The sequence below is a fragment of the Saimiri boliviensis genome, chromosome 13, assembly GCF_048565385.1.
Source record: "Saimiri boliviensis isolate mSaiBol1 chromosome 13, mSaiBol1.pri, whole genome shotgun sequence".
In the NCBI taxonomy this organism is placed as follows: domain Eukaryota; kingdom Metazoa; phylum Chordata; class Mammalia; order Primates; family Cebidae; genus Saimiri; species Saimiri boliviensis.
This window is the reverse complement of record NC_133461.1, coordinates 105,116,251-105,345,182: the sequence shown is the minus strand read 5'-3', so window position 1 is coordinate 105,345,182 and position 228,932 is coordinate 105,116,251. Positions and strand designations below refer to the sequence as shown.

Sequence of the window (228,932 nt, the reverse complement as noted above, 5' to 3'; positions counted from 1 at the left end):
AAAAATGCCCTCTCTGCACACCTTTCTATAGCAAGGCTTAGACTGAGCCCTATACACGTAGGAAGCTCCTGGACGGGTTAGAATGTCTGTGACTCATTCTCACCGCTTTGCTGCATGTTCCAGAGCATTCTGTGGCATCCAGATGTATTAAAATGAACTCTGTGCTACGATGCCAAAAGCTGCCCACCAGTTGTCTAAATGTATCCACACAAAGCAAGAGTTGGGTGTCTGCAGTCTTCTGTCCACAGATGGAGATGTTCTTTAAAACTTCTTTTTTATTATGATACTTTAAGTGCTGGGGTACATGTGCAGATCATACAGGTTTGTTACGTAGGTATACACGTGCCATGGTGGTTTGCTGCATCTGTCACCCTGTCATCTACATTAGGTATTTCTCCAGGCATGGTAGCTCACACCTGTAATAATCCCAGCACTTTGGGAGGCTGAGGAGGGTGGATCACCTGAAGTCAGGAGTTCAAGACCAGGATGGCCAACATGGTGAAACTCCATCTCTACTAAAAATACAAAAATTAGCTGGGCACAGTGATGCATGCCTGTAATCCCAGCTACTCAGGAGGCTGAGGCAGGAGAATCACTTGAACCCAGGAGGCAAAGGTTGCAGTGAGCCGAGATTGTGCCACTGCACTCCAGCCTGGGTGACAGAGTAATAGTCTGTCTCAAAAACAAAACAAAACAAAAAAAAAAAAAACGTATTTTTAAAATGTTCTGCAAAGGTGATTCCTTAAGGTGTTTACAATAAAAGCATAATTTTATATATATATATATATATATATATATATATATATATATATATATATAATGTAAACTGTGATGTAATTGGGGCATAGTGTTTCTGCATATTGGATGAAGGGCTGGTGAAGAGTTACACTCACAGGTCACATGTCAATCAGAGTGAAGAACTGGCATCGTTGCCAGAGGCCCCCAGTGGAACAGACTGCACTGAGGTTCTAGAAATGCTGACATGCAGGGGGTGTGCAGCAATTGTCTCTACTGGCCGGCATGAAGCATCCACTGGGCACCTTTTCTGTGATTTGAGGTCCCCATTCATTCCCTAAGAGATGTTCCAACCCCGTTGTTTCACTCTCTGCTACCCTGTCCCCCGAAAGCCAGTGACAGCCAGCTCTGCCACCTACTGACCTGGCACTTCATGAAAATGGCATCGCGCACCTCGGCTTAAGAGCATGCAATGGAAAGAGCATGGGACCTGGAGCTGAATCAGGACCTGGGCTCAAGTCCCAGTGATCGCAACTCAGTTTCAGCATCTGTGAAACGGGCTAAGTGATGTTTTCCTCACTGTATTGCTGAGAAATAGGTAATATGAAACTGTGCGACAAACATAGTAAGGGTATATCCATATTTTCATCATAACTGCAAAGTATTCAATGCCTAAAATGTGTCAGGTACCATATTAGAGACTTGATATAAATGATCACTTGTGAGGTTTAAACTTCTCCACACGTCTGTGAAATAGGCAAGCAGGTATTATCTCCATTTCACAAACGTAGAAACCGAGGCTTAGAAGAGAGACAGACTTACCCAAGCTCACACAGCCAGTTAGGAGCAAAGCCTGGGTATAACTCAGGTATTTCAGACTCCAAAGTCCACATCTTCCATTTTATCATATTTTTTGTTTCGTGTTGATTTAGATCCTATACATAAACACCTTAGCTAAAGGTAGCCAACACCTTGTTGAATGACTTTACTGCAAGATAGTGAGTAAATGACTTACTGCAAGATAGGGGAGTAAATTAAATGGGATTTTTGGCTCAGCTGATGACATTTTGCCTCCAGCAGTGTTTTATTTCTGTGCAGGTATCAATAGCTGGAAATAACTCGGGCTTACAAAGCTGAGCATCAAACTGAAAAGTTATCTCCAATGGGATTTGCCTTTTAGTTTACAAACACACCTGCTTTAACTGCCCCAACACCCCCGCCACATGGGGTTGCACTTTATATTTTAAACATTTGCTGTTAATGGACAACTCTGTTTTCTTCTGATCTGGAGATAAAGAATTTCAGGGCCACTGGCTGGGGGGACTTTTGTGCCTTCTCCTTGATTTCTTTCTCTACAGCAGTCATTTAGCATCTCTTAAAATGCTGGCATTTTTTTTTATTGCATTTTAGGTTTTGGGGTACATGTGATGAACATGCAAGATTGTTGCATAGGTACACACATGGCAGTGTGGTTTGCTGCCTTCCGTCCCCTCACCTGTATCTGTCATTTCTCCCCATGCTCTCTCTTCCCACCTCCCCACCCCCCGCCCCTCCCCCATTTCCCCCCAACGGACCCCAGTGTGTAGTGCTCCCCTCCCTGTGTCCATGTGTTCTCATTGTTCAACACCCACCTATGAGTGAGAATATACGGTGTTTGATTTTCTGCTCTTGTGTCAGTTTGCTGAGAATGATGGTTTCCAGGTTCATCCATGTCCCTACAAAGGACGTGAACTCATCGTTTTTGATGGCTGCATAATATTCCATGGTGTATATATACCACATTTTCCCTATCCAGTCTATCATCGTTGGGCATTTGGGTTGGTTCCAGGTCTTTGCTATTGTAAACAGTGCTGCAATGAACATTCGTGTGCACGTGTCCTTGTAGTAGAATGATTTATAATCCTTTGGATATATACCCAGTAATGGGATTGCTGGGTCAAATGGGATTTCTATTTTTAGGTCCTTGAGGAATCGCCACACTGTCTTCCACAATGGTTGAATTAATTTACATTCCCACCAACAGTGTAAAAGTGTTCCTATTTCTCCACATCCTCTCCAATGCTGGCATTTTTATAGCCTCAGCCTGTCCCGAATCAAAAGCCATGTCATCTGTCACTCAAATGCTGACAAAGCACCCATAATATCAGCATAATGTGTAAGCTTTTGGCCAGGGGGGGTTCTCCTTGAAGGGTGGGGAGAAGGATCAAGTCCGTCTCCCCTGTCTATTGTCCAGCTGGTGGGGGGGATCAGAGACTCCAGTTGAAAAGGATCACCATTTAAGGGCTGAGAACCAAAGACCTGTGTCCATCAGTCTGGGGCAGCACAGCACTGGAGGGAACTGATGTTCAGTGCAGGTGGCTGATAGCTGATTCAGTCCAAAACCCCACAGCTGTAATGGGCTGCGCCCAGACAAGTTCCAGGCCTTTTTCCATCTCTTACTCAGTATCCCCCATCCCAAAACTAGGAGAGGCCCTGCAGAGAAATGCAGGCAGGCAGCAAAGCCCCTCCCTTGTCATCCAGACCAGCTGTCCCCTCCCCCACACGCCCCCATTCCTCTTCATTCAAACTTCTTGCACCGTCGAGGTCTCCCTGCAAGGGCGGGCTGTGGACTGGAAGGGCCCCTCTAGCCTGGCCAGGAGAGAAGGGGACCCATCCTTAATCTTACGAAGCCTTCAACATAAGTGTGTGCTTGCAACAGGGAGGTTCCCAGGGTTTGCAAAAATGTCATGGGCCTGTGGGTTTTTCCCTGCACTTAAATGAACGTGAAAATCAACTACAGAGCTCATTCAAAATTAACAGTTACGCTTATGACACTCTGATCCAGTGTGTCTGAGGCCTAGGAATGTGCATTTCACCAAGCACCCAGAGAAAAGCCGGCACCAACCCCCACCTGCCTTCTACGGCCGGGCTTTGTGGTCCTCGCAGAGGCTAAGCACCTCTCACCAGCCCTGGACCAACAAACACACACACGGATGCGCGCACACGCGAAATTACACGCACACACACAGGTGGCTGCTTCCTTGCTCTCATTATGTAGTCTCCCCAAGGGACAGAGGGGGTCAGACAGAATCAACCTCTCGCTCCGTCTCCCTCTCCAGAGAGGCAATTAGGGTGGCTACGGAGTCTTCTCCTTCCTCTGACCCGCTTGCCCCCGTGTCCACAGGCACAGCTGGCAGCCCAGGCCCCCGTCCGTGGAAACGGGACTCAGCCAGCACAAATACACACCTGGGCTGCAAGGGCGCCGGGACTCACTCCCTCTCACTAACCAGGTACCCTGGGCAGAGTGGCCCTGGCCGGTTTCATGACTTGTGCTGGAGCCAGCCAGGCCTGGCCTCCTAGGGTAATCGGCCTGGGGTCTGAGCTGAGCCTCCAGGTCCAGAGGGTGGCGCTGGCCCCATGGTGCTCCTCCAGGGACCAGGTCTCCACTCTCACATTGGTTCATCCCTCACCCTGAGAGGCTGGCAGAGCCCACCTGTGCCCCCTGGGTCTCATGTTTTGAGACCTGGTTGGGGTGATCATGGCCAGGCACTCAGGTTGTGAGTGAGGCCCCTGCAGCTCCGTGGGTGAGGAGCATACTCCCTGGGTCCCTGCCCACCTCTCCCATCACCTCTTTCTCTCCTTCCCTCACCACTCACTGCCCCCCCCACCTGCTGGACCCCGAATCACTGCTGGCTGTGGTCGTGTTTTCCAAAGGCATGGGTGTTCTCAGTCACCCTCTCCCTACATGGTGGTGGCCGGCACTCCTAAGACACTGACCTGGCTCCGTGACCATCTCCTGCCCTCTCTAGCCCAGCTCTGGCACATCAAAGGGTAATGCCAGCTTCTCCCCATCCTCCACCCACCGCCGCCTGTCTCTGCCCTCAGCCCCCTGGGTGAGCCCATCTGGGCTCTGCTTTTCCTGCTTTTGAGCAGGGGACTCCCAAGTCCGTGGCTCTGTCCCAGGCTCTCCCTGAGCTCCCATCACCTCATTGCCTGGAAGCCACACAGCCAGAGCAGAAGGCACCCTCGGGCCGTGTCCTCAGCCTGCTCCTATCCCCATGGCTTGACCTGGCCCCCAGACATCACACGCTTATCCACCCCCACCTCCAGCTCCCGGCCCTGAAGCCACCAAAGCTGTCCCAGGCCCTGCCTCTTCACCCCTCCACCTGCCTCTTCACCCCTCCACCTGCCTCTTCACCCCTCCACCTGCCTCTGCCTCTCCCCTCACTCCGCCCGCCTCTCCCCACCTCCGCCCGCCTCTCCCACTCTCGGCCTGCCTCTTCGCCCCTCCGCCCGCCTCTCCCCCCACCGCCCGCCTCCCCCCCCACCGCCCGCCTCTCCTCACCTCCGCCTGCCTCTCCTCACCTCCGCTTGCCTCTCTCCACCTCTGCCCGCCTCTCCCCACTCCGCCTCCCTCTCCCCACCTCCGCCTGCCTCTCCCCCCCGCCTGCCTCTCCCCTTCCTCCGCCTCCCTCTCCTCACCTCCCCCTGCCTCTCCCCACCTCCGCCTGCCTCTCCCCCCCGCCTGCCTCTCCCCTTCCTCCGCCTCCCTCTCCTCACCTCCCCCTGCCTCTCCCCACCTCCGCCTGCCTCTCCCCCCACCGCCCGCCTCTCCTCACCTCCACCTGCCTCTCTTCCCCCCCGCCTGCCTCTCCCCACCTCCGCCCGCCTCTTCCCCCACCGCCTGCCTCTTCACCCCTCCGCCCGCCTCTCCCCCCACCGCCCGCCTCTCCCCACCTCCGCCCGCCTCTTCCCCCAACTCCGACGGCCTCTCCTCACCTCCGCCTGCCTCTCCCCCACCTCCTGCCTCTCCCCCACCTCCTGCCTCTCCCCCACCTCCTGCCTCTCCCCCACCTCCTACCTCTCTCCCACCTCCGCCCGCCTCTCCCCCCACTCCGCCCGCCTCTCCCCCCACTCCGCCCGCCTCTTCCCCACTCCGCCTGCCTCTCCACCCCTCATTTCTACCCTGCCTCTTCAGGGTGTCCCCGAGTCTAGACTGGCCCACACTGCTCTGTCTTCACCACTTGCCACCACTTGCCTCTGGACAAGGGAAACTTAGCCATGCTGCCTCTGCCTGCAGCTGCCTAGGGGCCCTCACCTCCCCAAGCCAGGGCCACCCCTCAGCCTGGGTTCCGCTTACCCCATTTCCCTACCTCCTTTCCTCCCCTCCTCCTCCTGCTCTCTCCTCCGGCCACTCCCAGCCCTCTGTCCCCCTCCCTCTTCCCTCACCTTCCTGGTGCCCCAGCCTCGCAGCTCCCAGTGTCCAGGGAGCTCCCGCTCCAGCCCCAGATGCCTGGGCCAGCAGGGCCTTTGCCCCGTGCGTACTCCATGCCCGGTCTGGGCACAGCACCCACAGGCTCACACTAGCCCAGGCTAAAGGGCATTTGCGCTGTGGAGCACCCAGCCCCTTCCTGGACCCGGAGCGTGCCCGCCGACCCACACCACTGCCTCGGAGGCCCCTTCTGCTGCCGGCCTGGGACAGTGACCTGCGCATCACGGACACCCACCAGAAGCTCTATTGTTAATGACTTGGAGATAATGTGCTTTTACTAAGACAGTGTGCTGAAGCTCAGGGCCAAGGCTGTTTCCTTCTGACTCCCTTCCCCAGGAGGATGGCTCGGGTGCATCCTGCAGGGCCCTGTCCTGGGGGTGCACCGGGGAGGGGGAGGGCAGGCTCTGGGGTACACGGAGGGGTTCCAGCCTCGATGCACCAGGAGCTGCCGTTCACTTAGCCACCACGATCTGAAAAGGAGGAAATTCATAGCCCCCACCCCACCGAGCTGTTGAGATGGCCAAGACAAAACTCCTGAGCCATCAGCAGCCCCGGTCACCAAGGAAGCTCCTTGTCAGCAAATATCATTACTCTCCTTTTTTTTTTTTTTTTTTTTTTAAATTTTTGAGATGAAGTCTTGCTGTCTCACCCAGGCTGGAGTGCAGTGGTGCGATCTCAGCAACCTCCACCTCCCGGGTGCAAGAGATTCTCTGCCTCAGCCTCCCGAGTAGCTGGGATTACAGGCATGTGCCATAATACCCGGCTAATTTTTGTATTTTTAGTAGAGACAGGGTTTCACCATGTTGGCCAGTATGGTCTTGGACTCCTGACCTAGGTGATCCACCTGCCTTGGCCTCCCAAAGTGCTAGAATTACTGGCGTGAGCCACCACTCCCGGCCATTCTGTCCCTTTTATCTAGCAGAGTCGGGTATATCAGTCCAAGAAAAGCACTTTGGGGCATTTTCATTTGGAGTCAAGGAAGCTTCCCCTAAGACCAAGGCTGATACCGTCCAGTGAGAGGGGAGCAGGATGTGGGCGGATGCAGTGGATGCTGCAGGCAGCAGGACCCTCCCTGCGGGTGGTTCAGAAAGCAATGGGACAGTGATCCTTGGCCCAGGCTTGTGGGATGAGCTTTGATGCACAAGATAAAGGTGGCGGGGTGGGGGGGGCATTCCAGATGGAGGTGGTCACAGGAGCATGGAAATAGAGAGGTCAAGCATGGACTTGGAGGGTGAACAGGGAAGTCAGGGGTGCCAGTCAAGGTGTGTGAACAGAGAGTGCATGGGTGTGTGCTGGGCCCACTGCTGAGGCCTTTGGGACCTCTGGACCCCAGGACAGCCCTGTCCTTGCGCCAGAATTATAGCAACATCCCTGGGATCATCTTGGCCTAAGGGCTGCACTCCAGGAGCGGGACTGCTGCCTTCTCCCCTGGGCTTGGGTCCCGGCCTGGGGAACTCAGCTCTGCCTGGGAATTTTCCATAGGGGTTTCCCCGTGTTCTTGAAGATGCAATCTCCCCCTCTCCCCAATGCCACTTTCCTTCACTCATGGCACTCCTCATATATATACCCCAAAGGCTCTCGTGTACAGAGTCACTTTTAGTGACATCCCTGCAAGGTTGTCTTGGCTCAAGAGACATGTTCAGAAGAGAGTCCTTCAAGGACATTCGGCTGGTGGATTCCAAAGGCAGGATTTGAACCAAAGACCACTTCCTGCAAGCAGGGACTCCCTGCAGCTGGGGCAGGCTGCGTGGAAAAGGGAGCCCCTGCTTGCAGGGAGTGGGCTTTGCTTTCACCCCATCATCTCTCCCTGAAGCCCCATTGCCCCCAGCTACTGCAGCTGAGCCTTGCTGGGCCGCACCCTGGGCCACACTGAAGCCCTGCCCTCAGTCTCTGGGGCAGAACCTCACAGGCTCTCCTGGGTTGCGTCTCAGCCCCACCCTAGACCGACCCTGACACCCTCCACCGGCCTGTCTCTTCTTTTTTGAAACAGAGTCTTGCTCTGTCACCCAGGCTGGAGTGCCATGGCATGATCTTGGCTCACTGTAACCTCCACCACCTGGGTTCAAGTGATTCTCCTGCCTCAGCCTCCCAAGTAACTGGGACTACAGGTGCCTGCCACTATGCCTGATGGATTTTTGTATTTTTAGTAGAGACGGGGTTTCTCCATGTCGGTCAGGCTGGTCTTCAACTCCTGACCTCGGGTGATCCACCTGCCCTGGCCTCCCAAAGTACTGTACCGGGATTACAAGCGTGAGTCACCGTGCCTGGCCTAGGCTGTCTCTTCTAAGAACAGGGATCCTGTGGTTTTCCAATCGTGGGTGGCCTTGGAAAAATGTTGAGTGTTTTTGTTTGTCCCAGGTAGTGGGGATGCCAGTGCTGTTTTACCTGCAGGGGCCAGGATATGAAACACCCTGTAGTGTGCGGGCCTGTCCTGCACGGGAACGGGTAGCCTTGTCCCCAATGTCCCAGTGACTGCTCCAGAGTTCAGGGCCACGGAGCCTGCCCAAGATCCCACAGCCAGGAGTGAACGAGCTTTCCCCTCGTGATTCCTCACTCTTCCCACTGTGTCCCAGAAAGAGCAAGACAGCTCCACACTCCAGCCTGCCTCGGCAGCACCCTGCCTCCAGGCAGAGCAACGGACTGGGTGACTTCCCAAAGCCCCGCCAACCACAGCAATTCCCAGAAAGGGCAAAGCTGGAGAGGTACCCTCGGGGTTAAGCAGTGGAAAAGTGGGAAGGGCGAGAGCTGGAACGTGACTCATCCCCCTGGAAAAGGCTGGTCCCGAGTTCTAGTCTGTTCTGCCCCAGCACCGTGAGGCTGTACTTGGCCTGTGAGAGACAGGCTCCGACAGGACAGGCAGCCCCGCAAACTGTCAGGGACCCCGGGGTACAGAGAATGCTTTACAGCTCTTTTGTTTCCCCGTCGAGTAGCAATGAGTCCCATTTTCTACCTCAGCCTCCAAGCACACCTGAGCTCCCCAAAAGCTCATCAGAATTAAACTTGCAAAAGATTCTGAATTTAAGAGATGAGAGTGAGGAGAGAAAACTATAGGATAAGCTGAGTCCATTCCCTCCTGGGTCAACAACTCTTGACCCCGCTATGCAGCGAGGCAGTGCCCACTGCGTCCTGGTCTGAGCAGCTGTTCTGGGCCAGGCCAGGTGGCAGCAGCTGAGGCTGCAGAGATGGAAGCACTGCCCTCCCTGTCCCCACTTCAGTGCGTACCTGCCGTGAGCACCACCTCGTACTCCTGGGGGTTCGTTGGTCACAGGTGCTGACCTCCTGACAGTTGAGTGACAGAACGGAACAGCAGTCCTGCTCCATGCACCCAGCGGTCACAGTGACAGCCAGGAACCTAGATGGTGGCTGGAAAAATGGAGAGGTGCGGAGGAAGTGGCCTCCACAGCAAGGACGGCTGAGCTCCTGTTGGGGGGTGGGGCAGTAGCTGTGAGAGGCTTCACCGGGAGGCAGGGTTTGGGCTAGGATGGCTCGGTGTGTCAGGAGTTGGGGCTGGGAGGCTAAGGGGACCTTAGGATGGGGTGATCTCAACCACGAGAAACCACAGACAGGTTACATGGCATGCACATGTATGCACACATGCACGTGTGTTTATGTGCATATGTGTTTGTGTGCATGTATGTATACATGCATATGTGTGTTTATGTGCACACACTGGGGGGGCTGGAGGGTCTGTGGGTAGTGGGTGCAGGGAGGGGACTCTGATGTCCCCAGGCTGGAGTCCTGAGAGGTGCGCATTTGGAAGGTGTGTGTTGTTAGTGTGTGTTGTTGGGGTGCACTGTTGGGGTGTGCTGTCGGGGTGCGCTGTCGGGGTGCATCGTTGTTGGGAGCAGGAAGTGTCGGCCTCCTTCAGGCTCTATCAGAAAAATAACTCGGAGCTCTGGCCGATGAGGGGCAGGCCTGCAAGATTTCACCTTCGGCCTCGGTGAGGACGAGGCTTCAGCCAGCCCTGCTACCAGCTTGAGGCCTGTCCCTGGGTTGAAGGCCATGCAGCCACCAGGTCCCCGAAACACAGACCCAGAAAGGAGTGGCTGGGAGTCTGAGAGAGGTGAGGGTCGCTATCGGCTGGGCTTGTTTCTTGTAGGAGATGTGGCTGTGTGTGTCAGAGAGAGCCCAGGGCTATCAGGACCCCGGGGGTCCTGGCGGAGAGCATTCAGGCCAGCACGAGGGTCTGGCCTTCTATCTTCCAGATGTTTCTGCCTGCAGCCACACACTTCTCCAGCCAGAATGGACTTCCTTACTATACCAAGCTTCTCATGCCAGCTCTGTCCCCAACCAGCATGATGACCCAGGGTGCCCTTGTCCCTAGAGGACTCAGCTGCCCCTTCCCGGCTCCAGGAGCCAAGGATTGGAGAGGCCCATGCTTGGCCAGCAGCTACAGCATCAGAGCCAGGACAAGGAGGGCTTCCCACCATACCCAGAAACCCTCGGCTTTGGAGCTGTGACAGTCAACCACAGGAGCCGCGCCACTGTTTCCCGATCCTCCAGGCCGAAGAATCATGGGACTTCGGTACCAGGAGGGCCACACGCCTGCTGCGTCTTAGCTCTGCCATGTCTCTGTGTCGCTGCAGCCTGTGTAGTCCTGCGCCCTCATTTGAGAGATAACGGCACAGAGGCCCAGAGAGGTTATGCCCCTGCCTAAGCTCACACAGCAAGTCAATGCCGAGCTAGGCATAGGAAATGGGTTCTCTGATTTTCAGGCTGCATGGGCCTGAGAGCGAAAGCCTCAGATCCCCGCCTCCCTGCGTGGGGGTGGGCACAGAGCGTGGGCAGGGAGGACAGCGTCCTGGCCTAATTAGACGCTGTCGAGGAGCGGGGGCATGGGAGGGGAGGTCCTGCTTGGAGATTAGTGCCCCTTCATAGATCATAGGTACGCCAAGGACATAATAAATAATCCGCCCAAAGGTTTTAAAGGTAAAAATCAGCAAACCATTAATAACCTCCCGGCACCATACATCACACTGAAATCTTCCCATTACGCCGCTCCCTCAGCGGGTGTGCGTTTTCTCCACTGCCCGTTTTTTTGGGGGGAGGGGGGATTGCAGTAGATTTTATTTGTTTTTAAAAAACACTTTAAGTTCTGGGATACTTGTGCAGAATGTGCAGGTTTGTTACATAGGCATACATGTGCCATGGCGGCTTGCCGCACCTGTCAACCTAGGTTTTAAGCCTAGGTCTCCCCTTGCCCCTCACCCCACAACAGGCCCCCGTGTGTGGTGTCCCCTCCCTGTACCTCTTTGCCCTCCTCTTTCTAGTGCATTCCGCCTACGCCTCAAAGCTCCTCCCACGCATCCTGCTCAGCCCAGACGGGGCCTCGAAGCCTTTCTGGGTTGACATCCCGTTTACACTCAGGCGTGGTGGCAGCCACGGGGTGAGACACGGGAGCTGCCCACTCCCTCTCTCGGGATTCCGGGCTCTGCTTCCACATTTCCTTCTGGGGAACAAGATGGAGTTTCAAACACCCACTGCACCCCAGCTCTAAGCAGGCACAGCCCTTGCACCTCTCAAAAAGCGAGGAAGTTTAATTAACAAACGCAACAGGGTCCTGTTAAATAACAGAAGCACTGATTGTGTATTTTCCATCCCCAGCCTGCCTGCCCTCAGCCAGGAGCCCCAAGGCAACCAGCAGGCACTGGGGTCCTGGTTCCCCACGTTTGGGCACCCGAATGCATTTACGTAGCATTTGCAGGTGACCTGTGGTGTGCAGCAAATCAAGAGCTGGGGAAGAAGTGGGGAAGGTCAAGGAGGGAACAGCTAGAGCAGTGGCCCAGTCTGGGTCAGTCCCGCCCCGGCTGGCAGAGCCGTGTGCAGGTGACTTGTCCTGCCATGCCGGGTGGCTTGGGGGCTGTGACAGCACAGGCACAGAAGCAGGGGCTGCACTGGGGTCTCCTCTCCAGTACAGGCGGTGAGACTGTGACCAAGCCACACTCTTTTAGCCCGAACCTCCTCCCCGCAGTGGCACAGCTGGTGAGTCACTAGACGATTCTGTGTTCTTTGCAGGTCCCGGGCCTCACTCCTTCCTTAATTCCCTGGAGGAGATGTGGATTGAGGTGCTCCTAACTGTGGTGAAAGACGAAGAATCTAGACTGAAGACAGAAGAATTCTGTACTCGCTAATTGTTGGCCTCTAGGAAGAGCCCTGGGGGACCATTGTAGGGCGACCCTCCTGGCCACTTGTCGGGGGTGGTTCTGGTATCAGCTCTTTTGTAATAAGCTGGATGACCTGGAACCAGCTCCTTCACTCTTCTGGGCCTGTTTCCTCACCTACCACATTGCTAAAGTTCCCACTCTGAAACATGGGGCTCAGTCACCCCTAAATTTCCCATGACACTCCCTGGAGTAGAACCAACGCTGTGGGCTGGACTCGAGGGGTCCTGGGTTAGAGCCTGGCTCCAGCAGCCTCAGCCTTCTTCTTCTTTCTGTTTTTTTGAGACAGGGTCTCACTCTATCACTCAGACTGGAGTGCAGTGGTGCAGTCTCAGCTCACTGCAGCCTCTACCTCCCAGGCTCAGGTGATCCTCCCACTTTAGCCTCCCAAGAACCTGGAACTACAGATGTGCACAAACTCTCCTGGCTAATTTTTTTTTTTTTTTTTTTTTTTGAAGAGATGGAGTCTCACCATGTTACCCAGGGTACTCTTGAACTTCTGGGCTCAGGGAATCTGCCCTCCTGTGCCTCCCAAAGTGCTGTGATTACAGGTATGAGCCCCTGGCACCCAGCCCCTGCCTCAGGCTTTTTTTTTTTTTTTTTGAATTCCTGTTTCTGCAAGACGAGACGCTGGAGAATGTGGGCACTGATCCTGCTAAGCAAGCACTCTACCACTTGAGCTAATTCCCCACCCAGGCTTTTTCAACCATGGCTAAGACACAACCCTCTCCACGACTCAGGATTCCACGGCTCTCTCCTCCCCAACCCCACAGAGACAGATCAGAGGAGCCCAACAGACGGTACCTCCTGGGTGAGTTGCCTGGTACATTTTACAAAGCTCAGCTGAGTTTCCTCTGTCCCTCAGCACGACCCATGAAGAGGCAAGGCCGGGCCTGCTAGACCCATTGGATGGATGGGAAACAGAAAGATCACCAGGAGGCCTGGAGTGCTCCTCCAGGAGAAGGTTGTCTTGTGGAGAGAAGCCTGAGACCGCATAGCACGAGAGTCAGCAGAGACGGGGGTGTGAGCTTCTCTCTGCCCTGGCAGGTGCCCTTGAAAGCCCACATCCTCCTGAGGTGGGTGGAACTTCCAGAACTAGATCATCCCAGCCACCCGTTGTCCTGCCTCGATCTAGCCCGGGGTCCCCAGTGGGATATCTGTGGGTCCCGAAGGTGCAGCGTGCCGTCCCGTCACGCCTTCTTCTGCACCTGCAGTTTGTCCCTTTGCCACACTCTGCTCACGAAGAGCATGACTCAGGGCAGTTCCCAATGTCTGTGCCTCAGTTTACACATTGGCCTCCTAAGCTACCTCTGTGGTGGAATTCAGTGGTAATTCAGATGGTATAGACACACCATCGTGAATATTTGATAAGTTAGTTATTCTTGCGACAGGCTGACACTGGCTTCTAAGGTTTCGAAGGCTGCTGCTGCTCAGCCAGGAGCACCAAAGCACATTCACACTGGGGTGGGGTGGGGTAAACCGGGACAGGCTCCTTGAAAAAAGAGGAGAGTTCTGGGGGGCGGGGGAGATTCCAGGGCAGTGAAGAGAGGTGTCCACAGTGCAGAGGCTTGGAAGAGGGCCAGCGTGCAGCCTGGCCCGAGCCCAGGCGCGGCAGGAGAGGGACGCATTTTGGCCCATGTCTGGCTCCTGGAAGTCGGGCCTCGCTAATCCTGATGATGTAAAGCACTTTGCCACCCAGCTGTCCTGTGATTCTCTGGCTTCACCCTCCACCCGCGCCGTCCTGATCCCTGTCACCGTGACAGGCCCTTACTCCCTCTCAGGCCCTGACGGATGGCCCCTTTGCTGGGTGTCATACATCTCCGTCTTCCCCAGAAACTGTGACACAAGTAATTGGTGTCACCGCTGTTGACTGCATGCCAAGTGCTGACAAAACAGACCATAATAGGAGCTCTGCAGCAAAGGCCCTGACTGTGTTGGGGGCGGGGCCTGCTGAGACCCGGGCTAGTGTGGTCCCTCTGGGTACCTGAGGGAGAGGCAGTGGCCTGCTGGACCAGGGAAGCAAATGCAAGGGTCTCCTGGTCCCCACCTGGAGAAGATGCTAGAACCCCTCTGAACTGTACAGCTCCATGCTGGGGACCCACGACTGGCCCCAGGGCTGCACCTGGCATAGAACGTGCACCTGCCCACCCCCGACAGCGGCCTTTGGGCCTCCTGGGGGTGGAGTCCCAGGCTCTAGAGTTGCCCTCCGTGACTCCTGCCAGCCAAGCGCCTGCTGCTTCCCTTCACAGCTGATGCTTTAAGGTGGATGCAGGTTTCTGCCAGGGCAGGGGCTGGGGACTGGGCTTGGTGGGTGAAGACAGGTGACCACCCACCGCATAACAAGGTGCATTCTCATCAGGCCAGGCCTTGGCCTCCTGCCCTCCAGGGTGGAGAGAGGCTGGATGGTCTCTGAGGCAGCTTGCCTTTCACAAGAGGGCAGCAGCCCCACCCAGCGCACAGGACTCAGCAGGGAGCCCTGCAACGAACCAGGAGCGCGCACGGCCAGGGGAACGCCTCCAGCTCTGGCTACTTGATACCCAACGAACCAGGAGCGAGCCAGGAGCGCGCACGGCCAGGGGAACGCCTCCAGCTCTGGCTACCTGATGCCTTGCCAGGGCCCACGGAGGAACGGGCAGGCTGAGGACTGGGGGGCCTCGCTAGTCGCAGGCAGTCTGCCCCTGCCTGAAGCCACACAGCAGAGTACTGGACACGCGGAGAGCAGACAGCGGCCTCTGTCTCTGTTCCTATCTCTCCCTGTGCCGCCCTGCCTAACATCGAGGGAAGCTCCCAGAGACAGTCTGGGAGGGGCAGGTGTCCACACACGGATTGACACCACGTCCTCTCCAGGAGGACCTTGGGTGAGACGTTCCCTTTGGTTTTAGTATCAGAAAAAACCCTTGGGTCTCCTCCTCCTCCTCCCCCGTACAGTCGTGACGGGCCGTGGTTTTCTTTCCTGCTGTGTTAGCAGCTGACCTAGCCGTGCTGGGCGTCATGGTGTGACCTTAGTGGACTTCGCCTCACTCCTGGCTCCATGTTACCTTCGTTCTGTGTTTCTTTCCCCTTCAACTTTCTTCCTTGTTAATGTATTCATCTCGTTATACAGTTTGCACCTGTAGGTTGCTCTGAGGCGTTTTCAGCGTAAGGTGGAGCTGGGAGTGAACCCACAGGTGTGGTCTCAACCCCAGCCATGGGGATGCCGCAGAGGAAAGAGAACATACCCGAGGGGGCTGAGCCTTTGCTCCCCAGGAACCCCTCATGAGAGCTCCCATTCCGGCCTGGGAGGGTGGGATTATACATGCCACTCACGTCCATGCCACCCCTACCGCCTGCCATGAGCCACAGAAACAATGCACAGCCCTCCTGCCATGTCTGCCACCAGCCTGCTCAGGGCAGAGGCAGCGGCTCTTGGGGACCGTGTCAGCAGCGCCTGCAAGGCACGTGGCCATCCCCACAGCATGGTCTAGTGTTGGGCCAAGCCTCAAGGTACTGTGTTTCCCTGCTGCCCCCGTGACCAGCCTCCCTGAGTGACCGGTAGCCTGGGTGTCCTGTGTGGATACAGATACTCTCACGGGCTGGGGGAGAGAAGCCTAATGCTGGGTGTTGGAGGGACAGGAGAGCAACAGAGTGAGAGGTTCCCGGATCGCCTGCGGTCAGAACTGTGGCCATCCTGGGAACCGCTTGCTCCCCACTCTGACAGGCCACCTGCCCTCCTGCACGTGGAAGGCAGGAAAGGCCCATCTCAGGGGCACGAGTCCCCGTCTGCACCTGCCCCACCCACGAGGATGTGTGGCTGCCTCCCTGGGGAGTGAAGCCTGGGGCGTCCCCCAAGCGCCCGCCACAGCGCAGTCTCCAGCCTGGCCCCTGGGACCTGCGAGTCCTTCCTCGCTCCCGCCGACCTGGGAGAGTCCTGCCGCCGGCTCATTGTCCTGCTGCTGCCACTTTTCCTCTGCGGCATTGTTCCCGTTATCAGCATCCTACACGCTGCAGCGGCTGCACAGGAAAGCGAGGCTGCCGCTGGGGCTGTCGCTGGGGCTGTCGCTGAGGCCGCGCGGACGACCCAGGTGTCCTGCTGGCGGGGGCGGCCGCACAGGCGATCCCACAGGCCTGTCCCTGAGTCCCGGCCATCTGGTGTGCTGAGCAATGGGGTGCAAACACACTGCTATGCTGTCTGTGTGGGATCCTGATCTCCGTGCTCGGGGTAGGGGAAGGACACTCTGGCCCAGGCCCCTACTTTCGAGCTGTGATGTTGGGAGGCATGTGCTGTCCCCACAAGTGTGTCTGTTGGGTTGATGCCCTGCACGGTTTGGAATCTCTGTGCCTCAGTTTCCCTCTCTGTTTAGCACAGGACTGTTGCTTTATTGAAAGGACCAAAGGCCAGGCACGGTGGTTCACACCTGTAATCCCAGCACTTTGGGAGGCTGAGGTGAGCAGACCATGAGGTCAGGAGTTCGAGAACAGCCCGACCAACATAGTGAAAACCTGTCTCTACTAAAAAAATACAAAAAATAGCCAGGCGTGGTGGTGCGCGCCTGGGAGGGGGGAGCTGCTAGGGAGGCTGAGGCAAGAAGAATTGCTTAAACCTGGGAGGTGGAGCTTGCGGTGAGCTGAGATCACACCACTGCACTCCAGCCTGGTAACAGAGCCAGACGCTTGTCTAAAAAAAAAAAGAAGGCCAAGGAAATGTGAGTCTTTGTCGACTGTCCATCAGACAAGAGGGAAGGGTTAGGAGGCTCGGGCGAGTGGCCTGTAGCATCCGCTGCTCGTTGCTCTTTCTGAAGTGAGAGGTTTAGATTGTCATGGGCCTGGTATGGCAGCTCCCCCAGGGAGTTTTGGGGAGAAGGGACTGGAGGAAGGGAGAAGGAACCCCACTTTTGCTCTGTGTTGGACTAGAATATTCTAGGAGTCTCATGAAGAGGGTGATGATGACTCAGCAAATAAAAAATACGAGACACCTTGTTAGATTGGAATTTCCAGATGAATGAAGATTGCTTTAAAACATATGTGCATATTCTGTGCAGTCTTGGTGCAGACACACTAATACATTGTTCTTTATCTGGAGTTCAAATTTAATTGGGAGTCGTGTATTTTCTCGGGCAACGCTATTCTAAGACCCCCATGTAGGGTCCCGAACGCTGCAGGGAGGTCTTTGGGATGTACCAACTGAAGGAGTTGGGTGAGGGGGTCTGTTCGTTCCTGGAGTTTCTCCCAGGCCTCCTTCCGGAGCCTTTTAGGGGAGACCTGCGGGCCGGGCTGGCTCTCCAGGGCTCAGGGGATGTTCTGAGTCTGACTCCCCCTGGCGCAGTCTGGCTCAGACGTTCGGGCCTGGGCACCTCTGCTGTCTTCTTAGATGGGGGCCACTTTGTCAGAGGGCATGGGTGCAAGAGGGAAAGCTGCCTGGTGGCCCCGCTGGTCCGGGACAGGTCCCTGGTGACCGCTCCTGCTCTGTCCCTGCAGGCGGCTGTGTGTCGTCCTCTGCTGGCGAGTGAAGATATGACAGGGCTTTGTATGCCCAGGAGGACAATCTGGATGGCAGCTTTTCCGTAAAGAAAAATTCACCCTCATGAATCTTGGTTACTGGAAAAAAACCCATTTCCTTCCCTCTAGACAAGCAGGAACTCGGAGATATCAAAATATAAAATCCCATTCATTTTGTGTTGCAGGAGGAGGAAACTCAAAAACTTCTAGAAACAAAAATGTACCCAACAGACTGGGAAGTAAGACCTCTCCGCCATTAAAAGAATGAAAGCACCAGGCCAGAATGGCCACTGAGGGAACCTTCCGGCTCCCGGGGACCCAGCTCGGCAGGGCAGGACACCTTCTCCCGTGACCTCCAAGCGACCAGCGAGCTCAGCATGAAGCTCCCCACATGCTGCCCGGCAGGCCCGATGGCACAATCCCTGCAAAGAAGTCAAGGTATGTGAGGAGAGGGGCCAGCAAACTCCAGCCAGAGGACACGTTCCCTCCTGTGCTGAATGCTGGAATGGGAGACACTTGTCCACTGTCAAGACAGCCCCAGGCTAGGCTGGGTGTGGAGGCTCACACCTGTAATCCCAACACTTTGCGGGGGGCCAAGGCAGGAGGATTACCTGAGGTCAGGAGTTCGAGACCAGCCTGGCCAACATGGCGAAACCCTGTCTCTACTAAAATACAAAAATTATCTGGGTGTGGTGGTGGGTGCCTGTAATCCCAGCTACTCTGGAGGCTGAGGGAGGAGAATTGCTTGAACCGGGAGGCAGAGGTTGCAGTGAGCTGAGATCGCACCACTACACTCCAGCCTGGGTGACAGAGTGAAGACTCTGTCTCAAAAAATAACAAAAACAAACAAAAAGATAGCCAAAGACCGCCACAGTTTGAATGGGAAATGGCTCAGTTGTCGCCATGAGCCGTGTAACTGAACGGAGGCTGTACACAAACAGGGCAGACCCAGGGCTTGTGGCGGCAAACAGCCTGGACACTGGGAGAGGCAGAGTCCCAGACGGGACGCGTGATTAGGCTCCGAAGTTCGCGCTGAGTAGGCATGAGGAAGTTGATCACAACAAATAACATATTTTAAAATAGGCTTCATATTTTACAGCAGTTTTAGGTTCACGGTAAAACTGAGCAGAAGTTACTGAGAATGTCCGTATATGCCCCCTCCCCCCCACACAGCCTCCCCCACCATCACCATCCCCTGGAGAGTGGTGCGTTTGTTGCAGTTGATGAACCTATAGGTTGACACGTCGTCTTCACCCAGAGTGCATAGGTTACATTAGGGTTCACGCCTGGTGTTGAACATGCTGTGAATTTCGGCAAGTGTATAATCACCTGTACCCACCACTACGTTATCATACGGAGGAGTTTCACTGCCCTGACAATCCTCTGTGCTTGGCCCATTCCCCCCGCCGTCCCCACAGCTCCTGGCCAACACTGAGCCTTTTACTGTCCCCATAGTTTGGCCCAAATAGTGCTTTTTTTTTTTTTTTTTTGAGACGGAGTTTTGTTCTTGTTACCCAGGCTGGAGTGCAATGGCACGATCTCGGCTCACGGCAACCTCCGCCTCCTGGGCTCAGGCAATTCTCCTGCCCCAGCCTCCTGAATAGCTGGGATTACAGGCACGTGCCACCATGCCCAGCTAATTTTTGTATTTTTAGTAGAGACGGGGTTTCATCATGTTGACCAGGATGGTCTCAATCTCTCGACCTCGTGATCCACCCGCCTCAGCCTCCCAAAGTGCTGGGATTACAGGCTTGAGCCACCGCGCCCGGCCAATAGTGCATTTTTAAACGCTAAAAACTCCACAGATATCACAAAACCAGAAAAATGATCCTTACAAGGTTCTGGGTCTGTGTATTTCAAATCTTCTTTCTCTTCCACTTTATATGTTCTGAGGCCCTAATGTCTGTTTCTGCAGAGGCCCGGCAGCCAGCCTTGTGCCTTCACCTTGTGGCCCTGGTGGGTCCCCAGCAAGTGCCTGTAGGCCATGTCTACTCCAGGACGGTTATTGATGCTTATCATTCTACAGAAATGACTGAGACAGATTAGATGATAGCTAGCCAGATGGTTAGACAGACAGATAGATGGATAGATGGATGGATGGATGGATGGATGGATGGATGGATGGATGTTCAGAGTAGACCCCATTAAACCCAACTAAATAAGTCTTCAGTTTATTCAAATGGCTGTGGGAACAGGTTGCCAGGGTGCTCTGAGGCTTCATCTCTTCCTGCTTTCCCCAAAAACCTTCCACATAAGGCCAGACCTCAACACAAATGATGTTAACATTAGCCACTAAAAACTGGCCAATATTGAAAGAATTATTAGTGTTTCAAGTGTTTTAGGACCATTTTCCCAGGAAGCATAGCCTGTTAAGAGTGATTCTGATTTTTGCATGTCAGAAAGCAGACTTCCTACTTGTAAGCCCGACAAATAATGAAATGCTCCTTATTTACCATTTATAAGATCAAGTTTTATCCTGAACTGTCACATAATGTCACCTTGAATCTGCCAATGTTTAAATTAGACCCAATTTGTCCTGTTCCAACCCTACCCTGCCCTCTGCTCCAGAGACGTGAATGTGGTAGTGAATACCCGGTAAACAAGAATAATAGAGGGAAGGCATCGTGGGGAAGGAGCCTCATCTGCTGCGATGTGAACCCGAGGTTCAAAGTTAGTGGAACAGAACGGGAGGAAATGGAACATAATGGGTGCCAGTTGGTGGAAGGGTTTCTCGGCAGGGAGGACGGCTGTACCCGCGCCGAGTTTTGGAGTGGGCAGGAGGGCTCTTTGTGAATGTCCAGCCTTCTCATCTATCGGGCTGGTTCCACTTGGTTTGGGAGAGACTGGGGTGCCGCTCAGATGACCACTCAGGAGGTCGGAATTCTTTCCCTCGGCCTAGGTTCGTTACCTGGATTTTAAGTAAACATCGCCCTCTACTGCTAAACAGATAGCATGACACCTGGGAGGGCCGCACAGCTTTCCCAAGGGAGCTCTGTCTGCAGAGAACCCTCTCAAGTCCAGTGGCGCAAGTGCACAGGAGAGTTTTATCCTTAAGACACGGAGCGCCTTCAGCAACAGCAGCGGTTTTCATCTCAGCAGTGTACTTAGGGTGAAGCATCAGGCTGAGGTTCGACTGCGTGGCCCTTAGAACTGTGTCAGCACCAGGATACAAGAATATCTGGATTTGGTTGGATAATTTTAGATGCAAAGCAAAATACTTTTTCTACCTGTTTAGATATAATGGATTGGCTGGTATATAGACCTCACCAGGTCAGGGCTTTGCAAACAGAGTGGAAGGCTTTGTCAATTCGGAGCTTATTCTATTTATTTATTTATTTATTTATTTATTATTTATTTTTGAGACAGAGTTTTGCTCTGATGCCCAGGCTGAAGTGCAGTGGCTCAATCTCAGCTTACTGCAAGCTCCGCCTCCTGGGTTCAAGCCATTCTCCTGCCTCAGCCTCCTCAGTAGCTGGGGCTACAGGCACACGCCACCACGCCCAGCCAATTTTTTGTGTTTTTAGTAGAGACAGGGTTTCACTGTGTTAGCCGGGATGTTCTTGGTCTTCTGACCTCGTCATCCCCCTGCCTCCGCCTCCCAGAGTGCTGGGATTACAGGCGTGAGCCACCGTACCCAGCCAATTCAGTGCTAAGAAACAAGATTCAAGCACCCCTGTCTGTCCAGGACCTCCAATCTGATGTAATTTAAGAGAGGTGAAGACATGGATGCCCTGTGCTTTATGTAACTTGAATATCTCCCTGTGAAACTTTGATTTTCTTTGAAAGATACTTGAAGCTACAATGTATGTGGGAATTTAGAATAATTCCCACAATTATTGTTTTATAATTCCACAATTATTATTGCTCAATCTTTGTGACAAAGGCCCTGTGTCTGTGTTCTCTGGGTTTCTTGGTTCCCTGGGTGGCAGAGCTGTCACTCCCTTCTCAGCTGGACTTTTCAGATGAATTCTACTTCTCTCTTTAGCCCCTTACTGTAGGCCGAGGGAGCAGGCCAGCCTCCATTGACCTCAAGCACTTTGCTTGACTTGCTCAGCCTCACTATTCTGTCCTGCAAAATGGATTGAACTGGCTGGTGGCTGCAGTATCTTCCAGCTGCCTCTGAGAACCAACTTCTTTCTCCCCCCAAGCTTCCACCAGGTTCCTTCTGGGTAGACCAGTCACGTCACTGTGAAGGGTGAAGCGGTCCTAGTGGTGGACGTGTAATGCCAGGTAGCCTCTGCAGCCCGGGACACCTACTACTCTCTGTGCAATCTGTGTGTTAACGTCGAGTGGAGTAGCTGTCCCCCGTCCCCAAATGAGAATGAATGATGTTGAGGAAGGCCCTCCGTGCTCTGTGAAGGCAGGCACATCTCATGCCTCCACCTAATCACACACCCCTCACTGGGATGAGTTCATCTCACACCTCCACGTAGTCGCTGGGATGAGATGACAAGTTGTTTCTCTGGCTTAAATGGTTACATCATGCAAAAATGCCAAAACTCACCTGGGTTTATGATATTTTCTTTTTTTTTTGAGATGGAGTTTCGCTCTTGTTACCCAGGCTGGAGTGCAATGGCGCGATCTCAGCCCACCGCAACCTCCGCCTCCTGGGTTCAGGCAATTCTCCTGCCTCAGCCTCCTGAGTAGCTGGGATTACAGGCACACACCGCCATGCCCAGCTAATTTTTTGTATTTTTAGTAGAGACGGGGTTTCACCATGTTGACCAGGATGGTCTCGATCTCCTGACCTCGTGATCCACCCGCCTCGGCCTCCCAAAGTGCTGGGATTACAGGCGTGAGCCACCGTGCCTGGCCCACATGATATTTTCAAGTAGCGGAGGGTCGTCTCCTAAGAATTTACGCTTATTTTCTGTCTGGACTTGCACCGCAAGGGACTGCATGTGCAGAAGCCTCTTCAGGCATTCAGGGTGTCAGGCAGTTGGGTGCCTGCTCTGCGCCGAGTACCAGGCTGGGAGGCCTGCGCACACCAGGAGGGCCCGGCCAGCTGCGGTTACCCACTCCTGGGTGCGCCAAGCCTCTGTCCTGATGGAGGCAGCACTGCCTGGAGATCAGACTCCTGCAATTGTGCTCCATTTGTTTCTCCTCTAAGTTCCCTGGCAGCTGAGGATGGGAGGAGAGAGCCAGATAAAATCAAAAAGGAATTCATGTGACTTAACCGGGTGCCTGGAGAGCTTCTGGGAAACTCCCACAGGCACGGGACCACCCAGAAGATAATAAATAATAGTGGCAGAAAGCAGCGCCGAATGCCTCCCCTTTCATCTTCGGTTTCCTCCAGAGGGTCTTGGCGCCTGGGTTCAACGCTGACTTGGGAGTTTTGTTCTACTGTTTGACTGTGCCTTGGTATGAAAACAAAAACTCCAACTTCCTCTGACTGCACGGCGACCCTGGGAGGACCAAGGAGAGACTCCCCAGGGGCAGGATCCTGCTCGTCCCCACCCCCTCCCACCCTAGCAGGTCTCTATCTGGGGAATCGCGGCACCCTGATCTATGCTCAGGTTCAAGTGGAGAACTTGGAAGGTGACAAGCCAGGCTTCATATCCTGTTAAACCCACACGTGCACGTGCACACACACACACACACACACACACACACGCACACACAACCACACACACCCCTCTGACTGTAAATACAGGATTCAGCCTATAAAAGAAACAATGAGAGCTGGATTCAATGAGGTTCCCCCAGCAAATGGAGTGTTTAGGGTTTTGTTGGGATTCTATTGTGCAGACTGGAGTTCCTTAATACAGTTGAGACAGTGAGCAGCTTCCTGTTATGGAAACAGTCAAACCCTGACATTCAGAAAGTCAATCTATACAGCAACTGGATAAACAACCAAGATAATCATCAGCCATCATCGGCACAATAGCCAAAATGGCTTTGCTTGGGGACAAGGGGCTGGCTCAGACCCAAGCAATTCAAATGAATAGAAGCCATCTCCTGGCCAACAGGCCTTCCTTGTGCCCGGGATTGTGCCCACCGCCCTGTGCGCTGGGGCTGGGAGTGTGCATGCCCAGATCCCAGCACTATTTATAGGCCCGCCCACCGGGAGCCTTGTGTCTGGCTCTCTGGGTCACCTTCTGAAGGCCTGTGTAGGGCACTGTGTCGAGACAGGCATCTCATCTTTGGCAGCGCTGTGATTGGAGACAAGACTGTGGGTCCCATCAGTTGTGGGGTGAGCTTGGCCAAGCCAGGCCTCGAGTGCAGTGCTCAGCCTCCCCGTTTGCAGGAGGACCCTAATGATGGACCCAACTCTTGCGCTCCCTGTTTCCTCTGAGGGCTGCACACATAACTGTGCCTTTGACTAGAGAGAAGGGGACCGGCAGGGGCAGCTTTATTTTAGGAAGTATCTGAACTCCGGACTTGGCCCTTTCACAGTTGTCAGGCTTGTTACTGGAAAGGGGTCAGAGAGGATGCGGACCCCAAGAGAGGGTTCTTGGATCTCACGCAAGAAAGAATTCAGGGCAAGTCCATAGAGTGGAGTGAAAGCAAGTTTATTAATAAAGTGAAGGAATAGGCCGGGCGCGGTGGCTCACGCCTGCAATGCCAGCACTTTGGGAGGCCGAGGTGGGCGGATCACAAGGTCAAGAGATCAAGACCATCCTGCCCAGCGTGGTGAAAGCCTGTCTCTACTAAAAATACAAAAATTAGCTGTGTGTGGTGGCAGGTGCCTGTAGTCCCAGCTACTCCGGAGGCTGAGGCAGGAGAATCACTTGAACCCAGGAGGCGGAGGTTGCGGTGAGCCGAGATCGCACCACTGCACTCAAGCCTGGTGACAGAGCAAGACTCCACCTCAAAAAAAAAAATAATAATAATAGTAAAGGAACAAAAGAATGGCTGTTCCATAGATAGAGCAGCGCCAAGAGCTTCTGGTTGCCCCATTTTATGGTTATTTCTTGATGATATACTAAACAAGAGGTGGATTATCTCGCCTCCCCTTTCCAGAACATATTGAGTAACTTCCCAGCGTTGCGATGGCATTTGTAAACTGTCATGGTGTGAGTGGGAGCATAGCAGTGAGGACGACCAGAGGCTATTCTTGTGGCCATCTTGGTTTTTGTGGGGTTTGGCTGGTTTCTTTATGTCAGCCTGTCTTATCAGCAAGGTCTCTGTGACCTGTATCTTGTGCCGAGCGCCTATCTCGTCCTGTGGCTAAGAATGCCTTAATCCCCTGGGAACGTAGCCAGGTACATCTCAGCCTCTACTATCCAGCCCCTATTCAAGATGGAGTCACTCTGGTTCGAATCCCTCTGACAGGCTCAGTGCAGCAAGACACGCCTTCTGTCCTCCAAACTGTGCTGTCTGATGCTGAGAGTCCTGGTCCCTGATCAGCCCTTACACAACACGAATGCAGCTGATTAACCTGCCCTTGGCATCAGATTCACACCAAGAATGGCACATTCCCTCTACCTAGGTGGCGTCACTGATCACACATGTGTTCTGGCCTGGAGGGTCTGAGAAGGTCTTACAACCCCCTAATCTTTTCTTTAGCAGCCAACATCTGTCTGAAAGCAAGTGGCCAGCATTTGACTCTTTGGATTAAGCCAGAGATTGGGGTGTACTGCAGGTAGGAGCAGAGTATCAGGACAGTCCTCTTGGGGTGGCTGTGAGCCTGTGAGGGGGATGGAGGCCCATTAGAGGGCCCCTGCTTTTACCCAGGCCTCAGTCTCTTTGTTCGGGAAGAGAGAGCAGGTGTCAGACACGGCCTGGGGAGTCAGAGAGCCTGAGAAGGACACGGGCAGGAGGATCAGAGGAGGCTGGCCTGGGGTCTGGGGAGCTCTTGGAATTATTCAGGGGACAGAGGGGGGAATTGCTCTGAGTGCTTGCCTGCAGCTTTCAACTCTGAAATCTTTGCAGATAAGAGTGGACTCATACATCTTTTTCCAGATATAAATAATACTTTACTCAGTCTCTGTTTTTCTTCTACACATGACGATGCCATTCAAGTTACGAAATAAACAAACTTGTCAATATATAAGGCAGTCAACACAACCAGACTCAGACATGGCCCAGATGTTGCAGCTACTTTACAGCCACTTTAAAGTAACTGTAATTAATATATTAAAAGATATACCAGAAAAGGTAGGCAACATACATGATGGTGAACTTCAGTAGAGGGATAGATAGTATGAAAAGGTATATAAAATGCTCCAAATACAAAAACAAAAACCCAGATACAAAGGATTAGCATCAGAGGCCTATGGATCCCTATCCGAAAGGTAGTTCAGATGGGAGTGGACTAATAACACATTCTGAGTTTCCAAGGGGCAGGGATCTGCTCTTCAGAGCTAGTTTGCATCTCAGAGATTTCCTGCAGGCTAAATGCCGAGGCTCGGAGGGTGTGACTTACCTGTGGATGCAGCATGAGTGTGGTGGGTCAGAGGCGGGAGCCTGGATTTCGGAGCCTGGCCTTCCTCCCTCCACACCTCACAGCTCCCACCTCACAGAGCCTGAGATGGCAGCAGAAGGCCTAGGAGCTTCCCAGCTTCTCAACCCCAGAGAGAGGCTGACCCAGCGCCTTGTTCAGGGAGTACCTGTGTTCATCGTTCCCCAAATTCCCAGCCCTCCCCGCCTCCTAGGGGCTCGCAGCACAGGGCCTCCCCAGCAGTCTCTGAGCAGGGAGGAGGACAGCAGGCTTGCGGGGTGCATCCTTCCATCCCTGCCTGAGAACAAGGCCCCACCTGGGCCAGGAGAAGCCTGTGATCCACCACCACACCTCACACCTGTCTGCTGTCTTCCCTGCTGCCCAGGGAGAGGAGAAAGACAATGGTGAATGCCAGCAAGGATGACACACACACAAAATCAAATCCTTTGGCTGGGCAACGTGGCTCACACCTGTAATCCCAGCACTGTGGGAGGCCGAGGGAGGTGGATCACTAGGTGAGGAGTTCAAGACCAGCCTGACCAACGTGGTGAAACTCCGTCTCTATTAAAAAATACAAAAAAATGAGCCAGGTATGATGGTGCCTGCCAGTGATCCCAGCTACTCAGGAGGCTAAGGCAGGAGAATGCCTTGAACCTGGGAGGCAGAGGTTGCAGTGAGCCAAGATTGTGCCACTGCCCTCCAGCCTGGGCACTGAGTGAGATTCTATCTAAAAAAAAAAAAAAAAAATCCCAGGACACTAAACCCGCTGTCCCAAAGGGAAAAGTTCAGCTAGGAACTGAGTCATGCAAAAACTGTCTTCCTTTTGTTCCCAAACACAAAGCCCTAATGCCCATACCTACTTATCTGATGTAAAATGTAGATTTACTTTCACATGTAAAATATGGATTGGCCAGGCACAGTGGCTCACTCCTGTAATCCCAGCACTTATGAGGTGGGTGGATCACATGAGGTCAAGAGTTCAAGACCAGCCTGGCCAACAAGAGAAAACTCTTGTCTCTACCAAAAAATGCAAAATTTAGCCAGGCATGATGGCGCATGCTGGTAGTCCCAGCTATTTGGGAGGCATGATCACTTGAACCCAGGAGGCAGAGGTTGCAGTGAGCTGAGATCACACCTGGCTAATTTTTCTATGTTTTGTAGAGATGGGGTCTCACTATGTTGCCCAGGCTGGTCTTGAACTCATGGGTTCAATAGATCCTCCTACCTTGGCTCCCAAAGTGCTGGGATTACAGGCGTGAGTCCACACCGGCCAATGCTGTATCCTTGACAAACCTCCCCGTATCTCTCTCTTCACCCTGTCCTTTCCAGCCTCTAGTATATTGTGTTCTACTTTTTACTTGTATGAGATCATTTTTTTTAGCTTCCACAAGGGCGTGGGAGCACATGCTGTTTAGCTTTGTTCCTGTCTCCAGCCTGGGTGACAGAGGGAGACCCTGTCTCAGGAAAAAAAAAAAAAAAAAAAAAGGATTCAGTGAGTTCTAACCAGAGCCTCAGGGGAAGGAAACCTCTTGCTCATTTCCTACCCTCCCTTTTCTTCACCCTTCCTCTCCTGCCCATTCTTTCCCCTTTAAATGTTGAAGTCGTCAAGACCGTCTTTGGAAAAAAAGCATAGGCCACAGCTCCTACTGCAACTTGTGTTTCTTCTTCCCGGGGGTCCTCAGCCTTGGCCAAAGAAACCTTTAACTTGATCGAGATCTGTCGTAAGCATTCTTTGGTTTACAACTTTAAGCAACAGGGAATTCAGGCTAAGAAAATCAATTACGGAACCCCCAAATTATAACCCTTCCTATTTCTATGGCACGTAATAGTAGTTCTGGGCCCTTACATACATGTTCCGGTGTACAAAGCATTTTCGGGTTCACCCACCCTTGACGGTTTCCCTACATCCACAGTATTCCATTTTACAAACAAGAAGCCCTAGCACCCGCAGGGCTCAGTAACTTACCTGAAACCACACACCTGGGGATTTCCACAGTCAGGATTTCAGGCAGGCCCTGGGACTTTGAGCCCAGTGCTCATTCCACTAAACCTTCCCAAAACCCCTGCTTAACCATCATGTGGAATTCAAAGGCAGCAGGGATGCACATTTACTCTGTTTATAGCTGACAACTTACAAACTCAGGTGAATGTCATTGTTCAACTGCTGCTGGTTCAATTCAAGAATCTCAAGGTCTTGAAAGTGAAAAAGAAAAAAAAAAATTCCACCCTGATTCTCAAATCAGATGAATGTAGCATGGTTCACGGAGAGCCTCATCTCTCCATGGTGGAGAAATTAGCTTTCAACGACGTACACAGAATAATAAAGGTGTGCTAGGCGAAGAGGCCAGAGGGAAGCAAAACCTGTCCACACAGCACACAGTTCCCTCCACACATGGGATGTTTTCTGGGCTTTTCTTCTCTCTCCTCCTTCTCCTCCTCCTCCTCCTCCTTCTCCTCCTTTCTTTCTGATCGAGTATCACGCTGTGGCCCAGGTGGCAGTTCGGTGGCATAATCTTAGCTCACTGCAACCTCCAACTCCTGAGTTCAAATGATTCTCCTGACTCAGCCTCCTGAGTAGCTGGGATTACAGGCACCTGCCACCACACCCAGCTAATTTTTTGTATTTTTAGTAGAGATGGGGTTTCCCCATGTTGGCCAGGCTGAACTCACACCCGGCCTAGGACTGCTTCTTTTGGACCACAGTCAACGCTGTAGCTGGGAAGACACAGCAAGTAGTTTCTGCCCTAGGATGAAGTGTCATGGTCTTGTTTTATTTTATTTTACATTAAATATGCGTTGTTCTGGCTGGGTGCGGTGGCTCACACCTGTAATCCCAGCACTTTGGGAGGCTGAGGCAGGCAGATCACCTGAGGTCAGGAATTTGAGACCAGCCTGGCCAACATGGTGAAATCCCGTCTATACTAAATATAAAAAAATTAGCTGGGCTTGGTGGCATGTGACTGTAGTCCCAGATACTCGGGAGGCTGAGGTGGGAGAATCATGTGGGCCTTGGAAATCAAGGTTGCAGTGAGCCAAGATCATCCCACTGCACTCCAGCCTGGTTGACAGAATGAGACCCTGTCTCAAAAAAAAACAAAAGAAAAAAAAAAGTGTAGTTTTTATTGTGCATCAAGTATACCTCAATAAAGCTGTAAAAAATATGTATATAAGTGCAAATCTATAAATCTCTCTGTATAAAATTTATGTAAATGAAAATCTATATAAATGAAAGGTATAACATATTTATGTTACTGACATTGTAAGTTTATAAATTTATAAATAAACATAAATATGTTTATAAATTCATTGTAATCCCAATAAAAATTCCAGAGAGTTTTCTAGGAAAAAAAATCATAATGTTCAGGTTATATCCCAGACCAAGAAAACTAGACCTTGGGGCATGAGGTCTATGTTTCTTTTATACTTTAGTTTTTTAAATTTTAATTTGAATTAAAACTTTTTAAAATTGCACTTACTTGTGGGGTCCGCAGTGATGCTTTGATACACGTAACGGATAGTGATCAGCTCAGGGGAATTAGCACGTGCATTGTCTCAAACATTTGCCATTTCTTTGTGTTGGAAACATTCAGTATACTCCTTTTAGCTATTTGCAAATATATAATATATTATCATTAACTATAGTCATCCTATAGCCGTCAAGAGCACTGGAACTTATTTCTCCTATCTAGTTGGGATTTTGTGGGGTTTTGTTTTGTTTTGAAACAGGGTCTCTCTGTCACCCTGGCTGGAGTGCAGTGGCACGATCATGGCTCACTGCCACCTCAAACCCCCAGGCTCAAGTGATCCTCCTTCTTCAGCCTCCCAAGTACACTACCACACCTGGCTAATTTTTCTCTTTTTTGTAGAGATAGGGTCTCACTATGTTGCCCAGGCTGGTCTTGAACTCCTGGGCTCAATTGACCCTCCCACCCTGGCCTCCCAAAGTGCTGGGATTACAGGCGTGAGCCACCATGCTGGCCAATTCTATATCTCTTAGCAAGTCACCCTCATCCCTCCCTTTCCCCTGCCCTTCCCAGTCTTTAGTATACTCAGTTCTACTTTTTACTTGTATGAGATCATTTTTTAGCTCCCACACAGGAGTGAGAACATGCTCAGTTTACCTTTGCTTCTGGGGTCTTACTTTTCTTCCCTGACAGTACCCCTGGCCAGGCTGCACCAGCCCCTCACACCTGTGTCCCTCCTAGGTCTCCCTGATTGGGGATCCCCGACTCTGATGTCCCCTGCGGTCTTGTGTCTTCCTGTGATACTCAAATCCAGCTCACATGCACTCAGAGCTTCCCTTGGCTGGCACCTGAGCCAGTTCACACCATCTCACAGGCTTCTCCTGAGGCGGGCCTCAGAAATGGCTCCATGCCACATGGAGCCCACGAAGGCTCCATGGCACCTGACTCCGTGGCAGAACAGCAGCAGCAGAGACTAGACTCTGGATGGCCAGGCTGTGGGTCTGGGGCTTCTTTCTGCACATTGTCGCCCAATACCCCATCCCCCAGTCCCGCAGTCTTAGGCCCTCCCTCATCTTGACCCAGTGAAGCTCCAGCCACAGTCCTGACCTGCCTTCTCCTGCCCTGCTGGCCTCTGGTCCCCACCTCTCTGAAGGACCAGGTGCCATGTTTCCACCCTGAGAGACACTGCTGGCTGACTCCTCCTGCCCCTTCATCACACTTTCTCAGGAGCAGAACTAGTCAGTGGCTTTGTCTCCCTCTCCCTGCTCTCCTTGGCATGGACTGTACAGTAGGAATCATGAGAAAAAAACTCCAGGGCTGCCAAGTTCACAGCTAAGCACCCCAGATCTGCGGGGTTGGGGGAAAGACAGGATTGCGCTCTCTGCCATTGCTGGTGCTGGTCTCGGGCCTCTCAGAGGGTCCCCCCGTGATACCACATGGTCACTTCTGACTCAGGCCAAAGACCAAAGCTCAGGCTCCTCCCAGGTCCCACGGCTTCAGCAGCCCCTCTCACCTTCAGAGGAGGCCCTGCCCGACCTGGCCCCCTCACCTCATGGCCCAGGTGGACAAAGCCGATCCTGACCGTCCCTCCCTGCAGCCTCGCCTGCTCCTCTCTGCTCCTCCAGATCTCATCCACGCCCCCACCCACATGCTGGCTCCTTCAGGAAGTCTTCCCTTGTGATTCCATTTTGCCAAGGAGGAAACTGGGTTGGGCAGGTTTCAGTAAGCTGCCCGAGGTTGTGCAGCTAGTGGGGAAGGGCTGGCTTCCTCCCTCTGCTGGACTCCAAAATCAGGCATCTCTCGGCGCAGCCCTGCCTCCTCGGGACGGACAGGGGACAGGCTTGAGTGCGCTGCCCGGGACCGGCCGCTGCAGCTGTGTGTGCTCTCTTTGTCCCTCACAAAGGGCCGGGAAGCTTGGAATGTGCTTCTCTAGGCCCTAGAAGAGGACCGGCCACACTTTGGGGGTGCAGGCAGTCCCCACAGGGAAGACCTCGGTGTCAACTAAAAACATCAGCTGCCACTTACCAAGTGCTTCTGCCATCTAATCCTCGCCCCCACCTCCCCTGTTAAGTCTCATTATTTCCACCTTCAGAGGAGGACGTGGTGCTTAGAGAGTGCGTGAGAGCCGGCACCTTCCCCACACTTCTGCCTGTCCTCCTAACCATGTGAGGTGTTATTTCCACAGGACACTTGGGCAAGTTGGGGTTCAGAAAGTTTCCGTCACCGGCCCTTGCATGTGGTGGAGTTGGGGTGAAAGTCCAGACCTGGAGACTTTGTTCCCTGGGTCCATTCTGCTGCCTTTGATGGAGTGGAGGGAAGGCTCACCGTGGGAGCCCTGCGGATGGCCGGTGGCCATTTCTGTAGTTTCACTGAGTGGAGGGAAGAAGGTGAGGAGCTTGTCATTGCTTTCAAGGGACAGTGAGGCACATCACATAGGAGGCATGAAACGATTCATCAGCTGGGAAGTCCCACGACCTGGGAAGGTATTACCTGTTACTAGCTGTATGTCGTGGCAAATAACGTCACCTCTCTTGGTCTCCTCTTCCTTCAAGTCGAACTTGGTGTATTAGGGCCGTTCTTGCGTTGCTCTGCAGAAACAGGGGAGGATGAATAATTTATAGAGGCGTCATTGGCTCACGGCTCTGCAGGCTGTACAGGAAGCACAGTGGCATCTGCTTCCAGATGGCCTCAGGAACTTCCAGTCATGGTGGAAGGCAAAGTGGGAGGAGGTATGTCACGTGGTGAGGACGGGAGTAGAGCAAGGCTGGGGGCTGCCACACACTTCTAAATGACCGGGTCTCGTGTGAACTCAGAGCCAGAGCTGACTTACACCGAGGGCATGGCCCAAGTCATTCAGGCGGGATCCACCCCCGTGATCCACATGCCTCCCACCCCAGCACTGGACACTACAATTCAACAGGAGAGCTCGGCAGGGACATACATTCAAACTATATTACTTTCTTCCTGGCAAGAGGCAGTAAAGGGAAACAGTGAACAGGTAACAAACAGGATGCTTGCCGGTGGTGATTACCTGATAACTGACACGGAGAAGAGGAGCAGACTTGGTAGGGGGCTGGGAGAGAGAGGGAGGGCGGGGATGGCCGTAGCCTGTCCCTGCTGCATCTTTCCCTCACCCCTACTCCCGCCCAGCCGGAGCCAGGACTGACCTTTCTTGCCTGTGCCTGAGTCATGGATGATTTGCCTCCTCCTCTAACCTGGGTGTGAAAATCTCCATCCTGTGTTTCTTCCACCTGCCTCCCTCTTTCCCTTCCCGGAAGGCATGAAAGCAGTGGGCTTGCTGGTGGTCATATTCCAGTCCTCCTTCCAAGGGATTCCTGGGCTGCTGGGATAGAATTTTCAGCTCTGGGGACAGTTGTTTTGTGGCTGGCTCACTTACCTCACAGCCCTGGCAGCAACCGCAAGCAAAATCCAGAAACCAGGTGCAAAACCACAACATTTGCATCAAGCCAAGGCAATGCCAGGCAGCAGTTCTCCCAACCTCCCATCCCACACCCTGCCCGAAAACGTGAGGATTAGAAAGCGACCCGCAGCCAACACAGCCGTACCCAAAGTGTGGTGGATTCTAGGCTGCGGGGAGTCTGGGAGGGATGGAGGCTGGGGCTGTCCTGGTTTGCACCTTTGGCACATTCTGGAAAGTGAGACTCAGAGCTCAACTTGGAAATTGCAAAAGTGTGAGAGGTGTGGTTTGGCAGTAGAATGGGTGGGGAGGTGCTGCCCTGAAGGTGGAGGGTGCGCTGGGCCCAGCGGGATGCTGGGGCAGGGAAAGGCTGGGCTGCAGCTCTGGGATCTGCTTTTTCACAGCACGGTCTTGACCTGCAAGATAGCTGGGCTTGGGCAGCTGGAGCAGATGAGAAACTTTTCCCAGGGACAGCACCTGCCTCCCGCTCTCAGTTCCCTCTTCCTCCAAGTAAGAAGATGGTATTGTAGTGGCCTCCACTGGGCAGACTTCTGGAAGGTGCAAGCGGCCCCCAAAGGGGCCTGGGGCCGTTTGAGAATCACTCATAATAACACTGGATGGAAACAGAGCAGAGTATGTAATTGAATTCCTCTGCTTTACAGACAAGGAGACTGAGGGACCACTCACCTGAGATCACGCGGGCAGAAAGTGGCTGTCCTTTCTGTCCCGTGATTGGACAAGATTTTGGGCGTCTAGCGTGGTGTTTTTTTCCCCCACACTTCTCATCTGCCTTATGCTTTGCAGCCCTGGGCCTGGCACGTCTGCAGACTGAAGGCTGGAGGAGAGGCGGCCTTGCATCCTGAAGAGTGTAGCACAGGCCTCGGGTCACCCAGCTTCCTAGGGGAGCATCCAACTTCACATATTTGTTTTAAGAGAAACTAAAGTCATTCAGTCCCAGTGGTGTTTCAGAGCCCAGCAGACTCCCCTGGCATGGCCCATATTCAGCTGGCCTGGCGTCTTCCGGGTGGTGCCACCATGCTAGGCAGTGCTCTGCAGACCTGACTTTTTGGCTGAAAAGACAAAAGCTTATCTCTTCCACTCATTCACTGTGAGACTTCTGACAACATACATAACTCGTATGAGCACCCATGTTCTCATCTGTACAATAATCTCTATACTCTTCTTACACCGATTAGTTGCTAGAACAAAAATAAAATGTCTGCCGTGAAAAGTCCGTAGCTCTGCGGTCAGCCGAGACTGTTCATGTATATCTCCTCCTCCTGATCATGGCCTGGGGAGCTGAAGACGTGCTTTCTCTAGGATGTCATTTTGCATAACTGGAATTAGCGATTACCGAAGGTCTCAGGCAACTAATGAGAATGCCAGTAAGACATCTGGACTGTCCAGAGTTGGAACTTGGATTCCCAACATTTCTTTTTTGGAGACAGAGTCTCACTCTGTCGCCCAGGCTGGAGTGCAGTGGTGTAATCTCGGCTACTGCAACTTTGGCCTCCTGGGTTCAAGCGATTCTCCTGCCTCAGCCTCCCAAGTAGCTGGAATTACAGGCACACACCCGGATGATTTTTGTATTTTTTGTAGAGACAGGGTTTTGCCATGTTGGCAGGCTGGTCTTGAACTCTTGGCCTCAAGTGACCCGCCCATCTTAGGCTACAGGCATGAGCCACGGCACCTAGCCTCAGAACAATTTCAATGAGAGGATTGCTCTGCTCCCGGTGGTTTCTGTAAATACTGATTTCTTGACTCACCAACCTCTCCTAAAGGTGGAACCAAGAGAGGCTGGGCATGGAGGTGGTTAGATTTAGGCCTCACAACTGGAGGTTCTACCACCAGCCCTGGTGATGCTGCAACAGCAGACTGATCGCAGATAGAGGCACGCCTCTGAGAGACTGCAGGCTCTGTTCCATACCATGGCAATAAAGTGACTACCGAGCTAAAGCTACTCACACTGATTTTTTTTTGTTTGTTTATTTCCAAGCACACATAAAAGTTATGTTTCTGGCCAGGCAGGGTGGCTCACACTTGTAAACCCAGCACGTTGGGAGGCCAAGGTGGGCAGATCACCTGAGGTCAGGAGTTCAAGACCAGCTTGGCCAACATGGTGAAACCCTGTCTCTACTAAAAATATAAAAATTAGCCCAGTGTCGTGGTGGCGCGCCTGTAATCCCAGCTACTTGGGAGGCTGAGGATGGAGAATCGCTTGAATCCAGGAGGCAGAGGTTGCAGTGAGCAGAGATGGCACTGTTGCATTTCAGCCTGGGTGACAAGAGCCAACTCTGTCTCAAAAAACATTTAAAAAGTTATGTTTCCATTGTCCTGTAGTCTGTTAAGTGTGCAATAGTATTGTGCCAAAAAAAGCCGTGCGCACTAATTTGAAAATACTTTATTGCTAACAATGCTAATGAAGTAGGCATATGCCGTTGGGAAAATGGTCCCAATAGACTTGTTCATGTATGGTTGCCACAAACCTTCGATTTGTAAAAAAGAAATAGTGCATACAGTGAAGTATAATAAAACAAGATGTGCCTATAAGATGTTCCTAGGGACTATGGGATCAGCAATCCGTATACATGAGGCAGGGTCCCGTGGACCGAGCAGTCAAGACAGGCTCTCTGGAGGTGAACCTTCTTACATGGGATAGGGAGGAGTGACTGGTTCCCTGAGCTGGTTAGAACTGTGGGGTCCGAGATCTCTTGTCCATTCAGTAGTGTGTTGCAAACCATCTGCTGTGTAAAAAGCCAAGTCATTCATGAGATATTTCATGAACCTCCTCTTTCAGAAAGGCATGGCAGCATGTCTACGAATCTGCTCCCCTGAAACAGTTATAGCACAGCATGGACCTCACATCCCAGCAGCTTCCCCACCATCCAATGACAGGAAAGCTGTCTATGTGGGCTCCTCGCCTGGTAGCAGGCAGGTGTATGTTCCGGGGCCTTGCGCTGTGCTGCAGTACCACAGCCCGTGGACCTCTGTAGGAGGGTAGTGGACCCGCGCCCCACGGCCCCCATTCTTCAGTCTTGCGCCAGGCTGACTTTGCCCATCTGTGCGCCGTGCCTGGTTCACGTGAGCAAAGCCTCGCCTTTTCTGTGTGCAGTTCCACAGTTGCGTGTGCAGTTCCATAGATGGGTATGCAAATCCACAGATATGTGTGCAGTTCCACAGTTGTGTGTGAAGTTCCACAGATGTGTGTGCAAATCCACAGGTGTGTGTGTGCAATTCCAGTTGTGTGTGCAGTTCCACAGTTTGTGCGATTCCACAGATGTCTGTGCAAATCCACAGATATGTGTGCAATTCCACAGATTGCATCCTGTGTGTAATCTGGTTTGGGTTCATTTTCACGTGGCACTGGGTGAGCAGCCCATCCCCACCTCCTTGTTGGGGAAATAGAACCTGCAAGTGATAAGCTCAAGGTCACAGGGCAGGTTGGAGGTAGCAGCCTCTAGGCTCCTGGCTCTGACTGCTGGGATGTGCCCCTGGCGTGACTGTGCCTCGGCTCCCGCAGGCGGATGGTTGCTTCTTGGCTTCTAACCCAGTCCTCCCTGCTGCCGAGGCCCTCCCGACTCCAGTGTCTCTGCCGCCCATCTCCATGTGCACCTGGGTCCCCCCTTGTGAGTGTCTCCCATGGAGAATTAAGGGGCGCAGACCCAGGAGAGCTGTCACCTCCTGACCACCTTCTCTCTCCCACCCCTTGCCGTCTCCTCCAGAACAGACCCTACCTTGCTGGGGCCATGGGAATCAGCCCATGCCCATCACCGAGTCCCAGGAGCTCAGGCCCGAGGGGCCTCTGGTGGACGCGGTGAGGTCAGGGGCACGGGGCAAGGGGCTGGGGCTGGGCAGGGGCTGGGCGGGGGCTGATTTGGCCCCAGCGGTCCTCCCAAGCCTGAATGGATGGAAGTCCCGGCGGAAACACCTGGTGGGGACGGAAATCCAGGACAACTTTTATTATCCCTGTTCACAGGTCCATTCAGACTATATTGGGGGCTTCCTATTTCCTCTGCTGGCACCTCACACTCATTCATAACAAGAAAGGCCATTGTGCTCCTGAGTTATGGGCCCAGGAGCCCCACGGGCGGGCATTAAACACATCGGCCCCAAGACTTATTTTTAAAATCGTATTCCCTGCTGAGTTGCGAATCTTATTTTTTCCTTCTCCCACAAAGAAAACTTTAGAGGGTAGTTTTGTCCTAACTCTGAGGGTGAAAAATAAGTGAAGTCCCTTTCAGGCACCCTGCAGGATCCCGCTGGTTGGAAGGGGAACTCCCCTCAGCTCCACTCAGATTCCAATACTGGCTGTGCCCACACAGTTGCCGGCCAGTACTGAGTGAGCGATTTAACCCAGTAGTTCAGTCCTAGCTGTCAAATGAGCGAGTGGGCAAGATCTCTAGTGTCTCCTTCAGTTCCTAAATGCTGTGATGGCACGGAGCATGCACCGAAGAGTGTAGTCTTCCCCTGGGATGTGGCCGTGGAGAGGAGCCCTACTCAGAGAGGACAAGAGGCTGGGCGTGGTGGCTCTTTCCAAAAACGCCAGCACTTTGGGAGGTTGAGACAGGCGGATGGCTTGTGCCCAGGAGTTTGAGACCAGCCTGGGCAACATGGGGACAATCTGTCTCTGCAAAAAATAAAAATAAAAAAATTAGGTGGGCATGGTGGTGTGCACCTGTAGACCCAGCTATTCGGTAGGCTGAGGTGGGAGGATTGCTTGAGCCTGGGAGTTTGAGGCTGCAAGTGAGCCACACTCACCCCCCTGTACTCCAGCCTGGGCAAAAGAGCAAGACCCTGTCTCAATACATACATTCATACACACACACACAAATATATATACACACACACATATACAGAGAGGACAAGACATCACCACACACCTGACTGTTCAACTCCATGCAGGAATCAGCCACAGCTCCAGGAATCACAGCTTCCAACACAGACCCTGGACAGCACCCGTGATGCTGGGAGACTGTCTCCAGGGGTGAGGACGGCCTTGAGCAGAGGCTCCATTTTCAAGTCAGACCCTCAATAAAGAGGCATCCAGCCTTGGTAGCACGAACACAACAGTGGTGGGCACTCTGCCAGGGATCCCCTTCAGGGCTGCTGCCTGGAGCTGCTCAGACTCTCCTCCCTGAAAGGGAACTTCTGCGTGACTTGGTCTTCCCCCAATGTTGGAATGATCTCCCCTCAGTGTTGGAATAAGGCCCCATGATGTCGCCTTGAGTCACCAGGTCAGCTCCATAGCTCGTGCAACTCATATGCAAACGCCGTACTCAACAGAGCACCCAACCAGGGCACATATGCATTTGTTTGTGTTTGCTCCTAATATTACTTGTTAAAAGAAAAATTATTTTGATGCTTGTTTAAGGTGTAAGGAAGGCTTTACTCAGGACTATCTAGGCAGGTTGCAAGACAATCACAATAGAGGAGAGAGATTGGCCCAACTTGGAACATGAGAATAAGTGGGGATTTACCACCAAAGAGCAGGTTAGGGGGTCAGTGGGTGGAAAATCACTAAGGGGAGATATCAAGGGTGGGGGATTCCATAAAACCGACCTACCAGATGCTTGCTGAAGGCAGGCCAGGGTGACCAGACACCACTAGGGGGGTGGGACAGAGGAGGAGCGGTCTGCTGCTGAGGTGGCTAGCGGGAGTCTTAATTAAACTGAACTCTACAAGGACAGACAGGGAAGCCCAAGGAGAAGGCTGTGCTGGACTGAGGGCACGAAGGAGCCTGTCTCATGTCTGACCACAGCCACTGGCTTGGTCCTGCCCTTGCCCAAACATGGGAAGGGGATTTGCCAGGGAGAAACCATGCCTTTCTCTTCTGCATCTCAAAGATCCTGCCATCAATGAGTTCTCTCCCTTCTTTTCTTGGCAGGGAGAGGGTCCTGACCTTGGGGGGAGTTGGATCTGGATCCTGACTCAGTTGCCTTTGGATTCCGAGTCCACGATGGAAAGACTGCTTTGGGAATGATGGGGAGAGCCCCAGGGCTGCTGGGTGCACTGGTCCCTTCCCCAGTGCAAGTAGCTTGTGGGAAGCTGGCTTCCTTCCTTCTTTTTTGAGATGGAGTCTCACTTTGTCACCCAGGCTGGAGTGTAATGGCATGATCTCAGCTCACTGCAACCTCTGCCTCCTGGTTCAACCTATTCTCCTGCCTCAGCCTCACAAGTGGCTGGGATTACAGGCACTCCCCGCCCACCCCGCCCCATGCCTGGCTAATTTTTATATTTTTAGTAGAGATGGGGTTTCGACATGTTGGCCAGGCTGGTCTCAAACTCCTGGCCTCAAGTGATCCACCCACCTGGGCCCCCCAAAGTGCTGGGATTATAGGCATGAGCCACCATTCCCAGCAAAGCTGCATTTTTCTTTGTTTCTTCCTTACTTAGCTGCTTGTAGCCAAGGGGAGGGGCCACATGGATTGCCAACCACGGGAGGACAGGGCTGGGGTAGGACGCGTTCCCTGCCTGTCTGTGCCAGGGCTCTTCAAACAGCGCCTGCAAGAGTGAGCGAATGAGGACCAGACGGGAGAGCGGCAGAGACACAGGATGGGCGGGTCCCTGCGAGGTGAGGCTCTGTGACGTTGTGGGACCCTCAGGCCACAGTGGCTTCTGAGAGAGGTCCAGTTTCCCCTTGTCTGCCTTCTTAGCTCTGGTCTGGGGTTTTGCTAGTTTGGCTGCCGCTGGAAGTGAAAAATGGAAAAGAAAATACACTGATAACCCTAATTACTGCTAGTCCCAGACCTCGGTGTGTCACATTAGAGCCAGCCTCGAGGTGGGACAGCTGGGCAGAGGGGCCTCTGTAGACCAGCTCTGCTCTCTGTGACCCTGGCTGTCCACTGGCCCTCTTGGAAGGTCAAAGAGGCAAGGAGGGGCTGACACATCGATCTCCAGCTGTGCTTCATGGCTTGCTTACTTTATCTCATCACCCGCTACCAACGTCCTTTGATAGATTCTAACAGCCCCATTTTACATACTGCCACAGCGCCACTGTGAGAACCCCGTGGGCACGTCTTTGCGTGGTGCGTAGGGGCTTCCCAGGATGATCTGTGTTTCTGCCGGTCAGAAGATTCCTCGTCTCTCAAATCCCAATATCTCTGTCACTTTAAAGTTGGGGGCTTCCTGGAGAAAAGCAAACAGGCTAGCAAGGAGCCAGAGGAAACCTTTGAAGAAAAAATGGGCTATAGGGGAAAATCACCTCATCCAGGGCACCCAGCCACCTGTAGTACCTGAGGGTGCACGCACACAGGCACACACATGCAGGCACATATGTGCATGGGCACATTCACACAGGCACACACATGCATGCCCACACATACAGGCACACAGGCACACACATGCATGCCCCCACACACAGGCAAACATGCACACACAGGCACACACATGCATGCCCACACACACAGGCAAACATGCACACACAGGCACACACATGCATGCCCACACATACAGGCACACACGCACACACATGCATGCCCCCACACACAGGCAAACATGCACACACAGGCACACACATGCATGCCCACACATACAGGCACACATACACACACATGCACACATGCACACAAATGCACACATGCATGCCCACACACACGCCCACAGGCACACACATGCACGCCCACACACAAAGGCACACATACACATACAGGCACACATGCACATGCATGCACACACACATGCATGATACATACATGCATGGCACACACCTATGCATGCACCCACATGCACACCCACACTACGGAATAGAAACCTAAATGACAGGGGCTGCTCAGGAACACCCGGGGCACCACACATCTGCAGGGCAACGACGGGTACAAAGTGGTGCTGTGGCTGCCTTGAGGACAGAAGTTGAGGACAGAGGATGTTGAGGACAGAGCCTTCAACACCCATCAGAGAAGCTTCCTCAGGGCAAGTGAGCTGTAAAACAGTTACCTGTTGGATCGTGGGGACATGAGGTGTGTTGGGGGCAGGTGGGAGGTAGAAATCGCCAGGAAGAGGGAGCTAGTTCCAGAGCAGGGAGCCTGCAGCTCATGGATTTTCTGAGCTGGAGCCTGGTGGGCCAGAAGAGAAGACAGGAGGTGAGAGGGATCGGTGACGGGTGAATCGGATTTAAATGCACAGGCGCTAGGCTTCCAGGAGTTTCCACCCTGGTTCTAGGGTCTGCCCTTGAGTTACTCAGAGTAAACGTGCCCCTCTGCTACATGGCAGCCCCCGATAGATCAGGAACCGCCTCCCACCACCACCGCCAGCCGCCACCAACGGCATTGCCGTGCCTTGGTCTTCTCCAGGCCAGGCCTCTCCAGTCCACTTGACTCCTCTGCCTTCCATGGAATTTCCAGGCCTTTCCACTGCCTGGAAAGCTCCCTCTGCCCTCTGCCTGGTTGGTCAATGTTCCTTTGGAGACATGTGTCTCATCAGATTGTGTCCCTGGGGCTGCAGAGTTGGCCCTTTCTCAGGACAGCCTCAGCCCCTAAGATGCCACCCTCTTGCCCTTGCAGCCTCTCTTGCGTGCCACCAATCTCCCAAACTGCTCTTTGCCCAGGCCCTTTCTGGAACCACGTGTCCTGTCCCCACCAATACCGTGATGATAGGGCTGGGGTCTGGGCTGGCTGCACCTGTTGTTGGGGTAGGGGGCGTTCCTTCCCCTGCTCTTTGAAGGGTTAACAGAACCTCAAGCCCACAAGGCCAGGGTACGAAGCTGGCTCCTGGGCAAAGGGAAAGAGATCTGGCCTTCCGATCCAGGCGACACCGCTGAAAGTAAGCCAGTCGGGGAAGGGCCGCAAAGCCAAAACCCGGCTACCCCAGGCAAAATTCTGAATGGTCAGCTCCACAGTGCGCTGGGGTTGGTGGGGGTGGGGGCCAGGCTGTTGACAAGTAGCAAGGTCAGGACCCCCGTGAGTGCAGTAAACAGGGGCGACAATGCCCTCCCTTCCTCCGGAGAGGCAGCTCCTCTCCCAGCGGTCCCCTGGGCCCAGGCCTCCCTGTCCCCCGTCCTTGGGGGAGTCGGACACTGAAAAGCCGCTCTGCTTCCTCGAGGAAAAGCAGGGCCTTTTGTGAGCGCTCACTTCCTCCTCCTGTGGGAACCGCCAGGCCTATGCACATCTGCCTGGGGCGTCTTTCTCAGAGGCCGAGGTGGGAAAAGAGGAGGGGTGCCGCTGCCAGGGAGGGGGCTGCAACCCCCGGGGCTGGGATTGTCATCACCAGGCTGGAGAAGAGAACAATGGGGGACCCCCAGCCCCCCTGGCTTGGCTTCCCTCTTCCCACAAGCCTGCTCTTTTGTGCTTAGGGGGAGGCCAGGGGAATTCTTTTGTTTGCTTTTGTTTCCCTTGTTTTGTTTTGTTTTTGTTTGGCCTTTGGCTCGCCCCCCCCCCGCCCCCAGGTTGGGGCTCCGGAGTGCGGAGGGGGCGGCCCAGGCGGAGGGGCCGCGATGGGTTGGTGGGAAATCCCGCAGCTCCTCTGGGAGGAAATGCTCCGGGGGCTTCGTGAGGTGACGAGAGTCAGAGGCTGGGAGGCGGGGTGAGATGTTTCCCTGCCAGGTGGACCCGGCCTCGGCCGCGGGTGCTCTCGTCTGCGCAGCGCGCGCCGCCCCGGGACAGGTGCCCACGGCCAGCGTGGCTCAGAGCTCTGTGCAGGGGAGGCTGGAAGCAGCTCAGACTCCGGGACTCCGAGCCTTGCTTTCAGGCCGCATTCCAGGAACTGTGTCCAAGGAAGTCCTGCCGAGGTTCCCAGTGTGACCGCCCCATGGGTTCGCCTTGCCGGCTGCCTAGACCGAGCCGTGTATCAAGACAGGGAGGAGGAGTAATTCACACACAGCGGCTGTGCGCGAGACGGGAGTTGTATTATTACTTTGTCGAGATGAGTCAAACTCTGTAAAACATCTGAAGAGATTTATTCTGAGCCAAATAGAGTGACCATGGCCTGTGATGCAGCCCTCAGGAGGTCCTGAGAACATGTGCCCAAGGTGGTCGGGGTACAGGTTGGTTTTATACATTTTAGAGAGGTGCGAGACACCAATCAAATAGATTGAAGACATACATCGGTTTGGTTCAGAAAGGCGGGACAACTCAAAGCTTGGGGTTTCCAGGCTATAGGCAGATTTAAACATTTTCTGGTTGACAATTGGTTGGGTTTATCTGAAGACCTGGGATCAATGGAATGGAATGTCTAGGTTAAGGTAAAGGATCGTGGAGAGCATGTTTTATTGTGCAGAGGAATCTTTCAGGTAGCAGACTTCAGAGAGAGAGCAGGTTGGAAAATGTTTCTTATCGGACATAAAAGGGTACCTGGCTCTGGATCTGGAAAGAAAGGAAGGAAAACGAAGGGGGAGGGGATTCTTTATAGGATGTGGACTTTTCCCATAAGAGACTTTGCAGGGCAATTTCAAGGTATGGCAAGGAAATCTATTTTGGGGTTAAATATTTTTTCCTTGTCTTGCTTTGTCGCCAGGCTCGAGTGCAGTGGTGCAATCTCAGCTCATTGCAATAATCTCCGCCTCCCAGGTTCAAGTGATTCTCTTGCCTCAACCTCCTGAGTAGCTGGGACTAAAGGCGTGCACCAGCACACCCAGCTAATTTTCGTATTTTTAGTAGAGATGGAGTTTCACCATGTTGGCCAGGTTGGTCTCAATCTCTTGACCTCATCATCTACCGGGCTCGAACTCCCAAAGTGCGGGGATTACAGGTGTGAGCCATCTTGCCCAGCCAGATTAGAGTTTTTAAGGATAATTTGGTGGATACCGGCAGTGCTGACTGGCCAGGTTGGAGATGGAATCAGAGGGGGTCAAAGTGAGTTTTCTTGCTGTCTTCTGTTCCTGGGTGTGATGGCAGAACTCGCGGGGCCAGATCACCGGTCCGGGTGGTGTCAGCTGATCCATGGGTGCAGGGTCTGACACCACGTGTCTCAAGCGCCAATTTTAGGTTTACAACAGTGACATGACCCCAGGAGCAATTTGGGGAGGTTCAGACTCTTGGAGCCAGAGGCCACGTGACTCCTAAACTAATTTTTAATCTTGTAGCGGATTTGTTAGTCCTGCAAAGGCAGACTGGTCCCCAGGCATGAAGGGGGTCTTTTTGGGAAAGGGCTGTTATCAATTTTGTGTCACCATTAAACCATGAACTGAATTCCTTCTCAAAGTTGGTTTGGCCTGTGCCCACTAATGAACAGGGACAGCTTAGCAGTTAGAAGCAAGATAGAGCTGGTTAAGTCTGATTTATTTCACTGTCATAATCTCCTCAGTTATAATTTTTACAACAGCAGTTTCACCAGCTGCAAATGCTGTTTGCTCCTCATGGCTGGAAAAGACATGGTACATTAGTCCCAGTACACTCAAGGGTGCCCAGAAAAGTCACACCCCTTGGGAAAGAAACTGCCTTGACTTCGATTATTTATAAGTTCCAGCATGAGGCTCAGGGTACAGGTACACTGGGCTATGGCAAAGGAGCTCTATTCTGAAGAAAATCCCCTCAGCTTCCAAGACGTGATGCCAGCAGTCAGAGGAACAATTGTCCCCAGTCACAGAGCTCGGTCAGACCCCCCAGTCAGCTGCATTTTAGGCCGATTTGCTACCCCTGAGGTCTGTGTAGATATCAGTGTGGACACTCACATTCTTTTGAGCTCACATCTGAGTGACCCACACGTAAGTACAGTAAGAAGGCAGAGGAAGCAGCCCTCTTCAGTACCTGGAAGATGAATCAGAAAGATTTCCCAGGAACTATCCCTGAAAACAATCGATTGCCTTGTATTATGTGTGGATGAAATGAAGACCTCAGCTTCATGAGCAGACATTTCTGCCACATCAGGGATGCCTCAGTTTGGCTTCTAGAGCAATTCTCAGCCCTGGCTGCACAGGAGAGTCATAGGAGAGTTAAAACAGCAACAACAGCTGTCTCCACCAAAAAAAAAAAAAAAAAAAAAAAGAGAGAGTGAGAAATTAACAGGGCACAGTGATGTACCTCTAGTCCCAGCTACTTGGGATGCTGAGAGGGGAGGGTGGCTTGAGTCCAGGAATCTGAGGCTGCAGTGAGCTACGATTGCACAATTGCACTCCAGCCTGAGTGACAGAGTGAGATACTGTCTCAAAAAACTACCCCCCAAAACCAAAAAGCAACAGCCTCAACAAAGGTGTTTGTTCTAGAAAAGAGTTAGGCTGTGTCTTACAAAGCTGAGATGCAATTATCATAGAACCCTGCATTTGCACTCTTGGGCATTTATTCTAGAGAAAGGAAAAGGTATGTTCACATGAAAACCTGCACCTGAATGTTCATGGCAGCTTTCTTTGGGACAGCTCCAAACTGGAAACCATCCAGATGTTCCTTCACGGGTGAATGGTGAAACAAGCCATGCTCCGTCCATGCCAGGGAGGTCCGTTCAGCAGCAAAGACAATGGACTCTTGTTGCACGTGACAGCTTGCGAGGATCTCAAGGAAACTGCGCTGAGTGAAAGAAGCCAGTCTCAAAATTGTTCTTTGAGAATGTGTGATTCTGTCTAAATAACATTCTTGAAATATCAACATCAGATATGGAGAACAGATGAGTGGCTGTCTGGGGTTAGGAATGGGGATGGAGCCTGAGGGGTAACTCGAGGGATGTCATTGCCCTGTGGTCATGAAGCAGGACTCGCTGTTGTCACTTGTGATGGTCACACAAATCTACACACGTGAGAAAATTGCACAGAACTATACACACCCACACCCGCACCCATACCCACGTGCATGTAAACCAGTGAAATCTGAAGAAGTTAGGCCAGGGGTGGTAGTGCACGCCTGTAGTCCCAGCTGCGTGGGGGCTAAGACAGGAGGATTGCTTGAACCCGCGAGGTCGAAGCTGCAGAGAGCTGTGTTCGCACCACTGAAATCCAGCCTGGGTGGCAAAGTGAGACCCTGTCTCAGAAAAAAGAAATCGGAAGAAGTTCTGTGGACGGTACCAAGGTCACCCTCATGGTTCTGACGCCGTCCTGGAGTTGTGCCCGGCGTTACCACTGGAGTCGAGGAAGAGACATACACGCCTGCTGTTCATCGTTTCACAAATTTCTGGGAATCTGTAATTGCTTCCAAATAAAAAGGAAAAACCAAAACCTAAAATGAAACATTTCCGCCTTCATCCCTACCTGCCATTGAGTCAGATTGTGGTCAAGCACACCCATGGAGCAAGACGAAGACCTCACACGGGAGCCACTGTTAGAGCTCTGTATTATGCACAGAGACAGAGAAAAGAGTTAGGCCAAAGGTGCCGTCTCCCCAGGAGCCTCCCAGGACACCACCAAGACAAGGGCCAGATGGCTGGGAGAGGAGCTGTGGGAGCACCCTTCACTAGGGGCCCGGTTCTGGGATGCAGCAGGGTGGTTTTGTAGCCCACACCTGAACTCTACGTGGAGCGTGGGCGAAGACCTGTATTTCATCAGCCCTGGGGAGAAGGGAGGGAGGTGGAGGCAGCTGCAGAGCAGCTCCTCATGGGCTCCCATCCTGTCGCGTTCTGGGGGATCCCAGCTGTTCTGCCAAGCCCCAGGTAGGCAGGTGGGTACGGAGCCTTCATGGAGCTGCACAAGGTTGTCCAGGCGCCAGGGCGGAGCAGTTCCTGTAGACCTCTGTTGGAGTGGGCCTGGGCATTGGTACTTGGAAAAGCCTCCCCGCCAATTCTGCTGGCAAGCCAGGCTTGAGATATCCTTGTCTAGCTCTGGAGGAGGAGGAGCCAGAGGCCTGCATTTGGCTTCTGCCTGCAGCATGGCCCCGGGCAAGTCAGCGTCCTGCTGCGCTTTGGTTCCTTACCTGCGAAAGTTCGGGCCTGGCCAGCCTGAAAGGGAAAGCCACTGGGTGTAGGATTGGGAACCTGCTTCCCGGCCACTCCAGCACCTGCTGCTGTGAGCTGCGGCACAGCCTCCCTGTTGGCAGAGAAATGCTCAGGACATGCAAAAGCCACACTCATCAACCACAGGCCCCAGTGAGGCTCTCTGCGGCCATAAGCAGGACAATGAGAAAGGCTGGAGAAAGAGTGCCCCTGCCACCATGCGTCACAGCTACACGCTGTGTCTAGGGCTTTCTAAAGCAACTCCTACCTCAGACTGGGAGAGCGTTTAGCACACGAACATACGTGCGTCTAAGAGGGGAATATGATGGTTTTCACCTACACATAAAAGTACGTTAGAACAATGTCCCAGATCCTATTCGGCTAATCCATGTGTCCGTTTAATCCCTTATTCATTCAATCCACAAACACTAAAATGTGAGTCACCATCACCGAGCTCTGCTTGCATCAAGCTTCAGCTTCTCACTGGGGACTGCATGTTCAGGCTGGCACTCCCCGGGCCTCTAGAAAGCCCCAGCGCCCTGAGTGACAGTAGCAAAAACAAACAAACAAAAGAAAAAGAAAGAAAGGCTCAGCTCTTTGCTATTAGATCAGGGCTTGAAATATGAGGAAGTAACCAGGAGAAAGACAAGGCTAGGGGCTTGGTAAAGACGCAGAGAGCTGGGCCCAGGATACCTAGGAAGGAAAGGGCCAGTGCGTGTGCCGGTAGCCAAATTATCAGTGCCTGGGTTGGGCAATCACCTCTGCACGCCTGTGTCAAATGTCTGCGTCTGTCCGTGGAATACGTGGCATGTTCACAAATGTTATGTGGACATGGGCGTCCAGGGTCATGAAGGTTTAGGGAAGGCTGGGAACACTAGCTGGAACAGTAGCTTATTCTGCAGAACTTTCCAGAAACTTTACTCTGCTATCTCGGTAAATCACCAAGATGAAGATGGAGGCTTTCAAGATGGAGACGCAACCAGGAGTTTTCCAAACATGCGTTGATAGGATTTGGATCTGCGTCCCTGCCCAAATCCCATGTCGAATTGTAACCCCCAGTGTTGAAGGTGGGGCCTTGTGAGACGGGACTGGCTCGTGGGGGTGGAACCTTCCTGAGTGGTTTAGCACCAACACCTTCATGCTGTCTTGTGATAGAGTTCTCATGAGCGCTGGTTGTTTAAAAGTGTGCGGCATCTCCCCACTCCTGCTTTTTCTTGCTCCTGCTATGGCCCTGTGAGATGTGCCTGCTTCCCCTTTGCCTTCTGCCATGATTCTGTTTCCTGAGGCCTCCCCAGAAGCAGTAGCTGCTATGCTTCCTGTACAGTCTGCAGAGCCATGAGGCAATTAAAGCTCTTTCCTTTATAAATTACCTGGTCTCAGGTATTTCTTTATAGCAGTGAGAGAGTGGATGAACACAGCCATGAACACAAAGCATCTCATGGGACCCTTGGAGGAGCTTTTTGTGGGATTTGCAACCAGCGGTGACCTGAAAGTGACAGGAATACGTTTCGTTGACTCTAAAGGAAGAGGCAGTTGCTTCTCACTGGGTTATGGAGGACTCGGGGCAACCCAGCTTAGAGTCAAGGCCGACTCTAGATAGCAGGAAGGCAGGGCAGATATCTCATCTGCAGGAGACAAAGATCCTGCCGAGAGGAGGAGCAGGCCTGGGGGGTCGCAGAGGCTTCCCTAACAGAGGCTTCTTCCAGACTCACAGCCTGGGCAGGATGGGGCCTGATCTTCCAGTCTCAACGAGAACCTTCCCTCCCATAGTTAATCCATCAACTTAGCAGTCTTAAGAAACCACAACTGGAGGAGCTGTTGGTAGAAGTCCCAGAATCCAAAGGCCCAAGAACCAGGAGCTCCAACGTTCAAGGGCAAGAGAAGATGGATGTTCCAGCTTGAGAAGAGAGAGAATGAATGTACTGTTCCTCTGCCTTTTTGTTTTTGTTTTTGTTTTTTGTTTTTTTTTTTTGAGACGGAGTTTCGCTCTTGTTACCCAGGCTGGAGTGCAATGGCGCGATCTTGGCTCATCGCAACCTCCACCTCCTGGGTTCAGGCAATTCTCCTGCCTCAGCCTCCTGAGTAGCTGGGATTACAGGCACGCGCCACCATGCCCAGCTAATTTTTTGTGTTTTTAGTAGAGACGGGGTTTCACCATGTTGACCAGGATGGTCTCGATCTCTTGACCTCGTGATCCACCCGCCTCGGCCTCCCAAAGTGCTGGGATTACAGGCTTGAGCCACCGCGCCCGGCCTCCTCTGCCTTTTTGTTCCATCTGGGTCCTCAGTGGATTGGGTGATGCCCACTGACATGAGAGGAGGAGGATCCTCCTTACTCAGTCTCCAGATTCAAATACTTCTCTCTTCTGGAAACAGCCTTGCAGACACCCCAGAAACAATGTGTTCCCAGCTATCTAGGCATCCTTTAGCCCAGTCAAATTGATACATGAAATTAACCATCATACCCTCTTTCAGCCTCTGAGCTCCAGCATGTGCCCTCTTGCTACAAGGTGTTGAGCACACTCTGCCCTTTGCCTGGAATGTTCCTTCCTTCATTGTTCTCTTACTTGTCACTTCCTATGTTGGTTTTAAAACTGAGTGCCGGCCGGGTGCGGTGGCTCACGCCTGTAATCCCAGCACTCTGGGAGGCCAAGGCAGGTGGATCACGAGGTCAAGAGATCGAGACCATCCCGGTCAACATGGTGAAACCCCATCTCTACTAAAAATTCAAAACATTAGCTGGGCATGGTGGCACGTGCCTGTAATCCCAGCTACTCAGGAGGCTGAGGCAGGAGAATTGCCTGAGATCGCGCCGTTGCACTCCAGCCTGGGTAACAAGAGCGAAACTCCGCCTCAAAAAACAAAAAAAACAAAAAAAAAAAACAAAAAAAAAACTTGAGTTCCCCCATCTTTCTAAGAACAAGAGAATGAGTTTATTATTATTATTTTTCTTTTCTCTTTTCTCCTTTTCCTCTGCTCCCACTTCCTACTTAGCTCTTTAGAAATGCAATTAGAGCCTTTTACCTCCCCTTCACCATGTACTCCCTACAGGGCAAGTTCAACTAACTTTGTGCTTAATTAACTCCAGGGTGGAACTCTGTCCCACCTTGAGAGACAGGAATCCATCTACAACTCAAAGTATCCCCAACATAAAACTCTCTCTCACCTGGAGATCGCCTCAAGAGACAAAAGTCTATCCACAACTCCAAAGTATGGCCAGCATGAAACTCTCCCACCTGGAGAGTTTCAGTCACTTTTACAACTTAGTTCTGCGCCTGAAGGTACCAACTCGATCACCTAATAGGTAAGGGACCAAAGTGAATTACACAGACCCCTACCTGCTTGCTTCCTTCAGTATATGCTGTTCATGTAAATTTTCCTCTTTTTTTTTTTTTTTGAGATGGAGTTTTGCTATGGTTGCCCAGGCTAGAGTGTAATGGTGCTATCTCATCTCACTGCAACCTTCATTTCCCGGGTGCAAGCGATTCTCTGCCTCGGCCCCCCAAGTAGCTGGAACTACGTGCATGCCACCACACCTGGCTAATTATTTTTGTATTTTTAGTAGCGATGGGGTTTCACCATGTTGGCCAGGCTGGTGTAGAACTCCTGACTTCAAGTGGTCCACCCACCTTGGCCTCCCAAAGTGCTGGGATTACAGGCGTGAGCCACCACACCTGGCCTGTCAATTTTCCTTTTAAAAGCACCTGCTTTCTGCTCTAAAAGGGAAGCAGCACCCTTAAGGCAGAAAGCCTGTCCTTCTCCCCCTAAGCTAGCTCTGTAATAAAAAGTCACTTTCCTTATACCAGGCCTCACTCTTGTTAGTTAAACTCTGCCAGCGAAGAACAACTGAGCCTGTGTTTTGGTGACAGTTTCAATGCCATGGTCACAAGAAGACTTCTAGGAGACTGTCCAGAAACCAACTCCTCCTTTCATCTCCATTTTCTCTGTACAAAGTAATGTTGACAAAAAGAGACAAACCATAAAATACTTGGAAGAGATTGATTCTGAGCTAAATATAGGTGACCGTGGCAAATGGCATAGCCCTAGCCGATCCTTTGAACATGTGCCAAGGTCATCAGGCTACAGCTCAGTTTTACACATTTTAGGAAGACAAGAAGACATCAATCAATATTTATAAAATGCAAATTGGTTGGTAGGGGGCTTCCAGGTCATAGGTGGATTCAAAGATTTTCTAACTGGCAATTGGATGAAAGAATTAAGTTACTACCTAAAGACCTGAATCAATAGAAGGGAGTGTCTGGGTTACAATAAAGGGTTGTGGAGACCAAGGTTTTTATTTTGTAGATAAAGCCTCCAGGTAGCAGGCTTCAGAGAGCATAGATTGTAAATGTTTCTTATCAGACTTAAGAAGAGGCCAGACTCTTAGTTAATTCTCTCCTGGATCAGGGAAAGATCTGGAAAGGGAAGCACATTCTCTACAGAATGTAGGCTTTCCTCACAAGAGACAGCTTTGTGAGGCCACTTCAAAAGATGTCAAAGAGATATATTTTAGGGTAAAATGCTTCAATTTATTTCAGGGCCTGCTATCTGTCATGATGGAATCTTATTGCTACAAAGAGTCTGTAAGGTCTCTTATTGCTACAAAGGTCTGTAAGGTCATCTTAATGCCTCTGTTTTAATATTAAGGCTGGTCAGGTGTGCCTGAATTCCAAAGGGAGGAGAGCATACTGAGGCATGCCTGATCCCTGCTTCCCATCATGCCCTGAACCAGTGTTTCAGGTTAACTTTGGAATGCCTTTGGCCGGAAGAAGGGGGTCCATTCCGTTGGTTGGGGGACTTAGAATTTTTGACTTGCATTCATGTTTATTGCAGATGCAACTTATGTGATTTTATAGATGAGGGAGAAGCAAAGGCATGTCTTACATGGCAACAGGTGAGAGAAAGAGAGCAAGTGAAGGGGGAAGAGTCCCTTATAAAACCATCAGGTCTCGTGAGAACTCACTATCACGAGAATAGCATAGGGAACTCTCCTCCCCCATGATCCAATCACCTCCCACCAGGTCCCACTCTCTACACGTGGGAATTATGGGGATTACAATTCTAAATGAGATTTGGGTGGGGACACAAAACCAAACTATATCACGTCTTGGCTATTATGAATAATACAAACATGAGAGTGCAAATGTGTTTTCAACATACTGATTTCATTCCCTATGAATAGATACCCAGCAGTGGAATTGCTGGATCATATGGAAATTCTGTTTTTAGTTTTTGAGAAGCCTCCATGCTGTTCCCCATTTTGGTTGTGCTAATTTACATTCCCACCAACAGAGAACAAACATTCCCGTTTCTCCACATCCTCGCCAACACTCGCTATCTTTTATCTTTTTGACAACAGTCATTCTAACAGGTGTGAGGTCATATGTCTTTGTGGTATTAATTTGCATTTCCTTGATGATTAGTGATGTTAGGACGTTTTTCATTTAGCCACTTATGTGTCTTCTTTTGAGAAATGTCCACTCAGGTCCTTTGCCCATTTTTAAATTGGGTTATTTGTCTTCTTGCTATTGAGTTGTTTGGATTTCTTACATATTTTGGGGATTAACCCCTTGAAAGATGCATGGTTTACAGATATTCTCTCCTGTTCCACAGGTTGTCTCGTCACTCTGTCGTTTGTTTCCTTGGCTGTGCAGAAGCTTTTTAGTGTAGTGCAATCACATTTGTCTAATTTTTTGCTTTTGCTGCCTGTACTTTTGGGACCTTATTTAAGCTTTGCTTTTTCAACCCAATGCTCCGTAGATTCGGTTAGGAAGATGTTTCCTGGAGGCCTCCAGCCATCCTCAGATTTGCCATGATGAACACTCCCATGATTTCCCTCTCTCAAAGAATGGGATTCTTGCAAAGTGCCGATCTTGAGGGCATCAGTAAGTTAGAAATGGGCTCTCTGATTTAAATCAAACAGACCCTAGCCTTTGTTCTAAGAGAAAGACGGGGAGCTCCCTCATAACCAGCAGCTTCCAATATTCTTTATTCTAAGCATGAAGACATTTCCCTTTGCACACTGCACATTAAGGCTTACTGAGGCAAGGCAGGAAACGATGCCCTTTTCCCCAGTAAGTTCCAGCATGTTCAGCACCTGGCTGCTCTGTATTGCCGTTATCCAAACGGCGGCAGTTCTGTCGTTTAACTGCCTCTTTGGGCAGGAATATTTGAAAGCAGGGATTTTTGCAAAGGTTCTGCTTTTGGAAGAGTTTGTTGGTTCCCATTAAATAGGCAGATGGAAAGCACAGGGAATCTGGAAGTGCTTTACAGTAAGGACAACATGGGGCTTGACACAGGACGGAGAAGAGTGCAATTTTTTGTGTGCCCCCTAAAAGGATTCGGTGGGGGGGGGGACTTCTGCCCATCCCCAAGTGCTCTCAGGGCCAGTGCAGATGGAGAGACATGGTTCCGTTGTTATCAGCTGTTCCCTCCAGCCCCTCTCATTGGCACGTAGGTCAGTGTTGCCACGGTTAGGAGGTGAAGCCCCTCTGTGGGGTGCCCCCACGTTGTACAAGGTGACCCTGCAGAGCATGCAGTCACAGGGAAGCTGGCCCTGCTTCTGCTGGGATTCGTGGGCTCAGTTCATGCCCCACCTGTGCTGCGCCCCGCGGCCTGTGATGCTGCCAGTTACCCTGCCTTCCCCACCAGAGGTGGAGCTCCCCGAGACAGCAATCAGGCACTGCCTGTCTTTGTGTTTCCCAGCACAAAGAAGAGAACTGAACACTTAACTCTGATTCAATAACAGGAAGAATAAGTGAATGAACGAGTGAGTGCATTTTAAAGCCAAGGGTGTTTCTGCCTCACACGGTCATTGTCTTAGAAGAAAAGAAGGCAAATAAGGAGATCAGTAAGAAGCCCTGTGTGCCTGATTGCTTCCTGTGCCTTTCGACCTTCAGCCATGAAGCACGACCTTTATTGCTCGTTGAGCACTGACAGCTTTTAAAGGATATCCTTCCACTGCCCTCTCAGAAGGAAGGGGCCTTGGAAAGTGCTCAAAGCCCACCACTTGTGGGACCTTCTGAGGACGCTCTGAATAAAAATATAGTAAGAGAAGGTGGCGGCCACAGGGGATTTCGAAGTGGTACTGCAGGAAGGCTAGGTCCATGTCAGCTGCTGGGGCAGAAAAAAGTCTTAGTGAGAGTAATTGATTTATTCAGTATCATTTGAAAGTGAAAGAAGACAGGAGAGCTGTCTTCCCTCCAGCTTTCCATTCACGCTGTACAGATGCGTTTGTGCTCATGCACATACACGTGCACACACACACATGCTCACATGCACACACGCAGACGCCATGTCTTTTGCACACACATCATGTGATTAACACAGGTATTGAAGGGAAAGCTACATATTCAGAAGAAGTTGATACAGCAAAAGCCCAGGTAACATAGCCGAGGGTAACACAGGTAATATATTCTCTCGGGGCAGGCAGGGAGGAGAGGGGAAGGCTGATTGGGAAACTGCAGGCGGTAGGTCTCAGAAGCAGGGAGGCAGAGATTGGGTTCCTGTGCCCCAATTTTCTCCGGTAAAGCCCACAAAATGGCATCAGCTGGGAGCGTTCTGGAGTTTGCATCTGTCTTGGCAGTCCCATCGAGAGTTCCAGAAATTCTTGATGTTTAAGGCATAGCAGTCAACCGCCACCAGGAGATGACACAGCAGAGCCAGGGCTGAGAAAGCCCTGTGGGGCTGGGGACGTGGGACGGGGCTGACGGCTGCACAGGCCCGGCCCCTTCATTGACTTGGCCATAACCAGCCTCGCATTTCAGGAGCTGGGAGTTCTGGAACCCACTTACGTGTTATGCGGCTCACTAGGTGATTCTCTGTGGAAAATGATGACTTGGATAGCTAAAATCCCTTGTGGATGAGCATGGTGGCTCACACCTGTAATCCCAGCACTTTGGGAGGATGAGGTGGGTGGATCACCTCAGATCAGGAGTTTGAGACCAGCCTGGCCAACATGGAGAAACTCTGTCTCTCATAAAAATACAAAAATTAGCCGGGTGTGGTGGCAGGCACCTGTAATTCCAGCTACTTGGGAGGCTGAGGCAGGAGAATCGCTGGAACCTGGAGGCGGAGGCTGCAGTGAGCTGAGATTGTGCCACTGTACTCCAGCTTGAGTGACAGAGTGAGACTCCATCTGAAAAATAGAAAATAGACATAGTTTATGGACTATCCGTGCTTCTCTGTGCGTCATCTCGCTATCTCAGGACTGAGAGCCAGGCTGGGAAGGGGTCTTACCTCCAAGGCGCAGGTAAGAAAATTGCAGCTTAGAGAAATGACGGAACCAGGAGCTGCCAGCTGTGCCTTCACTATGGCATGGCCTTCTCCAGAGGCCATGAAATACTCTTTCTCCAAAGTCCAGGAGGAGAGACACAGCCGAAAGGGAGCACTGAGAGTTGTGGAACTGAGATCAGGAAGCCTCTGCCTGGCACCCTAACATGGCCACTGAATGGTGGGGTGGGCTGAGCTCCTGGGGCCTTGCTTGGCATCTTAGAACCAGGGGCTTTACTTGATGATCTGTGGGGTCCCATTGCTGGCGTATTTGGCAGGGCTCGGTGAGCCTCTGTGTGACCCCCAGAGTGCTGGACACGGGCTTAGCCCTGAACCCAGCCCACATCCCAACATTCCCATGCCCCATCCACCCTCTGAAATCCCATCAGCCTCGGGCCCTCCCAGCCCCACAGGCTGCCCCTCCTCGACTTCTGCAACCATCTGCCACTTCGGTGCAGCTGTCCCCTCACCCCTACTTCCCACACCAGCATTTCTGGGATTGGATCACGTCACTCCTGCTCAAACCTCTTTGGTGGCTCTGTGGCCATGGCCGGTGCAGGGACCTTTCAGAGGCGAAAAGGACTGGACCTAGCGCCCCCCGGTCAGCCCCACCTCTGTCCTGCACTTATTATGGTCAGGTGTCTATCTGTTTTCTCCCATCTCCCCCTCAAGACCAGGATAAGTGAATGTTTTCTGTCAAGGGATAGGTGGTAAGTGCTCCAGGATCCAGGGGCCACCCAGCCTTGGTTGCACCAACTGAGCTAGGCCTATATCTATAGAAGCACCCACAGACCAGACGCCAGGGAACAGGCATGGCTGTGTTACAATAAGACAACACACAGTGGGCTTGATCAACCAGGAGGGCTGCCTGGAGGGGGCATGGGAGCCCTGTGGCTGCCCTGTGGCTCCAAGTCTGAGGCTTTGGCGCTGTGGCTGCCTCGGGCTGCTGGGTCCGGCCTGCGCCTAGGCTTCTGCCCCATCAGCTCCCTGCCTGGCTCCTCCAGTGGTGACTTCCAGGCAGAGGGAAGGGCAGGGGCTGAACTGTTGGCCCTGATTCCTGCCTCACTGTGTCCCAAGGGAAGGGCCCAAAGTGACCCCAGCCCCAGAGTGAGGGAAACTGCCTCCCAGCTCAGGACCCCTGGGAGTCCCAAGGTGCCAAGGCTCATCCGTTGCAATGCCTGGGCCCGTGGCCCCACCCTGAGAGCCCAGCAGGGTGGCAGCCACAGGGTGGATGGGTGGATACAGCCGCTCCTGGAAGGCTCCAGCCAGCTGTCAGGAAACTTCTGCTTTCCCTCCCCTTCCAGGCTGTCTGTCACCCTCCTCTCCGTGTCCCCACCTCCTCACCCCCTCCAGGGTCTCCAGCCCTGACCAAGCACAGCGAGACACCGCAGCCCCCGTGTCTGGTCTGGAGTCACTCTGCCACCTTGAGGCGACATCTGGGAACTGCAGCCATCGCCGCCAGGCCCACCTGAGCGCCGGCTGCCTGAGCACCTCTCCAAAGCCCGCCCCGGCTGCCCCAGGAAGCCTGTGCATGCTGCAGAGCCCTGGGACGCTCCGTTCTGGACCGGCCCAAAGACCACCCCCGCTGCCCCAAGACGCCCCTTTCACACCGAGCAGCCCTGTCCTGCGCCTCCCGTCCTCCAGGCTCTCAGCTGGGCCTTCCCTGAGAGCTGCTGTAGGAAGGAGCCCTCGTCTGCCCACGCTCCTCCCCCACCCCCGGTGTTCTCTGCTATCGTCTCCACCTGCCACCATCAGCCACAGCTGTGTGTTTCCGGTTCTGTTTCGCTCTAGAGTGTCGGCTTCTGAGGGCATGGCATGTTGTTCCCTGCTCTTCCCTGTGACTGGAACAGCAACGGCACATAAAAGATTCTCAGCAAATGTTTGATGAGTGAACGAGCAACAGCAAGTCTGCGACAATCCACCAAGACTGAGGGTAGGTGGGGAGGGGAGGGGGGGGAGAAGGGGAGGGGGAGAGAAGGGGAGGGGGAGAGAAGGGGAGGGGGAGAGAAGGGGAGGGGGGGAGAAGGGGAGGAGGAGAGAAGGGGAGGCAGAGGAAGGGAAGGAAAGAAAGGGAGGGAAAGAGAGTGGGAAGGGAAGGGAAACCAGCTTGGGGCTTCGAGCCTGGGCGGTGCCAGCTGAAGGGGGTAGGCAGGGGAAGCAGAGCCCCGGGAGGCCCAGGCGTGGGGTGAGGCAGCTGCAGGGTTGGAAAGAGGAAGGCAGGGGCTGAGGCTGAGGGCCCTGGGAATCTCGCACATTCCAGGGTCCAGAAAGGTCAGCTTGGGGTCCACGTCTGGGGAGTGTGGGGTGGGGATGAGTCTAGAAGCAGCTCTGCAAAGCAGTGCAGGCTTCCAGGCCACGGGAACCTCAGAGGGACCTGGGCGCTCGGGGAGGTGGGGGGCGTTGTTGGAGGCTGGTGTTTGGGTGAGGGCTGATGGCCCTGTGTCAGAGCCCACAGTGGGCGCACGCCTGGACCACCGGGCCGGCCCCTCGTGCTCACCCTGGGAAGAGTGTTGGGAGGGAAGTGGTCTTCTCAGGGGAGGGACAAGGATGGCGGGAATTGTGGAGCTGTACATGGGAGAGGTGACTGCAGGTGACTGAGATGTGTGGCTTGAGGATATCACACATGAAGCCAGAGCCTGGACGTCCAGCCTGCACGCCGCCACCTGCTGGGTCACAGCCAGGCTGATGTGGCTCAGCATAGGATTCTGCACTGTTACTGTTGGTCATAGCGGAGGGCTGAGCCAGGCACGGTGGCTCACACCTGTAATCCCAGCATCTTGAGAGGCTAAGGTGGGAGGATCACTTGCTCCCAGGAGTGCACGGTCAGGCTGGAAACACACGGGAACCGTGCGTCTACAACAAATAATGAGCCAGGTGTGGTTGCACGCTCCTGTGTTCCCAGCTACTCAGGAGGCTGAGGTGGGAGGATCACCTGAGCCTGGGAGGGAGAGGCTTCAGGGAGCTGTGATCGGGCCACTTCACTTCTGCCTGGGCAACAGAATAAGACTCTGTTTTTTGTGTTTGTTTTAAAAAAGCAGAGGGCTGCCTTTAAGTGTTGAGTTCTCCATGTGTGACCAGGAGGGCTTCCTGGAGGGGGCAATGGGAGCACCGTGGCTGCCCTGTGGATCCAAGTCTAAGGCTTTGGAGCTCACAGAGGCTGGGTCAACAGAGTGTACGTTCAGTTTTCTGCAGAGGCATTCAAGGGTGAAACTAGCTGCCGGGATCGATGTGAAGAACGTCACGGGGACTTGATCCTGTTGCAGGGAGGGACTTGGTGGTGAGACAGGGAACTGGGTAGCCCTGAGGGTTCTAAGGGTCTGAGGCCACCCTGGGGTCTTGTTGCTCAGCTTTCCCGGGCGCCGTTTTGTTCCCTGAGTGTTCAGTGCATGGCAGGCTTTGCTCGTGGCTTTTTCTGCATTGTCACAGCCTCAGTAGCTTACTCTGTCCATACAATGATTCTCACTTTACAGGCCAGGGACCTGGGTCTTCGAGGCTCATGTTCTCAGGGCTAAGCTTTGAGCGACGGCCAGCTTCATTCCGGACTTGACCTGGTTACCGCGGCTCTGCTCAGGGGAGCCTAGTTCCCCTGGGCGTAAGTGACACCAAGGCCTGGCTTTGCTCCTTGGACCTCAGATGGGCGCTGCCTTCCTCTCCCCATCTGTGCCCGGCAGCTGCTCATGCAGCATCTGAGTCTCGGGGTAATCTGGGGACAGCACTCTGGCAAGAAGCTCTGCAGGGAGGGGCCCTGCATTCACATGTAAGCAAAGAGCAGTAAGCCAGGAACTAAAGATAGAAGATGCCTCTTACTGGGCCGGTTCTGATGTTAAAATGCAGAACTGAGAATTAAACGGGCACTCTGCACTGCAGAGGAACAGTACCTAATTAAGCTATTCTGGGCTAGGACACTGAGAAGCTTTGTGAGTTTCTACTGCTCAAGGCAATGAATAATACATCGGTGTCTACAGTCTCAATTCAAACGATTCATGAGCCACACCGAAAGCTTCATTCCAATTCAATCCATATTCTGAGGTGATCCTCCTATACCTTAGAAAGCCTGCACTTGGTAGCCAGGTGGCCTGTATTTCTTGGTGATTAAAGTCTGGGTCTTCTAGGGAAATGCTTTTGGAATTGTGGAACAGAGGTAACTACTGGTCTGCAAACCACTTGTAACTGGCCCATGAAGAGATAAGCATAGAAATGGAGAGTAAATGCTTAGAAACCTTTATAGTAACTTAACAAAGTTCACTGGGTTATGTGGGTTGACTGTAATGATAAAGTTTGCAGCCTGGGCAACATGGAGACCTCATGTCTACCTAAAATAAAATTAGCAGGCATGATGGTGCACACCTGTGGTCCTAGCTACTTACAAGGCTGAGACAAGAGGATCACCTGAGCCTGGGAGGCTGAGGCTGGAGTGAGGCATGCATGATTGCACCAGGGTCCTCCAGCCTGGGTGATACAGTGAGATACTGTCTCAAAAAAAATAACAGTGTGGACTGCATTTCATTTTATGTGTTCATTTTCTATTTCATTTTTCCAATAGTTCAATTTTATGTTTTATGAAAGGGTTGGTTTGAAATAAGTTGGAAATTTCAAACAAAGCAAAACCAAAGCCCTGGCCTTTTTCCTCACAGATGGCCGAGAAGTGTGGGTCCAGGCCACCATGTCCTGTTTGTTGAGGCTGGGTTGACAGAGTGCACGGTCAGTTTTCTGACCCTGGGTGCCAAGCACTTGGAAGGGGAGAGTGTGCTGACCAAGAGTCAGACTCTGTAAAATACGTGAAGAGATGTATTCTGACCTAAATAGGAGGACCATGACCCATGACAGGGCTCCGGGAGGTCCTGGGAACATGTGTCCAAGGTTGTCAGGATACAACTTGTTTTTATGCATTTTAGGGAGATTAAGACATCGATCGACACATGGAAGGTAGTTCAATCCAGAAAGATGGGACAACTGGAAGCTGGGGTTGGGGAGGGGTGTTTACAGGTCCTGAGTAGATTCAAGGATTTTCTGATTGGCAGTTGGTTGGAAGACTTAAGACCTGGAATCAATAGAAAAGAGTGTCTGGGTTACGATAAGGAGTTGTGGAGACCGAGATTTTTTCTTACACAGATGAAACCTCCAGGTAGCAGGCTTCAGAGAGAATAGATTGTACATGTTTATCAGACTTAAAAAGGTGCCAGACTCTTAGTTTTCTCCTGGATCAGGGAAAATATCTGGAAAGGGAAGAGGATGCTCTACAGAACGTTTTCCCCACAAGACCCAGCTTTGCCTGGCCATTTCAAAATATGTCAAAGAAATTTATTTTGGGGTAAAATGCGTTGATTTCTTTCAGGGCCTGCTATCTGTCATGTGATGTGTCTTACTGCTAGAAAGACTCTGGTTGGCTGATCTTAATGTCTCCGTTTTAATGTTAAAGCTCGTTTGTGGTGCCTGAATTCCGAAAGGAGGAATTATTTGGAAGGGCATAATGAGGCATGCCTCATTCCCTCTCCCATCGTGGCCTGAACTCGTGTTTCAGGTTAACTTCGGAAGGCCCCTTGTTGAAAGAAGGGGTCCAGTCAGCTGGTTGGGAGGCTTAGAATTTTATTTTTGGTTTACCAGCACACGTGTGATTCATACAAGGCTCTCTGTGCCAGGCACTGTGCTGGGCTCTGGCTATGTGACCAGTTGGCTCATGACCACAGCTGACCTTCCTGGAGCCACAGTACCCTCCTGGAGTTTGCAGACCAGTGACTGAGTCAGGACACCCAAGTTCCAACCCTGACCTTGCCACAAAGTAGCAGGGTGACTGGACAAATCGCTGACCTCTGTGGGTTTCAGGTTCCTCACTCATAAAATGAAAGGTCTGGGCCAGATCACTCCTAAGGGTATTTCCAGTTCTTTCATTCTATGACTCCATCCCTGGATCTGGTAACTACTGAGATGCCAACTTTACAACAACAAGATCAAGGCCAGATTTCTAGACAAGTTCTCATAGCATGTTGGAGACAGTTTCTTAATTCAGAGTACAAAAGAGTCACAGATGTCCGACACTCACGTATTTTTATAAGCCTATTAAGGTTTAAATTAATACAGTAAACTGAGTGTGTCTGAAATGTGTAATGTCGTGAGAGTTTTGACCTATGCATTCACCGGTGAAGCCATCATCTCAACAAAAATACAGAACCTTCTCATCAGTTTCCCAAAATTCCTTGCACTCCTTCACGATGATCCGTTCCCCCTTCCATTGTCTCTACTGACCATACAGAGAAACCACAGCCATAGGTGGGATCAGGGAGGATGGAAGACCTTGTTGCTCCTGTTGGGAGAAATGGAAATTAAGTTGCTATGGTGGGAGGCATTCCTGGTTGAAGGCCGGAGGCTGAACGAATCCTCTGAATCCACAGAGGACAAAAAAAGGAACAAGAGATCGAGGGCTAAGAATGAAAGGATGAGTATCTCCAACCAGAGAAAGGAAGAAGAGGAGACGGAGAAGACTAAAAAGGAGCCTGAATTATATTTGGCTTTTGTGATGGAAAGAGTTTAGCATAAGAAAGCCAGCTTCTCAGAAGAGAAGATGGGTGGGGTGGATGCTCACTGGGACCGGGACATGTGGTCAAATCCACCTGACAATGGACTGGGCTGCTCAGGTTTGGTTTATTTTGTTTTGTTTTCTTTATACTGACTGATATTTTTCAATTAAGTGAGAAAATCCACCATAAAACTCATGAAAACTGGATGTAAGTTCAGGTAAACCGAGGCACAGAGCAGGAAAGCTCTTAAGTAATTCAAGTCAGAACTAGTCTTCGGCCTCTGTCACAGGTCTCAGCCCATGCGTGAGGGGAGGGCTGCATAGGAAAGGTTTTTCCGAGAGCTCTGGGTCACACAAGCTCCCCTATAGTCAAGATGATGGACCAGGAAGAGGGAATCTGGGTTTCTAGGGGCCATGCCAGCCCTGGACTGCTCATCTCAGATTGCCCACCACAAAACTATTGTAACGACTCACCCTTTATTCTTTTTGTTTTGTTTTGAGACGGAGTCTTGTTCAGGCTGGAATGCAGTGGCGTGATCTCAGCTCACTGCAACCTCTGCCTCCTGGGTTAAAAGGATTCTCCTGCCTCAGCCTCCCAAGTATCAGGGATTACAGGTGCACCCCACCATGCCCTGCTAATTTTTTTGTATTTTTAGTAGCGATGGGGTTTTACCATGTTAGCCAGGATGGTCTCGATCTCCTGAACTCGTGATCCACCCATCTCGGCCCCCCATAAGAGCTGGGATTACAGGCGTGAGCCACCACGCCTGGCCTCACCCGTTATTCTTAAATACAAAACATTAATGTCAGCAATTATCCATTAAGCCAGAGGTTTCCAAACTTTCCCAGTTCATGAACCCTTAGTGTCTTAACACTTTTTTTTCTCATGGTGCTTCTAGGCCAAAAGAAATACTAAAAATTGCATTTATTAAGTTGTTAAGTTTAAATTAATCTTAGTAGTAGTGGTCAGCTCTATGTCCAGCAGACATTGTTGTTTCCCTTGATGTCCAACAGATGTCTCTGTGTGTCTGTCTTCTCCCCATGCATCTGCACTGGGGCACCACAGTGTAGTTTAGATGCTGCAGTTCTAGGTGTGAAAACTCTGTTGGGATACACTTGGTAATCCTGTAGCCTGACTAATCACAATGACTGGATAATGTTTAAACCGACAATTTCCGTATCATGACAAAGCATTGCATTCACTGGTGAAATGGCCAGGTGCAGTGGCTCACGCCTGTAATCCTAGCACTTTGGGAGGCCATGGTGGGAGGATTACTTGAGTCCTGGAGTTTAAGACCAGCCTGGGCAACATAGTGAGATCCCCATCTCTATAAAAGTTTTTTTAAAAAATGAGCCAGGTATGTTGATGTCCACCTGTAGTCCCAGCTATTAGAGGCTGAGTTGGGAGGATGGCTTGAGATCTAGGTGGCAATGAGCTGTCATCATGCCAGTGCACTCCAGCCTGGGAGTGAGACCACGTCTCAAAAAAGAAAACTCAAATAGCAACATTGCTTCCACCTCATTATCTAAGAAGCCCCTCCACAGTACAGAAGCTCTTCCTCACTATTAGTCAGGGTTCTCCAGAAAAAAACAGAACTAATAGGAGAGATAGATGGTAGATAGACAGATAGACAGACAGACAGATAGTTAGACAGAGATAGTTGAAATAGAGATGAGATATAAATTTATAGATGATATAAATATATAGATAGAGATATAAGATGAAGCTGTTTATTTTAAGGAATTGGCTCCGTTGGTTACAGAGACTGGCAAGCCGAAACCTGGGGTGTGGACTGTCAGGCTCCAGACACAGGAGAGCTGATGGTGCGGCTCTGGTTTAGACGCCGGCAGGCAGAGCCCCAGAAGAGCTGACGATGCAGATGAAGTCCAAAGGTGGGCTGCTGAGGAATTCCCTCTTGTGCAGGGAGGCCAATCTGTTTTGTTCTATTCTGGCCTTCAATGGATTGGATGAGGCCCACCCCATTATGGACGGTGATCTGCTTCTTCAAAGTTTACCAATTTAAACAGTAATCTCATTCAAAGAGTCCCTCCAAGTTGACATATAAGAGGAACCACTAGACTCCCCAGCAGCCTTCACATGAGCAGTACCTTCAGCATGCACCCTACCATCTTTGCAGTCCCAGGAGACAGAGTCTTGTTCCTGCTAACTCCAGCAGAGGTCTTGGTCTTGCTCTTATGTCCCATAAATCCCACAGCCCATTGCTGCTCCCATCCCTGTGGCCAAAAGCAATGTCCTCGTAGGCCGGCTCGAGTCCTATGCCCACCCCAGGCTCCAGCAAAGGGTCAGCCATGCAGAACTATGCAAATTGGAGAGTGGGTGAAAAGGAAGGGCCCCCCCCCCCCACAGAAGTCAGAGTGCAGTGAGCAGGAAGGTGGAGTGGACACGTGATGTCCTGATATGGCCGTTCTGGCTGGCTGCCCTCCACTGGGCCTACCTGAGCCCCAGGTTCTCAGGACCTTCTGAAAAATGACTTCCAGAGATTGTAGCTGTAGGACCACTGGCGGAGCAGGGTTAGAGTGGGGGAAAGGAGATCTAGGAAGCGTTTTTTCACAATCTCTTTCTGAAGAGCACTCAACCCAGGCTGCAGGTCACGAGGAAAAGCTCAAGCCTCCATTTAAAGATTTGCATTTCCTGAATTGCCTCTGCATCTTTGGTGGTGGCCCAGGAAATTTGAATCTGGAGGAAAGAGGCACGTGACAGCGCTGGGTCTGCCTGAGCAGAAGACAGGAGCCTGTTCTCAAAGGGCTTCTTGTGAATGGTGGTCCACCCCACAGCCGCCCGACAAGCCGTATGCTGCAGGGTGGCGGAGTCCTCCCTGGTGCAGACGTGCCACATACTGGTGGAACACAGCAGGGCTGAGCCATGGAGGGAAAGCCGCTGAAAGAAGAAGCGAGAGCCTCTGAGCGTGAAGGAGAGAGCACGTGGGGAGCGCCATCAGCTTGGCTCCAGGATGAGACAGAAGGGAGAAGGCGCAGCATAGGGAGCAGAAGAAAGGTGATTTTGAAAAGTGGGGGTGTTCGTCCCTTTTCACACAGCTGATAAAGACATACCTAAGAGTGGGTCATTTATAAAGATAAAGAGGTTTATGGGCTCACAGTTCCATGTAGCTGGAGAGGCCTCACTATCATGGTAGAAGGCAAGAGCCACATCTTCCATGGTGGCAGGGAAGAGAGAATGAAAGGCAAGCAAAAGGGGAAACCTCTTATAAAACCGTCAGATTGCTTGAGACTTATTCACTGCCATGAGAATAGTATGGGGAGGACGCTACATGACACGATTATCTCCCACTGGGTCCCTCCCACGTGGGAATTTTGGGAGCTACAATTCAAGAGGAGATTTGGGTGGGGACACAGCCAAACCGTTCAGTGGGGTCCTCGGGAAGCATGAAGGTTGCTTGAAAGAAGGATGACAACATATTATTGTCCTTAAGGTAGGGTAAGCATAAGCACGTTCGTTCTGACGTGCGGGAGTGATGTAAGGGGCTATGTGAAGGCTGCCTGGGCGGTGTGGAGGCTCATCTCCTGTGTCAACTTGGAGGGCGTCTTTGGATAAGATTGACATTTAAATTGATAATGTTTGAATCAAAAGATTGCCTTCCATTGGGTGAGTGGGCCTTGTCCAATCCATTGAAGGCCTGCGTAGAACAAAGAGATTAACTTCCCAGCCCAAGGGGGAGTTCTTTGTTCTTATCATGGCCATCACTGAGAAGGGACAACAGTCCCTGCCATCACCCTTCAGCCCCTTGACTCAGCCACACCTGACCTCGTCATGCCAGCCCTGGATATTTGTTCGTTGGGTTTTCTGTTGTTGCTGTTGTTATATGTATCCATAAAGGCTCCATTTTGGCTGAAGTGAGTTGGAATTAGGTGACTGTCACCTGGAATGGAAAGAGTCCTGACTGATCCACAGACCCAAAGTGCAGTCCCCAAACCGGGGCTCCAGCCTGACTTTCTGGTTCTCCCAGTCCCAGACTCCGCCCTGAGCTGCAGCCAGATTCTCTGCTGGAGATGCGTTCTCACGCACCCTCCCTTGGTTAAAAGAATAGCCTCTATTTTATTATCAGTATAAAATAGCTCTGAACAACACATGGGACAGGGAACAGAGCAGGAGCCAGGATCTGGGGCAGCCTGGCTCTGGGACTACTGAGACTCGGGAGCCTATAGGTTTCTGTTTGACAGAGGTTCTCATGTTCAGTACTTTGAAGGGCCTGCCCTCCAGCTGGGTCACCTTCTCGATCCACAGGTTGTAGTTCGCCAATGAGGTGTATATCCCTGGGGTGTTCTTCTCTCCACAGCTCCTTCCCCAGCTGATGATGCCTACCTGGTACCACTTCTCACCAGGCTCTGGGGTGCAGACCAGAGGCCCCCCACTGTCACCCTGTGGGTAGAGAACACAGCTCAGCAGGAAGTCCCGTTCTAAGCTGCCCATCTGAGGCTGGGCACAGCTCCTTCTCGAAGAGGATTCCTCAATTCCTTAGCCTCTCCAACTCCAGCTGCTAAAGGACATCTCCTTAATGCTGACCTTTACCCACCCATCTCTGCTCCATGTGGCTGCCAGATTAGCTCTGAAGGTCGTGTGGGCATAGAGCATTGAGGGTGGGGTGCTGTGGATGAGACAGAATGAAGAGTGGGGAGCAAGAGGGAGGACTTGACGAGAAAAGACCACTCCATCTGCAGCACAGAGAGACACAGGCCAAGGGATGAGTAGAGACTTGTTTAGAGGGTTTTATCAATTCAAGAGGCTCTGGAAAGGGCAGGAAAGGAAATGGGACATGTGAAAAAGTGTGGTAGGGCTAGGAACTGGGTTCTCCTTTGTGTTTTTGGAGAGGCACAGGGAGAAGGACATTCCTTTTTAATTCAGCCAAGCTTTTCAGAATGTGTGATCCTTCCAGGATGGAATCACATGGTCTGTGACTCCCATAGTTACCCACTTATGTAGAGCTTCTGCACCAAGGCCCTGCCATGCCCCACATCCACATACATCAAAGAAACGCCCCACATCCTTCAGTGCACCTTCACACAAAGCAGATGAGCCTGCAGGAGGAGAAAGAGCTTGCTGAAGGTTCTATGGTAGCCGGGCTGAGATTGGAACCCAGGATTTTCTTTTTATTAATTTTAAATTAGTCATTATGGGTACATAATAGTTTTATATGTTTATGGGGTCAACATGTTTTGATATAGGCATACAGTGTGTAATGGTCAAATCAGTGTAATTGGGATATCCATCCCCTCAAGCATTTATTATTTCTTTGTATGAGGAACATTTCAATTCCGCTCTTCTAGTTATTTTGAAATATAAAATTGTTATTTATAATCACTTATTGTGCTACCAAATACTAGACCTTATTCATTCTAACTAACTGTGTTTTTGAGCTCCTTGACTGGAGTTCCCCACCTGCTTTCCTTCCCAGCCTCTGGTAACCATCATTCTTTATCTCCATGAGTCCTTTTATTTGAAGCTTTCATTTATGAGAGAGAACATGCATTGTCTTTCTGTATGTACCTGGCTCATTTCACTTGATGTAATGTCCTCCAATTCTACCCATGTTGTTCCAAAGGACAGAATTTCATCTTTTATGACTGAATAATGTTCCATTGTGTATATGTGCGTCATTTTCTTTATTCGTTCACCCACTGATGGACACTTAAGTTGATTCCATACCTTGGCCATTGTGAATAGTGCTACAATAAAAATGCAAGTGGAGACGTCTCTTCAATATACTGATTTCCTTTCTTGTGGATGTGTACCCAGCAGCGGTAGTTCTAGTTTTAATTTTTTGAGTACCCTTCATAGGGGAACCCAAGATTTTCTTATTTAACTTTTACTTTAGGTTCATAGGGTACACGTGCAGGTTTGTTTTGTGAGTAAATTACATGTCACTGGAGTTTGATGTGTAAATGATTTAATCTCCCAGCTAGTAAGCATAGTACCAGATGGGTAGTGTTTTGCTCCTTACCCTCTTGATACCCTCTACCTTTAAGTAGGCCCTGGTGACTATTGTTCCTCTCTTTGTGGCCACGTATATTCAACCTTTAGCTCCAATTTATAAGACAGAACATGCAATATTTGGTTTTCTGTTCCTGCATTCATTCACTTGGGATAATGGCCTCCAGCTGCATCCATATTGTTACAAACGATATGATTTTGTTCTTTTTATGGCTCCATAGTATTCCACAGTGTATATGTACCATACTTTCTTTATCCCATTCACCATTGATGGGCATCTAGTTTAATTCCATGTCTTCGCTACTGTGAATAGTGCTGTGATGAACATATGCATGCATGTGTCTTTTTGGTAGAATACTTTATTTTGGGCGGGTATGTACCAGTGTTGAGATTGCCAGGTTTAGTGGTAGTTGTGTTTTAAGGTCTCTGAGAAATCTCCAAACTACTTTCCACAGTGGCTGAACTAATTTAATTCCCACTAGGAATGTATAAGCATTTTCTTTTCTCTGCAACCTCACCAACATCTGTTACATTCTGACTTTAATAACCGCCATTCTGACTGGTGTGAGATGATATCTCATTGTGGTTTTGATTCGCATTTCTCTGATAATTAGTGATACTGAGCATTTTCTTTTCATATGCTTGTTGGATGCATGTATGTCTTCTTTTGAGAAGTGTCCTTTCATGTCCTTTTCCCATTTTTTAATGGGGTTGTTGGATTTTTGCTTGTTGAGTTGTTTAAGTTCGTTATAAATTCTGACTGTTAGACCTTTGTCAGATGCATAGTTTACAAATAATTTCTCCCACTGTGTAAATTGTCTGTTTACTCTGTTGATAGTTTCTTTAGCTGTGCATACGCTCTTTAGTTTAATTAGGCCAAATATTTTATTTTGTTGCAACTGCTTTTGGAGACTTCCTCATGAAATTTTTGCTAAGGCCTGTGTCCAGAATGGTATTTCGTAGCGTGGCTTTCTTCTAGTGGTTTTACAGTTTTAGGTTTTACATTTCAATCTTTTAGCCATCTTGAATTGACTTGAGTTGATGGTGAAAGGAAAGGATGCAGTTTCAATCTTCTGCATATGGCGAGCCAGTTATTCTGCCATCAATAGGAAGTCCTTTCCCATTGCTTGTTATTGTTGACTTTGATGAAGAGCAGATGCTTGTAGGTGTACAGCTTTATTTCTGAGTTCTCTAACCTATTCCACTGGTCTATGTGTCTGTTTTTGTACCAGTACCATGCTGTTTTGGTTTCCATAGCCCTGTAGTATAGTTTGACGTTGAGTAGCATGATGCCTCCAGCTTTGTTCTTTTCGCTTAGGATTGCCTTGCCTCCTTGGGCTCTTTTCTGGTTCCCTATGAATTTTAAAATAGTTGTTTTGCTAATTATGTAAAGAATGTCAATGGTAGTTTGATAGGGATAGCATTGAAACTGTAAATTGCTTTGGGTAGTATGGCCATTTTAACGATAGTGATTCTTCCTATCCATGAGCATGGAATGTCTTTCATTTGCTTGTGTTGTCTCAGATTTCTTTCAGCAACGTTTTGTAATTCTCATTGTAGAGCTCTTTCACCTCCCTGGTTATCTGTATTCCTAGGTATTTTATTCTTTTGGTGGATATTGTGAATGGGATTTCATTCTTGATTTGATTCTCAGCTCGTATGTTATCTGGTGTATAAAAATGTTACAATTTTTTTTTAACGTTGATTTTGCATCCTGAAACTTTGCTGAAGTTGCTTATCAGTTCTAGGAGACTTTGGGAGGTGACGATGGGGTTTTCCAGAGGTAGAATCATATCATCTGCAGAGAGGGATGGTTTGATGTCCTCTCTAGATGCCTTTCATTTCTTTCTCTTGCCTGATTGCTCTGGCTAGGACTTCCAGTACTGTGTTGAATAGGAGTGGTGACAGAGGACATTCTTGTCGTGTTCTGGTCCTAAGGGGGATGCTTCCAGCTTTTGCTTATTCAGTATGGTGTTGGCTGTGGGTTTGTCATAGACAGCTCTTATTATTTTGAGGTATGTGTAACCCAGGATTTTCTGATGCCAAAGCCCATGCCCGCTCTACCTTTGTTGTGTGACTCTCTCACCAAAGGAGCTGAGCAGCTACAACCTTGCAAGCAATCTTCAGTGGAGAGATGATGTCCCATTTTGTGATCCTGGAGAGGTGACTAGAATTAATGGAGTATTGTAACAAACTCTAATCAGGGAGGACGATTAATGTCTCCTGGTCGTGATGTGTGTATTAGTGTGTTCTTGCATTGCTATTAATAAATACCTGAGAATCTTCAGCCAGGACAGCTTCTCTCCACCTTTCAGAGCCTTTTTGTTTTCATTTTACAAGATGCTATCCCATGCTTTTAGTCATACTTAGTGGGAAGGGCTGGGAGAATTGTGTTTAATCCAGTTTCTTTGCAACCAGAAGTCTCAATTCTGTGTGCATATTTTTGATAGTATTTTAAATTGTCCAGAAAGTAAAGAAAATGCAAGGTTCATATGTCTCATTTTGGTCCCCACAGTGTTTGCTCCATGGGAAACTCCTAAGCCTAATGCTATGCTACACCTCTGCTTTCTCTCTTCCCTTTCTGCCTCTCACCCCTGTTCCAGTGCCCACCTCCCAAGGCTCTCATAGCCTATCAGAGAAAACTACCAATTTTCTCATATCGAACCATAGATTCCTTGTTATTATTCTAGATAAATATCTTCGCTTTCCTTGGGGCAGCCTCTCCATTACCGTTCAGAATATTTATCATCTGCATTTGTGGTTTTCTACCAACGACCAGGTCCACTGCCTGGCCAATGGGCAGGCCCCTAGCCTTCAGCTGGGACTAAGCAGATTCATCAGGGGGGCCACTTTTAAGATGAAGAGAGCATCTCTGAGCATTAAAGACAAATTATTCATCATTCTTCCTTAGAGCCGGAGGAAGCTAATTTGTGAATTTTTTTCTCCATTTTTCTGGGTATCAATAATTTTTTTAAAAAGTGTGCTTGTTTTATTAAAGAGAGGCAAAGAGACCAGACTTTGGTTCAATGAAACCCACATGCAACACCCAATATATTATCATTGTCTGTTTATCCACTGCCTGCCCTGGAGACTGTAGGCTCCCTTAGGGGAGGAACCATGTCTCATTTATGGGTCTCCAGGGCCTTGTATACTCAACAAAGGTTTCTAAATTAATGAATTAAAAGTGACTTCTTGTGTAAATACCAAATTCTCCTTGGACTTTTTTTTTAAGATTTCCCAGAAATGGGCTGGATGTGGTGGCTCATGCCCATAATCCCAACACTTTGGGAGGCCAAGGCAGGCAGATCACCTGAGGTCAGGAGTTTGAGACCAGCCTGACCAATATGGAGAAACCCAGTCTTTACTAAAAAATACAAAATTAGCCAGGCATGGTGGCGCATGCCTGTAATCCCAGCTACTCAGGGGGCTGAGGCAGGAGAATCACTTGAACCAAAGAGGCGGAAGTAGTGGTGAGCCGAGATCACGCCATTGCACTCTAGCCTGGGCAACAAGAGCGAAACTCCACTTCAAAAAAAAAAAAAAAAAAGGAAAAAGAAAACAAAGAAAGAATTCCCAGAAATGAGAAGCCTTGGAGCCCTGTCTACCTAGTGTACCTGATGAAGATCAGAAATAGTTAAGCAGGGTTGCAGCATGCTGACTCCGAGGTATGCTCACTGACAGCTCCAGAGGCTCTGCAATCCTTATTCCCATGGCTGAAGGCGCTAGTTCCCACACATTTCCAGACTCAGAACTGTCTATTCCCAGCAGAGAGAGGATACCCTCACACTGGCAGTTCTAATCGGGTGAGGACCTATAAGGGAGGGAGGGTACCCTCTAGTTACCTGGCAGGCATCATAGCTCTCGTTCTTGTATCCGGCACACAGCATATTTTTGGTAAGTTTTGGAAACACCTTTGAACATTCCTCCCAGTCCATGATGACCATTGGCGCTTTCATCAGATCCATTTTCATAGAGTTTTTGTCAGCTGGCCCAGAAAGAAAGCACATTAGAGAAGCCACCAGGACAGACGTCCCCATGTTCATATGCAGCTGACTGTGCCCTCGGCCCTGCACATCCCTTTGTCCCCAGCCCCGGTCCTCTGCCTTCACAGGCTCTGCAGCCCCTCACTTCCTTCCGGTTACCCCACGCCTGCAACTTACCCACTCCCCCAACTACTGGAATTCTTCTTCTCATTCAAAACCAAATTTCGACTTCCAAGAAGGCTTCTGCCATCATGACTCCAGTCAGCCCCACAGACTCGGCGTCTTGCACCTGGCCACTGACCGTTTCTCAGCATAATCCTGCCTCTTCATTACATTTGCCTTTTGTGACATTTTACTACATGAGGATGGCCTTTCCTTCACACAGGGCCCTCCAAAGTGAGTTTGCACTACGGGTGAAAAGACTTTAGGTTCTCAGCAAGGGCAGGTTGGCAGAGAGTGTTGAGACGGGATTAGAGGGGATTTGCAGAGGCCCCTTTTGGGCTGCCAGATGCCAGGAATTCACCTGGATTTCTCTTCATCTCATTAGCTCTGACCACAGAGAGATTTCGCATTTCTTCTCTTGACTGAAGATTTTGAACTTGTACATGCCCTTGTACCTCCTCCCCCTCTTCTACCTTTCCAGAAGTGCCTGGAGCCCAGAGCCAAGGCCCCACCACTTTCCCTCTGGCTGCTAAACTCCTGAAACACTCACAGTCGTGCAGGCCCAGGCTTGCTGCAAATCGTCCCTGTGGACCCAGAGTCTCGTTGAGGCTGCTGCAATGCTTTTCTAGTCTCATCCCCTCCCCTCCCTATCTATTTGCTTTTGGTTTTGTTAGGGTTTCTTTGGGGACAGTCCAGCAGGCCCTACATCATGTCTTTCTGTCCCAGCAGACTTTCTTCTATTTTGGAAAGTAACCGCATAACAACAAGTAACAACAGATTCATTTCTAAGAAGAACCAGGCAACGCTCCAGGACCGTGAAAGCCTAGAACAGGGTGGGCATCTCCGACACCTGGAGGAGCCAGCTAGGAAACTTCACCGTGGGAACCAGGGAAGATGTTTGTGAATGCGGAGTAGGGGGCCTCTGGCTAAATGGAGAGTTTAAATTCGATTAAACACACAAACCCACTGCTCTGTGCTGGCTGGATCAGACTGCTCCAGGGTACTGCCTCAGACCTGGTGTCTCAGCCTGGGGTGTCGGCACTCAAAAGGGCCTAAGGTTTGGGTTCTGTGAACCCCCACCACACCGGAGTCTGCTCCGTCACAAGTCCCGTCCTCGCTCCTTCCTCACCTCTCCCCCTCCCCTGTTCCTCCCCTCTCCTTCAGATGCAGTGGCTCTTTCCGAAGGGGAAGCTGAGCGGTCACATACCAGCATCCGTCTGGCCCCAACCTGCCACCCAGCATTCGCTCCACGTGGTGGGGCCGGGCTGCGTGGGGACACAGATGGGCACTTTCAGGTCATCAAGCCTGATGGGTGAGGCCAGCAGCAGCAGGGCGATGTCATTGTCCATGTTGGCTCTGTTAAAGTCCTTGTGAATGATGATGCTGGCGACCTCCTTTATCTCCATGGATGAGCTAGTTAAGTCGTTGGTCCCCAGCACGACATTCAGTTCTTCTGGACTGGTGGCAGAGAACCAGAGAGGGGCAAGTGGAAAGGGGCAGGGAAATCACAAAAATGGCAGAATCGGCTGTGCCCAGAAACCTTAAATCCCATATAGTTCTAGGACCTTTAAACCCCACTGGGGCTGTTGCTCAGAAGGTGCGAGGATTGGAAAAAGGTAGGAAAAAACAAAAAAACGAAAAACAGAACACCGGGTGAGCGGACCACAGCCACACCACTGCACCCTCAGGGGCTTCGGAGGCATGAATGAGGTGCTTCTGTCTAAATACAGCAAAGGCAGACACGGGTTTGAGGAACTCTACAGAGCCCGCAAAAAGCCACTTGGCGTGGATTAAACTGGCCTCAGATAGATAAGGCATTCATTAGTACATCTGTTCTATATCATCAGTTGGCCTACCCACACTTTAGAAACTCAGGACCAGAAGTTAGTCTAGACCTGCCACTGACCAAGCAGACAGGATCTTCAGTAATCAGCCCAGGTTCAGAACCCCATGGGATACTGATAGCCCATGACAGCATGACAGCAGTTGCCACGAGAGTCTTTGGTTACGCCATGATGACAGTGTGCCCAGGCTGTTGATTAACCCTCTAAAATCAGCCTTTCTGTGTGTCTTCAAACTTCCTTGAGCTGGTGTAGCAGAAAGCACGAGTGCTGTGGCCAGAATTTGAATCCCGTTCCTATATACTAGGTGTGTACCATGGGTGAGTGGCCTCAATTTATTGGACCTCAGTTTCCTTATCTATAAATGAGGGCTATTCCTTCTATCTGCTCCAGGGGTCACTGTGCGATTAAATGAGTTAATAGAGAAAAGTTTCTTAGCAGGGTCCCCAGTTAGTCATCAGTAATGCCAGGGGTCCATCCACATGCTGTCACATAGAGAACGCACTGCACAGACTAGGAAAGTAGGGGACCAGATGGCTCAGGAAGCCAGGCTTCAGAATTAGAAGAATTTCCCCCTAGACAGACTTGAATGCCTTAGGAGAGACATGTGGGCCAAGCTCCTTGGCTTCATCAAGCCACATGTGTTCCTGCAGAGGACAGGTGTGACCTCAGGTAGGTTGTCGCCATTTGCCCTGGGTGATGTGAGGAGGACACAGCCTCAGACACAGCCTCCATGTTCCCAGGGCTGCAGGGGATGCCATTCATGCTGACTAGAGACTGAACAGCCCCAGGTTCCTCCCAGCCACCAGGTGTGGCTGAGGGGAGGGTACTCTGAGAAGCAGCAGCAGGGGGCTCATGATACTTACAGCACCTCCTCGGAATGTAAGCAGTGAGCCGCAGTGAGAATCCACCACTTGTTGAGGATGGAGCCGCCACAGAAAGGTTCGTTTCTTGCCTGAATGCTCACCTGCCACGGAAATTCTCCCACCTGCGCCTCCACCCCCGCTGTGATTCTGGAATACCGAGTTCTTCCCTCGAAAATGGATCTGTCGCCACATTCTGGTGGAATGAAAGAGAGAGGAAAGGAAAAAGAGCAACATTTAGTCAGCATCCAGTGTGAGCCGGGGACCCGGCTGGGAGGAAGAGGCTTCCAAGTGGATATCCTTGACCCCATTCTGGAGAGGAGCTCACTGAGGCCGGCGAGCCAGGCAGCCCTCCTGACACCAGCTGGCAGATGCTCTGCTTTGTCTGCACAGAGCTCAGGGGGTGAGCCAGACTCATTGGCTCTAACTCCATCCAGCATTTATGATCTCAGGAGAGTCACTTCGCTGAGCTTGTTTCTGCTGCCATCCAGGAGAAATCGGAAGAAAAATAGTGTCCAATGCCAACTCCTGGTGGTGGGCGGGACCATAGCCCCCCACCAAAGAGGTCCAAGTTCTAAGAGGCCATGTCCCCAGAACCTGCGAATATTTTAGCTTACGAGGAAGGAGGGGCTTTGAAGATGGAATTTGGGTTGCTAAGCACCGCCCTCAGACTGGGGACTTTTCTGTGGGGCCAGTGGTATCACTGCAGCCCTTGAGAGGAAGCAGAAGGTCAGACAGAGGAAGAAGTGACTGCAGAGGAAAGGCACAGAGATGCAACGTAGCTGGCTTTGAAGATGAAGGCAGGGGCCCAGAGAAGCTTCTAGAAGCTGCAAGTGGAAATGATTCTCCCCTAGAGCATCCAGTAGGAATGCAGACCTGTAGCACCTCGAATTTAGCCCCGGAGACTTATGCTGGAACTCTGTCCCACAGTACTGTAGGATGAGACATTTGTGGTGTTTAAGCCGCCAAGTATGTGGTCACTCATTTCAGCAGCCCTGGGAAACCACTAGGGGGGGCACAGAAAGTGCCAGAACCTACTGGAAAGCCATGGCTGTGCTAGGCTGCTCCAGGCTGAGCAGCTCTTTTATTGGGGGATTGAGAGTAAAGCTGTGGCTGCCTGTGCTGAGGCGGGAAATTCTCCTTCCCGACAGAGGCTGGCTCCAGCTCCTTGCCCCCCAGGAAGAGAAGATGCTCCATTAATATTTGCTGACTTGAACATCTGCTTTGTGTTCTGGGACAAGGCATGAGTTTGACTCTAAAAAGCCTAAGACCCTCTTCTTGTCACTTTCTTGCGGTTCGTTTTCCGACCATCAGCTCAACGGAAGCTTTGAGGGTTTTGTCATTTGGGTGACCCCGTAGTGGTCATTTTTGGTTTAAAATAAATACGGGAGTAAGAACTTAGCAAAGTGCATCCGGAGTCGTCTGCTGTCTAAAATGCATAAAGGCTGTCTTTGGGACTTCTCTTTCCTTTTTTTTTGTTTTTTTTTTTGTTTTGTTTTTTTTTTGTTGTTGTTGTTGTTTTTTTGAGAGATGGAGTCTTGCTCTGCCATCCAGGCTGGAGTACAGTGGCATGATCTTGGCTCACTGCAAACTCCGCCTCCCAGGTTCCAGAGAGTCTCCTGCCTCAGCCTTCCAAGTAGCTGGGACTACAGGCATGTGCCACCACGCCCAGCTAATTTTTGTATTTTTTAGTAGAGACAAGGTTTCACTATTTGTTGGTCAGGCTGGTCTCAAGCTCCTGACCTCAGGTGATCCACCCGCCTCGGCCTCCCAAAGTGCTGGGATGACAGATGTGAGCCACCGTGCCGGCCATTTGGCACTTTTAGATCCATACTTCCTCTGATTTTATTTACATAGGACACTTACTGTGTGTCAGGCACTGCCACAAGCACCGATTCACTTGGTTGTCGTAACTGCCTTATGGAGATAGGCCCTGTTATTTTCTTTTTTTATTTTTTTGAGATGGAGTTTCTCTCTTGTTACCCAGGCTGGAGTGCAATGGCACAATCTCAGTTCACCGCAACCTCCGCCTCCCGGGTTGAGGCAATTCTCCTGCCTCATCCTCCTGAGTAGCTGGGATTACAGGCACGCACCACCATGCCCAGCTAATTTTTTGTATTTTTAGTAGAGACGGGGTTTCACCATGTTGACCAGGATGGTCTCGATCTCTCGACCTTGTGATCCACCCGCCTCGGCCTCCCAAAGTGCTGGGATTACAGGCGTGAGCCACCGCGCCTGGCGGCTCTGTTATTTTCATCCTCACTTTATAGTTGGGACAACTGAGGCACAGAGAGGTTAAGTAGTTTGCCCAAGGTCACACAGCTAGTCAGTGACTGAACCATGATATGAGCCCCGGGCAGGCTGGCAGCAGAGCTGGTGCTCTCACCGCTGCCCCATGTGGCTCTCTGCCTAGAATATTCTTCCCCCAGGCAGCTACCTGGCTCACCTCCTCACTACACCCAAGAATCTGTTCTTCGGAGCAGCCTTCCCTGACCTGTGTCTGAAAGAGCCCCTCCCATCCTGGGGACTCCTCATTTCCTATCCTGTGTTACATTTCTTCATTGCATCCTTGTTACCTTAACCCCTATGTTACCAGTCCCTTTTGCCTGGCTCTGGCACCAGAATGTAAGCTCCAGATAGAGAGGGCAACATGCTTGTCTGGTTGATAGCAGGTCCCAGGGTCCGAAAACCCCCATGGTGTGGAACAAGCACTCAACAACCGTAAGTCACCCTGTGACTCAGTGACTCCACTCTGGGAGTCTGGAAGGCAGCGCATGCGTGCAGCTGATGATGTTCACTGCAGCGACCTCCATCATCGTGACAAATGGAAAACAGTCTAAATGCTAAAGGTACAACCGCATCATCAGGCATGCCTTACCCACAACATTATGCTCATGGGGAATTTTTAATGGCACAGAAAAATGCTTGTGATATAAAAGTGAGTGAAAAAGTCAGGATGAAAATTGTATTTAAAACTTGTGATTTCATTATATTAAGAATGTGGGTTTTTAAGCATGGAAGGAAATACATCAAAATGCCAAGTGGCTGTGAGCTGGATGGTGGGCAGCTGTGATGGGTGCCCTCTGTCCCTCCGTCTGAGATGCAGAACGTGGGACGTGCTCAGTGCAGGCTCTGGGGCCAGACAGCCCAAGCTTGTATCCTGGCTCAGTGGCTTCTTCACTAAATGATTTAGGGAAAGCTACTTATCTTTGGGTATCCTCCTTTTCTTCATTCCTGAAAGAAGCGTAAGATAATGCCAACCTTGGAAGACTGCTGTGTGGATGAAATGAGAGGGTGGATGTCGAAGTGATTGACAAAGTGCTTGGACCAAAGTCTACTCTCCAGAATTAACCGGCAGAATTTCCCATATCCATTTTGCACCAAACTCCCCTTGGGACCCATCCCTCACATTCTTGATCCGGAGATCAACCCACAGCATCAGCATGGAATTGTGTGGACTTTTAGGTTCGTGCAAGAGCTCAGAGCCCGGAAGCAGCGATGCAAGTGGAAACGGCTGATTCTGAGTGGTCTGAGGAATCAAGCATTTGGGACGCCTTGCAATGGGACACCAGAGGAGCATGTTCTACTGATGCTGTCCTGTCACTCTCCCCACTCCCTGTTCATGCAGAGTGCAGCGGCCCCCAGGCTGGACTGAAGGAGGCCAGGTGAACCTGCTGCATTCTGGGCAAGAGGCGGTGGGCACAGGGCAGGCAGCCTGGCGTTGCGGTCACCCAGTGCAGGCCAGGCAGACAGCTCTGCCGTTTCTCCATGGGGCAACTTTGGGCAAATCCTCATCCTCAGTGAGGTTCTGAGTTCCTCGCCTACACATGGGCTGAGAGCAGATGCCCCACTGTGGTGGCGTGGGAGTGAAACACAGGGAAATACTCAATCCCTAACAGTTGCTGAGTACCCCAGTGTCCCTGATGTCTCAGCCACCCTCTTGGAGAGAGCAATGAGCCATCAGGGAGCTGTGGGAGGGCCAGCCACAAGGACAGAGGCACCCGTGCACTTGGCCTGACTGAGCTAGGCTTCCCTGGGTGTCTGCGGCTCCTGGAAGCCTGGTGCTGCTGGGAGCCACAGAGGCCCAGAGTCATGGGTCCCCTCCGAGTGGGAGGACTCAGCCTCAGCAAGTTCTAGGTGAGAGCTTCAGGGCAGCCTACTATTCCTTTGGGGATACAGTGTCAGTTTTCAGAACCAAAACTCAAGGTCTGACAGGTCAAACACTGGGCTGGTGGAGAGAGGAGAAGGTGAAGTGGTTTGGAGGAGGGGTATGTGGGGACCCCTGAGCTGTGACCTCATGCTCTGAGATCCACCCTCCTGGCAGCCATTCAGTTGGACCGTGAGCCCCCATCCTTGCCCCTTCTGCCCCTGTACTTACCACTGACGGGACCCAGGGAATGAGTGGGCAAAGGAGGGCGGTAGCCCTTCCTAGCCCCGCCTAGGAGAGACACTCCAGCCTCTGGGAGAGGAGTCTGTGGACCAAGCTGAGCTTCTGTGACCAGGGACAGGAGCAGCAGCACTGAGAACAGGAGCATGGCCCTAGGCTGTGCTGTGGGTCCGGGGGTGATGGAGGCCAGGGCTGAGGGAGTGAGGCCAGCACAGCATCTGGCTCAGATCCAGAGCCCCCAGGTGATGTCACAGTGGGCTGCGGAGCTGAGAACTCGGACTGCAGCATGCAGACTTCTTTTCCGGCTCTTTTGTTTCTAGGACAGCTGCACAGAGACACCTCATCCTCAGAGCCTTTTTATCCCCGGTTCCCTTCTCTCTGACCTGAGTGCCACCCAGCTTCCAGAATGTATTAGTCTGTTTTCATGTTGCCGATGAAGACATACCAGAGACTGGGTGATTTATAAAGAAAAAGAGGTTTGATGGACTCAGTTCCAGGTGACTAGGGAGACCTCACAATCATGGCAGAAGGCAAAAGCCACGTCTTACATGGTGGCAGACAAGACAGAATGAGAGCCAAGTGAAATGGGAAGCTCCTTATAAAACCATCAGATCTCGTGGGACTTATTCACTACCATGAGAACACTATGGGGGAAACCGCCCCCATGATTTAATCATCTCCCACCGGGTCCTTCCCACAACACGTGGGAATGGTGGGAGCTATAATTCAAGATGAGATTGGGGTGGGGACACAGCCAAACCAGATCACTGGGCTCTTGGTGGGCACCTTGCTTTCAGCCGTTGTCACCCCCAATCCTTTCTTGAGGCTCAGTTCAGGCCATGGCTTTTCTGTGAATGGGGGGGTAAGGTCTAGGGGAGGGGTTTGCAGCCTGGACCCTCAGAAATGGGGCAGAGCGCAGGGAGGCCTGGAGGCTTCTACCAGCACGTGTACCCTGTGGTACACTGCCTGCTTAGTTCTCTGCCCAGGATTCTGACCTGGGACCCCAGGTGCAGCCGCATAGGTCAGGTTGAGAGGTTCTGGCGTCCCCTCGCACCCTGCCTGGTGGGTCCCAGTCCCCCTCCTACCACCTTCTAGGTGGATCCCACGTGGCCCCCAGGTCTCCTGATGGGCCCCTCTGCATTCAAGATGAAATGACCCTCCTCAGATGGAGGTTCCTGGTGTATAGCCTCACCAGATGTCAGTGACTCAGTCATGGGCTTTGGAACTTGTATGTTTTTAAAAATTCTGCACCCCTCAGTGTACTGACCCAAGTGGACTTACCCATGCAGCCTGGGCAGTGCCTTCATGGCCACTGGCCGGGCTTAGTGGTTAGAAGGGACTTATGGGCTGTCTCCAAAGTGACCAGGTGTCTACCTTTCCAGTCTTACCTCCTTGGTTTTCTCATCTGCAGCACAGAAATACAATGCTCACCGGCATGCAGGTTACTGTGAGGCTTAAAGTACGATCAGATGACCGGGGACGTGGCCTTTCACAGGTGTGGCTCGAGCTGCTTCCCAGGAGAATTCCAGCACTTCTCTGCTTTCTCCCAAGGCAGCTCCCTGGCAACAGTTGCTCCTCACTGCTCAGGCATCCCCTCTGAGGCTGAGCCACAGCCTGTTGAGTGGTCCTGGGTGGTCCCCTCCCCACCTGCTCTGAACCATGCCTCACCCACCTCTTCAGCAGGGGATGCCTGGTCCTGATGGAGGCTGGGACTTTCCTGACTGGCAGGTGGGACAGGAGTCCACAGCACCTCCAGGCACTTGGTCCTGGTCTCACTACTTAGGCTCACTCGTTGGCCCTCAGGGTGGCCTCCTAGGGAGCTCCCTGGCTTTCCTCTTGCCCTCCTTCGGGCTCAGGTCCCCATTGGACCTGCCACTCACGCACCTGCTATATGCTAATACTTTCTCCTTTACTCAGTTTCTATTGGTTTTGGGGGTGGGGTGTGGAGGGGAGGAGGAGCCTGGGCTCCAGGTCTGTTGAGGGAATGGAGGATGACAGCTAATCTCATGGATGGGGAGACAGGGGCACAGGCATACCCACTGCAGACTGCTCATTTTCAACAGAAGAATCTGAACAAAATCATCGGTCACCTCAGAAAGACTGATTTCTTCACTCTTCAGAGTGGTCTCTGTCCCTCCCGAGAACATGACTTGGGTCCTATTCTTGTGAAGTACTCGTTCACTGTCCAGCATTGTTTTGCACATCTTCACAGTGACGCTGGGTTGCACCATGCCCCAGCTTCTGGGTGGAGACGCTCCAGCCTCACATACTGAGCCCTGCACAACTCCAGAGGGCACCATCCCCATAGACTACAGTGGGAAAGTCTCTCCCTTGGACTGGGCAAATGAGGGGTTCCAGGGTGAGAAGAGCAGTGCTAGTGTTCTAGTAGGAATCTGATGAAATTCACAGTGGAAAGGAGGCACATGATGATAGAGGTTGGATAGGGGTTGTGTGAGGACTGTTGCCTGGCTGACACCCCAGAGGCCCCAGGGTGGCATTGCTTTGGTGACTTTACCAAAGTCTTGGCCAGTGGTTCTCTGACTGTCCTAGCCTCTTTGTGCTATGACAGAATATCACAGATTGGGCAATTTTTTTTTTTCTTTGAGATGGAGTCTCCCTCTGTCATCTAGGCTGGAGTGCAGTGGTATGATCTTGGCTTACTGCAACCTCTGCCTCCTGGGTTCAAGTGATTCTCGTGCCTCAGCTTCCCAAGTAGCTGAAATCACAGGTGCGCACCACCATGCCTGGCTAATTTTTGTATTTTTTAGCAGAGATGGGGTTTCACCATGTTGGCCAGGCCGGTCTCAAACTCCTGACTCAGGTGATCTGCCCGTTTTGGCCTCCCAAAGTGCTGCGATTACAGGCATGAGCCACTGCACCCAGCCAGATTGGGTAACTTATAAAGAACAGAAATTTATTCTTTCATGGTTCTGGAGGCTGGGAAGTCCAAGATCAAGGTGCTGGCAGGTTTGATCTCTGGTTCCAAAATGTTGCCACATTTTTACATCCTGTGGGGAGGAGAATGTTGTGTCTTCAAGTTCTTCAGAGGAACAGAAGAGAGTGAACCCACTCCTTCAAGCCCTTGATCTATTCTTGAGGACAGAGCTTTCATCACCTAAACACTTCCCAAAGGCCCCACCCCTCAACGCTGTTGCATGGGGTGTTGTTTCCAGCACATAACTTTCGGAGGAGACGCATTCAAACTGTGGTGCTGACTTGGATGTGCAGCCGGGGGAGCTTGTTCTGTGCAGATGAGAGTTGCCAGATTTAGCAAAAACAAATGCAGGATGCCTTGTCAAATTTGAATTTCAGATAACAAATATTTTTAGTATAAATCTGTTCCATTCAGTGTTTGGGACATACTCCTCCTAAAATAATTTGCTGTTTATTTGAAATTCAAGCATAACTCATATCCTGTATTTTATCTGTCAACGCTACTATCTGTTTACAGGCTTAGTCCTTCAGATACTGATTCAGTGGGACAGAGAAGGCCGGAGGTGTGGGAGAGGTCCGAGCACTTGTAACAGCACAGCTTCTTCCAGATGAATCCAAAGCAGATGATCTCTGGACATCTTTGAGAAGCGTCACTTAGGCCTCCTGTAGAGAGCTTTGCTGGGATCACTGGGGCCTGACTCACACCTGGGAAATCAGGGGGTGAGAGAATGGTTCTGGGCACATCATGCCCTCTGAATGGCTTTTTTTGTTTGTTTTTTGAGATGGAATATCAGTTTGTCACCCAGGCTGGAGTGCAGTGGCGTGATCTTAGCTCACTGCATCCTCCGCCTCCTGGGTTCAAACGATTCTCCTGCCTCAGCCTCCCGAGTATCTGGGACCACAGTTGCCCACCACCATGCCCAGCTAACTTTTGTATTTTTAGTAGAGATAGAGTTTAATCATCTTGGCCAGGCTGGTCTCAAACTCCTGACCTCACGTGATCCACCTGCCTCAGCCTCCTAAAGAGCTGAGATTACAGGCATAAGGGAGGGATGCTACAGGGTAGGGACTGCCTGGAACCCACAGTTTTTTCCTGGAACCATTGTGGGTTGCACAAAGAGAGAAATGCCCACAGGTGGTCTTATGATTCCTCCCATGAGGCTTCCTGGAGGGGGCAAAGAAATCTTTAAGAAAGAGTCTTAGTGTATCACCAGGTGCTCAGGGGATGACAGTGATCAGAAAGCAGCTCGGCATAGAGAGAGCCCCACCCTGGCCTGGGGACTTTGGAAGAAAGCCACCCAGCAGAGAACCATTCGGGAGCCCAGAGACACCCACTAAGAGCCAGCCTTAAATGTCTGCCAGGCCCAAGGAACAGGGAGCTGATGTGTGGCCTCACCTGGACCTGTGCCTTCGTCTAAATTTTGACCTGTAGCGGGCAGGTGAGCAGAGCTGGAGGTGAGAAAGGAACCAGGTTCCTAACGGGACCCAGGTAGGGAGGAGGCTGGGCGCTGAGTCAAATTCCAGGTCGAGAATGTAACAAAGTCTTGGATATTCTAATACAAAAATTGTCCTGAGTTTGGACTCAAGTGACCATAGGACTATTACCTAAGAATAATCAGAAAAGCTCCGGGTTCACCTCCAGCTTTTTTATTTGGACAGGACGCATCATGCCCTCTGAATGGCTTTGTTTTTGTTTTTGTTTTTGACATGGAGTCTCACTCTTGTCACTGGGGCTGAAATGCAGTGGCATGATCTCAGCTCACCACAACCTCTGCCTCCTGGGTTCAAGCAATTCTCCTGCCTCAGCCTCCCCAGCAGATACAACTACAGGCACCCACTACCACGCCTGGCTAATTTTTGTATTTTTAGTGGAGACAGGGTTTCACCACGTGGGCCAGGCTGGTCTCGAACTCCTGACCTGAGGTGATCCACCCGCCTCAGCCTCCCCAAGTGCTGGGATTACAGGCGTGAGCCACCGTGCCCGGCCTCTAATGTCTTTTAACAGGACCGTAGGAGACAACGAGCTGTGTGTTGATCACAATCCATGTCACATTGCCAGTTCCACTCCTCAGTGCGTTTGTCGAAGGGTTTTCCTTTCAGGCCAGTGGGAAAGGTCTGGCGGAAGCCTCATGATTCCTCCATGTACAGCAGTTTGCTGAACGGCATGTGTGAAAACCTGCAAAATCACACAAGCATGGGCAAGTCCCCTGGTGCAGGCAGGCAGATGTCTGGAACAACAGCCACACTCCACCTCCTTCCCCTCCTCCCCCTCCTCAGCTCTCAGGTCGGACTTGGCCGATGGATCACAGCTGAGCCAAAAATTGGCCTCGGAATCTCTTCCCATGTAGCAGTTTGGGCATCTGTTACCTGGTGAGCAGATGAAACCCACTGTCATTGTTGGACTAGGACCTAACAGACATAGGAACCTCCCAGGGGTGAGGGATGTCCTGCAGAGATGAGGGCCAGAGGCTTTGGGAGGATGCTTCTTGTGTCCTCTTTGATGTTGACACAGGCACCTGCTGCTCCTTGAAGCTGTTCTATTTAGATTGCGTGCATTGTTCGGGAGGTGGTCTGCCTGTTGCTTTAGAGAGTGGGTTCTGGAATCAGACGTGCCTTACTTCAGATGCTGCTTCTGCCATCTCCACATGGGGCTTTGGACAGCTTATTTAGCCTTGCAGAGCTTCATTTCCTTATCACTACATGGGGGATAAGAATACGCTGACCTCTGCAGTCACAGTGACGAGAACACAGTAAGGCATCCATAACGAGTTTGCGGTGATGATGGCGTCGATGCTCTGCAGTCCAAGTTTAAACTTTAACCACCAGGTTGGCATTTTCAGCCAGTGATAGATCACGGCCATAGACTTGGCTCAGACATGTGCAATCTCAGAGGCCATTCGCATCTAACCCTGTCTGATCCCACGTGAGTCACTGGGGTGCTGGAGAGGCCGGGTGCTGTTCGGTTCTGATGCTTTCCTGTGAACTGAGGGGTTTGCATTTCCGAACAATCCCAAGAGCCAGATGAGGTCAGCCCCTGCCTGGTTTCATGGACAAGGAGACAGCCAGCACCACAGGTCACTGCTCAGCACACTTGGATTCCAAGGTTGCCAGGCTCAGAGGCCATGCTACTGTCCCCGGTGCTTCTATACACAATCCTATTGAATGCTCACATGATTTTCCTTATTCCTCTCAAAAAACCCATAAGGAGAAAAGAGACTCAGACTTTAAATTGTTCAATTGTAATCTCTTCATTTTCTGAGTCATTTGCCCTAACTCGGCATCTTGACTTGGTCAAGAGAATGCAACTCATCAGGATGAAGCCAGGACCAGGACACCTCAGGGTCAAGCTCTAGTGAGAGGCAAAAGCCTTCTCTTCCCAGGGCGCCCACCCATGCGTGCATACATTCATTCATTTTGACTATTTATAAGTGCCTAATATGTTCCAAGCATCATTCTAAAAACTGGAGATAAAGGAATACATAAAAAAGAAAAAGCTCTTACCCTCATCCAGGTTACAGTCTAGTGAGAGGAACAGAAAGTACATCGATATTGAAGGCGTAGATGATGTCAGAGGGTGATAGGTGCTAGGGAAAAATGAAGCAGGGAGGGGCATGGGGAGGGCAGGCTGGGAGGGGTGGGTGCTGTTTTCTGTAGGGTGATCGGGCAGGTCTCACTGATGGGGTGACTGGGAAGACGCCTGAAGGAAGGCAGGAGCGAGCCTTGGAGATAACTGCCGGGGCCTTTTGGATAACTTGGGAACCTGTAGACAGCTGCTGTTTCAGGCAGTGGCCACTTCATTCATTTCTCCTTGGAGAGACAGGACTGTGGTTGTGAATGAGAGGAGATGGGGAGGTGGCTGTCCGTCACTGACAGGGAGGGGACTGCGGAGCTGTTTGTTTGGAAGGTTTTAAGGTGGGATGACAAAGCACCTTCAATGCTAATGAGAAGGATGTGGAAGGGGAGGAGAAGGGGAGGATGAGGGAGAGCTCACAGAACCGGTGGTATCAGATCCCTGAGGCCCGGGAGGCGCAGAGGGGAGGGACTATCTGTGATCAGAGGCGCCTCTCCTCCTTGGAGCATTCTTGGCCGTTTTCCATTTTCCATGCAACTCCCTCCCCTGGGTTTCCTCCAGCTCCTCTGGCAGTTGCCAGCCTCCTTTTCCAGCTCCTTCTCCTCTGTGTAGATGTTGAGGGTTCTTCGTGGCCCACCCTGGGCCCTCCGTGCTCCTCTCTGCACGTGATCTCCCTGGGCGACCTCACAACCTCACCCACCCCCGGACTTCAGTAGACTGACGACTCTCCAGCTTATCCATCCACCCCAGACTTTCACACTGGGCTTGTGGCCGCCGGCTCATCCCGCAGAGCGCATCAGCCACAGTGCCTCTCTGCCCCGCCTCACTGCGTGTGTTTCTCTCCAGGTCCACCATGTCCCTCCTACTTCAGGCCCCTGGCGTGTCCCATCTGTATGGAGCCACTTCCTTTGTTATACTCTCTTTTCTAGTTTCATCCTCTCCAAAGTATTTTCCATGTTATACCAAGAGTCTTTTTTTTTTTTTTTTTTTTGACAGGATTTTGTTCTGTTGGCCGGGCTGAGCAGTGGAGCAATCCCAGCTCACTGCTGCTTCGACCCCCTGCGCTCAAGCGATCCTCTTGCCTCAGCCTCCTGAGTAGCTGAAGCCACAGGCATGCCTGGCTAGGTCATCTTTTTTTCTTTTTCTTTTTTCTTTTTTTTTTTTTTTTGAGGTAGAATCTCACTCTGCTGCCGGACTGGAGCGCAGTGGCACGGGATCTCGGCTCACTAAAACTTCTGCCTCCTGGGTTCAAGTAATTCTCCTGCCTCGGCCTCCCGAGTAACTGGGACTCCAGGCACTTGACACCACTAATTAGCGTACCCTGCTAATTGCTGTATTTTTTGTAGAGACGGGGTTTCACTATGTTGGCCAGGATGATCTCGATCTCTTAACCCTGCCTCAGGCTCCCAAAATGCTGAGATTACAGGCATGAGCCACCGTGCCTGACCGGGTCATCTTTTAATGCAAATGTTACCATATGACCCTCTTCAATTCTATCCTTGCCTCTCCAACTAAGCTCATGGATAAATTCAAATATCCTAAAAAAGGCATTTCAGGCTTTTTGTAACCTGCTTCCAGAGAACATAAAAACTTACCAAAGACCTAGAGCTCTTTAACACCAAGGCAGACACTAGAGTAAATGCGCAGCATCCAGGGTGGGAGGGGAGCATGCCAATAGCTGGTCACCCAGCCTGGCACTTCTGGGGTATCCTGTTACCCCTACTGCAGAGGGGACTCGAGACAGGGAAGGACTGGACATACGGACTCTGCTCACCCAGGCTGACCTACATCCCCCGCTCCCCCCTCCCCGAGCCCAGGGCTCACTGTGAAGTCACCAGCCCCACTCTGCCATGCATTGTGACACCCCTGCCAGAAACCACTGCATCTGGCATGTTATCAGCTCTGGCTGGAGGCAAAAGTTGGGCGGTTTGGGACTGGATGACAAGAATATGTTCTGGCTTCTAATTCCCCTGCTCATGGCACTGAAGGGACGTGCCCAGGAAGATCCAGGTCTGTGCCAGGCTCTCCAGGAGCAGTGGTTGGGAGAAGGGCTGCCACCTGTTACCTGGCTCCTGGAGAGTTGACTTAGAGGCCCAAGGGATGCTGAGTTAGGGCAAATGACTCTGAAAATGAAGAGATTATAATTGATCAATCCAAGTCCACGTATTGGTTCTGCAAAGATGCCGTCTAAAATGATCCCCCGGGGTCTGGACCCAGAGTTCTGGAAGTTCAGGGGAATTGGAGGAACGCTTTAACAACTGACTTTGCTTCTCATCTCCACCTTCCTTTTTGCAAAAGCATTAACAATTCTTCCAGGCCCAACACACTGGGGGAGGCAGCAAAGTAGTGGTGGAATAAGACTTTATTTAATTTAGAATGCCAGTGTTGGATTATATAATCTCATGACGTGGAGAACATTACAGGGCTATTGGGTGGAGTAAACGAGTGAAGGCAAAGTTTGTCCTGCAGAGCCTCAGTCCTGGGAGAAGCTCCCAAGGAAAAAGCTCTGTGTTAGACAGGATTTAGAAATGTTCCATTTGATAATTTTTTTGTAGAATCACTATGAAAGGATCTGTTTTATATTAAAGAAAGAGGTCTAAGTTTGATTTTATTGAATCTGGCATTTTGAGATTATCCATAAGACCACTCTTGCCTAAACTCCCAGCCTGATTCAGAATATTATATATATATATATATATATATATATATATATATATATATATATATTTTTTTTTTTTTTTTTTTGAGAATTAAACCTGTTCCTAGAGTTTTCCCATTTTTCTTATCTGGGTGAGTTTTTAAAGTTGATTCGCAGGACCGTTTTAAATTTTAATGACATCAGACATTTGTCTGCTTTAAGTGCTGCAAAATCTTCCTAATTCTTCAGTTCTCTTGCCATTTTATTTTGGACCAAACACATTTAAAATGTGTGTAAACAATCCATCAATATTTTTACTTATGATTCTTGGCTTTTATTTCATGTTTTAGGAAGGACTTTTTCAAACCAAGAATATAAATGCAGCATACTGGACACCATAGAGTGAGCTCTGAAGTTAGACTGTGTTCTAATTATATTTCCTCTATGCACCTGCTGTGTGACCTTAGGATGAGTTACTTAATACTTCTGTATTTCAGTTTCCTCCTCTGCAAAACGGCTGTATTAAGATTTTTGTGAAAATGAGATTTGCACAAAACTCTGAGAACTGTGCCTGAAACTTCGTAAATACTCAAAATTCATTAGCTTTTATGACTTTACTTCTTACATTAATTTTTCCTGTTCTGGATTGGTAAAGATATTTTCCTATGTGATTCTCTAGAAGTTTTGTATTTTCATCTTTTACATTTAGATTTAGAATCCATTTGGTATCAATTTTCATAAACAATAAAAGGATCAAGATGAATTTTTTTCCACCTAGATATCCTACTGACCCAGCTCATCTGGGAACATTCATTGACCAGCCGCCACTTTTGTAAAAAATCAAGTCTCATTATCGATCAGGCTGTTTCTGTACACTGCTTATTTCACTGGCATATTTATTGATCTCTGTGCCTCGCCATGCAGTCTGAATTCTCAGTTTTATAAAAGTCATGGTGTAAGTCCATCAGAATTGCTGTTATTCAGTACCATGTTAGCTTTTCTTAGCCAACTGCATTTCTAATTTTAGAATAAGGTTGGCAAGTTCCATAAATAAAACTGTTGGGATTTTTGATGGTGATTGCATTTAATCTATAGGACGATCTCAGGGAAATTGATCTCTTTATAATAGTGAACGTTCTGACCCATGGCCATATTCTGTCTTTCAACAGTTATCTTAGTAAGATATATAATTTTAAAAAATTAAAAGGTTTTGTGCACATTTGTTCATCTTTATTTTCAGGTATTTTATGATTTTGAAGCTACTATCAATGATACATATTTTTACTTTTTATCTCCTATTCATTTTATGCTGTTATGTAGATGTTTATATCAACCTTTTATCCCGTAGCCTTGCTAAATTCATCTATTAATTATAGTAACTCATATGTATATCCCTTTGGCTTTTCTGTATTCACAATCATGTCATCTACCACTAACAGTAGCTTTATTTCTTTTCTGTCCTTATTTATTTTATTTCTTTTTCATATTACACTGGCTAGATAGACTGGCTTGTACAACAGGTGTGTTTGACTGATACACGTTTCATCCATTAGCACAGTGAATTTTTCTATATCCTTGTAAGAAAGCAAGCATGTAGCTTTATTTTTACATCTATTTAATTTAATTTATTACCAATACATTTGGGTGCTCTAGCATTTTATTATTTGTTTTCTATTTGTGGCATCTCTTCAAACTTTCTTTTATTTCTTGGCTTTATTTTAGATAGATTAAAAATATTTTCAACAATTCTACAAGCTACCCTGGAGATACAAGATCACACTTTAGCTATTACACATGTAACTATGTTAACCGTTAATAAATACACTGGGCCGGGCACAGTGGCTCATGCCTATAATCCCAGCACTTTGGGGGGGTCTGAGGCAGGCAGATTGCTTGAGGTCAGGAGCTTGAGACTAGCCTGGCCAGCCAGCGTGGTAAAACCCCATCTCTACTAAAAATAGGGAAATCAGCTGGGCGTGGTGGCAAATGCCTGTAGTCCCAGCTACTTGGGAGGCTGAGGCAGGATAATTGCTTGAACCCAGCAGGCAAAGGTTGGAGTGAGCTGAGGTCCGCCACTGCATTCTACCTGGGCAACAGAGGAAGACTCCGTTTCAAAAAATAACAAAAAGAATACACTGCACCAGTGCTTGCTGCTTTACGTCTGCCCCTCTGCCCATCACGTCCAGGGCGCTCAGGCTGTCACGTGCCGTGCAGATGAAGCTTCTGGACTGTGTGTTGTTATTGCCTAGTCTATTGCAGCAGCTCTTGAGGAGAGGAAATGTTATTCCCCATGTACACTTGCCGCCCAGTTTACTTGTGATGTGTCCATGTTCCTAGGGTGCGGACCCTTAAGTTCCCAACCAAAGCCACGGGAACTTACGAGCCCCACACCATTGACAGGTCCTGGAGTCCACAAGTCACAAACTGCCAAGTTGTCCCCAGGGCATTCCTATTGCCAGGCTCATCTCTCTGGAGTTCCTTCTTTTGCTATAAACTGGCCTGGTAACTCTTCATTAACTTAACTCTCTAGTGCTTTTGAGCAAGGAATGTTACATATTTTACATTAGAAAAAGATTCCAAATTTCAGATTCCATCTATTTTGGTTTTAATTTTTTGAGACAGAGTTTCTCTCTGTTGCCCAGGCTGGAGTGCGGTGGCGTGATCTTGGCTCACTGCAACCTCTGCCTCCTGGGTTCAAGCGATTCCCTGCCTCAGCCTCCTGAGTAGCTGGGATTACAGGCGTGTGCCACCATGCCTGGCTAATTTTCCTATTTTTAGTAGAGTCTGGGTTTTACCATGTTGTCCAGGCTGGTCTCGAATTCCTGACCTCGAGTGATCTGCCCACCTCGACCTCCCAAAGTTCTGGGATTGCAGCCTTCATTTTTCAGTTGCACCCAGTCTAATTTTTCAGTTCTATTATTTCCCCTTATTTTTTCTCTGTTTCTGCCAGTTCCTTTTTATTTTATCCTTTCCTTTTGTGAGCTCCTATTTTATAATGTTTCATGTTTTCTTCAATATCCTTGCATAAAACAGCGCTAAGCTGTTTTTCCCCTGGATAATAGCCAAACAAATGTATTATTCATGTGTATGTTGTACATTTTGTTTCTTTTCTCGTAATAGTTTCGCATGATTTTCCTGTTTTTCAGCTTGTTTGTTTTTAACTCAGGGCCAGTTCTAGGAGCTCTGCCTTTTGGTCCACATGATCTAGATAGAAACCCGCTGCTGCCTTTCCCTTTTGATGTGAGCCTGCTCGTGATCTTCTCTCTGTACCTGGAGGGCTGTGTGCTGGTAATTTATCTTCTCTGTTCAGCCTGCCTGGGGACAGAAGTGAAGGAGTTGGGGTCACAGTCAGTCACAATCTAGGAATACATTTTCGGAATACTTTCCCTTGGAAGCAGAGCAGGAAAGGGTGAAGTTCTATCAGCTTGGATGGAATCTTTTCATGGGTAGGGGTATCCTTGGATTTCAGGGGGTTCTTCCCTCTTTGTGGTAATTTTCTTGAAACTCAAAGCCTTTTTTATTTCCTGAGCCAGATACATATTTTTCTCTGCAAAGATGTGTCTAGTACCGGCTGTGAGACTGAGTTGCCTCCTCATCTTGCCATTGACCTTGTAGAAACCGTGTCAAGGGCAGGAGGGAAGGCATCATGCAGGCAGACTGTTCTCCCCAGCCTGTCCCAGCAGAGGTCAAGTGGCTTCCAAGGAGAACTCTCTGTCCTTCCCATCGTCTGCCTGGGCCACAGGCTTTTGTCCTCTGAGCTGTAGGTGGTGGTGGGACTCTGTGGGCTTTTGTAATGTAGTTCTCAGCCCTCTGAGCTTCAAGGAACTCAAAAATAACAGTGCTGCATGTCGGTTGTCTTTTCTGGGTCTTCTTTCATCCTGGTAAAATTATAATGAAAACCTTCAAAATTTGCAGCAATGGTTTGGTTTTTCTGATTTCCACACAGATGATGTTTCTTCCTTTCTTTTTTAAAAATGTATTTTCGCGCGGCGTGGTGGCTCACGCCTGTAATCCCAGCACTCTGGGAGGCTGAGGCAGGTGGATCACCTGAGGTCAGGCATTCAAGACCAGCCTGGCCAACAGGGTAAAACCGTGTTCCTACTGAAAATACAAAAAGTTAGCTGGGCATGGTGGCAGGCACCTGTAATCCCAGCTACTTGGGAGGCTGAGGCAGGAGAATTGCTTGAATCCGGGAGGCAAATGTGACAGTGAGCCAAGGTTGCACCATTGCACTCCAGCCTGGGCAACAAGAGCTAAACTCAGTCTCAAAACAAAAAAAAATTACAATGTATTTTGGTTAATTTCAGTATGCACCTAGGATGGGTGTATATGTGTATTATGCGTGACGTATTTATAAGCCATCTTTCTTCAAATGTTACTGCAAAGTTAATTTACAATTCAAACAAAGTATTATATATTAAAACTCAAAATAGAAACCCAATTTTATTTTGAAATGACTGAGGTATATTGCAAATATTTAAATATATTAATAAAGCGTCCAAATTGTCAAAAAGAATGGTGGTGGGATTCTGGCGTGTATCTTTTCATAAGGGCCATTTAGTGCATGTTAGGGCCCGGAAACTATTTTCCGTATATCCATGGAAAATGTCCAGGTGGTGTAAATCCTTGATGGAAAAGTCTACACGGGTTTTCTATGCATAAGGCAAAAAAGTGATGAGTTCCATGGAGGCTACTGCAAATAAAGTATACGAACTGTAAGTCAGAATAGCGAAATTGCATCTGCCAGCTGTGTCCAGAGAAGCAGCCCTAAAGCCTGAGTCTAGCGTTACCATGGCCAGAAGGAGCAGCGACGTGCAAGTGGGCAGAACTCTGCACTGAAAGCACAGTGTTGATGAGTCCATTCTCTCATTGCTGTGAAGAAATACCCGCGACTGGGCTGAGACTGTGTGATTTGTAGGAAAGGAGGTTTCATGGTTCTGCACACTGTACGGGAAGCAAAGTGGCATCTGCTTCTGGGGAAGCCTCAAGAAACTTCCAATTATGCTAGAAGGCAAAAGAGGATCAGACCTGTCACATGGCCAGAGCAGGAGCAAGAGGGAGAGAAGGGAAAAGTGCTACACACTTTTGAACAATAAGATCTCGTGAGAACTCACTATCACGAGAACACCACCAAGGGGATGATGCCGAACCGTTCATGAGAAATCCACCCCCATGATCAAATCCCCTCCCATCAGGCCCCACCTTCAACTCTCGGATTGCAGTTCAACATGAGATTTGAGTGGGGACACGGATCCAAACCATATCAATTCCAGTAGTGATCAATTCCAGTGACTCTAAAACGAGACTGCCTGGTTTCCATTCCGGGTTCCAGTACTTCATAACAATATGCCCTGGAGGAACTTGCCTGCCTCTCTGGGCCTCCATTACTTCTGTGAAATAGATTTAATAATAAAACCCATTTTATAAGTAAAGATGAAGAGAGTTCATCTATAATATCAAGAACGTAGCACAGTGCCTGGGCTATAATAGGTGTTGGCTGTTACTATTGTAACGTCCTGCCCCGTAAGGTCCTTGAAGAATGTGCTGGGCCTGACTGACAGATGGTCTATGTGGAAGGAATAGCATTGAACTGGGCTTGAGAAGACTTAGGTTGGAAGCTCAAATTTGCCACTAATACACGACCTTATACCGGGTAGATTTTCAATAAATATTTCTGAGATGAATTAAATGAGTAGATAACGAGTAACTGATAGCTCTTTATCACCACCCAGATTTAACCAGTTCCTGAGAGAGAATCAAGGAGGTTTCCAAGATTTTGTGTCAACAGAACTAAGCTTTTCTGATTCGATCCCCTAAACAAGTTGTCCAGAGGACAGTTTAAAGATCTAAAAGGCTTAAAATTGGGATAAATAGAATAGTTAAAATTATGGGTGGTAAACTTCTGTAAGTAATGCATCCAAAAGGTTGCATAAGCTGAAATTATAAAGCACTCGAACATTCAGGAAACATATAGCTTTGACATTCACTCATTTATTCAATAAACATTTACTGAAACTTAACATATTCAAAGACTGTTAAATATTAGCAATATGAAGAGGGCACACAGGATTTACAGCCTCGAGACATTTATGGTCTAGTCAGGGAGACAGACATGTAAGCAGATAATTAATACAACACGGTAAGTGCCCTGTTGACGTGGGTTCAAGATGCTATGGGGTCTCAGAGAGCGGCTGAATGTTGATTTGACCACCAATGGCCAATGATTTAATCAATTATGACTATGTAATGAAGCCTCCACAAAACCCCCAAAGGAAATAATTTGGAGCACTTCCAGGTTGCCAAACACGGGGAAGGTGGCATGCCCAGAGAGGGCATGGAAGTGCCACGTCCCTTCCCCCAGACCTTGCCCTGGGCATCGCTTCATCTGGCTGTTCATTTGCACTATTTAAAATATCCTTTGTGATAAATGAGCAGTAGTAAGTAAACTGCTTTTTCCTGTGTTCTGTGAGCTGCTCTCCTGAATCATCAAACCTGAGGATGGGGTGGTGGGGATCTCCAATTTGTAGCCAGGTCGGAAGTTGTGACCTGGGAACCTGCTCTTTGTGATTGGCGTCTGAAGTAGGGGGCAGTCTGCGAGACTGAGCCCTTACCCTGTGGGGTCTGCGCTAACTCTGGTTTCCATGAGATTGAGTTTAGTTGCAGGAGGCCCAGCTGGGGCCCCGTGGAAAATTGCTTTGTGTGGGAAAAACATTCGTCTGGCATCACGAATGTACTATGGAGAGTGGGGGCATGTAGAGTAGGAGAAAACAGTTTGTTTTTTCCTTTCCACCAAGCTATGTGACTTTGTCTTGCAGGAAGGGACCATGGAAGAGTTTAAGGAGAAAACCAGCAAGATTATGCCATGTGCTAGATGGGGAACTGAGGCAGCTCTGTGGGAGGTGGAAGGTGGAGGGAGGAGGGGGTTGAGGGATCAGGGCTAACATGAGGGTGAGGCGACTGCTCTGAAGTCCCACAGAGAGATGCTGAGGAGCTGACAGAGGCAGGGCACAGGAAGAGGAAGGACAGGGTCCTCCTTTGCATGTCGGAATCTGGGGGATTGTTGGAGCTGCAGGGGCTTGAGGAAGACGTGGCAACTTTACTCGGGAAGAGAACAGCTCCAGCCATCATGGGTCAATGCAACCTCTGATGGACGTGGCGATCGACCTGGGGTAACAGGAGGACTGAGAACAATCAACTCAGAGTAAATTGCAGTATCCTCACAGGGTGGCAGGAGTGAAAAAAGACAATGCCAGTTTCTGCAAAGGGATATCTTCTAACATAAATATCTACTAATTCATTGCCATAAACTCGGTGTCCTGGGCAATCTATGTTTATTGAATTTTAAGCATTGTCCGCATTAAACATACAGTGAATGTTTGCCCTCCATTTAAATGCTACTAGCTGTGGGGTTTTCCTTAGTGCCATGACCAAGACTGTTAACCAATTCTACCGCTGCAACCAGTTAGCCCATGGGTTCTTAAACTCGGTGGCCGTGAGCTCTGAGAATTGAATAAACTCTTTTGATTTGGCACTGAATCTGGGCACTGAATTCAGATTTGGGTTAAACTTTCATTATAAAAAACAAGCATTTGTCTATTTTTGTATTGAAACCAGCCAGGCATCTGTAACAGCAGCTATTGCTACACATTCATGCTAAGCTGGTGTTAGAGCTCAAGGTGGACTTGCGTCCTCCCTGGATATGTGTTCACTTGGGGATTCGAGAAACTGCAGAGATGGGAGGAGGCAATGCAGAGAGAATGGGGAGAAAACGAGGAGATCAAGTGTGGAGCTGTGAGAAATAGGGAAGACCCTTTCTACTCTGATTTAAATTTCAAGCCAGGAATTACAAAAATGTGAAATGAAAATCTGGGGCACGAGATAGGATGAGAAATATCCACTCTGAATTAACAAAAGATGAGCCCGAAGTAATTCTCCTAATGATGTTACTGCATTCTAATGCTGCAAAGTGACATCTTCTAACATAAATATCTACTAATTTATTGTCATAAACTTGGTGTCGTTGGCAACCTGTATTTATTGAATTTACATTCTAGTGCTATAACATCACTGATGCTGCTTTTCTTCAAGAGATTATTAGAGCAAATTATGGCAATCGTGAGAGATTGACACGAACAGATTCCTTCAAAAGACGCTTCTGTAATAATTTCTTAGAAAAGACCATGACTCTCTAAGCATTTCAGCCATAAGAAGAAATGAAAAGGGAAAGATTTAATCAAGTAACAAATTTTAACTTCCAAACATCAAAACAGAAGACATTGATACATTAGGTGAGCTGAGTATTATGCACTAAAAAACAGGTTGTTTTTGCTTTTGTTTTCAGAAAAAAAGGATTTTCAAATATCCTTAATACTTAAATAACATCTTTACAAAAGCAATTGATAAATATCATACTTAAAATGAACTTTAAACAAGTCCATAGGTGAAGCCCTGGGAGCACAGAGGTAGAGAAATGACCTTTCCAAGCAGATCCTTGGGGGAATAAAACCGTGCGGGACCCTGGGTAAGTATCCTGAAGGGGCTGGGCTAGATCACAACCTCAACTTTAAATACAGCCAGGGGCTGCCAAACAACGTTTGGGGCAATGGCAAACTGCACATATGACAGTGGTCCCGCAAGATTACAATGGAGCTGAAAAATTCCCATCCCCTTGTGACGCCGTAGCTGTCACCGTAGCACCACCCGTCACTCACGTGTCTGCGGTGCTGCCGTTAGCAGACCTCCCATACTGCCCATTGTATACAAGTCCAGCACATACAATTGTGCACATCGAATAATACTTGATAATGATAAGAAGCAATTATGTTATTGATTTATGTATTTATTACCCTATTTATTTGGTAATTTTAGAGTATACTCCTTCTTCTTATAAGTAACTGTAAAACAGCCTGAGACAGGTCCTTCAGAAGGCATTCAGAAGAAGGCATTGTTATCACAGAAGATGACAGTTCCATGCATGTTCTTGTCCCTGAAGACCCCCCAGTGAAACAAGAGGTGGAGGGAAAGACCGTGATATTGACAATCCTGACCCGTGTGTAGGCTAATGTGTCTATGAATGGCTAATGTGTGTGTGTTTTGGCTTCTTTAAAAAAAGTTTAAAAAGTAAAATATAATTAATTTTTTTAAATAAAAAAGCTCATAAAATGAGGATACAAAGAAACGAAATATGTTTATAGTGTATAATGTGTGTTTTAAGCTAATGTTATTACAAAAGAATTTTAAGAGATTTAAAAAAGTTCGGCCGGGTGCGGTGGCTCAAGCCTGTAATCCAGCACTTTGGGAGGCCGAGGCGGGTGGATCACGGAGGTCAAGAGATCGAGACCATCCTGGTCAACATGGTGAAACCCTGTCTCTACTAAAAATACAAAACATTAGCTGGGCATGGTGGCGCGTGTCTGTAATCCCAGCTACTCAGGAGGCTGAGGCAGGAGAATTGCCTGAATCCAGGAGGCGGAGGTTGCGGTGAGCCGAGATCGCGCCATTGCACTCTAGCCTGGGTAACAAGAGCGAAACTCCGTCTCAAAAAAAAAAAAAAAAAATTATAAGTAAAAAGTTACAGAAGCTAAGATTAATTTATTAATGAAGATAGAAAAAATTCTTTGTTAATGTAACGTAGCCTAAGTGTACAGTATTTGCAGAGTCTCCAGCCACACACAGCCCTGTCCTCGGCCTCCACATTCACTCACTGCTCCCTTACTGACTCACCCAGAGCAACCTCCAGCCCTGCAAGCTTCGTTCATGGTAAGTGCCCTGGACAAGTGCACTGTATTATCTTTTAGATCATATTTTTACTGTATCTTATCTATGTTTAGATATGCAAATACCCATGGGTTACAGTTGCCAGTAATACTCAGTACCGTAACCTGCTGTATGGGCTTGTAGCCTGGAGTGATAGGCTCTGCCATACAGCCCAGGTGTGTAGCAGGCTATGCCATCTAGGTGTGTGTAAGTTCACTCTGTGATGCTTGCGTTTAACCACACACTTCTCAGAATGTGTCCCTTTTTTTTTTTTTTTTTTTTTGAGATGGAGTTTCGCTCTTGTTACCCAGGCTGGAGTGCAATGGCGCCATCTCGGCTCACCGCAACCTCCGCTTCCTGGGTTCAGGCAATTCTCCTGCCTCAGCCTCCTGAGTAGCTGGGATTACAGGCACGAGCCATCATGCCCAGCTAATTTTTTGTATTTTTAGTAGAGACGGGGTTTCACCAAGTTGACCAGGATGGTCTCGATCTCTTGACCTCGTGATCCACCTGCCTCAGCCTCCCAAAGTGCTGGGATTACAGGCTTGAGCCACCGCACCCGGCTCTGTGTCCCATTTTTAAGCGACCCATGATCCCTGGTCCAGTCAGAGACTCTTTTTTTTTTTTTTTTTTTTTTTTTTGTGACAGACTCTTACTCTGTCTCCCAGGCTAGAGTGCAGTGGCATGATCTCAGCTTACAGCAACCTCCGCCTCCCGGGTTCACGCAGTTCTCCTGCCTAGTCTCTAGAGCAGCTGGGACTACAGGTGCCCACCACCATAAGCGGCTAATTTTTGTATTTTTAGTAGAGATAGGGTTTCGCCATGTTGGCCAGGCTGGTCCTGAACTCCCGGCCTCTGTGATCTGCCTGCCTCGGCCTCTCGAAGTACTAGAATGACGGGCTTGAGCCACAGCGCCCAGCCCCTCATAGACTCTTCTAGATGGAAGCCCTGTCTTACTCTCCTCCTGTATGACCCGCTCCAGCCATAATCTAACATGGTGGCAGAGAGATCCTCTGGGGTTTCTCTGCTCAAAATCTGTCACCATCTCCTCCTAGCTGCCCGTACGATGGTAAGAATCAGTAGAGGTAGTGGACATCCTTGTTGTTCTTGACTCCGTGGGGATGCTTCTAGCTTTTTCCCAGTCAGCATGCTGCTCACGTTCAGGCCAAGATAGATACCCTTTATCATGTTAAGGAGATGTTCATCTATTCTTATTTTTATACGCCATTTAAAATTCAAGAATAGTCATTGCCTATATTCTCTAGCTATCATTTTTCTAACTCTTTTTATAAAGAGTCAAATGTATGTTTTGGTGTACCAGTCTATGGGGCTTTAGGACATGCGTAGATTCATGTTGCCCACACTGTAGACAAGATACTGAAATTTTAAGTACTCCCCAAAATCTCCTCTGTCTGCTCACTTGTACTCACCCCTCCCTGACTCCCAACTCGTGGCAGCCACTGCCTTGTTATCCATGCCTAGTGTTTTGTCTTCTCCAGCATGCCATACAAATAGAACCCTACACAATATGTGACCTTCTGAGCCTGGGTTCTCTGACTTAGCATGACGCATTTGAGATTCCTCTGGTGTTGCATGTACCAGTAGTTCCTTTTTATTTCTGGGTGGTATTCCATCATGTGGATAGATTACCCCTTGAGGAATATTTGAGTATTTCCAGATTGGAGGATTGTGAACAACCCTGCAATAAATATTCCTGTGCATCTGCTACAATGACTAAGATAAAAACTTCTGATAGCACCAAGTGTTGAAAAGGAGGTAAGGGATAGGAATTCTTACCCAGCATTGTTTTTTTTTTTAGACGGAGTCTTGCTCTGTCTCCCAGGCTGAATGCAGTTGTGCGATCTTGGCTCGCTGTAACCTCTGCCTCCTGAATTCAAGTGAGTCTCCTGCCTCCTGCCTCAGCCTTGGAGTAGCTGGGACTACAGGCCTGAACCACCCTGTCTGGCTAATTTTTGTATTTTTAGTAAAGGCAGGGTTTCACCATGAAGGTCAGCCTGGTCTCAAATTCCTGACCTCAGGTGATCCACCTGCCTCGGCCTCCCAAAGTGCTGGGATTACAGGCATGAGCCACTGAGCCCAGCTGGAACTCTTATTCATTGTTGATGGAAATGCAAAATGGTGCAGCCATGTGAAAAGCAATTGGGCAGTTTTGTAAAAGGTGGGGTGTGCACTGACCACATGACCTAGCAGTCCCTATCTAGGTATTTATCCCCCCAAAATTAAAAATTACATTCACACAAAAATCTCTCTTTTAAACTGTTTTTACTTATTTTCATTGCTTCTCTAATTTCGTACTCTTTATCCCTTACTATGCTGTCCAAGGAATTTTCTCTCATTTCATTTTTTCGTTTCTAGCCTGACGTCTGCCAGGCTCACGCCTCATCTCCTCTTTTCTCATTTTCTCCTTGTGTTTTCTTATAACTTCTTCCTTTAGTTTCTAATTTATGATTTTCTTTCACATAGATGATTGCTTTGTAAGGGTTTTTTTTATGATTTATGGCAAAATATCTACTCAGATTTTTTTATTTGTTCTGGGTGACATTTTCCTAGTTAGAATTTCATCTAGTAAATGTTGCTGTTTTCTGCCATCCCTGTCCCTTTAAAAAAGAATACATATTTATTATGCCTGTGCCAAATCTCTCTTGGCTTCTCGTCTTCCTGTACTATTTCCAGGAGTCCTTCAGGGAATGGAATTTGCTGGAGGCTGGTGGCCACAATGACCATGTCCTTTACTGTGCATGTCTTTTGTGCCCCCCAGCCCCCCACAGGCTTTCTTTAGATCCCTATAAATTGGGTCCTGCAATTTATTGCCTCTCAGATCCACACCCATCCTTCATTACCTGCTCTGCAATAATGCATCTGGACCCTGTAAGAAATGTTTCTTTGTAGCAAGCACAACATTAAGCGTTCTCAGCAGTAGGTGCTGGAAGGGTACTGCACGTGGATAGGGCCTTTCTTCCTGGTCCAGTCCAGCATGCTGCTGTTTGCTGCTGCTTGCCCCTGTGGTGTGGTTGCCCACAGCATGTGGGGAATGCTTGGTGGTGCTCAGCTCCGCCCTGCTTCTCTCAGCGGGTTCAAGCCCTGTCCCCTGTTCAGTTATCTGTTCCACAAATGAGCCAGTTTATTCTTGGCAGTCTTCTCATTAGCACAAAAGCCAAGGCCGGGCGCGGTGGCTCAAGCCTGTAATCCAAGCACTTTGGGAGGCCGAGGCGGGTGGATCACAAGGTCAAGAGATCGAGACCACCCTGGTCAACATGGTGAAACCCCGTCTCTACTAAAAAAAAAAAAATACAAAAAATTAGCTGGGCATGGTGGCGCGTGCCTGTAATCCCAGCTACTCAGGAGGCTGAGGCAGAAGAATTGCCCGAACCCAGGAGGCGGAGGTTGCGGTGAGCCGAGATCGCGCCATTGCACTCCAGCCTGGGTAACAAGAGTGAAACAACGTCTCAAAAAAAAAAAAAAAAAAAAAAAAAAAAAAAAAAAAAAAAAAAAAGCCTGCTGGTGCCAAACTCAATGTTTTACACATCCAGCTATTTTGAACATAATCTAAATCTAAATAAGCAGATGTTTAGCCATCTAAAGCTCACCTTCTTTGGATACTCTGTGAAACTGCACCCAACATCTGCTAGCCACAGGTAGCATGAAGCCTGTGGCTCTAACAGACCCCAAGCCACTGCTGTCCGTGGGAGCTCTCTGACCCAGAGACTCCCCAGGGTGCCAGTGAACCACATCACCTAGACAAGTAAGCCCCCTGTCAGAGTCCTCTTTCCTCAGAAGTTCCCTTGTCTTCTTCCTCTTCTGGATGGTGCTGTCTTAACCTCCACATAGTCTCAGGCTGTAAAGGGCTTCCCCTTCATGCAACCTGTCAGAGCATTTCCCAAATGAAACTTGTGTGTGCTGCTACCACCTCGTGGTCATATCTTTTTCTTGGATCAGCCTCAAAATCCCCTGAGCCCTCTATACCTCCTCACTGCGGTGTCCTAAGGCGGACACACACACCCCAGGTCTTGCACCCCCCTAGCCAGTGGGCAGGCTCCCGACAAGCTCCCTGCAGGCATCTGTGTGCTGCAGCAGTCCTGGCCACCTTCACTCCAGAGGGGTTCTTTCTGCTTCTCTAGTGAAAGGGGATCAACTCTGGCCTGGAGCAACCAGGCAAATGTCTTTGCCTTCCACTGGGCTGCACATACGTCCTCCAGTGTGTTGTGAGTCCTGTTCCTGGGTAGGGGTTCTCCTGCCGAATCTGGCTCCTCCTCAGATACGCTCCTCCTGCCCTGCTGTATCGTGGAATGCTCCTGATGCTTTGTAGTCATTCCCTCGTTTGTGATTCTTACTGTTAAACTTCCCTTGTTCAAGTCACTGCTAGGTTTCCATCTCCTGAGTGGACACTGTGTGTCTCTGGCGCATCTCCTTGGCCACCCTAACCCCGTGTGCATCTGACGGAGCCCTGCCCAGACTCCCCATGTCTCCCAGCTCTCTGTGGCTGTGAGGAGTGAACCCTGAAAAGGATGCAGATTGCTGGTGTTTTCTGAGCTCTCCCCATCCTCAGCCAGCTTGTGGTCCCTCGCTCAGCTTTCAGCACCGGCCTTAGCTGGGGAGATTCCGGGAATAAGGGATAGGGATCTCTCAGTGCTTCTCATGTACAAATGGCTCTTTCCTTTCTCTTTCAGAAAACGTTCAATGTGGCTACAGGCCTGCCTTTCCAAACTCATCATGGCTACCATTTCATGAACGGCTTCAAGTCCAGAATGGTGAGTTCCCGTGGCAAGTGAGCATCCAGATGTCTCAGAAACACCTCTGTGGAGGCTCAATCATACACCCGTGGTGGGTTCTGACAGCTGCACACTGCTTCTCAAGAACCCTGTAAGTATCTTCATTTACATCCTGTCTTGTCAGCGTATTGTCTGGGCTGGACAGATCAATAGGCCGGTGCGCAGGCCTAGGAAGCCCTCGGTTCTACGTGCAGAATGTTGCATGGCTTTGTACCTCAGGGTCTCTGCCTATGCCCACTCTCTCTTCTTTATTTAGCCAACCGTATCTAAAGGTGGGCTGCTAGTCAGAGCTACACACGCAGTATATCAATGTACTCTCTCTCGTCTGTCATCTGTGTATGAAGACAGCACACTGGGGTCCCTGATTGAACACCTTCCCATGGAGCATCTACTATGTACTGTTCCAAGTGCTGGGACACAGGAGTTGACAAGACTGCCAAGGTCCCTGTCACCAAAGAGTTCCCAATCTCATCTCTCGTTCCTCTCGTTCTTTTGGTCAGGGGAGTTTTCCCGGGCTGACAACCCACTGGTTCAGAGATTTTTAGAGTATGAGCCCCTGATTCCTATCTATCTGATCCTGGCCCTGCTCCAGATCACTGTAGCTCACCCACTGCTCTGGACTTCTCCTGAGTTAGTTGTGAACTCACTGTTTACAAATGTGTCTATGAATGTGAATTGCACTGTCAGCCTTGTGAGGATTGGTGTTTTCGTATTCATTCTTTAGATTAGACATGGCAGTGGTGAATGTCACTGTGGTCATGGGAACGAGAACATTCAGCAACATCCACTCAGAGAGAAAGCAAGTGAGGAAGGTCATTATTCACAAAGATTACAAACCTCCCCACCTCGGCAGTGACCTCTCTCTGCTTCTACTCGCCACGCCAGTGCAGTTCAGCAATTTCAAAATGCCTGTCTGCCTGCAGGAGGAGGAGAGGAGCTGGGACCGGTGTTGGATGGCAGAGTGGGTAACAACCAATGGGTATGGTACGTGCCGTCTCTTCAGTACCCATAGAAAGCCCAAATGTAGGGTGCCCAGGGCTAGAGAGCATGAAGCTTTGGGTGTGGGAAGGCTCGGGTCTGAATCGTGGTTTTATCTCTCTTGAGCTCCTTCACCTTCTTCACCTTCAGCTTTCTCATCTGCAGAATGTTATGGGAATTAAATTAAGTGAGGTATCCAGTAAAAGCCTAGGACATAGAAGAATCTTAAAATAGGAGAGCGATGATTATTTTTGTGGGGCCAAAAGCATGATAAGCCAGTTTGGATTTTCCCCCCTGTGGCTGTTTCACAATGGCCATCTCGCCATCTGTTGGCCACCCCATGTATAGCTGTAAGCCAGTGATTCTCCAGTTAAGCTCCATGACCAATGACTCCACCCCTTTCCCTCTGGGCACCAGGCTACTTGGCTAGGGATCTCTGGGAGGGTGGGAGTGGGGTGAGAAGGCCAAGAGTTCCCCTAGCACTGTGGTCAGTTCCTTCTGACAAAATGGCATGACCAGGCGTGTTTTCTTGGTTTCTCCATTTGGCTTGGTGAAGATGCTGGCCAACACCAGTTCAGAGGCTGGGCTGCTCTGATCCTCTGCATGGGATAAAGCCTGGTTGTGGAGAGCTGGTGGGAGCAGGGAGGACCGTCATTCTAAGTTTCCCTGGCAGAGGCTGAGGCTGGGGCTTTTGTGGGCTGCTTCTGGAGGGAGTGAGCTTCCCACAGGAAGCACATTTAGTAGACAAACTGCTTGGTGGGGCTGCTGGAGAGGAGACTGAAGTCACCCCAGGTTTCTCCGCCCTGTGAATTTGTGATCTGCTGGACGCTGGCGGCCTCTCAGTCTTCCATGCTGATCACGTGTGGGCTGGTCCCTGCTGGCGGCTGATGCAGGGCTTGCTCTCACGCCAGCTTCCTCCGTTTCTCAGACCAATATGATGACTTAAACATGCACCTGGAAAAGCTGAGAGTGGTGCAGATTAGCCGGAAAGAATGTGCCAAGAGGGTAACCCAGCTCTCCAGGAACATGATTTGTGCCTGGAAGGAACCAGGCACCAATGGCATCTGCAAGGTACTCAACCCTGGCCCAGCCCCCTCCTCCCTCCACATACCCCAGCACTTACTAGGTTCCCAAATGGGGGACCCCTAGCCTACAACACGAGGACCTTCCCATTTTCCCCTCCATGCTCTTGCTGCAGGTACCACTGATGGCAGACTGTTCTTCCTTTTCTCCTTCCAGGGAGACAGTGGGGCACCTCTGGTCTGTGCTATTTATGGAACCCAGAGACTCTTCCAAGTGGGTGTCTTCAGCTGGGGCATAAGTTCTGGCTCCAGGGGGAGACCTGGTATGTTTGTGTCTGTGGCTCAATTTATTCCGTGGATCCAGGAGGAGACAAAAAAGGAGGGGAAAGCCTACACCGTAATCTCAGGATCTGCGAGACGCTCCCTGGCGTGGGTTCCTCAGTACCCCTTCTTGCTAGGACTGGGGTCTCAAATGCTGCTGGCCGCCATGTTTACTGGTGATAAACCTGATTGCTAAGCTTTGGACCCACCCTTTTTCCTTCTCTTTCTTCTCTCTCCTCTCTTCCCTTCCGTTCTCACACAAGCATCTGCGGAGCATCTGCTATGGGGTAGCATCTACACCAGCCCGCAGAAGTTAGGCATGGACCCAGTTCTCCCAAATTTCAGTACAGTCACGTGCCGCAGAATGCCATTTTGGTCAGTGATGATGGTGGTCAGAGCAACATGCTATACTATGGTCTAGGTGTGTAGTGGGTTCTGCCATCTAGGTTTGCATACATTCACCCCATATTGTGTGCCTAGCAATGAAATTGCCTGACGATCCATTTCTCAGAATGTATCCTGACATGACTGAATTTTAAAACACTTAAAATTTTAAAATTTTGAAGGTGGTGTATACAGGAGTATTCGTAGCACCATAGTTCATAATCACAAAAAAATTAGAAGCACACAGTTGCTCACTTCATAAATAAAAAAAAAACAATCTAGATATTCATTATCGGAGACCCGAATAAATTTTGTTATAACAACAGAATGTCATTAGCGGGTGATTACATACATCAGCTGGAGTGAAACAGGTCAACATAGCTTAATCTCACAATGCCGTGCAAAGGTAAGTTACAGAAAAATGTCTTCAGTGTGACATTTCTATAAATTTTAAAGACGTGTAAGGATATATTCAGATGTAGGAAAAACTACACAACGGCAAAAGGGAAAGAAACGGAAAGTTCAGGATGTTCGTATGGCTGGAAGAAATGAGAGATCCTCAGAGGGCCTTGACTCTGCAGTGTTTTATGTTATGGTGTTATTATTTATATCATTTTATATCTTTACTATTTTACTGTAATTTGTAGAAAGAAATGGAAAGGAGTGAAACAGAAGCAGAAAAATTCAAGTATTTATAAGCTCTTCTCATTCTGCAAAACAAAATGTGCATTTAATGGCAAAACTAGTGCTTGTAAGAGACGGTTGAAAGGGGAACAAGGATAAAAGGATAGAGCAGCTCTAGGTTAGTAAACAGACCTTTATGTTGGTTTTTTTTTTTTATTTTTTGAGGCAGACTCTCGCCCGTCAACCAGGCTGGAGTGCAGCGGCGCAACCTCGGCTCACTGCAGCTTCCGCCTCCTGGGTTTAAGTGATGCTCTTGCCTCAGTCTCCTGAGTAGCTTGGATTACAGGCGCCTGCCACCACACCCGGCTAGTTTTTGTACGTTTAGTAGAGATGGAGTTTCACCATGTTGGCCAGGCTGGTCTTGAACTCCTGACCTCGTGATCCACCCACCTCAGCCTCCCAAAGTGCTGGGATTACAGGCGTGAGCCACCACACCCAGCCTCAGAAACTCTTATCTTAAGAGCAGGCTTGGTTGCAGGGCTGCTCCTCCAGCTTGCCAGGGATTTTATGAGGTCACGTCGTTGTGTCTGTGACCCGAGGCCAAGAGGATGGTACCCCAGCCAGTGGTTGGGAGGTAGTGAGAAACATGGCTACCCTCTCTCCCCAAGGCTGTCTCACAGACTGTAGCTGATGACCAGGAGGAAATATCACACTGAAGAGTTAGGTCACTGTAAAAATCCCACTCTACCAGAGGTCAGCTTTAGCTGGCACTGCGACTGTCTGCATTGTACATTGCAGATATTAGTGAGTGCATCTCATTGGACCCCAAATCACAGCCAGAATACCAGAGTAAGGGAGCTGCAACATGACCCAGAAATATGGAACTAGGATTTAAGGGAACTGGATTTTGAGTGCCTATAGACACCATCTAGCAAGCCTACCAAGTCGGCTGCTCTGTGTATGCACATAACCTTCTTCATTACAATTTCTAGAAAACAAGACTAGTAACAACAGCATGCTCCTAGTACAATACAACCATCCTCCACACAAACAGAACACTCTGATCCTCTCTGAGAAGTCTCATAAATCGTCACATCCATCTTCGAGTGAGAATCAGCCCTCCTTGTTTAATCACAATCCCAGCTTCACATCCCTGTTAGTTTGGGTCCTCCAAGAGTCGATGCCGAGACTGAATTATACGTGAAAGAGATTTATTGGGGGAAATGCCTGGCAAGGATAAAGGCTATTGGGAACAGGAGGAGGCAGAGCATGTTCTGACCCCACTGCAGGTCTGAGAAAGTCTGGAGCAGGCTGATGGGAGTTCCTGAGAAAATGGTGGAAGGTTGAACAGTAATGGCCCAAGAAAAAGTGGCCCCTGCCACTCTCAGCCACTGGCTGGGTGCACTCCACAGAACAGCAGTCTTGGTCTGACTGCTGTGATGGATCTGGAGGAGGAGTAGCTGAGGGCCATCATCCGCTATGCTTCCTGCAGCAGGTTCCTCTGAAGTAGATCTGGTCTGTACACCTCCATGGCCACCGCAATCTCACCTCCTAGAGATCAGTAATCAGTGTAACCTACTGAACACTTGGGGAAGGAAGGAGAAAAGAGAAACTGGTACACACAAATTCACAACAAAACAAATACGAGGCCGGGCGCGGTGGCTCACGCCTGTAATCCCAGCACTTTGGGAGGCCGAGGCGGGTGGATCACGAGGTCAAGAGATCGATACCATCCTGGTCAACATGGTGAAACCCCGTCTCTACTAAAAATGCAAAACATTAGCTGGGCATGGTGGCGCGTGCCTGTGATCCCAGCTACTCAGGAGGCTGAGGCAGGAGAATCGCCTGAACCCAGGAGGCGGAGGTTGCGGTGAGCCGAGATCGCGCCACTGCACTCCAGCCTGGGTAACGAGAGCGAAACTCCGTCTCAAAAAAAAAAAAAAAAAAAAAAAAAAAAGTATGAAAACCCAGGCAGCTGCAACTGTTCTCAAGTCTGCAGCTGACCCTGAGGCCACAGTTGGCATTTGTAAATTCCTTCTTCCAGCTTGAACCTCGGCTGATTGTGGTTCTTTACTTGTTGGGGTGACCAGACATTGGTTTCTGAGCTCTTGATGGTTTTTCCTGTATGGGGTTGCTATAGTTTTCCACTGATTTCTCCCTTTGGACAATGAAATACAAAGAGCATCCTCACAGGATGTAATGGATTTCAGACATATTCCTCCTTGTCCCGATGTGCGGCGCAAATCTCTGTTCTTTGATATTTGGGGTCAGTATTCTCAGCCAGTACACTAACGTCCTCCTTTGTCTGTTGACTCAGTGGTATAAAAAACTCCAAATGGCCAGGTCGCAGTCTCAACTCTCTATGCAATAAATCCATCGTATTCCCTGGTAGAGGCATTCTTCCCTTGGGAACTAAGGCCTCTAAATCTCGAGAGCTCCAAGTTGCAGTGGTAAGAAGCAAAATCATTAGGTGCAATGGTAAATGAAGCCAGTCCCATTCTTATCCCTTGATTCCCAAATCCAAACTTTATGGCCATACAAGAATCAGCTCCTATTGAATGTGCTTCACAATAGACACTGTACTTGGTAAAAGAGCACTGGAGCCTCACAGGTCATGAGATCTCAACAGGCTCAGTTGCATAACCTTCATGGGGCCATTCCACTGTTCCGTCAGGCATGCGGCTTGTAGGCGGTGGGACCAATGGGAAGATCTGTGAATCCCATGGGCACCAAGTGCATCGCCTCACTTCTGTTGCATTTTAATCAGTTTGTAAGAAGTCAGGCCAGACGCAAAACCACTGTGGTGAGTAACCAGGCCTGTGGTAAGTTTTGTGTGACGAGGCAGCAAAGGCCTTGTGGGCATGGGAAACGCATCCATAGGCAGAGTAAGTAAATGTCTAGTACTGTGATGAAAAACTGCTGACTCTGAGGGAAGGGGTCGACGGTAATCAGTTTTCCACCAGATGGGGACATGCTGCATCATCCCCAGCCTACAGACAATGGCCACAGCAGGGCCTTCTAGAGATTCTGGTGCTCACCTTGGAGATGTAGTTTTCAATGCCTGATTTCACAGAGTGTTCTCAGGAATCCCATAAACTAGAGTTAAAGGATCAGGGAGCGGGTCACAATTAATGAATCCATTCTGGCATTCTTTTTTTTCTTCTTTCATTCTGGCATTCTTATCTAAGACTTTGGATTCCTTCTTTTATATTCTGGAAAGCAATTCTGTTTAATGTAGGCCATTTGTTTTAGTCCTTCAACCAAACAGCCACTGCCAGCTGCTCTCGGTAAGCCACTGAATTCAGAATTTCTCTTAAGTGCACCTAGACTGATAAATCTGGCTCAGTCAAATCAGTTTTTACTTTGTCTCTCTCTTAAGTCCCTTAGAATTCATTCTTGTACATAATCCTCAGGTTTCTACAATATACATTAGCAGAATGTTGTGGTTCTTTTAATGTGTTTTCTATCTTCTCCTGGGTCAGATTTGAACTGATTTCTATGAATTCTACTGGGATGACTCTACTGACTGCCATGGGAGGGTGATGGGGGGTAGTGCATATGGGAGAATCAGCATTCCCTGGGAAAGTACTTCCTTCAGACGAGTCTTTACAAAGTCTTCAAGCAAGAAAGGACTAGATTCCCAGAAAGGAAAGGAAGGGCAGTGCAGTGGGCTTTAAGGTTGTGAAGTACATTGATTCATCTTCACACACCCACGTGTCCCAAGGCGATATTCCTGGTCAACGTCCTTCCCAATTAATCACCTTTCATATAAGCACCTAAAGAGGCAGTGAATTCAAGTATGGTTGTAATTCTGCCACCTGCAGGAACAACTCTGGGTTGGATTTCTACTACAATAAGAGATTCTTTCAGAGGCAATTGTAGAAGTTTCTCTGATGCTTTTGACTTATGCCTCTGAGTTGAAATGTTAAAGCCCCGAGATTGTCGGGGTATTTTGTTTTGTATGTTTTCTGTAAATTTTCCATTGCATTCAGTAACTTTAACCCTTGTATGTATCTCTCCCCCCAGAAAATCCTATCGAAAAAGTGCTTGGTCTCTTTTAACAAGTAATTGATACCATGAATGACGGGTCATAACTGAAGACGCTGCATGCAATGTCTTTTTCCAGAAACCCATTTTCCGCTAGCATGAGGTTGTTACTGGCTTCAAGCTAATCCATGCCTAACAACACATCTTCAATTTCCCTTCATCTTTGCAGTTGTATTTCCTGGAACTACTTTCAGTACTAAGTACTTTATCAGTCAGGATTCTGTCAAGAAAATAGAAAACACTCTATGTATCTCAAACGGAAAGGTATTTAATACATGAAAATGAATAGTTCTAGAACCATCAAAAGGGCTTGATTCCAAGGTCAAGAAAAACAGTTGCTGCTTTTAAGGAGCTCAGTAAACTAAAGGAATCATTGGAACCCCCTGCAAATGATGTAATTATCTTCAGCATTGGGATGGTTTGCAGAAAAAGACCCAAAGTTAATGGCAAGACCTCATGACTGCCGTCTGCTAGAATTGGCACGCCTGCACACAGCTGCCATGAGAAAATGATTGCTCTGTTTCCTCTGCCTCCTAAAACTTGGCTGAGAATCTAAACTGGAAGACCACTGGGATCCTGAGAAACATAGCTTTTAAGCATTCAGCCTCTACAATACCTGGGAGATTTAGAAAGGCAGAGATGGTGCTAAAAATCAGTGTATTATATCTGGCATATTGACCTGCTAAAGGTGGAAAACAGAAAGAGTGATTCCTTCATGTGGTTGCTATGAGCTTAAGCGAGATAACACTTGCAAAGTCCTGGGAACAGTATATTGTACATGATAAGGCTTAATAGTGGGTAGGGTGGTGTCTTTATCAGTCCTCACATGAGAACAGCTCATAGCTGTCAACTCTGTCCTCTGTGGGAATGACCATTGTTCTCCATTTGATGACACCGAACCATTGTTTTCCACTTGACTCCCAGTTCCCCAGTACAGATTTATGTGCTGGACGTTCCTGGGTCCTGGGACGCTGGCTCCTTGAGACTGAATCACCTGGGATTCTAAATGCCACTTGGCTTGTCCTCAGCAAGTATTAACAGAAGGTAACAGGGTAGGAAGGGAGGGAGTTGGGGTATGTCTTCCCTGTCACTTTCCTGTTTGGGCTATTGTTCTGCCACTGGCTGGGTCCCTTTGGGTCTTAGTTCCCACTGGGTTGTCCCTCCTCTGCACTTGTGGTCCTCACTGGATTCCAATGACAATATCTTCCCCTATGGCATACTGCTGCTCTTCAACTCTGGACACCTTGTTCTCCTTCGCTGAATCCCTTTACAATGCCCACACCTTTCAGTCCCTTCATTAACATGCCTTCATTTGCCCTTTTAGAGTAGAATCCCGTTTCCTCCTGGAGCCTTTCCTGATTGATATGCTTCGAGCCATCTTAACGCCCCAGGCCTGCTGGTATCAGAGTCATCCACCACCTCACTTCCACTGCAGAGGGCTGGAGGGAGATTCGGCAAATCAGGGCAGGGTCCAGGAGAAGGTGAGGAGTGATGGTGAATGGAGAAGTGGAGCGATGCTGAACTCGAAGTTGGCATCGTGTGCCCCTCTTGGGGGCCTGGGGGTTTCATCTCCAAGAGGCTGATGGGCCGTGGCACACAGACAGTGCCCTCCTGGACACAAGTCTGGGGCCCCCACCTGGCCGCCCTGTCCAGGGTAGAATGACTGCCTCAGGAGTTGCACCTCCGCTGTGCTGCGTGCAAAGACCCAGCTGCCCTGTGCAGGGAAGAATTAGGGCACAGCTGAAACCCACAAGGGAAAAGGAATGGGCTGAAACCCTCGGGGAGCAAAGTCTATTTCTTAGTCTGTCTCCTGCCCTAAATAGCTCCCCTCTCCTCCCGCAGCTTGTGTTGACGTGTGGCTTCCCTGGCCGCAGATGCCACTGGGACATAAACTAGCATGCAGAGTGGTGACGAACCACAGGCCCTCAAGTCACGTCCTGCCCTGACTCCTCACGATCCCTGGCCTGGAGTTCAGAGCACAGATCCCAAGTGACCCCTTGCTCACCAGGACATCCCAGCAGGGCCTCTGGTCCCCAGAGCCACAGCACATTAGGGGGACCCTCTCTTCAGCCTGGGAGGGGGCCAAGGTCCAACTGTGAACTGCTGGGCAGAGGGGATCGTGTCAGGCAGAGCTGCAGCCCCCGCTCCTGTCCCTGTCCCATCCACCCCTTTCATTCCCTCCCACTGCAGCCCCAGTGAGCTCTTTCCGGGAAGCCCATTCTCCCTCTGGACCTTCAAGGAGCCACGCTTACCTGCTCTTTCCCCTGGGAGAGCTTTCAGGTCAGTCTCAAACAGGCCTTTCTTTCCGGCACGTGTTCTTTCATTGCACGGCTTCAACCTGGTCACTCCCGACACCAGCCAGGAGAGACAGACTTTTTCCCACACAGCAGTTACCAACCAGAAGTACCTGAGCGAGATCACTCTCAGCTCCTGCAGCCTTAGGGCACCCGAGCGTCCTGTCTGCTGGGCATTTGTTATGGACAAAGATTTGTGTGGCCCGTCAGTTTGCACACTGAAGCTCTAACCCTGGCTGTAATTGGAGAGGGGGCCACCAAGGAAGTCATTAAGGTTAACTGAGATACAGGGTGGGGTCCTGGTTGATAGGATGGTGTCTTTATGAGGACACCTATAAGATAGACACCCACTTGTCCCTCTGACCCCTCCAGTACAGAAACTGAGGAACGACCATAAGAGAACATAGCAGGCGCTGATCACCTGCAGGCTAGGAAGAGAGCCCTCCCCAGGAACCTGGGTCTTGGACTTCCAGCCTCCTTTGTGGGAAACACATGTGTGTTGATCAATCAGCCCAGTCTATGGCGTTGTGTAATGGTGGCCTGAGCAAATGAAGACAGCATGGAAGCGTCACTTCTCCCCACGTGATGAAGTTACGGCAGCAGCGCTTTCAACAAATTGGGCAATGCTTCTGTGGTTCCCATTGGGCAAGTGTTGAAGCTCACAAAACACAAAGGGTTTTTGAACATCTGGTCTTTGAGGTATAATTTCTATTCAGCAAATTCACCGCTTTAAGATGGATGGTTCTGTGAATTCTGATGAGTGTAAATAGCTGGGATCAGTACCACAAATAAGTGGTACTGATCAGTACAGTACCATCAGTACCACATAGAACCTTGGCTAAGTATGGTGGCTCACACCTGTAATCCCAGCACTTTGGGAGGCCGAGGTAGGAGGATCACCTGAGGTCAGGAGTTCGAGACCCGCCTGACCAACATGATGAAACCCTGTCTCTACTAAAAATACAAGAATTAGCTGGGCGCGGTGGCAGATGCCTGTAATCCCAGCTACTCAGGAGGCTGAGGCAGGAGAATCGGTTGAACCTGGGAGCTGGAGGTTGCAGTGATCAGAGGTGAGATCGCGCCATTGCACTCCAGCCTGGGTGACAAGAGTGAAACTTTGTCTCAAAAAAAAAAAAAAAAAAAAAAAAAGACATAGAACATTTTCATCACCCCAAAACGTTCCCCTGTGCTTCTTAATAATCCATCCTCTTCCCCGAACCCCAAACCCTGGCAACAGCTGATACATTCTCACTGCTTGGAGATTTGCCTTTCCCAGAATGCCACATATGCATGGAATCATACAGCATGCAGTGGTTTGTGGCTGACTTCTCAAGCTCAGTGCGATGCCCCTGAGACCTGAGTTCCTTGTGTGTCCGTCGGCTGTCCCTCTCTGCTGCTGTGTGGCACCACTGTTGTGTGGATGCAGCAGTTTGCTCATCCCTTCCTCTGGTGACAGACATTTAGGATGTTACTAGTTTTTAGCAATTAAGAAGATAGCTACCATACACATTGGGTACTGGTTTTCGTATGGACGTATGTTTCTATGCAATCCTGTTTTGATTAAAATGTGAATTCATCCACTGCTATGCTAGGCAATGTTTGGATGATTTGGGGTCAAACTGAAGATGATTCAGGTGCTCGCTGTGTTCTCCCTTTCTGAAGTCTGGGACTGCCGTGGAAGTTGTGTGATTTCTTTGGGCAGGATGGCAGGTAAGGCAGGCATTCTTTTATCTACGCCCTGTTCCATCTCATATGCATGTGCCCTCCAGTGCCCAAAAGTTTGCAAACACTTAGAGCAGCGATGAGACGGTTTGCTCTACTGAGCCCAGATACATGCTGTTTCCAAAGAACAGGAAAGGAGGCTTTCTCTCCCTTTTCAGGGCCCCGCTTGACAGAGAAAAGATAAGCATTAGTTGCTAAATGCTAATGTTTTGCTTACGGCTATGAGAAGTACGGTAAATGCTGGTTCTGATAAAGACTCCACATCCAATAAAATGAATAAACTGCCTGCCTTTCAGTTATTCTGATGAGAGTTCTTTTTCAGATAAATTTTAAAGCCTCAAAATAGCAGGAAATAGAAAGTCCCATAGTCAGTCATTTTTCCTAAAATAGAATATGGATAGAGTTTGGAAAATGTTTGCAACCATAGCTCCTTGCCATTAATTAGTAATCCTAGCTGTCCTTCCTACACCTGTCACAGCCACGGTGATTTCTTATGAGAATAATTCATTGGCCACATAGGAAAGAAGATTGCTTATTTCAGATTTGAGCTTGATTCGGTCAATTGACCCCTCACACACCTAGCACTCAACCTGGTCCATTATTCCAACTTGATAGTCTAACTTGAACCATGCAAATTTGTCAATATTCTCCTACTTTGAATGCCCCAAACAGTGGTTCTATTCTGATTTAACTCACAAGTGCCTGCAGTTCCCGTACGCCTCTGGATCTTTGCACATATTTTTGGCCCAGGTAGAATGCTGCTTGAGGTCGCCAGGGCTGCCGTAACAAAGTTCCACAAACTGGCTGCCTTAGAACAACAGAAATATTATCAGATGCTCTGGAGGCCAGAAGTCCAAAATCCCAATGTTAGCAGGACTGTGCTCCTTCTGAAGGTGCTAGGAAGGATCTGTCCCACTTTTCCCTCCTGGCTTCTGGTAGATTTCTTGGCTTGTGGCAGTGCACCTCCAGTCTTCACATGGGGCTCTCCCTGTGTGGGCGAGCGGATCCAAATGGCCCCTTTTTATAAGATCACCAGTCATATTGGATTGGGTGCCTGCCCTACTGTAGCATGACCTTCTCTTAATCAATTACAACTTCAAGGACCCTACTTCCAAATAAAATCACATCTTTAGGTCTAGGGAATAGAACATCAGCTTAAGAAATTGGGGGCCGGGTGCGGTGGCTCAAGCCTGTAATCCCAGCACTTTGGGAGGCCGAGGCGGGTGGATCACGAGGTCAAGAGATCGAGACCATCCTGGTCAACTTGGTGAAACCCCGTCTCTACTAAAAATACAAAAAATTAGCTGGGCATGGTGGCGCGTGCCTGTGATCCCAGCTACTCAGGAGGCTGAGGCAGGAGAATTGCCTGAACCCAGGAGGCGGAGGTTGCGGTGAGCCGAGATCGCGCCATTGCACTCTAGCCTGGGAAACAAGGGCGAAACTCCATCTCAAAATGCCCTCCTGTCCTTTCCCCAGGCCTTTCCCTTTGGGAATTGACTTAGCCCAGACAAACCTTATTTCCTCTAGACAGTTTTCCCCATGGCCTCTTCTCCCACCCACCACACACCCGTGCGCCTCCCCTGGCTGCCAATGATACTCTTACCCCATTGTATTAAGGTAGTCTCTTTGCCAATGTGTCTCTCCCAGCTGACGATGACCTTCAAAGAGAGAACATCTATGGTTCATCTTTGCATCGACCTCCAAACCTGGCATGTAGAAAGTGCTCCAAAGAGCTCTGGATGACCTCAGGAACAACGAAATGAACGAGTCGCATCCCCCAAAGCCACCCTGCAGCTGATCCAGGTATGGATGTATACTTTGGGCATGTTTTGTTCATAGAAACTGCTGGCCAAGGTGCCTTCCTTTGCAGGAAGACATTAGTAGAGATGAAATTGGAGAATTTACATCGTGGGCTTGGCATTTGCCATGTCCTTTGCGGGGATACGTGGATTAGCCCGTTACTCCTCTCAACCCTGTAGTGCTGCGCGGTCATCATCCACATTTTACAGAGGAGTCAGCAGAGGCACAGAGCTGAGGGGCTCTGCTAAGGTCACACAGCCAGTGCCCTCTCTGCTGTCTCACTTGAGTGGTTTGGAGCAGCAGCCTCAGAGTCCTGCTCATTCCCCAAGGCTATTCCTAGAGTGCACTTCCAGCTATTTTGTCCTGACTCATTCATGAATCTGAGACGCTGCCTCTTAGAGGAGCACAGCTGGCTGGGGAGTCCTCCCACTCTGAGTCTGTCACCCCCAGCTCCATCCTGACGTCCACAGCCCACAGAGCTCAGGGTGACCCCAGCTGCTTTGTCTGGACTGTGGTGGCTCCACCCATTCCCTTTTGTGACCTGAGCAGTCAGGCTGGGCTGTGAGCCAGCAGGCATGGAGAGTTAAGCCCCGGCCAGCCCTCCATCACACCAGAAGCCTCTCCATGGTTGATGGAGGACCAGGGCTGGTGAAAGGATGGACCGATGGAAGGGCAACTCTCCTGCTGTGGGTCACTTAGCTGCCGCCCTGGGCCCACAGGCATGGCATCCTGTTTTGTATGTTACATTTCTGCCTTTGTGGTTGATGTATGAACTCAGGTTAGTTCTCATCAGCTCAGCCTTTAACTCCAAAATACAAAAGTAGGATATCTTTTTCTATTTTTATTAGTTTTTATTTTTGAGGCAGGGTCTTGTTCTGTCACCCAGGATTCAAGTGCAGTGATGTGATCATAGCTCACTGCAGCCTCGACCTCCCGGGCTCAAGCCATCCTCCTACCTCAGCCTCCTGAGTAGCTGGGAGCATAGGCATGCACCACTACACCAGGCTAATTTTCTGTATTTATTGTAGAGACAGAGTCTCGCTATGTTACCCAGGCTGGTCTTGAACTCCTGGGCTCAAGTGAGCTGCCCACCTCAGACTTCCAAAGTGCTGGAATTATAGGTGTGAGCCACTGCGCCTGGCCTTTTCCTGTCTTTCTTGAGAACAATTATCCCTCTTCACCTACATGGCTGGGTATTCATGATTTATGTTCTTGATTTCTCTATCAGGTCATTCTTCTGTTTGAGGAGAGGAAAGAGGAACTGAAGCTGGAGCCAGAGCCTGGAACAGCACCGTGTGGGAATGCTGTTGCTTTCTTTCTGAAGAGGGCCTGAGTCTGGGATTGAACTCCATCAGGTTGGAAACTCTCCTATTCTGGAAAGGCATCCAGGATTTTCAGCAGGCTCCCCTTTTGGTGATAATCTCCCTAGAGCTCCAAGTCTTCATTTTATTCCTGAGCCAATATGTATTTTTCTATACACAGTGCTAACACAATCCACAAAACCTCTGTGGCCCCACGTTATACCCCTGCCAGTTAAGCAGCCGTGTCAGGGGCAAAAGACAGGTACCACATTAACATACTGCCCCCAATGGCCCGCTCCCTGGAGGATGGGGCTGTGATGGGGATGCTCCCTGTCCCTCCGATAGTTTCCAAGGTCACCAGCCCTTGACTCCCTGAGCTGTGAGGGCAGGTGCAGCTTCATAGAAATTCTTCCCTTTGTTTTGCTGAATGGCCCTGAGAATGCCCCAGAACCGGGGAGCCACGTGTGGATTTCCAGCACTAACTAAACATGAAAATGAAGAATGTCTGTGAATCAGAAGACACAGGTATGAGACTAGGAAAAGATATTTGCAACACCTGTAACTGAAAACCCCTCGATCTGAGAACATATTTAACACATCTACACATCCATAAGAAAAAGGAGAGACAATCAACCAAGAAATGAGCACAAGGGGTGAACAAACACCTCCAACAAAGAGGATCTTCAGTGGCCAATAAACATGTTACAGTGTGTGGGGCCGGGCGCGGTGGCTCAAGCCTGTAATCCCAGCACTTTGGGAGGCCGAGGCGGGTGGATCACGAGGTCGAGAGATTGAGACCATCCTGGTCAACATGGTGAAACCCCGTCTCTACTAAAAATACAAAAAATTAGCTGGGCATGGTGGCGCGTGCCTGTAATCCCAGCTACTCAGGAGGCTGAGGCAGGAGAATTGCTTGAACCCAGGAGGCGAAGGTTGCAGTGAGCCGAGATCGCGCCATTGCACTCCAGCCTGGGTAACAAGAGTGAAACTCCGTCTCAAAAAAAAAAAAATGTTACAGTGTGCTAGACTTGTTAATGATCTAGAAAATGCAGATGAAGACCACAATGAGATAATTCTCTAACCTTCCAGAAAAGATAACATTACAAATATTGATACATTGAGTGTTTGCAGCGTGTGAGCAAAGAGGAACTTTCAAACTCTGCTATTAAGAGGGCAAATAATTGGAAACCATGTTGGCTGCGTCTGCTACTCGTAATTATCTACCTGCATGAGTTTCCCATGGCTGCTGTAACCATTGCCACAAGCTTAGTGACATAAAACGACATGAATTTATTACTCTACGGTTGCAGTCAGAAGTCTAAAACACGTCTCCCTGGGCTCAAATCAAAGTGCTGGCAGGAGGCAGTAAGGGACATTCCAGTTTCCTGTCTTTTCCAGGTTTCAGAGATGTTCCACGTTCCTTGGTGCATGCTCCCTTCCTCCATCTTCAAAGTCCGCATCAGGCCAACTTCTCACGCTGACCTCTCCCCGGTTCTCTTTTCTGCCTCCATTTTCCACTTATAAGGAATCGTTGTGATCACACTGACCCTGTTGAGACCATCCAGATACCCTCCCCGTCTCAGAATCAACTGATGAGAAATCTTAATTTCATCTGCAAACTTAATTTTCCTTTGCCATGTAAACTAACATATTTGTAGGTTCTGGGAATTAGAACGTGACCATCTTTGGGGCAGGGAACGTTCTGTCTACCACAATACCCAAGAGAAACTCTTGCACATGGAAACACACACATGTTTACAACACGTAGAAGGCAACATGTGCAAGAAAGTCGACAGCAGGGCTACTCAGAGTTGCAAGACCTAAACAAGAAACGCCTGATAATTGAGTTCTAGTTGACTAAAGTGATGTCTATTCATATAATAACACAGAATCACCCATATGCAACGATGTGCATGAATTTTAGCAATGGAAGGTTAATTAAAACAAAAGATTACATACAGGATGATATCCATCTTATAATATTAAAAATATCTAAATTAGACCTATATTCTTTCTAGAAATATTTATATTCCTACAAATAAATGTATATTATATATAATTACTATAAATAGATATCTATAGATATACGTATCTATATGCCTGTAGATACCTATAGTAATTAAATCACATAAAAGGATAGTGAGGGCAAACAAGGCCTGAATATAAGACTCAGGATGATGTTTATTATGGGACAAAGATTGAGGATGGTTGTTGGTTGTGATAATATAGCTAGATATTACATTTCAGCTACTGTTTAGTTAATGGGTTCATGGTTGCCTATTGAATTATTAAACATAAGGCTAGGGGGTACAGTGGCTCATGCCTGTAATCCCAGCACTTTGGAATTCTGAGGCAGGCAGGCCTTGAGCCCAGGAGTTTGAGACTAGCCTGGGCCATGTGGTGAAAATTTATCTCCACAAAAAATACAAAAATTAGCCGGGCATGGTGGTGTGTGCCTGAAGTCCCAGCTACTCAGGAGGCTGAGATGGGAGGATCACTTCAGCCCGGGAAGCAGAGGTTACAGTGAGCCGAGATTGAGCCACAGCACTCCAGCCTGGGAGAAGAGTGAGACCCTGTCTCAAAAAAAATTACAATAAAATAAAAAATACCTAGTTTCATTTTAAAACCATGTATGAACCAGTGACAAATGTTTATGAACAAAAGATGAGGATTAGTATCATTCTGTGCACCTGCAGGCCAATACAAGACAGTCTCTGCTGTTGAGAATGTGATCATTTAATGAGGGAGATAGTCATATAAACAAGTATTTTCTAGATGTGTGGTTTCAGGTGCTTGGGCAGCACAGAGGACAAACCAGTTGCTTGGTGTGGTCCAGGAGAGATTCAAAGAAGACATGAAGGCTACACAGTCTCCTGGGTGGACAAGGGATGTGTCTAAGGCAGAGAACCAGAGCTGCGAGGGCGTGGAGGCACAGAAGGGTCCTGTGTTTCCAAATCTGAAAAACAACTCTGAATTGTATCCTTTTGCTAGGGCTGCCATAACAAAATACCACAGGTGAGAAGGCTTCAACAACAGAAATCTACATTCTCATAGTGCTGGAAATTGAAAGTGTGAGATCCAGGTGTCAGCAGGGCCGGTTTCTGCCCAGGCTTACCGACTTGGCTTGCAGATGGCCACCTTCTCTGCATTCTCACCTGGTTTTGTGATGTGTACTTGCATTCCTGGCATTTCTCAGTTTGTCTAACAGGTATCTGTTGTATCTAAGTGTTGTTGTAATGTTGGCATAAGCCTGTGTGCCTAAAAGAAGGAACTTACATGTGGGTTGGTGAGGGCAGTGTGCAGGTCTCAGCTCTACACAGAGTTTTTGTTCCTTAGAACATGTATTTTTTCTCTGGTTTTGTGTCAGCCCCTTGTCTGGAACTCCCTGGGGTGCCACCTGCCTCTCTGCTTTTCTCATTGAAGCATGAAGCTAATGCCGCCTCTTCTGCTGCAGGAAAGGACTCTGCCACCCCTTCCGTTCCAGACGATGCTTGTACATCCGCCTCCAGCCAAGTTTAAAATATGAGCATCAGAATGTTCTTCTGATAGGTTCCTCTTGACCTCTTCCAAGCTAACCTAGAAAGACATAGAAAGAATGACATATTTGGGACTAAAACACCTTTCTACCTGAACGCTGGCCTTGGCTTCTGACTTTTCCAAGGGGAGCAAAAGCATCTGCTCAGGAAGATTCCAATATGCAGGTTGAGATCTCCTTGACTGATACTTAAAAAATCTGAGTTGTTAGGGTGGGATGATCACAAAGAGAATTGAAGGACAGGCCTTATTGCATAGGATCAAGGTCATGATCCTGATCAATGACAGAGAAGAAAGGAGGCAGAGCCCTGACCCCTGCATGCCGCATGCTCTGTATACTTGAATGAGCCACCGACATAGCTGAGGCCACTGCTGGTGCCAGGGCAGGAACGACTGGCCCTCATGTGAATCATTGCCCATGTCCCCAACATGCACGATGAGAAAGACACTTGGTCTCGAGAAACAGACAGTGTAATCACTGGTGTCACTGAAGCAAGACAGACGCTAGGGTAGTAGAAGCAGATGGTGCCAGTGCCTGGCTGCAATTCATTCAGTGGGGATTAGTGCCTCACATGACACACTGTCATCCTGGAGCAGAGATGGGTTTGATATCTACCCATCCTGGTTGTTTAGTTTCATTTTTGTTATTGACATTTCAAAGACATTCTGCAATTTGGATCTATATTTCCACTCTGATCCAATGGTGGTTTAATAGGATCCTTGTAAATTCACAGATTATTTTTAAAGTGTTTTATTTTATTATCGTATTGTTATTGATTTCTAGCTTTATCCTACTTTGGTTGGAGAATGCTGTGGATGCTATTTCTGATATTTTAAATTGAGTGAGGTTTTTATTGTGGCCCAAGATAGATTCATTTTATAATTGATATGGTTTGGCTGTGTCCCCACCCAAATCTCATCTTGAATTGTAGTTTCCGTGATCTTCCCCATGTATCATGGGAGGGACCTGGTGGGAGGTAGTTGATCATGGGGGACGTTCCCCCCATGCTGTTCTTACAAGAGTGAGTGAGTTCTCGTGAAATCTGATGGTTTTATAAGGAGCTTTTTCCCTCTGTGCTCTGCACTTCTGTCTCCTGCCACCCCGTGAAGAAGGATGTGTTTGCTTTCTCTTCTGCCATGATTTAAGTTTCCTGAGGCCTCCCCAGGAATGTGGAACTGTGAGTCCAATAAGCCTCTTTCATTTATAAATTACCCAGTTTGGGGCAGCTCTTTATAGCAGGGAGAATGGACTAATACAATAAAAGTTCAATGTGCACTTGAAAATAAGGCAGATTTTTCAGTATTGGATTTTACAACTTCAATATATATTTCTGTGTTCTAGCTTACTGATAATGCTGGTTTTCTACATCCTTATTCATTTTTTGGGTCCATTTGATTTCTGTAGGTATGGGAGAGATGTTTTAAAATAGCCAAAAATATTAACAACATATCTTCATTGCATATTAGAGCAGTAAACATGAACTCTCCTTTGTTCTTTTAATGGCTTCTCATCTTAGTTATGTTAAGATGTTGAATATCAGTATGTCATAACACTTATTTCTTTTGCATTTGCCTTGCATGTCTTTTTTCTCAACGAGAAAGTTTGTTCTATTTTTTATATACTAGTCTTAGGGTTGTCCGTAGAAACAGACCTAGTAGGAGGATAGATGTAGATATAGATATAGACAGATAGATTTCTTAGAGGAATTGGCTCATGTGATTATAGGTGCCAAGAAGTCTCACAATCCACCATGTGCAAAGTGGGGAACCAGGAAAGCCAGTGGTGTAGTTTGATCCAAGTCCAAAGGCCTAAGTAACTTGAGGGCAAGGGAAGGAAAGAAGGCAATAATAGTTTAAGTCCTAATCTGAAGGCCTAAGAATCAGGAGTAGTGATGTCTGAGGATGGATGTACCATTTCAAATGGGAAGGAAACGTGTCTGTCCTCAATCTTTTTGTTCTATATGTACCCCCAACAGACTGGATGATGCCCACCTACATTGGTGAGGGCTGGTCTTCTTTACTCAGTCTACAGATTCAAATGCTCATCTCCTCTGGAAACCATCTTCTCAGACATGCCCCAAAATTATATTTTAACAGCTATCTGGGCATCCCTTAGCCCAATCAAATTGAGGCATAAAATTAACCATCACAATACAATACTGTTCCTATTTCCTCTGAATTTTTTTCTCATTGTCCCATAGCTATATAGTCAAAACACAACACTATTATATACTATATTGACTTCTTCACTCTATCATATGGTCTTAGTTGTACTGCAAGTATATTATATGCCCAATATCCATCTTTATATAATACCTCTAAAATCATTTTGGCAGGCTCAGGTTTGTTTTGTAGTAGATTCCTTAAAAAGGTTTATGGCAACAAAATTTTCTGAGGTCTGGAATGTTCATAAAGTTGAATGTGGCCTTTATAATTTGAGGTCAGTTTGGCTGGATGTAAAATACTTGGCATAAATTTTGTTTCTAGAAATATTAAGTATAGGATTCTGTTTTCTTCTAGCCTAAAGCACTTCTGTTAAAATGTCTGAGTTTAAACTAATTTTCTTTTTCTTAGGAATAATATGACCTTTTTGCCTGGATGTTCAAAGGAATTTTTTCTTTAAGTGAAGTAGTTCCATTGAAACGGTGGCTCTCAAAGTGTAATCGACGAACAACATATGGGGTTTCAGAAGCTGGAAGAAACTTATCAATTTCTAGGTATGGAAAATCTCTTTTACAGTGTATATGTGGGAGTGTGTGTATGCTATGAAAATATATACATGCATATATTCACATATAAATATATACACACATATCTATATATGTATTTATAGTATACTAATTAAAAGGTAAATTCTTAATGATCCATGAAAAGGGAATGGGAGGCCAGGTGTAGTGGCTCACACTTGTAATCACAGCACAGTGGGAGGTTGAGTGGGGAGGATCACTTGAGCCCAGGAGTTTGAAATTGGCCTGAGAAACATGGTGAGACCTCCTCTCTGCAACAAATATAAAAATTAGATGGGCATGGTGGCTTGTACCGAGGGTCCCAGCTACTCAGGAGGCTGAGGTGGGAGGATGACGTAAGCCAAGAAGGCAGAGGTTGCAGTGAGCTGAGATCACACCACTGCACTTCAGCCTCAGTGACAAAGTATTAACTTGACTCAAAAAAAAAAAAAAAAAAGAAAAAATTGGTATCCCAGAAAACTTTATCTATATATTCACAAATGTATATAATCATAGTATATTACTCAAAAAGTAAATTCTTAATACTTCATGGCAAGCAAATAAGAGGCCACGGATGATGGCTCATGCTTGTAATCTCAGCACATTGAGAGGCCCAGGCAAGAGGATTGCTTGTGTCCAAAAGTTTAAGACCAGCCTAAGCAAGAGTGAGAACCAACCTCTCAAACAAAATCAGAAATTAGTCAGGGATGGTGGCAGGTGTCTGTATTCTACATTCCTCAAGATGCTGACTTGGGAAAATCAGTGGAGGCCAAAAGGCCAAGGCTGCAGTAGAGCCGTGATCACACGACAACACTTCAGCCTGGGTGACAGCAAGACCCTAAGGAAAAAAAAAATTAACTGTAAAAAACGTTTAAAAAGAAGACATGAAATGAGAAGCTACCATGTCCAGGGCAAAGACAAAGCAGCCCAAACAGAGGCCCATTCCCCTCCGAACCCCCAGAAGACAAGAAAAACCATGAGATACTAAATAAAAGAGACATCACTGTAAAAAGACACAGGCAGAATTTACTACAAATCTGTCAAAAATACACTCACAAGATTAAAAGTAGAGACAGGTGTTTAGCCAAGGCACACTGCTAAAAAGTGAACAAATGAGAGTCCAGGGAAGCTTTGGGCTTTTTGATGCTGTTGATGATCAAAGACCTATAGAGCTGGATCCAGAAGAGGCCACTGGGAGGCAAGTGCAGGGCAGAAAAAAACCACCAGGAGGCAGGAGATGAGCCTGGAGTGGTCACTAAGAGGCAGAAGAGAAGCCTGCAGAGGCCATGGTGAGGCACAAGCTGGTATAGGAAAGGCCACTGTGAAAAAAAAAGCTGAATCTTGAGAGGCAGATATGACACGACACAGAGGATGGGGCTGAAGCGGCCACTGTGAGGCAAATGAAAGGCCTGCCAAAATGCCTGAAAAACAGGTGTTAACAAGGCCAGAAAAGGCCCATATTGGGAATAGCTGTGCTGAAGAGGCTGCGATCAGGCAGGAGCTGAGTCTGCGCGGGCCGCCAGTAGGCCGAAGGAAGGCCTTGAAAGCCTGACTTGAAAAAAACTAGAGTCTACAGAGACTGCTGGGAGCTGGGCAGGCACTGGGACAAACGTGGTTGTTGTGAGGCAGGAGTTGAGCCTGTAGACCGAGCGGGGAAGTAGAGCTGGGCCTGGAGAAGCCGCCATGAGGGAGGCAGAGGCCGAGCCTGGAGAGGCCGGATAGGAGGCAAGAGCTGGGCCGAAGAAGGCCACCGGGAGGCAGGAGGTGGCCCTGGTGGGGCCCATGTTAGAATGTTTTGCACCCAGAGAGTCCTCTGGGAGGGCAGGAGCTGGACCTGAAGAGGCCAATTTCAGGGCCATTTAGGCCTGCCAGGGCCACCGGGAGGAGGCCGAGAGAAGCTGACTTGAGGAAGTTTGGGGCCTGGAGATGTTGTTGGAGGGCAGGAGCTGAGCCTGGACAGGCCACTGTGAGGCATGAGCTGGGCGGGCCTGCGAGCTTGACTTGAGGACTTTTCAGGCCTACAAATGCCGCCAGGGGCTGGGTGGGAGCTGACTGAGTCCACACAGGTTGTTGTAAGGTAAGGCAGGCAGTGGGCCTGTAGACACAGCTGGGAGCAAGAGCTGGGCTGAGAGAGGATGCCAGGAGGCAGCACCTGGGCCGGGAGAGGCCTCTGCATGAGCTGGGCCTGGAGGGGCTGCCAAAAGGCTTCCAGGAACTGGGCCTGGAAGGCTGCTGTGAGGAATGAGCTGGGCCTGCAGAGGCCACTGGGATGCAGGAGCTGGGCCTGCAGAGGCTGCGGAGAGGCAGGAGCCTCTCAGAAAGGTAGGAGCTGGGTTTGTGCATGCTGTCACCAGGTAGGCAGGCAGGCAGAGATGGCCTGGGGAGGCCGACGTGGAGGGCAAGAGCTGGGCCTGGAGAGGCTGTTGTCAGGTAGGAGCTGGATCTGTCCGGGCTGCCGGAAGGCCAAAGGTGGGCCTAGAAAGCCCAACTTGAGGAAGGCTGTGGCCTACAGAGGCTGCCAGGAGCTGGGCAGGAGCTGGGCCAAACATGGTTGCTGTGAGACAGGAGTTGGGACCGTAGACACAGCCGGGAGGAAGAGCTGGGCCCAGAGAGACTGACTTGGAAATGTTCTGGGCCTGGAGAGGATGCCAGAAAGCCAACGCTGGGCCTGAAAAGGCTGCCCGGAGGCACCAGCTTGGCCTAAAGAGGCACCAGCTGGGCCTGAGAGAGGCCTTGGTGAGGCCGAGAGCTGAGCCTGGAGGGTCCACTGAGAGGCAGAGGCTGGGCCTGGAGGGCCCTATTCCAGGCAGGAGCCAAGCCTGGAAAGGCCCACGAGAGGAAGCTTTGGGCCTGGAGAGGCCACTGGGAAGCAGCAGCTGGCTCAGGAGAGTCCGTCAGAGGCATGAGCTGGAACTAGACGGCTGGGCCAGTGTGAGGGAGGAGCTGGGCCTGTGGATGCAGCTGGGAGGCAGGCAGGAACTTGGTTTGGGGAAGCTGCCGCCAGGCAACAGGTGGTCCTGGGGAGGCTGCAGGGAGGCCAGAGCTGGGCCTGGAGAGGCCATTGTCAGGCAGGAGCTGGGTCTGTCAAGGCCACCGGGAAACAAAAGGTAGGAAGAGGTTTTGTTTTTCCTACTGGAAAGCTCCACCTGAGGAAGCTTCAGGCCTACAAAGGCAAGGTCACCAGCTGCTGGCCAGTAGCCGAAACAAAAGAGGCTGTTGTGAGGCAGGACTTGGGCCTGTAGACGCAGCCAGGAGGAAGAGCCGGCCCTGGAGAGGCTGCCATGAGGCATGAGCTGGGTGGGCCTGGAGACCTTGACCTGAGGACCTTTTGGGCCTACAAAGCCTGCCAGGAGCTGGGCAGGAGTTGAGTCCACAGGGTTTCTTGTGAGGCAAGAGGTGGGCCTGTCTATATATCCAGGAGGTAGAGCTGGGCCCGGACTGGACGCCAGGAGGCAGCATCTGGGCTGGAGAAGCCACAAGAGGCATGAACTGTGTCCAAAGAGGCTTCCAAAAGGCTTTGAGAAGTAATGAGTGGGTTTTACAGGGGGTGTTCTCAAGCTAAAGCCGAGCCTTTACATGCCACTGGGAGATAGATGTTGGGCCTGGAGAGGTAAACTTAAGGACGCTTTGGGCCTATAGTGGTTGATGGTAAATGAGTAGGAGCTGGGCCAAAAGAGGTTTTTATGAGGCACCAGGTGTGCTCTATAGTCAGCTAAGATGTACAGTTGGGCCTGGAGAAGCGGTCTTGTGGCAGAGGGTGAGTTTTTAGAGGCCGATGGGAGGCAGGATCTGGGCCAGGAGAGGCCAACTTGAGAAGGATTTAGGTGTTCAGAGGCCACCAGAAAGCAGTAGGTGGGCCTAGAGAGGCTGACTGGAGAAAGTTTTTGGCCTGGAGATGCCATTCTGGGACAAAAGCTGCCTCTGGAGATGTTACTGTGAGGTATAAACTTTGGGTGGAGAGGCCAGCGTGCGTCAGAACCTGGACCTACCCAGGCTGCTCGGGGACAGGCAGCACCCTGGCCTGGGAAAGTTGCCATAAGGCAAAAGCTGGGTCTGAAAAAAGCCCTGTGAGGCACGAGCTTGGCCTAAAGAGGCCATTGGGTGGCAGGAACTGGGCATGTAGAGGCTGCCGAAAGGCAGGAGCTTGGCTTGGTGGGGCGGGCATGAAGAGTCGGCTGTGAGGTAGAGGTTCGGCCTGCAGAGGCAGACTGGAGCCAGGAGAGGCTGCCAGCATGCAATAGCTTTGCCTGGGGAGGCTGCCAAGAGGCATAAGCTGGGCCTAAAGAGCCCAGTGTGAGGCAAGTGCTCAGCCTGGAGTGGCCGACTTCTGGAAGATTCCAGCGTGGAGAGCATGTCGGGGGCAGGAGCTGGGCCTGTCAAGGCTGCCGAAAGGCAGAAGCTTGGACTGTGGGCACTGCGATAAGGCAGTTGCTGGGCCTGGAGAATCTGCTGTGAGGCAGAGTTTGGGCCTGTAGAGGCCGATGGGAGGCAGGATTTGGACCTGGAATGGCAGACTTGAGAAAGTTGTCGGGTGAGGCCACCAGGATGCAGGAACTGGGCCTGAAGAGGTCACTGAGAGGCATGAGCTGTGCCTAAAAAGGCCAGCTTGAGGAAGTTTTGGGCCTGGACAGCCTGTCAGGGGACAGGAACTGGGCCTGCAGAGGCCACTGTGAGGTGGGCATAATTAGGTTAGTGTGAGGCAAGACCTAGGTCTGTGGAGGCTGCCAGGAGGCAGGTAGAACCCTGCTCAGGGAAGACATCTGTGAGGCAAAAGCTAGGCCTGGAGAGGCCACTGTCACTCAGGAGCTGGGCCTGCCCCAGCCGTTAGGAGGCTGAACCTGGGCCTGGAGAGCTTGACTTGAGGCAGATTTGGGCCTACAAAGGCCACCAGGAGCCCGGCAGGAGCTGAGCCAAAGGAGATTGTTGTGAGGCAGGAGCTGGCTCTGTAGGCACAGCTGGGAGGAAAAGCTCGGCCTTGAGAAGGCGACTTGTGCGCACTTTGGGCCCAGGTAAGCCACCCAGTGGCAGGAGCTGGGACTGAAGAGGCCGTTGTAGGGGAGGAGCTGGGCCTGCTCGAGCCACCGGGAGGCAGAAGTTGGGCCTCAAGAGGCCGCTGTCAAACAGGAGCTGGGTCTTGGAAGGTGGCCGTGAAGCAAAAGCTGGCCCTTGGGAGGCTGATGAGAGGCAGGAGCTGGGCCTGGTGAGGTCGACTTGAGAATGTTCTGGGCCTGGAGAGAAGGCTGGAAGGCAGGAGCTGGGCCTAAAGAGGCCGCTGTAATGATGAACCTGGGCCTGTGGAGGCTGCTGTGGAGGCTGCTGTGGAGGCTGCTGTGGAGGCTGCTGTGAGGCGGTAGCCTCATCTGCAAAGACGACCATGAGGTAGGATATGGGCCTACATAGACTATTGTGAGCCATGATTTCAGCCCGTAGAGGCCAACTGGAAAAAGTTCTGGGCCTGGAAAGGCTGCCAGCAGGCAGGAGTAGAGCCAAAAGATTCAAGCACATTCCATTTATTGGGTACTTTATTTCCCTTATTGCATTGTAAGCTATAATGAAATAATTATAGACCTCACCATAATGTAGCATTAGTAGGCATGTTAAGCTTGTTTTCCTGTGAGGAGATGTGAGTGTGATGGGAAAAAATGACAGATCATCAGTCATTAGACTCTCACAGGGACTGCACAACCTTGATCCCTCACATGCCTGGTTTGCAATAGGGTTCGTGCTCCTAAGGGAATCTAATGCTGCTGCGGACCTGAGAGAAGGCAGAGGTCAGGCAGGAATGTGAGCAACAGGGAGTGGCTGTAAATACAGATGAAGCTTCCCTCACTAGACACCACTCGCCTCCTGCTGTGTGGCTCCTTACAGCTCCATGGCTCAGGGGCTGGGCACCCGTGCTCAAGCACATCCAAAAGGACCCTTTCCACACCAGTCATTCTAGTGGGCAAGTGCAGCAACCTCCTTGCTCCTAAAGCATGTGCCTGAGCTGGCATTTCATCACAATCAACAGTAAGTGGTAGCTTGAATCACTTCCTGAAAATCACCAGCATCCCATTTCCCATTGGCAAGGAGCTTAGCACTGCCCCTTGGATAATCAAACCTAGGCCCAAATCCCATCTGCATGGGTCTGTCTCCTGGGACCCTTCCGAGTATCAACCCTGTATTAGTCAGAGTCCAATCAGGAGACATAAACCACTCAAAAGGTTAAAGCGGTAAAATTTAATACAAAGAATTACTCATTATAACAGGGGAACAGCATAATAAGATATTGGCTAGCACAAAGCAAAGACAACTCTAAAGAATATATAGGACTAGCCAAGGCCAGGCATGGTGGCTCATGCCTGAAATTCCAGCAACTTAAGAAGCCAATACAGGAGGATTGCTTGAGGCCAGGAGCTAGAGACCAGCCTGGGAAACACAGCAAGACCCTGTCTCTATCCAAAAAAAAAAAAAAGAAAAAAATTAGCTGAGTGTGGTGGTGCACATTTGTAGTCCCAGCTACTCAGGAAGCTGAAGAGGGAGGGTAGTTTGAGCCTGCGAGGTCAAGGTTGCAGTGAGTGATGATTATCCCACTACAGTCAAGCCTGGGTGACAGAGCAAGACCCTGTGTCAAAGAACAAAATAACAGACAACCATTTACAGACAGAAAAGAAAGAGAGCTGATAAGCTAAGATAAGGAAAGATGTTGAAATGTGACAAATAAAGCAACATGAGGTCTTTTATCTATTTAAAATAATTTTTTAAAATAACGTGTTATACCATGTGCTGGCAAAGGTACAGTGAAATGAGCACTTTCGTATACTATGGTGGGGGAGGGGGGTGTTTAAATTGTATATAAGCCTTCCAAGGTAAAGCTTAGCAATTTTTTAAAATCATAGAGACAGTGTCTCACCATATTGCTGGCCACAAGCAAGCCTCCTGCCTTAGCCTCCCTCCTTAGTCTTAGTGCTAGGATTATAGCTGGAAGGCACCCAAAACCTTGCCCATTTATATCCAGGGCAATGAGAATGACCATTCACCATGACTCGCAGTAATCTCACTCCTGGAAATACCTTGAAGACAATTCAATCTAAACAAAAGTGTGTCTGCACACACATAGTGAAAATCTGGGAGTAATTTAAGACAGAGTGGTTAAATGAAATAAGAAACAGTTATAAGAAATTAAACGTATAGGCACCTGATAAAAGATTAGTTAATGTTCGTGCTAGTTTTTTGTTGTTTTGAGACAGGGTCTCACTCTGTCACTGAGGCTGGAGTACAGAGGCCTGATTATGACTCACTGCAGTCTCAGCCTCCCTGGACCCAAGTAGCTAGGATGACGGGCACATGCCACCATACTAGGCTAATTCATGTATTTTTCCATAGGGATGGTGACTCCCTTTGTTACTGAGGCCTGTCTCAGACTCTTGGCCTCAGGCCATCCTCCTGCCTCAGCCTCCCAAAGTGTTGTGATTACTGGCATGAGCCACCGCAACTGGCCAGCTGATACTTTTATTATTATTTTACACCACTCAATGAAAAATTATTTGGCATTGAAGCTATCATTTTCTAGGCTATGGAACAATATGTGTTCCATATTGTTATGGAACACCATAATTATAAAAGCATATTCAGTCACCCCTCAGTATAAAGAGAGGATTAGTTCCAGCCCTGCATCTCAGCATATACCAAAATTCATGCATATTCACGTTTCACAGTCAGTCCTCTGGACCCCACATATAGGAAAAGTCCAAATATTGGTTGGGCATAGTGGCACACACCTATAGTCTGAGCTATTTGGGAAGCTGAGATGGGAGGATCGCTTGAACATGGGAGATTATGGCTGCAGTGAGCCGTGATAGCACCACTGCATTCTAGCCTGAACAACAGAGCAAGACCCTGTCTCAGAAAAAAAAAAAAAAAAAAAAAAAAAAAGGTTAGACATTGTAATGAGGTCTGTTGGGAAAAATTCCATAAGCAAAGTATAAATTTGTAGTGGGGAGATCCCATAAAGCCATGGCAGGGGCAAAAGGCCTCAGCCTATTTCCATATAAATAATGAAGAAGAAAGTAATTAGAAATATAACTATGGTAGTTATTAGTTAATCATATGTGATCTTAGTTATTCATTGGTGATCTTCTGTGTTTTACTAGTGCCTCTCAGGTCGGAAGTGTGAGCCTGGGGTGACATTGTGAAATGAATGACACTAAGTCAGGATGCTCTAAGCCCTCTGTCATACCCGCCCGCATAAGGGCTGCTGGAGGCTGTCTGGGCTATGTGGCAGCGCCAGCACTGTGAAAGTGCCCAAGTGGCCAAGACATCTTCCTGGGGAAGTCTGGAGAAAACTCCGCTTCTCCAAGCTCTTGCGGTAGGCCTGACGGCTGTCAGGGAGGCCCACAGACATCGGGGTCTTAACTGTCTCTTTGTGATGCTGTGCTCCCGTGGTCACGTTCCAAGTCTACTCTTAGATTCTACTTCTGCACCTGGTTCCTTTTGTCTTAGAAAAGATCATCAGTAATAGTAATATAAATCTTAAATGTTTTAGTTTTTTCTTGATAAGTATGGGAAAAATGCTGATGCATTTTGCTCCTTACCTCACTTCAGGTGCCAGAAATTCTGGAGCCCCTACCTGAATGACACATGACGTACTTAACCCTATCACTGCCACGCCCTATCTACCCTGTCCCCAGTCTCCACCATGCCCTACCTACCCTGCCCTCAGATTTGCAACTCAATAAAAGTGAGCGCATCATTCAAGGCCCTGCTGGTCTCTGCGATTTGGGTAGCATTGGACCCCTGGGCCCAAACTTTTTTTCTCTATCTCTGTTTCTTGTGTCTTTTATTTCTACAATTTCTCATCTCTGCACCAGCCGGGAGCGGCTCACAGAACCCTATAGGGCTGGATCCTATATAAATTAATGAAGCCAATGGTGATAAATTAGTACAATTGACTTTCTGGAGTTTCTAATAATAAAGGTAAGAAAAATGCAAAACACAGAGACATAGCATAATAAAAGAAATTAGGGAAGCATTCTATATGTATAATAGGATGACCCTGGCCATGTTTGTGCAGCAGCAGTCTGTCATGATATGACAAACCTTGGAGAGAAGTTAACAGATGAGGAAGTTGATAAAAATCATCAGAGGATCAAAATACTGATAGTGATAGTCAAGTAAACCAAGAAGAATCTCCCTAACTGATGTCAGGAAAGGGAATATTATAGTGTGTGTTGAAGTTCCTGTACAACATTGTTTATTTGCTTTTTGTTTGTTTGCAAAAAAATATATCTACTAAAAGTTCTTCTCACTGTCAAAAGAATATGTGGGATTAAATCATTATAATTGATTCTTCAGTTTATTTTTATTTTTAAATTTATTTTTATTGCACTTTAGGTTCTGGGGTACATGTGCAGATCATGCAGGATTGTTGCATAGCTACAAACGTGGCAAGGTGGTTTGTCACCTCCATCCCCAAATCACCTATATCTGGTGTTTCTCCTCTCATTATCCCTCCCCACCCTCCCCACCCCTTGATGTCCCTCCCCTACCACACCCCCACCGACCACAGTGTGTGATGCTCCTCTCCTTGTGTCCACGTGTTCTAACTGTTCAACACCTGCATGTGAGTGATGACATTCGGTGTTTGGTTTTCTGTTCTTGTGTCAGTTTGTTGAGAATGATGGTTTCCATATTCATCCATGTCCCTGTGAAGGACACGAACTCATCATTTTTTATGGCTGTGTAGCATTCCATGGTGTATATGTGCCACATTTTCTTTATCCAGTCTATTGATGATGGACATTTGGGTTGGTTCCAGGTCTTTGATATTGTAAACAGTGCCACAGTGAACATAGCTGTGCATGTGTCTTTATATTAGAAAAATTTTTAATTCTTTAGGTATATACCCAGTAATGGGATTGCTGGATCAAATAATATTTCTATTTATAGTTCCTTGAGGAATCACCACACTGTCTTCCACAGTGGTTGAACTAATTTACACTCCCACCAACAGTGTAAAAGTGTTCCTATTTCTCCACATCCTCTCCAGCATCTGTTGTCTCCAGATTTTTTAATGATCGCCATTCTAACTGGTGTGAGATGGTATCTCAATGTGGTTTTGATTTGCATTTCTCTAATGACCAGTGATGATGAGCATTTTTTCATGTTTGTTGGTCTCATCAATGTCTTCTTTTGTAAAGTATCTGTTCATATCCTCTGTCCACTTTTGAGTGGGTTTGTTTTTTCTTGTAAATCTGTTTTAGTTCTTTGTTGACTCTGGATATTAGCCCTTTGTCAGATGGGTAGATTGCAAAAATGTTTCCCAATCTGTTGGTTATTGGTTCACTCTAAAGATTGTTTCTTTTGCTGTATAGAAGCTCTGGAGTTTAATTAGATCCCATTAATCTATTTTGGCTTTTGTTGCCATTGCTTTTTGTGTTTTAGCCATGAAGTCCTTGCCTTTGCCTGTGTCCTGAATGGTTTTGCCTAGGTTTTATTCTAGGGTTTCTTATGGTGTTAGGTCTTATGTTTAGCTCTTTAATACATCTGCAGTTAATTTTAGTGTAAGGTGTCAGGAAGGGTTCCAGTTTCTGCTTTTTGCACATGGCCAGCCAGTGTAACACCATTTATTAAACAGGGAATCCTGTCCCTATTGCTTGTTTTTCTCAGGTTTGTCTAAGATCAGATGATTGTAGATGTGTAGTGTTACTTCTGATGCCTCTGTTCTGTTCTACTGGTCTGTTTGTTTTGGTACCAGTACCATGCTGTTTTCATTAGTGTGGACTTGTAGTATAGTTTGAAGTCAGACAGCATGATCCCTCCAGCTGTGTTCTTTTTGCTTAGGATTGTTTTGGCTATGCAGGCTCTCTTTTGGGTCCATATGAAGTCTAAAGTGGTTTTTTCCAGTTCTGTGAAGAAGGTCATTGGTAGCTTTATTGGGATAGCATTGAATCTATAAATTACTTTGGGCAGCATGGCCATTTTCATGATGTTGATTCTTCCCAACCATGAGCATGGGATGTTTTTCCATCTGTTTGTGTCCTCTCTTATTTCATTGAGCAGTGGTTTCTAGTTCTCCTTGAAGAGGTCCTTTACAACCTTTGTTAGGTATATTCCTAGGTATTTTATTCTCTTTGTAGCAATTGCAAATGGGAGTTCACTTTTGATTTGGCTCTCTGTTTGTCTGTTATTGGTGTATAAAAATACTTGTGATTTCTGCACATTGATTTTGTATCCTGAGACTTTGCTGAAGTTGCTTATTCAGTTTCAGGAGATTTGGGGCTGAGACAATGGGTACTTCTAAATATACAATCATGTCATCTGCAAATAGAGACAGTTTCACTTCCCGTTTTCCTAACTGAATACCTTTTATTTCTGTTTCTTGCCTGATTGCTCTGGCTAGAACTTCCAATATTATATTGAATAGGAGTGGTGAGAGAGGGCATCCTTGTCTTGTGCCAGTTTTCAAAGGGAATGCTTCCAGTTTTTGACCATTCAGTATCATATTGGCTGTGGGTTTGTCATAAATAACTTTTATTATTTTGTGATATGTACCATTGATACCTAGTTTATTGAGGGTTTTTAGCATAAAGGCTGTTGAATTTTGTTGAAGGCCTTCTCTGCATCTATTGAGATGATAAGGTGGTTTTTGTCTTTGGTGCTGTTTATGTGATGGATTACATTTATAGACTTGCGTATGTTGAGCTGGTCTTGCATCCCTGGAATGAAGCCTACTTGATCCTGATGAATAAGCTTTTTGATTTGCTGCTGCATTCAGTTTGCCAGTATTTCATTGAAGATTTTTGCATCTATGTTCATCATGGATATTGGCCTGAAGTTTTTCTTCTTTAGTTGTGTTTCTGCCTGGTTTTGGTATTAGGTGATGTTGGTCTCATAAAATGAGTTGGGGAGGATTCCCTCTGTTTGTATTGTTTGGAATAGTTTCAGAAGGAATGGTACCAGCTCCTCTTTGTACATCTGGTAGAATTCAGTACATCTGGGTAAATCTGTCTGGACCTGGGCTCTTTTTAGTGGGTAGGCTATTAATTACTGCCTCAACTTCAGCCCTTGTTATTGGTCTATTCAGGGATTCAACTTCTTCCTGGTTTAGTCTTGGGAGAATGCAAGTGTCCAGAAATTTATCTACTTCTTCCATATTTACTGGCTTGTGTGCATAGAGTTGTTTGTAGTAATCTCTGATGGTAGTTTGTATTTCTGTGGAATTGGTGGTGATGTCCCCTTTATCATTTTTTATTGCTTCTATTTGATTCTTCTCTCTTTTTGATTAGTCTGGCTAGTGGTCTATTTTGTTGATCTTTTCAAAAAACCAGCTCCTAGATTTGTTCATTTTTTTGAAGGTTTATGTGTGTGTGTGTGTGTGTGTGTGTGTGTTTCTCTCTCCTTCATTTCTGCTCTGATCTTAGTTATTTGTTATCTTATGCTAGCTTTAGAGTTTTTTCGATCTTGCTCCTCTAACTCTTTCAATTTTGATGCTAGGATGTCAATTTTAGACCTTTCCTTGCTCCTCATGTGGGCATTTATTGCTATGAATTTCCCTCTAGACACTGCTTTAAATGTGTCCCAGAGATTCTGGTACATTGTGTCTTTGTTCTCATTGGTTTCAAAGAACATCTTTATTTCTGCCTTCATTTATTATTTATCCAGTTTACATTCAGGAGCCAGTTGTTCATTTTCCATGAAGTTGTGCAGTTTTGAGTTAGTTTCTTAATCTTGAGTTCTAATTTGATTGCACTGTGGTCTAAGAGCCTGTTTGTTATGATTTCTGTTGTTTTGCATTTGCTGAGGAGTGATTTACTTCCAATTATGTGGTTGCTTTTAGAGTAAGTGTGAAGGGGTTCCTTAGAAGAATGTATATTCTGTGAATTTGGGGTTAATAGTTTTGTAAATGTCTATTAAGTTCGCTTGGTCTAGATCTGCATTTAAGTCCTGGATTTTCTTGTTCATTTTCTGTCTTGTTGATCTGCTTAATATTGACAGTGGAGTGTTAGACTCCTGCACAGTAATAGTGGGAGACTTTAAGTCTCTTTGTAGGTTGTTAAGGACTTGCTTTATGTCTCTACGTGCTCCTGTATTGGGTGCTTATATATTTAGGATCGTTAGTTCTTGTTGTTGTATTGATGCTTTTTACCATTATGTAATGCCCTTCTTTGTCTTTTTTTATTTTTGTTGGTTTAAAGTCCATTTTATCAGAGATGAGGATGGCCACCCCTGCTTTTTTTTTTTTTCTTTCTATTTGCTTGGTAAATCTTCCACCCCTTTATTTTGAGTCTGTTTGTGTCTGTGCACATGAAATGGGTCTCCTGAATACAGCACACCAATGGTTCTTCGCTTTTTATCCAATTTGCTAGTCTGTGTCTTTTCATTGGGGCATTTAGCCCATTTACATTTAATGTTAATATTGTTATGTGTGAATTTGATCCTGCCATTTTATTACTGGTTGGTTGTTTTGCCCTTTGGCTGGCGTAATTTGTTTATTGCATTATTGGTCTTTACCATTTGATTCTTTTTTTGTAGTGGCTGGTACTAGTTTTTCCTTTATGTGTTTAGTGCTTCCTTTAGGAGCTCTTGCAGAGCAGGTCTGGTAGTAACAAAATCTCTCAGCAATTGCTTGTCCATAAAGGATTTCATTTCTCAATCACTTATGAAGCTTAGTTTGGCTGAATATGAAATTCTGGGTTGAAAGTTCTTTTCTTTAAGGATGCTGAATATTGGCCCCCACTCTCTTCTGGCTTGTAGGGTTTCTGCCGAGAGATCCGCTGTGAGTCTGATGTGCTTCCCTTTGTGGGTGACCCGACCTTTCTCTCTGGCTGCCCTTAGTATTTTTTTCCTTCATTTCTACCCTGGTGAACCTGACGAGTATGTGCCTTGGGATTGCTCTTCTAGAGGAGTATCATTGTGGTGTTCTCTGTATTTGCTGTATTTGAATGTTGGCCTGCCTTGATAGGTTGGGGAAGTTCTCCTGAATAGTACCCTGAAGAGTGTTTTCCAGCTTGGATTCATTCTCCCTGTCATCTTCTGGTACACTGATCAGGTGTAGATTAGGTCTTTTCAAATAATCCAATATTTCTTGAAGGCTTTGTTCATTTCTTTTCACTCTTTGTTCTCTTTTCTTGCCTTCTCATTTTATTTTATTGAGTTGATCTTCAGTCTCTGATATCCTTTCTTCTGCTTGATCTATTATGCTATTGAAACTTGTGTATGCTTCATGAAGTTCTTGTGCTGTGTCTTTCAGCTCCATCAAGTCATTTATATTCTTCTCTAAGCTGGTTATTCTAGTTAGCATTTCATCTAACCTTTTTTCAAGGTTTTTAGTTTCTTTGCATTGGGATAGAACATGTTCCTTTAGCTCAGAAAAGTTCGTTATCACCCACCTTCTGAAGCCTGCCTCTATCAGTTCATCAAATTCATTCTCTGTCCTTCTTTGTTCCCTTGATGATAAGGAGTCATGATCTCATGGTGGGGGAGAGATGTTCTGGTTTTTGATGGTTTCATTCTTCTTGCTCTAGTTGCTCCCCATCTCTTGGATTTATATAGTTTTGATCTCAGGTAGCTGCTTGGTGGGGCGGCCTTTGCCTGCCTGCAGAGGCACTGCTGGGCTGCCACAGATTCAGTGGAGCTGCTGCATTTTTTATTTACTCAGGAAAAATAGGTCGGCTTCAGCAGTGGCGGCTTCCCTTCCACCTGCTGAACTGGATTGCTCCTGGTCACTCTCTAACTGACATTCTGGGTGCCTGACTCTGGAGTGAGAGTTTTTTGGCCTGCTGGGCCTTGTGTGGTGGGGGGACCTGTCCGGCTGTTGGGACTGTTTCCCTGTGTTCCATTCCCTTTCTTACTGGGGGGCAGGTAGCTCCGTCCCACTGGCTTTTTGGCTCTCTCAGCATCAGCCAGTGCTTCTGCCTGAATCTATGCTGACAGCCCCGGCACCCTGAAGTTGCTGTTCTGCCCTGTTCAGGCAGCTCTCTAAGGCTTTTCAGCCCAGTGAAGATCTCCTGTTCTGTGGGTTGTAGAGGGCTTGGGTGGAGTGCTGTATCTGAACCGAAGTCCCAGACAGGGAGATCACCCAGTCCTGGAGATTCCTGAACTACATAGATCTGTAGCCCAGGGCAGGTGCCTTCTCACCTCTGCTGCCTTTCATAATTCACTGATGGCCTTCCAGTGTTCATCTAGACTGGGTCAGGGGCATGACTGACTGGCCAGTCCGTTGTGAAGTTCATTTGGGTGATTGGAGGTGTGTCTGTGCTGGGGCAGTTGATGGAGACTACAGTTAGCTTGTTATTCAGGAGCAGGGATGTAGAGAGCTACTCCTGGTCATCTGAGGTCATCCTTTCAGGAATCTGTGTTTTCATAGATTGAAGATTGGAAGATTGGAGACTGCCATGGAGCCCTGCACAAGTGGAATCTGGAAGCCCATAGGAAGAAAGATATTTAGATAGTACTTAGGGAAATAGAGATACAACTACCAGGACTCTGTTTTTCCAGCAGTCTTTATTCTTGGATATCCAAGTGCCTATGAAAGTTTTTTTTTTTTTTTTTTTTTTTTGAGAAGGAGTCTTGATCCATCACCCAGACTGGAGTGCAGTGGCATGATCTCAGCTCACCATAACCTCCGCCTCCAGGGTTCAAGCAATTCTCCTGCGTTAGCCTCCCGAGTAGCTGAAATTACAGGTGTTTACCACCACACCTGGCTAATGTTTGCATTTTTAGTGGAGACAGGGTTTCACCATGTTCGCCAGGCTGGTCTTGAGCTTCTGACCTCAAGTGATCTGCTCACCTAGGCCTCCCAAAGAGCTGGGATTTTAGGCGTGAGCCACCATGCCCAGCCCTACCTGTGAAATATTTAAGGGCTTCTTAGTTAATGTGGACCTGAAAAAGGTAGGATGTATAGAGTGAGTATAATTGAATTTTTATTATTGTTAATGTGCTAATCTCTCTGGGAAGAGTATTCTCAAAGAGAACATACACCTTTGTTATTAGAGTTTTGTGCACTTAGCATGCACACATTTCAAATATTGCAGGTAATTGCCTGTACTGTTTTGGGACAAAGAAAAGCAATGAGACCTTCTTAAGTGGTTTCTGTGCTGAGGAATCAAGACTGCCAATTTGAAGTGATGCAGATTAGTTTTTTAACCATAGATAGATAATGGACAAGAAACAGTGGATCTTTCTACCTTGTTTTAGGTCATTAGGTTTCTTCCAGTTGAGGTAACAAAAGTTATGTCATTTATTAGTTGAATTTTAAGTACAACTTAAGGATAGATAATTTGTCAGGGTAAATTATCATCAGGCTCTGGTATATATTGGCTATCACTATTTGTTATGCAGCTCAAGGTCAGTTTTCATTGAATATTGTATATATTTAGACAGGTAGATGAAGAAATAGGCAACCAAAATATGTTTTTAGAACAGAGGCCATATCTTAATTATATCAAGAAACATTATTTAATGTACAGATAGCTGACCTTTTCCCAGATTGTGTTTTTGTTTTTGGGGGGGAGAAGCTGAATATGAACTGGCAGTTAAAAATTTGCAAAGAAATCAGCTTGCTCGTTTTCACTGTATATTTTTGCTCTAAAGTATTTTCCGTGATCCTGTGTGTTGATCCACATCAACATGTGTTGATCCATCCATCACCAGATGATGATGACTTGACTGTTACCACCAAGGTAAAGCCGCCTCTTGTAAAATTAATTTACTCACTCAGTCACGTTTTGCATGTTATTTACTTTTAAAATTTAGCAGTGGTTTATCTATCTTTTTTTATGTTGGTAATACAAAGTTGGTCCGAGAAAAGCATAGACATGGCTAGTTGATTTAAAAAAATTGTTTAACCTTGTTAACTAACAAAAGATTAAGTACTGTGATGGGGTGGGGACTGAAAGAAAATGAACTGGAAAATACATAGTGACAGGAGAATCACATTAGAAAATGCTTTCCCCAATAAAGGAAATACAAAATTTGGTTAAGGTTTATTTGGATAATTATTAATATCGGCTTTTAAATCATACTAGTGTTACTTTCATAATATTTATGCCTATATAAATCTTCAGTGAATCAAATTACTTGTAGTTATCATGGAATCTCCCTGGTACCTTTTATTGGCAAAACGGTACAGCACATAGCATACAGCTTTATTTGGACACTTATTATTTTGGTATCATATCGTTTTTAGAAGAGATTTTTTTTCTTTTTTTTTTCTTTTTTTTTTTTTTTTTGAGACGGAGTTTCGCTCGTTACCCAGGCTGGAGTGCAATGGCGCGATCTCGGCTCACCGCAACCTCCGCCTCCTGGGTTCAGGCAGTTCTCCTGCCTCAGCCTCCTGAGTAGCTGGGATTACAGGCACGAGCCACCATGCCCAGCTAATTTTTTGTGTTTTTAGTAGAGACGGGGTTTCACCATGTTGACCAGGATGGTCTCGATGTCTCAACCTCGTGATCCACCCGCCTCGGCCTCCCAAAGTGCTGGGATTACAGGCTTGAGCCACCGCGCCCGGCTTTTTTTCTACCTAGATTATGCTGTAGTGAGACTAAAGTAATATTAAAATTTGTAGGAACCTAGCTGTGTATGGTGGTGTACACCTGTCATCCCAGCTACTTGAGGGTTTGAGGCAGGAGGATTGCTCGAGCACAGAGTTTGAGAACAGCCTGGGCAACATGACCAGATTGTATCTGCTTTAAAAATATAAATTGTAGAAATTTAAATTTTTGTTATTGAAACATGTACTACAAATGGATTTTTGTGTGTTTTATAAGTTGTCCATAAGGGTATATGTAAAACACTTCACCTAATGAATTACATTTATTTTACTGCAAATAACCAGTTATATAAGCAGACTCTTAATACCAATATGGTAAGACTTTAACACCATAATTTTGTCATTATATTTTATTTAAAATATCCATTCAAAATCTTTATATTACATTCAGAAATTTAAAATTTCAGAAATTTTTATATTTAGTTGTTTAATCATTGAAGTTCCTGCATACTATGAGCTACTGAGGTTATAGACATATTTGTATGTATCCTGGAGTACCTGAAATACAGTCTTCCATGTAAGAAGCATTGTAATTGTTGTGTTTTTGAGATGGAGTTTCACTCTGTCACCCAGGCTGGAGTGCAGTGGTGGAATCTTGGCGCACTGCAGTCTCCACTTCCTGGGATCAGGTGATCCTCCCACCTCAGCCATCCAGGTAGCTGGAAATGTAGGCCTTTTGTCACCATGCTTGGCTGAGTTTTGCATTTTTTGTAGAGATGGGGTTTTTGTAGAGATTGGATGTTGCCCAGGTTGGCCTTTAACTGTTGGACGCACATGATACACCCACCTCAGCCTCTCAAAGTGCTGGGGTTACAGGCATGAGTTGCCACATTCAGCCTTAATAGTTGTTTAATCTGAATTAATCGATGAATAAATTTTTATATAATGGAATGTTGTAAGTAATATACATAATGTATCTATCTATTGATTAAATACTGCAGTTTAAAAATATTGCTTACATTTGTATTATTTTATAATGTTTAAGGATGTGTAAGTTTAGATGTGTTATTTTGAGAAATTATGCCATAAATAAAAAGGAAATAGAAATAGATCATAGCAAAGAGGGTTACAACATATTTTCTAGTATAATTCAACTGGAATCTTAGATTATGACTTTAGACTAAAATTTCTTAAACATTTTATTAGCCCCAACTCATGCTCTAACAAATACGCCTTTATAAGTCAAGCATTACTCTTTAGAATTCTGGTGACCAATTCTTTGTCTAGGTGGAAAGTTCTAGTTTTCCCTCTCTGTAATAGTAACAGTCTTTCAGGTAGTGCTAGATGACCATGGCTAGCTAACTGAATGTTTTATAGTAATAAAATTAAACTCCATATCACAGAAATATTTTTTAAAAACAATTTTTAGCGTAAGTATTAACCTGTATCATTAGGGCTATAAAGGAACAAAAGGCTCTGTTACATATCTATTTCTCCATGTACTTTACTGTACGTCATGTTGTTTCTTCTCTCTCTTGGCTGCAGCTCATGTTAAATTGACTAGTTAGGCTTCCTTGTTTCTCCCTTCATCCTCACATTTTAAATTTATCCTCAACTAATTTTTTTTCTCACAGATCTCATTTCTTTAGTGACTGGTCTTTCGGTCCATATGTGTCTTCATTATCAGCATATTTAGTTATGGCTTTCTCTTTAGTTATCTATGTGTGGCTTTCATTCAACAATTACTGCCCACAAGATTTACTGTTTTTTTTTTTTTCTTTTCTTTGGAAGAGCTGAATTTATGCACTTCTTTATCTTTTTGACAAACAGAATAAAAGCAATGAATACTATTTGCAATGCCAACCCACTTAAATAAGGTACTACTATAAACTAAATTCTCATTTTCCCCCACAAGAAGTGATGTATGCAAATAATTACCTCCTGCATATGCCCATAATGAATTATTTTCTCATGTTTTTTAGCTCACAATAAAGTAGTTATGCCAGAAAAATAAAGTTTAGAATTTGTGAAAAATCACTTTGTGTTCTGAAAATCAGTTTAGCTAAAATCCAAAGAATGATTTCAGGTTAAGCTGTGGCCAAATGTATCATTCTGTGGTATATCTGGATGTGCAAAATCGTAAGGGGAGTTAGAAATAAACAGTTTGAATTGTAGTTTTTATTGAAATTGAAACTTGAAAAGATAATGCTGGGATTTTCGTATGTTTATGTATTTTGATTGCCCAATAAAGATCTACAATGAATAGTTGAAGAAAAAAACATGGGGAGTAGTAACTATGTAGGACTGTAATAACAATTTAGGTTAGTGTTGTAGTAAGTGGAAGTCATTTTCAAAAAGAGAACACACTGAGCACTTTTGTGGCAGCCATATTTACAGCAGCAGAAATATAAAAAACACGTGGTGTATTCGAATGTTATGACCGTGGAGAGAAACGCGAGGGGCCTGACTTTTCACTACAAGCAGGTAGTGCATAGTTTTACTGGCACCGATAGAAGTCAGAAGACATGGTAGCATCCTGGTTCTGCCACTTACTAGGTATGGGACCTTGGGAAGAATTCTTTGACTATCATTGACCTCATTCGTAAAAATGGTACTAATGGTACCTCTCAGGTATGTGTTATGAACAAAAGTAGTGGGAAATGTAAACACATTTGTAAACTGGAAAATATGTTTACAAATGTGAGACAAAATGATCACAGCAGTATTCAGTGACTTAGTAAAACTCGAAGCAAGTTTTGGTAAACCTGAAGGATGATAAAATGGCCATAGCATCAAGAAAAGAATGGGAAAGGAGGCAATGGCATGGGGATTTTAAAGAAATTTTCAGTGTTTTGACCTAGAATTTATTTTGGTTATAGATCACAAACTGTGCTAGTCAGTGAGACGCTGAATATACAAGATGACATCTTATGCTGTCGTAGTAGGAACAGAAAAAGAGAGAGCAAATGCTTCTCACTATAAATGCTTTCTATAAAGAAAATAGAAAATGTTAGAAGATAGCAAGGAAGTTTGTAGTTAGTAAGGGAATGGCAGAGGAATGGAAATCTGTGGTCAGAGAAGACTCTCTGAGTGTGGTATTTAAGCTGCCAACTAAAGGATGAGAAAGAGCCAGCCATGTGAAAGTCTAAGAGGAGGAAATTCTGAAAGGCGAGAACAAAGGATCACATCTATTCATTATTTTGCTCTTAACACCCTGGAATGGGCAGAAAGCCATCATCATAATTATTTTTTATGATTATAGTATGTACAACAAATGTGAAATAGAATCCTGAGACATTTCAGATGCTTCCTATTTTTTTTCCTTTTAAAGAAAGCTTGCTACACTTCTGAAGTTTGTTTTCTCTCTCGCTCGCTCGCTCTCTCGCTCTCTCTCCTTTCCTTTCCTTTCCTTTCCTTTTCTCTTCTTTCTTCACAGGGTCTCACTTTGTTGCCTGTGCTAAACTGCAGTAGTGCAATTTCAGCTCACTGCGGCCTTGACCTTCCAGGGTAATGTGATCCTTCCATCTCAGTGTTCTGAGTATCTGGGATTACAGGCTTGCATCACCATGCCCAGCTAATTCATATGTCTTTTGCACAGATGGGGTTTGGCCATTTTTCCCAGGAAGGTTTCAAACTCCTGGGCTCAAGCAATCCACTCACCTTGGCCCCCCAAAGTCTTGAGATTAAAGGTGTGACCCACTGCCCCTTGCCTGATGATGGCAGCCAATCACCATGACACGTGTATGTCTATGTAACAAACCTGCATGTTCTACACATATACCTCAGAACCTAAAGTATAATAAAAAAAATAGTTGCACAGTTGATCACATATTTGCTTGCTTTTATTTAAACATATAAATTTTATTATTACATTATCATTCTATTCTATCAGAATATTCTATTCTACCATTTTTTTCTATCAGTAAAGATTTTATCAAAAAATACGTAGATTTTATCAAGTCTTTGTTTACCTAAATGAAGCATCTTCTATGGTGTTCTATTGATGCTCCGTATGACATATTTCCAAGTTTTCTATCATAACTATCTTACTGAAATATTTATATGAGGATATTTAATTTTTAAAAATATTCTAAGTATTATATCAAGAGATATATTTATATATATTTTATATATGTGCATGTATGTATATGTAAGTTTTTGAGATGGAGTCTTGCTCTTTCACTCAAGCTGGAGTGCAGTGGTGCGATCTCTGCTCACTGCAACCTCCACCTCCTGGGTTTAAGCAATTATCGTCTCATCCTCCCAAGTAGCTGGGACTACAGGTGCACACTACCAATCCAGGCTAATTTTTAAATTTTTGGTAGAGACAGGGTATCACTGTATTGGTCAGGCTGCTCTCAAACTCCTAACCTCAGGTAATCCACTTGCCTCGGCCTGCCAAAGTGCTAAAATTACAAATGTGAGCCAAAGTACCTGGCATGCATATATATATATGGATATATATGATATATATATATATGGATATATATGAATGATATATATGATGTATATATATGATATATATGATATATATTTACATATATATAAAACATATGTTTTATGTGTGTGTGCGTGTGTGTGTGTACATATATATATATATATATATATATATATATTTTTTTTTTTTTTTTTTGTGGCAGAGTCTTACTCTGTCAACATGTGCCAGGCTGGAGTGCAGTGGCACAATCTAGGCTCACTGCAACCTCTGCCTCCTGGGTTCAAGCAACTCTCCTACCTCAGCCTCCTGAGTAGCTGGGTCTACAGGCTTGCACCACCACACCCAGATAATTTTTGTATTTTTTAGTAGAGATGGGGTTTACCATGTTTGTCAGGATGGTCTCGATCTCTTAACATTGTGATACGCCCGCCTCAGCTTCCCAAAGTGCTGGGAATACAGGTATGAGCTACTGCACTCGGCTGCCAATATGTATTTTTTAAATGTTTTCTTATTTTTGGTGGAGATTGCAAAGTAGAGTTAGGTACTTTGAAGCTAGTTCCTGACTGAAATGTGCGCATGCTAATATTTTGTCTGTGAATGTTTCCTTTGGGCTGCCATGCTTGGATAAGCAAGCCAATAAACACATGAAGGTAACAGCTGAGGCTGCTCTAGAAAGTGTAGATGACATTCTCTACTGGAATGCTTTGGTTTTCAGTACATGCTTCTCTTATTTTTTAAGTCAAATTAGTTTTAAAATACTAAATTGAAATTTGGGGGACAGAGTCTTGTTCTGTTGCCTAGGCTGGAGTGCAGTGGCATGATCTTGGCTCGCTACAGTCTCCACCTCCCAGCCTCAAGTAATCCTCCCACATCAGCCTCCCAGGTAGCTGGGACTACAGGCACATGCCACAATGCCATTTTTTTTTTTTTTTTTTTTTTTTTTTTTTTTTGTAGATACAGGTTCTCATTATGTTGCCCAAGCTCATCTAACTCCAAGCTCAAGCAATCCACCTACCTTGCTTTTGCAAAGGGCTGGGATTCTTAGAGTGAGCCACCAAGCTTGGGTAAACTGAGATTTATTTAAGTAAATTGGTTAGTGCTGGGTGTGGTGGTGCACATTGGTTATCCCAACACTTTGGTAGGCGGAAGTGAAAGGATAACTTAAGACCAGGAGTTTGGGCTGGGAGCGGTGGCTCATCCCTGTAATCCCAGCACTTTGGGAGGCTGAGGTGGGTGGATCGTGAGGTCAAGAGATCAAGACCATCCTGGCCAGCATGGTGAAACCCTGTCTCTACTAAAATACAAAAACAAATTAGCTGGGTGTGGTGACATATGCCTGTAGTCCCAGCTACTCAGAAGGCTGAGGCTGGAGAATTGCTTGAACCTGGGAGGCAGAGGTTGCAGTAGGCTGAGATCATGCCACTGCATTCCAGCCTGGTGCCTGGTGACAGAGCAAGACTCTGTAAAAAAAAAAAAAAAAAAAAAAAGAAAAAAAAACAAACCCACAACACGAGGAGTTTGAGACCAGCCTGGGCAATATAGTGAAACCTTGTCTCTACAAAAATAACAAAAAGTAACCTAGCATGATGGTACAAAGCTGTAGTTTCAGCTACTGAGGAAGTTGAGGTGGGAAGACTGCTTGAGGTCGGGAAGTTGAGATTGCAGTGAGCCATAATCATGCCACTACATTCCAGCTCTCGGTGACAGTGAGACCCTATTTCAAAAAAAGAAAAAAAAAATGATAAAGTCTTTATGCAACTCATTATAATTTTTTACATGGAAACTCATGCTTGGTATTACCTCAGCAGTGTGTTCCTGAGAAAGTGTCAGAGACTTTACCTGGACCTGCCAATGGAAAAAACAAAAACACGGCATAGTCAATGTAAAGAAGGTAAGATTACTATTTTATTTAAAAAGTCATTTGATGGAATTTTTTTTTAAGTATGAGCCCTAATCAAATAGCTAAAGAAAGTGTTTTATTAAATGTATTATAAGTATCGGAGAAGTAAAATGGTGATAAGTTGTGTATCTAATCAGGGGTCAGCAGTTGAGTCTATTAGAGTACCATTAAAGGAGCTGAATTATTAGTTCCCATTTTAAGATACTCTAAAATCTGAGGCAAGTCAGGAAAGAGGGAAGAGGAAATGAAAGAGAAAGAATGAGGGGGGGGCCGAGCACGGTGGCTCAAGCCTGTAATCCCAGCACTTTGGGAGGCCGAGGCGGGTGGATCACGAGGTCAAGAGATCGAGACCACCCTGGTCAACATGGTGAAACCCCGTCTCTACTAAAACTACAAAAAATTAGCTGGGCATGGTGGCGTGTGCCTGTAATCCCAGCTACTCAGGAGGCTGAGGCAGGAGAATTGCTTGAACCCAGGAGGCAGAGGTTGCGGTGACCCGAGATTGCGCCATTGCACTCCAGCCTGGGTAACAAGAGCGAAACTCCGTCTCAAAAAAAAAAAAAAAAAGAGGGTAGTAAAGTCAAATTGATTTGTAGAAGGAAGAGCAGGGTGACAGAAATAGGAAAGAAGGTAACATCAGCTTCCAGCACCCAGCACCAAAATGTGTCAGAGAATTAGGGTAACATCTTCCTGCTCTTGCTGTCATTCTATTGGAGAGGCATTAAAAATTGAGGTACCTCACAACACAGACCTGTTTTATCTACCACAGATGAATATCACCCTAAATGGTCAGCCATGTATGGCCATAATTTAGTTTTATAGAAAATGTTATAACTTCACCAGATAGTATCATATAGGCCAAATTAACATAATTGAATAGTTTCATGTGATTTATGGAGAGGAAGTTAGAGAAGGGATAGCCTGATTAAAAGTTTATTAGAAACATTATGGCTTATAATGCAGAATTAAATTCAGGGACTTAACAGGGAAGAAATTGAGGCTAAGTTCTAGATGGGTAATTAAGGTAAATGTGGAAGCACATTAGTGTAGAGCAGGGCATCCAAATTTTCATGAATTAGTTGAAGAGCTTCTGGAAAATGGACATTGTCCTTCAGCACCTGTGGGATTCGGCCCTTCTCAGGAGTAATCACGTGGTGTTGGTGCTGTTCCTTGGACACAGCTCTGAATAACAAGGAAATAGCCTTCCTTTAGAGAAATCTGGAAAAAGAACAGTTGGACAGCAATTTAAAAAAATAACAGAATCAAGGGAAGGCATTAATCTTTTATTTCTGAAGTAGGATTCTAGCTGCAGAGGAAGCAAAATGAGATGAAAATATAAATTATTGGTGTATACTACTGCTGAATACAGATGAAAAAAGTGGTGGCAATTATCCATAAAAAGCAGTTAGGAAGAGAAGCATCAGGATGACAGATCTAAAGATTACTTTGCAAAGGAAGACGGATTGTGAAAGGGCAAGGAGCGGGGAAGAAGAAAGTGTGTTGGGGGACTTTGGAGTTAAAACCAAGGAAGCTTCAGACACCTCACTTCCAGTTCCTTGGGCATATGCCCAGTCTAGCAAAAGTGGGTATTGCTGTGGAGAGTACTGGAGGCAGGAGGGAGTGCTGGAATTGGGGTAAACCACAGCAGCTAGTTTCTCTTCATAACTGTCAGGCCTCAGAGCAAGAAGTTTCATTGACATGAGTGAATAAGATATAATTAAGTTGCATTTTGGCTAATTTTTTGGGAGGTCAGCCAGTTCTTTGATATGATGGCTCTTTTATAAAAGTCATTTACAGAGTAAGATGACATGCCAAACTTAGCTAATTTTAGAAGCAGTCATACTACAAAATTTATTCTCTGAATACCAAAATTGTCATTTTCTAGGAACACTGCACTGATCTTGAAATATAAAAGTTTATTCTTTTCTATCAGGACTGTGGCAATTCAATGTTTTCTTTTTTATTTTGATATTGAACGCTTATTCTAAATGGTTTATTTGATGTGTTTTAAGTCTTGTTCGAGTGGATCAACAAACTCTTAAGGTCAAACGAGAGGATATGAGAAATGTAGGTGTTTCAGTAGCCACGTGGGCATAGGAAAAAGAGAATTTTGAGAAACTGTTATTTCATAAGTGTGTATGATAGCTGATCAATTTATAACACTTTCTTTGATGAGAGGTGAATCACACATTCACCTGAACTTGCATCCCAACTGTGTATTTCCTAAGTGACAGGACAAGGGGAAGCACATGATAAATACTTGTGGTGTTCTGGCATCAATGCCTCTGATGTTTAAAGTTTAAATACTCTGTAGCATTCTCCATCAGCCTTGACATTGATTCTCTCAGGTTATGATTTGCTCCACTGTTTAATGACCCCTTTTATCCTTATCAGCCCAATGTGTTCACATTAATATCCATACTTTTCTATTTTAGTTATAGGCATTTGAAACAATCTCTTTTGAAATATAAACTTTGTGATTTAAGAATCCTATATTCCTATTTTACTCAGTATATTTCCATCACATTGCTGTCCTGGGCAAAGAAAAGATGATGCCAAAAAGAACGCTCAAAACCTTAAGTAATTGTTTTCATAGCCAAGCATGAGGACAGCTTGATACCAACCCTGCATGAATGTTTGGTTGGCCCCGTCATACCTACATATAACTGATGACACATCCTCTTTGCTTTGTAGGGCCTCCTGAATAACATCCTTCCTTGAAGGTAATTATATATATTTATTTTTAATTACTAACTTTATATTGTATAAAATATATTTGATTTATTAATTATTTTCTTTTAAAACTCATTCCCCTTACCACTGAAATGGAAGATCCTGTTGTGAGAGAAGCAGTACAAAGAAAGAATGTACAGACATGGAGAGCAGGTACATTTTCAATACAAATGGAATGCTGCAAATAAGTACATTACATTATTGAAAGTACTCACATTCTTCTTACTCCTAATTCTTTTTATTATAAGTTGAATGGAAAGCATTGACATCAATGTTATTGTTGTTATCCATATTTCAATAAAAATAAATTTACAAGTGTAAGAAATCAAGATTTTAAAAATGTGAGTTTTAACTCATCTATTTCTATTTTAATATTTTGAATAGCATAACATTTCCAATACGGAATTTTTATACTTGTCAGGGATTCAAAGCAGTGAATTTCGAGACTCTGAGATATTTCCAGTGTCTTATGTGCTAGTTAGAATTCTGGTATTTACCTAAAGGAATGCTTTACTTAGATGTCAGTTTCTGTATTAACGTTAGAGACTTCGTGTTAATGTTACTACACCAATGATCTGAACCCAATGAGATGTTCTAACAAGTAGACTGTGCATGCATGTGGGTATGGTTGTGTTTGTGGCATCTTTGAGTATTAAAAACTAGGAAAGTAATCATTCATTCATAACTGGAAGATAGTCTTTGGTGGTTTTGAGACTTTTTGGTATAAAAGGTTTTTTTCAAAAATAATTACATAGAGGCGACCAACATCATGAACATCATTGAGGCTACCAACATCATTGGCTGTTTTCCATTTCAATACCCTTTTGATTTAACTGTACTGTGATGCTCAGAAATAATATGCACAATTTTATTTGTGTCCTAAAATGGAAGGTGAGTGGTTCTATACCTTACATATCTTTCTGCCACTTTCTTTTGTGTACTTTGTATTCTATTTTCCACATGTATCCACATTGATAAGGTTAGCTCTGGTTTAATTCATTTTACCCTTTTCATTGTATTTCCTTATACCACTCTACCACATTTAATTAGACTCTCCTGTTGCTGATAAATGAAGAAAGAAAAAAAGAAAAAAAAATAGGCTGGGTATGGTGGCTCACACCTGTGATCCCAGCACTTTGGGAGGCGGAGGGGAGTGGATCATGAGGTCAGGAGATCAAGACCATCCTAGCCAATATAGTGAAATCCCATCTCTATTAAAATATAAAAAATTAGCTGGGCATGGTGGCACGTGCCTGTAGTCCCAGGTCTACAGGAGACTGAGACACAGAAATCGCTTGAACCCGGGAGGCGGAGGTTGCAGTGAGCCAAAATTGTGCCACTGCACTCCAGTCTGGCAGCAGAGCAAGACTGTCTCAAACAAAAAGAGAAAAGGAAAAATAATGTCAGATTAAACGGGGCTTTTGTTTTAATCAGTTTGTGTCTGTGAATATTTACTAAATGAGAGTTTAAGGCTGAGAAGTTCAGAATGCAAGCATGCACCACCATATTTTACAAATGCCCTTAGAATTATGACTCATGAGCCTTTAGCCTATGAAGTTATAACAATTCATTTCTCTAAAGAAGTTTACTGTTCTCTTAAAAAAAAAAAAAAAAGACTGAAAATAGCAAATGACATTCTTATTTGACCTCTTATACATTCTTGAATGAAACTGCAACTTACGTCAAAATTCACAACCAGCGTTTTGAACAATAATTTGTGAATGTCTTGTGATCATGAGCCCTTGAGGATGAAATGGCCTTTCAAGTTTTACTTTTGCATTTTTTGCTTTTCTTGACTTGTCTTACAAAAGCTTAAATTCAACAGTTTTATTTCTACAGAAAGCAAGAATATAATTTTTTAATATATTTCTGTTCTGTCTCATGGCAGTGAGAACTCTTGAGATCTAGTGTGGACCTAGACTTATTTTTACACGGGAACAATTAGGTTTGTTTCTTTGTTGTTGTTGAGACAGAGTCTTGTTCTGTGATGTGGTTCAGAGTGGATAAGCTCTTAAAGCAGTCATCTTTCCAGTGGCTCTTTGTGTGGGAGGTAAAATGGCAGGTGAATTTGGGCCTTGTCATATGTAGGGCAGAGCACATAGCTACAACTAAGTGAAACACCCAGCCCCTTCCCCAAGAGTACTGGCCAGAGTAACACATCTCTTGAGCTCTTCTCCACTGGCAGCTGGAAATTCTTTGCAAGAATCCCTGTTTCTTGTCTGATTCCTATGTTTTGCTGACTTCTGGTGATAGGGCAACAGTTTTAACTGAAGAGCTAGAGATAATGTGTTGTGTTAAAATGAGTAAGTGCAATAGTTCCCCCTTCACTGTGGGAGATACATTCAAAGTCCCCCAGTGAATGCTTGAAAGCACAAATAGTACTGAATCACTCACTGGTTTTTTTCCTATAGTTATATATCTTTGTTAAAGTTTAATTTATAAATTAGGTGCAGTAAGAAATTAACAATGAAAAATAAAATGAAAAATTATAGTAATGTGCTGTAATAAAAATTATTTGAATGTAGTCTCTTAAAATGTATGGTTGTCACCCTTTTTCCTGTGACGACGTGAAGTGATACAATGCCTATGTAATGAGATGAAGTGAGTTGAAGGCATTGTCATATAGTGTTAGGCCACTATTCACCCCTGACTCTAAGTTGGAAAAAAGATTATCAGCTTTGAGTGTTCCTAGACCTTCAGGCCTCAATGATGTTGATGGCTGGATGCAGGAGGAGACCATGTTGATGACTAATGGCTGGACAGCACGTGCAGTGTGAATTCACTGGACAAAGGAATGATTCACATCCTGGGATGAATAGAGGGCAATAGCTCAAGACTTTATTGTGCTTCTCAGACAGGGATACTAACACTTAGGACTTGTTTATTTCTGGAGTTTTCAATGTAATATGTTTGGAGTACAGTTAACTGTTAGTAGCTGCAACCACATAATTCAAAACTACAGATGTAAAATCTGTGTTTGGACCTTGACTCATTTCTTGGTGTACAATTCTTAAATTCCTTAGAATTTTCAAAGTGATGTCTTTTGGTATGCTAATGATTGATGACTGAAAGCTAGATGGATTCAGGATGGGAACTGGTCACCAACCTGAAGACATGACTGATTAGAGCAGGCTTCCCCAAACTGCGGCCCCGAGGCCATTTTCCCGGCCCCCTGCCGCACTTCAGGAAGGGGAACCTCTTTCATTGGTGGTCAGTGAGAGGAGCACAGTATGTGGCGGCCCTCCAACGGTCTGAGGGACAGTGAACTGGCCCCCTGTGTAAAAAGTTTGGGGATGCCTGGATTAGAGGGTTGAGACCTTCTTTTTCACTCAGCAAACTCTGGGGAGTAGAGGAGGGCTGAAGGTTGTCAATCACCAACAGCCAGTGATTAATTAGTGATGCCTATGTATTGAAGCTTTCATAAAGACCCAAAGGGACTGGGCTTGGAGAGCTTCCAGATGGCTGCATACATGGAGGTTCCTGGAGGGTGGTGTGTCCTGAGAGGGCATGGAATCTCTGTGCCACTATCCCCATACTTAACACTATGCATCTCTTCATCTGTACCTTTTGTAATGTCATTCATAGTAAGCTGGTAAGGTGTTTCCCTGAGTACTTAAAAGCCGTTCCAGCAATTCAATTTAACCCAAAGAGGGAGTCCTGGGAACCCCAATTTGAAGCCGACTGGTCAGAAGTTCTGGAGTTTCAGACTTAGGACTGATGCAGAGAGGCAGTCTCATGGGACTGAGCCCTTTACCTGTAGAATCTGATACGATCTGCAGAGTGTGAGAACTGAATTAGATGACACCCAGTTTGTGTCATCTGCAGAAGTGATTACTTGCTAGTTGGTGGGGAAAACCTCTCCACATGTTTGGTCACAGAAGCCTTCTTTGTTGATGATTGTTGCTGTGGTGAGAGAGTAGAGAAAAACATGGCAAGTGTGTCTTTTTCAACATAGAGTGGATAAGGGGTACTACTGTTTACTCTGTTTTAACTGTCCTCTCATATTTTGGTCCAGAAATCATGCCGTTTGACACTGGTCACTCATTCCATCCGTTCTGCTAACAATACCATTTTTAGCCAATCTCATAGGATTTGGCTAGGATGACTTGTATACTACAGTTCACTTGTCGATATCAAATTTTGATAAATTTATTCTTTGCATTTAATAAATACAAAGTAAGGGAAGTAAGAGTTCTTACTGCATTAATTACATACCAATAGATATAATTTATATTAATCCTAATAAGGTCCCAGGTATGCTCTCAAATGAATGCTTTATAACAAAGCATAAGTCCTATAAAGAAAAATTATTTAAATCATGTACACAACTGTGCATACTTTTTAAAAATGAAGATAGTCTTGCTATGTTTCCTAAAGCCTCAAACTTGTGGGTTTCTCAAGTGATCCTCCTTCCTCAGCTTCCCAAATACTTGAAATTACAGGCATGCATCACTGTACTTTCTTAGGTTTTAATATTCTATACATTATTGATTTAAAATGCATTTTACCTATTCCCTTAATAGATTCTGGGAGTTCTGATGAATCTGCAGTCAGGTAGGATTTTACAGATTTAAAAAATTAAGTTAACTAAGAAAATATAGATGGAAGAAACTAGTATTATTGAGTGTTGTATTCTGGGCTAACCACCCTATTGTGTGCTATAAATTTATCTCATAAAGCCATCACAACATTATAACCTACTGTTTATTAAATAGGCAACCATGGTTTAGAGAGGTTGATTAATTGGATCATAATCCCATAGTTCACAAAGCAGCTGACCCACAGTTTGACTGTCAGCCTATCTGGCTGTCAAATCTTTTATGTTGCTCCTCAGTACAGACTGATGGAGATACCTGTGCAGTGCTTTGATCAATGTAAGGTCTGAATAAGATTAGTCAGATTAATTTTAATTAATGTCTAAATTAATGAGTTTTAAAAAGTTAAACTTTCGGCTGGGCGCGGTGGCTCACACCTGTAATCCAAGCACTTTGGTGGCCAAGGTGGGCGGATCACCTGAGGTCGGGAGTTCAAGACCACCCTGACCAACATGGTGAAACCCCGTCTTAAAAAAAAAAAAAAAAAAAAAAAAAAGTTAAACTTTCAATTTAAGTTACTTTTAGAAATGAGGTTAGTCATTGAGTCTGTCCTAATAAATCTGACAATTTTTGTGGTAACCAGCATCTTCAGAATCTTTTTTTTTTTTTTTTTTTTTTTAAATTAACCATCAAAGCCTTTAGGGCAGAGTAAAGGTTTGGCCATAGGGCTGGAAGCTTTACAAAACCAATATTTGGCAAGTCTTGGAGAGAAATTATTTAACTTCCCAGTTTTGTTTTCTCTTTAGGCTAGTATTTCTGCCTACTTCCATAATGCTTTATTATTATTATTCTTTTTCCATGACTTTTCTTCCTTGGTGTTTCTTTTGCTATGTTTTCAAATTCTGCTGGTTACGTATTCCCAATTTTCCTATAGACAGAACCAAAAGCACATCAAATTACAGAAATTTAAGGAATCTTAGGACTAATGAAAATATCTTCAATCTGTGTTGAATGTTCTGGTCAAATGATTTTCTAGATAGAGAACTTGAGACTCAAAGAGATTAGGATGCTTTTTGGACATAAGATGTGGAAGAAATGAGATCTGAACTCCTTTTAAAGCCCAAAACTCTTCCTTCTTTTGTTATTCCATTCACTTTTGTTGTTGTTGTTTTTTGACATAGTTTCACTCCCGTTGCCAGACTGAAGTGCAATAGCACAATCTCGGCTCACTGCAACCTTCAACTCCCAGGTTCAAGTAATTCTCCTGCCTCAGCCTCCTGAGTATCTGGGATTAGAAGCAGGTGCCACCATGCCCAGATAATTTTGTATTTTTAGTAGAAATGGGGTTTCTCCATGTTGGTCAGGCTGGTCTCAAACTCCTGACCTCAGGTGATTTGCCTACCTCGGCCTCCCAAAGTGCTAGGATTACAGGCGTGAGTCACCACGCCTGGTCTGCCATTGTTTTAATAATACAAAGGGAGAGTGGGTCTGGTGAACCTAGTTAATAGAATGAGAAAGGAATTAGCTGGTGAACCCAATGGAAATGGCTGAGAATGGAATGAGGGGAAGGCCAAGTTTGAAGAGAAATGATACTAGATACAAATTGTTCAATAAGAGATTAGAATATTGGGGTTTATGACAAGTCTGATAAATTATAAAGATGAAGAGGCCAGGCGCGGTGGCTCAAGCCTGTAATCCCAGCACTTTGGGAGGCCGAGGTGGGTGGATCACAAGGTCAAGAGATCGAGACCATCCTGGTCAACATGGTGAAACCCTGTCTCTACTAAAACTACAAAAAATTAGCTGGGCATGGTGGCGCGTGCCTGTAATCCCAGCTATCCAGGAGGCTGAGGCAGGAGAATTGCCTGAACCCGGGAGGCAGAGGTTGCAGTGAGCCAAGATTGCGCCATTGCACTCCAGCCTGGGTAACAAGAGTGAAACTCCGTCTCAAAATAAATAAATAAATAAAAATAAAAAACATAAAGATGAAGGATGCAAGATACGGGAAATTAACTATAAAGGCATATTAAAATAGAGGGTTCAAGGAAGCTCTAAACAGATTGCTGTGCTCTTTTTAAATCAAGAACTGACAAACTTGGAAGATTTTTGCTGTAAGATGCTAGAACATTTGGAGATACTGGGAGGAGTCCCTACAGCAGACAGAAATGTGGTACCATCTAATTCCATCATGACTTACACAGGGGTGGCTTAGAGCCCCTTGAGTACTGATGGGCTGGAGACTGCTGAACGACATAGATCTGTGGCCCAGGGCAGGTGTCTCCTCATCTCTGCCTCTTTTCCCAGTTCACTCATGTCCTTCCCATATCCATGTAGGCTGGGTCAGGGGCATCACTGGCTGTCAAATCAGTTATCAAGTTCAGCTGGGGAGCTGGCGGTGTGTCTGTGCTGGTAGATAGTAGAGACTCCAGTTAGGTTGTTACTCAGGAGCAGGGATCTAGAGCGCTCCCACTCCTGGTCATTTGAGGCCATTCTTTCAGTGCTTTCGAAGACTGAAGATGTGAAAATTGAAAACTGCCACGGCGCCCTGCATGAGTGGAATCTGGAAGTGGGAACCCATAGAACGAAAGATACTTAGAGAGTACCTAGGGAAAGAGAGGTACAACTGCCAGGACTCTGTTTTTCCAGCAGTCTCTCTTGATGGATGTCTGCGTGCCTATGAAGGTTTTTAAGGGCTTACTAGTTTATGTGGACCTGAATAAGGTAGGACCTATAGAGTGAGAATAATTGGATTTTTATAATTGTTAATGTTTTAATCTTCCTGGGAAGAGTATCCTCTGTAAGAAAATACACCTTATTAGACTTTTGTACATTTAGCTCTCACACATTTCAAATATAGCAGGGGAGTCTCTGTACTCTTTTGGGACAAAGGAAAGCAGTGGACCTTCTTAAGTGGTTTTCATGCTGAGGAATCAAGACTGCCATTTTTAAGTGACACAGATTAGTCTTTTAACCAGAAATAGACAATGGACAAGAGACAGTGGATCTTCCTATCTTGTTTTAGGTCATAAGGTTCCTTCCAGTTTAGGGGACAAAAGTTACGTCATCCATTAATTGAGTTTCATGTTCTGCTTCAGGACAGAAAATTTGTGAGGATAAATTATTTGTTAAGCTCTGCCAATATATTGGCTGTTGCTATCTGTTATGGAGCTCAAGGTCAGTTTTGACTGAGTATTTTATAGATTGAGACAGCTGGAGGCAGAAATAGGTAACTAAAATCTATTTTTAGAACAGACACCATATTTTAATTGTATCAAGAAATATGTCCCAGACTGTGTTTTTGTTTTTTGGAGGGGGAAGCTGATTATGAACCGGCAGTTTAAAAATTTGTAAAAAAAAAAAAAAAATTAACCACCCCTCTTTTATTGTCTATTTTTGCTCTAAATCATTTTCCACGAACTGCGAGCTGTACGTGGATTCATGTCCTAAACCAGATGATGAAGAATAGACTGTTACTACCAAGGTAAAGTGGTCTCTTTTGCATAGTATTTACTTTTAAAATTTAGCAGTGGCTTAACTATTATTGTTTTATGATGGTTAATGGAAACTTGGTCAGAGAATACCATAGACATATGGCTAGTTGATTAAAAAAATTTATTTAACGTTGGTAACAAAAGATTGGTAAGTGCTGTGACAGGGTCAGGGTTGAACAAAAATGAACTGAAACATACATAGCAACAGAAAAATCACATTAGGAAATGCTTTCTGCAATAGAGAAAATACGCAATTTGGTTAAGTTTTAATTAAACATTAACAATTTGACTTTCAAATTATACTAGTATAACATCTATATTTTTGCCAGTATAAATCTTCAGTGGATCAAATTACTTGTGGTAATCACAGAATCTCCCTGGCACCTTTTAGTTGAAAAACTGTACAACAAATATCACATAGCTGTTTTGCTTGGACATTTATTATTTGGGTATTATATACTTGGTAGGAGAGATTGTTCCTCTATTTATATTATTGGTCCTGTAGTGAGACTAAAATATTAAAAATTGCAGAAAAAATAGCTCGGTGTGCTGATATACACCTATAGTTCCAGCTACTTGGCAGTTTGAGGTTGCCCGAGACCAGGAGTTTGAGAACCACCTGGGCAGCATAACAAGGTTGCATCCGATTTGTTATTAAAAATTAAACTATGTTCTGGGGTACATATGCAGAACATGCAGGTTTGTTACATAGGTATACACGTGCTATGGTTTGCTGCATCCATCCCCCTGTCATCTATTAGGTATTTCTCCTGTTATCCCTCCCCAGTCCCTCTACCCGCTGCTATCCCTCCCTTACCCCCACTTTTCCCGACAGGCCTTGGTGTGTGACGTTCCCCTCCCTGTGTCCCTGTGTTATTATTGTTCAACACCCACTTATGAGTGAGAACATGCAGTGTTTGGTTTTCTGTTCTCGTGTCAGTTTTCTGATTATGATGGTTTCCAGTTTCATTCATGTCCCTGCAAAGGACATGAACTCATCCTTTCTTACGGCTGCATAGTATTCCATGGTGTATATGTGCCACGTTTTCTTTATCCAGTGTATCACTGATGGTTCTTTAGGTTGGTTCCAAGTCTTTGCTATTGTAAACAGTACCACGGTAATGATACGTGTGCATGTGTCTTTATAACAGAATGATTTAAAATCCTTTGGGTATATACTCAGTAATGGGATAGCTGGGTCAAATGGTTATTTCTAGTTCTATATCTTGAGGAATTGCCACACACTGTCTTCCACAGTGGCTGAACTAATTTACATTCCTGCCAACAGTCTAAATGCGTTCCTATTTCTCCACATCCTCTCCAGTATCTGTTGTCTCTGGATTTTTTAATGATCTGCCATGCTAACTAGCATGAGATGGTATTTCAATGTGATTTTGATTTGCATTTCTCTAATGACCAGTGATGATGAGCTTTTTTTCATGTTTGTTGGCTGCATAAATGTCTTCTTTTGAGAAGCGTATGTTCATATCCTTTGCCCACTTTTTGATGGCTTTTTTCTTGTAAATTTGTTTAATTTCTTTCTAGATTCTGGGTATTAGCCATTTGTCAGATGGATAGATTGCAAATTTTTTTCCCCATTCTGTTGGTTGCTGGTTCACTCTAACCATTGTTTTATTTTGCTGTGCAGAAGCTCTTAAGTTTAATTAGATCCCACTTGTCTATTTTGGCTTTTGTTACCATTGCTTTTGGTGTTTTAGTCATGAAGTTCTCACCTATTCCTGTGTCCTGAATGGTACTGCCTAGGTTTTCTTCTAGGGTTTCTATGGTATTAGGTCTTACGTTTAAATCTTTAATCCATCTGGAGTTAATTGGTATATAAGTTGGACAGAGGGATGTAGTTTCAACTTTCTGCAGATGGCTAGCCAGTTTTCCCAACACCATTTACTAAATAGGGAATCCTTTCCCCATTGCTTGTTTTTGTTGTGTTGGTCAAAGATCAGATGATTATAGATGTGTGGCATTACTCCATTGGTCTATATCTCTGTGTTGCTATCAGTACCATGCATGATGCCTCTAGCTTTTTTTGTTGTTGTTTGCGAATGAAGGCAGCCACACAGCTGAGGAATAGGATGTCTGAATGTGGACAGATATTTGCACATTATCACAAGGTTACTAAAGCTCATTCTGTTGGATCATAAAGGAAAAATGGCTTTTTTGGGTGGGTGCATACAAAAGATTTAGGGAAAAAAAGATGATTTAGGAGGAAAATATCAAGATGAATCTAATTCACTCTTTATTGTTGTTTTTTTGAGATGGAGTCTCACTATTTCACTCAGGTTGGAGTGCAGTAGTGTGTTTTTGGCTCTCTGCAACCTCTGCCTCCCGAGTTCAAGAAATTCTCCTGCCTCCCGAGTCTTGGACTACAGGTACACACCACCACACCTGGCTAAATTTTTGTATTTTAGTAGAGACGGAGTTTCACCATGTTGCCCAGGCTGGTCTCAAACTCCTGAGCTCAGGCAGTCTGTCCCCCTCCATCTCCCATAAAGCCGAGATTACAGGCATGAGCCACCATGCTCAGCCACATTCCTTTATTTATTTATTTGGTGACAGGGTCTCGGTATGGAGTGCGGTGGCATGAACATGGCTCCCTGAAGCTTCCACCTCCTGGCTTGGAGTGATCCTCCCACCTCAGCCTCCTGAGTAGCTGAAACCTCAGGTGTGAGCCATTATGACTGGCTAATTATTTTTTATTTTTGTAGAGCCAGAGTCTCCCTCTGTTGCCCAAGCTGATCTTCCGCTCCTGGGCTCAAGCAATCCTCCCACCTTGCCTTACAAAGTGTTGGGATTATAGGCATGAGCAACCATGCCCGCCAACTTTTTAAAATTTTACATTAAAAAAGGCTAATATGGGCCAGGACCAGTAGCTCATGCCTATAATCCTAGCACTTCAGGAGGCCAAGGTGGGAGGAGTTGGTAAGCTCAGGAGTTCAAGCCCAGCCTGGGCAACATTGGGTGACTATCTCCACAAAAAGTAAAAATAAAAAATATTACCCAGTCATCATGGCTCACACCTGTAGTTCCAGCTACTCAGGAGGCTGAGGTGGGAGAAACGCTGGCCAGGAGGTGGAGGCTATAGGAAGCCATGATCGTTTCATTGCACTCCAGCCTGGGCAACAGAGCGAGACCCAAAAAGAAACAGGTTGCAGGTTGAGGGGGGGAAAAAAAGGCGGGCATGACAAAGCATTAGCAATCGTCAAATCTGGGTGATAAGCTTACTGAGTTTTATTATATTAGTCTTTCTATGTGACTCTAGCCAGGCTGGAATACAGTGGCGCAATCTTGGCTCATGGTAATTGCCGCCTCCTGGTTTCAAGCAATTCTCCTGACTCAACCGCCCAAGTAGCTGGGATTACAGGTACCTACCACCACACCTGGCTAATTTTTGTATTTTTAGTGGAGACAGGATTTAACCACATCGGCCAGGCTGGTCTCAAACTCCTGATCTCGGGTAATTCACCCACCTCGGCCTCCCAAAGTGCTAACATTACAGGTGTGAGGCACCGCATTGGGCCAGCTGAACACTTTTTTTTTTTTTTTTTTTGAGACGGAGTTTTGCTCTTGTTACCCAGGCTGGAGTGCAATGGCACGATCTCGGCTCACGGCAACCTCCGCCTCCTGGGTTCAGGCAATTCTCCTGCCTCAGCCTCCCGAGTAGCTGGGATTACAGGCACGTGCCACCATGCCCAGCTAATTTTTTTGTATTTTTAGTAGAGACGGGGTTTCACCATGTTGACCAGGATGGTCTCGATCTCTCCACCTCGTGATCCACCCACCTCGGCCTCCCAAAGTGCTGGGATTACAGGCTTGAGCCACCGTACCCGGCCTGAACACTTTTATAATAAAAAGTTAAACACTATCATTTACACTATCATTTTTTGTTTTAAAATAATTTCAAACTTATAGAAACATTACTCAAATCACACTAAGAATTCACTCAACTCACCACTATTAGTATGTTGTCAAGTCTACAGTAATATTATGTCTCTATCCATTCACACACCCACGCATGCAAACAAATCATCTTTTTCTAAACCATTCAGACAGTTAAAGGCCTAGCAAAGTGGCTCACACCTGTAATCCAAGCACCTTGGGAGGTTGAGGTGGGTGGATCACCTGAGGTCAGAAGTTTGAGACCAGCCTGGTCAATATGGTGAAAACCCATCTCTACTAAAAATGGAAGAATCAGCCAGGTATGGTGGTGCATGCCTATAATCCCATCTATTCAGGAGGCTGAGACAGGAGAATCGCTGAGAGACAGGAGGCAGAGGATGCAGATAACGCCCCTGGACAACAGAACAAGGCTCTGTCTCAAAAAAAAAAAAAAAAAAGGTAAGATGGAGGCTCTACATACCTTTACCCTCAAAAAACTGGGGGTATTCCCTTACAGTCCAGAACATGCCCTTATGTAACTGGAACACAATGTTTCAAAACAAGAATGAATTATTAGCATGCATCTGGTGTCCCACAGTCATATACAAATTACATCAACTGTCCCAGTGACATTCTTTAATAGTTATTTGAAGAAATTATTTAAAACATCTAATCTTTTAAAAAGATGTTGGTAAAAAGTTCATAAAGAGAAGAATGAGACCGGGCATGGTGGCTCATTCCTATAATCCCAGCACTCTGGGAGGCTGAGGCGGAAGAATCACTTGAGCTCAGAAGCTGGAGACCAGCCTGGGCAACATGGTGAAACCCCATCTTGGCAAAAAATACAAAAATCTTTAGGGCATGGTGGAGCGTGCCTACAGTCTCAGCTACTTAGGAGGCTGAGGCAAGAGCATCACCTGAACCTGGTAGATCAAGACTGCAGTGAGCTACGATTGAGCCACTGCACTCCAGCCTCAGTGACACAGTGAAAGCCTGTCTCCAATAAACCAAAAAGATGATACATATTAGGGTGAAAGATTCTTCAAATAATCCCCAATAAGATGTTGACAATGGGCAGAAAAAGAGGTACAAAAAGAAAACCACAAGGTGGCTGGAGATGATGGCACTCACACCTGTAATTCTAGCACTTTGGGAGGCTAATGTGGGTGGATTATGAGGTCAGGAGTTCAAGACCAGCCTGGCCAACACAGCAAAACCCCGTCTCTACTACAAATACAAAAATTGGCCAGACATGATGGTGCATGCCTGTAATCCTAGCTACCTGGGAAGACAAGCAGAAGAACTGCTTCAAACCAGGAGGCAGAGGTTTTAGTGAGCTGAGATCGTGCCACTGCACTCCAGCCTGGGAGACAGAGTAAGACTCCATCTCAAAAAGAAGAGAAGACCAGAAGGAGGTGTACTAAAATGGTGACAGTGGTTGCCTCTGGGTGTTTCATTACTACTAATCTGCACATGTGTTTTTTTAACCCATGTTTCCTATGGTGAGACAGTATTTTTTAAGGAGCAGGTGATGGAAGGGGAACAATGTCAATAATAACTGTAGTTAATATTTTAAAAACCCAAATCTTCAGGTTGAACATGATGTCTAGGCAAGAAAAATGAATAAATAAATACCCAAATCTGAAGCTAAAGCAAGAGCAGTCCAGTGTACGGCTTTCCCAGGCCAAGCCTTCTGTAGAGATTTAAGCTGCTCATGGCTCTTGTGTTTATCATATTCAAGGTGATAAACTTGCAGGACAGAGTTGGTGTCTCTGAGACCACATGGTCAGCACAGGCAGATTCAAGACAACTCTGCAGAAGAGCAAAGGAGAGAGAATTCAAACGGGGAGCTCAGCATGTTCGTTCGTTCATTCATTCATTCATTCATTCCCCACCACCTCCCTGAGGTCTCAGGGGCCCGACCTTACCCTGTGAACCACCAGAAGGTGATCCTGGACAGGAAGGAGGCACTGGACTCTGGGCAGGGATTCTAGTGGAAAGAAAGAAAACAGGTTAGGGAGGAAGAGGGAAAGAAACAAGTCAACTTTTCATCCAGGCCAGGGCTTGGCAAGGAGTAGTCAGCTGCCCATTCTTCCTTCAAGAGAACCAGTGTCCACGCCATACCATTCTGCACCCCAAAAGGATTCTCACAGCAGCTCCTCTCGTTTCACTCAACAGAGTGTCCACCAGGCGCAACCACAGTACAACAAGCTATCAACCTGCCTTATCTTCCATCCCTGCAGCAACTCTAGGAGCTGGTGTTACCATCATCCTCACTTTGATTCATTCCACAAATATTTTCTGAGCACCTACTATGTGATAGGCACTCTACAAGGTACTACAGGGTTACCTTAGATCCCCACGACAACCTCATAGGCTGGTATTACTATTGTCTCCATTTTCCTCATTTGGGCATTGAACATTTATTGACCTCCTACTATGAGCTCGACACGCTACCAAGAACTTAATATACTTGCATTATTTTATGTCCTCAAGGAATTCTATAAACATGGTATTACTAGTATCTCCCACTTCATTCATTCATCCAACAAATATTTCCTGAGTGCCATCCATATGCCAAGCACCCTGCACACAAATCTAAACAAACAGAAATGACCCCAGCCTATATGGAGCTTGTGGTCCAATGCAGTACTCATCAGTAATACCTGCCAAGATTCTCTACCATTAATAGTGAGCTCTGTTCTGAATGCTTTACACAAATTACCCTATTTAATCTTCATCCCCACCTCACAAGGTACGTGAAAGTATTATATCATCCCTGTTTTGCAATTAAAAGAAACCGGGTACCAAGGATGACATGATTTATTCAAGGCCCCGCAGCTAAAAGTGGTGGAGACAGGACATGAGCCCCAAAGACTCAGGCTCCAGAGAGACATGTATCAAATGATCACACAAATGCAAAACTGCAACTTCTGGGCCTTGATATGTGTCCTGAAGATAAAGAAATATTACCAATGAGACCAAGTCAGCACATGGGAGCTGATCTGGTGTACCAAGGTCAGAGAAGTTTCCCCGAGGAAGACAGTCAAGCTGGTGCCTGAAAGAGGAGGAGACCTAAGTAATGAGGAAAGGCAAGGCATTCCCAGCAGACAGCAGCATGTGCAAAGGCCTGGTGGTAGAAGGAAGCATGGGAGACTCCAGGAACCAAGAGGGGGCCTGAGCAGTCTACACTGAAGGCTGTGCAGAGTCTATACTGCAGGCCACATATTTTGGTATTCATTCTAAGGGCAAGGGAAAGTACTGAGAGACTCTAAGCAAGCTATCAAATAACTTATTTCCCAGAGGCACGAAGATGAGCCCCAACTCAGCATACAGTCAAGGAAATGGACCGACACAGAGTCCTGGGATGACAGACCAAGCCTGGCTTTCAACACAGATGCATTCGGGTCAAAATTCTGAGACACAAGCTTTAAGCAGGAGAGGAAGAAAGGTCACCATGTAGGAATGAGAGCTTTAGCCAAGGACTCCACTCAGTCCCAGCCTTGTGCAGAGATTAAGGTGTTTACAGAGCCCGATAAGGCAGCATACTCTCCTCAAGTGGTTTGCATCCAAGACTGGGCATGCTTTTCAAAAAATACGGTATCCTGGAGGGGTGTGGTGGTTCACGCCTGTAATCCCAGCACTTTGGGAGGCCAAGGCAGGTGGATCACTTGAGTTCAGGAGTTGGAGATCAGCCTGGCCACCATGGCAAAGCCCTGTTTCTACTAAAAATACAAAATTATCTAAGAGTGGTGGCTCGCCAACTGTAGTCCCAGCTACTCAGGAGGCTGAGGCAGGAGAATCATTTGAACACAGGAGGCAGAGGTTGCAGCGAGCTGATATCCCACCACTGCACTCCACACTGGGGACCCAGCCTGTATCCGGGCCCTATCCCCACCAGGGATTCTGATTAAGCTGGTTTGGGGTGCAACTGGGGCACTGCAACTTGTTTTAAACATTCACATTCTTCTTGGAAAAGTGGCTGGGCAGGAAATATGCAAGATAAGCCAAGAACACTGTGTCACACTGGACAACAAGGAAACTAAGCATAAACGGGATTGTTACTAGGCCCAAGGGCCAAGCACAAGTGGCACCGCACGCTAAAAAAGCGACAATTTGAGCTTGGACAAGGAGAGTAAGTGCAGCAGGCTGAAACATACCATGTATGTTTGTGAGGCTTTGTTTTGTTTTGGAGACTGGGTCTTGCTCTGGCTCCCAGGCTGGAATGCACTGGTGTGATCTCGGCTCACTGTAACTTCTGTCTCCTGGGTTCAAGTGATCCTCCTGCCTCGGCCTCCCAAGTAGCTGGGATTACATTGAGCCAAGACACTGGGCTAATTTTTGTGGTTTTAGGAGAGAGGAGGTTTCACCCTGTTGGTAATGAGGCTGATCTTGAACTCCTGACTTGAAGTGATCCACCCACCTAAGCCTCCCAAAGAGCTTTGATTACAGAAATGAGCCACCAAGCCTAGTGGAAAAACCCCCTTGTGTACTTAAGGTTTTAATGATTTTCACATTATAATGTGAAAAGTAATGAGTCTCTAGCAGTCTTACCCTGAAAACTGGGTCTGATTATAAAACACTACTTTGCTAAGTCCCATTTGCCTTCATATCACCTATTTTGAGTAAATATACTAGCTTCATTTTCCACCCCTGAATAGGGGTGGTAAATACTACTAGAAAAAAAACACAATTAGCACCAGCACAAATTCAAGGTTTCCAACCTGAGCATAAGCATTGCTTTGTAATTACCTTTTTTTCCCCATCCCAGGTTACAGTCTCCCATTACCCCAAAATGAAATCTGAAAGGTCCTCCATTCTGCATAAAACCCACACCGGCCCCTCAGGGGAAAACATCAACCATGAATTATGGGTCTCTTGACTTTACCTTCACACCACCGATTTCCGTCACACTGCCTCTGCTTATTACCATGTATGTCTAGTATTAGACTGGACTCCTAGGGAAGAGGAACTCACATACATTTCTGGGTCCCGAAAAAAAATCTCCCGAGTGTAATTAAGTAAAGAACTCCAATTCTTTCAAGTTCGGAATTCGCGGTCCTCTCAAAAATGGCAATGTGTATTCAAAGCTCTGCTTGTTTTCCTGATCCAGTTCTCCACCTTACAAAATAGGCCAGGAAGGCAAAAATGTCCAGAGATTACTCCCCCATGGTAATCTCTGCAAATAAAACTCTTAGACCTAACTTAATACAAATAAAAATTTCATACTTTTGTTTCTTTTCTTCAGACAGGGTCCTGCTCTGTCACCCAGGCTGGAGTATAATTATAGCTCACTGCAACCTCATCATCCTGAGCTCAAGCAATCCTCCCACCTCAGCCTCCCAAGTGTTGGGGCCACAGGCACAAGCCACCATGTGTGGCTAATTTTTTGTAGAGATGAGGTTTCACCATGTTTCCCAGGCTGGTCTCAAACCTCTGGGCTCACAGGATCTGCCTTTCTAAGCCTCCCAAAATGCTGGGATGACAGGCATGAGCCACTGCGTCCAGCACCAATAGCACATTTTAATTATGTGCTGAGGTGGCTGGATTGAAGGAAGAAATGGGTACTCCATTTTCTTTTATTTCCCAGTCCTAAGGGGTTTTGAACACACTAATATTAAAGTTGACATGCCTTAGAGCTGAAAGAGATTTAAAAATTTGACAATCTCACAGTATCTGGCATAAGTTGAAAAAAAATAATAAAATGGAAGGTGCTTGTTTTTAAAAATTTTGAGTTAATTTTGCTTCTGTAAAAATGAAATCAGAATAATCTGAGGAAAGATTTGAGATGAAAAGATTGAGAGATTAAAAGCATGATTTGCCAAATTTAAAACAGCAACAGAAGCAGTAAGTGGCAGATGAAATATAACCAAACAAAAATTAGTAACAGAAAAAATCAACAAATGAATTATCCTGTAACTCGAATCAATAGGACAAAACAGATTAGCAAGATGAAAGAAAAAAATGATAGAAATATGCAGATCAACCTTACCAATACTGTGTATAGAAAGAAAACAGTATTTTTTTTTTTTTGACAAATTTACTGATCATCGAGCATCTAGTATACTACAGCCATGATACACTAGAGAATAAGAAAGACATGGAATGTGTCCACATTCTAGAACAAATGAACCTGAAGTAGTAACCAAAGGAATTAATGAAGAAAACTATGCATATGAAGAAAAGGGGTAGGAAGAGAAGGAAAGGAAAAAAAATAAATGTATACATTTTATGTTTTAGCCAAATTTAAGGCAAAAAGATTGATAGAATTTCAAAGATTTCAGAGATAAAGTATCCTTCAAGCACGGTGAGGACTGGGCGTCTAGGGTAACCAAGTTTCTAAAAACATCTGGGTGGCCATGTTTTTAAACGAATACCACACGTGGACAAGGATATGGTTACATTGGCACTCCCATACATTTGAAGTGGGAACATAAATTGTTTTAATTTTCTAGATGTAAATTAGACGATTCCACTTCATGTACAGCTTAAGAATCTTACTAAGGTTTCTGCCAGGCACGGTAGTTGATGCCTGCAATCCCAGCACTTTAGGAGGCTGAGGAAGGTGGATCACTTGAGGTCAGGTGATCACCTGAGGTCAGGAGGTCAAGACCAGCCGGGCTAACATGGTGAAACTTCATCTCTACTAAAAATACAAAAATGAGGTGGATGTGTGGCACATACCTGAAATCCTAGCTACTTGGGAAGCTGAGGCAGAATTGCTGAACCCAGGAGGTAGGCGTTGCAGTGAGCAGGGATTGTGCCACCACACTCCAGCCTGGGCAACAAAGGGATACTTTGTCCAATAAAAATAAATAAATACAATAAATAAATAAATAAATAAAGCCTTAGTAAGGTTTCTTATACCCTTCCCATTCCCTTACATTCTTTGTGCTATTGTCATACTTTTTACTCCCACATTATAAAACTTATAATGCATTATTATTTTTGCTTTAAACAACTATCTTTTTAAAGCTACTATTTCTTTAATTCACAATGTTGTGCAACCATCATTACTAATTGCACAACATTTCCATCACACAAAAAGGGAAATTCTGTACCTCTTAGCAATCATCTTCAATACAACAATCTTTTAAAGAGATTAAAAAAGGGAAAAAAAAGTTGTCTTATTTTTACTCCCATAGTTAGCATTTCTAGCACTTCTCAATCCTTTGTCATTTCCTTCTGCCTGAACAACTTCAATATTTCTTGTGGAAGTCTGCCAGCAACAAGTTCCAGTAGGCCCTTTTTTTTTTTTTTTTTTTTTTTTTTGGACAGGGTCTTGCTCTGTCACCGGGGTAAAGTGCAGTGTGACTCAATTACACCCCACTGCATCCTCTGCTTCCCAGGCTAAAGCAATCCTCTCATATCCGTCTCCAAAGGAGCTGGGACCACAGGTGTGCCACCATGCCTTGCTGATTTTTGTATTCTTTGTGAGGTGGGGTTTTGCCATGACACCCAGGCTGGTCTTGAACTCCTGGACTCTGGAAATCCTCTTACCTCAGCCTCCCAAACTGCTGAGATTGCAGGTGTTGGCCACTGCACCCAGCCCCAGTAGGCTTTTTTTAAAAAAAGTACCTGAAAGATGACTCTCCAGGCCAGGCGCAGTGGCCCACACCTGTAATCCCAGCACTTTGGGAGCCTGAGGCAGGCAGATCATGAAGTCAGGAGTTTGAGACCAGCCTGGCCAACATAGTGAAACCCCATCTCTACTAAAAATATAAAAATATTAGTCAGGTGTGGTGGCATGCACCTGTAATCTCACCTACTCAGGGGGCTGAGGCAGGAGAACTGCTTGAACCTAGGATTACTGAAAGCCTAACATTGTGAGTTTTGTGTTTTAGGTTTTGTGTATTTCTTTAAATAGCAATGACTTTGTTCTCACACACAGGTAAGATTCTTTAAATCAGCTGGATCTCCCAAGACTTGCTTTTTCATTGTTAGAGTAGGTCCAGAGTACCCTTTAACTTAGGGCTAATTTAGACTCATTACAAAAGACCATGCCCTTTTGAAGCCTTTGTATATACTCTGGCTAATGGCAACGCAGACTATTCCCAGCTCTGTGTGAGTTCCAGGAATCTTTCGGCCTGCTCCTTTCCAGTGGGGTTCTTTCTCTGGCCTCAGGCGCTCTCCTCTCATGCATGTGTAGGTCAACACTCAACCTGACTTCAGGAGAATCCTCCACCCGCCTCTGGAGTTCCGTGTACAACTCCCACCTCTCTGGTACTCTGCCCCACAAATTATGACAATCTTCCCTCGCTGCCAGTCCCCATCTTGTCCTCTCAATTCAGTAAGCTGCCAGGCTTTAATTTGGGTTCCCCATCCCTGCTCTACACCCTGAAAACTACCTCCAGATAATAAATTGGAGGAAACATGGAACTCAGCAGGTTTGTTTCTCACCTTTCAGTGACCACGGTCTTGTGCTGCCTGTTACCCAGTGCCTACAAATTACAAATTTCATTTATTGTCCAGTTTTCTAGTTGCTTAAAATACCAAGGAAAATCCATTCCTTGTTATTCCATCACTGCTGGACAGAATATATATTCAATAATATATTCAAGTAAGAGTTTCTCAATTTCGTATCTTGTTGTTGCTATTTTGAGACAAGGTCTCACTCTCGCCCAAGCTGGAGTGCAGTGGCTCATAACTCACTGCAGCCTCAAACTCCTGGGCTCCAGGCATCCTTCCACCTAGGCCTCCCAAAGCGCTGGGATTACAAGCATGTGTGTGCCATTACGCCCTCAATTTAGTATCTCAAGGATTAGTCTTCATCTAGCTCTACCTCTTTAAAACACCAAACAGTATTTTTCTGCCTTTTTTCTTGGAATTTGCTCTGCTCTTCTTATTTTGACATTTAACTCTTAATTCTCCTACCTCTTTGATTATGATTTCTAACTCTTGAATCCTGAAAGTTTTAGGAAAGTTTAGGCAAGTTTCCAAAATCCTATTCTTGCCACATTTTCTTCTACATCTGCGTAGGACTTCACCCTGTGAAATTTCAACGAGTCCCACAAATTCATTAATGACCTCTTTTGGGGCTCTTAACAGAAGTAACTATGTGACTGGCCTTGGACTTCTTCATTCACAGAGGGGGAGAAAGGGTGAATACAAAATATAATTTCTAAATTTTAAAGTGTGTGTGTGTGTGTGTGTGTGTGTGTGTGTGTATATGTGTGTGTATATATATATATATATATATATATATATTTTTTTTTTTTTTTTCTTTTTAAATACATTTCTTGTGGAGGGAGCACAACTCCCGAAGTGCTGGGATTACAGGCATGAGCCACCACACTGGCTAGAAAAATACTTTTATACACATACAGCCAGAGTAAAAAAAACAGAAGTTAATTCACTTAAAAGTGTTAAGAATGATGATCTGTTTTATGAGTAACATTCTCTTACTTTTCTGTATTTATAATAAATACATGCATGGGAATGCGCACACATGTATATACACACACACACCCCTATTTTTTATGTCCCCATTTCTAGCTCATAACTCCAGTTGTTTTTGCAGGCCAGAATCTCACACCACTATTTTCAAAAGCAAGGCACAAATCTTCCACCTAGAGCCTGTCTTCCTCTGTGCCACTTAATGATACCCAACCCTCCCATAAGCTTCAGAGTCATTTCAACTTGTTCTTCTGTTCCCACATCTAGTCAAAAATCCTGCTGAAAACAATGAATTTCAATCCATGAGAAACAGTATTATTGCAGAAGCCTCCAGAATAATGATTTCAAAGGAGCACTAAAAAGCTAGTAGAATGAAAAACCCCACTTTTTCCAGGTCAGAGATGTGAAGAAAATCTGCAAGGAGGAAGCCATATCCTTGGCATAGAAGCAGCTTGTTTCTGGGGAAAAGAGGTAGATTTGGAAGAGCAGGTCAAAGTTGGTCAGTAAGCCGAAGGGGGAAACTGTTGAGCAGAGTCGAGAGGCTGAGGACTTGAGCCTGCATTTGGGTTGTACTCATAGGGGATAAAAGAAACATGTCACAAACCCAGCTTCAGATGGCGCTTTGGCATAAAGTTGTTTTGCTGCCCAAACTGGCACTTAATATTGGTTGAAATGAAAAAGACACCAGCCATCAACTTTCTACCATGTAATTAACCAGCTCTGAATAATGTCTTTTTACTTTAATGCTCTTTTGAAAATGGGTAATAAATGAACAATGTACAGAATTCAAAAGGTACAAAATAGTATGGACCTTGAGAACATTGTGCTAAGTGAAACAAACCAGTTACAGGAAGACAAATACTACATGATTCCATTTGCATAAGCTGTCTAGAACAGTTCAATTTATAGACTCAGAAAGTAGAATGGTGACTGCCGAGAGCAGAAGGAAGTATTAAGTACTTGTTTAATGGTTATGAAAAAGGTTTGGAGACTGGTTGTACAATATGAATATGCTTAACACTACTGAACTGTACCCTTAAAAATGTTTAAGGTAGTAAGTTTTGGCACATGCATTTTATCATAATTAAAACTTTTAAAAACAAGCCACAAATTAGTATAGAAAGTATCACCCAATTGTGCCTTCTGGCCACTCACTTCCACTCCTCAGAGACAGCCAGTGTTTCCAAATATATCCATCTATGTATGCTTGCAAATATATGCCTTTTGAGATAAAACACACGCACACACAATGAGTAGCATACTACACGTACTGTTCATGCACTTTGGTCTTTTCATTTACTATACCTTAGAGACTTTACTAAACTACTTCATACCAAGCTGCCTTACTTCTTTTAAAAGCTGCTACTAATTCACTATATGACTCTATCAATTATTTTGCCAGTTCCCTACTTATGAGTAATTAGGTTTTGTATGAACTTTTGTGCTTACAAACACAGCAATGAATATCTGTGTGCTAGTTTTAACTCCCCACATATGCAAGAGTGTGTGTAAATATATGTTATATACCTAGGATAAAACTGCTAAAACAAAAGTTATGTGCATTCTTCATGTGTGACTGCATGTATGCACGCTTTTATTTACATAAAAATGTGTATTGAAGTATAGCATACATTCACAATAGTACATAATTCTTAAGTTCATAGCTCAATGAGTTTTCCCAATGTAATCCCATCTAACAGAGACCCCCCCCAAAAAAAATATATATATATAAGCCTCCAAAAGCCCCTCATGTCTCCATCCAGTGAGCTCCCCAAGAGTAATACTACCCTCTGACTTCTATTTTTTTTTTTTTTTTTTTTTTTTGAGATGGAGTTTCGCTCTTGTTACCCAGACTGGAGTGCAATGGCACAATCTTGGCTCACCACAACCTCCGCCTCCTGGGTTCAAGCAATTCTCCTGCCTCAGCCTCCCAAGTAGCTGGGACTACCGGCGTGCGCCACCATGCCCAGCTAATTTTTGTATTTTTAGTAGAGACGGGGTTTCACCTTGTTGACCAGGATGGTCTCGATCTCTTGACCTCATGATCGACCCACCTCAGCCTCCCAAGGTGTTGGGATTATAGGCATGAGCCACTGCACCCGGCTACCCTGACTTTTAACACAACAATTTTGTGTGTTTTTGAACACGTATTTCTGTGTTTGGCTCTTTCAACTAACATTATGTTTGTGAGTCATGTGGTATGAATTCTAATTCATTCATTCTTATTGCTCTATAGTATCCCATTATGTAAATACATAACAACTTATCTAAACTTATCTATACAACACAAGGCATGTGCATTCTTAAATTTTAATAATTATTCAATTACTCTCCATAGAGTTTAGAATCTTACCATTAATATAGGGAAGCAGCTATTTTCCTACACCTTAGCCAACAGCTAATCAAAGTTCTTAATCTTGGCTAATTGGATATTTTTAAAATGCTTTCAGTATAGTTTCAATTTCCTCTTCTCTTATAATGACTGAAACTGAGGAACATTTCACAAATTTATGTATGAAAGATGCTCGTCTTTCCTTTGAACTGTCTCTCATGTGCCCCCTTGTCTACTGAGCTGTTGGCCTTTTCTATCAGCAAGTGATCCTGCTTTGTAAAGTAAATTAGCCCTTTGAACATGCTGTATGGCAACTACTTTTTCCCAGCTTATCACTAGAGTTCCAATTCTGTTTATACTAGAATTTTTGCCATGTCTAGGTTGTCTGGATTTTTGTTTTTTGTTGCTTTAGGGGAGAAGTCTCACTCTGTCGCCCAGGCTGGAGTGGAGTGCAGTGCAGTGGTGCGACTTTGATGGCTCACACCTGTAATCCTAGCACTTTCAGAGGCCAAGGCAAGTGAATCACTTGAGGTCAGGAGTTCAAAACGAGCCTGGCTGACATGGTGAAACCCCCATCTCTACTAAAAACAAAACCAAAAAAGTTAGCCAGGCATGGTGGCATATGCCTGTAATCCCAGCTACTTGGGAGGCTGAGGCAGGAGAATCACTTCAACCTGGGAGGTGGAGGTTGCAGTCAGCCGAGATCACACCACTGTACTCTAGACTGGGTGAGAAGGAGACTCCATATCAAAAAAAAAAAGAAAGAAAAAAAAGAAAAAAAAAAAAGGAGATAGCAAGCTCGTTTTTTTCCCCACGAATGGCTACTCAGTTCATCCAATACTATTTACTAAAGGATTCACTATATTCATATACCACTGTTGACCACACAAAACATTCCTATAAATGAGGCTACTTCAGTGCGCTCAACTCTGTGCCAGTGATCTGATGCTCGAATTTGTTTGGCTTCAACATAGACTTTAATATTTGATAGCACTAATACCTCCTTCATGAATAGAGTTTCATAATTTTTGTGAAAATTTTCACTTTTGTTCTTTCATATAAACTTAAAAGTTTTGAAAAGTCGATTGAGATATTCGGATTAAATTCACAAATTATGTGTGTGTGTGTGTATATATATACACACACACACACACACACACACACACACACACACATATATATACATATATATATTTCACCCCACGCCCACCCCCCAGAGATGGCATCTCACTATATTGCCCAGGATGGTCTCCAACTTGTGGCCTCAAGTAATCCTCCCACCTCAGCCTCCCAAAGTGCTAGGTCATAGGCAAGAGCCACTGTGCCTGGCCTACTTCACTAAATTTAAGACATTTTCCATGTAAGATGCACAGTTATTTTACGCCACTTGAAAGAGCTTCTTTCTTTAGACTTAAATGCATCTGTTTTCATATCACATCTGACTTGTGCTTATAATGAAAGGAAAAGTTATGTAAAATAAATTGGTTAAGATGCTCCTAACCTAACTTTGTAATTACCACATGGCCAGAAGTTCCTGGAAGATGTCATCAGTTTTAAGGCATACCTTAACTTCAGAAATCGTAAAAGTTTAAAAAAAGAAAAAAAAGTGTCTTTCTAACAATATACAATACGGCAACTTAGAGGGGACACTGACATCTTATCAGTGTGAGAGCTATCCTATTCAAGAACAAAATATGTTTTAGCATTCAATTCTTTTATGAGCTTCAGTAAAGTTCTGTAATGTTTTTCAGAAGAATCTTTCATTTTCTTGTTAATTCTTGTTGATTATTATCTTACTTTTTTCTTTGTAGAGATAGGGTCTCAACCTGTTGCCCAAACTGGTCTGAAACTCCTGGGCTCAAGTGATCCTCCCGCCTTGGCCTCCCTCCCAAAGTGCTGGGATTACAGGCATGATCCACTGTGCCTGGCCAGTTTATTTCTAGGTAGATTTTTTTCCTTCAAAAATTCTGTTTGGAGGCCAGGCGCAGTGGCTCATGCCTGTAATCCCAGCACTTTGGGAGGCTGAGGCGGGTGGATCACGAGGTCAAGAGATCGAGACCATCCTGGTCAACAAGGTGAAACCCTGTCTCTACTAAAAATACAAAAATCAGCTGGGCATGATGGTGCACACCTGTAGTCAGCTGAGGCAGGAGAATTGCTTGAACCCAGGAGGCAGAGGTTGCGGTGAGCCGAGATTGTGCCATTGCACTCCAGCCTGGGTAACAAGAGAGAAACTCCGTCTCAAAAAAAAAAAAAAAAAAAAAAATGCTGTTTGGAAAATGTGCAAAACCTTTATACAGAAAATTATATAACGATATTGAGAAAACAAAGAACAAAACACATGGAGAAATAATGTTTATGAATCAGAAGATTCAATGATACAAAGATAGATTTCAAATTCCTGTTACAGCAGACCTAACAAAAAAACAAAACAAAACAAATTTTAATTATTCCAAATGAATTCAACACAATTCCAACCAAAATCCTAACACGTATTCTTGTGAAACATCGCAGCTAATTCTAAAATGTATGTGGGAAAAATACACAGGGCACAGGGCCACACATAACCAAGATTTATTATCCACTAGATATCAAGACGTAAAAGTAGACGAGTTATTCGCAAACTTCTTGGTTTGACATTCCTGCAAACTATCGAGATTCTAAAATGCTTTAGTTAACATGGGTTATAGCTATTTTACTTATCACATTAAAAATTAAAACACAAAATTAATTAATTAATTAAGAAGGAGTCTCTGTCACCCAGGCTGAAGTGCAGCGGCATGATCTTAGCTCACTGCAACCTCTGCTTCCCAGGTTCAAGCAATTCTCCTGCCTCAGCCTCCCAAGTAGCTGGGATTACAGGCATGTGCCAACACATCTCGCTAATTTTGCATTTTTAGTAGAGACAAGGTTTCACCATGCTGCCCAGGCTGGTCTCAAAACTCCTGACCTCAGGTGATCTGCCCGCCTCAACCTCCCAAGTGCTGGAATTACAGACATGAGCCATCACACCCCGCCAAAACAGAAAAGTTTTTAATATTAATTCATTCATTTAAAAATAACAAGAAATCTATTATATGCTAACATAAGTAAGTAATAAAAAAATAACTGTTTTCCAAAACAAATAAAAAACTGAGTGAGAAAAGTGGCACTGTTTGACGTTTTTGGAAATCTCCTTTATTTGGGAGACAGCTTGGTTTTCTTATCTGCTTCTGCATTCAATGTGCTGAAACACTGCATTTCATGTGGCCTCTGGAAAACCCTATCCTACACTTATGAGAGAATGAGTCTGAGGCAAAAAATCACCAAGTGTTACTATGAAAATGGTTTTGACCTGGCCAACAGCCCACCCTGAAAGGGTCTCAGGAAACCAGGAAGAGAAGAGGCAGACAAATCCTTGTATACACAATCACCTAATTTGTGTAAACAAGGGAGCTCTACAGAACAGGAGGGGATGGCCTTTTCAATAAATGGAACTAAACATCATCATCATCATCATCATCATCATCGTCATCATCATCATGTCATCTAGGAAAACAAACTGACCCCATCTCATACCACACACACACAAATTCCAGAGACTGTTGATTTAAATGTGAAAGGCAAACAATAACAGAAAATGTAGCTTATCTTCACACAGGGACACAAAACCCCTGATTACAAAGGAAAAGTAAGAAATGTTCAACTACATTAAAATGAAGAATTTCTTTAATCAGAGAAATGCAAATCAAAACTACAACGAGACATCATCTCACTCCAGCTTAACTGGCTTTTATCAAAAATACAGGCAATGACAGATGATGGCAAGGATGTGAAAAAAGGGGAACCCTGTACGTTGTTGGGAATATAAATTAGTACAATCGCTATATGGAGGTTCCTCAACAAAACTAAAAATAGAACTACCGTGTGATCCAACAACCCCACTGCTGGGTATACACCAAAAGAAAGGAAATCAGTACACTGAAGAGATTCCTGCACTCCCATGCTTACTGCAGCACTATTCACAATAGCCAAAATACAGAATCAACCTAAGTGTCCATCAACAGATGAATAGATAAATAAAATGTGGTACTTGTACACAATGCAGTACTATTCAGCCATCAAAATAAATTGATCCTGCCATTTGCAACAACATGGATAAAACTGGAGGACATCACGGTAAATGAAATAAGCCAGGCAAAGAAAGATGAATATTGCATGTTCTCACCCATACGTGGGCGCTAAAGAAAAAAACTGAACTGAACCCATGAAGACGGAGTAGAGGACAGGAAGGGAAGTGTAAAATAAGGAGGGATTGGTGAATGGGTACAAAAATACAGTTAAAAAAAGCGAGTAACTCTAGTGTTCAGCAGCACGATAGGGCAGCACAGTTAACAGTACTTTATATTTCAAAATAAGTAATAGACTAGAATTGGAATATTCCTAACATGAAGAAATGATAAATGCTTCAGGTGATGGGGTACTCTACCCTAATTGGATAATTATGCATTTTGTTTACATCAAAATACCAAATCTATCCCATAGTTATGATTATGTATCTGTAATAATTAAAAACAAAAATTTAAAACGTTTCTGTTAGTGAAGAGATACCTTTAAGAGAATAAAAAGGTGCCGGGCGTGGTGGCTCAAGCCTGTAATCCCAGCACTTTGGGAGGCCAAGGCGGGTGGATCACGAGGTCAAGAGATCGAGACCATCCTGGTCAACATGGTGAAACCCCGTCTCTACTAAAAATACAAAAAGTTAGCCGGGCATGGTGGCGTGTGCCTGTAATCCCAGCTACTCAGGAGGCTGAGGCAGGAGAATTGCCTGAACTCAGGAGGCGGAGGTTGCGGTGAGCCGAGATCGCACCATTGCACTCCAGCCTGGGTAACAGGAGCGAAACTCCGTCTCAAAAAAAAAAAAAAAAAAAAAAAAAAAAAAAAAAAGAATAAAAAGGCTAGCCACTAGCTAGTAAAAGATAGCTGCAACACAGATAAGAGGCAAAGAGGGGAGAGGATCAATATATTTATCCCTCATACAAACCAATAAAACAAAGAACACCTACCAGAAAATTAGGCAAAAGACTTCAATAAGCTCTTCAAACAGAAGATATACAAATGGCCAAAAAACAAAGAAACAAACAAACATAAAAAAGGCTGTTCAACCTCATTAGTAATCAGGGAAATGCAAATCAAAACCAATGTGGAGTGTTAATTAGTACTACCACTTTGGAAAACTGTTCTGTCATTTCTAATGAAGTTAAATACTCACCTACCCCATGACCCAGAAATCCACTCCTAGATAAATACCCAAGAGAAATAAGTATATATAAATATGCTCAGCCAGGTGCGGTGGCTCACACCCGTAATCCCAGCACTTTGGGAGGCCGAGGCGGGTGGATCATGATGTCAAGAGATCGAGACCATCCTGGTCAACATGGTGAAACCCCATCTCTACTAAAAATACAAAAAATTAGCTGAGCATGGTGGTGCGTGCCTGTAATCCCAGCTACTCAGGAGGCTGAGGCAGGAGAATTGCCTGAACCCAGGAGGCAGAGGTTGTGGTGAGCCAAGATTGTGCCATTGCACTCCAGCCTGGGTAACAAGAGCAAAACTCACTCTCAAAAAAAAAAAAAAAAAAAAAAGAATGCTCACAGCAGCTTAATTCACAATATCCAAAACCTAGAAACAATCATTAAGAAAATGAACAAAGTGTAATGTAATCATCCAACAGAACTCAGCAAGAAAAAAAGAGTAACCAAAAACTTGGATAAATTGCAAAAAACCATTATGCTGGGCAAAAGAAACCAGACACGGTAGAGTCCACACTGTCTGAGCTCATTTATGTGAAGTTCAAAAACAAGCAAAATGCATGTATAGTGGTCAAGGTCAAAACAGTGTGGATATAAGAGCAGTTTCTTTCTGGAAAAGAGCATAAGAGAACTTTCTGGGGTGATAGACATATTCTGTATCTTCATCTGGGTGGGTAGGGATTACATAGATAAATTTATATGTAAAATATGCTTTTAGGTTGCACATTTTCACATTTTATTGTATATGACACACACTTCAGTTACACACAAAAACCCACAATGTACTTACCAGAATGGTTAATAAAATTTAACAGATGGACAATTCTATGCTTTGGCAAAGAGGTAGATAAGCAGGAATTCTCACACATTATTGGTAAGAATCTAAACTGGTGCAACTACTTTGAAAAATAGTCTGGCATTACTAAGTAAAACTGAAGATATAACAAAAGTTCATAGCAGCAGTATTCATAATTGCTGTAAACTGGAGACAAATATCCATCAGAAAGAGTGAAGGCTGGGCATGATGGCTGACTTCTAATCCCTGCACTTTGGGAAGCCAATGCAGGTAGATCACCTGAGGTCAGGAGTTTGAGATCAGCCTGCCCAACAAAGTGAAACTCCATCTCTATTAAAAATACAATAATTACGCCGGGCGTGGTGGCTCAAACCTGTAATCCCAGCACTTTGGGAGGCCGAGGCGGGTGGATCACGAGGTCAAGAGATCCGAGACCATCCTGGTCAACATGGTGAAACCCTGTCTCTACTAAAAATACTAAAAATTAGCTGGGCATAGTGGCGTGTGCCTGTAATCCCAGCTACTCAGGAGGCTGAGGCAGGAGAATTGCCTGAACCCAGGAGGCGGAGGTTGCAGTGAGCCGAGATCGCGCCATTGCACTCCAGCCTGGGCAACAAGAGCGAAACGCTGTCTCAAAAAAAAAAAAACAATAATTAGTCAGGTGTGGTAGTGCACACCTGTAGTCCCAGCTACTTGGGAGGCTGAGGCAGGAAAATCACTTGAAACTGGGAGGTGGAGGTTGCAGTGAGCTGAGATTGAGCCATTGCACTCCAGCCTGGGTGAAAAGAGAGAAACTCGGTCTCAAAGAGAAAAAAAAAAAGTGAATACAACAATTGTGTTAGATTCGTACTAGAGTATTATTCAGCAATATCTAATGAACGAACTACAGCTCCATCAAACAGGTGAATCTCACAAAATGACACTAAGTGAAAGCAGCCAAGTAAAGAAAACAAACTAAATGTTTGCATTTATATAAAGTTCAAAAAGCAGGAAAAACTAAACTACCAAGTTTGGGTGTGATCTTAGAAAATGATTCTCATGAAAGTCAGGAAAGAGGTAACATTTTCGAGGAGAAGGAGGTATATAGCTGATTAGGGCTTTTAGGAGCACTGGCATTGGTATATTTAATGACCTGAATATTGGTTACAGGGTTACACTTTGTTGATTACAACAAAAGATGCACCACTCAGTGATTTTTCTGTATGGCTTTTTTTTGGGGGGACTGGGGAGAGCAGGACAGAGTCTCACAGTGTCGCCCAGGCTGGAGTGCAGTGGCACAATTAAGGCTCACCGCAACCTCCACCTCCTGGATTCCAGTGACTCTCTTGCCTCAGCCTCCTGAGTAGTTAGTTCAGACTATAGGTGTGGGCCACCTTGCAGAGCTAATTTTTGTATTTTTAGTAGACATGGGGTTTCACCATATTGGTCAGGCTGGTCTTGAATTCCTGACCTTGTAATCCACTCACCTTGGCCTCCTGAAGTAATGGGATCACAGGCGTGAGCCACTGCACCCAGCCCTGTGTGCGTTATAGTTCACAATACAAAGTTAGAAACAGTCAATGTGACGCCGGGCGCGGTGGCTCAAGCCTGTAATTCCAGCACTTTGGGAGGCCGAGGCGGGTGGATCACGAGGTCAAGAGATCGAGACCATCCTGGTCAACATGGTGAAACCCCGTCTCTACTAAAGGTGCAAAAAATTAGTTGGGCATGGTGGCGCGTGCCTGTAATCCCAGCTACTCAGGAGGCTGAGGCAGGAGAATTGCCTGAACCCAGGAGGCGGAGGTGGCGGTGAGCCGAGGTCGTGCCATTGCACTCCAGCCTGGGTAACAAGAGCGAAACTCCGTCTCAAAAAAAAAAAAAAAAAAAAAGAAAAGAAAAGAAAAGAAACAGTCAATGGGACCCGTTCATTGAATTTGGTGGGGGAGGGGAGGAGAGACAAAGAATCACAGACAAGTCCCAGGTTTCTGACTTGCACAATTGCTTGGGTGGTGATGTCTTTTTCTTTTCCCTTTGCTTGGAAATGGAGTCTTGCTCTGTCATCCAGGCTGGAGTGCAATGGCACAATCTCTGCTCACTGCAAGCTCTGCCTCCTGGATTCAAGTGATTTTCCTGCCTCAGCCTCCCAAGTAACTGGGATTATAGGCGCCCACCACCATGCCCAGCTAATATTTTGTGCTTTTTTTTTTTTTTTTTTTTTTTAGTAGAGACAGTGTCACCGCCAGGCTAGTCTCGAACTCCTGACCTCAGGCAATCCATCCATCTCAGCCTCCCAAAGGGCTGGGATTACAGGCATGAGCCACCATGCCCAGCCAGTGATGCCTTTCATTAAGATTGCAAACAGCATTTTTGGAGGAAGAATATGAAATAAATCTTGGACATGCTGAATTTAGAATACTTTTGAGACACCCAAGAAGAGATGTCCAGTAGGCAATTAGGTATTAGCAGATCGAGTTCTCAACAGAAGAGGTTGGGATTGAGATGAAAATGGTGGATTCACGCATGAGTGAGGCCAGGGACATGGCTGTTACTGTTTAAGGAAAGAAATATAACAGAAGGGCCTAGGGCTGATTGGTGGAACACCAACATTTAATGGCTAAATACAGGAGAATAAGCCAGAAAAAAAAAAAAAAAAAAAAAAACCCAAAACAAATTGAAAGTGGTAGGAGGAAAATGAAGAGCATATCATGAACCATTAAGCAAGAAGAAAAAGTGTCTCAAAAGTAAGAAGTCACTCTCTGCTGGCTGATGCACAGCTGGGGGCGGGGGGTTGGGGGGCATGCATTGTGCATAATTCTCAGCAAGTCAGTTGTTACTCTACCTCTTTCTGGCTGATTTGACACAGACAACAACCCAACAGAAAACCAATGCTTCTGCGAATGGCTGCAAGTTTCTGTATGCTGTCTTTTGAGGTGAGCAATCAAGGCTTAGCTCTTCTTTCTCCTGATTCTCAGGAAGGAGGAAGGCAGACGTGAGAACACTGACTGGGTCTGTGTGTCACTGGGCAGCATCACTGTTAAAAGGTCAGCGCACAGATGTGGGCTCACTTTTCTCCTTCTTCCATGTGACTGAAGTGGCTGAGAGGGCTGTCACTTCCCCCCCCCGTACCCCCACTGTCAGTGACAGCTAGGGCCAAACCTACTGCCTGGGCGGAAGAGGCCAGGGCAGGTGTGCAAAGCCAGATCAGCAGTCAGCCAGGGCAAATGGGCTCACTCTGGTTACATGACCAGGGCAACTGACAGAAAGGAGTGAAATGTGGGGAAGATCTCCGTGTGTTTGAGAACTGGGGAGATGAAAAGGGTTCAACTCATGGCCTGCTTTAGTTTGAAACAATTTAAGCTTAACTAGATTCCAAAATACCAACATTTCCACATGAACCAGCTGGACTCATTCCAGTCTTCTACCCTGGAGTTTGCTACCCACGTCCTAGTTAAGAATAAAATGCACAGTCCTTTTGTCTTCCATTTGTCAGTGCAAATATTTAATACCAATCTTTCTCCCAGTGGCTATAGATTGGAGATGACTCTGATATTCCAGGGTTCCCGGACCAGAATATTATGAAATTACCATAATTTCTCAATTTCTAGCACCACACACATAAATGCAACACACACACACACACACACACGCACACACACGAGCAGGCTTATCGACCTGTCAGAAAATTGCACAGATTCAACAAGAATAAATATTAACTTATGTGTTCCTTAATGGCTGGTGAATAATAATGTTAACTAAAACAAAAACAAGTTTTATTTTTAAACCCACTATTGCCCCCCACCAAATATTTAAATCACAGAGTCTAAACTGACAAAACAGCAAATTAATATGGTCCTTTGGGAGGGAAATCTGGTGATACGTATTAGAAACCAATCCTGTTACTTGTTGCTTTTTTTAAAAAATGACAAAAGCGCCGGGCGCGGTGGCTCAAGCCTGTAATCCCAGCACTTTGGGAGGCCGAGGCGGGTGGATCACGAGGTCAAGAGATCGAGACCATCCTGGTCAACATGGTGAAACCCCGTCTCTACTAAAAAATACAAAACATTAGCTGGGCATGGTGGCACGTGCCTGTAATCCCAGCTACTCAGGAGGCTGAGGCAGGAGAATTTCCTGAACCCAGGAGGCGGAGGTTGCGGTGAGCCGAGATTGTGCCATTGCACTCCAGCCTGGGTAACAAGAGCAAAACTCCGTCTCAAAAAAAAAAAAAAAAAGACAAAAAACAATGACCAAATGCTATGTTTCATAAATCATAGTACATTCTTACAATGAATACTATGTAAACACTTTAAAAACAAGATTTTTGTGTGAGAACTAGCTTTGAAGGAGACACAAAGTATTTACAAATTATTCTATTGAATGATAGCTAGTATTTGTGGAATACCTATGTACTAGGGCTGTGCTGATTGATTGTACACCTGCTGTTTAGTTTCACAATAACCTTACAAAGCAGGTGGCATACTAACCTCATTTAACAAATAAAATGGAAGCAGAGGCTTAAGTTTATTATCTAGTATCACTGAGGGAGGACATAGCAGAATCAGGATTTAAAACCATGAAACCGTGATTTCAGAACCTACACTTCCACACGTACCAATGTGTCATAAAGTATATATACTTTTGAAGAAATTATTTAAAATGCATCAATGTTACATATTTCTCAATATACAGCAATGTACATAAAACATCAGTGTTATGAATTTATCTAATATACATCAATGTATGAGTTCACAGCTCTTATCACTAAGGAATTTTTTATTTCTTTAGTAAATTTTAAGAAAACTGTTACAAATCAACAGTACAGAAGATATAAGGCAAAAGTAACAAGGAAGCACTTCAGTGACTGAAAGTTTAGAGAACAAAGCTCTCACTTTCTCAAAAGGCACTTTCTTCTTTGTAAGCTGCAATATTGTATGAAATTTTCACAACAATTACATATTACCTCAAAGAGTTTTTTCAAGAAAAAAAAAACCCTCCTGAAACATTTTTCAAATAAAACAAGAGTAAAAGCACTATCTTAATGTGTACTTTCAGAAACTGCAAACATCCTTCATATCTAACATAAGAGTTAAATAGAGTTATCAACTTGATTAGTCCTTAATCATTACATTAATGACAATAAGAAAAAGAGATCATACCACACTGCCAATTGTTACAAGAGCCTGAGTATATAGATATATATACCATATATCATGATAAAGTCTCTAGAGACCCAAAATTAAAGGTGAAAAGAAAAATGAAAACCGGGAGAAATATGAGGCTTTTCCCTCAACTAATTTACTCTAATACTATCTTTGCAGTACATGTGTTTAGAACAAAACAATGCTACAATGAGCATCTAGGTGAAAACTGTTAGCAGAGAGGCAACTCCAGAATAGACACGTACAGTAAGCTCCTTGATGGAAAGACCTGCTAGTGAGAACTGACTCCTTCCCATATTCATCTATAAATTTAGCACAATTCTAATCAAAATCTCAATGGGATTTGTCTTAAAACTCATCAAAATAATTCTAAAATTCACTGGAAACCATAAATTCATGAGAATAGCTAAGAAAAATTTGAAAATGAGCATATTTGCCCTATCAGATATCAAACTTGTATAAAAAGCCACGGGAAAGGGGATGTAATGGAATAAACACGGACAGACCTGTCACTGGAACAAAACTGAGACTCCAGAAATAGGCCTTATGCATGCAGGAAAACCTTGTGCCATCTGAAATATGAACAAGTCAGTGAACTGAGCCTATCCATTTGGGAGAAAGTTAGAATCCTACCCCCACACTAGACACAAAAGGAAATTCCATATAAACTAAATGAGTTCAGTGTGAAAAAAATAATAACATAAAATATATAAAAAAATTTTAAAGATAATCTTGGGATGGTAGAGATTTTGCTGAACAAGGAAGAAAAAAAAAACCCAAAAGCTATAAAGAAGTGAAAGATTTTCAAGTTGAATAATGAAGAATTTTTTTAAGTGACAGATCTGATCACATAAGTTAAAATTTTGATATAAAGACTCCATAAACAAAATTAAAAGACAAGTAACAAATGAGAAGAAAATACGTGTAACATATAAAACAAAAGATTAACAATTGTGATATCTAAATAATTCCTATAGAGCAGTAAAAAGAAAAGATAAACAACCCAAGAGGGGAAAAATGGGCAAAGGTATAAACAGGCAATATCCAGAAGACTAATGTAACACCTAGTAAACTACAATCTAGGGGATTAAAGAAGTCATGTTTTTTTTTTTTTTTTGAAAAGGAGTTTCGCTCTTGTTACCCAGGCTGGAGTGCAATGGCGCAATCTCAGCTCACCGCAACCTCCACCTCCTGGGTTGAGGAAATTCTGCCTCAGCCTCCTGAGTAGCTGGGATTACAGGCATGCGCCACCATGCCCAGCTAATTTTTTTGTATTTTTAGTAGAGGTGGGGTTTCACCATGTTGACCAGGATGGTCTCGATCTCTTGACCTCGTGATCCACCCACCTCGGCCTCCAGGAGTCATGCTTTTTAAAACTAAGAAATTACACATATTTACATATTAGAATGGGAAATGCCCTTCTAAACTTGAATCTACAGACAAAAATTACCAAGAAAAATCATTAAAAATTTCATAGACTTAAGAAGAACTCTGTACTAGCATCTGTCTAAATCAATGTGAAAAATTCTAAGATTTATCTAGTCAGGAGAACAAACACAGTTAATAAATAAGTGAAAACCTCATTATCAAACAAGGTGATTATAAATTAAAAAATACTTTTTTAAAATGTGAAACCATTAAACCTTGCTGATGCTTGGGGAAAATGCAAATCAACAATGACTTGATAGTTTTCATGTATCATATTAGCAAATACATAAAAAGTGAGAATGCCCAATATTGGCAAGGGTACAGGGCATCCAATATTCCCTTACATTACTGGTGGAATTTTTAACAACATGGCAAAATAGTTGTGATTTTTTTTTTTTTTTTTAACTTTTTTGAGACAGACTCTCACTCTGTCACCCATGCTGGAGTACAGTGGCACAATATTGCTCACTGCAACCTCTGCCTCCCTGGTTCAAGCAATTCTCCTGCCTCTGTCTCCCAAGGAGCTGGGATTAATTTTCTTATTTTTAGTAGAGATGGGGTTTCAATGTGTTGGCCAGGGTGGTCTCAAACTCCTGACTTCAAATGATCCACCCACCTCAGCCACCCAAAGTACTGGGATTATGGCCACCACGCCCTGCCGCAATAACTTAAGTGAGGAAAAGACATATTAAACATACAGTAAGATCTCAACCATGTTCTAAAATAATAATAACTATGTTTTATATGCACCTTTATGCCAGGGACCAGGACTGTTTACATGTACTAGTGCACTTCACAGCCACAATAATCCTATGAGTTAACACTATTATTGCCCTCATTTTATGGAGGAAGAAACTGAGACAAGAGATCAAGTGACGGAGCCAAGACTTCAACTCAGGTTGACTCTAGAGTCCCAGATCTTAACCACTAGCACAATGTACAGAAATTAATCAAACTCTTTAAACACAGTGGAGTTGAGTATACTGTCTACTTTAATTCCCTATTTTGTCATATATTTTCTACTACTTTACTTCTCAAACACAATGATTTTTTTAAAAGGATCAATAATCACAAGACAGCAACAGTGTCCCTGAAATTCCCCTAGAGATGCTAACTACAAAATAAAACTTAAAAATCATAATCCAATAGCTTTAAATATTTTAGTACAAAAAATTTTCTAAATTTCATGCCGATCTATAACATAAGAAACAGATTAAAGCAGTATTTTATTCTATCAGTCTATTTTAAAGCTCAAATGTGGCTGAGTACAGTGGCTCATGCCTGTAATCACAGCATTTTGGGAGGTGGAGGTGGGCAGATCATTTGAGGTCAGGAATTTGAGACGAGCCTGAACAACATGGTGAAATCATGTCTCTACTAAAAATACACACATACACACACACACACACACACACACACACACACACACACACAATTAGCCGGGCATGGTGGTACATGTCTGTAGTCCCACCTACTCAAGAGGCCGAGGCAGGAGTATCGCTTTAAGCTGGGAGGAGGTTGCAATAAGCCAAGATTGCGCCACTGCATTCCAGCCCAGGTGACAGAGTGAGACTCCATAAAACAAACAAACAAACAAACAAACAAACAAAAAAACCCTCTAATGTAGAACATGTGTAATGAGAACAATAAAATTCTTCTGATGAATACAAACTTTAAATTATGGATGATTAGGCAGTCTTACGTCAAATTTGTTTTGTTCTGATTGCATGTTATCAAGAAAAACCTGATTCACAAAGATGAGCAGATGGTAAGGCAAGTTTTGCAAATGATAAAGAATATATTCTGTGTTTTTTAAAATAGTACATTTATCTAAGGATTTGATTACACCTGTCCAGAAGTTTTAAAAGTAGAACATTTCTAAATTAATTCTGTCATAATGTTAAAGAATGTGAATACTTGGTAGTTGTAAACTTTTTGGTAAAAAACAAAAACTTTACAATATATAGTAATGATGATACATGCATAAGGCAGTCACGTGATTGCATAATGCAATTAGTTCTGATAGTATTGAATGTGCTTATATAATATTACAGGAGCAAAGAAGCGCCACCCTAAAATTTCAAAATATCAACATAAAACTACAGTCTAACTAATCATCCCAGGTTCAAAACAATTTTCACGCCTCAGCCTCCCAGCTGACTGAGACTACAGGTACACACCCCACCATGCCTAATTTTTGCATTTTTAGTAGAGACGAAGTTTCACCATGTTGGCCAGGCCTGGCCACCTTTTTTTTAAAAAAGTATTATAATTACAAACCACAGGAATTTGCAAAAAAAGTACACAGGGAGGTCCAAAGTATGCTCGCCGAAATTCCTCCAACATTGTAATTTATGTGACTCTAGTAAACTGTCACCATCAGGAAACTGACCTTGGTATAATCCCAAGTTTATTCAGATTTCACCAGTTTGTATGCAAAATGGGACTTGAGAATGCTAGGATTTGTATGCAGTATTTGTGTGTGTGGTTATATCAAATTTTATCACATTTGCAGCTTTGTATAATCACACCTGAGATACAGAACTGTTCCATCCCTACATAGCTCCCTCATGCTACCACTTTAAACCACACCACCCCTCACCTCCCGTTCCTAACTCCTAGCAACCACTAAATCTGTTCTCCATCTCTGCAGTTTTGTTATTTCAATAATGTTACATAAATGCAATCATACAGTGTGTAACCTTTAACTTTTTGTTTTTTGTTTTTTTGTTTTTTTTGAGACAGAGCCTTGCTTTTTCACCCAGGCTGGTGTGCAGTGGTGCAATCTTGGCTCACTGCAATCTCCACCTCCCAGGTTCAAGTGATTCTCCTACCTCAGACTCTCGAGTAGCTGGGATTACAGGCATGTGCCACCACGCCTGGCTAAACTTTGTATTTTTTGTAGAGACACGGTTTCGCCATGTTGGTCAGGCTGGTCTTTAACTCCTGACCTCAGGTGATCCACCCACCTTGTCCTCACAAAGTGCTGGGATTCCAGTTGTGAGCCACCATGCCCAGCCTTCACTCAGTATAACTCTCTTGAGATAACCTGGCAGTACAAATCAGTTGTCCTCATATATTGAAATTTAGCAGGATATGCACTTGAGTGTATATAAACATTTATAATATTTTAAAGTTTAAAACTTTAAAATGAGAATCAAAGGCATATGAAATCCCTGGTTCACTGACGGAGTAAGGATTCTGAGATACAAATTTTGAAAACGGGTAATCTAATACAAGTCTAGTACAATCCACTACAGGTTGCATATCCCTTATCTGAATGCTTTGCAGCAGAAATACTTTGGATTTGGAACTTTTTCAGATTTGGGAATATGCGCATTATATACCGGTTGAGCGTCCGAAATCTGAAAGTGCGAAATCTGAAATGTTCCAAAATCCCAAAACTGTGAGTGCCAATATGACCCTCAAAGGAAATGCTTACCAGGGCATTTCAGAGTTTGGATTTTGGGATTAGGGATTCTCAGCCTATAGGAGCACTTTATAGAAGCAAGGCCCAGAGCTCAGTGCTAGATCTTATCAGTGTTTACAAGAGTACATGGTTTACAGAACGCCTGGTTTTGCACTTTTTATGGTCAATCTCTAGATTCCGGTTCTTTCCCAACCCAGTTGAGTATGTTACATTCACATATGACCACGTGCTCTTCTTCTCAAATACTCACAGGTCTGCTACCCTTTCAAGTTCTTCCTAATGATTGAGGAAATGAATCCCTCTTAAATTTCCAGATCTGAGTGGTACTTTAGCTAGCACCACACCGCAGGTCCAATTCGCCTATGTGCAGCAGGTCCACATGACAAGGCCTCCCTCGGAAAGAACTACCCCAACCTGGGACAGATCCAAACAAACTCTTCTCCCTCTCCCTCCCTCCAGGTACGTAGATCCCGCCTATCTCCTTCCTCCCCAGGCTAACCTGCTAAGTCTTCCAGATAGCTGACCCCCACTGCCTATCTGTTAGCTAACTGGGGGTGACAAACCAAGTCCTCACACCTTCAGGTTTAGAAGGCAAACACTCCAGGAACTTACTTCTCAAATACCAATACCTTCACAGTAATTTTCCTGCCTTTCCAAAGAGTGCTTTGAACAGGTAAAAGCTATAATACAAACTCTATATATTTTTATCATACACATACCAAAAATGGCAGCATTTTTTATTGCAATTTTAAAAATCTGGTTGATGAGGTTATTGCTCTAACAATATTAGATCTAAATGAAATTTGAAGTGGTGGTAAAAGACTGGTTGTGGTGGCTCACACCTGTAATCCTAGAACTTTGGGAGGCCACAGTGGGAGGATCGCTTGAGGACAGGAGTTTGAGACCAGCCCAAGCAACAAAGTGAGAGCTTGTCACTAGAAAAAAATAGAAAAAATGAGCCAGGTGTGGTGGGGTGTGCACCTGTAGAGCCAGCTACTTGGGAAGCTGAGGTGGGGGGATTACTCGATGTGGGGAGGCTGAGGCTGCCATGAGCCATGACTGCACAACTGCACTCAGCCTGGGGAGACAGAGTGAGACAATGTCTCAAAAAAAAAAGGAAAGAAAAGAAAAAAGGAAAGGAAGGAAAGAAAGGGAATGAAGGGAAGGAAGGGACGGCTGGAAAACGGAGAGGAGCGGAGGGGAGGAAAGAGGAGGGGAGGGGAGGATAGGAAAGAGGAGGGGAGGGAAGGAAGGGAAAGACGAGGGGAGGGGAGGAAGGGAAAGAGGAGGGGAGGGGAGGAAGGGAAAGAGGAGGGGAGGGGAGGAAAGGAAAGAGGAGGGGAGGGGAGGAAAGGAAAGAGGAGGGGAGGGGAGGAAAGGAAAGAGGAGAGGAGGGAAGCATGGAGAGAAGGAGGGAAAGGAAGAAATAATAAAAGAAGGAAAGACGGTAAGACAGACAGACAGAAAAAGTAGTGGTAAAGAGCTTGAACTCTTGAGCCAGACTGCCTGGGTTAGAATCAGGCCTCTGCCACTGTACTATCTGGATCAAGTGTTATTTTATGTGGCTCAGTTTACTCATCTGTAAAATGGCAATAAAAGCTACCTGCCTCATGGAACTGCTGTGAGACTTCAATAATATATGTAAAGCATTCAGACCACTGCCTAGCACACAGTAAGTATTATCTGTAAGTATTAACATTTATCTCTACTACAGTCCAGATTCACTTCTTTGTGTTATTTCTCTATCCATCTTGGACTCTTTGCAGTTCAACCTGCTTCTAAAATTTCCATACCAAGACACAATGACAATGTTAAGAATTTTATTTCTTAAATTCATCTTGGTTAGTCAAAACTACTAGAATAAATTCTCTTTTACATCCCAGCAGTTACAAACATTTTACTAAATATAAATACCAGCATTTAAAGTACGGAAGTAATGGAACAAATGCAAAGCCAAAAGCAGGCTATTTATCCCAGAACATATAAATGACACTCCTCTGTTTAAAAAAAAAAAACAAAGGGAGGAAAAATATGGTCATATGGATGCTTGTATGCATCAAATGGCTCTGAAAAGTTTCACAGCAGCCTACTGACAGGGAGAACTGTCTGTTTGTGGGAAGGGATAAGAAGACTTTTCACTGTATATGCCTTGTTATCTTTCAGATCTGAAGCAGCAAATGCATTACCTGGACAAGATTTAATTTTTAAAATGGGGGTGTAGAGGTGACTGAATAAGCACTCTGGAAGCCACGTGTCAAGTCTCAATTTGCTATGACCTGTGTTATCTTGGGCAAGTTGCTTAACCTCTCAGACAAAGCAAGGAGAAATAAATACTTCTAGGGTCTTATTTTTGTTGTTGTTGTTTATTTTTTTGAGATGGAGTTTTGCTTGTTTCCCAGGCTGGAGTGCAGTGGCATGAACTCACCTCACTGCAACCTCCGCTTCCAGGGTTCAAGCGTTTCCTGCCTCAGCCTCAGGAGTAGCTGGGATTACAGGTGCACACCACCACACCTGGGTAATTTTTTATATTTTTCGTAGAGATGGGGTTTCACCATGTTGGCCAGGCTGGTCTCAAACCCCTGACTTCAGGTGATCTGCCCACCTCCGCCTCCCAAAGTGCTGGGGTTACAGGTGTGACCCACCACGCCTGGCCCTAGGTTCTATTCTAAAGTTTTATTATCTCAATGGGATTGTAAATAAATGGTACTTTTTTTTAGGACATGGGAGAGGTAGTAATCCAACATTTTGTAAAACAAGGCAACTTTTTTTGTGGACTTGATTTTCAAATACAGTGGACTGTTGACAAACACGTGTTTTAGCTGCATGGGCCCATTTCTATGTAGATCTTTTTCAACTAAATGCAGACCTGCATATACGGAGGCCCAACTTTTCACACACCCAGGATCTGCAGGGCCCACAGCGGTGACTTGAGTATGCCAGGATTTTGGTAGAAATAGAGGTCCTGGAACCAACCCCCTATGGTATATGTCCTATGCATATGCCATAGTACAACTGGACTACTTTTACAGTGTTAAGAAGCATAAATTTGTCAAGCCTATTAACCTTTTCAGATCATTTGTACTATTCTTACGTAGTAACCCTTCTTAGAAGGGGTCTGATATATAGGAAATACCTACATACAATATTCTGTATAATAGGGCTGGGCAAGGTGGCTGATGCCAGTAATCTCAGCACTTTGGGAGGCTGAGGCGGGCAGATCACCTGAGGTCAGGAGTTCAAGACCAGCCTGGCTAACATGGTGAGACCTCATCTCTACTAAAAATACAAAAATTAGCCGGGTATGGTGGTGGGTGCCTATAATCCCAGCTACTTGAGAGGCTGAGGCAGGAGAATCGCTTGAACCTGGGAGGCAGAGGTTTTAGGGAGCCAAGATCACACCACTGCACTCCAGCTTGGGTGACAGAGCAAGACTCCAGCTCAAAAAAAAAAAAGAAAAAAGAGTATTCTCCATATTAGTTTCTCTTGCACAGCTTCAAAAGTATTTTAAATGAACATATCTTTATGCTATGCAATGAAGTCAGCAATAAAATACATTAAAACAATTAACATTTAAACATATAAATGACTATATACAAGACACTTTATACTTAAAGACATTCATTATCAAACACTGAAAAACAAAGTAACATCTCCAGTCAATGCTAACAGCTATAACTGAGGACAGACTTTATTTCAAGAACATATATGTAATCCCTTTTCATCCTAACATTCATCTGGCAAAGTAGGTTGGTTGGTTTGTTTATTGAAACAGGATCTCTCTCTACCACCCAGGCTGGAGTGCAGTGGCACCATCATGGCTTACTCCACAGTGACCTCAGCATCCCGGGCTCAAGTGATCCTCACACCTTGGCCTCCCAAGAAGCTGGAACTAAAGGCATTTGCCACGAGTCCTGGTTAAATTTTGTATTTTTTGTAGAAACAGGGTTTTGCCCTTTGTCCAGGCTGGTCTGAAACTCCTGAGCTCAAGAGATCTGCCAGGTGTCAGCCTCCCAAAGTGCTGGGATTACAGGTGTAAGCCATTCCCTATATAGGTGTAAAAATCCCTATTTAACATAAGAAATTGAGGCACCATGAAGATCAGGCCACAAGTCTAAGAACTAGGAGAGTTGGAAGCCGCCCCAGCTCCCTTAGATTTGAGCTCAGTATACCAAACCAAGGGGCAGGGAGGGCTAGCTTAATATTAGCTGGCAGGCTGGTGTATGTCTGCAGCAGAATTTTCATTGATTTATAGGAAAATGGGTAAAAGTAAGGACATAAAGTAAACTTTTTTTTTTTTTTTTTTGGAGACAGAATTTCACTCTTGCAGCCCAGCTGGAGTGCAATGACACCATCTCCGCTTACTGCAACCTTTGCCTTCCAGGTTCAAGTAATTCTCCTGCCTCAACCTTTGGAGTAGCTGGGATTACAGGTGCATGCCACCACACACAGCTAATTTGTTTTTAGGAGAGAGATGGTTTCACCCTGTTAGCCAGGCTGCTCTGAAAGCAAACTTTTTAATATAACTAAATGATTCCATTTAAAGATCTTTTATTCTGTCCAGGTGCAGTGGTTCATTCCTGTAATCCCAGCACTTTGGGAGGCCCAGACGGGCAGATCACGAGGTCAAGAGATCAAGACCACCCTGACCAACATGGTGAAACTAACTCTACTAAAAATACAAAACTCAGCTGGGTGTGGTGGCACATGCCTGTAGTCCCAGCTACTCAGGAGGCTGAGGCAGGAGAATCACTTGAACCAAGGAGGCAGAGGTTGCAGTGAGCCAAGATCATGCCACCACACTCCAGCCTGGTGACAGAGCAAGACTCCATATGAAAAAAATAAAAAATAAGGCCAGATGTGGTGGCTAATGCCTGTAATCCAAGCACTGTGGAGGCCAAGGCGGGCGGATCACCTGAGGTCAGGAGTTCAAGACCAGCCTGACCAACATGGTGAAAGCCCATCTTTAAAAAATAAATAAATAAATAAATAATAAAATTTATTGTGAGAGATTCTGTTCTTTCAAATTATTTGAGTTAAAATATCCTTTTGTTGGAGGCGGAGGCGGGTGGAACACAAGGTTGAGAGATCGAGACCATCCTGGTCAACATGGTGCAAACCCGTCTCTATTAAAAATATAAAACATTAGCTGGGCATGGTGGCAGCTGTAATCCCAGCTACTCAAGAGTCTGAGGCAGGAGAACTGCCTGAACCCAAGAGGCGGAGGTTGTGGTGAGCCGAGATCACGCCATGGCACTCCAGCCTGGGTAACAAGAGCGAAACTCTGTCTCAAAAAAAAATCCTTTTGTTAAATGAAATGATGGTGACAGGAGATACCGGTGTAATATTTGCTTTTATTGGCTGTACCTGGTAGAAATAAAAAATCAGAGGCCGGGCGCGGTGGCTCAAGCCTGTAATCCCAGCACTTTGGGACGCCGAGGCGGGTGGATCATGAGGTCAAGAGATCGAGACCATCCTGGTCAACATGGTGAAACCCCGTCTCAGTAAAATACAAAAAATTAGCTGGGCATGGTGGCGCGTGCCTATAATCCCAGCTACTCAGGAGGCTGAGGCAGGAGAATTGCCTGAACCCAGGAGGCAGAGGTTGCGGTGAGCCGAGATCATGCCATTGCACTCCAGCCTGGGTAACAAGAGCGAAACTCCGTCTCTCAAAAAAAAAAAAAAAAAAAAAAAAAAATCAGGCCAGGCATGGTGGTTCACGAGGTCAAGAGATGGAGACCATCCTGGCCAACATGGTGATACCCTGTCTCTGCTAAAAATACAAAAATTAGCTGGGCATGGTGGTATGTACCTGTAATCCCAGCTTCTCAGGAAGCTGATGCAGGAGAATCACTTGAACCCAGGAGGAAGAGCCTGCAGTGAGCTGAGATCACACCACTGCACTCCAGCCTGGTGACAAAGTGAGACTCCATTTCAAAAAATAAATAAATAAAAATTAAAAAATAAAAAATCAGCATTTCTATTGTAGCCTCCAAATTTTGGGGAAATATTTCTGTAGAAATCTAAATGTCTGGCCCTTTATGTCATTATGGCCCCAAAATAATAGGAGACTTTACAAACAGATAGCACATGCCCCTCAAGATTCTTTCTTTAACCTCTACCTTACTCTGTTTGGATTAGGACATTTGGGGATTGTGAAATGAGAATAAAATTGAGTATAAGCAATTCAAAACCATGTGCTGACACTGGATCCTGGAAGATGGCTTTCTTCAGAATCTTTTTCATCTGTTAAATTTTCTCTGAGCTCAAATATTTTTTCTTTTTTTTTGAGACAGAGTTTTGTGCTTGTTGCCCAGGCTGGAGTGCAGTGGTGCAATCTCAGCTCACAACAACCTCCGCCTCCCAGGTTCAAGGCTGGTCTTGAACTACTGACCTCAGATGATCTACCCACCTTGGCCTCCCAAAGTGCTGGGATTACAAGTGTGAGCCATGCCCACCCACCTAATTTTGTATTTTTAGTAGAGATGGGGTTTCTCCACGTTGGTCAAGCTGGTCTCGAACTACCAACCTCAGGTGATCCACCTGCGTCGGCCTCCCAAAGTGCTGGCATTACAGGTGTGAGCCACCACACCCAGCCTGGGCTCAAACTTTCTTTTCCTAAGAGTCACATCTTTGAGTAGTACTGCTACATGGCAATCACTACTCAAAAGAAACTAACTTGAGGTGTCCAATAATCAGCTTTTATTTAAAGTCTCTTTCAGCTTGACAAAATAAAAACTTTCAATGTTTTGTGTACTTAATTCCAAAAGAAAATTTGTCTATATATGTATATATGTGATTATATATGTATATACACATATGTGATTTTGATCAGCCTGCTTATAAACTATTTCCAAAATAAACTGACCTGTAAATTCATTTATTAAATGAGTAGTTTATAAACTACTTGATTTTTTTCAAGTAGTTTATAAACAGGTTGCTCAAACTGAACAAATTTCTTAAAATAATTTCACTGTATAGATAGCAAATAAGTTATTTACTCTTCTTATTAGCATATCTTATTTTTACCTATCCTTTAACAAGCATCTAAGTTAAACGGTTTTATGTCCACAGCTACCCACTGAAGCAACACTTTCAGTCACAACATATTAAATTCAAATTTAAACTATAAAGAGATCCAGTTACCTTTAGTCTTACATGTACTCATAGTTTTAATATGCTTCTTGATGTTTGTCCAGCTCTTGAAGAATATATGAGAATATTTAGAGTGTATGCTTAAATGGTTAAAACTCTTTTTTAAAAAAAAGTCAATTTTAAGAACTTAAGCATACAGTAAAGTCTTCCTTCCATGCCCCAATGTTAAAAGGTCCATTTATTTTAGACTGCTTGTTTCCAAAAAAAAAGTGTAAAATTGGTAGTAATTCTGCTTAAATTCCATATTAACCTAGGATCAAAAGTTACTTCCAGTTCTTCTTGTTTCTTAAATACTTGAAATGTGCTGCTGCATGTTTTCCTTACATATTTATTCAATCAGATACCCTTTGAGAAACATTGAATGTCTTTTATGAAAAAATTTGTTATTTCGACTTTGGGAAAGAACTTTTAAACTTATTACTTGTAAGTTTATTTCGACTCACATATTGTTGATTACATGAACAAGGTAGCATTGGGGTTTGTCCTGTTGTTGACTTTTAAACTTATTACTTGTAAGTTTAAAAGTCCTTTCCCAAAGTGGAAATAACATAAATTTTTACATAAAAGACAATCAATGTTTCTCAAAGGGTATCTGAGGATCTAATCAGCCTATTACCTTGGTTCAGAATAACCACCACCAACAAATGTGAGCTTTTTGTCACATCTATGTGTTTTCCGCTGTAAACTAATACCTACATTTTAAACGCATTTTCAAAATGTTTCATTTGCCCATGTGATAATTATTTCCCCTGTAAAAAGCTACAGGATTTTGGTTTAAGGGCAAATGAGACAGAGTATTTGGTCCATGAGAAGGCTAAGTGGAAAGACCCGCACGCATCCTGAAGTTTGTAACCAACAACAGGACAAACCCCAATGCTACCTTGTTCATGTAATCAACACTATGTGAGTCGAAATAAACTAGTGAGCTATACATTTCTGTCTACATATCAGTTTACCAATCAACAGCAGGGGAAGAAACTGCTCAAACGTGACTTAACAAACATGTTAACAAACGTCTAAATATCAAAACAGTCTCTGTTAAAATCGTAAGCTACCAATTCTGAAATCATTCCTTCGACTTCTGTTTTTAATCCTCCCCAAAAAACAAACAAACCAAAAAAACAGCAGCCACCTTTAAAATGTAAAGTCCTCTCTTTTTCAAAGTAACTTGCCTAGGAAAATTTAATGCGTTAAAATAAAACGTAACAGACAAACCAATTAAGACATTAAAAAAAAAAACCTAAAGTGATCAGTAACACAAACCAATCGCTCAAGTTTAGCAAAGCATGTGTTTTTAATCTGTTCTGAGTATCCCATTATACTAATAAGCAACAACGTTTAAGTCATCCCAAGGCCGAAAACACTTAACTTTCTGGTCCTTTACTCCAATGAAGCCTAAACTCAGACCCAAACTCAGACCATTTCCCCCTCCTGCCACACTGAAACACATGAGGGGAAATCCAGGAAATCAGATATGTTAAGTGTCGGTATCTTCTTCCACATTACGGTCAAACTCGTGTTTGCCCGAAAATGTCACCGTCCCAGTAAGTCTGCAAATTCACTAGCGCTGGCGTAAAAAGAAACACCTGTCCTAGCACCAGGAAGACACCGGGAAACGCAACCCCCGAGTCCGCGCGGGCCCCAAAGATTTGGCTGCAGCGAAGGGGGGCAACAGGTGGCCTCTGGGTTCGCGGGTGCGGTGGACAGGGCCCCACACCCCGGCCCCCCTTCCAAGAACCAGGAAACCTGTCGGGCTGGCCGGGACCCACCCTCCTCAGACCCTCGCGCTCCAGCCCCGCGCGCCCCCACCCGCCCGACCGCCCAGGCCTCCCGGATGCAGTCTGTCACCTCATCCCTTCCCCGCAGCCTTGCGGCCACGCCACCTCCGCTGCGCTGCTTGGGCTCGGGCAGCCCCTGGGGCAGGAGCGCCCGGCTGCCACCCCCGCCAGGCCCCAGCCCCGACCCCATCCGTTCCCACGCGGCCAGGTCCCAGCCGACCCAGGCCCAAGCTCCCGCCATGAGCTCCCCACCCCCAGCCTCCACCCTCGCCCCGCACGGCCGCCCCCGGCCCACTCCCCAACGGCTACCTGGAGGCAAGGGTGGTGAAGCACCTCACCCAGGGTCCCAGGTCGCAGATAGCCCGGTGCTCGGGATACCGCTGCTGTTCCCGCTTCACGTGGTAGGCGTAGACGGAGAGCAGGATCCCCCAACCGCTCCCTACCGCAGCACCGACACTCTCAGAAGACGGGGGTCGCCATCTTACCCCTCGGCCGCCTCCTTCCGCCTCCACCTCAGCCTGTGCTGCAGGACCCAGCCACCAGGCCCCATTGGCTAGGTGGCTTGCTCCGGGCCCCGCCTCCACGACTGGCGGCCCAACAGCCCGCAGAGAGGCCCGCAAAGCGGGGAAGGCGGGGAGGGCGCGCACGTGCCCAGAGGGAGGGGGCGGAGCGCGCAACCGCCGAGGAGGCCGGATTGGCTGGCGGAGACTAAGGCCGTGCAGCGAGGCGCACGTGGAGGGCGGGGCCCGGGGTGATGGGCGGGACTGGGCGGGAGGGACAGAAACAGTTAGCAAGGATCCCACTGTGGGTGGCTGGCTGAACCCTCGGCCCCTCCCTCTGGGATAGCAACCAGTTGACGTCCTTTTTCCCTTTTTTGTCGTTATCACTTGATTTTTCTGACACAATCCAAATCACCTCTGGCCAGTGCTTGGGGCTCTTGAGCCACTCTCCTATGACCTGATCTTCCCACCACCACCTCCAGGCACTTTGTGTTCAACCTGTGCAAAACTTTTTTTTTTAATGTGCAAAACTATGTTTTAAATTTAAAAAGTATTTTTAAAAAATAATTTATGGGCCGGGTGCAGTGGCTCACGCCTGCGATCCCAACACTTTGGGAGGCTGAGGCAGGTGGATGACTTGAGGTCAGGAGTTTGAGACTAGCCTGGCATACATGGTGAAACCCCCGCCTCTACTAAAATAAAATAAAATAAAAAAGTAGCCAGGCATGGTGGTGCGCGCCTATAATCCCAGCTACCTGGGAGGCTGAAGCATCAGAATCACTTGAACCCTGGAGGCGGAGGTTGCAGTGAGCCAAGATCGCGCCACTGCACTCCATCCTGGACCATGGAATGAGAGTTTAAAAAAAAAAAAAAAAAATTCTCAAATGCCTTGCTTCTCTGTACGCTGAATTTGAGGTGGCGTACCGTAATTCATATCATATAGAAAAATATAGATTAGCTAATAAAATCAGTACAAAGAAAAGGAAAAGTCAGGCCCAGGCGCAGTGGCTAATGCCTGTAATCCCAGCACATTGGGAGGCTGAGGCAAGCGGATCACCTGAGGTCGGGAGTTCAAGACCAGTCTGACCAATGTGGAGAAACCCTGTCTCTACTAAAAATACAAAATTAGCCTGGGGTGGTGGTGGGCACCTGTAATCCCAGCTACTTTGGAGGCTGAGGCAAGAGAATCACTTGAACTCAGGAAGCGGAGGTTGCAGTGACCTGAGATCACACCACTGCATTCCAGCCTGGGTGATAGAATGAGTGAGGCTCCCTCTCAAAAATAATAATAACAAAAAAAATTTTTTTTAATATTTTTTAAAAGGCATGGATGGACACAGTGGCTCCTGCCTATAATCCCAGCACTTTGAGAAACCAAGGCAGGAGGATCACTTGAGGCCAGGACTTCAAGACCAGCCTGGGCAACCTGGCAAGACCCTGTCTTTACCAAAATATAAAATTATTACCTGAACATAGTGGTATGCATCTGTAGTCCTAGCTGCTGGGGAGGCTGAGGTGGGAAGATTGCTTGAGCCCAGGAGTTGGAGGCTACACTGAGCCATGATCAAGCCACTGCACTCCAACTTCTATCTAAAACAAAAATAAAAATAAAATAAAATAAACAATGTGAATATTCATGGAGAGCGTGCTGAGCACAATGCAGGTCTGACAACTGTTTGAGAGCTCTACAGAGAGCCCAGAGCAGACTGTCCACGTAGGAGCTGTTTGTAAAGCAGGAATGGCCTGAATCTGGAATCCCTGGCATGCAGAGTCATTGGCTGGTGCAGCCTGGGAAGAGCATGCCTCAGCATGAAGCCTGTCTTGGGCCCAAGTGTGTAGCAGATGGAGTATCTTGGCCAGCATGACCTCTTGCAGTATGCTCTTTTTTTTTTTTTTTTTTTTTTTTTTTTTTTGAGATGGAGTCTCACTCTGTCACCCAGGCTGGATCGCAGTGGCACCATCTCTGCTCACTGCAACCTCTGCCTCCCTGATTCAAGCAGTTCTCCTGCCTCAGCCTTCCAAGTAGCTGGGACTACAGGCATGTGTCAGCACGCCTGGCTAATTTTTGTATTTGTAGTAGAGACGTATTTTCACCATATTGGTCAGGTGGGTCTCAAACCCCTTGATCTCAATTAATCCACCTGCCTCAGTCTCCCAAGGTGCTGGGTTTATAGGCATGAGCAACCATGCCAAGCCATTAATATGTTTATACACATATGACTTTAACAAATATTTAGCATAACAATCAAAATTACAAATCATAACATATTAAAATTGTATAAATGTATATAATTGTTGGAACATGTATATCAACAATATACCCATAAATACAACTGAGATGAGATTTACTGTCACCTCATCTGAAAATGCCCTCCCATGCAGTATCACCACATTTGAAAATGCGTGCCCATACAACCTGCCAAACTAATCTGATCATTTAATATCTCTACAAGATCAGATACATTCTTTAGACCCCTCAAGGGACACAGCTAAAAAATCTCAAAGTTAATTTTAAGCCAAAAATGCTTGATTTAGGATTTTGATGTTGGTGAAACCCATCAAAGATATCAAGTTTGAAAACATTTGATCAGAAGAGAATCACAGGTGACTTTTAAAAGAATATGCAGACCGGACATGGTGGCTGATGCCTGTAATCCCAGCACTTTAGGAGAACAAGGTGGGCAGATCACAAGGTCAGAAGATCCAGACCATTTTGGCTAACATAGTGAAACCCCGTCTCTACTAAAAATACAAAAATTAGCTGGGCATGGTGACGCTTGCCTGTAGTCCCAGCTACTCAGGAGGCTGAGGCAGGAGAATCACTTGAACCCAGGAGGTGGAGGTTTTAGTGAGCCCAGATTGTGTCACTGCACTCCAGTCTGGGCAACAGAGAGAGACTCAGTCTCAAAAACAAACCAAAAACCTTTAACCCTTTTAAAGCTCAGTTTTGCTCAGTAACCAAAAAGAATACTTGAATTTAATCAAACACAGGACGAGTGTGTGCAGGGTTATGGGTGTACACACATGGTGACTTTGGTCATATCTCCATTTGCAACCTGATTACACATTAGAATGGCATCTTTACTGACCGGAAAGCCAGTATTATAGGCGGTATAGGAGGCACTCTTGGACATGAGACAAGAATATCATTGTGTAGAAATGTCATCAATTATGTTGAAGTGATTCTCCATGGGCTAGAAAACACATAGCATGGTGTTTAGAATGAGATAGGCTTTGATTGGCTGCGAGGTCTCAACACTTATTAGCTGTGCCACATTGAACAAAGTGCTTCATCATTCTGAGACTTAGCTTTTTGTTGTTTGTTTCTTCTCAGAAGAGTTTTCCTCTTGTCACTCAGGCTGGAGTGCAATGGCACGATCTTGGCTCACTGCAACCTCCTCCTCCTGAGTTCAAGTGATTCTACTGCCTCAACCACTGGAATCCTAAGATTACAGGCACCCATTACTACACCTAATTAATTTTTGCAGTCCAACCTGGGCACAGCCAGACTCTGTCAAAAAAAAAAAAAAAATCCGCAAAATTTGAAAAGGAAACAAATCAGAAGCTATTAAACTATCTTTTAGCATGACTCATAATAAACACTATATTATGTATATGTGTTCTATAATTCTGAATAAAAGACTTAACAAAGTCATATTTATGACATGTAATACATGTCATAAAGTGTTGGGATTGCAGGCATGAGCCACTGTGCCTGGCCCATAGTTTTATCCAATCTGTTTAAAAATAAAGATTGAAAGAATACATATGCAAATAAGTGTACATCTCTTTTTGTAATACTTTGCTGCATTGCCTGGGTATTGACAATCAATATGCATTCTGAAGCTACATGGCTAATGTTGAGTACCCACTGTGTGTGCTAGGCCCTGAGCTTAATGCTTTACATGCATTTTTATTTCATTTAATTCTCTCCACAGCCTGAGATAATATAGCCAACCCATTTTACAGAGTTGAAACTGAGGCTCGGAGACTGACAGTTAAATGCCTGAGGTTGCAGTTAATAAGAGGCAGAGCTGGAACAGAAGCCTACGTGTGCCTGACAACCAGTTCACGTTCTGATGGTAGGCTAGTCTGCTTCACAGGTCATGGAATAGATGGTACGAGCCTGCTAGCATGGACTAGGTATCACTGTAGGTAATAAACAGCCCCAGACAATGGAACTTTACAACACTGAAGGCTCTTTGCCTGCTCATGTTGCACATCCTCCCTGGCTCTCCTGGGCCCTGTGCTCCACAGCCCCTCATCTGCCACCAGAATAAAGGAGCAGCTTCCGTATGGGACCTGTCAGTGGGTCTAAGAGATGAGGGAAAGGGTGGCCAGTCTCAATGGCTCCCAACTCTTTTGCCTCGAGGTGACACAGTTCACTTCCACTCACATCTCCTGAGTCAAAGCGAATCCCATAACTACCTCCACCTTCAAGGTGCCCAAAGGAGAACCTGAAATACTCAGTAGACCCCATGAAGGCCACCATGAGGTGTCAGCCTGTGCAGGAGGCTGTCTAGGGGCAGAGGAGGAGAGTAGGGAATTGATGGGAAATGACAGCAGGATGGAGTCACTGTGCATTTGCTTTATCCTCTACCAGGTAGAGTTTGTCCCAGAGCTGCACAAAATCACCAGCAGCATGATCAAACAGGGTAAACTTCAGAAAAAGCAGTTTGTTCAGATGTGATCAGCAGTAAACTCAGAATCAGCTGAGTGACATTGAGTTGGTAAATCTCTGACTGCCTCAGATACCCCATATGATAGTGGTGAAGATGGGAACATTGCAAGAGTTGATTTGGAAGGATATCAGGAGTGTGAACATTCAGCATTTTGGTTCCTTTAAGTTAAATCCAGGCACTGTCTTTCCTGCAAGTCTCCTGTTTCTTTCAGATTGCACAGGTGAGAGTGCTCAGATTAGGGCTGGAGGTCATGGAATATTGGCTTCCATACCAACAGTTCCCCTGTGTTGTGCATGCATTCTGAGCACTTTCCTCTGCTAAACACTGTCCCAAAACATCGTGGGACCTGATTCCTCCTCCTTGTTCCAATGGCCCTGGGTGACTCAAGTGCCCATTCAATAACCAGGACACCAAGATCTTAGAGTGATGCTCTGTGAGGCCCCAGGTGCCAGCCACTGCCCTGTCAAAGTGTGCAGCAAGGGACAGGGCATCATCTGTAGGGGGCAGTGGTCATCCAGGCTTGGTGACTCTACTTGGTAGGCAGAAGATCCTACACCTGTCAACTCTGATGGACCCATTGCCTCTGTGCCTGTTTGTCCTGCTGATGCTCCAGTGGCTGCCCCAGCATCTCAGCCTAGGCCCAATGCCACTGAAGACAGACCTGGACCCTGGGGACCCAGGAGACCCACAGGACTCACTCATCTGTCCCCATGAGTCCACGGACCCTCATTCTTATCAAGGACCTAGGAGTCCTACCCCCGGTCCACCCTCAACAGCTGTAAATGATGATTTGCTGCTATCATCATTACTGTCTTTAGTGGCCAAGGACCTTCCAAAGTGCCAGCTCTGGAAGAAAAGATGTCCTTGGGAGGTGATGACATTCGATACACAGGTGCTCAACAGATTGCTTCCTCCTATCTTCAGACAGTCATTGACACAGCAATTGACACATTGTGTGGAAGGAAACCAGACCAGGGTCACACAGCTGGTCAGTAGCACAGATGGTCTCAAATCTAAGGTGCCTGGCCCTGCTTCCATAAGGGACCTGCCTGGAAGGGAGGTGGCCCTTGGCTTTGAGGAGCCTTTCCTGGGCTGCGTGAATCACCTCCCCGGTTAGAGGCCCCAAACTCTGCTCACATCTCCTTCCTTAGAGTCTCTCCTTGGGCTATAATCAAGGTGACCCCAGCAACCCTTCATGGACATGAGGATACTCTCTGCCATTCACTTTTGGGCTAATCTGAATTCAATACCCACTTACTTGGTCTCTCCTTTTACAACAAAGACAACCCAAATCTGGGGCTCTTTATGCAGGTGACAGCATACGAATAGAGTTGAATGCCATAGTTGTGTTGTCCCTGTTTTGTTTTTATTTTCCTTGTGAGCCAGGGTTGTTTTTCTATTTATAGTAAAGGCATTGGCTTTCTATTTGTAGCATGAATAGAATATTTGCAGTTTACACTAACTTTATGTCATAGTACATTGTAAGGATTTTTTTTTTTTTTTTTTTTTTTTTGAGACGGAGTTTCGCTCTTGTTACCCAGGCTGGGGTGCAATGGCGTGATTTCGGCTCACCACAACCTCCGCCTCCTGGTTTCAGGCAATTCTTCTGCCTCAGCCTCCTGAGTAGCTGGGATTACAGGCACGCGCCACCATGCCCAGCTAATTTTTTGTATTTTTAGTGGAGATGGGGTTTCACCATGTTGACCAAGGTGGTCTCGATCTCTTGACCTCGTGATCCACCCGTCTCGGCCTCCCAAAGTGCTGTGATTACAGGCTTGAGCCACCACGCCTGGCCCATTGTAAGGAGATTGAAACCAGCGGTTTTCAGCTGCGAGTGGCCTGAGTATGTTTGAGCACACTCTGTGTGATTAGGCAAAAGCAGGCCTTTGGGAAGTTTAGCTGAGGATGGGTCAGTGGGGGTCTGACCTGGTCACCAGACCCCTGAGTCCTGCCCACCAGCTTGGCACTCCCCAGTCATCACTCATGATGCTGCCAACCCTCTGGGTATTGTGGCCAAATCCCCCAGGAGAGAGGCTGATGAACTTTGTCTCTTGAAATGCACAGATTCCTTGGCCATCCCTGGGAGCTCAACCATGAGGTCTACTCGGTTTTCTCTCCCTCCTTAGGGTTCAGAATTAAAAGCCCACCTTCACAGGCAGTAAGATAATACAGATAAGTGACATCAATACCCTGTTTCAGATGTTAACATGTCTAGGTAGGTTAGGGGTGATTTGAGAACACACAACCTTGTGCCACACAGTGGAATTCCTGGGCCAGAGGGAGACATTTGATTGCCATGTTATGATCTTCTCATTGAGTGTAAAGGCAGTCTTGTTTCATTTTGAATTCTTTCTTCTGTTGATATCTTTTTTTTTTTTTTTTTTTTTTTTGAGACGGAGTTTTGCTCTTGTTACCAAGGCTGGAGTGCAGTGGCACAATCTCGGCTCACCGCAACCCCCGCCTCCTGGGTTCAAGCAATTCTCCTGCCTCAGCCTCCCAAGTAGCTGGGACTACAGGCGCGCGCCACCATGCACAGCTAATTTTTGTAGTTTTTGTAGAGACGAGGTTTCACCATGTTGACCAGGATGTTCTCGATCTCTTGACCTCGTGATCCACCCGCCTCGGCCTCCCAAAGTGCTGGGATTATAGGCATGAGCCACCGCACCTGGCCTTCTGTTGATATCTTATAAGGGCACTTTGAATTTCCAAGCATGTAAGAACTTTTGGTTAGCTTTTAATCATTGGCTTCTAGCACAATTCTGTGATCAGAAACCTGCTGTGTGACTTGATTTGTCTGAAATATATTAAGATTTGCTTCATGAACAAAATGAGTTGGGTTAATTTTTTGTAAATGTACCATGCATGCTTAAAACCAGTGTAGCTCCAACATTTGTTCCCGAGATACAGGCTGATGGATGGATGGCTCCATGGATGTGATGGAGATGGTTTACTATTGGGACCTTCCACATCCTTCTGATGTTTTGTTGATTAGAATATGAATGGCTGAGAGCGGGCTGCAGAGCCTCCCACTCTGCTTGTGTGTGAGGTTCTGCCATCATTTCTTTTTTTTTTTTTTTTTTTTTATTTGAGACGGAGTTTCACTCTTGTTACCCAGGCTGGAGTGCAATGGCGCGATCTCGGCTCACTGCAACCTCCGCCTCCTGGGTTCAGGCAATTCTCCTGCCTCAGCCTCCTGAGTAGCTGGGATTACAGGCACGCGCCACCATGCCCAGCTAATTTTTTGTATTTTTAGTAGAGACGGGGTTTCACCATGTTGACCAGGATGGTCTCGATCTCTTGACCTCGTGATCCACCCGCCTCGGCCTCCTAAAGTGCTGGGATTACAGGCTTAAGCCACCGCGCCCAGCCCATCATTTATTTCTTATGTTTTGCAGCCAAGACTGACCATGAGAAACCCTGGGAACTCAGGAAGGAAAGACCCACGGAGAAGCAGGGACAGGGAGCTGGTGGAGAAGACCAGAAATCAGGTCTGTGAAGGTTCCAGAGAGCCTTGGGAGGTGCATGGGGGCTGAGATGGGGGAGGGCCACTGGAGGTTGTGGGTGCTCCGTGGAATGTCCACTGTGAGGTACCACATTCCGGGGCTGGGGATTGGTGGAGAGGGAGTATGAAGCCCCAGGGTTGCTTAGGCAGCGCCCAGACAGGAGAATTTGTGGTGGAAACCAGAGCCCTGGTCTCTGTCTAATTGCTCCTGAGCCTCCCCCCGTGTGTCCTGTTGCTTCCCTCATAGACTTTCTCCCTGACTTGCAGCTGAACCTCCCACTAGCCCTTGAAGACTTTGTTTGAACCAGATCCTTTCCCAGACCCCCTCCTCCAGGTGCCCAACATCCCCCCTTCTCCTCCCTCTCCCTTCCTCCCATCCCAATATTCATAATAAAGTCCAAAACCATGAATTTTTTTTTTTCGAGACGGAGTTTCGCTCTTGTTACCCAGGCTGGAGTGCAGGGGCACAATCTGGGCTCACTGCAACCTCCGCCTCCTGGATTCAAGCCATTCTGCTGCCTCAGCTTCCTGAGTAGCTGGTATTACAGGTGCCTGCCACCATGCCTGGCTATTTTGTGTATTTTTAGTAGAGACAGGGTTTCACCATGTTGGTCAGGCTGATCTGGAACTCCTGACCTCAACTGATCTGCCGCCCTCAGCCTCCCAATTACAGGCTTGAGCCACCACACCTGGCCTATCGTTTCTTTCTTTCTTTCTTTTTTTTTTTTTTTTTTTTGGAGGCAGAGTTTCGCTCTTGTTACCTAGGCTGGAGTGCAATGGCGCGATCTCGGTTCACCGCAACCTCCGCCTCCTGGGCTCAGGCAATTCTCCTGCCTCAGCCTCCTGAGTAGCTGGGATTACAGGCACACGCCACCATGCCCAGCTAATGTTTTGTATTTTTAGTAGAGACGAGGTTTCACCATGCTGACCAGGATGGTCTCGATCTCTTGACCTCGTGATCCACCCACCTCCGCCTTCCAAAGTGCTGGGATTACAGGCTTCAGCCACCGTGCCCGGCCTATCATTTCTTTATATTTGGATAACATAAGGACTTTAAGACCCTTTTTCCTTTGAATCAATCAATGATCTGCACCATACACATTTTACAAAACAAAAGACAATACTGTCCTCACTCGAATCCTGGTCATGTCACTCCTAGTGACTCCCATATTGCAAACCTCCCAGCAGGTGCAGCCCTTTCCTCTCCATCTGATGGGCTTCTCAGCTCCCATCACACTGACTGGACACAGATTCCCTAGAGGCAGCCCCCAAGAGCAGAAGACACAGATGACTCAGAAGTTCTTACAAAGTCATCAAACCAGATGACACAAAACTCAAATGATGTTTCACTTTGTTTTGGTTCATTTTGTTTGAGACAAGAGTGTTTGGGCATCCGACTAATCTTTTTTGGAATCTTTTGTAGAAATGGGCTTTGGCTCTGATGTCCAGGCTAGTCTTAAACTCCTGGACTCAGGTGATCTGCCCACTGTAACCCCCCAAACCACTGAAATCACAGGCCTGCACTGTGTAATTTGTCGCATAACACAGCCCAATGACAAGGAAGAAACCCCACGGGTCCAGCATCTACTCACATGGGTGGATTGATGGCTGGGAAACCCCAGCAGGAGGAGCCAAAAGAGTAGCCACTGCACCGACATATCCTGGTCCTGTCAGGGTGCCCTGAGGTGGCCAGGACAGAGGTGGAGGTGGCTTAGGGCTGGGGGAGGGAAGAGGATGGGGATGGGGTGGGATCTGAGTTGGGGAGGGGGATGAGAGGGAAGGAGAGGGAGGGGAATGTGGGATATTGGGCAAAAACCTCAGGGAAATGATTTATTAGCATAAGAATTCTAAAAATATCTGCCATTTACATTAGGAAAATTAAATAGGTTAGTGTTTGTTTAATAGAATGTCAACAGAGCTTTGGGACAAAAATAAGTTTGTTTGTTTGAGACGGAGTCTTGTTCTATCACCAGGCTGGAGTGCAGTGGCACAATCTCGGTTCACTGCAACCTCCGCCTCCCCAGTTGAAGCAATTCTCCTGCCTCAGCCTCCAGAGTAGCTGGAACTACAGACATGCACCACCATGCCCAGCTAATGTTTGTAGTTTTTAGTGGAGATGGGGTTTCACCATGTTGGCCAGGATGGTCTTGATCTCTTTACCTCATGATCTACCTGCCTTGGCCTCCCAAAGTGTTGGGATTACAGGCGTGAGCCACAGTGCCCAGCCAGTATTTTTTTTAAAAAAAACCTTTGTCCTCTTTATCAGAAATGGAGTTTTGTCACTTAAAGAGGAAATTCTGTCTAAACTTTTCTGCTTTATAATTCTATTGTATGACTGGAAGGAAAGCTTTCACTCTCCTCTCTAAATGTTCACTGCAGGAATGAGCTAATAACAGACAGCTTAACAGGAGAAGAAAAACAGAACAGGCATAAACGTGGGAGCCAGCTGAAAAATGAGACTGCAAGAAGAGTCACATTGTTGATGCTTAAAGAGCGCTCTTTTTTCAGAAGAGATGGAGATGGAGGCAACTTAGTGGGGGAGTAAGTGATTTTTAGGGGAAATGAAAGAGCCCAAGGAACAAACAGTTGGCCTGAGACAAAGTTCCTCTGAGATCATGGGGAAGAGGCGACAAACTGCAGGACAGTGGAGGGCAGAGCTGCACCGCCTCTCATGATGCAGAGAAAGCCCCAGAGAATCTGTTGGAGCTGCCCTTCAGAGAATCAATGAAGAATGTGTCTGGGCATGTTAATTTCAAATGACGTCACTCAAAGTGCATGTTCCTGGTTGCAGGTGGAGAGGGATCAGTATGTCCAAAGTCTGTACTTGATAGCAATTTGCATCATCATTTGAGCCTTTTTGTCCATTGGGTAAATTGAGCTGTACATTTTCTCTTGCTGTTCATGACAGTAAAACTGTGGTTGTCTGGGGGCTGACCCTCCTTCTGAACAATGATCCCAGAAAAAAGCACTCATCCCACAATCCTGTTTTATATTCAAGGGAAGAGGAAGTATGTTTTATTTTTGTAACCTACATAATTACCTGCCATTCGGGATTGCCTTTCAAGGTATGCAAAAAACAGATGAGTTATGAAAATATCTAGGCACATTTAACAGTCTCTCCTTTTTTTTGTTTGTTTGTTTTTGGTTTTTTTTTTTTGAAACAGAGTCTCACTCTCTGGCCCAGGCTGGAGTGCAGTGGCACAATCTCAGCTCACTGCAACCTCTGCTTTCCATGTTCCACTGAGTCTCCTGCCCCAGCCTCCCAAGCAGCTGGAATTACAGGCATGCACCACCATGCCTGGCTAATTTTTATATTTTTGGTAGAGATGGGATTTCACCATTTTTGCCAGGCTGGTCTTGAACTCTCAACTCAGGTGATCCACCTGCCTCGGCCTCCCAAAGTGCTGGGATTACAAGGGTGAGTCACCACACCCTGCCGCATTTAACAGTCTCTACCCCACTTAGTCCTGGACAGAGAATTGTTAATATAAATTGGGAGAAGTATTTTTGTTGATTTGTTTTTGTTGTTTTTTGTGACAGAGTCTGGTTCTGTCATCCATACTGGAGTATAATGGTGTGATCTTGGCTCCCTGCAACCTCTACTTCCTGGGTTTAAGTTATTCTCCTGCCTCAGCACCGCCCCCCCCACCCCACCCCAGCAGCTGAAATGACAGGTGGTCGCCACCACACCCAGCCAATTTTTGTATTTTTAGTAGAGATAGGGTTTCCCCATGTTTGCCAGGCTGATCTCAAACTCCCAATCTCAAGTGATTCATCCACCTTGGCCTCTCAAAGTGCTGGGATTACAAGTGTGAGCCACCTGGGGAGGGGATGTTTTCTAATGTACCATTTCTGATTTTAACTCCGAGTTAAAATCAGAAATGGTACATTTTTCTCAGGTGCCCTAGCTGAAAGGCTCTTGGCTGGTCCGCTGTGAATGGTGGAGCTCAGGTCTCTCCACTGACTGCAGACATTGCCCCACCCTGACGTCTTGGTTACTTTTTTTTCGCAGGGGATCGGAGGGACGGAGTTTCGCTCTTGTTACCCAGGCTGGAGTGCAATGGCGCAATCTCGGCTCACTGCAACCTCCGCCTCCTGGGTTCAGGCAATTTCCCTGCCTCAGCCTCCTGAGTAGCTGGGATTACAGGCACGCGCAACCATGCTCAGCTGATTTTTTTGTATTTTTAGTAGAGAGGGGGGTTTACCATGTTGACCAGGATGGTCTCGATCTCTTGACCTTGTGATCCACCCGCCTCGGCCTCCCAAAGTGCTGGGATTACAGGCGTGAGCCACTGCGCCCGGCCGTCTTGGTTACTTTTAACTGTGAAGATGAGCCTGCGAGGCAAATGGGCCAGCTCCCCTTCCCACTTTGAGTCAGTATGAAGGCTTTTTCTTTCATTTGAGGAAAGTAACAACAATAGCATTTTAGAATGGGAGTCAAAGTGCTGATGAGAGCAGAGATTTTCAGTCATTGTCTTCATGGATCAAAAAGCAGTACCAGGAGATCTGCTTTAAGAAAAGAAGCATTTATTTGTACTGTTTGAAACTTTCTTTATTCTTTTTGCTTGTTTAAATTGTGTATTGTGAACTATATAACCCCTTAGTAAGCTAAATTTCTATGTAATGTTACTCCTCTAACATTTGAAGTGTGACCCTAAAACTTTTCAGTTAATTTCTATGTTTCTTTTATTCTTTCTTTTCTTTTTGAAAACCTTGCTCTGTCACCCAGGCTGAAGTGCAGTGGTGAGATTTTTGCTCACTGCAACCTCTGCCTCCCAAGTTCAAGCAATTCTCCTGCCTCAGCCTCCCAAGTAGCTGGGAGTACATGTGCCTGCCACCATGCCTGGCAAATTTTTCTTTTTGTATTTTTAGTAAAGACAGAATTTCATCATGCTGGCCAGGCTTGTCTCTAACTCTTGACCTTAAGTGATCTGCCCGCCTCAGCCTTCCAAAGTGCCGGGATTACAAGTGTGAGTCACCACACCTGGCCTCCATTTAATTTTCTTTTTCTTTTTTTTTTTTGAGACGGAGTTTCACTCTTGTTACCCAGGCTGGAGTGAAATGGCGCGATGTCGGCTCACCGCAACCTCTGCCTCCTGGGTTCAGGCAATTCTCCTGCCTCAGCCTCCTGAGTAGCTGGAATTACAGGCACGCGCCACCATGCCCAGCAAATTTTTTTGTATTTTTAGTAGAGACGGGGTTTCACCATGTTGACCAGGATGGTCTCGATTTCTTGACCTTGTGATCCACCCGCCTCGGCCTCCCAAAGTGCTGGGATTACAGGCTTGAGCCACCGCACCCAGCCCCTCCATTTAATTTCTATAGTTCTTACCTCTTCTCGTGACTGTTAGTCTCCTTATGTTCATTTCTGTTCATAAATATTGACAATGCCTGGTGAAACATGGAGGTTAGATTCACTACGAATCCACAGAATTTTAAATGCCCCTATAGCTTGAAGAAAAGGAGCAGTGCTGCTCCTGTCCTGGGCCTATAGATGTTCTTCCCATCCATGGCTGTTTCTATTCTAACTTTGAGTCTGTGCTCACATGATGGGTGAGTTCCTTTTATATGTACTGGGAACCCCTGATTTAAAGCTCATTTCCAGCTGGTTAGTGTCCAACGTGTCCAAAGCCTGTTGAGAGTTAAGAAACCCCCTGGACCAGGGCTCTGCGGTGTCTTCCTGAAGGCCGAGGCCCCAAGGGCTCCAGCGTCCTCTGAGTCATCTGGTCAATAAACCCTGTGCCTCTGGTAAGGGACCTGAGTGTGGCAAAGAGAGTGAGATGGCAGCGGAGGGCGTGGAGGGTTTCTTATTCTGCACAGAACATGCAAGTCAGATTTAGCTCCACTCCCTTCTCTGCTTGAGTGTTCTCTGATATCTCTACCACCACGTCCAGCTGAAGATTTTCTGAGACCACACACACCTTCACCCAAGTGTACTCTTGTCACCTGTACCACTTTCTTCAGCTAATGATTTTCTGAGACCACAGGCAACTCCACCACTTGAGTGTTTTCTGGCACCTCAATCTCCTACTTCACTCACGTGTCCTCTGGGACTTCAACCACCTACTTCACTCAAGTGTCCTGTGCCACCTCAACCATCTTCTCCAAGTGAAGATTCTCTGAGATCACAGTCACCTCCTCCAGTCAAGTACTCTCTGGTACCTCCGCCATCTTACCCAGCTTGTGATCTTCAGAAACCACAGACACCTCCAGCAATCGAGTGTTCTCTGGGACCTCCTTCATGTTTTCCTCCTCCAGCTGCATCTCCTATGCGACTTTATTCACCTCATCCAGCTTTCTTTTTTTTTTTTTTTTTTGGAGATGGAGTTTTGCTCTTGTTACCCAGGCTGGGGTACAATGGCACGATCTCGGCTCACCGCAACCTCCGCCTCCTGGGTTCAGGCAATTCTCCTGCCTCAGCCTCCTGAGTAGCTGGGATTACAGGCACGCGCCACCATGCCCAGCTAATTTTTTGTATTTTTAGTAGAGACGGGGTTTCACCACGTTGACCAGGATGGTCTCGATCTGTTGACCTAGTAACCCACCCGCCTCGGCCTCCCAAAGTGCTGGGATTACAGGCGTGAGCCACCGCGCCCGGCCACCTCATCCAGCTATCTATCCTGAGTTACCTGAACCACTTCATCCAGCTGTCTTCCCCAGGGGACCTTATTCACCTCATCCAGCTGTCTGCCCTGGGGGACCTCATCTTCTTCCTCCAGCAGTGCGGCCTCTGCGACCTCAGCCTACTTTTCCAGTTAATGGACTCTGGAACCTCAGCCACCTTCTCTACCTTGGTGGCCTCACTTAGCTGTCACCTTCAAATGAGTCTCCTCTAGTACCTAAAGAATCTTCTCATGACCTCTCAGCCCTCAGCCACCTCCTTCCCCTAGGTTTTCTCTAGTACTGCAGCCACCTCCTTCACTTGGCTGACCTGCTGTCTCAAGCGACACTCAACCTTCACCTCAGTGTCCTCTTGGACTTCAGCCCCCTTCTCTAGTCACGTGGCCTCTGAGGCCTCAACCACCACCTCTAAATGCACTACTTGATGTGTTGATTTGAATGGCATAAAGTAATTTGTAAAAAAAAAAAAAAAAAATTCACCTCCTCTTTTTTGAGTTAATAGAAAGAAATGTCACAGATGGTACTGCAGGGCTTTGCAGTACAAGGGTAACACCAGCTGAGATCCTGGTCACTTTTCTCAAGTTTCTGAGAGTACACAGTCGGTTGCATTCTTTCCTCATCATGAGTTTGGCAGCAGGTGTCTCTTACAGACAAAGACAGATTTTTTTATTTTTTGTGGGGACAGAGTCTCACTGTGTCAGCCAGGCTGGAGTGCAGTGGTCCAATTCGGGCTCAATGCAACCTCCGTCTCCAGGGTTCAGGTGATCTTCCCACCTTAACCTCCAGAGGAGCAGCTGAGACTACAGTCATGTACCACCATGTTGACTCTTTTTTATTTATTTTTTCTTTTTTGGGGGGACAGAGTCTCACTCTGTCACCAGGCTGTAGTGCGATGGTGCCATCTCTGCTCACTGTAACCTCCGCCTCTTAGATTCGTGAGATTCTCCTGCCTCAGTATTCCAAGTAGCTGGGACTACAGGCACAAGTCACCATGCCCAAGTAATTTTTTGTATTTTTAGTAGAGACAGCATTTCACCATGCTGGCTGGGACAGTCTTACCTATTGATCTCGTGATCTGCCCTCCTTGGCCTCCCAAAGTACTGGGATTACACACATGAGCCACAGTGCCCTGCCTTTTTCTTTTTCTTTTCTTTTTTTTTTTTTTTTGAGATGGAGTCTCACTTTGTCACCCAGGCTGGAGCACAGTGGTGCGATCTCAGATCTCAGCTCACTGCAACCTCCACGTCCCAGGTTCAAGTGATTCTTCTGTCTCAGCCTCCTGAGTAGCTGAGACTACAGGTGTGTACTACCACACCTGGCTAAGTTTTGTATTTTTAGTAAAAAAAAGACAGGGTTTCACCATATTGGCCAGGCTGGTCTCTAACTGCTGACCTCAGGTGATCCACCCACCTCGGCCTCCCAAAGTGCTGGGATTACAGGTGTGAGCCACTGTACCCATCTCTCTCTCTCTCTCTCTCTCTCTCTCTCTCTCTCTCTCTCCTCTCTCTCTTTTAACTTTTTGTAGAGGCCGGGTGCGGTGGCTCAAGCCTGTAATCTCAGCACTTTGGGAGGCCGAGGCGGGTGGATCATAAGGTCGACAGATCGAGACCATCCTGGTCAACATGGTGAAACTCCGTCTCCACTAAAAATACAAAAAATTAGCTGGGCATGGTGGCGCGTGCCTGTAATCCCAGCTACTCAGGAGGCTGAGGCAGGAGAATTGCCTGAACCCAGGAGGCGGAGGTTGCGGTGAGCCGAGATCGCGCCATTGCACTCCAGCCTGGGTAACAAGAGCGAAACTCCGTCTCAAAAAAAAAAAAAACTTTTTGTAGAGACTGTATCTCACCATGTTGCCCAGGCTGGTCTCAAACTCCTGGACTCATGCCATCTGCCAACTTAGGCCTTCTAAAGTGCTGAGATTACGGGCGTGAGCCACCAGCCCAGCCACAGATTGTTTATAGAAGCAAGAAACAGCAGTTTTGCAGGTGCGTATAGAACCTGGACCACATGGCCATCTCTGTAAAGGACGACACCCATCCCTGACTTGCAGGGTGTCATGTGTCCTTCAACAGAGAGATCCACACCAAAGGGCACAGAGTTTGTGACCACCTATGGTGGAAGCACAAGTGAAGGGACCCAGGGTGCAAAAGAAAGAGACTGAATCTCCTGGGAATAAACAGGAGGCTGAGGAAGAGAAGGCTGAAGCAGGTTGGCTTCGCTTGTGGGTTTGTGTAACTCAGGTGGAGCTGGAAGGCTCCTGGCTGGACAAGCAGTGTGAGCAGGAGCATGGAGGCTGTATGAGGGTCCCACAGAGCCGCCGTGGAAGAGCTCAGATGGACAGGTGTACAGGGAATTATGCCCCCCAGCACTTCCTCATTGCCCTATTGGCCTTAGTCCGTTATCTGTAGGAATGATGATTCTTTCCCTGGGTGTGTGAAGACTCTGGATCAGGGTAAATGAATGTCTAGAGCTCTGGGAAATTTAACTTGGTTCTGCTTGGGGACCCTGTCTCCCCTAGATTTTATGGCCTCAGGAAACTAACAGTGAGGATGGGTCTGGTTTATTGGAGCTGTGGTCTTGGTCTTCAGAATCAGGTCGACTCTGGTGGGGAACTCAAGGCCGATCCTGAGCTGTTCTGGCATCATCTTGTCCCCAGCAACCTCTCTCTCCCCCTGTGACTCCCAGCTTTGCCCCTCCCAACCTTGGCATGCAAAATCTTCCCCCTTCACTGTGTCCCTGCTACCTGAGCGCAGACACCAATTCTCAGTGGGGCTCAGAGCCCCAGCTTTCTCTGAAATGAGCTGGGACTGATGTGGTTATGAGGTCATGGTGAGGACAAGAAGACCAAGCCCATGAGGAAAGCATCTTGCAAATTCGCTGCTAAAACGAAGAACCTCCTCCTCCCGCTGGTTACATGAGGACCTTCCCGCTCAGAAGATCAGCATCAGATGTTCATTGAAGTTTACTAACCTTAGGGTGAAACAGCCCAGGCCCCAGGATTTCCAATCTCTGTTTCAAAAGATGAGGGACAGCTTCCGTCTCCAAGATTAAAATTCAGATTCTTACGAAATGAAGAGAGTATAGCAATGCATGCCCAGTTAAACTCTGAGGTCTATATCTGTCATATGTAGATAATTATTCTTCATGACATACAGACACATATGCAGCCACACAAGGAAGTGTTCAGTAGGTGCACAGGTATTTTATAGAAGACAAAATGTATATTGGGCAAAAAGATCACATGGAAATAAACCAAAAAAAATGTTTTTCACTATGAAAATGCTTTAATAATGGTGTCCATACAGCATGGGATGTGGACAGGGAAAACAGTGCTCACACAGCGGGATAGGCCAGAGGACAGGCTGGAAGTGAATAAAGAGTTCACACCGCTCCCTGCTTTTCCCGGTGACTGGAGGCTCTAGGTCACCTCCTCCTGGAACTCACCCTCCTCCTTGGGGTGGCATCCTGGTACTGTTGGTATTTGAACACCAGGTTATTCATGTTGCTCTTGGCCTTGGTGAACTCCGTCTTACCCAGGCCCTTGTCTGTGTACCAGTGCAGAAAGGTCTTGTGCGGAAACATGGCTGTGAACTGCTCTGAGATGCACTAGAACAGCTCCTGCGTGGCTCTGCTGTTGCCAATAAAGGTGGTAGATATTTTTAGCCCTCAGGGCAGGATGTCACAGACAGCCATTTTCTCATTGTTGGGGATCCGCTCAGCAAAGTAGCTGCTCTTCTTGATTTGGACATTAAGTATTTGCTTGTCCACCTCCTTCATGGTCCTGCAGCCCCTGAACACAGTGGCCACTGTCAGGCAGCGGCCATGGTGGGGGTCATGGGTTGCCATCATGTTCTTGGCATCCAACATCTGCTGGGTGAGCTCAGGCGCTGTCGGGACCGGGGACTGCTGGCTTCCCTGGCTGGTCAGTGGGGCAAAGCTGGATATGAAGAAATGCTAGTGGGAGAATGGGACCATATTCATGGCCAGCTTCTGCAGGTCAGGACTGAGCTGCCCTGGGAAGCACAGGCAGGTAGTGACCCCACTCATGGTGGCAGACACCAGGTGGTTCAGGTCACCGCAGGTGGGCGTAGCAGCTTTTGGGTTAGGAAGAAGATGTCATAGACAGCTTCATTATTGATGCAGTAGGTCTCATCTGTGTTTCCTATGAGCTGGTGGATGGAGAGGGTGGCATTGTAGGGCTCCACCACCATCTCTGACACCTTGGGTGCGGGCAGCACACTGAATGTGTTCATGATCCTGTCTGGGTACTCCTCCCAGATCTTGTTGATGAGGAGGGTACCCATCCCAGACCCAGTTCTCCCATCCAAGGGGGGCCTGGCCTCTTTGCTGCTTTCTTTTGTGTATTCTAATATATTTCTGAATTCAATATTCTCAGTTCTGTGAAACCTGTTCAGGTTTCAGTAAGCAGTAACCCTGCTGACAGAAAAAAAATAAAGGAAGAAGACGAAAAAGGAAATAAATCAGCCTGAATTCTGATGTTTGATGATAAAGTACAACTATTTGCTTTTACCCTTTCCACAAAGAAATGAAACAATTTGGGAAGACATCCCAAGAGATTCAGAAGAGCAAGGCCAGCGCTGTGGTTGGAATGCCTCCAAAACTCATGTTGAGATTTGACATTGTGATGGCATTAAGAAGTGAGATCTGGCCAGGCATGGTCGCTCATGTCTGTAATCCCAGCACATTGGAAGGTCGAGGTGGGTGGATCAAATGAGGTCAGGAATTCAAGAACAGCCTGGCCAACATAGTGAAACTCTGTCTCTACTAAAAACACAAAAATTACCCGGGTGTGATCTCAGGCACCTGTAATCCCAGCTACTTGGGTGGCTGAGGCGGCGGAATCACTCGAATCCTGGAGGTGGAGTTTGCAGTTAGCTGAGATTGTGCCACTACACTCCAGCCTAGGCAACAAGAGCAAAACTCCATCAGAAGAGAAGAGAAGAGAAGAGAAGAGAAGAGAAGAGAAGAGAAGAGAAGAGAAGAGAAGAGAAGAGAAGAGAAGAGAAGAGAAGAGAAGAGAAGAGAAGAGAAGAGAAGAGAAGAGAAGAGAGGAGAGAGGAGGGTGGAGAGGGGAGGGGAGGGAGAAGAGAAAGGAAGAGAAGAGAAGAAGAGAAGAGAAGGGAGAAAAGAAAAAAGAGTAAGAGGTAGAGCCTTGAAGAGCTGATTAGTCCTCTTCCCTCATGAATGGATTAGTGTTGGTATCTGGAGAGCAGATTGGGTTATCCAGGGAGTGGACTTCTGATGGAAGGGTAAGTTCAGTTTCCATCCACTCCCTGTTTCGTGTGCACTCTTGCCCCTCTGCTATGACATGGCACTGTAAGAAGGCCCTCACAAGTTGTGGTCCCTTGATATTAGACTCATCAGCCTCCAGAACTGTGAGCCAAATAAACTTCTATTCTTTTTTCTCTTTTCCTTTTTTATTTTTGGACAAAGTCTCGCTCTGTCACTCAGGCAGGAGTACAGGGGCACAATCTGGGCTCACTGCAACCTCCACCTCCTGGCTTCAAGCAGTTCTCCTGCCTCAGACTCCTGAGTAGCTGGGATTACAGGTGTGCACCAGCATGCCCAGCTAATTGATACCTTACCAACCAAAAAGCAGCATAGGACAATAGAAATTCACAGCTGAATTCTACCAGATGTACAAATAACAGCTAGTTCCATTCCTGCTGAAACTCTTCCAGAAACTCGAGGAGAAGGGACTGCTTGCTCCCTGACAGTCTCTGAACTGTCAGCATCATCCTCCTACCAAAACCTGGCAAAGACAGAACACAAGAAGAAAACTTCAGGCTGTTATTTTTGAAGAACATTAATGCAAAAACCTCAACCTTAACAAAATTCTGGCGAACTGAATCCAGCAGCACATCAAAAAGTTCATCCACCGTGATCGAGTAGCCTTTATCCCCAGGATGCGAGGTTAGTTCAACATATGGAAATCAATAAATATGATTTATCACATAAACAGAACTAAAGACAGAAACAACATTATTATCTAAATAGATGCAGAAAAGGCCTTAAATCAAATTCAACAATGCTTCATAATTAAAACTCTCAATAAACTAGATATTGAAGGAACATATCTCAAATATAGCCATAAATGAAAAATGCACAGCCAATATCATACTGAATTAGCAAAAGTTGGAAGGATTCCCTTTGAAAACTGGCACTAGACAAGGATGCCTTCTCTCACTACTCCTCCTGTTCAACATAGTATTGGAAGTCCTGGCCAGGGCAATCAGGCAAGAGTGAAAAATAATGGGCATGCAAATAGAAAGACAGGAAATCAAACTATCCCTGTTTCTAAAAAACATATATATATATATATATATATATATATATATATATATATATATATACAGTGTACCACGTAGAACCACAAGCCTACATTTCTTTAGACCTAGGAACACACTTTACAGCTCATAGTGTCCAACAGAGATTAAAAAAAATAAAGATATCACACAAAAGGGATACCAAAGGGGAGAATGAGCTGGCATGGTGGGGAGTGAATAGGGAAGTGAGTGGCATTGGTGGGGAGTGGGAAGGGGAGTGAGCAGTATGGAGGTTCTACTTAAAATGCTGGACCTCACTAGTGTGCTTTAGGGATCCTTTTTGCTAAGATGCCTTCTAAAAGAACTTGGAACTTTCCATGCATCCTGTGGTAGATGTCTTTTCTTTTTGTTTTGGTATTTTTTTGAGACAGAGTCTTCCTCTTGCTGCCAGGCTGTAGTGCAATGGCACAATTTTGGCTCACTGCAACTTCCACCTCCCAGGTTCAAGTGATTCTTCTGCCTCACCCTCCCTACTAGCTGGGATTACAGGTATGCGCCACCATGACCAGCAAATTTTTGGAGTTTTAGTAGAGATGGAGTTTCACCATGTTGGCCAGGTTGGTCTTCAACTCCTGAGCTCGGATGATCCACCTGCCTTGGCCTCCCAAAGTGCTGGGATTACAGGCGTGAGCCACCACACCAAGCTGGTAGATGTATTTTGATGTAGAACATTACATGGGCCTGTGAGCAGATTCCTGACTGTGTGAACAAACTAGAAACACCTAAAATAATGATAACCTCACTGCATTCTTTCCTACATCCATTTACTTAACTTTTACAGGATGCCAATGTGCCAGGTAGGGCCAGGTGGTGACTATTGGCATGGTCTGACCCACTCAGGGAAGTCACTATGCAGCATTGGGGCCAGGCCAGGGCATTGGGAGATGCCAGAATAGGGAGGTGTGAAGCGTAGCAGGAAAGCCGAGGAAGAGCAGCAGAGACATGTCTGCAGACGTGCAGCTATTACCAGAACACCAGGGTTTCGGCCACAGTCCTGCTCACAGCACAGAAAGCTAGTCACTGAGAGCTGAGTATTGCTAGAGGAGAGTTTCATTGGGTGCTGCAGCCATGGAAGCGGAAGATCAATCTCCAATTCACGACCCCTGTCTAACTAAAACTAGGGGTTTATATAGCAGGGAAGAAAATGCAACCACGGGTGGGAAAACAGGAACACAGGAGGGTTAAAGAAGCAGTCATGATGAATGAGGTCCAGGCATCTCATGGTCTGGAGCCAATGGGCTGGTGAATCCATGTCTTTGATACTTTTCAGAGGCCTGGAGGTCTTTTGCTGAGGAGGGAACTCAGATAAAACAAGTATAGTTCTTCCAGCTTTTAGATCAGAGGGTAAGTTTCTAATTTTATTTCTTTTAAGATGGGGTCTTGCTCTGTTGGCCAGGTTAGAGTGCAGTGGTGTGATCTCAGCTCACTGCAACCTCCACCTCCTGGGTTCAAGTGATTCTCCTGCCTCAGCCTCCTGAGTGGATGGTCTTGATCTCTTGAATACAGATGATCCACCCGCCTCGGCCTCCCAATGTACTGGGATTACAGGTATGAGCCACCATACCAGGCCATAAGTTTCTAATTTTAAAAAAACTCCCTATGGGACTATTGGATCAGTTTCAGAGCAAGTCAGGTGGATGTCATTTGGCATGTAGAGGCTCTGGCATCAACTATAAATTTATGTCCACTATTCTGTTTCTAAAACACACATAAACCTTTGGAATTTTTTTTTTTTTTTTTTGAGACTGGGTTTCTCCATGTTGTTCAGGCTATTCTCCAACTCCTGACTTCATGATTTGCCCACCTCAGGCTCCCAAAGTGCTGGGATTACAGGTGTGAGCCACCACGCCTTTATATACTTTTTATAAAACATATCTAGAGGCCTGATGTGGTGGCTCAGGCCTGTAATCCCAGCACTTTGGAAGGCTGAGGTGGGTGGGTAATGAGGTCAGGATTTCAAGACCAGCCTGGCTAATATGCTGAAACACTGTCTCTATTAAAAATGTAAAAACTAGCCCAGTGCGGTGGCGAGTGCCTATAATCCCAGCTACTTGGGAAGCTGAAGCAGAAGAATCACTTGAACCTGGGGGCAGAGGTTGCAGTGACTTGAGATCACATCACTGCACTCCCGCCCAGGTGACAGAGCAAGCCTTGGTCTCAAAGAAAATAAAAATATATCTAGAGAAAACAAAACACTATTTAAAAAAAAAAAAAAAGAAAAAAAAAAGAAACACCGGCCGGACGCAGTGGCTCAAGCCTGTAATCCCAGCACTTTGGGAGGCTGAGGCGGGTGGATCACGAGGTCAAAAGATCGAGACCATCCCGGTCAACATGGTGAAACCCCGTCTCTACCAAAAATACAAAACATTAGCTGGGCATGGTGGTGCGTGCCTGTAATCCCAGCTACTCAGGAGGCTGAGGCAGGAGAATTGCCTGAACCCAGGAGGCGGAGGTTGCGGTGAGCCGAGATCGCGCCATTACCCACTCCAGCCTGGGTAACAAGAGTGAAACTCCGTCTCAAAAAAAAAAAAAAAAAAAAGAAACATCATATTTTCCAGCTATATATGAAAATAATTCTAATTCCTTGGTGATTAATAGGTAACATTTCATTTTAAAAATGTTTCTCTTGGCTGGGCATGAGGGCTCATGCCTGCACTCCCAGCACTTTGGGAGGCTAAGGGAGGAGGATCCCTTGAGATCAGGAGTTCAAGACCAGCCTGGGCAACATAGGGAGATTTTGTCTCTAAGAAACAAAATTTTTTTCAGACAAAGGTCTGTCACCCAGGCTGGAGTGCGGTGATGCGATCTTGGTTCACTGCAACCTCCACCTCCCGGGTTCAAGTGATTCTCCTGCCTCAGCCTCTACTACCTGGAACTACAGCTGCCCACCACCAAGATGCCAGGCTGGTCTCGAACTCCTGACCTTCTTTCCCCTGGGCTGGAATGCAGTGGCACGATCTCGGCTTACTGCAACTTCTCTCTCCCTGGTTCAAGCAATTCTTCTGCCTCAGCATCCTGAGTATCTGGGATTCCAGTTGCACACCGCCACACCAGGCTAATCTTTATATATTTTTAGGAGAAACTGGGTATCAACATGTTGGTCAGGCTGGTCTTAAACTCCTGACCTTGTGATCTGCCTGCCTAGGCCTCCCAAAGTTTCGGAATTACAAGCATGAGTCATTGTGCTGGCCTATTTTTTTGTTGTTGTGTTTGAGATGGAGTTGGGCTTGTTGAGCAGGCTGGAGGGCAATGGCACAATCTCGACTCACTGCAACATCCAAATCCTGGGCTCAAGCAATTTTTCTGCCTCAGTCTTCTGAGTAGCTGAGATTACAGGTGCCCACCACCACACCTGGGTAATTTTTGTATTTTTAGTAGAGATGGGGTTTCATCATGTAGGCCAGGATGGTCTCAACCTCCTGACCTCAGGTGATCCACCCATCTCGGCATTCCAAAGTCCTGGGATTACACGCATAAGCCACCATGCCCCATCTCACATACATGTTTTTAAAAGCTCATAACTCTTGGTATTATTTGTTTATTGACTTATTTTTTGGAGACAGGGTCTCATTCTGTCACCCAGCCTGGAGTGCAGGGACAAAATCTCGGCTCACTGCAACCTCTGCTTCCTGGTTGAAGTGATTATCCAGCCTCAGCCTCCTGAGTAACTGGGAATAAAGCCCATGCCACCACACCCAGCTAATTTTTGTGTTTGTTTGTTTGTTTGTTTTAGTAGAGACTGGGTTTCGCCATCTTAGCCAAGCGAGTCTCAACCTCCTGACCTCAAGTGATCCGCCCACCTCAGCCTCCCAAACTGCTGGGGTTTCAGGCATAAGCCACCACCCCTGGCCCATTCCTGCTATTATTTACATTATATTTTTTCTTGTCAGACAATTAGAAAATTTACATTTGCAATGGATATGTAGCTTGGTTTGCAGTTTAGCTTTCTGCTATTCTTTAACAGGGAATAGCTTTCTCAAGTGTGGCTCAGAGACGATTGGCAACTATGGCTTAGAGTGCCTACGGGATTGGTGCCAAATGCGCTGGGACAGGCATTGCCTGGATTAGATATCGGAGCTGATGACCTCTCACCCCAGGCACCTTCTATTCAAATGAGCATAGTTCGTGGGATAGTGACAACTGCTATGAAATCTACATCATTGTATAAAGCACCAGGGCCCTGAAAAGAGTCATTGTTTAGTGAACATTTACTGTCTGGCTGTGATTCTTGCAAAAGCCTAACTCTGCTACAATGTTGTCAGATGGATGATGACTTTAAAGTTCATGTAGAGTTCACAAACTCTATTCACGTGTGCTACAGATAATTTTAAGAATTCAGAGCTGGACAGGGTGGCTCACACCTGCCAATTCTAGCATTCGGGGAGACCCAGGCAGGAAGATCATTTGAGTACAGGAGTTGGAGTTCAGCCTGGGCAACACAGGGAGATGCCATCTATACACACACACACAAATTAGCCACGTGTGGTGATAGTATCTGTAGTCACAGCTACTCAGGAAGCTAAGGTGGGAGGGTCACTTGAACCTGGAAGATGGAGGTTGCAGTGAGTCGTGACTGCGCCAATGCACTCCAGTCTGGGCAACAGAGGGAGACCCTATGTCAAAAAGTAAATAAACTGTCATATCTATGTGTTCCTATGAAAATTTGAACTTAGGACTCTTTCCATCAAATCCTGTGTTTACACCATCCGAAAAGAATTTACTTGATGGAATGAAACCACTGTGAGCCCCCTGTGGTTCTAGGATACAGCACCTTTTAACACAGGTGCTTGTCCTGTGCACCCTGGTCTCTGGTTCAATAACAATGTGTCACTTAAGCCCTAGGTTCTGAGAAAAGGAGACAGTGTGAGCAGCTCTGATAGAGGATGAGCAGAAAGAAGTCATTAATCTGAGCAGGATCAATCCAGGCTCTGACCTTTCCAGAGCTTTCCCCCAGCTCTCCTCTGCCACCCTCTTCCCAGCACTGTCTGCTGGTGTCCTCCCACCCCCAGGTGACAGGGGTGCTGTGCAGAGGAAATTTAATCATTCCTAGGTTTATTCAGTGTCACTGCAGTCCATTTCCCACAGAAACTGAGTTTCTGTCTCACTGCGTGACCTCCATGTGCTCATGTAGCACCAAAGGTTTTTTTCTGTCAACAATCATTTTTTGATTATGCATTTAGTAGCATTCCCTCAAGAAGAGGTGGAAAGATTCCTCTGATTATGAAAATAATCTGGCTGGGCTCTATGGCTCACTCGTGTAATCCCAGCCCTTTGGGAGGCAGAGGCAGGCAGATCATGAGGTCAGGAGATTGACCTGGCCAATATGGTGAAACCCTGTATCTACTAAAATACAAAATAAAAATTATCTGGGTGTCGTGGCACTCTCCCATAGTCCCAGCTACTCAGGAGGCTAAGGCAGGGAAATCGCTTGAACCTGGGAGGTTGCAGTGAGTGGAGATCACGCCACGGGACTCCACCCTGGTGACAGAGCAAGACTCTGTCTCATAAATAAATAAATAAATAAATAAATATCTTAGGCCAGATGCAGTGCCTCACGCCTGTAATCCCAACACTTTGGGAGGCCGAGGCAGGAGGAGTTCAAGACAAGCCTGGCCAACATGGTGAACCCTCGTCTCTACTAAAAATACAAAAATTAGCCAGGCGTGGTAACACACACCTGTAATTCCAGCTACTTGGGAGGCTGAGGCAGGAACCTGGGTGGCAGAGGTTGCAGTGAGCCGAGATGACCCCACTGCACTCCAGCCCTGGTGACAGTGAGTGAGACTCTGTTTCAGAAAAAAAAAAAAAAGGAGAAGAAGAAGAAATAAAAGTAATCTTAGTTTAAGATTTGGAAAATCCAAGGAAAGCCGAAGGAAGAAAATAAAATTATCTGTTAGTTCCCGTCTGGGAGGAATTGCTAGGATTTTGTAGTAGACTCCTGTTGGAGTTCTATTTAGTCATATATAACAAGGCATACTTTACTAAGTAATGTTATGTTATTTTTTAATTTTAATTTTAATTTTTTTGAGACAGGATCTTACTCTGTCACTTAGGCTGGAGTGCAGTGGCATAATCATAGCTCACTGCAGCCTCAAGCTCCTGGGCTCAAATGATCCTCCCACTTCAGCCTCCCAAGTAGATGGGACCACAGGTGCATGCTGCCATCATCACTTAATTTACTTAAAATTGTTTTATAGAGGCAGGATCTCTCTATGTCACCTAGGCTGGTCTCAAACTCTTGGGCTCACGTAATTCTTCCCCTGTGGCCTCCCAAAGTGCTGGGGTTGCAGGTGTGAGCCACTGTGCCTGGCTTTGTACGATGTTTTTAGAAGCTGTATATATTTATTTTATATGTTACGGAATCATCAATCTTTAGTTTTTGAAGAAGTAAGTTAATGTGGAAAATAATAAAATATGACATATGTCTAAACACCTTATTTTAAACAATAGTATATATACATATTTTTATATAAAAACTATATATATATATATATATATATATATATATATATACATGCATACATATATTTTTTGAGAGGCAGTCTCACTCTGTCACCCAGGCTAGAGTGCAGTGGTGCAATCGAAGCTCACTGCAACCTCCACCTCACAGGTTCAAGTGATTCTCCTCCTTCAGCCTCCCAAGTAGCTGGGACTACCAGTGCCTGCCACCACACCCAGCTAATTTTTGTATGTTTAGTAGAGATGGGGTTTCACCATATTGGCCAGGGTGGTCTTGACCTCTTGACCTCATGATCTGCCCACCTTGGACTCCCAATGTTCAGGGATTATAGGAGTGAGACCACGCCTGGCCCTAGACAACAGCATATTCACTTTACAATCTTTTTTTTTTTTTTTTTTTTTTTTTATAGAGTCTTACCGTGGTGTTCAGGCTGGAGTGCATGAAGTATGAAGTGCAGTGTGGCAGTTTCAGGTGAATGCATCATCAACCTCCTGGGCCGGAATGATCCTCCCATCTCAGCCTCCCTGCTAGATGGGACTACAGATGTGAGCCCCATTGCCCTGTCTCGCTTTGCAATCTTTGGCTACGGGTGTAAAGCCCATTCTTGGAGGGAGGGTCCACTTATTCCAGTTTTTTGTCTAAACCATCCCTGTAATATCCAGTTTTGTTTTCTATAGATTGGATGAATGAAGACAGAACATAGAAGACTTTTTTTTTTTTTTTTCGGATGCGGAGTTTTGCTCTTGTCGCCCAGGCTGGAGTGCAATGGTGAGAGATCTGGGCTCAGTGCACAACCTCTGCCTCCTGGGTTCAAGGGATGTTCCTGCCTCAGCCTCCTGAATAGCTGGGATTACAGATGCACACCACCATGCCTGGCTCGTTTTTGTATTTTTAGTAGAAACTGGGTTTCACCAGATTGGCTAGTGTGGTCTCAAACTCTTAACTTTAGGTAATCTGCCTCCCTTGGGTTTCCAAAGTACGGAGATTACTGGCATGAGCCACAGCGCCCGGCTCAGAATGTAAAAGAACTTTAAAGACACTTAACACAACCTCCTAGATCAGGTGCAAATGTTTTCCAGGCTAGGCCAGGTGGCTCATATCTGTAATCCCAACACTTTGAGAGGCTGATGGGAGGATCACTGGAGGTGAGGAGCTGAACGCCAGCCTGGTCAACAAAGCAAGATCCTCATCTTTATTTCTTAAGAAAGAAAAATTTCCAGCTTTTTTTTTTTTTTTTTTTTTTGATATGGAGTCTTGCTCTGTCACCCAGGCTGGAGTGCAGTGGCATGATCTCAGCTCACTGCAACTTCTGCCTCTGGGTTGAAGCAAATCTCCTTACCAGCCTCCCAAGTAGTTGGAACTGCAGGCATGTGCGACCACACCTGGCTAATTTATGTATTTATTTTTATTTCTTATCAGGGGAAAGTGCAAATGCAGTCTCCCACTACCATAAATTTTGCAGTTCAGTTTCCCACATTTGGGGAAATCACAGGGGTCAGCACATCCAGAGCGCAATGGGTGAGCCTCACCCTGGGAAAACCACCTTCATGATTACAGTATCTCCACTGCCAGGTAATTTTGTGTTTTTAGCAGAGACGGGGTTTCACCATGTTGGCCAGGCTGGTCTCACATTTCTGACATCAACTTAACCAACGACCTTAGCCTCCCAAAGTGCTGGGATTACAGGCACAAGCCACCTGGCCCACCCTCACATATATCTGTTTTTTCAAAGCTCTTCACTCTTGGTATTATTTATTTATTTATTGGAGACAGGGTGCCGCTCTGTGGGCCAGGCTGGGGTGCAGTGGCACGATCACAGCTTACCGCAAACTCCACTTTCTGGGTTCAAGTGACCCTAGGGCCTCAGCCTTCTGAGTAACTCCAATTACAGGCGCACTTCAGTAATTTCTGCAGTTTTTTTTTTTAGTAAAGACCGGGTTTCACCATGTTAGCCAGGCTGGCCTCAACTTCCTGATCTCCAGCGATCCACCCATCTCAGCCTCCCAAAGTCCTGGGGCTACAGGCATGAGCCACCCTGCCCAGTCCATTCCTGCTATTATTTAAATTGTATTTTTTTAATCGTCAAATAATTTACATTTGGAATCGATATTTAGTTTTACTTGTAGTATAGCTTTCTGCTGTTATTTACCAGGGATTATGTTTCTAAAGTGTTTTTCTGAGAGAATTGGCAACTATAGCTTACAGTGCAAATGGGGTTGGGGCCAGATGGCCTGGGGGTCAGTATTATCTGGATCAAATACTGGAATTGATGACCTCTCCCGTGCAGGCAACTTCTATTCAAATGATGGTAGTTAATGGGATATTGACAACTAGTAAGGAATCTGTATCTTTGTACAGCAGAGGCCCTGAAAAGAGTCATTGTTTAGTGAATGTTTACTGGCTGGCTGAGATGCCTACAAAAGCCTAACTCTGCTACAATGTTCTCAGGTGGATGCCAATGATGACTTTAAAGTTCACGTAGAGTTCACAAACTCTATTCACATGTGCTACAGATAACTTTA

General features: G+C 46.5%; 2 protein-coding genes, 1 long non-coding RNA gene, 1 other non-coding gene and 1 pseudogene across 16 annotated transcripts; 1 reads left to right on the top strand and 4 right to left on the bottom strand.

Annotated features, from left to right (window-relative positions):
* The first annotated feature begins 56,429 nt into the window (after positions 1–56,429).
* On the top strand, positions 56,430–146,899 carry LOC104650276 (serine protease-like protein 51). 12 transcript variants are annotated; one of them, XM_074384150.1, is made up of 13 exons: positions 56,430–56,872; positions 102,245–102,437; positions 103,071–103,330; positions 104,253–104,395; positions 104,564–104,669; positions 110,647–110,766; positions 111,047–111,203; positions 111,913–112,002; positions 113,609–113,726; positions 115,386–115,541; positions 116,767–123,090; positions 139,672–139,760; positions 146,813–146,898. In XM_074384150.1, exons 1-6 carry the CDS (start codon positions 56,824–56,826, stop codon positions 110,703–110,705), a joined length of 810 nt encoding a protein of 269 aa, XP_074240251.1. In that variant the 5' UTR covers positions 56,430–56,823; the 3' UTR covers positions 110,706–110,766; positions 111,047–111,203; positions 111,913–112,002; positions 113,609–113,726; positions 115,386–115,541; positions 116,767–123,090; positions 139,672–139,760; positions 146,813–146,898. The 12 variants fall into 12 exon arrangements, with proteins under 12 accessions (XP_074240251.1, XP_074240252.1, XP_074240257.1 ...); XM_074384151.1 differs by having other exon boundaries at positions 112,389–113,726; XM_074384156.1 differs by having other exon boundaries at positions 111,913–113,726; positions 116,767–116,893; positions 122,948–123,090.
* PRSS55 (serine protease 55) lies at positions 65,509–78,805 on the bottom strand. The gene is made up of 5 exons (XM_003944170.3): positions 78,649–78,805; positions 74,274–74,466; positions 72,774–73,024; positions 71,264–71,406; positions 65,509–65,852 (listed from the first exon to the last, which is right to left on the bottom strand). Exons 1-5 carry the CDS (start codon positions 78,803–78,805, stop codon positions 65,535–65,537), a joined length of 1,062 nt encoding a protein of 353 aa, XP_003944219.1. The 3' UTR covers positions 65,509–65,534.
* Positions 146,542–198,965, bottom strand: LOC141579932 (uncharacterized). 2 transcript variants are annotated; one of them, XR_012513318.1, is made up of 6 exons: positions 198,608–198,965; positions 163,489–163,550; positions 156,373–163,372; positions 153,395–153,543; positions 146,808–148,125; positions 146,542–146,721 (listed from the first exon to the last, which is right to left on the bottom strand). It is a non-coding gene; the product is annotated as an uncharacterized LOC141579932 (long non-coding RNA). The 2 variants fall into 2 exon arrangements; XR_012513317.1 differs by lacking the exons at positions 146,542–146,721; positions 146,808–148,125 and having other exon boundaries at positions 152,457–153,543; positions 198,608–198,963.
* A 17,893-nt stretch (positions 198,966–216,858) lies between these two features.
* LOC101048327 (tubulin beta-4B chain-like) lies at positions 216,859–217,937 on the bottom strand (annotated as a pseudogene).
* A 9,891-nt stretch (positions 217,938–227,828) lies between these two features.
* LOC120360665 (U1 spliceosomal RNA) lies at positions 227,829–227,990 on the bottom strand. The gene has a single exon (XR_005577110.2). It is a non-coding gene; the product is annotated as a U1 spliceosomal RNA (small nuclear RNA).
* Between the last annotated feature and the right edge of the window lie 942 nt (positions 227,991–228,932).

Bases quoted from the DNA above. Each gene is read 5' to 3' on its own strand.
- LOC104650276 (XM_074384147.1), top strand. From the start codon at position 56,824: ATGAGTGAACGAGCAACAGCAAGTCTGCGACAATCCACCAAGACTGAG. The intron at 56,873-102,244 runs GTAGGTGGGGAG...TTTCTCTTTCAG, and splicing joins ACAATCCACCAAGACTGAGG to AAAACGTTCAATGTGGCTAC. The intron at 102,438-103,070 runs GTAAGTATCTTC...TTCATTCTTTAG, and splicing joins CACTGCTTCTCAAGAACCCT to ATTAGACATGGCAGTGGTGA.
- PRSS55 (XM_003944170.3), bottom strand. From the start codon at position 78,805: ATGCTCCTGTTCTCAGTGCTGCTGCTCCTGTCCCTGGTCACAGAAGCT. The intron at 74,467-78,648 runs GTAAGTACAGGG...TCATTCCACCAG, and splicing joins TTCCCTGGGTCCCGTCAGTG to AATGTGGCGACAGATCCATT. The intron at 65,853-71,263 runs GTAACTAGAGGG...CTCTACCCACAG, and splicing joins AGAGCTATGATGCCTGCCAG to GGTGACAGTGGGGGGCCTCT.